The sequence below is a fragment of the Rhinolophus hipposideros genome, assembly GCF_964194185.1.
Source record: "Rhinolophus hipposideros genome assembly, chromosome: 20".
NCBI lineage: Eukaryota > Metazoa > Chordata > Mammalia > Chiroptera > Rhinolophidae > Rhinolophus > Rhinolophus hipposideros.
The window spans coordinates 49,390,613-49,602,750 of NC_138066.1; the positions used below are offsets into that span (position 1 = coordinate 49,390,613).

A 212,138-nucleotide genomic window follows, 5' to 3' on the forward strand; every position below is an offset into this window, starting at 1 on the left:
TCATGTACCATTCAACAAGGAGTGCACTGCAATGCCTAGAAAGGGGTGGAACCTGCAGAATGAGACTCAGGTCTAAGGTTTGGGACCAGCCTTGGACCTAACCCACCCTTCAAAGTATTCCCTTGTCTTCTACAGAGTACAGACAGAATTTCGTCACCGTGAAGCTGGACAGTGGGCAGCTCTGCAATGCAGTGAAGAGACAAGCAAGACAACAAATTCTTTTATTTGTACTTTCAGAGAGCATCGCAGACACCTAGAGGGAGGGTGTTATTCTCTAATATGACGTCCTTGCTAGGGAGCAACGCTACAAATGCTTCATCGTTCAGTGGTGGTAGGCACATCAGTTTCTCAGAGAAAAATAGGGTTCTTTAGAAAAGATTTACATGAACATGCCTAAGGAGAGGACAACTGGAATGGAAACAGTGCCAGGGCCTCAGCTTTCCCAACCAAGTTCAACATTCACACACACGTTTCCCTGCAGCTGAAACGGAACATTATAGAGTTAAAACTTTATCTGCCTTTAACTCCTTTTTAGCCTCAAAAGATTTTCAGATTCTTTTCAGGAAAGTGTCTGTAACTTGTTGAAGGAATAGGATGATGAGGGCAGACATTGAAGGCCATTTATCCATTAGCTTTGTCTCCCTCTTGACTATCTTAATGCCTCCTACCTACCAGACTTGGTGAGAGAGACTATCTGACTCCCTGGAAAGGAAACACTGTGTACATAATTGATGGCACTGCTTTTTACATGTTGTCCTTAGGAGTTCCAAGGTCAAGGCAACCGTGAAAGCTAGTCATCAACAGTGATGTTCCGGAAAAGATACGCCATGGACTCTCCATTGTGGATTCTCCGAATTGCTTCAGAAAGAATCAGACTGATATCCACAGTCTTTATCTTGGGACACTGCAGCTTCTGCACCTCGTGAGGGACAGTATTCGTCACCACCACCTAGTCATGGCAGCAATGGAAAATAAATACTGTTACTGACGTGGTCCCCTACATGGTCACTCAGAAAAGCTTACCCAACATTCAGTACCTACAGCTCAAGTTCCAACCTGCTAAGCCTTATTGTACTGAGTACAGTTTTTACAAAGTAAACCAACTTTACACAAGGGAAAGGTTTCATGGTTCAACATGTAAGATTAGGAATGTCATGGCCTTGTTTCGTATGCAGAAATGACAGGGTACACCTCAGCACTGCATAAACCTTTCATATTGTTGGGGAAGAACTCAAATCTTGAGAGAAACACTATTTAGTATAAAATTATACTGAAATTCAAAATATAGTGAAATACATAAAGCAAATTTTCATGAAAGCAGACATATATTCCTAAATATGTATCTGCCACAACAAATGGCTAGCCAGCGAAAGCACTCTTTCATAGGTCCTCTAGAGAGGGGGTAAGCCATAGTGACTGAGTCATTTTATTATTCCCAGAGAAGAGAGCAGCAATCTTGACTTGAGCCAGGTGCTCCAGGCAGACTGACCTCATCGATGGAGGACTCCTCAATCAGGCGGGGAGCCTCTGCAGACAGGATCCCATGAGTGGCCATGACATAGATCTTGTAAGCGCCTCTCTCTTTCAGGATCTCAGCAGCAGCAACGAAACTTTCCACGTCATCAATAATGTCATCCTGAGAAGAGACCAAAGTGAGTGTGAAGGAGCGACCCTCCACACACCTCTCTGCTCTTCTCCACACCTGTTTCAGAGGATATCAGAGCTATCTGCCTGGGTCAAAGGTCGAGTACCCAGCAATGGGGACAGAAGTGCACGGACTGTACTATGCATGGCTGTCAGTGCAGCTACAGTTTAGGACTGCCACGACTCATCTCCTTGTTTCAGGTTTCAGATTAATCCTGCAGAGCCAGTGTCCCATTTACTTTTTTCCAAGAGAGAGTTAAATGAGAGGAACAAAGAATTGAAGAGAGCCATTACGAAGCACGATCCTGTGGCCCAGCAAAGGCATTTAGAGCTGGGAGCAAACACATCATGTTAAAGCACGAAGAATGAGACATTTGTTCTCATTAGTAAAAACGGAACAGCTCATCTTTAGTTCATCTCATGGCTCTAATGCTCACGGTTGAGTAGTTGGCTGGTTGGATGGAACTTACAGCCCTTAAGACAAAGGTTACTTATGGGAGTTACTGTGCTCTTTCTACACCTGTAGGTTATAATAATCCCTGTTCATCTATAGAAAAATTTCTGCTTGTCCTAAGGGAGTCTGGGTGAGAACGGATAGATGGATCCATTGAAATCTATCATCGTTACTGGAAAAACAATCCATAGCTGCATAACCTACTCAGAGCCAGTAGTGTCATCTTTGCACATGAAGGAAGACACGTGACCATACCACTATGATTGCGATGCTCCCTCCAACATCTCCGACTACAGTTATTGGGGGCTTCTCTTTGGCCATCATCACTAGCAAAACAAAACAAATGACAAGACCCCAATCAGTCATGCATCACTGAGTAAATGTGATCACAACCTCATTCCCTGCCTGGAAGTGGTGGCAAAACCACTGCAGACCAAAAAAAAAAAAAAAAAGAAGAAGAAGAAGAAGAAGAAGCAGATTTCTCTACAATGACCCCGGGCTCTGTCAGAAAGACTGTCTAAAGCAGCGCTGTCCAATAGGAAAGAAGGAGAGACAAATGTAATTTTACATTTTCTAGTAGCCACGTTAAAAAGTAAAAACACATAGGTGAAATGAATAGATTTTATTTTACCTAATTACCTAATATTTCCAAAATATGACGTTAATATGGAATTAATATGCAAATTTATTAGAAATGTTTTACATTTTTTCATACCAAGTCTTCAATATTTGGTGTGCATATGACACATACAGCACTTCGCAGCTGAGACCAGCCAAGTTTCAAGAGTACAAAAGCCATGTGTGACTATCAGCCACCAGTCTTTAGACAGAGCAGGTCTGAAGATGGAGAAGCAAAGAGAGGGAGACCCCACCTACACAGAAAGGCAGGAGCAATGCCACTCAGAATAGAAACATCCAATTCTGAGACTGACAAATAAATGCAAAATGAATGCCACTCTGTAGAAAATCAAACAGAGAAAGGCTGCCACATAAAGAGCTGGCATTTTGTTTTCTTCCAAAGTAACCTTATTTGGACAACGTAATCTTATTATCAGATAACTACACCATTGACATAATCAGAGTTTCCTGAAAATAAGGAACTAGAAAACAATAACTAAGAGTCCATTATCCTTTCCTGATTTAATTAGTCCTGAAGAGGCTTCTTATCTCACTACAAAAGTTATACTTGGAAAAGGTCTATCAGTGCACAAAACAAACTACAGGATAGAGAAGGGAAAAGAGAACTCACCCTCAAAAGGAGGTTAGGGGAAAACAAAACACAACATTTCAGAAGAATAGGCTAAGGATTCTACTTTTTTGGAAAGCTTTTTACTATTAAATATTTATTAAATTAGTGGTGGGTGAGGGAGAAGAGACTACAATTCAGGGTAATTATATAGTTTAGTAATTATCAGCAAACCATCCACTTTGCTGATTCCTATCTATAAGCACTGTAAACCTCAGAGAACAAGCGTGCCTTTCTGTATACCAGCAAATTAGCTGAGCTGAAAATTCAGCACTATTTTACTGGCAAATTTCAATACACATTTCCTGCTTTCCCACCCCAGAAACAAGAGCCATTTCTTGAATTTGGAATCAAAAAGGCTCTGCATTCAAATATCACCAAAGGGAAGAAAATAAATCACCAAACATTAGGAAAAGCTTCCTCAAATTCTGTCTTTAAATTAAACCTTGTAGGTAAGTGGTTGTGTTAACCTACCCACTTCTTAAGAGATGCAATCCCTTTTGTTGACCATTTTCTTCTGTATAAAAGGAAAAAGATTGCAAGCCAATATCCCTCACCAAAGATCAATAGAAATTAAGCTGTAGTTTGATGCTGAAAACATGTCACAATACTCTTGTCTACTTTCCTCTAAGCCTACCTCTCCCAAAAACCTTTTGTCAGTCTGTAATGAGAAACACAGGCATATAGCTAGGATGGATGGAGGCTTAAAAGGCTTTAAAAAAGCAAGCCTTTCTCCTATGCTCAATCCCGACTTAAAACTGGCTTTAGGATCTGGATAAAACTGAACACATAATTTGGCGGCTACTAAAAAACAAAGACAGACTTTATAATAGGGTCAAGGGAAAAACAAATAGTACCTGATAGGCTTTGAAAAAAAAAATGCCAAAGATTTTCCAATAGCTTGCCCAGAAAGTAAAACACCAAAACATTAAAATTTTCAGCAAAAGTAATGTATGTAACTTCAGGTGAAGGATCAAGGTGCTTCAACTACCCTGTGCGTAAGGTTCTGCTCTCTTTCTCCATTTTGTCAAACAAAACCCAGACTATTTAAGAATCAAATGAATTGGGCACCGTGACTGCGGGCAGAAATCAATGTTAAAATTCTACCAATTTACTGTAGTAAAAATGTCAATTTATCAAATGATTTCCAATATTCTTATGAAGTAGAAAGTTGGCACTTTCCAAGTAAAATAATGCTACATTAACAACCATCCTTAGATTTCACACACACACACACTTTTTAAAAACTCTTTCCCTGGAGTCAATTAACCAAACTTTTCTTTCCTAAAATAAAGAGCAAAGAAAGACTACAGAGAATATTCATTCTTTACTCATTTTGATCTTAGTCTATTTCTAGTTCAATGGAATATCAAACTTGATCAACAAACTGACATTAAAAAGAGATATAAGAAATAAAATCAGGTCTCCAGCAGAACTAGACTGAAATTATTTTCAAGCTCATAACTCTCCATGCAAACAAGTCAAAATTTACATTTAACAGATGCTCAAAGATAGCTAATTCTCTTTTTCACTTTAGTGGTGAAAAACATTCTTCTCTTACAAAATTAACAAGCCAGGAAAAATCAAGCCAGACAAGGTGACTTCCTCTCATTTCTGTAATCCAAACTCTTAATTTTCACCATTGTGGCAAACACGGAGCAGAGTTGAGGGGAACCACTGACAATCTTTTCAAATTCATTAGCAGCCCTTTCCATGACAGAGATATGGATTCTCTCTTATGAAACAAATGTACAACTTCACTTTTAACAAATTACTCTAAAACAGGGTGTCTCCACCTCAGCACTGACATTTTGGCCTGCATCACTGTGACACTGAAGGAATGTTCAGCAGCATCTCTGGCCTCCACTCACTCGATGCCAGCAGCACTCTACCTGCCCCCTGGTTGAGACAACCAGAAATGTCTCCAGACATTGCCAAAATCCTCTGGGGGGGTGGGGCAGGGAGGTGGCAAAATCACCCTCAGTTGAGAACTACTACAGCTCCAAAAGAACGGCTTCCAGGAAGATAAAACAGTTCATCTTTCTAAAAGATGCAGAGACCCTGAGGGTGAATATTTGCTTTCCTTTGGCCTTGTCCGAACATTCTAATATTTTCCTCTTCGTTGCTATTAAATAAACTGTAAAAACATAACTGATAAAGAGATATAAAGCCTATTTAATTTGGAAGGTACAATTACACGTACAAGAAATATTTTTTCAGGATTCTTTTGACTAAATCTATAAAAGAGAATCATAAAAAATGATCCTGCGGCAACTGTAAAAGTTGTAATATATGATACACAAGATGACTGGGAGGAGAAAACACTGTTATAATCATAAGTAGCAAAGCAACATTCCCAGAATAGAGAATCTCACCATATTAAAATATTTTACTTCTTGGAATTTATCCTACAAATACATTCGGTCACTTACAAAAGAACATAAGTCAAGGTTAGTCATAGGTAGTGGTAATTGAGTGGACACTCTGAAGCCCAAATCTTCACACTAAACCAATTGGGCTAATTCTGGGGCTAAGAAAGGACAAGATGAACATGGAACATCTAGTTGTACCAGAAAGTAAGGAAGTATCAAAAGATGATAGGGACATGCCAAAAGAACATAGGAGGCAACTTAAAGGAGCTCTTTTTAGCCAAGTCTGTGACAATTGAGCATTAAAATAAATAGTAGCAATGGATTGTAACACACTGAATAAAATAAGAGTCTATGACTCCATACTCATATAAATAAATAGATACTTAGGGAAGAAGGGGAATTAGAAAAATCAACATTTGACAATAATTACAGTAATAACGGATTCAACCTAATCATGAGGAAACAAACAAGCCCCAGTTAAGGAATATTCTACAAAATAACTGGCCTGTCCTCTTCAAAAGTATCAAGGTCATAAGAAACAAAGAACAGAGGAGCCTTTCCAGATTAAATGAGACTAAAGAGAAATGACAACTGAGTGCAATGTGTGATCTTATATTGGGTCCTAGTCCAGAAAAAAACTATTTTCTTTTGCTCCAAAGGACATCGATGGGACAACTGGCAAAATCTGAATAAGGCCTGACAATAGTATTATAACAATGTTAGTTTCCTGAGGCTGATAATTATAAACAATTAGAATGCTTACACCTTAGATAGGAGCCTGTCTGAAATACCCTGTCTGAGGTGTAACCATTCTAATGTTTTTCCACTTTGTTAATGTCTGTATGTTTCTGAGACATGGCAAATAGAAACATATTTAAAAAAAACACAAAACTCCTTCCTCTGAAAAGCATAATGTATTTTCCAGTATTGAATGCTGGTTATTGCCACTCAAAAATTCCATGGAGATAAGCACAAGTCTGTCAGGTCCAAGGGTTATATTACTAACACAAGTGCTAAAAGTTACCTAAATCAAAGGTTTCTATCACCCACTGTACCAAAGTAAAAAACCTTAAGATTTCACAATGTGACACATGCAACTTTTGTACTAAAGCTAAAATTATTAAATTATTTCACACTCTCTGAATGCTGAGTGCTACCCAGTTAAGTGCAGCTGTCCTCTGCCGATGTACATTAAAGGGAAAATCAATGCAATACCATTCAATTATTTTAAAATACCAAGACAGCATACAGCCACACAAGTATTAATTCCTAGCCATTCATATTATTCAAAACTTGCTTCAATTTACAAATAAAATGAAAACACAGAGCCAGTCTTACATGGCAACTCCAGGCCCGGGTGGACAGTAGCATTTTTGACCATTGGGGGAGAATGACGACCGTCATCCATGTCCAGCTCTGCACACTGAGCTTCTCCATGGATCACGGCTAAACCCAGGCGGAGTCTCTCAGCATATGACTGGGCCCTAAGAGAAAAACGAAGGGGAATGGTGAAATTCATGGGAAGAAAGCCCAAGCGTCACTATTCCGTCACTTTATCAATCATAAATTAAAAATATCATTCAACCTTTTGGAGACATAAAAAGGGATTATCTATATAAATCAGAATGTGGGACCCAGGCTGGAATGTAAATGCCTCAAGAAGCACGAGTTGAGATGTGGGCTAGTACCTGATTCTAGATAATTTTGGTGCTACCTTTTGTGCAATATTCTAACACTCATCTTCAGAAGAAAGAACTTTGTTCAAAAAGGTCTCCCAAAAACCATTGCCTGAAAAGTGCTTATGGCCCTTCTGTTTTCCTTTTCCTGAGAACTTGAAGGAAGAATTTCATTTTCTCCCAGAAGAAAACTGAGTACCGTATTTTGTCATGTAGGCATATGATACGTACTTTTTTGCCCAAATTTGTAAGGGAAAAATAAGGATGGGCATTATACGTGGGTAGTACTAATTCTGTATCTTTATATAAATGTTTGTAATTCTTTTATTTAGGCTTATGAGTTGAAAGTGTAACTCTAGAAATCAATAACATATCTGTATGCAAAATAATACCCTGGAATATGATAATTGGTTTTGTTGAAGTTATTTACAATGAACTTGCAATGACGCAGAGTTCTTGGCCTTCTATGATGTATAAATATCGTAAATTTGTTACCGGTATCTAAAATTTCTTATCCTCTGTATCTGTTCCTGTGTTTTGTAATTATTTGTTACATAAAATTTCTTGCACCATAATGTGTTAAAAAATAAGTGCTAAAATTCCTTTATGATACAAAAAACAAGTACCTAAATGTAAACAAATACAAATTTGAATGAAAAAATTAAAATGAAAGATTTTTTTCCCCCTGAAAATTTGGGCCAAAAATGTCGGTGTGCATTATACACAGGAGCACATTATACCTGGTAAAATGCGGTAATTCAGGGAAGCACCTGTGTTGTTTGGAGACCGGAGGTAAAGCTGTGGTGTCGGATGTGACACGGCTGTGGGGAAAGCTCAAGCAAATGAGCTCCCACAGGCTGCACTACGACAGACCCTGGGTCCCCAAACTGCTCATTCTGCCTTCAGAAAGCACTCACAGGCATTTTTATAAGTGTCTGGCTTATTTACCTTTTTGCAGCATCAGGAGACTTAGCTACAATGACTGCATTTCGGTAATTTGGAATCTAGATTTGAAGGGAAAATAAGAAAATATTGAAACGTTATCAAAAAATAACACCTGGACACAGGTGTTATACTTTTTCCTCTTAAAACAATGATCCATACTAGCAATTAAGTATCCTAGAACATCATTCACATATCTTAGAATTTTAACACTTCTCAATGAACATCATTGCAAAAGTACTGCTACACCAAGAAGATTAAAAAAATAATTCATTCCTAAAACCTTCATTTTAGAAAACATAAGTGAATTGCTAACGATACTTAGATACCATTTTTAATGTCTTTGAAATACACGATCCCCCATGCCTAAATGCTGACCCTATCTGGCTGCCTCGGCATTAAGACTTAAGAGAAAAATCACTTGATGGGCCTTTCAATGTTGAAATCTGATACCAGAGAAAAACTACATGGGATCTCTTTTGAGGACAATGGGGTATTTGCTGGTGGCTCCTCACTTCTTCCTGGATATACTGAAGCAGGAAAGGTGAGGCTCTAAGGTTGTCCACGGGAAAGCTGAAAAAGCCTTGTATTTCCTTTTGATGAAGATCCATAGTGATAATGTGAGTTAAACCTGAAATTTTAAAACAAAAAATTACAAAGTTCACCCCTACAAGTAAATGGCTACAGTGGACACAAACTAGATGCCCAACTCCTGTTTCCTAACAGAAGGCTGAAGGCAGGGGGTATTGTTAATAAGCACATACACTACAGACTTTATACGCTACAGACTTTATTTGTAACCTTAACAAAACTTAATGATTAAAGGAGCCTATCACTTTCCACATGGACAACGAACTGAAGCTGAGAAAAAAGCACTCTCCTCTACTGTGATTATTAGCTTTGTCCTCAAAATTGAGAAAAGAAAATACAGGCAGAAGAAAGATGTGAAGATGGAATTAATAAACACCGAAACTAAAATAGATGGAAAAAATAGTAAGGTAAGGCCTTGATTAAAGAATCTAAGAAGAAATGTTAAAGAACTGTGGCCAAGGCAGAAGGAGTAAGAAAGCAAAAGCCAAGTCATACGCATATTAGATGAAAAGGAGCTCATATAACACAAAGATAAGATATTGAAGAGTTTAGATCAATTCCTTTGGATCATAAAAGAATAGGTCAAGAAATATATTCTTACAGAAAAACAAAGAAGACAGACTTTTAGAATCAATAGTATTAAACAAAAAAAGAGGTACATATATAAATACACCGCAAATAGCCAAAGGTCACAGCAAAAGTTCCAGACCAAAGAACCAGTATTACTTGTTCTTTACAAAAACATTATACATTTTCAGAGAGAAAAGGAATTCAAATGTTTCCAAGGACTCAAATATATATTAGAGTTCTTAAATACACATCAGGCAAATAAAATTCCAAAGACTGTAAAGTGTTATTTCATTTGATTCACAGGCCAGAAAGTATGTCACTGCTACAAAAACACACAGAATAAAAGCAATGAAAATGAACTGCTATACAGAAAGACAATCAGGGAGGGGGGAAAAAGAGTATATAAGCTAAAGAAATCGTATTTTTTTAAAAATCCAGTTTGCTCCAATTCAAAAATCAGTATGCACTCCTATGTTTATTGCAGCACTTTACACAATAGCCAAGATATGGAAACAACCGAAATGCCCATCGGTAGATGACTGGATTAAGAAGCTGTGGTACATTTATACAATGGAGTATTACGCAGCCATAAAGAAGAAAGAAATCTTATCATTTGCAACAACATGGATGGATCTAGAGAACATTATGTTAAGTGAAATAAGTCAGAAAGAGAAACACAAGTACCATATGATCTCACTTATATGCAGAATCTAAAGAAAAGAATATGTGAATGAACTAATCAGAGACAGTTTTGAGGACACAAAGAAAAAACCGAGAGTGGTTAGATGGGCGGGGGCGGGGGGGGGTGGAGTTGGGGAGAAGGGGAAAGGTGAAGGGATTGGGAGGCGGCTGGTGGCCGCAAGATGGCCTCAGGGTTTTCTGGAAATTAATTTGAGGAACTTATTCAATAATGTTGTAGGGGTTTTGTTGGGTATCCGATGGGCATGCGTCCTATTTGGGAGACCACCTCAGGGATGGTGTGGATGCCTGATCGTGGCGTTGTGCACCAGAGGCTAAACATGAATGAATGCCAACTGTAATTTTATGTGTGTGATGTGATGGCTGGGTGTGAGGTGGGAGGGATGGTGGGTGGGAGGAGGGGGGTTCACAGTGTGAGGGATGTAGATGGTGGGCGTCTAAGTATTACCTTGTCTTGTACACCTGAAACTAATAAAAACTAAATAAATAAATAAAAATAAAAAAATAAATAGAAAGTATGGGCACATGAAGTATGGGCACATGAAGAAAAAAAAAAGAAAAAAATCCAGCTTGCACATTATATACATAAATAGAATTTAGCTAACTAAGGCGAATACATAAAACTAGGCCTGAAGCTCAAAAAAATCACATACGAATGCCAAGATCGCCAGTTAAAATTTAATGATGATAAGATGAAATGTAAAGGAAGTAAAGAGAATGCTGAAAAGGCCAAGATTAGAGAAGAGCAGAAAACACTGAAGCAGATACTGTCACTCTAAAAGAAGCAGAAGAGAAAAAAAGAATTTATACCTGAGCTCACATATCCCTAACCACACTACGCAACAGGAAACAACAAAAAGTAGTTAGTGAACAGCGTTTAGAGGAAACAGGTCCCCAACTAGATCAGTGATGGATACTCCTGAGTGAGGACGAGACCTACATAATAGCGCGGATCCCAGAGTCCTCGTCCCCACTCACCTGCTTTCGCCAGCATAGACGCCAGGAGCTTGCACACAATGGAGCCCCTCTTCCTCATCTTGCTTTGCTTGCTGTAGGGGAAATAAGGGATGACTCCGATAATATTCCTGGCACAGGAAGTCTTCAGTGCGTAAGCCATGATCAGTAACTCCATCACAGCTGTATTCACATCTCTGCAACAGTGAAAGTTCGTATTTTTGGATTAATTTCATTTACTAGCCCCTAGAAAAGATCTCAACCTTAACATGAACTGCTATGATGGGTTTTAGAGACATTTTATCTCCATACTAGCATGTGATGGCATCTCACATACAGGCGAAAGCGTATCAACTCTTCTTTTTAGCTGCGTAAACTCTGGTTTTCCACTGTGGTTACCTAAATCCACAGCTCAGTTATCCACTCTGACCTCTGCCTAGATCTGGTCAGGGACACGGTCACTGGAGTGGCATGCGAAGCAGACATCAACTGCTGGTGACCAGAGTTCCCTAGCACCTGTGGGAACCATCCCAGGAATTCAGACTCGGACAGGGCTGGCTTAAAACCTTTCACCAAAAAAGATACAGGCCTGGGGTGTGACTCCCCACCATGACCTGACTTATCACAGCAGCCCTTTTTCGTCCACAATACTTCCAATGCAATAATGTCCCAAGTTAGGCATCAGAAGGTCAGAGAACATACAATCTTTTGGTATTAACAGGACATAACACTTATCAAACACTTCCACGGTACCTAGGAATTCATAATACTCGGTCCATTTTAGTTCATTCATCCACTGAACAAATATTTACTGAGCAACTTGAGTGAGGCCCTGTATTAGGTGGGGGAGATAAAATGGTAAACAAGCTGACCACATCTTAGGGGAATGCTGGAGACCCACACTGAATCACTCTTTGCTAAGCATTTGTCCCAGGAAGGAGCATGACCAACTCATGTAAGAATATTCCCCTTCCCAAACACTTTTACACTTTATTCCCTTCCCACATCAGATCACCTAAACTGATGACTTATGGGCTCTGAAAGTTAAGCTGGAAGCTGGAATAGTACCTGGAGGGCAGTATGTAAATAACTCAGGAGTCCATATCTACACTAAACACCAGGCGTCATGTGTACTACAGCAAACGTCCTCTTCCATATATAGACTGCTTGTCAACCTTAGATAGAATGAGAGCTTCCTTAACCTTCCACTTGTGTGCTATGCTCCACTGGACAGGCTTCTGACAGCAGGTCCCTCCCAATGCCGACAATATGTTCAGAGTTGAAGTCAATAGAAAAGATTCTGGAAGACTCTGTCTGGGTAGTGGGTTTTCAGCTGGCATTGGAATAGCATTTATAATACACAACCATGATACATTGAGGTTTGGATAGCACACCACGACGGTGGCCCAGAAAGTAAGACGTCAATGCAACAAGAACAATTCTGGAGGAGCCCTGACTTCAGAGTTATTTTTCTTCCATTAATTACTAATTTCTCCCTTGAGGTTACTATTTTCCACTTTTTCTTCTTCCTAAGACTTATGCCAAGAGGTTCAACACCCTCCAGCTCAAGGCTAACGAAAGCCTCCCACGTCCCACCCCTTATTGGCCAGGAACGCCACAAAAGGGCCTTTGTCACCCTGGCTTTCCCCATTCACTGAGGGACATTGGACAAATTGGACAGCAGGCGGTTCCTATGTGGACCGGCTGGGTGAAGAAAAACTGGCTGGCAGTCTCTGCTTTATCTGTTCCCTAAGACTGTTCCAAGTACATCCTGGCTTGTTCTTGGTCTTTGTATCTAAGTAGGACACTCTTAATTGTTTACCAACTATTTTTCTTTTCCCTAAGATAATCACAGCCTACATTAAACTTGGTCCTTTCTGCTGTCTCCTTTTCAACAGGCAAAAAGGAATGTGAGGTGAGGAAACAGACATGTCCTATATATGTCAATTAAGCTGCCTGGAACTGCAACTGGCCAACGCCATAGATGGTAACGAGAACATGGCTATGAGGTTCGACTTACCCCACCCCCATCTCCAACAATCATTCATCTGCAGCAAATAAGTGATAAATGTGCTTTTGGTGAGTCTTCTTATGTGACATGAACATACTAGAGCTTGTAACATAAACACAAAAATTTTCCTTCAAAAAATAGTTTGTAAGCTTCATTTCTATTTTACTTAGTTCCATCGCTCAGTATTTAAAAGCTCCTTGAGTACCACACTGTGTTCTGACTTATAATAAATACATATGTGGTCTTCTTTCCTATTTCTGGCACAGAGCACCTAAAACCCCTGGAATTTCCTACATGATGAGAGCAATAAAGGTTTTTTATGTTAATGAGGTGACTTTTGGACTGCACCTAGGATGGGGGCTGGTTGCCAGGAAGACGAAACATGTGATTGGAGGGTTGGAAATTTCAGCCCCACCCACCTGACCTCTGGGTAGAGGAGAAAGGCTGGAGGTTGAATCAATAATTGCCAATGGCCAATGATGTAATCAAGCATGCCTATGCAATGAAGCCTCCATAAAAACCCAAAAGGAGGCAGTTTAGAGAGCTCCAGGGTTGGTGAACACGTGGAGACGTGGCGTGAGCGGTGCCCTCAGAGGGTGTGGAAGCTCCACGCCCCTTCCCATTACCCCGCCCTCTGCATCTCTTCCATCCAGCTGTTTCTGAGTTACATCCTTTTATAATAAACTGGTAATGTAGTGAGTAAGGTGTTTCTGAGTTCAGTGAGCCACTCTAACAGATTAACTGAACCCAAATAGGGGGTCATTGGAACCTCTGATCAGTTGGTATGTCAGAAGCAAGGTGACAACCTGCACTCGTCATTGGCATCAAGTGGAGGAGGGATAGTCTTGTAGGACTGAGCCTTCACCTGTGGGACCTGAGGCTGTCTCCAGGTAGGTGGTGTCAGAACTGAGTTGAATGGTGTTGGAGAACTGCTCTGTGGTGTGGTGGGAAACTACCCACACACACATCGGAACTGGGTGCAGAAACAGGCACATTTCAATTACTCGGCATAGTTACTTCATTCAGAATGGCTTTTTGCTATTCCCCAAAATTAAATCCATCCTCAACAACCAAAAATGTACTGTTACTGGAGTTGTCAAAAGAAACATGCTGCAAGTTCTGAAAGTGTTTCCAGAAGATGAGTTCCAAAGCTATTCTGAGCAACAACAGCACCAGGAAAAGGTATTCAGTCATGGGCTGCAGAATGACGTTTCCCATAAGATTATAATGGAGCCAAAAAATTCCTGTCGCCTGGTGACTTCATAGCCATCCTAACATGTTTGCGATGCTGGTGTAAACAAACCTACTGCACTATCAGTCGTGTAAAAGTACAGCACATACGATTACAGCAGTCGGCTCTACCACCTGGGTTTGTAGACGTGCCCTCCATGATGTTCGCATGGCAGAATCACCTAACGACGTGTTTCTCAGAACATGTCCCATCGTGAAGTGGCGCCTGACTGTATACTGTATCTCAGGACGTCTGCTCTGAAGGCAATGAGCTCAGCTGAATGTCTAAGCTTCAGTCTGTCTAAAATCAGCCTTATCACCACAGGTAGCACGCCCCCGCTCCACTATAGAAAATTGTGTACAATCTATTCCTTCATCTATACAACTATATATAGCAGATAAGACTAAAACCCCAAATTCTGTGTTCTTTATTTGGTACTAAAGTATTCTGCAGTCAAGCAATAAAAGTACTAGCTCACTGTGGCAAACCCAGTGACCTTTTATATGGGACACACACACACACACACACACACACACCCCCCTCTTGTCCATTCTCCAGTTTTCCTCGTCCATCCCCATCATCCTAAGAGATACAGGAACTACCAAGTGAGGATATTTTTTTTTTTGATACCTACAAACTGAACTACCAAACTGACATTGAAATTGTTAAAGATTTTGCTGACCTTGGTTCCATCATCAATTCAAATGGAGATGGCAGCCAAGAAATCAAGAGAAGGGTGAGACTCGGGAGGGCAGCAATGGAAGAATTAGGGAAAATCTCCAAGAGCAAAGATGTGTCATTACAGACCAAGGCTAAGATCACCCACACCCTCGTCTTCCCAATCACTACATATGAATGTGAAAGATGGACAGTGAAGAAGGCTGGCAGGAAAAAAAACGATTCACTTGAAATATGGTGTTGGAGGAGAGACCACCAGACAGACGAACAAGGGGGTCCTAGAGCAAAGTAAGCCTGAAACATCGCTTGAGGCAAAAATGACAAAACTGAAATTGCCCTGCTTCAGGCATATCACAAGAAGGCCAGGTTCTCTGGAAAAGACAATAATGCTGGGAAAATGGAAGGCAGCAGGAAAAGAGGGAGACCGAATATGAGATGGACTGAGCCATACAAGAAGCCACAGGCAGGAGGCCACATGAGCAGGGCTGTGAGGGCGGGACATTGTGGACGTCACTCATGCAATGGTCCCCAGGAGTTGGAGGCGACTCAACGGCACGTAACACACATACAAAACTGCACCACTGGGAAGACAACTGTGGCTTCTAAACAATCTCAAAGCAAGTACAGTAAGAGAACTGCACCATCTTCAGTAAAATTATTGTCACGGTTCTTCTACAAGATTCACTCTCTGCACAGCAACTCCACGGATGGCTCACTACCTCTTCTTTTGGTCAAATTTTCTAAAACCTTAGGTTCAAATAAATTTAAAAATGCACGTTTGCCAACTAGCCATTAACCAACTCATCTTACCATGCTTATTTTGTCCTTGTCCTGGAAAACCCCTACAGATTGGTGACCCTTCCTTAGTGCAGTTCAATCTAAATCACTGCCCCTAGTAACACTCTAGACTACGCGTGTTAAATATCTATCTTGAGCATTCTTCGTTACCATGAGAGAGCGAACCAAGAATTGTGTAAAGCACAACTGCTTAGTAGTAAGCAAAGGAGACTACCGCATACTGTTCTGAGATCACGAGAGGACAGCGTTGTTAACGGCGAACGTTCTTTGGCCATGTCCTTTTGACTGTGACTTCTGTTTATGACATGTTGAGGGAATTCTGAACTAAAACCAGGAATTTCAAAGTACAGACACAAAGGCAAAGGTCTTTTCCATTTCAGATGAGAGCCAGTGGGAGAGGAAGTAACATCAAGTATTAGGGACTCACTGAGATCTAAGAACAGAAAAGGGGATCACAGTCATTTCATGACGATGGAAATGTACAAAAATTGTATAGCATTCATTAGCATCCACAAGCATTTGAGGAATTAGTGATATAGAAGGTCAAACTCCATTTATTCATTAAGCAAAAGTGTTTTGGGTGCTGGAGGTACAGCAGTAAACAAAGAAAAATCTCTACCTTCATGAAGCTTATATTCTAATGGGGATATGGAAGGAGGCGTGTTATAAAAAAAAAAGGAAATTAAGGAGAGAGTTGTGTGCTGGCACACAACCGACCACAAACAAGGCACCTCCTTTCCTAGAGAAGAGTTCAAAGTCAGAGCTCAAATTCCAAGTTAAGATGCAACCCTGTGAAGTAATGTTAAGATTTCTTTAGATAAACAATTCTTTTGCTGTCATAAATTCATCAAGGGAGAGGAAAGAGACTTTACTAACGAACCCTGCCTTTGCCCTTCGACCCCCCAATTTCCTGTAGGTTCAGTGATAAAGCAGGCCCATCTACGGCTATGGTGCCCGAGGTTCTGCTCTTCTCCACCCCTCAGTAAACTAGTAAAGGGCTCTTGGCAGTCTAGTGGCTAAGCCATGGATCTGGGGTTCCATGAGGCTCTTCCTATGCCCTAAGGAACTCAAGAATTTGAGAGAAAAAAAAGTGATGACACTGCAATAAACCAGGTCAAGGCCAGAAGGCCAGGGAGCAGCCATGGGCAGTGTCAAGGTCCCCTGACCCCATGAATTTACTCCTTGGCAAGCCCCTCAGGTCTTCCCCTCATTTCAAGATGCAATATCAAACAAAACCCTCAGCAAAAAGACCCATCGTTAAGAGGCAAACAACACAAAACCAACAGTGCTGGAGGAGACGTCCATTGGTATGTCCTCCATGGAGGGCAGTACAGAGGTATCTATGGATACTACAAGTATTACAAACGTCTGCCAACGCGGCCACGTCTATCAGTACGACAAATGCATGGATCTGTACAACCAGCAACTTCATTTCTGGGAGTCTGCCTAAGATACGCCCGAAACATGGGCAACATGATGTACACACAGGCTATTCCACGGCGGCACTACTACGTTAGCACAAGACTAGAAACAATCAGATACGTGCCTGGCTGACGCAATATTAGTACACATGTATAATACATTACGAAGCAGCAAAAAGACACGATGAAGAGAACACAACTCCACTCCTGTGGTATTCCTTCCCCAATACACAACCTGAATCCCATCATCACTGTGAAAAATGATATAAACAGAGCCACTTCAAAATGAAATTGGAGCCATCATCCCAGAGGAACTGCCTTGCAGGTCTTATTCCTCAAACCTGTGGAATGTTGGAACTGGGCAAAATAACCTTGGACTGGCCCAAAGCAACACTGTATTCCAAACAACTGTTTGCAAAGCTAACAGGAAAGCACACATTCTGACTGCCAGACTGAAAATTAAAGTCATTCATTAGAATTTGCACCACCATGTGTAGCTAAAGAATAACTCAGCTTATTTGCACAATAAGAAATTCCTTCCTTGGGCCATCACGGTGGCTCAGGTGGTTGGAGCACCGTGCTCCTAACACCGAGGTCGCCACTCCGATTCTCACGTGGACCAGTGAGCTGCGCCCTCTACAGCTAAGATTGTGAACAACGGCTCTCCCTGGAGCTGGGCTGCTGTGTGCTGCCGCAGGCTGCTGTGCTGCCATGGGCTACCGTGTACTGCCAAGGGCAGCCGGCAGCCAGCGTGAGCGGCTGTGGGCCTCTGTGAGCGGCCAGCAGATGACAGGTGACCAACTGTCTCAGCAGGGGGGAGCACAAGGCTCCTAATACCAGCATGGGCCGGGGAGCTGTGTCCTACACAACTAGACTGAGAAACAACAACTTGAACCGGAGTGGGGCGGGGAAAGGCGGAAGAAAGGGGGGGGGCAGAAAGAAATTTCTTCCTTGACTTATTAACACCAATAGAGAATTCCTTCCTTTTATTCATGTAATTATTCCCCTTCCCTTTCTCATAAACACCCCTGCCTTCATCCCCTAATCAGAACACTATGTGGATTTCTGCCTGAAATAGTGCTTCCCAATAGCTACACTTTGGATCTCAATAAAGGCTTGTTGCCTCTCAATTTGGCCTTTTTATTTTTAGGTTAATGTAATGAAATATCTGACAAACCTAAATTGACGAAATAAACTGGCTAAAGTGCCAAAGTTGTGAAAGTCAAGGGAAGACTGAGGAACTGTCCTAGACCGGAGAGGACTGCAGAGGCGTGGCAGCTACGTGCCACTTGAGATTGGGAACCGGCTCCTTGTGCTATGAATGAAGAGCATTACTGGGACAACAGGCAGAGCTTGGGCACAGTCCGACGATTACACGGCAGGTGTAAGTAGGCATTAGCATGTCCACTCTGAGGGCTATATTGGGGTTATGTCCAAGCCAAGCCCTTATTTGTTGGAATCACACACTAAAGTATTGCGGGGTGGGGGGGAGGCCTCAGGTTGACAACTTACTCTCAGATGATAGCACCAGACCTGCAAGTTTTCAGTAAGTCTGTGATGGTTTCAAAGTGAGAATTTTTAAAAGGCAGCTCTTTATGTGCTTTATGTGCTAATATAGTATATTGCTTTATTTTTTAAAAGTTCAGCACAGAGTACATTAGACTCCTTTTGTGTAAAAATTAAGAAAAATACATAAGCAATTGCTTGAATACGCATGGTCTCTGAAAAAAATACATAGGAAACAGAAACAATTGCTGCAGGAAAGTGGGAGATGAGGTGGTTGGGGGCAGAAGGACATGTCTTTATATATTCTTTTAAAAGAAACTAGGCAAATAAAATTAAAATTACTTGCATTTTGGTTTCGAGGAACACGTGAATTATGGAGCCTAACTTTGTATACACATATAAAAAACATAGAGGGAAAAAATAACTATCTAAAGTAGTTATCTCAGAAAGGATTGGGGAGTAGAATGAGGGCTGGGGAAGTTTTATTCTTTGATACACATTTCTATAATGCCTGTATTTTTAGGGATGAACATTGTTTTTATAATCAGAAAAAAAGTATTAAAAAGAAAATACTTAGTATCTACCAGTTATCACTGCAGGGGAATTGTTATATTTGGGTTCAAATCTGTGACCTTGTATCTCCCTCAGACAGAGTTTTCTCATCCCCTCAAAGGAGGCTGTAAAGAGCAGTTTTCTCCTCTCTGTACATTCAGAACACTGGATACTTCTGCTGACCAAATGCGTGGAGGGGTTTTCTCACATCAAGTAATACTTAGGCATCTCCGACACCAGCTGGATGTCCTACAATTCAACTCAATTCTGACACTGTCTCCTTGGAGAATAGCGTCAGATGCTACAGGCTAGACAACACCCCTTCCCCCACTTCGACAACTGCCGAGTCAGGCAACCACCTGTGACTGTGACTGACCCGCCATAAATCAGACGTTCCCGTGATCCCCTCCTCCGGTTCTATTAATTTGCTAGAGCGGCTCCAAGAACTCAGGAACACAGTTTAACATTTATAATTTAAAGAAGAGCAAACTGTTGTTCATATGAAAAGATAATGAATTGTGTCATAAAGTAGTGCTCTTACCTGGGTATGGTCTGTATAATGAAAATATCTTGGCCACGAACAGATTCTTTTATTTCAACTCTTGTTTCTGAAAAATAAAAATGCTCTGTAGTTTTCAGGAAAGCACTTCATGATGCAATAATCAGGCAGCATTTGGAGTAAAGAGGAATCTAAAGCAGCTCTTCACTTAATGCGTCATGACAATTCTGAATAGATCTCAGAATGACATGCACACAGATTTTAAAAAGTCAAGGGGAAAATAAGCCAAAAAGAGACAAGAAGGCAAAAGTGACAAACAGATCTACATAAAATCTCAGGGTCCAAAAAAGAAAGTCTGTCACCAAAATAAAGGCAAGATACTTGGGGTGGCAGCGGGGGGGGGGGGGGGAAGGGAAGAGGGCGGTGGTCTATAGCAAATAAAAAGGCCAAAGGTTACCATCCTTATTATTCTTTCAACAAATGCTGAGGCTCCCTGTGTGCCAGGCCCTGTGCTAGAGTCACGCAGTGGAGGACCTGGACCGAGGGCATGAGGACCAACCCAGGGAGACAATGCAGCAGTGCCGACGGCTGGCAAACTCTTCAGCGCAACGTGCCAGAGAAAGACCAGCCATGATACAGGAGAAGGAGCAGGGGGCTGGGAACAATGGCTGCATTGCAAACTGGAATGTGCAGTGAGGAAGGGAGTATGGGAACAAGCAAAGATGTGGAGACAGAGTGTGCCAAGCACAGGGGTAGTCAGTCAAGCTTCTAAAGTCACCAAGGAAGAAGTTACTAAGTGTGAAAGTTGGAGGAAGGCTATCTGGGGGTTAATTCTAACACACATGGAACTTATATACATCGTGGGAATGTGTGCTTTCATTAAACTCTCATTCCTTTTTGAATACTTTGCTTTATTTTAGATTCCCCAAACATCAATTGTCTTAGTAATTTATCTCCTCAAGCTTCTTATACCATAAATAATTCTACCTCAGGAAGAAAAAAGGAAGCACAGAATCATGAATCCACACTTCCGACTTTGAAAAAATTATTCCATGTTACTTGGTACTAACTTGTCTTTGCAATGAATAAGGGCACTACAACCTGAACTATTTGGCCCCACCAGAAGATTTATAACGCAGCGTTCCTAGGACACTGGCCATCTGCAAAGTGCCTTCGAGTATCATCATTTAATGTCAGAGTTCCCCACGGAAATCCAGAGGGTAGCAAGAACAGGTCACCAACCCAGGTGACAGTACACAAGAGACCTGAGAGAAAAATTTAGAGATGAAAAGAACTGAAGGAGGGTTTTTTAACTAAGTCATCACTATCTAGTATCAGATTGCACTTGGTGCCATTTGATGACCCAAAGAGACAGATAAAAGCGAAAAGTATTTACCAATAGAGCCCAACACAGAAGAAAAAACTTATTCTCTACATCTCTCCTTTTCTCATTCCGAAATGACAGGATGTTTACATTACCTCGGAAAAAGAGGAAATGAGAATTAAAGGAGAACAAAGAAGTCAAGATTTAAAGGGAAGTATAGGATGATGACTTACACCTCTAATGTGAAAAATGTGTCTGTGTTTCATACGAGTAATATCTGCCTTTTAATTAAACACAGTTTAGAGAACAAAAAATGTTTAAGCAATAATTTTAATTTACCTCCATTGGTCTCTTGATATACCACAGATTTCCCCAATTCAGCACCAAGACGCCTGCAGGGGGGGAAAAAAAGACAATTAAGAGAGCTCTTTCTAAAAAAAAAACTCCAGTTCACAGTACCTGTCTAACAAAAAGACTAAAAATAACTAGACTGACATTCTTTCCCAAATAACTATTTAGAAAGTTTAATTCATAAGGAACTGAAAATCCATTGTCCCTGCGGAAGCAGCTTCAAGTGTTCACCATTCTGTAATGAAATGCTTTACTGGAACGAGCCCACAACCAAAGTTAATGTCTAGTTTATTGTTTTATGAGTCATAATTGTCTTGGAAAAGCATCCCTAAACAAATACTTGGTTATGAGCAATAATTCCAAAAACTCAAGCCTCAATTGTCAAAAGCATATAGACTTCAGTGCCATTAACCAAATGCAGTGCGAATCTTGTTTGAATCCCAGTTAGAACAAAGCAAATGTAAAAAGCCCTTTTTGAGACAATCGGGGAAATATGAACAAGGACTGGATACTAGATATTAAGCAATTAAGTGTGTTGTATTTTTGTTGTTTTTTTAGTTGTTATCAGTTAGCATTACCATTTTATGAGTGAAGTGATATGATGTAAAGTTGGAATCTGTTTAAAAATACTCTAGCCAGCAATGGATTATCATTCAGCCTTAAAAAGGAATGAAATTCTGGTACATGCTACAACATGGATGGACCTTGAAGAAAGTATTCTAAGTAAAGGAAGTCAGACACAAAAAGACAAATACAACATGATTCCACTGATAGGCAGAATCTAGAGTAGTCAAATTCACAGACACAAAAAGTAGAACAGAGGTTACCAGGGGCTGGGTAGGGGGAATGGGAAATTAGTGTTTAATGTGGAAAGGGTTTCTGTTTGAGATCATGAAAAAGTTCTGGAAACGGACAGTGGTGATAGTTACACAACACTGTGAATGTACGCGTGCTTAATGCCACTGAATTGTGCACTTTGAAATGGCTAAAATGGTAAATTTTGTTATGTGTGATTTTACCATTAAAAAGCACTCCAGCTCTCCCTCCCCCCAAAAAAGAAGGAAAGCAAGGGATAGGTGGAATAGATGAAACAACATTAACAAAGAGCTGCAAAGTGTGAAAGTTGGATGAAGGATACAGGGGGATCATGGTAACACACATGTAACTTACACATATCCTGGGAATGTAAGACATCTAACTTTTTTAATTGATATGTACATAATGTACATAATTGGTATGTACATAATGTACATAATTGATATGTACATAATGTACATAATCAAAAAAGCTTTCGAATCCCTGCTTGAAGTTTACATCCGAAAAGAATCATGGAAATAAAATATCATAACCTCAGGGGTCAATCTAATCTAAAGATGTTCAAACTCTGCTTTGTGGAAAAACCTTTTTTTCAAATAAAATCGTACTGAGAAATTCAACATATGAAAGAGATAAGAGAAGTAATTACAAATATTTATTATTCACAGTAACTTAAAATCTTTCTGGAACAAAGCAGGGAAGAACCTAACATAAAAACAAAACAGCAAAAACTATTGACATTTTGAATGTGCCCTCCTTCTTTCTGTTTTTTCTCTCAGCAAGGTCAATGTATGGTAACTGTGACCCAAAATAAACAAACACAAGCTTTATATTTAAAATTAGTTATGTCAGTTGGCCTCAAAAAGAAAGACAAATAATCAGGGGTTAGAAACAGAAATTAAGTCGTAAATTGCCCAGGGATTGTTTTTTTCACACTTCTAATCTCGTAACTCCACCTGAAAATAGGTATTACTGAGTAAATCTGACTACAGTTTCCACTTTCTTCTACACGCTTTATTCATCAACTCTGAAAAGCTCCCAGAGGAACTCTAACATAAACTGTTTAAAGCGTGAAAGTGACTTCATGTGTCGAAAGACAGGCTATTAACTTTATGTCTTACATTTGTAAGAAGTTTACTTGGAGGGCTCATAAAGCTCTTCCTTTATGTTGGGGCTCGGGGACCCTCCACAAGAGCCAACTAGAAAAGGCACCATTTAGATAGCCAATGCTTGCTGCACACGGTTTTGTTCGTGCTCAAAATGTTCCTGCCCGATAGATAGAATCATTCTTACTTTACAAATGAAGTTCAGGAAAATCAGGCCTCTGGCCCAGTGCTAGCAAGTGGCAAGGCTGGGCAGGCGTCTCAGCGCTGTGTCAAGGCCACTTGAGCCCACAGGCCTCGTTGGGTTAAAAAGACCAGGAAAGGCACAGCCGTGACTTCAAACGACTGATGCACCTTAAAGCTGGCTTGCAAACTACGGTCAGACCTATCACGTGTATCCCCAGCTCCGACCAGCCTGCTCCCCGGAGTTGCCTTGTTCTCGCGCACCTGGCCACACGTCGGCTGCTGCGGCTGCGCCGTGCGCCCGGAGGGCGGGCCACCTGCCGCCTCCCCACTGCACCCACGCCGTCGGGTGACAACTACCTCCCGGCCTCTGTCTCAGAGGAGGCTTGGGAATGGCCACGACCGGATCCTGAGGTCAACGCCACCTCTGCGAAGCGGAGCAGACCCAGGGCCAGCCGGCCTCCAAGGCGCTCGCTCCGGGGGTTACCGACCCCTCACCACGGCTCTGGGCTGCGGGACTGGGGTGACGGAAGAAGGGCGTGCGGTGCAAGGAACGGGTGGGCGTCGCGGGCATTAGGTCATTCAGAGCCCGCCGTGTAGGGCGGGGGTGGGGATGGGACTGGGACGCCTTCCGTCCCCTCCAAGGGTTCGTCCAGCCCCGAACCAGCAGGATTCTGAGACCTCCTCCCCCGGTGCAGGGCGACCGGACCAGATTACCCTCAGCCGGTGGAGGCCGAGGAGGGGAGGAAGAGCGACGACCCGCGCGCGGGGAGGGCTCCCTCGGGGCGTCCCGGGCCCCGCCCCACCCTTACTCGGTGATGCGCTTGGCCAGCTCGGTGCAGGCGGCCGTGGAGTTGGCGGAGAAGACTCGGTAGCCGGTGCGGGCGGCGTTCATGGCCGGGCGTGCGGCGGGGCTGGCTCGCGGGGCGCGGAAAGCCGAGCACACGGACAGCGGGGGCAGCAGCAGGAGCTTTTTGGGCATCGTCCGGCCCGAGGCGCAGTTACAGCCGCCCCGCGAGGGGCCGCAGCGGGAACGGTTCCGACTGAGGCGGCTGCGAGGCGCGGGGGTCCGGCTGGGGAGGGCGCCGAGAAACCCGGCCCAGCAGGGGAGAGGGCCGAGACCCTCACCCTCCTCGCACCAAAGGCCACAACGAGCTCTGGCGGAATCCGCGCTCCTTGCGACCGGTACCGCAGCCGCCCCAGAGCCAGTGGCGAGGCCGCCGCCCCCTCCGGGGATCTGGGAATTCGAGGCACCGGCTAGAGCGCCCGCAGAGCCGCCATCTCCGATGAGGGCAGGGCGGTGGGCAACACTCTAAAAGCCTGTTCTTCCAGGAAACATCAGGGGTTCTCTCCGCCTCTTGATTGCGTCACTCCCACAGGCGCTGTTCCGCGATCACGTTCTTGGGCCGTGCAGCCTGACTTGATAGTGATCCCAGCCCCCAATTTCCTGCCAGGATCCAAAATGTCGGCCTCAGAGGTGGACGAGCTAGCTCGCCGTCTCTATGATAATACAGCGGTCGCCCGCGAGGCGCATGCGTCCAGCTGGGATGGATTTGAAAAGTGGAGGGCGGGGTTATTCCCCTCTCCTCGCCTGCAGCGCTGAAATTCCCCAGCGAGGGTATACGGAGCCTGATCTTTATTCTCCAGACGCCGGCCTCTGCAGGTAAAGCACGGTTTTCTGATCGGCTCAGAGGCACTCCAGACACTCCTTGCTTTACTTTTAATCATAAAAGCCTTCCTTTCTCCCTTTCCCTACGTCTGCCCCTCAAAGACCCTGTCGCAAAGCATCTGTTCCGCGAAGTTTTGTGTGTTTTTTTTTAATTAAAGAGTATTGGGGTGACAATTGTTAGTAAAGTTACATAGATTTCAGGTGTACAATTCTGTATTACATCATCTATAAATCCCATTGTGTGTTCACCACCCAGAGTCAGTTCTCCTTCCATCACCATATAGTTGCCACGAAGGTTTTCTAGAGCACCTCACTCACAGTAACCCGCCCCCCACCCCACCCACCTCCCACCCACTGGACTGTACCATGAATAGTTGCTTGTATTTTTATTTACCGTTGTGGACATCTGTCTTCCCAACTAGGATGTAACCCTCTTAGGTCAAGATGGCGTATGACTTCGTGCTTCCTATTTCCCAGCGTCTGGAGCAGCGTGATGGGTTCCAGAGGCACACAATCAATACTTGTTGAACAAGGTACAAGAAGTAAAGGACAGGGAAGCATTTGAGTCACCAGTGACCAGCTGCCCCAGGATTGAGGAGGGAGGTGGTGTCCTTGCTCCTCACATTGACCTTACCATCTTCTGAGAAAGTCCTTTAGGAACTTTGCCTGTTGTGACACTGGACCTGAGGAACACTGGAAATTGAACTGCCCTGGGGCCTGCTCCACATTTCTCTGGTTCTCCAGAATTACTGCTCCACCCACCCCCAACTTCTCCCAGAGCACGTAAACAAACAAACAAACCCCCACATGGGGTAGGTGGCCTAGGCCCAATTATTTAATGACTGCTCACATGTCCAGCTGATGGACCCAGCCATAAGCCATGCTACCTTCTGAAGCAAAAGGAAACCACTTCTCTTAACACAGAGAACCCCTCAAGATTTAACATACCCTCAACTGAACCCATCTTCATTTTCTCAATTTTCCCCAAACTGAACCTCCTCCTCTATCCCGTCAGTGAATATACCCATGAGATTCCCAGTCAACCAATCCCAGGGGTCATCCTTTACTCTTCTTCCCCTTGCTTTCCACATCTATCTTTTTAGCCATACATTAACATTTACTGAGCACCTACTGTTTGCTAGGTGTTTTGGTATATTTTAACAATAATAATAATAATAATAATAATAATAATAATAATAGATAAAAATTCCTATGCCGGAGGGTACAATCTAGCAGGGGCAGAGATAAGAAATAAATAGACAGAATGAGTAAATTACACAGTATATTAGAAGGTGTATTCATTTCCTTTTGCAGCTGTAACATATTGCCACAAACTTATTAACTTAAAACAACACAGATTGATGACCTCACAGTTCTGGAGCTCAGAAATCCTAAAACCAAAGTGTCAGCAGGGATGCATTCCTCCAGGGGGCTCTGGGGGAGGATCCATTTCCTTATCTTTTCCACTTTCTAGAGGCTATTTGCATTCCTTGGCTGGTGGTCCCCATCTTCCATCTTCAATACCAGCGGCATAGCATCTTCAAATCTCTTTTTCTCTGATCTTGGCTTCCACCGTCACATCTTCACCCATTCTGACATTCCTGGCTTCCTCTTATAAAGACCCTCATGATTACATTGGACCCAACTGAATAATCCAGCATAATCTCCCCATCTCAGGGACCTTCACATCATCACATCTGTGAAGTCCCTTTTACCATGTAAGGTGACCTAGTCACAGGTTCTGGGGATTAGGATGTCAACATCTTTGGGGAGCTATTAGTCTGTCTACCACAGAAGGTGAAAAAAAGAGTAAGGAGAGCAGAGGAAGGGTTTTCCAGATTGGGGTAACAAACAAGTTTTGTCTATTCTACCTTAGAAATACCTCTGGAACCCCTCCGACCTCCTACACCCCCCTGCAAGCCTCTTACTGGAGTCACCAGGGCCTCCCTAATGGTTCCATCCACAGTGACCTCCTCCTCCTCTAGGATCTCCTTCACTTACCTGATGTGAGAATCACCAGGAGGATCTGAGTCTATGCTTCTGATCATTATGATGCAACAACTTCAGGAAATACTTAGTAACCCATTCTCCACATGGGCCGGAGTGAGCTTGACATAAACAGGTCTGATCGTGACTCCCCTCAAAACCTATCGGTGGCTCTCGATCACTTTTAGAATAAACAAAAACTTCTTTAACACCATTGTAAGGTCTTGTCTTGTTGTCTGGTTCCTACCTATGTCTTCAGTTTCATCCCTTATATTCCTCCCTTTGGCACCAATCTGATTGGCTTTCTTCCAGTCCTGCTCTGGCCTTCCCCCTGCTGCCACAGGGCTTTTGCATGTGCTACTCCTTCTGCCAGGAAGCTCTTGCCCTTCTCACCACCCAGTCAGCTCTTATTTACCCTCAGTCCTAGAGAGCCTTCTCTGACCCCTATGACTAGATCAAAGGCCCGTTATTAGCTCTCCCAGCCATATGTTCTTCTCTCTTATACACTGGTCACACTTGCAAATTTATAGTTTGTAAAGATTGCCAATCATGACCCTATGCCCATTCTACCTTTTTTTCAGTGTTAGAACCAGCCCAGCTAGAGTCATATCCTAGCCTCCCTTGCAGGTAGTATAGCCATGTGACCACATTTGGCCAATAGAGTGAGAATGGAAGTGATGTGTGCAACACTGAGGCATCTCCTCTCCTGGTCTTCAGCACTATTGGGAAATGACAACCCTGTGGACCCAGAGATGGAGGCCATGTGTTGAGTATGGCAGAGTCAATTCACCACCTGGATCGCTGGCTGACCTCAGGAAGCAGAACTGCCCTGGCAGCCATAGACCGCCCACCTCTGCTCTGTTACACGTGGTAGGAGATTAAAGCAGTGCTTAAAGCAGTGTATGCTGAGGGCTTTCTTAGAGCAGCTTAGCCTGTCATCAACTGGTCCCCATTTGTTGGGTGATGTTGGTTTACCTCCTCACCAGACTGTTAGTTCCAAAAGGCAGTGACTGACTGTGATTGTTTGTCCTTTCATCTCTGGAATACGACACAGATCATGTGTGGCCAGCCTATCACATTTTGAGGAGTCTCTGACATCATATTTAGGATTGGAAGTACTCACCTTCAAAAGCCCTAGTGCCTAAGTTCCTACAAACTTCCCCTATTTCTCCACTGACAAGGTAAGGGAGGAAGGGCCGTGAAAGATGAATTTGGGATAATGGTTTGGAGTCCATCTTAAGGTGACAAGAAACAGCCACTGTCCCAGACCGGCTCAGGCGTGGAGGGATGGAACAGACATTTGGGCACATAATGTCACAGGAAGGCCCTCCGGCTAGGTGTTTAATCTCCAGCCTGAAATCAAGAACAACAGAACCAGACTGCGTTTTAATGGAGTGCTTCCGTAAAACAATGAACTTTTGGATTTCACTGTTGAAAGTTTCCCCGTTTACTAGCAGTATAATCAGCTTGAAACCCAAAATATATGTGAGAGAAAGTATCCTAGTGCCCGTCCTGGAGCCTGGCACAGAATAGGTGTTCAGTATGTATTTGGGGCTCCATGAGTAATAACAGCTAAGAGCTATTGATCTCTTATTTGGGGCAGTAGTCTCCCAACTGCTCTCAATGCTTCCTCGTTCCATTCTCCCTCCCCTCCTACATCTCTAGCTGATCCTTCACGTCCACACACCAGGTTCCCTGGTTAAAAGCCTCTGGAGCTTTCCACAGCCTCCAAGCCCAATTCTTAGCCTGATCCTGCCTCAGCCTCCATCCCCATCTCTTGCTTTCTCCCCTTACGCCACACTCTGGGTGTGTGATTTTTTATGATTTGCTGAAAATTATGGGGGTTTTGTTTTGGGGTGTGTTTTTTTTTGAGTGAGAATCCTTGTAATCTCCACCGTGATTTCTTCTTTCTTGTGTCAATTTTCAGAAATATGTTGCTTGATTTCTAAACTTTGGGAAATGTCTAGTGGTCTATCATTGGTTTCTAATTTAATTCCACTGGGTGAGAGAGCATATTCTGGGTGAATGCAGTCCTCTGACATGTGCTGAGACACACCTGGTGGCCCAGGATGTGTTCTATGCAGGTAAGTGTCCTTCATGCACCTGAAAAGAATGTGTGTTCTGCAGTTTTGGGATGCGTGTTCTGTATATGTTGGCTTGATCACATTTGTTAGTTGCATTCAAATTGTCTAGTACTGTAATTATTTTTAATCTGCTTGTCTAGGATTGTGGAGTTTTTTTTATTTTTCCTTTTAGTTCTTCAACATTTGCCATATATCTGTATCACAGTGCTTCTGTTCTCTGAGGGACCCTGACTAATACAGGGTCTGAAGCAAGGAGAAAGAGGCCTTGGCTCATTTTGTAAAGAATGTCCTTTCTGAAGTTTGAAGAGAGAATTCACTTGACCAGTTCCAGTTTGGGGTTTGTTGTTGTTGTTTTTACTGTTTCTCTGTAAGATCAGGCTGATCCTTGAGACTCCAGACCTGCTGGATATTTCCTATGAGGACAAAAAAGCTCTGCCTAGCACAAGGTGACATTTTTCCATATTCAACCTAATTTTACTTTTCAAATGTCCAAAACAAAATGATCGTTTTGGTAACTGGGCTGCAGGTTCGGCATGAATTATGGAAATAAAATCTGATCTTCACTGTTTTGAAAACTAGAAGACAAAGGGTAGTACAGAATCAGGTCTGGTGTGAAGAACTGTCCAAGAGAGGACAGGACAAGAAAAGAGGGCTGTGTACGGGATTGCTCAGACCTGTTTTCAAGGGCTGAGTTATTTGGAAGACAAGGTCAGTTCTTACAACAAAGAAGAACATTGCAAGCAACGCGTCAGGAGTTTTGTCTCCACGTTACAGTACTCCAACTTGAACTTTGGAAAAATATGAGGCCTTTCCCCATTTTCCTTTTCTGAACAGACCTTGGCAAGCTGAGACTAAACGTCTTGATTTCTAAAAATAATACCAACTTGGATCTCTAAGCCAGTTCTCTCCATAGGACGCTAGAAACCACGCTGGGGCGAGAGCAAACTACTGGGCAGACAGAGCCAAGCATGCTGGGAGTGACCCTTCCCAACTTCAGCAAGGACAGTGGTAGAGAGCAGCTGTTGTGGTGGCCGCTGGAAAATCCGAAATGGAATCACATTGTAAAGGCCTCAGTAGGACAGAACCTCACTTATCATGGGGTTTTCATTAACTCTTAGCAGAGGCATTTAAGGGTATCACAATACCCATACATCGCTGAAGCTTTGGGTTCAAGTAGAAACTCTCTAGTGCCTTTTACAGCTTCTGCCAAATAAGAGATGTTTCCTTGCCCCTGTCACCAAAAGTGTAGTAGCATTTGCAAGATGTGATCAAAGAAAAAGACATGAAGGAAGTAAAAAGACCAGGACCCACCCAAAGGGGCTGAAGGAAGGAACATTAAGGAGACAAGTTTATAACAAATCATGGACCAAATAATTCAGAAAGTCACAAGGTTCCTGCCTCAAGCGTGCCAAATTTGTCAGGTTCAAAGGGATCCAGGCTCTACCATAGCTAAAACCCTCAAACAATTCAGGTGTCCAACAATAGCTGTGGTCCATCCATAAACTAGACCATTATGTGGTCATTTAACGTCTCAGGGACATTCCCGGAGGCTACTGGGTGCATGACATGGGTGTTGTCTCAGAAGTCAGCTCTTTTCCGCTGTGTGACACTAAGCAAACAGTGTGTTTTCCTTTGCCTCAGTTTCCCCCCTGCACAGAGAGTAAAATAATCATTGCTACCTAGAAGGGTTTTGTGAGGGTTGAGTGAGTTAATAAACACATGTCAAGCAGTTAGAACAAGGCCTGGTATGTGATAAGCTGTTAGGTGAGGGGAGATGGAAAATGTTCACACATTTATTAGTCGGGGGCAATCAGGAAAACAAACCATATTCATTATTTTAACAAGAAACTCAATATAGATTTGGTCAAGTATTACAGGACAGAAATGACAGAAAGAAGCCACTGGGGGGCAGAGAGAGAAAGTAACCGCCAGAAGCAACTACCCCACCCCAGGGCTAGAGGAATGAGAGGTGGGTTATGGGATTCTAGCAGCCTGGTGGAGGGGTCCCGTGGAGCTGGGACTCAGATCTCTGAGAGGCACAAAGAGGCTGGTTCTAGGAGTGCAGGGACACTGGAACCCAGAGCTAAATGTCACCATTACCAGGGCGATGCTCAGAAGACCAGGGAGTGACTGGAAGGAGCTGGTCCTTTCTCTTCCTCCAGCGGTGCAGGATTCTAGCGCCCCCTGTTGGTAGAGGCTGGAAGAGAGCAGAAACATGGCACGGGTTTCAGCCGCATCACCAGTCGGGTATGGTCCCCACTCTAGACACTGTCCCTCCCTCCCGACAGCCTCCAGACAGTAGACTGGAGGAGAAGGAGGAGGGTGGGCTGCATGAGGCCTGAATGAGAGTGCGGCCACAGGGGGGGAGAAAACAGAACATGTTGGCATAATAGAAATCAGCATTCAAGAAGTGGTGTGGTCAGGCTGGGGCCCCGAGAGTGAACAGCAGAAGAGGATGAACCTCATTCTGGGTCAGAGAGAGAACGTGGCAGGGGTGCAACTGACAGATCGCGAGTTTCTGTACGTTCTCAGGAATAATTGGAGCCAACAAGATTGCAAGTGGGGGCCAGAGACACCCTAGACCAGGAGTGGACGAAGCAGGACGAGGGCTGAGAGTGGTGAGGCCAGTAGCAGAGGGTCAGAGCAGGGAGGGCGTAGGAAGAAGAGAAGTGGTTTGGAAGCTGCATGGGAGCCGCTGGGATTACATGGGGGTGGCAGGAGGCAGGGCCCTTGGCCCATGAGTGGGCAGCTCAGACGCAGTTCTAGTTCTGTGGTTCACCTGGCAGGGGGAGGGGGTCCCTCAGCCTGCACCTATGTTTCTTCATCTGTGAAAAGGTGATCACAATAACTCCTGCCTTGGAGGCTGTGAGAAGTAAAGAGATGATGTGTCTATGATAAGGCGGAGGGAGGGGCCCTGTGGGATTTTACCCACTGACAAGAAAATGCACCCCTCATTCTAAATTCAGACAGCTACCAGCTGGGGGGCTGCCTGGGAGGTGCCAGTCAGCACTGATGCTCTAAGCCTATGTGTGATCGACCATCCATCTATTCCCTCAGAAGGTGGGTACCAGCCCCACAGCCCCCGAGTTGGAGCCAGAGAGTGGATGGAATTACAGCTTCTAGGTTTTGGGACTGGGGGATCTCTTCAGAGCAATATGGCATGAGGCCACCTCCAAGGGACAGCAAGAATATGTGACCCAGGGGAGTCCCTTGGGAGAGTCTCTCGGCAACAGGCCTGTGGAGCCCCACTTGTCCACACCGAGTATCTAGAGCACCCATCCTCAACCAGGGTAAGTTTGCCCCCAGGGGACGTTGGCAATGTCTGGAGACGGTTTTGGTTGCACAACTTGGGGAGGGGTGTCGTGCGGGGGCTCCTGCAGGGTCTCTAGTCCCGCTCCCCACATAAGAACGCAGGATATAGTGAGGCCAAAAAGGAACACCCACGGAGCCATAGGTAGGGGAGTCACACCACTCTTGTCTCGCTGGTGGCTAGGTTGGAGACACAGGAAACAGGAGCCACACGATCCGCAACCCTCACTCCGCCACTTGCTTGCTCAGCCCCCATCTTCTTGCTAGCCCCCATTTTCTGCTAGCGTAGCCACAGCAGTTATATTAGTGGCCAATGGCTCACTGGTTACAGCTGACGGCCAACCAGCCACAGCTGGTGGCCATCCAATCACAGTTGATGGCCATTTACTACCTGAGCCAGCACCTTTCCACGTGAGGCCGAGAGCCTGGAAACTGCACTCCTGGCTCTGCCCCCACAGGGTGCTACTGGCATCTAATGGGCAGAGACCATGGATGCTGCTCAACAATCCACAGGACAGACCCCCCCCCGCCCCCACAACAAAGAATGGTCCAGCTCCAAGTGTCAGTAGTGCCGAGAATGAGAAACCTTGGTCTACAGAAGCAGCTCAGTCAGCAGTGAAAACCCGGAGAGCACGGGACAGCCACGTCACCACCACCAACCAGTCACTGCAGGAAGCACATGTTTTCCATTTCTCCCCTCTGCCTCAACCTCATAGAAGCAAGCACACAGGCATGTGAGAGATATCCTGGCCTGCGCTGGCGAGGCCTGGAGTAACTGGAGACAAGTCAAGTCTTAAATACCAAAGGCTGTGTTAATACCCCAAAATGACGGAGAAAGTGGAATCTGACTGAGATGCCTTAATGGGGAGCCTTATGCTCAACGGGAAAGGGGATTTGGACGGAGCACAGCTGGTGGTAGTTACTGGAAAAATAAAACCTTTCCTTAATGTGCACTTCAGCAAGACAAGTCTCCTTAATGAAAGCCGCTGGGTATGTGCCATGCTTGGTGCATAACATAATCTTGCCTGGCACAGAATAAGAGCTTGATAAGTGTTGGCCACTTGTATTAAGAGGGAAGTGGAAAATCAGCAGCCTCCAGTGAGGAGAGAGGGCTTAAGGATAAACGTTGTCATGTAGGGGTAGCTGGTTTCAGTCAAAGCACAAAACCGAGGAAGTTGGGGCGTTGATCAACCAGGCAGCGGGGTTCCTGAAAACATATTCGCAGGAGTCTATTTTTAAGCTACAAAGCAGTTTCCTTAAGGGTGAAGCAGTTCCCTAAAGTTGCCCCAGTTCTTACTTCCTAAGTGACTCAGAGTATTCAAAGGTGGCCACCTGCAACTCTTCCTCCCCCTGTGCCCCCCAACCCTTACCCCATTTGCTTACGGGGCTCCCTGGAATCTGGGCTGGCCTTAGTGACTTGCTTAAGTGGTCGAATGTGGCAGAAGTGATGCTGTGGGACTTCTGAGGCTAGGGCATGCAAGGCCCAGCAGCTTTGCCCGGATGTCTTGGAACGACTGCTCACGGGACATTCTCTCTTGGCACCCATATTGCCATGTCACATGGAGACAGCATACACAGGTGCTCTGACAGTCCCAGCTGAACTAGCTGACAGCTTGCCTCAACTGTCACCATGTGAGGGACCCATCTCAGGTGTTCAGTCCATTGACACTGCAACCACACGACCGCCCCCCAGTGAGAACCACCCAGCTGAGTCCAGCCAACCCACAAAGGACCTAATAAATTACCATTTCAAGCCACTAAGTGTTAGGGTAATTTATTATGCAGAAACAGATAATTGGAATGCTTCCCTAGGGAGCCAAGTGCTTTCAGAAACATATGCTCCTTTCTTGGATGAAAAATTGTCTTTCTAGTGATGGTCCAGGAAGGGCTCCAACATGTGGGGTATTATTACAAGCCCAAGTTCCAGCTTACACGTAACACCAACTCATAAGCCAGGTCACCTCGATATAAGAGTATTCTTTCCCTTCCCTCCCTGCCCATTTCTCCCTCCTTTCTATTCTCTTCCTGTCACGCCTCTTCCATTCCTCCACAAATTTCAAACCGCTAGTCTGAAACAACCACCACAGAAACATGGTCAGGTTCTTAGAAATCTGACCGATATTGGCAAATACAGTGTGGAGGGAGCAGGAAAAAGGCTAACCATTGGAGGCTAGCCACCAGGTCTCACAGTCCTCACAGTGGGAAGGTAACTTTGTCTTCCTTTTACACAAGGGAAATTAGAATCCCCTGGTCATTAAATACCAATTAGATATTAAGAAAGAACATTTCCAAAATTGTATTACCAGTCAACAGGGAAATAGGAGTTAATTGAGCTGATGTCCTGAGAGTGTCTGCTTCGATACCACCTAGTGGGTATGACCGTAATAACTGGAGAAAGACCCCCACTTTCCTGGAGCCTGGGTGGCAGCCAGCTTTGTCCCCATTCCCACATTCCACACTGGTGTCTGGGAGGATGTGGGAAGAGATTGTTAATAGGATACGTCATTTCTTCACTATGCCTGATTCATTTCCAGACATGAAAGAGTCATGGGACCATGACAATTCATGATGCCCTTTTAGAAGTTTTCTGTGGCATTTACAGAAATTGTTTCGCGTCCTTTGAGTTTGCCCAACCACTTGGAAAACAGGCTCCAGATCCTCCTTTTATGCTGTCAGTGGTTCCCAAATTTGTCCGCTCATGAGAATCACTAGGGATTGTTTAAAAATTCTGAAGCCCAGGCCACACTCCAGACCAGTTAAATCACAATCTCTGGGCATGAGGCCCAGGCGATTGTAGTGTTGAAGGTCCCAGGGGGTCCTAATATGCTTCCAGGTTTGGGAGTCACAGTGCTAAATGACCCCGTAAGTGATCAGGCTGCCTGTGGCTATTTTCTTGTTGCCTCCTCTGAGAGAACTGCTTTCCTTTAGGATGTCCTGAGGCCAAACCCACTTAGAGTCCTCTTAGCACTTACTATGCTGAGCCATTGCGGCAGGCCTTTGCAAATAAAAAAAGGCCAGATTGAAAAATGAAAATTCCATCTCTAACGTATTTTTACTTTGAATAAATGTCAGGTATTTTCCCCAAATATGAAAATGCACTGCATGAGTGGTTATCCTTGGATGGGGGTATGGGGCACAGTGGCTGGAAGGGGGTACCAGGAGTTTCTAGGACGTGTCATTATTTTTTTTGGATGCAGGAGTATTGGTTCATAAATTCACAGTTTATGATCTGTGTGCTTTTCTGTATGTATTTGTACTTCAATTAAAACCCCACACATATTGCATGACTATGGGGGAAAACACAGAAAATATCACTGACAACCAAGCATTGGTAGCTAGGGCTTACATAAATGACACTACTTTTCAGACAAGGTGAGTCCCTCCAAATAATACCACGAAAGTACTGCCTGAAACCCCTCAGCCTTGTAAGGAGAGGCAAGATACCCTTGTGAAGTTGCCTGAGGCTAAAATACAAGACTGCAAACCCTTGCGTGCCAAGGGGAAACTGACTGCACCGTTTCCCACTGACAAAGATTATCTCCTTGATCTAATCAGGCTTGTCTGAGCTCTCTGTTCCACTAGGTCTCAAACCCCGGGCTTCTATGTCCTTCCTCGTGGAGCCCAGTTCTAGCTAGAATCCTGCTAAAGTCAGTTCTGCCAGAATCCCCTATCCTCCATGTCTGATCTCCTTCAACACCTCCTCAGGTTCCTCATCCTTCACCATCCCCAGTGATGAAGGCTCACTCTGGCCTGCCTTCGGCAAGACCAGCTAGGTCAGTTTAGCCAGAATCCCCGGACCCCTGACGTTTCCTCGTAGTAATTTTCCATCCACTCACCTCCCCCCTACTCCTTGACTATATATTCCCTCTTTTCCATATATTCAGAGTTGAGTTTAATCTCTGCCCTGCCCCCCCCCCAACACTGCGCCTATCATGATGGTTCTGAATAAAGTCTGCCTTATCCTTCTTTAAGAAGTGTCTTGAATAGGGCTGACCCGGTGGCTCAGGCGGTAGAGCTCCATGCTCGTGACCCTGAAGGCTGCCGGTTCGATTCCCACATGGACCAGGAGGTTCTCAACCACAAGGTTGCCAGTTCAATTCCTGGAGTCCCACAAGGGAAGGTGGGCTGTGCCCCCTGCAACTAGCAACAGCAACTGGACCTGGAGCTGCACCCTCCACAACCAAGACTGAAAGGACAACAACTTGACTTGGAAAAAAAAGTCCTGGAAGTACACACTGTTCCCCAATAAAGTCCTGTTCCCCTTCCCCAATACAATCTTTAAAAAAAAAAAGGGGTGTCTTGAATAATTTTTTTCTTGACCATCCAAATAAGAATTTCAACGGCAGCCTTAGAAATGGACATTTTCTGCATCACAAAATGATGATCTTGAAATGCTGGTTCCTTTAAGTCCCTTATTTACAAAACAAAAAAATTGAGGTGAAATGCACATAATATGAAGTGAACGATTCAGTGGCACTTAGGACATTCAGTGTGGTGCAATCACCACCTCTGTCTCGTTCCAAAACATTGTCATCACCCTAAAATAAAACGCATATCCATTAGGAAGTCACTCCACATGTCCCCCGCTCCCAGGCCCTGGCAACCACCAAGCTGTTTTCTGTTTCTATGGACTTGCCTGTTCTGGGCAGTTCATGTCAGTGCTATTATGTGACATGTGGCCCTTGCATCTGGCTTTTCACATAAGATTCTCGAGGTTCATCCCCTCTACAGCATGTGTCAGCATTTCCTCCCTTTTCACGGCCAAGCACTATTCTATGACATGGATAGACCCCATTTTGCTTATCCAGTCATCTGTTGATGGACATCTGGGCTGTTTCCACCTTCTGGTTACTGTGACTAGAGCGGCTATGAACATTCACATATGAGTTTTTGCGTGGATGTATGTTTTCAGTTCGCTCAGGTCTATTCCGAAGAGTGGAATTATATATGGTAACTTTTTGAGGAGCCTTGAGTCTCTCGTTTTTTGTAAGAGACGTTTTTCTCAAGGGCTGATGGGTGATCCTAGCTTTGTTTTCCACATCTATTAGGACCAGTTTTTCATGGTTGACCTGCTAGTTTTTGTTGAGTACTCACAACATGCAGGTCTTGGTTGAAAATTAGAATCGGGCTCCAGGGTCCTCAGCATTTCAGTGCCTGAGACCTCACACGGGCCTGGGTGTCCTGGCCTTTGTTACGGCTCCTGCTGCCACTCAGCCCCTCCCCAGCCAGGGAGGCTCCCGCTTGGCTAAAGGCTGCAAATAGGAGTCAACATGCCTCTTCCCCTTAGGAAATGCACATGCCTGCCAAGAGATGAAGGCAGCAGATCTGACTCCATCCTATTCATGTTCTATCTTGCAGTTATTGTTTCCCTTCCTTACATGCTCAAAAGTCTCAATCTGAGAAACATGTAGTCACAGATACTTGACACCTGGCAAGTGGAACTCAGCCTAAAATGGTAGGATCTTTGCGCTTGTTTGCAAGTGCCAAGTTCTGATGCTATGGATTTTTCCAGGCCATGTCGAGTCAGAAGACTGATGTGCTGTTTTAACACTGCACCAGGAGCCATCTGTCCTTCCCTCCAGGGACCCATCAGCCTGCTGGGCGGAGCCAGGAGGAGGTAGAGTTGGGACTGTGTCCTTCCTGAGTTCGGTGTGTGGCTGTAGTCGCCACCTGGCACCCAGATCTGGCTCCCTCCCCTGGTCACTGGGCTGCATCTGCCAGGGATGCCGAGGCCAGCCCACAAGCATTTCTCGAGGATTTCTGTGTGCAGAAGCACGCTGACTGCAGCTGCAGGAAGGAGATAAAAAATGTTCTCCAGCCAACACCTAAAAGCTCCTCACTGCTCAGGGGCACTCTCCAGTCCCATTCCATTTTGTTTGTTTGTTTTTTAAAAACAATTGCACTAATAAATGAGTCCAGAAGCTTTGGCAGGTGATCTCTTGGCTCCCCATTCCATTTTGAAATGCAAGTTTCAGAGAAGGTTGCTAGGATCAAATGCTGGTGCCTTGAAGGAGACATGACATCTTCACTCATTCTCAAGAAGCTAGCCGTGTCACCATGATCAGGGCCCTGGGGCAGTGAGCTAAGAGAATGAGGAGCTCTGCTTTTGGCAAGGGCTCCCTAGTAGGATTAACAGGGTTACTCCCTTTGCTCCAACAAAGGCTCCAGAGCGCGCGTGTGGAATTAGGTTGCAGTATCCCTTGACCCAACCCACTTCCTCGGCCCCAGCTGTCCAGCCCACCCTGTACAATCATTACTTAAATTACCAGGGTTGTGTCTGGAAAGAATCGAAGGGTTTGACCTTCAGGAGGAGGCGAGCCTCCAGGGAAGGCGGTTTCTATTTTCGGAATGTGTATAATGAGCATGAGGGGTAAGCAAGCCCCTCTCCAGGCTCTGGGTCTTTTTGGTGCTTGGCGAAGTAAGGTGCCGTGCCCCTCTTCCATCTTCCCACCCTCCTCCATCTTAAATTGGCTTCTATGTTAGAAGCCTGTGTGGCTGCACGATTTGGGTAAAAGACAAGAGGGACGCATCCCCGGGCAGCCACCAGGGGCCGGTAGGACTCCTGGATGGCGTTCCCAGAGACAGTGTGTACCTAGGGGGGTGGGGTGAGGAAGGACTTCACCTCCCCTTGGCCCAGAGGGGCGTCCACCCAGATGGGAGCAAACAGCCCCAGCCCATTAGTGCAAATGCACTGCCTGGCTGGCAGCTGTGTCCAGCCCACTGTTTGCTTTGGGAACAACCCAAGGACACATCTTAGCTTTACAGAGATGTGAAAGTGGAAAACACTGCACAACAAAAGCCCCCGGAAAACGGTGCACACACCCATTGCTTCGGTGTGAAAAGACAAAAGCAGCTCTGCTTTCCCACTCCCCTGCAGCAGAGCTGCCAGGTCCCTTTCTGAATCCGTTTTTCCTTTTAGGAATTGCCCAAAGGCGTGTGTGGCTAGGGCCTCTCTTCCCTTGAATGAGGACTTTTACCAGTTGCCTGGGTTCTGAACCAGCATAAATGAGCAGGTGAGAACAAAGCACAGTTGAGTGGGGGAGGAGGCTGGCTGCAGCCTCAGAAAGAGACTCTTTCTCCCCTCACAAGGATCCAGGATGTGCGGTTGGATTTGGAGACCAGTCCAGAGCCTGCTTTGCACCAAAGTTGGAGCTGATGTCAGCGGGAGCCTGTGGAATGTTCCTAGCCGTGGTTCTCCATGTGGCTGGCCTGGGCCAGCCTCACCACAGAGGAATAGAAGCAGCTAACTGTTAGGTCACGTGACAGGATCTGAGCGGGCCACATACTTCAGTTTGCTTCCCAGGGGACGGTGCCCTGTGGTAAGCCCTTCCTGCAAAGGCGAGTGGGAAATCCTGCCAGGCCAAAAATGGATGGGCTGGCCTGCTCCCCACCTCTTCCTCAGGTGACAAGTGGGGCTTTGCAATCCTGTAATTACTTTAGCAAAAATGCCAATGTCTCCCTCTTGGATAATTTTAAAAAATGAAAACCAGTTTTCTTTGTAGGGGCCTCTGCCAGATGAGCCAAAGACCACGAAATTTATAGAATCACGTGTCGATCTGAGCGAGAGTGTTTTCAGGTCCCACACGACAAATGCTTCTTCAGGGGACAGCAAGTTCCTGGTTTGTGTTCACTTGGTAGTGCTAGGGAGGTGGGGAATTTAGAAAGAAGGTTCTGTAGCCAAGAAAGGACATAGTTCCCAGACTATCTCCCTACCCATCTGTGGTTGGGAGAACAATGCCCCCCCAAAGATGTCCATGTCACAATCCTGGAACCTGTGACTCTGTTACCTTATATGGCAAAAGGGACTTTGCAGCTGTGATTAACTTGAGGCTCTTGAGATGGGGAGATCATCCCGGGTTATCTGTTTGCGCCCAATGGAATCACAGGGTCCCTATGGAGGGAGGCCGGAAGGTCAGAGGCAGACAAGATGTGACAACAGAAGCAAAAATCAGACAGAGATTTGAAGAGGCTAAGCTACCAGCTTTGGAGGTGAAGGAAAGGGTCCTGAGCCAAGGAACGCAGGTGGCCTCCAAAAGCTAGAACAGGCGAAGGACTACAGCTCTGCCAATCCCTTTTAAACCTGACTTTCAGAACTGTAAGATCATAAATTTCTGCAACAGTAGGAATCTGGTACACCAACACAAACCTCAGCTTTGTTCTTCCAGGGACCGTGGAACAAACCTATCTGCTCAGGAAGCCAAAGATGTCCTAAGCCAAGGTGTGTGGTAAGATCTCAAAGTGGAGGGAGCCAGAACAATGTGCAAACCTGCGCCACAAAGAATACACTGCTCCTCCCAAAGATGGCACCATGACCACACTGGGGGCGGAGGTGGGGGTGGGGGTCCTGCTTCCAGACTCCCCTTTCCTCCAACGCCCCCCTCCAATGCACTATTTCCCTCTTTCAAAACACCTAGTACTATTTTTTTGACTAAAATGTGACATTAATTCACACTAGAGCCCAGAGAACTTACTGGTTTTCCCTCCCACAGCACTTTGCATTTGAAAAAGATCATGCCCACAGGCGATAATGCAGACCCTGAAAGAACACATCTCAGCTGAATCTTTCCCAGGGAGAAGGCCCTATGAAGATGAAGGCAGAGATCGGGCGATGCTTTGCTTTTACAAGTCAAGGAACGCCAAGGTTTGCTAGCCAACGCCAGGATCTGGGGGAGAGGCAAGGAGCAGATTCTCCTCACAACCTGAGAAGGAACCGACCCTGCCAACACCTTGATCTGTGAGACCATAAATACTTGTTGGACCACCCAGGAAACAATTGCCTTCAGATGTTGGGCAGGCAGCTGAAATGCGTGGAGTGTGGTGGCCCTTTCACATTGAGGGGGCTCTGGAAGCTAATTATCCTGACCAGTAGCCCAGGTTTGCACATTGTTCTGGCTCCCTCCACTTTGAGATCTTACCACACGCCAGTCCACAGGTGCGGGAGTGTGGGCGGTAGAGCCCATGGGCCCACAAGAAACTTGGGTCCCCAGCCTCAGCAAGGACACCCACAAAGACAAGGAGCCCGAAGGGTAGAGCCAAACTCACCCCACCACACACCCAGAGCTGAAACTCTGTAAGCAGCCAAGAATCCTGTGTGACCAGCCTGCTCGCCTGGATCCCCACATGTGCATACCCCACCACCCCCAGCCTGGCAAGGTCACCAGCCTCTAGGGAACTCTCTGAATGGAAAGCCACATCTGGGCTAGCACGCGTCTCAAAGAGAGTTGACAGAGCTGGACACCTCCCTTCCCCTGCCCTTGCAGCCTCCCAGGCAAAGGACTTGAGGTCAGGGGAGGCCTTGAGGCCCTGCAATTCCACTTGGGAACAGAAACCTCCCAGGGAAGGTAGCTTCAGGGAAGGGAGAGATGATAGGAATCCTCTCCTAATAAAAGCCAGTCATTTGCCATCTGGCAGCCTTGGCTCCAAGTTTCCAGAGAGCTGGGGCCAGGTCTGGTGAATGCCTGCTTTCTTTACCTGAAGAAGAAAAAAAAGGGGGTTCTCAGGTGTGCCTCCCTGGGGAGGCTGCCCACAGGAGGAATGGGGGGTGGTTGGGGGGGTGGAAAGGCAGTCTCTTTCACCTGTGAGACCGGTATTACCTGCAAGCCAAGCTCTGGGTTGGCAATCAGGTCAGATCAAACCTGGTGCCAGGCCCATGGTGGGCCTTGCTGGGCACAGTGGCTAGTTGCTTAGTCAGGAGTCGGGGGGGGGGGGGGCGGTGAAGCCTGGAGAGGGCTTTGAAGATGCTTCCTCTTTCTGGGGGAGACTAAGCAGCTGGGTTCCTGGAGGCAGCTCTGTGACAAGCAAGGGCCAACAGATACTCAAACATCAGTGAGAAGCCTGGGGTAGGCTCAGCCTCCCAGGCAGGGGGTCAGGCCTCCTGAGCTTGCTTCTCAGCTCTGCTGGGAACTGGTTTGGCAGCTTGGACTAGACCCTTCACCTCTCAGTTTCTGTTCCCCCCATTGACAAAAGAGGAAGAAAAGCATCTTGCTCTTGCCCAACCCTCCCTCTTGGGCCAGGGATGCTGATGGGTAAGTTTCCAGAGATGAGACAGAGTTCTTTAGAGAGGGGCTAGAGAGCGGCAGCCTGGGTGGGGGAAGGTAAATGACAAGAATGAGGGGGGCAGAGCTGAGAACAGAGGTGAGGGGGGGCAGTGGGAGAGGAGGCAGGGAGGACAGAGGAGCCATTGTGCGGATTAGAACCAGGGCCAGAGGGCTTTGCCCTTCATCTCCCTCCCACTGGGCCCTCCAGGCCGGATAAAGACTCCGGAAGGCTGACCTGCCTCCCCCAGCCCACTGGGTTTCTAGTCAACCCCGCCCCGCCCGACCCCACGACTGCAGGGGCTCCAGCCTGGGGTGCAGGGAGGAAGAGAGGGACCCTGTGGCAGGCGGGCTTTCTCACCGCGGACTCAGGCACAGCCAGGTGTGCCTTTCCCTGTGCCTCAGTTTCCCATCAGACTCCAAGGTTTAAGGCGGCGTCTTTCCGGGCTGATGGAAGTGCCCTCCCGAGCAGGGGAGAAGGTGGGGAGGATGCCCCAGCGGTCTTCGCAGGCACCTCCCTCCAAGGTTGAGATCTCCGGGAGCACCACCCCGCGTCCCGCCGCGGCCTCCAGGCGCCAAAGCCCAGATTCTGACCCCTGCTGGAGCGGAGGTCTCTGAGACGATGGCGGGATCTGGCCCCTGGCTGGGGCGCGAGCCCCCTCCTCCCGCCGCTGCCCCCGACTCCGCGTCACTTGATCGCGGTACTGAGGCGGCAGCGATGCCCTACCTTCCCGGAGCTAATTCTTAGGGGTGGGGGCCCGGAAATTCTAAACCAAACCTGGGCGGACGCGCGCCGCGGGGCTCCTAGAGGGTGATGACGCCCCAGCTGCCCCCCCGGTTCTTAGTTTCGCGGAGTTTCTCCATCCGTGAGCGCGTCGCTGAGTCACCTTCCCGGAATGCGCACGGGACGCTCAGGACCCAGTCCCGGCTGTCCCGGGGCCGCGCCGGGCGGAGGCGCGCACCGCTGCGACGCGCGCGAAGCTGCGGGCCCCGGGACCCGCGCATCCCAGCCTGCGCCTCCCCCTCTCCCGGGACCCTCGGGCCCCGCCCCGCAGGTGTTGGGAAACCAGGCCGCAGAGACGTGCCCGAGTCACGAGCGCCGCACGGACCGGCCTCTTCTCGACTTCAAGGGGCGATGAGGAGAGGTGTGTGGGGGTCGGGTGCGGGCAGGTGTGGGCGCGTGAGCTCCCTGCAGTTTGGGGCCTGGACCATCTCAATCCCCTGGAGGGGTTTGTTTTTTTCTAACTTTGGCCCTACCTGGTGTCAGGTCACCAAGCCGGCCTGGGCAACTTCCTCCTTCGGGTCTCCGCACACAACCCCCCAGGGATTTAGCTCTCGTTGACTGCGGACACATTCGCCCGTGATATGTATATCACACACACTGACACATGCGTCCCCGTTGAACTGAAAACTCAGGGCACTTCTGCTTCCTTTGGTAGAGCCAGTGGGCTCGGCGGGGGACACGCCCCCATCCTTGGCTCTCCAAACCCGATGGGTACCCCCAGGCTTGTTTACACCGCCAGGCTCCTGTCGGGTGGGTGAGGGGCGTGGGCCTGATCGCCCGCTGAAGGGGCGGCTTCGCGGACCCACATGAGCCTCGATGGTGTCCTCTGGGGAATGGACCCAACTTTTGAGGTTCTTGAAAATGCCCCCTGTTCCGGACCGCAGCCCCTGGCCGGTCTCCTGCCCTCCTGGGGAAGACACGCTCTGCTGCGTCGGGCTCGGTGACTGCTGCGGAGTCAGGAAACTAAAAATAACCTTCTGGTGGAGAGCGGGGTTGGCAGGAGAGACGCCCCAGCAGAGGCGGGGGTCTAGGCCCGGAATTCCGGATGGGCTGGAGGACGGCGCGTGAAGGGGGTGCTGCATGCACCAGCACCAGCGGCAGCGCGAGCAGTTCTTCGGGAAGACCCCGGTGCGGGAGGTCACGGTGTCCAGGGGCAGCTGAGAACGTGCCGGGAGCACGGAGCCGCGCGCGCCCGACACCCGGTCCCGGACCGCTCGGACTTTGGGCGCCGGGGTGAGTTCGCGGGACCCTGCGCTGCGCGTTCATCTTCACGCGCCCGGGACGCTGCGTTCACGGTGCACGGCTCGTGGCCGGACCCGGGGCTCCGCGCCTCGCCAGCTGCCTCCGCTTCTCCCCAGCCTGGGCTACGGCGCCACCTTCTCGCCGGTCGCCTACTCCGAGCGTCGGGAGCGCGTGGTCGCGCCCCGGGACCCAGTCAAGGGCCTGCGCGTGGCCGAGTCGCGGGCGCAGACTGTGCCAGAGGTTGCGCGGTGAGACTGGGGCCGGGCGGGCCCGGGCCACGCCTGGCGGCCGTTCCACCCTCGCGGGCGCGCGGAGCGCGGGGCGTGGCCAGACCCGGAGCAGAGGCTCAGCGCCCTCCGTGCACGGCGGCGAAGGGCGGCCAAGTTGAGCGAAAAGTTTAAGGACCGAGGTTGCGAAGCGGTGGAGTCGGCGTTTGTCCTGCGCCCCAGTTATCGCTTAGACGCCGGGCTGAGCCCAGGACGAGCTTCGTTCCGCCATAGGCCACTGTAGGAAACGGAGGTGGCGCCTCCACAGCAAACCGGACCGACTGGGTGGGGCCGGCCGCCCGCCCTGCCCCCTTGCGGCTCGTGGCTCCTGGGCAGTCGGGAGAACTGGGCCACGCATCTCGTAGCCTCCGCGCCCACTGGGCGCTCGGCTAAAGGAGGCGGCGGCTGGCGGCCGGACTCGGGCTCAATCCCCGCGCGACCCTGGCGCTGCTGCCACGAGCGCGGCGCTCGTCCCGGCAGAGCCGGGCCATTGGAGGCGCGCGTGGCTCTCCCGGCCGCTCTGGAGTTGGTAGTAGGGGAACCGGCGAGCGGGCTGGCTCGGTGTAGGGATCGCTTGTCCCGAACTTCGTGCCCCGCCATGTCCGCTCAAGTTTTGGGATTTTTACGCAACTAGACTGCCTTCCCCGTGGCAGCCCCCGGGGGGTGAGGGGCTGGTCCGACGGAGGGTGCCACAGGGTTCTGACTCATCCGTCGGGCCGGAACCCGAGGCCCCAGCGAGGAAAGCGCGGAGGAAGAGACCCTTCGCTTCTGAGGGTGGGGATTTAATTCCAGGACAGGAGCGCCCTTGGCGGCACCGGACCTGTTCTCCCTGGACCTCTGGAAAAACTAGGTCCCCAGCCCGCGGGGCTTCCGGCGATGCCGGAGCGCGCTGCTCCTGGCGCGTGGTCCGTGGATATGGCTGGGCGTCCCTCGCCTCAGCGGGCTGCCCCGGATTCCGCCAGCGCTGTCTCCACTCCCTCAGATCCGGCCGCTGAAGGGAATGACGCCGATGCCCCCAAAGCCCAAGATCCGGGCAGGGAGGGCGAGCCCCACAGTCGGCACCGCGACGCCTGCCTGGGTAGCACCGATAAGGAGCTGCAGGCAGGAGCCTCCGCCGAGGGCAGCGCCCCGACAGAGCTGGGGACCCTCGGGGTCGAACTTATGGATCCAGGTTTGTGGGTCCCTGCCGGGAAGGGCTATGGGGAATACCTTCTCTCCCTTGCCACAGTCAGCTGGACAAAAGAGAGGAGCTGGGGACGCTTCAGAGAAACACTGCCCTGGACCAGGCCCGAAGCTGGCCAGGCCAAAGCCAAGGACAGGCTTGTCAGGGACGCCCTGCTCCCCCTGGAGGCCCTGCTGGAGGCGGGGGCTTCGGGCCTGTCTCTGTTGCATCAATGACCCGGGTATTTCAGGAACCACGTTTCCACCCAGTACCCCTGTTGTAACTCTCAGCCTCCTAGTGGCCTGTTGGGGACATGGCCTTTTCGGGTTTGTTTTTGCAGCCAGTGGCCTCCAGAGCCTGCTCCCATGGCCCTGCCGAGTACTGGTGCTGCTCAACCCACGCGGGGGCAAGGGCAAGGCCCTGAAACTCTTCCGAAGCTATGTACAGCCTCTCCTGGCCCAGGCCGATGTCTCCTTCACACTCATGCTCACTGGTGAGTGCCTCCCCAATGGGGTGCAGTGAGCTTCCATAACCCGCCGCACCCCATAATCCTCTGTGTCCCCCACAGAGCGGCGGAACCACGCCCGGGAGCTGGTGCAGGCGGAGGACCTGGGCCGCTGGGATGCCCTGGTGGTCATGTCTGGAGATGGGGTGATGCATGAGGTAAGGCCTGCTCCAGGAAGCTGAGCGTGGGTGGTCGGGGCCGGCTGTTCCCCGGCTGAGCCTCCTTGCTCCCACAGGTGGTGAACGGGCTCATGGAGCGGCCTGACTGGGAGACCGCCATCCGAAAGCCTCTGTGTAGCCTTCCAGCTGGCTCTGGCAATGCACTGGCAGCTTCTTTGAACCATTATGCCGGGTGAGAGCTCAGGGCCCGAGTAGGCCTCAGTTTTCCCTTAGTGACGCCCCACTGTCAAGTTCTTTTATAAATTCCCATTTGGAAGTTCCCTCCAAAAGAAGGAACTTCCATTCCTTTTCTGGAGTTTCCACCCTCAGTTCTGCCGGTTGGCTGCCTCTCTCTGCTCCATCGTTGGTTCCTGCCAATTCCTTAGGAGCCCAGTGTCGCCTTGGCTGTCCCCACTCCCCAGGGGAGGAAAGGGAGGATGCATGAGGGCTTTTTCCCCTGCAGCTATGAGCAGGTGACGAATGAAGACCTCCTGACCAACTGCACGCAGCTGCTGTGCGGCCGGCGGCTGGCTCCCATGAACCTGCTGTCACTGCACATGGCCTCGGGGCTGCGGGTCTTCTCTGTGCTCAGCCTGGCCTGGGGCTTCATTGCTGACGTGGATATCGAGAGTGAGAAGTTCCGGCGCCTGGGGGAGATGCGCTTCACTCTGGGCACCATCCTGCGCCTGGCGGCCCTGCGCACCTACCAGGGCCGGCTGGCTTACCTCCCCGTCGGACAGGTGGTCTCCAAGATGCCCACTTCCCGGGCTCTGGACCGGCAGGAGCTGCAAGGCCCTGTGGACACCCACCTCGTGCCCCTGGAGGAGCCGGTGCCTTCTCACTGGACTGTGGTGCCGGAGCAGGACTTCGTGCTGGTGCTGGCACTGCTACACTCACACCTGGGCAGCGAGATGTTTGCGGCGCCCATGGGCCAGAGAGAGGCCGGCGCTATGCACCTGTTCTACGTGCGGGCAGGCGTGTCTCGGGCCATGCTGCTGCGCCTCTTCCTGGCCATGGAGAAGGGCAGACACATGGAGTGTAACTGTCCCTACTTGGTGTATGTGCCCGTGGTGGCCTTCCGCCTGGAGCCCAGGGATGGGAAGGGTATGTTTGCTGTGGACGGGGAGCTGATGGCCAGCGAAACTGTGCAGGGTCAGGTGCACCCAAACTACTTCTGGATGGTTGGTGGCCACGTGGAGTCATCACCATCTCCGGAGCCACAGCCCCTGCCGAGCCAGAAGCCTCAGCAGACCCCACCTCCAGAAGAGCCCTTGTGACCACGCTGTGGGCCTTGCTGTGCCTTAGTCTATCTACTCAGTCTGAGCCCAGGACCCTCACGCCTTCCCCCAGGACTGGAGGGCCCCTTCCAGCTCATGTGGGAAGGACTCGTGGAGAAGGGTGGGTAGAGGCTGTGCTTTGGAAGGACAGGCTCCGCCCACCAAAGGCAGAGAATGGAGCCCTGGGCCAGGACCCCAGCTGCTGGGGCCCCACTGTCTGTGGAAGCCACTCCTTTGTTCTGGAAGCCCCAATCCATGAATCAAGTCCAAATAAAGTGACATTCCCAGCCTACTGGTCTTATTCTAGCAATTGGGTAGTGTGGTCTCACTCCTGCCAGCGCTCTACAATTGTATGTTAACGGTACCCGAGTGCCTTTTGGATTGGGCACGCTTTGGTGCTGGGCACAGTTGCTTTGGTCTAGGCTTCTTTTGCAAGGGGTAGGGCCCTGCCCCAAAGATAATACCCCCTTTGGCCTGGAAGAAACCAGGGATCTCAACCAACTGCCTCATCTCACACATGGGAAGCCAGGCTCAGAGCAAGTGTGTCTTACCTAGGGTCACACAGCCAGCTTGTCTCAGGGCAAAGGGGCACTGAGGAAATAGGGCAGGAGCAAACGTGGCAAGCAGCTGCTCCATTTTTAGAAAGTCTGTCATCTCTCCACTGGTGTATGTGGAGAGGCTACGCCAGCCTCACCTGGCCGCCTCTGCCCTACCCCACCCCGTCCTGGTGAGGGAGTGTTGCGCAGGAGTTAAAAGCAAGCAGCAGGGAGGGCAGATGCCCATCTCCTAGACTGGGCAAACATTTTGGCTCGAAGCCCAGCCAGGTGCTTCGATGTCAGCTCCCCCAGCATCTGGAAGGTGGCCGACATTGCTAAAAACCGGCTCTTGAAGTACAAACACAGCCCTGCCCAGAGGCAGGAGCCCTGAGCCAGCAAACTTCTGGGCCCTTGGGAGTCTCGTGACTGGAAACACAGAAGGCATGGAGGCACAGGGCGAAGGGCGAGGTGCTGCATACACAGCCCTCCCTGGCAACGGGGGTGTTTCCTCCCCTGGGGAGGGGTGTGTGAGGTGCCCCAGTGGGGAAGAAAGGCGACAGAGCCCAGATGAATGGCAGAGGCAGGTTTAATGGTGCCATCTTGTCTTTGTTGTACATTGTAATGAGCCAAACAAAAAAAATGCAAGTAAAAAAAAAGTTTAATCACACAGCACTTTGTACAGGTATCTTAAGCAGTGGGCATTCACATCTCCACATGAACAACGCACTGGGAAGCACAGCCCCACGTCACTGGATGTTAATCAAACAAGGTACCGACTCTGGGCTCCAGGGGCCGCGCGCGGCCTGCGGTCCGGCTCCGTCCTTCCCCGCGGCTGCTGCCCGCTGGGTGGATATGGCACAGCACAGGTGTGGAGCCAGCTTAAGGCGGACAAGACGCGTCATGCTTTGGCTTCTTTGTTTGTTTGTTTTTTCTAATAAGAGTTAATATCTTTGCTTTCAACCTTAAATATTACAATACATACACCCAAAATTACATAGCTGCAATGTGCTCAACAGCGTCCTCTGAACCTCGAGCTTCACATTATCAAAATCTTAGAAAACTTGTAAACCTCTGGGCCTGTCTCTGGGAGGGAGGAGAACCCGTGCGTGCAGCCGCCTCTCCTGCTGGCGCCTGCAGTCTATAAGCTAAGGGCCGACAGCAGGCCTCGTTCTCACGGAGAGGGGGCCGGCTCCGCGCGTTCAGTGAGCGACAGACCACCTCCCAGCGTGAGCATTTCGTAGTGGGAGGGGCAAGTCCACGGGAGAGGCCTCAGCACCTGCCCAGGCCTTGGCTGTGCTGCTGCTCCCACCTCCCGGGGTCCTGGGGTCCTGGGGTGGGAGATGGAAACGGAGCGGACACTGGCTGCAGTTCAAGCAGGCAAGCCCGTGAAGCCTGAGCTTCGGACCCGCAGTCACGTGGCACAGGAAGAGCAAGGCACCTACAGCTGCTGCTTTCCCAGCTGCTCCCTCCCTGGTCCTCACTTCATGTTAGCAAGTGAGGGCCACCACCCCTCCTGGGTGTCACCCTGAACCCAGCCTGGTCCCAGCCTCTCTCAGAGAGACAGAAGGCTCCGCGTGTTCAGTGAGCGACAGACCACCTCAACAGGCCTGAGGGCTATCCTGTAATGGGCCAGAATAGAGCCCGGAGCCAGTGACGCGGCCGTAACTCCCAAGGGACAGTGTTGATGCTGGGGAGGAGAGGATCTAGTGGTGGTGGCCTGGGACACGGGGGAGCTACCATGGAACTGAAGAGGCCGAAAGGGACCAGGAGAACGGCTGGAGCAACCCACACTTCATGCAAGGCACGTCCACTCGTCCCGCTGCGGCTCTGCACAGCGCTGAGGCCCCAGGAGCCCTCGTCACCTCCGACCCGAGAGAGAGATGGCAAGGGGGGAAGTACCGGGACATTCAGCCTGGGGCGACAAGGGGAAAATCAGCAATAGGGTCCAGATTTGCTTTGCCACAGGGGACCCGCCTGTCGAAAGATTGCTTCAGAATAGAAATGGCAGCATCTCAAGAAACTTCTTGCACATCAGTATAGTCACCTTGGGAAGAGGGCAGAGGGGGGCTTGCATGGGGGACAGAGGAGAAACGGGATGAGGGAGGTTCCAGGGGCGGGGGTGAGCAGGCAGCAGCTGGCCTCTCCCACCGAGCTCCTCCTTCCTCGAGGGCTGGCGGCTACTTGTCATCTGCGGGCTCCGGCATGCCTGCCTCTGTCAGAGCGGCCTGGAACTGCATCAGGACGCCCCGGATGCTCTTGATGAAACCCTTAGAAAGCGGGAAGAGGGGAAAGCCGATGTCGGGGTAGCCGCTCTTCTCGGGCAGGAAGCTCCGGTAGCTCTTCCTCCGCTTCTTTGGTTTGACACTGGGCGGCACCGAGGCGTCGGGCGCTGCCTCCGAAGTCTGGTCTGTGTGGTGTCTGCTGACGGAGGCCAGACACTGCGTGCCGCCTTCTGAGTCTGAGCCCTGGGAGGCCTCTCCAGGGCCCGGTCCGCCGTCCTCAGCGTCTTCTTGGCCGCAGTCCGAGAGCTCGGCCGCAGCAGGCAGCCCTGTGGGGCTGCTGTCCTTGAAGACCCCGTTGGGCAGCACCGGGGCCCGTTGCAGCAGGGCGTGGGTCTCCAGCCAGGACTCGATGCGCCTCACCAGGCGCCAGCCGCCGGTGCTGAAGTGCTGCCGGATCTCCTGCTCGAAGACCTCGGGGGGCCGCCGCACCAGCTGGGCCATGGACTGCACCACGCGGATGAGGGCCATCTCGTTGTAGCAGCGGCTGTTCTCGTAACCCTCCTGCAGGCCCCGATCACTGTCGAAGCCGGCCTCGTTGTAGTACGGCTCGTTCACCAGGATCAGACCTGCGGGGGCAGCCATCAGGGCTGACCTAACCGCCACCCCCCAGGGGCGGCACCAGACCGATGGGCAGGGGAGGGGACACAACGGCCAGAGTCGCTGTGTCCCCTAGCAGCCCCACCCACTGTACCTTGGATGGAGATGAGCACCTGGAGAAGGCTGGATTTGCTCGTCCACCTCTCCGTCCCCTGAAACAAACACGTGGCACCTCGACTCTGTCCTGACACCCGCCCCAGACAGGCTCTCCCCATCCTGACTGGGAGCTGTCACAGTACTCACCTTGCCAATCCAGGTCCCCAGGAGGCTGACGCACACCTTCCCATTGTCATACAGGTTGGGGTTCAGGCGGCCACTGCACTGGGAGAGGTAGCAGAAGTGGGGGGGCACGGCTGGGTAGATGTTAGGGAGCTGGATGTCAAACAGGTAGAGGCCATCCTCATACGGGGTGCGAGTGGGGCCCTTGATCAGGGCCGAGAAGAGGTCCTGGAGGAGGGAGGGAAGGCGGGGTTGGCAGGGCCCCCACACGCGGTGGCCAGGTTTGTGCTTCTCCAGGGCGCCGCGTGGACTGAGCGGGAGGAGGAGCGGCACGCCAGGGCTGCAGACACGTCCGTGCCAGAGAAGCTAAATGTACACCTCTCTGTACAGACCCAAGCGGCATCTTTTGATTGCTGGCATAAAAGGGATTTTCCAAACTGGTTTTTATCCTACCAGGCTTCTTCCTCATAAATCATCACCTTTTAAGTTGTATTCCTGCCCTGATGCCACCCAGCAAGGCAAGCAACAATTACAACCGATCAGAAGACGAAAGAACATTCCAGGGTGACAAAGCTGCACTGGCTTTTAGGGAACTAGAGGAACAAGAAGATTTGAACTCCAGGGGAAAATGTTGGGGCACCGCCAAAGAAACCTAGGTCGTTAAGTCAGTAGGGATACTCTCCACAGACACCCGAAATCGGTGTGTGTCGGGTGGGGGGGGTGGTATCAACTTCCAGGGCTGTGTGCCTAGGGGTGAGTGACAAGCTGGGAAGACGGCGAGGGCAAAGCACTGAATAGAATGATGGAACCCTCTCATGTACATCCTCCCTGGGGCCACCATGTGGGGTCAGGTTCCCACACCACTTGAAAAAAACTGAACAAAATATACCATTCCCTTCGTCCCACAGCAGAGCTGAGACAGGTTGGAATTTTCAGAAGAAATTTTACCAAAACCCAAGAAAAACCAAAAGTATCATGAAGGACCTTGAGCAGCAGCAGCTCTGTACACGTTACCGGCCCTGTGCTTTGGCTCCTGGCTGCTGTGGGCCCATCTGCACAGCCCCCCCACCCCCACTTGTAACAGTTCCTCCTGTGGCCCCTTCCTCCAGGGCTAGGCCAGACTTAAATCCAGGGTCTTGCACGGTGCCTGGCACACAGCAGGGTGCCAGGTAAAGGTTCACTGAATAAAGAAGGTGGCAGATGGAATGGATTTGCCCATTGCTCGTACAAACAAGGAAGCGCCAACTCAGCATGACTCAAACCCTAGGCCCAGGCCACGAAGACAGGAGTGGAAATGGAGTGTGACGTGGCCGTGTGAGGGTGCTATTCTGTAGCTAACAAGGAAGGAACTAGATCAATGTGAATCCACATGGATAGGTCTCAAAATTTACCTTGCTGAGTGAAAAAGAGCCAATTACAGGTGAGGTTTACAATGACGCAATTTATGTAAAACAAATCACATAAAAAGAGGGTTCCAGTGATGCACGAGAATGTGAGAATATGAAAAGGCCGTCTGCGAGGGGACCCACCAAACTCCTGACGTCCTGACTGCCGGGGGCGGAGTAGGGATCGATCAAAGGCAACTTCAGCTTTTTCAATAAGGTTCTAACTTTTCAAAAAGAAGACTAGACTCAGGTAATAGTTAAACATTTAAAACTAACTTTAAAACAGGGAGGAAAGGAAAGACACATGTGCGACCCTTGCCCTCACCTGACTGAGCCTGTTTCTTGCCCTGTACAGGGTTGGGCGGCTCTAGGTGCCACTCAGGCCTGAAGGTCAGGGCCCTCACCCGCACCTGCCCACATCAAGCCCATGCCAGGCTACTTGCCATTCTATCCTCAAAAGTCTTGACCATGATGCCATCGGGCAGCGAGGTAGCCAGCAGCGCCATCTCCTTCCGTACCGTGCTGAAGAACTTCTTGGCTTCTGCAGGCTGGAACTCAATTTTCTTAAAAGAGTGATTCGCTAGAGGGGGAGAGAGAATGGTTACTCCCCAGGGGCGAGGCCCTGCAAAGGCAGTTGCCGCCCGTGGGCAGCTTGGCCCGGAGGGGCAACTGCTGGGTATGCTCCCCAGACGGGCAAATAAACCCGCGTGCACCCCCCCACCTCTCCAGGCACCAGGACTGGTGACCACATCAGGGCAAGGTGCTGTCCCCCACGCCGACCCCGGAGCAGCAGTGGGCCTAGGAGGAGCTAGCCACCTGCCCCCCAGCACTGTAAACATGGAAGGGGTAACTCACAGGGAGCAAACTCCAGCACCGAGAAGACCTCGCCCTTGGCGCTGGTGAAAGTGACTCCGGGCTTGCCACCACACTGCTGGCAGAGCACCGGGGTCTCGCTGGGCCACTCGGCCTTCACAGGTGACTGTGCCTCGGCCTTGTCCTCCTTGCGCTCTGTGTCTGGCATGGCCTCCATCTTCTCCTCCTCTGCAATGGCCACGTTGTCCAGGGTCTTCTTGAGGTTTTCCTGCAGCTTCTTGATATCATCCAGAAACTTCTTCTCCCGAGTTGGTTTCTCAGGCTCCACCGTGGGGGAGGTGGGGGAGCCCGTGAGCAGCTGCTCCACGGTCATGTTCTTGAGGCTCTCCAGGATTTTGATGGCCTCTTTCAACTCCCGGAAGCTCTTCGGGGGCCCATCCTTGCCGGCCTTCTCCATGAGCCCCGCCACGGGGGCGGCCATGGCCACAGCCCCCTGAATAGCAGCTGTGGCCGCTTCTTCACTGATCACCAGCCCCTTGTCCTCCTCGGGGGCTGCTGGCTGCTCAGCGGGTGGGATGGGGGGCTCCTCTGCCTTGGGGTGCTCATCCTCCACCAGCCCATTGTCTGTCTCCCAGCTGTCACTGTCATCCTCCCACTCGTCCGAGGATGCCCCGCTGGTGCTGCCTTCCACCGAGTCATAGTCAGACTCCTCGATCTCAGACTCAATGTTGTACAAGTGCTGCAGGCAGACATGCAAGGGCCGCTCAGCAGGGCTCTGCAGGTGCCCGGGACCTGACCCCAGAGCTCACGGTGACGGGCACGCCGAGGCCTGGCAGCCCGGCCCCAGCCTTCCCCCTCCCGCTCTGGGCACTGCGGTTTCTCGGCTCTAAGCGGTACCTGTGTCTCCGGGAGGTGCCTTCACCCGTACAACAAGACCAGAAGCCACACCCACAGGCTTCTCGCCACTGTGCACTCAGTCAGCACTCGACCTTGGGGGCAAATCCAGACCCACTCCCAGAGGCCTCTGTGGGGCTGTACTGGGAGCTGGGAACTTGCCAGAGGAGGGGGAGGTGTGGGAGAGCTGGCCTGTGTCACATGCTGCTCCCATCCCTGGAGGAGAGGTGAGCCATTTCCTTCCCCAACGCCATGGTGGCGCCAGGAAGGGGAGCTGGGATGTGAGGATGGCTCAAACAAGGGGGCAAAAAAAATGGTACTGAGAACAGCCCTGCAGCTCAGAACCCACCAGCAGGGGCTGGGGCCAGATCTTCTCCTTTCGCTTCCTGATCTGTGGAAGTTTCCCCGGAAATGTCAGTGGCTCTGTCATGTATGTGAAGTAACCTGTGCTTTATGAGCATAGTGAGGCGGGGATCCAGGCAAATCGGGAGGTTTATGAAAAGTTGTACACACCTGGCAATCTGGGGAGATTGTGGGGCTTTGTGTGTAATGCCGCCCTTCCTCTCAAGCTTTCCCTGAAACCTTATTACCCAAAAGAAGACTCCCTTTGCCAGGAAGATCTGAGAGCCTGTCTTCCTGTTCCTTGAACGGGGACAGGAGACAGACCATGGCTACCGGCCCAGCTACCACAGTTGCAAGCCAAGTGGTTTGGGGCTTGGCAGGGCCTTACCTGGGGCAGGATGATGGTCTTTGAGTTGTCAGCCCACACCACCTCCACCTTGCTGCTGACGTCCACGCGGGCCACCTGGCCGACCGACGGCTGCAGGGCAAACAGGACAGGATCAAGGGTGCAGTCCTCCAGGAGGGGCAAGGGCCAGAGCACATCTGAAAGGGAGCTCCAGCCGTGGGTGGCAAGGGTGAGGCCATGAAAACAGGAGCGATGTGGGCACCAGCCAGAGGCCACAGTGACGGATTCAAGTGTGGGACCCTCTTGTTCAAACACGTCCAACGTGCCCGGTCCACTAAGCTTCCCCCCTTCACCTGGCAGCCGAGTATACAACCCCCACTAACTCCCTTCCTCTCGAAGCATTCTGGTCGCTCTGGGCTTCCAGGCATTCCCAGGACGGGGTTCCAGCCTCTGGACTTCTGTTCCTACTCGTCCTCTGCTCGAATCTGCCTGACCCTAACTAAGGTTCCCGCCTTTTCTCCAAGGCCCTGCTCAGATGCCACGTCCCGCAGCCTCTCCTGTGCGCCCGCAGCACTCAACTTCATGCTCACGGCACTTAGGACAAGGAGCACAGCTTCCCTAATACCCAGAACCAGTGCGGCTCAGGGAGCAGCTGCATGAGTGCAGTCTGGTCCCGGCGGGCGGGCAGGCAGGCAGGCAGGCGAATCCTTCTAGGTGGTCAGGCTGAGGGGCACCTCTGCTGTGGGCAGCTGCTCTGCTGGGGCAGGCGCCTGGGGCAGCCTGGAGCCTGGAGGACTTGCAGGTCTTGTCTCCTGGAGCCACCTGGTGGCACCACCAGGCACTGCAGCTGCTGCAGGGAGGGGGCAGCTAGAAAAACCTGAACTTGGTGGGGCACCTACCTCGTCCTCCTTGGGAGGAGCCCCATCCTCGGTATTGCCGATGCGGATGACGATATCGGTTGTGCGGAACCGGAAGTCGGGGTGGTCGGCAATGTCGTACACACTCACGTCTTCCTCTTCTCCAATCAGCTGGGGCACAAGACGGGTTGTTACGAACTAGCCCACCAGAACCCACCCTGAAGGAAGCAGCAGGGCCGCACACACTCACCTCCACATCATCCCCACTTGGCCGCAGCTTGAACCACTTCACTACGCAGGTGCGGCCCACGTGGTCCCCGGACTGCACCACGCCGTAGACGGCGGGGTCTGGACAGCTCTGGGCTAGGGAACCAGAGGAGGGCACACCGCTAGCTCAGGAGCCCTGCTGCTGCCACCCGCCACCTACCCACTACATGTCAACCACAGCAGGGCACAGAAAAGACCCCCCTGTCCTCAAAAGAGCAAGCCCCCTCCTCAGGGGAGTGTCCTGCTGGCCCCGAGCCCCGCGGCCCTCAGCTGGGCGGCCCTGCAGCTGCACTACCTCGCTTGTCCACCACGAAGTCTCCGGGGCAGAACTCGTTGTTGTCCAGGTGGTGGACGGGGAAGAGGTCATTGGAGCGGATGTTGCACTCCACGGAGCCGTCCTGCCACATCACGTCTGCCGAGGTCATGGTGGTCACCACCTCCACTGCCACCCTGCAGGGCAGGACCCGTGAGCCAGGCCACGCCACAGGGAAGGGCCGGTCCTCCTCCTACCCCTCCCCTCGGGCTCGGTGACCTGAAACTCTTAGCCCCAGGCAAGAAGGGAGGAAAACAGGGCCGTCGCACGCCCTGCGATCACCTGTGAGCAGCGCCCCATTTGGGAGAGCACAAATGAACGTGCTCCCCGAGGCCACACTCGGGCCAACGCCACCGCCCCCCGTCCGTCTTACTCCCGGGCCCACCCCAGGGCACTTCTGTCGCCTCAGCTGGGTACCCTAGCGTGACGGGGCTTGCAGACCGTGGGCGCGGGTGCCCCGGGGATGGTCTCCGGCTGCACCCTCAGACGGGGGGAGGGCGCCTGGGTGTACCTGTCCCCCGGCTTGAAGTCCCGCGTGATTTTATTCTTCTTCCTCTTGTGTTTCCGCTTCAAGTTCTTGATAGACAAAGGGATGCTCTTTTTGCGGCTCGTGCCGCTGCCGCTCTGGGAGGAAGTGGTGGAGCTGGCGGAGGACGTGACTGAGCTGGTGTCATCCGTGTCATCTGCCGCCTCGTCGTCCGCGTCCTGCTCAGCCGAGTGCAGCCTGTCATCTCCACCCTCCTTCAGCAGGAAGGGGGGCAGCTGCTCGCCGGCCTCCTGCGCCTCCTCTGGGCCCTCGTCCTGCATCTCCACGGGGCTGGCGGAGCCGTCGGGCGTCTCCTCGGGGCTGGCGGAGCCCGTTTCGCTCTTGGCTCTGGACCCCCCTTTCCTGCCTGGGTCCTCCATGGAGTGGTGCCTGGAGCACTGCGTATCCGGGGAGCAGGACATGATCCGCACAACCTGCTTCTTCAACAGGCGCTTCACCTGCGGCGGCAGGGCAGGGAGGAGGAGCTGTGCTAAGCAGGGCTGACACGGCTCGCCCTGGGCATGTGGGAAACCCAGGCAGGCCTGACCCCAGGCAACTGGATCTGGGGGCTGGGGGTGACAGCTATACACACCTAAGTGGCCTGCAAGGGTCATCAGGGCTGCCCCCCAGGCCTGAAGCACAGACCGTCCTTCCTGGCTGCGGAAATGGCTCAAGGCCAGTTCCTCAAACGCCCACCAGCCCCAAGCCCGAGGACATACCTTCTTGGCCATAGAGCCCTCCCCCTGGGCGCAGTGTTTTTCTGGACATTCACAGGCAATCTTGGCCAGCTCTACCTTGGCCGGGAAGACAAACAGACAGCGCTCCCCCAGCTGCCGCTGAGCATGGTCAAAGCATCCGAGACGCTTCACCCTGGGACGTGGAGGAGAAGCCGGGGCTGGACCAGCAGTTCTCAGCCCCCCATCTGTGACTGTGGCCCAGAGACTTGTTCAGACGTGCCCCTGGAGTTGATGGAGTGGGTGGCATGCTGGAGCCGCTCACCTGCCTAGGTTTTCCTGGGTGATGACAGAAGGTGGGGGACTGACGCTGTCCGTGCCCCCTGGACAGAAGCTCTTGGTAATCCATGTGACTTTCAGTTCCACAACCTGCACCTGGGGATGGTGAGTGGGACAGACCGCAGTCAGCAGGTTTGGACAACTCTCTCTTTAAGCGACTGCCCAGAGCCCAGCTGGCCTCTAGGACAGGAAGTGGGTCTTCATAGTGTTGTACCAAGTACGAACACCCCCAGAGGAGGCCCCACCTATAAATGGACCCCCACCCTAGGGGTCCCAGTCACCTCCTCCCCTACCAGTCAGGGCCCAGTGGACCTGCCACTCGCCACACTCCCACCACGCTCGGCCTGGGCAGTCAAGGTAGGGAACAGCTGTCTCCTGGTCACCCCGTGACCACAGCCTGGGTTCCCTTTATCGTCAAAGCCCTGTGAGACCGACAGGGTCCAGAGGCCAAGGAGCGGGGCTGAGGCCTGAGAGCAGGCAAAGAAGGGCGGGCAGCCGCTGATCCAGGCATGGAGGTGGCCGCCCAGCCCCCAGGCCCTACCTCTTCCACCACCACCCGGAACTTGCTCTTGGTGCTGAGCACCGGCTTGACCCCCGACAGCCACTGGACGCTGGAGAAGATCTTGGCGGGGCCTATGAGCACCTGGCCCGGGTAGAAGCCGTAGGAATCGTCAAAGAAGAGACCCTGTGGGATGTGGGACCAGGGGAAAGTCCTTGTGATCAGGCCTCCTCAGCGGACGGTGCTCTCTGTGCTCCTCCCACCATATCCCCTCCTCTCCCAACACCAGAGCCCCCCTCCTCCTCCAAAGGCCTCCACACTCCCTAGAACAAACCCTAAGGCTCCAGAGCAGTACCTGTCTAAACTCAGGTGCTTATGAATCACCTGGAGATCTTATTAAAATGCAGATTTGACTCATTCTGTTTCTAAGAAGCTCTCAGGCCATGCCGACGCTGTCTGTGACACTTTCAGGATTAAAGCTCTAGAGGGCAGTGGTCCCCAAAGCTGTTTGATCCTGCGCACACACCCCCAGTATACTCATTTACAAATTGTGTCATATGCTACTGTCCTAATGTGTCACACTGTACTAAAACACTGAATCCACTCACCAGAAAAATGGAGATTTTAAAGGATGAGATAAAAGTTAACAAAATGCAAAGGAAAGTTCTGGTATTTTCTGCCCACATGCAGACTTTCAGATCTTCTGGCACACACCCACCCCGTCTAGAAGCTGCTTTGTCTAGAGGCAGCGTTTAGCCTGGGCCGGCTACAGGTTCTTGGCTAACAAGTCCTTCCAAGCCCAGCGGGCCAAGGAACATGAGACCCCCAAGCCCTTGCCACACGTACTGAGTCGCTGACGTGCGGGCAGACGTCATACAGCTTGGCACCATCTTCTGTGTTCATGGAGCACCTGAAACAGTGAACATGGGCTTGGTGTACACATGGCACAGGACCGCGCGTCAGGGGACGTGTGGCAGCCAGCGCCCGGTGTGGTACTGATTGGCATCAAAGGGAATGTCCACAGGCGACGCGATGTCGCATGCCCTAAGACGGCAGGACTCCTGCGTCCGCAGCACAGCCTCTGAACGGGCCCAAGTCGCTCTTAAAATGGACCAGACCCTGACCCCCTATCTGAGTGCTCAGCACCACTGAAGTGTCTAAAAAAGCATCAGCCCCCAGCAGATACCCTCAGTGATAAAGCTTCTCTCCCTGAGCCAACGTAGGGCATAGAGCAGACACTGAGCGACAGAATTAGGCTGCGGAGAGGACACCCGCCCAGGGTAGGGCCCTGACACAAGGTCCTGTGTGCCCACAGCACCTACCATGGCCCCTGATGAAATCTATCATCGCAGGCCCATGAGAAAACCCCTCCTCCCCTCCTTCCAGCGGCTGCCCCACCGAGCGGACGGCTCCTTTGTGGTGAGCTATGTACCTGGCACCATTGGACAGCTTCAGAATGATCTGGTTCTTCAAGTCGTAGACCTTCCCCAGCCAGCAGTCATAGGCAATGTAGTCCCCATACATGAAGGGCTGCAGACCAAGGGGTCAGGGTGTGAGATGGCCAGTGACACTGGTGTCCAGGGCACTAACCCCTCTTTCCCCACTGAGACAGGAGGAAGCATCTATGTGGCCTATTGCCTGGACTCGTCAGTACTGGACCAAAGGAACTGCTACAGTTGGCTTCCCCAAGTCCTAAGCTGCACCCCGACTCCCCTTCCCAGTGTGTGGAGGTGGCGGGGTGCTGCCTGGTGATGATGGGAGAGCTGTGCAGAGACCTGACAGCATCCACGGATACAGGACTCTTGGGTGGGAGCGGGCTGTGAAGGTCAGTCACACGGACAAGGAAGGAAAGTGATTTTAGTAAATACACAAATATACCGAGGATACGGAGAGCCAAGTTTCTGACAGTTGGGAAAGGTACCCACCACTACATACGAAAAGTGAGGAGAAAGACGGGCGTCGGACTGGACCGGGAGGTGTCATGACGGACTCGTATGTTGATGTATACATAGGACAGGTATTGACAAACTTAGACGTGTGTGTCTAAATGGACACACATACACGTATGTGCATGTGCTAGTTCTGTCCTAAACGGGCCTGGTAGCAATAGCACCCCAGGGCTCCCTGGAGAAATGGCTGATTCTCACGCTGGATCAGACAAAATACAAGATGCAAAGCAAGGAAGTGCTGGGGACGTGCCAAAAGGGCACAGAGGCCCGCTCAAAGAGGCTCCTGAAAGGGGCCAAACCTGGCTCCTTTAAGCAACCAACCAAATAACGATAGTAATGGATTACAACCAATAAATAAAACAGGAATCTCTGAGTCCATACTGATGTAAAGAACGAATAAATAAGTAAGTGAGGCAGGAGGGAAAGCACTTCCACGAAGTAGAACGCCACCAGTGAAAGCGAGGAGGGAACGATGGAGGCACAAAATCGCCATGTAGCCACCATCAGGTGCTGGCTGGTCTAGGCGGGAACTGTTAGTGGAGGCTGAGGCCGGTGGCCTGGGGTTTGACAGGTTACAGGTTACTGACGGAATCCCCAATGTCTGCCCACAAAACAGAATGACTCGTGATGGGGTAAGCAGTGACTGCAGCGGGGAAGCGTGGCGGACACCAACACGAGCAGGGGTGGCCATGAAGACCGCCATGGTGCCGCCACTGGACCTCAGGGGCCACAAAAGAGCTCGGAGCATTTCTGCGGCAGCCCTGCCAAGGGCACAGGACCCGACGCTGGTCCTGAGCCTACAGCAGGGAGCTCCACACTCAGGTCAGTGACAGACGTGTCGGCAAAGCAAGCCGGGGAACTGGCCCAGACCGGAGGAGATAGAGTTGACCACTAAATGCAAAGTGTGTCCCTGAATGGAATTATGGATGAGGAAGGGGACCAGGACATTGCTGGGACAACTGACTGGGGTCTGTGGATCCGACAGTATGTAGCAATTCCTCAATTTGGAGGCTGAGTGGTGTTATCAGGAGAGCGTTCCTGTACTATTCAGGGCTCACGGGCATCGTATCTATAGCTTCAAATGTGTGAGCAAAAGAGACTAAGGAGAAGGAGGTGACGTGGGGGAGGACGGCAGGTGATGGAGCAAATGGTGACACGTGAACAGCTGAGGAACCCGGGCCATGCAAGGGATACAAGAACTTACAGTGTTTGGTAGGTTTGAAGTCATTTAAAAACCAAACTATTGAAAAGAAACTTGTTTAGAGAAGTGTCAGAGGAGAAAGGCAACTAGGTAAAGAGAAGCAACCTGCAACCTGTGCCGGAGCTGGAGACGCAAGGTCGCCTCCTGACCTGGCGTAAGAATGGCCTCCTGACCAGAAGTGGCAGGAAGCGGGCAGGCGGGCAGGCTCCGCGGGAGTGAGCGGCCCTGCGCTTTGCCGTGTGCGGCGGGGAGACGCACAGAGCCCCAGGGAAACGGGGCGGGGTTTGGGGGGCTCACCCAGATGTGCTGCAGGTCCTTGCTGTTGACCGGATAGATGATGCAGTTGGTGCCGATGAGCTTGACGGCGCAGTCGATGCTGACGTCGGTGACGGTGCCACACTGACTGTCCTGGGGAGGAGAAGGCATCCAGGCCCAGGCAGGCACACGCCGGCCGCCCTGGGCAGGGCCAGACCCCCCCCCAGCAGCCCCCCGCAGGGATGGGACACAGGACTCACGGTGGATCGCATGTGCCGGACCACATCCCGGGGCACCACGGAGCGGTCCTCCAGTTTCAGCTGCACCAGAAAACACGAGTGTGAGAATGGCCTCGGCATCACTGCGGGGCGCACGCTTCTCCCCGCTTCCCGGGAAGGCTGACGCTACGGCTCAGTGGACACATCCCGAGTGCTGAGCTCGGCTTTCACAAACCGCACACACGCTTCTAACTGCACCCAGATCAAGACACAACTGCAGGCACTAAACTACCCCCACCAAAGGCAAACACTGCTGGAGGTCATTTGATCGTACTGGGAAGTGTGGCGAAATGACGGATCACATAAGGCCTCATTTAAATGAAAGATTTAAGAGCCCACTCTACAGAGAAACATTCTGATGTGAGTGAAATCCTTTCTATTAATACTTTCTGCAAGTGCCTGCCCTCCATGATGAGTGCTGAGGAGGGAGCGGAGTGAAGAGCGTGACGCGGGGGGGGGGGGTTCACCCTGAAGCCCATTATCATCCAACAGCACCTGCTAATCCGGGCTATCCTTCCTGACCAGCTGCAGCCGGCTCTTTATCTACCGTGCTGCGCTGTCCTGCGGGCTGCTGAGTAACTCGGGCTTTGGGGGCCTGGCCAACTGCAGAGCGAGCACCTGCTGCAGCCCCCCATGAGCAGCCGCCCCCCCAGACGACAGCCAGGGCCTCAGGAGGGCTGTCCCCTCCGTCTGCCGGGCACTGGATTCCCCTCCAACAGCCCAGGCGGGAGACGGTTCTCCATCAGGCCAGAGCATCTCTCTGCTGGTTCATGGTGACAGCAGGGCTCTGTGACTGCCCACCTCCTTTGGATGGACATCTCTAGGACCTCGAACTGCAGGGGTGGAAGATCTGTTCCCTCACCCAACACTCCCTCCTCTCTCAAGCCCTGGGGCATGGAAAGGTGACCTCCTGGGAAGGAGAACGAGACACTGAAAAAGACACTGGCTCAAGGCCACTGAAATTTGGCAAGGATGACTAAAACCAACTCTGCTATGAGTAGAACGTGACTTACAAAAAAGTAAAGGGGAAGCAATGGACCCTGCCATCAACAAGCAGTGGAGATTTTCCTGCAGGGAACATAAAAGCCCACAACCCAGATGAGAACAAGCCCAGGTGTTCAATCTGGGGGTCCTTGAGCCAGACCGTACACGCCAGCTCCAAAACAGGCAAATTGCTCACATCCACATGTATAAAACGGGTGACAGCAGCCATCTCAGAGTGGTTGAGGGGATTAATTAGGCAATGAAAGCACAGATGGTTGCAGGGCGCCTGGCACACGTGCTCAGCAGACCCTGGCTGTGATCACGCCGCCCGACCCCACTGCCCCGCCCCTCTCGGGGCGTAGGCTGAAGACGCTGAGTCCAGGTTCATCTTACCTCCCTGCTCAAAGGTCCCAGGAGGCTGTAAGGGACCACGTGAAGTTCTGCTAAGGGTGTGCAGGGATGGCAGCACCACTTTCCCAACTCAAAGAATGCTCTACCCTGTAACCTTCTGTGCCCAAATCTCTGGTCTGGGACATGGCATGTGCAGTGCTGTCCCACCCTATCTCAAATCTCTGCTCTCATTTTAGACTTCAAAAAACCACAATTGCAGGTCTTTCCAAGTTGCCATAGAAACCAGAAGCAGCAGCCCCAGGAAATGCAATGGGAGAGACACAGTGCTGTGTGGGGTGCGAGGGGACGTCATCGTTGGGGTGAGCTGTGACAGCCGGCACAGGCTGTCTTGCCAGCTCAGGGATCCCTAAGGAGATCCAAGTTGAGTCTGCATATCGTGTCCCCATCTTGGCGTGTGTTGGTCCCTGAGAGCTTCCACGAAAGGGAGGGAGAGTGGCACGGGCACAGACCCTAAATTAGAGTAGTCTTCGATGGGATACTGTCTAGTCTCACTCACGCTGGCATGGGACACTACTCCTGAGGGTGGAGAGGAAACTGAGGCTCCTGCTCTGAGGCTGAAGCAGGAACAACAGCCAGTGAAGGCTGGCGCCACCGCAAGGCCAGGCGGTTTCCTCCGCCTTCCTTTGTGGAACCTCCACCTTGGTTGCCGTGTTCCCAGGGGAGAGGGAGCGTGGTGAGCAAATGCTGTCCTCTGGATGTGGCTCTCCTGACCTGTGCTTGGCCTTCTGCCAGAGTGTGGCTCCAGGATGAAGCTCAGTCTCCAGCCTCTTCTAGTCTCCCAGGACAAGGAGTGACATTTGTAAAGCCCTGACACTTCTGGCAGCAGAGAGGGAGTGGCAAGGAGAACGAAGTGGTGTGGTGGCCACTCTTCTGGCTATATTCCCTTCCCCTGGGAATTCCAGACGATGAGAAAAGGGTGTCTGGACAGGCTCAGGATGACTCACCAGGCTCTCCATTCTTTCACAACTTTCCCTCCCATGCCCGCTGTCCCACCCATCCCGGGCACTGCCGTTCTCCAAATACGAGTACTCGCCCACCTTGTGTGCCTCTCCACTGCACAGTCCTTCCGAACGTCCTCCTTTCCTCTCACACTCTCACCATGTGCTACCTGTATCATGAAGGCTTTCGGTGTCCGCATTCTGGAAGGGACCTCTGTGCTCCTGGGGCCTCCTCGTAACACACAACTGGGGCTTATTACATTCAAGGCAGTTTTCTAGGCACCTTCTGTTTTGATCTGTGAAATCCTTCACAACTCCACAAGCAAGTGTACTATTATTGTCATTCCCAGTTTACAGACAAGTAAACTGAGGCCGAGAGAAAATAAGTAACTTGTTCATGGTCCGACAGCTCCTGAGTGGTAGAGCCGGGACTTGAGCTCAGGCAGTCTAGCTCGAGACCATCCTGCCCCAGAGCTGTGGACATAAGAACGGAGTAAAAAATATGTCTGGCAGGTCCACACATTCTAAAAGACTGATTCTTCTCTGGGTTCTTAAAGCAACAAATGCTCTGTTCGCTTCTGGGGCCTGTGGAAGGCGGCGGCCGCTGCTGCAATGTCTCCAGGGCCCTGGGCACCTGCTGCCGAGGACTCAGGTGGGAGAAGCCAGGCAGTTTGCCCTCCTCTCCTCATCCCCTCCTCACCCACCCAAGATCACGTCCGGGCACAGATGACAAGCACCAGACACCCCAGAGGCTAACACTAGAGGGCGCTGTGACTGCACCATGGAAACGCCAGCTTCTAGGGGGAACTAAGAGGGGAACCCTGAATGTCAATCAAAACAAAAAACGGTTACCAGAGTGGAATCTGAGGTGGGGATGGACAGAATTCAACTGTCATTACAGATCCTAAAATTCTGAACAACCTCTGAGGTGGTTCAACCTCTGAACTATTAACATCTAACATTTCTTGAGGGAAAACTACAGCTTATCAAAAGTTTCTGAACAGCAATAAAAAAAAAAGAAAGAAAAGGAGAAAAAAACAAGAAGGCTACCACACCAAAATGTTAAAGTGTCTTGGATGAGTCGGTGTTAGAAATGAACGTGTGTTCCTTTGGACGCTGCTGTGACATGTCTGCGGGACGCACGTGCCTGTGGGACCCGAGACCGAACCCTTGGCTCCCATGTCCTTCTCCAGAACAGGAGGGTCAGACAACACACCTGCCCTCCACGGAGAGGACTTCCGGCACCTGCCTCCTGGAGGGGTTCACTCATCTGAGCAGTGGTGACAGCACCGTCCATGGGCCAGCCACTGAGGAGACAAGATCCTGCTCTCTCAAAGCTCGCCTTCTAGCGCGGGTGGTGGGGGGGGGGGTATGTGACTTATTTTAAGTGGGTAGTCAGGAAAAGCCACTCCAAAGTGACATCTGCTCAGAGACCAGAGTGCAACAAGGGAGGGAGCTTTCCAAGCAGAGAAGAGCTGCCGTGAAGCCCCTGGGTGGAGTGTGCCTTGAGTGTTCCACGACCAGCAGAGGCCCGGAGGCCTGCGCTGAGCAGGCTCCCAAGGAGAGCAGGAGGAGCTGAGGCCGGGCTTCAGGCCCCGAAACAATCAGGGAGCCCTGGAGGGTCCGTCCTGGGCAAGACGGATGTCCCTGCAGGGATCTGAGCAGAGGGCCTGCATGGCGGTCACATGAAAAGGACCATCTGGCTGTGGGGCAGGGCACATGCTATAGAAGGGCGGAAGGAGACCACAGTTATCCCAGTGGTTCTCAAAAGGGGACAATTTTGTCTCCAGAGGACATCTGGAACATCTGGAGACATTCTGGGCTGTGACCACTGGGGCAAGAGGCTTCTGGTACGCAGTAGGTAGAGCCCAGGGATACTGCTAAACATCTGACATCACGGACACACACAGCTCCGACCCCCATGCCCCCCCCTCCCAGGGCCAGGCTGAGAAGCCCCGAGGCTGTTTCCAGGAGGGTGGTGCTAAGGGTGAAAGGATCACCCCCCCACCCCCCATAGATTCTAAAGATAGAGCGCATGAGGTGCTTCCAGGCACAAAGCAATACAGTGACAAAAGGAGGACAGTCATCATGGCAGGGAGGCCGGGCACTTCCCTCCCATCCCCACTGGAGGTCTAAGGAGCTCCGCTCTGGCTGGGGGGACCAGTCTCCTCCCCTCACCCTGACCCCCAGAGGCCCAGCCCCAAGGCCCACCACTGACACCCTAACAGGTATGGAGCTGGGCCCCCAACTCTCGGTCTATACCCCCATTTACAACATTGCTCTGGAATGACCTGAGAGACTGAAATTCACTGTATAAAAATGTTCCAAGGATACAGAAAGGCAAACTGAGGCCGATCAATGGCTTGAAAATAGAAGGGAGCTGATACAAGTCACTTCCCAGTGGATTTGAGCGTCACCTCCTTTAGGACAGGGTGCCCTAGGGGGGAAAGGCGACTTCATGCCTGGTCACCAGCATCCGGGGCTCCCAGCGCGAGCGGGGAAGCTGCAGACAGTCCAGCAGAAGCCAAAGGAGGCCTTTCGGGTGCCTCAGCACTGTGTCAAGGCTGCCAACCCCGACCCCACCACGGTCATCTCCTGTCCAACTCCGGGGAAGGCCAAAACACAGAGAAGACGTGGGTGCTCTCCTCCTTCAGGCCCACAGGAGGAAACCAACCCAGACTTTCCCGGGGGTGCTGAGGTCATCAGACCTTCACCGACAGCTGGGAGTAGCTTCCAACAAAAGGCCCAGCACCGCGCACCCACTGGGCCTTAATAAACAGTCTGAGACCGCAAGCCCCACACCGTGCCCCTCACGAGGGAGTGGAAAACAGGACAGCTTGCAGGGCCCCCAGTTTGGGTCTGCATTTATAGTAAGGCTGTACCTTCGCTGGGTTGAGCCAGGCCAAAGGTCTCCAGGAGCCTCGGGGTACTCAGCAAGGAAACCATCTTTCTTTGGAAAAGAAAAACAAGTCACCCTTGCTGCTTTGCCTGGTGAGAGGAGAGGGGAAGGTGGCAGGGCCCAGCAGGCACATAAAGGAATTAGGCTGTTCACCTAGGCCAGGACTCAAAGAACAGATTCCTGAAAGGCATATGAGGTTGGACCAGCACTGGAAACTTCTAAAGGCTCGCTATATCCCAAGGGGTAAAAATCTGAGAAACACCATCCCTTCTGCCCCCATACAGCCTGAGCTGAGCCTGAGTCCTAGGCAAACAGAAAAGGGGTGAAACAGGACAGTGGTCAGTAGGGCTGCCAATCGTGTTGGGCGCCCCAGGGTCTCCTAACCAGTCCCTCACCCTCTCTGCTGAGGTTACAGACACTGCAGAAGACCCTTGTAGTTCTGCTGTTGTCCGAGTTGGAAGGGCCCAGCAGTGCCGCCTGTGGGCCCCCTGGGCTGCGAGCAGCCTATGTCCCTGCAGTGGGGCCACCCAGCTGTATGACCATACAAGCTGGAGAGTGGGAATGGGAGTGAGAGAGAGAGAGAGAGAGAGAGAGAGAGAGAGAGAGAGAGAGAGAGAGAGAGAGACACACACACACACACACACACACACACACGCATGCTTCACTGCCTGAGAAGCCCAGCTCAATTTTGGAGGGTTAAAATAGAGGAAACCACTCAATAGCAACTTTGCTCAAACCTACAAATGAGATCAATGAAATTTTTTTAGGGTTTCAGATTGAAGGCTAGAAAAGAATACAAATGTAAAATAAGGAATGTACATTGTCTTCAAAGAATCTGGCATAGAGATGGCTGGGGAGGGGAAAGGGCAGGCCCAGCGACATTAACCCCTTCTTCTCTCCAAGGCAAATGCAACTTGGGGGCCAAAAAGCGACTTAGGCCAGATGGGAAAAGTTATCCTGCGGTGTGGAATTCTGGAAAAGCTCTGGAAACCCTAGAATGGAATGCTCCCGAGAGCAGTGTTTTTCACACTAAGGGTCCAGGCCAGTATTTGGGGAGGGCATCACAGACAGTAAGGCTAGGTACTGTTTTGAGAAAACTTTTCCACTGACATATATAATGTATATGCGTCCTGGGTCACAATGTAAAATGTATATTCTACAGTGGGTCACTTTCAAGAAGTCTCTGAGCCCCACCCCGCCGATATCTACCGGGTGCCCGTTCGGCTGGTTCTCTCTGCTAGGGTTTAGCCAGTTACCTCAAGGGAAGAGACGTCTCTTCTCATCAGAGGCTGACCTAGAACCAAAACACAAGAAAGCAAACAACCAACCAAACGCCAACCAGGATCTGTATGTTTACACACACACTGCGGGGTGGAGAAGCTCTAACTCTTTCTGATATTACTTAAAATGTCCGTCAATCGGCTTTCAACACAGTAAAACTGGGAGTGGCAGGAAACGGCACTGATTGTGGGTTGGAGCTGGGCTCCTCTTCTAGATTCTTTCTAAGCCCGAGTTTCCAGTTCTGACTGAATTTGGGGATATGACTGGTCAGTGGTTCTTGAGTATGCCAGTGTAAGGACTTTCTCAAAGCAGCTGACCATCACCTGGCTGTGCTCCCAGCAAGCCAGCAATCAGCAAGCTGACCACCTTTTTTACCAGCAAAACACAAATGCTGGTGCCCCTAACTAAAAAGTTCTGTCCATCAAGTGCTACAGAAACCATTCAACTGAAGCTCTGCTAAAACCAAGTACTGAGGCCAATCAATTCAATTGTTTTTGAGTATTTTCTATAAATTCAGAATGAGAGAAAAACATAAATATATAGGAATGTGTCTAGGCTTTAAAGAACTCACATTTAGATGAGGCACACAAAATAAAATACCTGAAAACATTTATACACAAGTATACACACTGCTGAGCTGGGTAGAGGGACAAAAATTCCTGCTCCTGGACGGCAGGTGGGGGAAGGCAAAAAGGGCTGGGCTGCAGAGGAACTGTCCACCAGCCGTGCAGGCGAGGGGCGGCCACGGGCCACCCCCACCTCCTGTTTCAGATGCGAGCTGGCCAGGCCTCTGTGCGCTCAACCCCCAGAGGCTGCCCAGGGGCCAATCCGGGTCCCACCCCCGGAGATCCCTCTCTCTGATCACACACTGCGGACAAAAAAAAGAAAAAAAAAGGCCTGCAGTGGGGCCAGGAGATGCAGCAGGACTGCCTCAGTGCTGGGGAGCCGCAGCGGCAGCTTGCCAGCTTGCTGAAATGGCCGGGAGGCACAGCCTGCCCAAGGGGACAGAGACAGGGGAGGAGTCCAACCGCCTGCTAAGTGAGGGGAAGGACTGGGGAGCGGCACGTGGGCCCCGCAGCTCTGCGGTGTTTGGGACGCAGCGTCCTGGTGCGGTCCATGGCGAGAGCTGACCGGCCTGGAGCCAGGAGCCCAGCACTGCTCCCTAGCCTTGATCCCGAGCTTGTCAACATGGCTTAAAAAGGACAGAACAGCCCAGGACTCCCGGGTTTGAAGGCAGAGGACAAACAGGAAGCTTTAGGAGGAGAAGACCTCCTTCCTGAAAGGTAGAACGTAAACATGACTTCATGGTTTGTTCTAGGGGCTGGGATGCAGTCCTGGGGCTGCCAGGCAGCCAGGAGGGCACGCAGGGAACAGCTAACCGGCCAGGTGTCCAGGCGGGGAGAGCTCCTGGCCTCACAACTGCCTTCCAGACACCGCCCCAGGTCTGATGTCAGCTTAGAGCACAGCACGAGGCCCAGGTGGTGGCCACAGGGGCAGACCTTTACTGAGCTCGCCCTGGTGTGGGAAGAGCTCCACCTGTTCTGCCTCTCCCGAGCCTCCTGACCCCACGTGGGAGGTCCCACTGAGGTTGCTCTCACTCTAAGAGGCCTGGAGAAGAGGCCCACGGCCACCCGGCTCCAGGACCCCAGGACCCCCCTGGTTTAGCTAGCCTGTCCTTCCTCATCATTTGGGGGTGTGGCCCTCTAGCATGGCTCTTGCTACCCCCGAACAATTAGCCGTGCTGACCCTCAAAGTGTGGGCTCCGACTGGCAGCCCAACCTCTTCCCGGAGCGCACCGGCAATGCAGCCTCTCAGCCCCTGGCCCAATCCTGCCGCCCGGGACGCCACACACTAACAAGATCGCCAGGTGACCTGTGTGCAACGCACATCACCTCGTCCTCATGTAACAGTGGCGGCATCAAAAGGCAGGGAAGGCCCGGCCCCAGACTCACCGGCCATCGCAGTCCCCACGATGGTGCTCTGCAAACAGGCATTCTGAAAACGTCCCCAAAGTAATTTTGATTCATATCCCCCGTCCTGGCTAATCTGACTGGCACTTTAAAGACAGCAAGGGAGGAGGAGAAATCGCCACAAGGGCCTTATCTGAGTCCAGCGGGGCAGGCCCGGCCCACTCTCTACTGTGAGACCACGTGGCAGAAATACAACCTCCCGGAACTCCTACCAGCCTCCACTTGTTTCTCAAACACCCACGGTTACTATTTCCAGGCAGAGGAGATGGATACCCATCCTGGGCTACTGGGCGTCACTAGGGCACCACTGGCCTGGCGACTCCTCGGGGCTGATGTCACCTCTTTGTTTGATCACTAAGCCTTCAAACCTCAACTGTCCACTCCTCCACCACTATTTCTCCCAAGGCACACCCACAGTAGCTCGGCTCAGGATGAGGCAGCTGTGAGCCGGGACTAAAATACTGTACAAACAAAAAAGCGGAATCACGGAGACCGGGAGGAAGGATCCCTCCATGCCTACAGGTGCGGTGGCCACGGCAGCTCACGGCACAGAATCGGGTCCTGGGGGCACCACAATGTGGCCACGCCCTCGCAGCTGCGTGTGCTGGGGAAGAGCCATCGCGCCCTGGGCGGCAGCCACCACCTGGGATGGGCAGCCCGCGCTGGACCAGCTCCAGCTCCAGAGCCTGCGCCCCGCCACACCTGCCCAGCACCTGGCCCTCCCGAGGGCCATGTGGGCAGTCTCGAGTGTGCGCCCCCAGGTTCCCCCCAAGCCGGCAGCCGGAAGGAAAAGGTGTCCCTGGTCTGCACAGCCTGAGAAAACCTGTGACAGGAGCATTGGGCCCAACAGCTTCTCTCCTGAGGAGCTTACAGCTCAACCGGAGAAAACAAATACATGGAATAACATTTACAAAGACAGAAAGAAGGTGCCACAATTTCTGTCCGGTGCATCTTGATTTAGATGCCATTCCTAAAGGTCTCATAGACCAATGGAGCTATGTCAAGAAAACCCACAGGAAATCTTAGTGTGCAAATAACCACCCTCTTGTTTATATGGTCAGAATCCCCCCGCCTTTAATGAGTACAGACACACCCACACACGAGGGTGAGGAGACCCCAGGAGAGAATGAGAAAGTGTGTGTGCCGGAGGGGGGTGCTCTGAGCAGGGCCATAGGGGCTGTCACTAACCTACCGTGTTTCCCCAAAAATAAGACCAGGTCTTATATTAATTTTTGCTCCAAAAGACGCATTAGGGCTTATGTTCAGGGGATGTCATCCTGAAAAATCCCACTCGGGCTTATTTTCCGGTGAGGTGTTATTTTCGGGGAAACCCGGTATCTTGAGTGAGGAGGAAACAGCACTGCGTGGGCCCAAGCAGGTCCAGCGGGCAGGTGACCTCAGGGCTGAGAGGGGAAGCAGGGAGGGAGGGAGGGCAGAGGCAGAGAAAGGAGCGTGTGAGTAATTCACAGGCCTCACCCACAGCCACCTCGAGGACGGTCTTCTCCCTATTCAGATGGGCAACCACGTCCACAGAGCTGGGAAGGACCGGAATGAGCTGCCCCCCAGCCCGTTCCCTGCACCACAATGTCCCACGCAGTGTCAGGGAGAGCGGGAATCAGTGCACAGACACCAGCCCACGAGACCCAGGACCATGCCTTTCAGATGATCTTTTCTGTACAGTCAAGCAGGAAATGTCCTGCCCTCCTCAGGGCGCCTCTACGCCCCACAAGGAAGGACTTCTCAGCCAGAACTCAGGCGATCAGACGCGAAGGAGGACACATTTCCTGAGAGTGAGAGATCAACATTTCTTCGCACTACAGGACAACCACTTCTAGACGCCATGCCTTGATACCAGCAACTGCAAGGTGGGGTTTCGGCCGACCACACACTACTGGTCTTTGAAGGGCAACTGGTGGAACTGGCCCCAGAGAGAGGGGAGGAAGTCTGGATATTTAACTTGGAGCATTGAAATAACCAAAGATTATAAAGATAAACAGGCAGCCTCAACAGCCCCTTATGGGGAGGAGGACTGGGTCTTAAGAGAGCTATTTATCGGAATCCTCGGATCTCTTTTAAAATACAGAGTCCTGATTTTTTTTTTAACCCCAAACTTACTGAATAAATCTCTAGACAAAGCCAGATGTCTATTTCTTAACGTTCCCTGGGCAAGTCCAATAATCAGCCTTGTTAAAACTGTTCTAATTCAACAAGTAATTTTCTCTTTCTTCTAGAACAAAATTGAACCCCAACTACTTAGGGACATTTGTTTTTCATTAAAAATAATTTAAAGATATAAACCTGGGATCAAGATGCAAAAAGCAAGGTGGATAGAAATAATTAACAACGCGAGACCTGACTGCTCCCACCCCAGCATTCCCGGCACACCGCTCCTGAGGTTCTGCCCCTAAACCCATGCGCAGCGGCCCCTGCCTGGGTGGTGAAGGCCCTGGTCCAGGGCAGCTCCCAGACAGGCACCAAGAACAAAGCCCTGCGCTCTGAGGCAGCTTTCAGCAGCCCAATGACCAACAGACACGGGACCTGACCCAGGCCAGCTGCTGCCAAAACGGCAAATCACAGATGCTGCCAGCATGCATCCTCGGACACCTGGGGGACAGTCCTGCCACCTGAAAGGCTTCCAGGCAGGAAGGCAGCTCCTGGGCCCACACTGTGGCCCCGAGAACCTGATTTTTAGAGCTGGGCTACAGGATGGGAAGGAGCGAGCGCATAAAATCTGGCTCTCCCGGGATCTAAGAACTCCGCGAATGAGAAAAGACCCTCCCACTGGCAGAAGGGCGTGTCACTGCGGGGTCCAAATCCTCCTCAGAGATGGCCGTCAGGATCTCAGCTTATAGACGCTCCCACTCCCCTTTCCTGACTTTCCCCACTGAGAGCCCCAGAAAAATGACACAACCTTCAAAATGATGTCATCTTCGGTCAGCAAAGAACTGAGGCCTCACCCTTTCCGGCAGCAGCGTGTGACAGCCAGCCTCACCTCCAGCCAGCGCACCCATGGCGCCTTCTGTCCACGCTCCCGGACGCTGAGGATCAGCTAGCTGCTAATCAATAGCCACTCTCTGCAAAAGGCCTCCTACCTTCCGAAGCAGACTCAGACAGAAAGGGACTCTCTCGGCACTGCTATTTTTAAAAAATGCAAATACGGTAGGAAAAGGCAGTAAAAACGACACCCCCGAGCCCTGATCCAAGGCTGCCGCTGCCGCTCCTCGGGGGCCAGGTTCTCACTGAAGCAGGGGTGCAATGGGGGCACAGGGTGGCCGGTCTTCCTGTGCAGTTTCTTCCTGTGAGCTCAGGGCGGAGCAGACCCCGTCCACCCTCCCGCGGCAGGCGAGGGGAACCCACCTGGGGTGTCACCATCCTCCCCTGAATGGCTACAACAGAACAATGCTGGTTCTCTACTTCCTTCAATTCCCAAACTACCGTTTTCCAAGACAAACTGGGCTGGATGCTGCAACCATTTCTTTTCCCCAGGGAAGCTTGGTGACGGCAGGAGAAGGCGAGGAGGAGGAGGAGGAGGAGGAGGAGGAGAAGGAGGAGGAAGAGGAGGAGCAAGCCCCTGGGACTGACAGCAAGCGGGGGTCTTGCAGCACCTGGTGGTGGTCCTGACAGCTTCCCACAGCGGCCTGATCCGCAACCTCAGCGTCACCGACACGCCCACGGTGACCCCACTGGGCGTCAGCAGCCATGGCCTCAACGCTCCAAAGCGCCGGCATTCAAAAGTGACGCCTTCTTTTCCTCAGCACCCCCACGTGACTAAAATGAGGTCAGGACAGGATCAGGTCGTCGGCCCTCGAAGCAAAGATTTCTAATGAAATGAAATACAGGCGTCCAGCAGCCCGTGTCTGGGCGGAGTTCGTGGTAACTGGCACGGCTGGGAAGATGGAAAGGACTCACCACCACCCGTGGAAAAAGGTGAGGAGGAAATACCTACTGGAGGCTTCTCTCCAACGGGCCCTTGGTCCTCTGACGGAAAGTGGGGCGGTCACAGCCCCCATAAGCTCCCCAAGCTGAACCCAACTGTAACAAAACACTGCAAAATGAAGTCACAGTCTGCCGCCGTTTGTGGAGGACACAAGTCACCACCCCTATCAGAGACCGAGACACCAGCGTCCTCCTCACCTAAGCCACCAGGGCATGGAACGTGGTTGGAGTGACCGTTTTCTCCCAAGATGGCAGTAATGAGCACCATGAGATGCATTCATGCGTCACAAGGGACACAGTGGGCTGTTAGGACCCCTGGTTGAGAAGGGCTGGACACTTTCTGGGGTAGGCTACCCCTTGTACGGGATAAACATCTCAGCTTCCCCTGTCGCCTAACTGGGCTATGGCTCCTAATCCCCAGGTCCTGGGAGCTGGCCAACAGGGCGCTGGACCAAGGCTAAAGGGCCAGAAGGCAGCTCCAGACTGTCGTCTCCAGGAGGCGGGGTCCAGGTGCGCTCAGGGAGCCCGGGCCGAAGGAGAGGAAGGCGGGGACAGGCGAAGACATCTCAAGGGCTCTGCTCCCGTCCTTCCTTCGGGGCCAGCCAAGCCACAGGAGGGTGAAGGCGGGCCTGAGGCAATGAGTTTGAGATCTTGTGGTAAGAAATCAAAAACCTTAGTTCCCTTGCCCTCCTCGCTGCCCCCTCCTCCTCCATGCTTTCCCAGCTATGTCACGTCAGTGGTTTGGACTGTCCTGAAACCGATGAGCACAGAAGCTGTTAAATGAATTACACAGGGACAAGGTGGGACAGAGCCGAGCTCCAGCCCTGGCTCTGCTGCATCGGGGAAGAGTCTGGACAGAGCCTGTCCTGTACAGAAGGCTGGGCTCCCAACAGTTTGCTTCCTTTGACATTTACGATAGCTGCACGCCTGACTGACTGCAGACCATCCATCCATTCACCCATGCACCAAGCAACAAACTAAATGCCAACTAAGATGCCAGGCACCGTGCTGAGGCTGACGGCTCATCAGCAAACAAGCGACGGAGCCCATGCGGAGCCCAGAGAAGGGTGGGGAGGACAGGTGGTCCAGGAAGCAGCTACACACTGCCGCAAGCCCGGCTAGCTGGGGAAGGAGGGGCTGCCCCAGGGAACATCGCAGCTTCACATCTGCCCCGCCCCCACGGCTGCACTCAAGTCCGAGCAGATGTCACCTCCTCAGAAAAGCCATCTCTACTCCCGATCCAGAATTACTTGCCCTCATTCTCTAGCCCCCTCCTCCATTTTATTTTTCTCCCCGGCACTCTCCGTTCCCAGTATCTGTTATGTCTGTCACCCTATCAGAATGGGAACCCCAGGAAGGCAGGTGACTTTCATGAGACCGCTGAGTGATTCTAAATTTCTGTGAGAATTTAAATGAAAGTACGGGTGACTGGGCCAAAGGAAGAAACCAGGATCAGGAACGACCCTCCAGAACGGGCTTCTCGACGGCAGGTCTGCGTATCACTGAAAAGCCTCAAGGAAACATACTTCTCTATCCTTCCAGGTCCCACCTGCACTGTCCAACAGGGAGGACACCAGCCGCGTTTGGCTACTGAGCATCTGAAATGTGGCCGAGTCGAACCACAGATGCGATATTAGCACAGACCGGATTTCAAAGACTTAGTCTGAAGATGTGAACTACCTCGTTAATGTTCTTTATATCCACTACATGTTGAAATGATATCTTGGATCTATATTGGCTTCAATAAAATTTATTACAATTATTTTCGCCTGTTCCTTTTTATGTTTTTAATGTGGCCACTATAAATAAAATCCTCAATTACCTATGTGGCTCATACTGTGTTTCTATTAAACAGCGTTGGTTTAAACTTGTAAATTAAAAGCAAAATTCAAAGAGCGTCAAAATAGCAGCTCCCGTCTTACTGTCTCAACAGTGCTCCCTTGAAGCAACCACTTTCTAATTTCTTAGTAGTTTGAATTATTAGCCATATGTATAAACAACATGCTTATACCTCTAACTCCTAGTTTATTACATGTAGACGTTATCTATTGACTTCCTGTTTCTTACCCGTGTCCTGACAACCTCTTACCTTGAGCCCATCGTTCCACCAGTTCTATTGCAGTGACCGAAACAATATAAATGTGTTGTAATGGAGTAAATATAGCTCACAGCTGACCAAATGGCCCACTGTGAATACACACAACCTGTGCACACACTGAGAATCCTGGCAGATGCCTATCCATAAATTTTCCAGGCACGCTCAAATAATGCATCAGATATGTCTGGGTTTTGTCTTTCTTCGAGCCCTCCTGTCGTGAGAGGCGGCTTGTGGGGGGCCTCCTGTCCTGCTCCCCACATAAGAACGCAGGACATGGCGAGGCCAAAAAGGAACACCCACGGAGCCATAGATAGGGGAGTCACACCACTATAGTCTCACTGGAGGCTGGAGCCACACGACCTGCAACCTGCTGTCCGCTTCTCTGCCAACCGACCGACTCCCCAACCAACGCAGCCACAGCAGTCGTATCAGTGGCTAATTGGTTAACTGGTTACAGTTGACGGCCAACTAGCCACAGCTGATGGCCATCTGCTACCTGAGCGAGCACCTTTCCACGTGAGGCCGAGAGCCTAGAAACTGCTCTCTGGGACTCTGTCCCCACACCTCCCTCCTGCACAATCCCACCTGGCCTCTCCAACATGGACTGGCCTTTGCAGCCTGCCTGTGTGGAATCTCTGGTTTCCTATGTTCCAGAAAACTCCCTTGTTTTAAAGCACAGCTCCCACGAGCTTCTGGAAAAAGGGTCCACGGGAGGCACATTTTTGTACAGTCCCTGCATGCCTGAAAAGAATCACTTGCTGGGTAATTTGGCTGGATATGGAATTCCCTGGAAGGACGGCGGCTTTGCTCTGGTGCTCCCACCCTGAGGACCTGCCGAGATGGGCACGGCTGTCCCACCCCTGTCCCACCCATATTCCTGCGGCCCATGTGCGTCTACCTCTCTTACCTTGAGGGCTTTCTACCTTCCCATACTTTGTCTTTGTTCTCTTTTTTCTAGAATAATGACCTAGTTTTTATAAATCACATCTTTTCTTTTCCCTCTATTGGTTTGAAAGCTTTCAATCCTAGTTCTATTCTTTTAGTGGTTACCTTTAAAATTTTAATACGTCTGCTTGACTCAGAAAGTCCAAAGCAAATCAATACCCCTCCCCCTCTTTCCCACCCCTTCACTGATCTTAGCATGTGTTCATTCAAACCATCTCCTCTCACTCCCACTTTGGGTATTTTCGTTTTTCTCTTCCAATTAGTGATGACCACTGTTTCCTAAATTAATGCTTAGTTAGATCTCCCCACACATTTCTGATGTCTTTGTACACCATTCCTTCCTGTCTCTCTCCTTTCTCCTGGGTTTAGTTCCCTTCTCCCTGACCTACAGTGAAGGTCCATTAGTGAATAAACTCCACTTTCTCTTATGTGAAAATGTCTGTATTTTGTTCTCACTATTGAAAACCTTAAGCTGATTACTGAACACCAAGCCAACAAGTGACTTTCCTGAGCACGCCGAGGAGTCATTCCACTGTGGTCTGGCCTCCACGGTTCCCACCCCGACATTTGCTGGGTTTCACTGCTGTACCTTGGGAGCCATCGGGTCTTTCTGTCCAGCTTCTTTTAAGATGCTGTTGTTCCCTTCGGGAGCTCCCAGCAGACAAAGGTTAGGCCTTCTCATCCTATGCCCGTGCTCCTTGCTTCTCTTCCATCTCTTTATCTGTGCAGAATTCCACTTAACTTCTTCAGATCTATTTTCCGGTCCATAATTCTCTCTTGAGGTGTGTCTGTTTTGCAATTTAACATTTCCACTGGGTTTTAAATGCAATGATTAGAGTTTTCATTCTACAGATTTTGTTGGATTCTTTTTAAAAATAGCCCTTTTTAAATGTATTGTCTTATTTTTTCCTTTGATTTCTATTCTTTTAGTCTTTCAATTTTTTATATTTATATTATACATTTATATTATATTTAATTTATATTATAATCTCTTCTGTTATCTGAAGTTTTTAAATGCTAGAAATCCTCCTTTCTGTTGTGACATCTGACTCTTGGTTATAATTTCTGCATGTTCAGTAATTTCCCAGCAAGAGCCAATCACCTTTGGAGATGGGAGGATTCTGCGTGGCCCGCACTGTGAAAGTCATTTTACAAATGCTTTGCTTGTTCTTCTGTAAGAAGCTCTAGGGGCGTCACCAGGCTGGTGCTTGCTTGAGGAGTCCTGAACCATGTGGGGTTCATAAACACAGACTTCAGACTTGGATGTTTCCACTGCTCACGGGAGATTTCCCCCCACACCTCAGAGCCTGGGGCAATGAAAACCTCCCTTACCCTTTCTCTGGTCCGATGGGGGAAATTTTCTCACATCCCTTTTACCAGGGAAGAGCCCTTTGAGGGGATCTGTATTTTAATTTTATACTTTACGTGTTCATTAAAATCCAAACTTCTATTATTGTTAGGGCCTGTTTTGGGGTCCAATAAATACCCCCAGAACTGCTACGACATCAGTAGGCCTACTCTACTTTAAATTCCCTCTGTGCTTCTGGTCTCTCGCTATCTCTTTTCTTTGCTGTAAGATCAGCTATATATTTAAAATCTTTGTTATATTCTACATAGAATGCCATGTCATTGTTGTAGGAGTGGTTCTACATTAGCTCAATCTACCATGTTCAATTGGAAATCTACTCCATTGCCTTCTGTCTTCCGATGAGGCTGACAAATCCCATGCATACTTCATTCCCCATCTTCTGCACGTGACCTGTTCTCTCTTTAGAAGCTTTATCCCCCAGTGTTCTGGAATTATACGATGTGTCAGGACTCTTTCCATTCACCATCCTGTGATCATCTATTCTGATTTCAGAAACATTTCTGATTTCTTTCATATATTTGTCCTTCATTTTCCCTTTCTCTCTCTTTACAGATCTTCTAGATGTCAGATATTTTTACGCTATTTTCTGGGGGTCTTTGTCAACTCTTTTTTCCCCTAATCTCAGGTTAATTTCTTAAGAGTTCTTAACTCTTTCTTGTACAGATTTTTAGAGCATCCTGTTTTATTTCATTGACAAAATATTGGCTCATTTCTCTGAAAACATTCACTCTGTGTGTTGAGGGTTTCTTCTGTTCACAGTATCAACTTAGTTTCCTCTGCAAGGTCTTTCTTTTTGCTTGTTCTAGCCTCCACCCTTCGTTTATATCGAGAGTTTCCTGAATATGTTTAACGATCCGTGACTGTCCATTCCTATTTAAAAGTGAATCAATAAGGTATCTTTGTGGCGACAGAACCCTGCTGTACCTTGACTGCTGCGGGGCTTACATGGAATCCCCCGTGATGAAATGGCACCGACCTGTATGCACACGTTGTGTACCAATGTCAGTGCCCTGGTTTTGACCCTGTCTGTGGCTACGTAAGACGTAACCATTGGGGGACCTGGGTGAAGGGCCCAGGGGACCTCTCTGTACCATTTCTGCAGCCTCCTGTGAATCTATAATCATTTCAAACTAAAAAGTAAAAAGATGCTGGGCGCTTTGTGGACACCAGCAAGGCTATGGACAGTGAAGGCCCACAGAGGCTGGGGGAGGTCTAGCTTCTGCTTTGAGGGACTGCCACAGGCTAGCAGCTGCAGGTGTGTCTCTGACATTGTCCCTTTGTCTCAGAGGACTCCTCCGATCCATGCCTCATGCCCGTCGCAGCACTCTGGGAGCTGGCAGGGACCAGCGGGGACGCCCCCTTTTAGTGTACAGACTTTTGCAAATCCCTCTCTCGGTTCAATGTACGCTGCCCTTTGTTACTCCTGAGGTACCTCGATCCAGCGTCTTTCTGGTTCGGCTGCTCCAGAGCATAAACCTCTGCTCAGAGGGGATGAGGAGTATTCTTGGATTTGCAGACGTGAAGCTGTGACTTGGGGAATTTGAGTTCTCCCTACAGACTCTGAACTAATCAGTCTTTAGGCCCCAATCTCACTCCCGCTTTGAGTGACACCAGGGGCCTCCTTTCCTGAGGCTTTCTTTCTACAGCGCTTCTCCTTCGTCTCTCTGCAGGCAGCAACCCTGCAGCCTGCTGGGCTCTGCTGTCTTCGCTCATCTTCCCTCTTCCGTCTAGTATTGTCTTCTCTTGCATTCTTTGTCCTTGTGGCTCCATACATTTAAAAATATAACTTTGCGCAGTGACAGTATCGTAGCCAATGAGGTTTATCCGAGGCACGAATATTGCTAATTGAAAAAATATAATTTTACTGTCATTTTAGCAGGGTTTATGTAGGAAGTGGAGGTAAGTGAATGTGTTCAATCTACCACATTTACCTAAAATATATGCCAACCAGATCTCTCTGACCTTAATTTTGCAAAGTACGTACATACAACCATGGGACATATCTGAAGATGGAGAGATGAGAATAAGGCAACAAGAAATCACACATTCAAAAATTAGCAATCCTTAGTTTCGACATTCACCTACTTAATTTAGAGACCAGTTCATCTTGGAAGGGCTCTTCCAGCACTGCTGTTCTAAGATTTGAAATGTTGAGAGGGAAAGAAAGCACAGCTCCATTAGCAACTCCCTCTATCATCTGAAAGGGCCACCTATCCGCTCCTGCAAATGGCTTTTGGTTTCAAATGTCAGAGGAACTTGAAATGCCATAGATTGCTGCGATTCAACCGTGACAGTCAGACCTGATCCAGGACAAAGCTGGGCTCTGGTGGAAGAGACGGTCAGTGTCGTTTGGCAGGCGTGGGTGGGCAACACTTTACACACTTACAAAATTAAATTAGACTCTTAAATGCTAAACTAAAAACAATCACTGAGAAAGTCACAAAACATAAATAGCAGCACACGTGCCCCTCAGCAGACGGCCACCCTGCTGGAGGCTGGAGGGTCTGGGAGGCAGCAGCGGCCGGGGACACTCAAGCTCAGGACCTCTGACCACGCACTTTCCTCACACACAGGGCGTCCTCTCACACCTGTCGGCATCACTATGTCCTAAACCTGCCAAACAGCTACAGAAACAACTCAGTTACCCAAAGACATTCATGTCATCATCCTGCTGCGTAAGAAGTATTACAATCCATACTATGAGAGAGAGCACAAGAAAAAAGTATAGACTCTGCCTTGAAAAATGTAAATTGTAACTGGCGTACTATGGTTCCTGTAACCGGCAAATATTTGAAAGCTTGCCCCCCTGTCCGAGACCTATTTAGCATCCTCTTTCTTATTCTACGGTACTTGTGGAGCCCCAGATATAGAAAAATTAGAACTTAGTTCCTGGAAAGATTTAGAACTTAAAGCCCTTTCAGTTTATAAGGGTCTCAAATCCCCTAGAGCATATTTAAATAGGAAAGGAGATTAAATATAACACAAGGCGCCTGGCACGGACCCAATGACGTGGACAGGGCACCTACCACAGGAAGTGGTCCACCTGCCAGACTCCGAAGGACAGAGAGAAGATCCAATTGCAGGGTCTAATGGGCAAGCCAACAAATCACCAATTACAAACCAGGCCGAGAATTTATCTGAATGGATATTTCTCCAAAGAAGACACACAAATGGCTAATGAGCACATGAAAAGATGCTCAATGTCATTAGTCATTAGGACAGGCCCATCACATCACGTGACTCCACGTCACCCCCACTAGGATGGCTAGAATCTAAAGACTGACAATAACAAGTGTCGGTGAGGGTGTGGAGAAACTGGAACCCTTGTTCATCGCTGGTGGGAATGCACAATGGTGCAGCCACTCCGCAAAACAGTTTGGCAGTTGCTCCAAAGGTTAAGCATAGAGTTACCACATTACCCAGCAATTCCACTCGTGAATATGATACCCAAGGGAACTGAAAACATGTTCATACAAAAACGTGTACATGAATGCTCGTGTACATAGCAGCATTATTCAAAACGTGTACATAGCAGCATTATTCAAAATAGCCAAAACGTGCAAACAACCCTAGTGTCCATCAACTGATGAATAGATAAATAAAACATGGCGTATCTTGGCCATAAAAAGGAAGTACTAATACGTGATACAACATGAAGGAAACTGGAAAGCATGAGTAAAAGAAGCCCATCACAAAAGGCCGCATATTATGTTTCCGTTTATATGAAAAGTTCAGAATAGGTAAATCCGCAGACACAGAAAGTGGTCACCAGGCGCTGAGGGGAGTGGGCACTAATGGGAGTGGCTGCTAATGGGTAGGGTTTTACTTTTCAAGTCAAATACCAGAACCTGTCTCAGCTGTAACTAACTCACCAAAAAACTAGAATCAGCACTACCACCCTCCACTTCTACCCTTAGAAAGTAGGTGGTGTCCTTCTGCGGACTTTTCTTTAAGTCTGTCTACCTGTGGACTCCATCAACCTTAATCTCAGCCACCGAGTCTCTCGGGCTTTAGCTCCTCAACTCTAAATAAGGGGTCAAACCCAATCATCCCTTCCAGTGCCACCAGCATGGGCGTATACACACTCTAAAACCCAGTGGACGGCCAACAGCAATCATCTCGGGGGCTCAGCCAAAGACCCCTCAATAGCTGCAAAGTCCCCCCACGTGGATGTTACCAGGACAAGCTTGAGGGTCTGTGGGGGAGACGGAGAGGGGAGGATGGAAACTCCAACATGTGGGAACACGCTCTTTGGGACTCACCATAAGGACACCACAGGCTGCGTCACCTGAGCAATGTCTCAAGGGAGCCCCGTGCATTGATTAGGATAACGCCTCACGCTGGGGAAGGAAACAGGCCCTTCGGCCATAGTCTGCACCTGGGGTGCGGAGGGTCCCTCTCGAGTTTAGCCTTTGTTTCTGCAGGGAGTCTCAGGGGGAGCCTGGCCTGAACCCTAACACCTCACGAGCAATTCTGACTTGGACAAAACGCTAAGAGAGGAGGTGCAAGGCACTGAGGGTGCTTTTTCACGTACGCTTTTCACAAGAACTGTCTCCCACACCCGAGCATCTTCTGACTCGAATATCTCCATGAGCCCCCACCCGCATCAGTGGCACCCTCTGGCCACGGAGAAAACCTGCCCTAACAGAGGGGTTGGAGCAGGCTCCGAGGAGTAATACATGCTGACACGCTATCCCCAACAGCAGAGCCGCTCTCTCCCTGAGGGGCAGCAAACTGAATCCAATTCAACAGTCTGGCCCGAAGGGCAACCCTTCAGAGAGGAGAAGGGCAACCCTTCAGTGACATGCCAGGGATGACCGTGAGGGACAAGACGCAGTAAACCAGTCATTCCATGCCACAAAGCCAATAAAGAAGAAGGCAGAATCTGACCCAGATTTGTCTGAATCCAGAGCAGAAAGCTACAACTTATGTTAAGGGGGGGAAAAAAGGATACATACATCCATGCTAGAATATGCATAGAACAGAATAGATCTGGTCATAGCGGCTGTCTCTGGGGAGCAGTAATGGTGGGAAGGAGACAAACATTTCAGTATATACTCTTTTAAACCATTTGAACGTTGTGTCATCTGCATATATCACCTATTTTAATATATAGACACACACACAGAGATTAAGATTTAGGTTTGGGGCAGCCGAGCTAGTATTTCCCCCTAAACCTGCAATGACATTTACTATGCGAGCTTCCAAACATTCTGGGAAGTTGAAGCAGAGCTAATGGCAGCTACTGACCAGCGCGCTATGCGAGTGCTACCTGAAGGTGATCCGTTCGGTCCCAACCAGAGTCTGTCTACTGTCTAATCGCGGACACTGAGCCATCACAGGTCTACATGCCCACTTCCAGCTCTGCGTCTGAGCCACCACCTGCCTCCCCTGCCCCCGAGTTCAGCCCTCTGCTCGGGCATGTGCCCTGAGCTGAAGGCACAACAGGCCAGTCTGCCCGGGCCGCAGAGCTCAGGGACACCCCCTGGCACAAGAAGGTCTTACATCTTGGCAACAGCAGATAGTCAGAAAAACACCATGACGCTCAGCTGACCTGAGTTCTAGTCCTCTAGAAACTGCCAGGAGATTCCTGCAGAAGTCACAGCATCCTGCAAAAATCTCACCGTCATGCTGAGCAAAGAGGCATTCTGAGACGGAAGTGTAAATGTGTATCCTTCTTTGGGATGACAGTTGGTAAAATGAATTAAAAGTCTCAAAACTGTATTCTTACCCCTTGACCTAAGTCATTCCATTTAGGAATTTATGCTAAGAAACTTAAAAATCTAGACAACGACATAACAAAGTATGAAGTTTAAGATGTTAGTCACATTATTTAAAACTGAAAACCTAGAAACAATTTGACTGGTCAAAAGAGGAGACACAGTATTTCAAACCGGAAACTTGGAAACAATTCAACTGGTTAAACTGTTTATCTACACAGCACTAGCCAGTTGTAAGGGGCAGCTGTGTAGCCAGTGAAGAGAGCCAAGTCTCTGGCAGCAGAAACATCTGGGCTCTGCCCCTCACTAGCCGTGTGGCCTTGGGCAAGTTACAGGCCTTCTCTAGGTTTTAGGCTCTTCCTCTCTAAAATGGGGACACTGGCCACTGTGGGGAAAGTGTAAGATGCCATGTAAAGCATGCGTCTCTGCCTGGCACACAGCAAGAATCCACTGATCCTGGCTGGATAAAAGAAGCAATTTCAATCCTCTTCCTCTTGGACTGGTTGTATTATACTCCTAACCACCACAGTTTCATCCTAAAATGACATGAAATCCAATGAAACATCTTAGCAATGACCACGTTGACACTGGTCCGCGGGCAATGGTCAGGGAGCAGGCCTTTCCAACACTGACACTGTTCTGAAAGCACTGCCTGCTTATTGGGGGCACTTAACCAATTCCCCCTCCCTCCTGTGGCCCATCTTTTGAAAATTTCTGGCAGGTGTATATTTAAAACTTGGGGGAGAGGGGGTAAAAACTGAACCTATTGACATCAACAGGGTTTTAGAAGGACCTATGAATCGGTCCAATTCAAAGGGTGGTCCCAACCAGGAGAAGCAGCATGGCAGACACGCAGACTCTGGGCCCCACTGCAGTCTGCTTCGGAAGAATCCTTACGAACAAGAGCCCCAGGTGATTTCATGCACATCAGCCTTTAAGGAGCGCTGGTCTAGATTTCATTCATCCATGCTCACCCCATCCCCCGCTCCGCCCCCACGGACACACAGGGGTGGCTCTGTCCATTTTTAATAGCTGGTGCCTGACTTCTGCAAAGTAACAGGCCTGGCTGGCAGACCCACTACCACTGCAGGCTGTACTCGCTGAGACTCCTCCAGAGCCCTGAGGCAGGCAGGGCACAGAGTCCGAGCCATGTTCCTGGTTCATTTGCAGTTGGGTTGGCATTCTTCTTCCAACACAGGAGCCTCATACTAAAAACCTCAACTGAAACATGTAAGGTGGGGACGGCATGCTGCTCACCCTTCAGGAAACTCTCACGTGTGAACGTGGGTTTGCCACGTCCTGTCAGCTGGGTTACAACAGCTGCTCCTCATGACAGCGCATTATTCCCATTCCATAAACTGAGGCTCAGAGAGGGGGTGCTCCCACCAAGGTCTTGAAACTACTACAGGTGCTAGAACTCGGGCGGCTTCTGGATGTTAAACTGGTGCTTTGCCCAGATTTGCTCAGAGCCAATGCCACGGACTTGGAGGAAAGCTGGGCGACGACAACCAGGGAGCCGTCACTGGCTTCACAGACGCGGCCTCTCAGCTCCCATCCTGGGAGCCTGTGGCCGGAAGCGCGTGTCAATTTCTTCTGGGTTTTAACCCCCCCAGACAACTGTACCTGGACCATGGTGACGCCAGCTCTAGCTAGCTCTATCCTAGCCCACCGTGCCCCCACTCTGCCTGGGGGGCTTCATGAGGGACGATGCTAAAATAGCCCACCCCAGTCGGGTGTACCGTCATCCATCTGCTCTCCCTCAGTGGGACGCCTCCACGGCCCAGTCCTGGGGGGATTGTTCACAGCGCGCTCACAAGAGCCCCGCGCCAGCAGTAAACTACATGGTCAACCCACCTGGAACCCAGGGGGGCGCTGTCAGCGGGTAAGGGACCCACACAGCTCCAGCACACACCGCCAAACATCTGGGAAAAGGCTAAGAATAAGAATACTTTGTGTGGAAGTGGGAAGGATCTGGTCATTCCCTCAAACACTTCCCACAGGTCACCACGTGAGCCATTCAAATACAAGTCTGCAGAGAGCTTTGTTTCTCAAGAAGCTTCCAATCCAGAGAGGGAGCCCGAGAGTGTGGTCTAGGTGCCACGGATGCCAGAGGTAGGGGATGGCACCGGCGAATTTGGGGAACAGCCACATTAGCTGGAGTCAACTGCTGAGGTAGGAGATTAAGTGTGAAATCCAGGCGAGGAGCCTTAAATGACAAGCTAAGGCATGACAAGAGGCTGGGTGCTGACACAATCCAAGTGGGCATTTGGGAGGTCAGCCCAGGCACGGCCCCGTGAGAGAGCAAACCAGTGGGGTAAAAGGAAATGTAGAGGACGCAAGAGGCACTCTTTTTTTTTCACGAGGCATTTTGGACAAAGATTTGATGACAAATTAGAATGGAGGGTCTGACATTGAAGGCACAGGCATTAAAAGAAAAAAACAAATTGAACTTCATGAAAATTTAAAAATATTATGCATCAAAAGACACTATCAACAGAACATAAAGGCAACCCACAAAATGGGAGAAAATATCTGCAAATCGTTTATCTGAAAAGGGATTAATATCCAGAATATGTAGAGAACTCATAAAACGCAACAACGACAAAAAGCCAACCTCATTCAAAAATGAGTGAAACACTTAAATAGACATTTCTCCAAACATACAAATAACCAACAAGCACATGAAAAGATGTCCAGTATCACTAATTATTGAGGAAATGCAAACCAAACCTGCAATGAGGTACTACCCCACACCCAGTAGAATGGCTACTATAAAAAAACACACACAAAAAAACAGAAAATAATCAACGTTGGCTGGGATGCGGGAAAAACATGGAAGCCTGTACACTTGGTGAGAATGTAAAATGGTACAGCTGCTGTGAAAAACAGGATGGCAGTTCTTCAAAACAATAAAAATAGGATTACCATATGATCCAGCAATTCCACTTCTGAGTATCTACCTAAAAGAACTGAAAGCAGGATCCTGAAGAGATTTGCACACCCATGTTCACAGTAGCACTCGCACAATAGCTAAAACACGGAAACAACTCAAGTGTCCATCAACAGATGAAGGAGAAGCAAAAAGTAATATATGCACGCAATGGAATATTACTCAGCCTTAAAAAGGAAGGAAATTCTGACACACGCTACAACATGGATGAAGCTTGAGGACACTATTCCACCTAAAATAAGTCACAAAAGGCAAATGCTGTATGATTCCACTCATACGAGGGACCTAATCAAAATCAGAGACGGCAAGTAGAATGGTGGTTGCCAGAAGCTGGGGTGCGGGGAAACGGGGCGGGGGTTCTTGTCTAATGGGTATAGAGTTTCAGCTTTACAAGATGAAGGAGTTCTGGAGGGGACAGTGGTGAAGGTTACCCAGCACTATGAAGGTACTTACCACCACTGAACTGTATACTTACAAATGGTTACGGTGGTGATGTTATGTTACGTGTATTTTACAACAATAAAAATAACTTTTTTGAAGAAAAAAATATTAGGATGGGGGCCCAAGGAGGTAAATTTAAAATGATCCCGTATGTTAACTTTTAGAAGCCGCAAGCTTGAGTATGCAGAGGCGCCACCATGTTTGCTAGTAACTGACCAGTGGCAGCTCAGGACAAAGTACACTTACCTACAGAAAGCACCTGTGGCAGAATGTTAACTGCTGACTCCTGATGGTTGGTAAGGAGTAACCCCTGGCCTAGTCTTTCAAGTTTTCCAAACGTTTGAAGAATTTTCACAAAAAAGTGAGAAAAAGAAATTTTTAAAAAATTCCACCGCCCCAGGGATAGGGAGAGTCGGCACACTCCTAACAGCTTCCACCACAAAGTACAAGGTTCTAGAGGACGTGATGTAGTGCTCGGAAGGTGACTGCGTGTGGACGGCATCTCAACGCAGGTACCGCGCCGGCTGCAGTGACAAGAGTGGACAAGAACACTGAAGAAAAGCTGGGGAGGGGAGGGGAGGGGAGGGGAGGGGAGGGGAGGGGAGGGGAGGGGAGGGGAGGGGAGGGGAGGGGAGGGGAGGGGAGAGCAGAGCTCTGATCTTTGGAAAAGTCTCACAGACAGAGGTAAGAGGAAAAAGACAAAAGGCCAAAGAGAGAAAAATTCAGAACCGCCTAGTAAACGGAACCCAACAGAAGAAAAGTTTCCCTCACGAGGGGATGCTCAACCATATTAACCAAAGGGACAAGGACGGAGGAAAAAGGTCTGGAAATGCAGCGGGCGCCCAGGAATTCCCTAGTCCTTTGTGAGCTTCAGGAGGGCCTTTCACGCCCAGTGATGTGAGAGGCCAGACCCGCAGCTGAGCTCACAAGGAAATGGAGGCTGACACCCCTGCCCACCAGCAGGGTGCTGGGACACGCTGCGGGTCGGGAGAGACGCTCTCTTTCCTTCTGCTGGAAGATGATGTCATCAGCCCCAGGGCCCTCAGCCTCCCGTAAGTAGTGAAACAGAGCAGACCGATACAGGGCCGCTTTCGGCATGGAGTATGTCAGCTCCTGATGCCGCTGGGAGCCACACAAGAGACACGGAGCCACCTGCACCTAGGGGCCAGCAAACATGCAGTCCTGCGGCTTCACCAGCCCGCATGCCAGGGAGCAGCACCTCCCACAAAAAGGATCAAAATTAAAACAAGCAGGAAGAAAGCTCATCAGAGCTGCTAAGTGGGAAAGAGCAGCTCTCACTTGCAAGATGAGAATGAAGAAAACTGTCTTTAAGACTGCAGAAACCTCTCCTGCTAGCTGGCAATTTTGATTTTATTGTTGGGTACGACTGACTGTCCCCCCCTTTTAGCACTACTCAGCATCTTAGATTAAAAATTTGTAAACTGTCACAGTTAAAACGAATCTTCACCAGATATAGCTATGCTGTCAATTTAAACCCAAAGTGACCTGGTAAATGTCTTATTTCTTTGACTGAGCTGCAGAAAATGAAATGTTTCGGTCTCTCAAAATATGCAAACAAACCAAAATCCTCTCAACCAAATAGTCAAGCAGATTTAACCCCAAAAGGACATTCATTCCAGTACTTATCGCCTCGGTGAATACATCTGAACGGTATGTCATGTGCCTCAACGTTTAAATCCTAAGAACTAGCATTCCACAATCCCGCTTTAGAAGAACACAGTATAACCGTGGGCAAAATTGACCAAAAGATCCGTCCCACAGTCAGCCTGGGTCGAAGGACATGAAATCCTCAGCCGCAGAGCTGAAGAGAGAAACAGGGCAAATAACCTTGGAGCAGATAAATCCAGAGGGTTATCCATTAACATGATTCAATTTGATTCTGAACTACAAAACATCCCAGTAAGCGTTTCGCTTCTCCAGGTCTTTAACCACACGTGTCCGGTGGCTCCTAACAGCCCCCTGAGGCTGGCGGAAATGTCAGAAACAAGCAATTCAGATGCATTCCCGCTCAGTAACAGCTGCCAGAGTGGCTGCAGCAGCGCTGAAACCTTGACCTTCTCGGGCTTGGCATCCAGTCGCTGGGCAAGGGGAGCCTCAGGGAGGAGCTGCAGTTGAAACACCCAAATCTTCGTAAATAGAGGTGACAGTACCTTATAAACGAAAAAGCACTTACACACGGCCCTACTGCCGTTTCCCGGCTTTGGAATATCCACTTAAATGAACACCCTCCCAGCCCAGCTAAGCTCCGGGCAGGGCAAGTCCGAAGCTCCCATCCATCAGAACAGGAGCACAGATCACGTTCTCCTTTACTTGTCGCTCTTTACTTGTCACAGAAATCGCCCTAAAGCCAACTCTGGCAGGACCACTAGGGAAAGAGGACTCATCACAGGCCCAGCACTGTTGTAGAAGAACTGGCCCGGAAAGGTTCCACTGGATTCCATGAGGCCTGTGGTAAAACAGCAAATGAGAGAAAAAGTGCCTCTTGCTAGAAGAGGAAAACGAAAAGGAGAACAGCAGCCAGGATAACAGTGAATCGGGGCTGGGGAGGGTGTGAGACCTTTGATGTCCTCAAGCCCAAGCGGGTGAAGAGCACACACGCAGTCACGTTCAGGGCACCTGAAGGGAGAGGAACTGGAAGCCTCGCTCCAAGGAGCCCTTGGGAGACTGTCTCATGACTCAGCATTCCCAGCAGGAGGGGACATCAGGAGCAAGAGAGGGGGCAGGAGGGGACACTGGGAACAAGAGAGGGGGCAGGTCTTTGGAGACAGAAGGTCAAGGTGGATTTCCTAACCCAGAAATGCCAGTTACTTGGACTTGTTTTCCTGGGGGAACGGGGGTCGAGGTGGGAATAAACCAGGGCAGGAATGAATCAGATTTACAGAGATTGCTTTCATTCAACATCTAGGGGCATTCACAGGTTCCCCAGCAATAAGCTGTATTTTTTGACAGGTGTTTTGAGAACAACTGAGGGGCCAGGGAATGAGAACTGTAGAAGGGAAGCACATAGCAAGGGCAATCACAATATTGCTCCCATACTGCTCACCGCCTGCCCTGCCTCCCTCCTGGCCACTAGTACACCCTCCGCACTCCCCGAAACCCTGCTCCTTCTCTCCTCATGTGGTTACAACTACTGCACGAAGACTTTCAAGTGGTGGAAGACTGGACGATTCACTCCAGCCACAGGGTACTCAAGACTCATGTTTGATCAGGGTTCTGGGGTAGAGTAGTGACCTATAAATCCTGAACTTCAACATTCTCAGGCGAGGGCAAACCATATTTACTTCAGTTTGTATTCAGTGTGACATCGGACAAGCTACTGAATCTCTCTGTTCCTCAGTTTCCTCCTCTGAAATACGGGCATAATAATAGTACCTCATTCACAGGATTGTTGTATTTCAGACACATAAAGCACTCAGAGTGCCTGGCACATAGCAACACTATATAATGTTTGTTCTTCTTCTCATCTTAAAATACAAAAGCAATACTCTACCATCCTTGTAATTCATAATCTCACTATCTGTCTTGGGAATTTCAAAAGATGTCTTCCAGATTCTGGAACATATACATACATACATATAGTCATTCCATCCCCTCCTGGAGGTTGGTGTGCTTTGGCAGGTGTTACTTTAAATGTGCATTTCTGAATGTCTTAAAAAGTAACACAGGAGTGAAGTTCAGGCGTATTTATAGATGAGGTGTAATAAAGAAGTCCTATCTGTAGTCCACCGGGTCACAAGCAACAGCAGTTAAGAATTCCAAACCGCGGAAACAAAGCCCTCCATGTACCTCTTGCTTCCCAAGGTGCCACTCAGATAGAGCGCATGCTGTGACACACGGAAGTGATCTCCTGAAGGGACGGGACTGGTTCTGATGGGTGTCAGGACAGTGTCTGCTACGAGCCAAGCAGCCACGCCAGGCACCACCCATCTACACTTCTGGTCATTCCACCTGTGCAGGCTCAGAGACTGGACAGACAGGACCTCATATTTTATTGCACAGAGAAAATGAGGCGGTGACTAGGCAAGGTCATCCAGCGTAGGTGACAGCCAAGGAAGAGCACCCAAGGGTGTTTTTTTTCTTTCTTTCTTTTTTTTCCACCCAAGGGTTTTGACTTCCAATCACAGGACAAACACACCCCTCATCTGATGAAAGTGCCCTTGAGTCAGGCGGCAAGCCAGACAGAGGCACCATCCGGGCATCTAGAGGAGGGGAAACCAAAGGAAAAGAATAAAATCACAGAACAGCCGTGAGCCTACAGTGCCGTGATGTTATCTGAATGAGATACAAGGACATGCACTTAGTCCTGCATCTTGGTTGACCTTACCTAAAGTCTTCCTATTACATCACTAGGAACAATTGCTTTTAATGGGTCCAGCACCTGAACAGGTGAGGCAAGCAAACTTCACTGCTTTGATGCTCCACCTAAACAGCTTTCCCCATGGCAATGTCGGCCTAAGTAGGAGCCAAAAATAAGTCGAAAGCCAATTCTTGAGGCACTTATCATCAGGGATGCTATTCACACCCACAGCCTCACAAAAGGAGGGTAATCACAGACACAGCCTTAATTTAGAGACATTAAATCTCAAACCAGCCAAGACTCTGAGTGTTGTGGCAACTTACAGCAAAACTCAACACACAAGAGATGGGAAAACTAAAGCAGGAACAGGAAGCCCCAAACTTGGACTGACAGACAGTAGTCTGCTCTCTTCCCCACGGGAGCCATTCTGCCCAGTCGTGACAGTTGAAGACCAGAAAGACCCACCATGTCTAACCAGTGCTCAGGCGAAGAAGCTCTGGGCATTTGACTTTATTCCGAAACTTTACTCAAAGGATGACCACTGATGGGGAAGGGGCAAGTCCGCAAAGGAGATCTGTGGCCAATGGGAAAAGTTTCAAGTGGATAAATCAGCTCCTTCGCTTTAGGGGTCAGGAGAACGAGGTAGGAAGAAACCCAAGCTGCGGGCTTCTTTTAAGTCCTAAAGAAGCTTAACTTTGGCTGCTGGAAGCCTCAGGAACTGGACCACAAATTCCACAGTTTTAAGGAAAATCTTCTTTTATTTCTGCTGATAAAGTTCACAGAAATGGGCAGAAGGGGTAGGACTTGCTGGCCAGCCTTTTCATCTCTTTTGGAAGTTGTGCACTAAGAATGTAAAAGAAATGAAGAGACTAATATCAAGCCTTGACTTACTGTCCACTAAATTAACATGAAAACTACAAAAATACTCCACAGCTCACTCCACATTAAAAAGACACTATTAAAAAAATTCCAATTGGCAGCAGCTTTAAAAAAAGTTTGCCAAGACTGTCACCGCATTATTCTACCAACAACTGGGTTCTCAAGTCTCATAACGAGGTTAGTGATGGAGGAGAAGTCAGAGCCTAGGTGCTCTGTCTCGGCCGTATAGTCTTTCCTCTATAACATACTGCTACCGCGATGGATTTATAAGGAAAGGGAGGTGAGAAGGAAAATCTTCCCAAACCAGTGCTGCAAGGTCCCAGGACCCAGTTGGCAGCCAGGAGCAAAGCAGATGTTCAGCCAACCAGGATCATCTGTGTCTAGGGCACAGCGTGATGAGAGCTACCTGTCAAGTAGAAACTCTCCCCTACCCCCAAACAAACCCATTCTCAAGTCCTAAAAGGAAAACTGGGTTTTGCCATTCATAAATGAGCGCTATACGCCACCACTTCCTGAAATTCCTACGCTCCTGAGCTTTTGTAAACCCAGAAGCTCCAGAAACTGCAATGGCAAAAGAAAACACCACCACTGGAGTCACGATGGATTTCAGCAAATTCAACGCAAGTTGCAAGAAGGCAACTTCAAAATACATCCAAGCTGGTGCCTCAAAGCTATTTTCTATTTAATTCCAAAATAGGTACTTGAAGCATATAATTACACGTGGTCGGGGGAGGCAGAGGGAACATAACTATAAACAAAGTTAACCACCAAAGTCAAGATGTGCAGGAACAACTGATAAACATGGCAGCTCCCCGTGGTGAGCTGGGCCTGCTTCCCTGAGTGCCAGGGCAGGAGGCCATCATGACAGAGGCAAATGAATTGCATTCCAGAAACACAAACCTCTAGAGAAGGTGGTTAGGGAAAAATATTTTTAAAAACCCATGGAAAGACACTAGCAACTGTCTGCTAGTGAGACAACGTACAGACACAATGTAGAGAGCAACAATCTTCTCTTCCCGACTTAATAATGCTGGTGGTAATTTTTAACTAGTATTTTGCTGCAAACAGTAGGATTTTCCACGTACTTTTGCACATGAACTGATCATTTTCTCTTCCAGTTAGAGAAGCTATCGCCTGATTTGCATTTCTGAGGGGAAACCAGGTGTCCTGTGTGCAGATCTGGGCCTGGCTGCAAGCGCACTGGCGAGGAAAAAGACCCTGCTGGTGCCAGCCATCACTTCTACCACTAGGAAACGGATCACAGGCTCTTCCTGGAAGTGGGGCTCTTTTCCATGCCCAAGGCCTCCTCACGGACCCGCTCTGTAGTGTGGCATGAAGCCTTATTCCTCTGCTGCTTTTGTCTCCGTACGTGAGAAACCCAGATTGATTTCTGAACTGCCCTCCCCGAGATCAGACCTCTCAATCCCAGGCAGCAGAACAGCTCAGGCCTGATTCCTGTTTAGAAATGTTTTCTTGAAGGGGAGAAGGGGGAGGAGGTGCAGAAAGGGTGAGAAAGATACAGGCTTGTGTGTGCGTGTGAATCACTGATAGGAATTCACACTCAGGAAAACAAGACATGAAGAGCCACCAAACCAACCTTGGTTCAAGGTTTCAGGTTTCTGACGATAAACCCCTTGGTTTCAATATTCACCGGCCTCACCCCAATAACATCTGAGAGTCTGATGTTTGCTTCGCAGCCTCAGGTCAAGAAAAACCCTTCAGGTTTCCAACGGGTGGCTCTCCTCCATCCACGCTTGCAATCTTTTTCGAGAAGTCCGACTGCACTTAGAAGTCACCAATTCCGGTCGCAGCTGTCACATCCCCCTGCCCCCGTACTATTAATATCAAGGCTTTGATCGTTAGTGATTTCACTCATAAAGTTTCCCGCAGCAATGAACATGAGACCAGGTAAAACAAAAAGGGGCTGCGTTTCTGCACCCATAACAACGCCTTCTGCAATCTAGCGAACTTCTGGGGTTTTTGTGTCGGCGGCGGAGACGTTCACCTCTATGTTTTGGGATGCCCACAGCCCTCCCTGCACCGACCCGCCAAGGCCCTCCTTTCGGGGAGCACAATGCAGTATGCGGCTCCTCGGGGGTCAGCACAACGCCGCACTGGTGTAATAATGCCCCGCGTGCCTCCGAGCCCCCCACGGGAGCGGGTCCGCGTGCATAACCTGGAGGCCCACACCACACCACACCACAGGAGGGCTTGGGAGTCCCTTCGTGTGGGGACGCCTGGGGCCCGGTGGCCCAGGGCTGGTGCAATGACTTTGCACCGGAGCGTGGCCTGGGCTGAGGCTCGTCCTCCCACCTCGGCCCACTGCAGTTGCACCATTCCCGGCAGCGCCGCGCACGCCTCCCCGCCCCGCCCAGGGCTCTCGTAGGCACCGGCCCCTCCGTCAGCCCCCGGCCCCGGCCGGCCCGCCGCACCTTGGTCTCCTTCACGTGCTGCTTGACGCCCTCCGGGTACCACTGGACGCGCACGTAGCCGCGGCGCAGCGGGCTGGCCCGGCCCTCCTCGTGGCCCGCGCCCCCCGCCTCCGAGCAGCCCGAGCTCCCGCGGCCCTCCTCCTCGCCCTCCGAGTCCGAGTCCTCGCCGTGGATGAGGCGCACCAGCCCGAAGTGCACGGAGCCGCGGTAACGGCCCGACACCAGGTCGTGAGAGAACAGGAGGCGCTGGGAGCCGGCTTCGGGGCCGGAGTCCGAGGACGGCCCGGAGGCCGAGTCTGGGGCGGGCGCCGGGGCCGGGGCGGGGGCTGCGTCCAGGACCGGGGCCGCCTCCGGGACCGCGGCCGGGGCCTGGGCGGGAGCCGGAGCTGCCGTTGAGGACGTTGCGGGATCCGCCATAACTGCTCTGCGCGAGTCTCTCGGGCGGCGGCGGCAGTGGCAGCGGCGGCCAGGGCTCGGGGAGGCGGGGCCAGCCGGCGCTGGGGGCGGGGCCACGGCGTGCTGACGTGCCCCTACGTGCCGCCGTCGTCAGGGAACTGAGATGCGGTTGCTAGGAGCTGCCGCCTCGTCGCTAGGGGCCGCTGGAGATGCTGCCGTGGTGGGGGGATATTAAAGGATGGACTCCACGAGGGAGGGGTGGGGCCTGGGGGGGGGATAAAAGTAAAGGGGGCGGGACGGGGTGGGGACCGAGGTAGAGGAAGTGGAGAGTTCACCGAGGAAAATGGGAGTGGCCGACGTGGGGCGGAGGATGGTCCCGAGACTGTCAACAACATTTAACGAGCTCCCCTGGCGTCTGTTGCCTAAGTCCTAGGCACTGGGAGGGACACAGAAAGGGCAAGACACACAGTCCTTGTCCTCTCGGTGTGTACAGCCTAGTTGGAGAGACAAAACACATACACATTAAATTGCTAAAAAGCGACTCCAATTCAGCTTGTAAGCAAGGCTGTAATAGGTATTGTCCAGTGTATCTAAGTATATTGTATTAGGAAATTCAGGCAAAGCTTGGAAGATCATGACCCCTTAGGGATCCGTCAAGGGGTTGATAAAGGAGGCTCAGAGAATGATCAGAAAGATCAGCAGGTATTAGCGGCCCCTCCAGTTTGCCTTTAAACCCATTTAGATGAGTTCAAAGCTCCATGAGGCTGGATGTACATGGCAAGAGGTAAGATAGACAGACAGTTAAGAGTGGGAGCCATGGATTCCAATTTTTGGCACTGCCACTTACTAATCTTATAAAGGTACACAAGTGATAAACTTCGTTTCAACTTAATGTTCTCATCTGTAATATAGGGGTGATAATAGCACTACTTGTCTCATCAGGTGTTTGGGAGAGTTAAATGAAATACAACAGTGCCTGGCATGCAGTTCTCTCAATAAAGCTTAACCATTATTATAATATTTCAACCCACCCCCACTCCTGCCTAGACTAAAATTCTAGATTGGCGGGACTATTATGGTCTGCTCTATATTGCCATTTTAAAATATAAAAAGTAATTATACTAATTCAGTGCCTAAGGTCACAAGGTAGTAATTGGCAGGTCCAAATTGGAACCCCGATTTCCTGACCCCAAATGCAGGGACTTTTCTAGTTGCTGTGTCCGCCGGAGGATGGAGGTATGCAAATAGGCTAAAGGGGCAGGGCAATGCAGGTCCTAAATCTTTGATGTCAAAAACCCAAGTGAGTTTTGCATTCTATTGCAGCTTATGCCTGTGCTTGTTATAAAAAGAATGCCCTTTCCTCCCTAATAGTTGGGTCAAATTGATGCTCCAGGAAGATGTGCCATGTTTATTCTGCAGCTTCTTGTAATAATGTCTAATAATAGCCTCCGTTTATTGAGCTGCAACTTAATGCCAGCTACCACACTAAGTGCTTTACATAGATTACCTGCCTGCGAGGGAGGAAGTATGAGCCGTCCCTTCTGTGAAGCATCATGCCACGCTGTGCTGTCCCCCACCCCAACAGGAACCTGCTAGGCTGTAGGTAAGAGTCCTTGATTTCAAATGCCAATCTCTTCCCTACTAAACACCTTTTGAGCACGTACGTGGCTTATGTCATATTTATGTGTGTAACCCTGGTACCTAGTTCAGTGCCTGCCACAGTGTTGGTGCTCAATAATGTACCATATTGGTGGGTGTCAAAGGCCTGAGATTCCTGTTCCCCCATTTGGTCAGTTTCTCATCCCCTCCCCCATATACCCACAGAGCTGCCCATGCTATCTCTAAGCCCTTTCTGTTGCCCCGAGTTTGAACTTCATCTGAGCCCTTTCGGAGAGAGAGGCTCAGTACCTCACTCCCCACCTCATGGTGTCCTTCAGTAGCTCCTTCAGATCTGAGGTACTCCGGGCATGGTTTGAGGCTTGACTTCCAGACCCCAAGCCCCCAGCCACAGTCTCTGCACACCCAGGCTGGAGAGTAGAGCCCGGATGGGAGGATCTGCTTAGTTTTTGTTTTTGTAATTGTTGGATGAAAAGAAAAAAAAAACCGCACTACTTCATTCCCCAATGGAGAAAACCCTTCCTATTATGGCCCCAACACCCAGCCATTCTTGGGGACCAGAGATACTCCTTAGGAGAATTTGCTTATTTACAAACATGCCTGCCAGAAACTGAGCCAGCCTGGCCACTCCCCTTGTTAAGGAAGTGGTGGGGTTCGGGAGGCAGCAGAGCTGGCAGCAAAGTGAACTGATCTCAGAGAAGCAGGCCCTGTCTTGTCCGTATCTTAACCAGCCACTGGGCCACCTCTCCAGACCCACGAAGTGTGCACACTGCCCCCTAGGGGAGCCCCAGCCTGCTTGGCCTCTCCAGGCCTCCCTGTATGAACAAATCCGCATGGACCCAGAGAACTCCTCCCACCCTGGAGCTGGTGTTTGGGGTTCTAGGGTGCCTTCAGCTCTTGGGGGCTTTGGCTGCAAAGGAGGGGTGGGAGGGGAGCTACCCTGGGGAGCCCTCCCATACCCTCAGTGTCTGGCTGGGGAAATGCCTCTGCCTGAGGTTCCAGCTGTGGGTTGCCCGAGCTGTGGGCTTTTGGAGATAAAGGGGCAATCCTTGCTCCTGGAGCCTCCCCCTCCTTGCCTTGATGCCCTAAGACTTGCCCAAGGTGACCTTGCATTACAGCCAGGATCAGGACGGGCCAGCCCGTGGCCATTCTCACTCCTGACTGAGGAATGGTTGCAATCCACTAGGGAAAACACTTTGTGCTGGGGGCAACAGGAAAAGGTTGAGCAATAAGAGATAAGCAATAAGGTCGGCTTAATATCTCAATATGCTTCAGTGGCTCTCATGGTCCACCAGAGAGTGACACACGTGGCCCTTCATGAATTGATTCCCTCTACCCATCTTCCACCGCAACACATATGCCCCATACTCTGACCTCAGCTGCTTACTTAAGGATCCCAACTCTTTGGTGCCTTTGTGCCTTTTCACTTATTTGCCATCTGCTTGGAACTTTTTATTCTTCTGCTGCTTTCCCCTAAAGATCTCTTGTTCACCTTACAAGAGCTGGCGTGGGTGGGCCTTCTTAGCTATCAAGTCTTCCAAGTGCCCCACTTTCCCCTTTTACCTGGTAATACCTGCATGGTCGTGTCTCTTACTCTCTACACAACCATTTTTGTACTCCTGTCTCTCGCATGGGACTGTGAACTTTGAGGACAGGGACTGTGTCTTCTTCATCTTTGTATCTCAGCAGCCAACACAGGTCTGACTCACAGTAGGTGCTCAAGAGATTCTTGTTGAATGATTGAGCAAAACAAGCTCAACACTCCCAGTGGCCCTCAGGGCATCAAGTGTCTGGGGCACCTCCATCTTTCCTCAAGTCCCCAGCCCTCCAATTTTTTAGATATGGAAACACACCCTATATGTGCACACTCACCTCACACATCCACTCACACTCATCTCACACACACACACACACACACACACACACACACACACAGACACTGTTGCTCTCTCCTTAGTCTTCAGCCCCTAACTATATGTGCCTCTTGAGCACTGAAGTGTGCCTGGTCTGAATTGACACGTGCTATAAGTGTAAAATACACCCTGAATTTTGAAGACTCTGTGCAAAACCAAGAAAACAAAAGAAATATCTCATTAATAATTTTATATTGATTACTTGTTGCAATGGCAATATTATATATGTATCTATTAGGTTAAATAAAACATATTACTAAAGTCAAGTTCACCTGTTTCTTTCAGCTTTTTTTCATGTGGCTACTAGAAAATTGAAAAATCCCACACGGGCTCTCATGATCTTTCTTTCTACTGGACAGAGGGCTCCAGTTGCTCAGGGAGCCATAGGTCCCTTCTTTCTCCAGGAGGTGGCGATCCCTGCTTGCCTTTGACACCTCCGTTCCAGAAAGGTCTGGAAGGTTCCTGAGGAAATGCCTGTGTACTATGGCAGATACTGAACCCCAAATAAGGAAGGGCCCCACGCAGCCCTGCAGCAAACCGGCCTATCTGTACAAAGGAGGCTCCAAAAAAAAACCCCACAGGAAGTCAAGAAGCTAAGAGCCATCCTCCTCAACAGAAGAGTCGTTTGGTTGCTAGACTCCTACTCTGTGGGTGGCACAATGCCACACTTTCAATGTGGGCTCTGTTTTCCAGGGGTTTACAAGCCTTTTGGGAAGATGGGCATGCGGTGGATGGTGAGGTGCCTGACCCAAGGCCACCTTCAGGACTGAGGGTCTCCTTCTCCCAGCTGATGGGCGTTGGCTGCCAAGGCTCACAGCTGCGTCCCTCTGCAAGGATTGCCCTTGGCTGAAAGAAGATGCCTCCCCCCTCCACTGATTGTTTGCAAGGGGAAACAAAGCCTGGCCGTCTTGCCTCCATTCAGGACATCTGGGCAGGGTCAGCCCAGCTTTATAGCTCCTCCTGGGATCAGCTGAAGCCTCTGCTACCACCTCCTCCTCACAGTTAAACTGCTGACCATGCTGCCTCACAGGTGTTGTCCTGAGAACACTCCCGATCCACGTCTCCCAGCAGATCTCAGAGTCTTACAGTTTATTTCTTGGGGAATCTGACCTGTCACAGTTGGTGCCAGGTGTGGTCTTAGGGAACAGACTCCAAATGCGATTCTGGGGCTGGATCACCTGTCTGCTAACGAGGACCCCCATCACTATGGGCAGGTGGAATCTTCTGGCCCCTGGCAGGCTGTAGTGGTGCAATTGTTAAAACGTGCATAGGCAATGAACTGTCATGGGATACCCGTGGGACAGGGAGTGGTGGTGAAAAGTCTCAGGTAGCCGAGAGGCTGGGGGAGCATTCGTAAGGACTGTGGAAGCCCATGGCCATTCTCGGGGTCAGTCACATTGGAGAAAGACAGTAAAAGGCTGTGGGTGATGAGTCACCAATCCAAGGCTCAGTATAAAAGCCAAAGGATCTCCTTGACAGCCATGTAAAGAAACTGAACACAGGGAAAAGGAGACGATCAGGTTCCAGAATTAATAAGAGTAGCAGGGCCCCAGAGGCTGACCTCTTGACCTTAGTGAGTCAGCTGTGCGAAGGAGGATCCTGATTGGGGAGAGTGGGATTCTGAGACATCTGAGACTATCTGGGTCGCTGCCCTCAAAAGTCTCGAAGGGCCAGGTTCTCCCTGAGCCTTCTGGACCCTTGCAGGTCTGGCCCCTCTGGTGTCTTAGAGGTTAGTGCTCTCCCTTTGCTCAAAGAAGGAGCTGCAGGTTTTCACCAATGGTGCCGCCAGCAGCTGGGTGAGTATGGAACTGGAACTGGAGGATGCTGGAGCAAGAGGAGCAGAACATAAAGCTGGATGGGCAGAGTGTATTGCAATGGGAGCACTTTTCCATGGTACAGGATTTATCACCCTGGCAAGGCCCCCAGAAGTTGGTGCTAACACACTGCTAGGGTGGCTCTCCGCAGGCAGCCTGGAAAAAGTGACCCAGAGCACTCATCCCCGAGCTGGCAGGACGGCTGATGGCTCGTAGCTGCGTTCTTCTGCAGGAATTACCCTCAGCTGAAGGAAGCTGGCTCGACCAAAGTCAAGGCAGGGCAAAAAGGCCTGTTGTTCAGATGAATTCGATTACAGCCCTGGTGGGAGGACACTTACAGCCCTGGTGGGAGGACCCCAGTGTCGGGAGGTGGCTGGCTGGTCTGAAATGCCCCAGCGGATTATCACTAGACAAAGCTGGGACCAGGGACGAATGCTGCTGCTCCTGATGTTGACATTTTGATGTTTCTCTACATTTCACCGCAGAGGGTATCCTTTATCTTTGTCCCCTCACCATCACCCTCTCTCAGTCGTGGTGTATTGTTATTTTCTTCCAGTTGACGTAGAGAGAGGCCCCACAATCACCCTCCGCCCTGGGGGCAGCCCTGGGAATGGGGTGGAGACAAGGTTATTTGTAGTCAAGGGACTTTGGAGGCGAGGGGGCATTTTAGATGAGTGACTATTTAAGCAAACTTCCAGTAGAACATACAGACACAAAAGAGCACGGAGTAGGCAGCCTGATGAATTTTCGTCTCCTCCATGTCACCAGCGTTCAATTTATGTTACATTTCCAGCCCCCGAAGCCCCCTTGGGCAGCCACTGTTCTGATTCTAACACGCAGATTAGAATGGAAGCCTTGGAGCCACAAGGTACTGCTCGTGTCCTGGCTTTTTTCACTACGGCGTTGGTGGGAGTCGTCCCTGGTGCTGTGTGTTGGAGCAGTTTGTTCACTCATCGCTGGGTGATCTCCCATTTTGGGTATATTCCATAGTCCCCTCTATGGTGGATGGACATTTGGGGTGTTTCCAGTTTGGGAACATTCTTGCTTCTTTAGTGGGATTGTGGGTCCCACAGTGTGTATGTGTCCAGCTTTTGTGGTCTTCCAAAGTGGTGATTCAAGTCTTCCAAAGTGGGGGTTAAGTAACTCAGGGAGATGAAAGGCGCGGGAAACAAGGTGGGTTACCAGGGTGGCCGGAGGGCGTGAATCTCTAAGGACCTCTTGCTGGTTTGAGTTGGGCTTTGTGACAGATGGACAAGCGATGATAGAAGATGTCATGGAGAGCGGGGAGCAGGAGGATTTGACTCCTACCTCTGGATTTGGGAATGCTCCAGAAAGAGGTACATTTGGGGAGCCAGACTTTGGTTACATATGTGATGGAGGAGGTAATTTACAAGGGTAGGGAGGACATGGAAGCTTTGTTCAGCGATCAAACCCTTTCAGTGGCTTGCCACTGTACACGGCAAGCCTCTCCTGCCCCTCCAAGCTTATCAATTCGACCTGCAGGTCCAAGAGCCAGATTTAGGCATTTCCATCCTTTGCTTGGGTAGACTCTGACTTGGAGACACTGTGTGATGACCAGCAGAACTGTGAAGATGTGAACTGGCCATTTGGGCAATCACTGGGTGGGCACAGTGTGTAATGGGGAGGTGGACCTGGGCTTGCCTCTCCTGCTTCACGGACTTGATGTCAGGCTCTGAGCAAGTTATTTAACCTCTCTGAGCCCTAGCTTTCTTCTGTATAAAATGGGGTGAATACTCACTGGGCCAGGCTGCCGTGTGGGTTAGGAGACTGTTACCTGCGGCTCCACACCAAGCAAGAGCTATAAACAGTAGCACTCTTGGGCTGCCAGAGCGGGAAGCACCCTTAGGGGAGCTTGCCCAGCTCCAGGGAACAGAGGGTGAATGCCTGTCCCCGTTGGGCCAGAGCGGGAATTAGCCCCGTGCTTTCCACCAAGCCCTGGAGCCTCGTCAGCCCTTGTAATCCCCTTCGCACCCAGTGTGCCACAGCACACAGGGACAGGCAAAGCCCTGCTGGTTTCATCCTGTCTGGTGTGATGTGGAGGTAGGGCGAGGGGTGGGGAGGGGTGGATTAGACATTTCTGAGAGCAGCAGTGCACCCAGCATCTCAGACTTTCCTGGTTCCTGCGCCTGTGGACGGCTCCCAGGGTAATTGGCTCTGTGGTGGGAATGTGGGGGCCTTTGCCCATAATCCTGGTAAGTGAGATCCCCTCCCCACTCTCCCAGCCTTCAGGAACCAGGAATACCTGCTTGGGGGAGAAAAGGTGGAAGAAGAAGGGTAACTTTGGAAGCCATGGGGCTTTTGAAGGGGGGATGGCCTCCTTTGAGAACTGCAAATCTGTAGGATGTCATGGGAGAAATAAACAGTGCCAAGGAACACAGCCGACGAGCCGGGGTAGATCAGGGGGGTCTCGTATGTCCTCCATGCCGGCTCCTCCCCATGCTCCCCAGACTCTTCCCCACACCCCTATATGCCCCCAACTTCCTCACCCCACCCTGTGTGTGCATGGCCTGGTCTGGGTAAATGTGAAGCTCCCTAAGGACCCACTTTGATTAAGGGGCTTTTTCTCAAGGGCGAGGGCTGAGGCTGCCTGAAAAGCTCCCAGTGACACCATCTTGCACCCAAAGGACCGGAAAGTCCCCCTCTGGGCAGGTGAGACAAGCCCCTCACCCACCCCGCAGTTACACAAGAAGTGATCAGTGGAGACTCCTGCTCCCTCCTCCCTTGGGCAGCACTGTTGGGGTGCCTCAGATCCACCCCTCCCACTCTCTCCCGGGGCTCCTCCGATGCATGGGAGGGCAGTGAGGTAGAATTGGGAGGTTTGGAGGGCGGCACCGCGGATATTTCTGGCTGAGCAGGAAAGGTGGGAAGAGAGCACCAATGTTGACAGTTCTCAAACACGCCCATCCGCTTTGGGGCTGGCCCCATCCCAGGTCCAGCTACAAAAGAGGCAAGACACACCATCACTCTGGCCTGCCCTTCTTGGGGAAGACCAGACCTCTGACCCTCACACCTCTCCAACAGGTGCTGGGGGGCCCTCCACTGTTGCAGAGTCCAGGGCACCCAAAGCTGGTGCCAGAGGGCCGTGGGCTCTCTTCCGGAGGCCTTCCAGCGGGCCTTCTCTCAGTGGGGCCTCCCCAAGCCGGGGCACCCGGACGTGGCAGCGGCAGCTGGGATGTCCACACAGAGCGTTCACTACCTGAGGCCCGTGGCCCTGCGCCTGCCACCTGGGATCCTAGAGACCCCAAGCTGCCAGCGGCGCCACACACTCCCCGCCAGCGAGTTTCGCTGCCTTACCCAAGAGGATGCTGCCAGCGTGTTTGAGATTGAGCGTGACGGTGAGCAGCCCCAGCAGAGCTGGGTCCGGGTGCCACGGTACTCTGCCACTTACCCTGCGAGGACAAGCCCCTTGCATCTCAGGTCCTTGTGGGCTGGGAACCTGGAGTATCAGGCCGTGTGTGTTTCTGTGTACGTGTGAGTTTAGGAATGTAGGGGGAACAACAGCCCCGAACCCCCTGCTTTCTGGTAGGGAAGGGTTGGGGGGTGGGAGACCCACCCCTGTCATCTGAGTAGATGCGTGGTGGGCTGTGGGCATCTCGCATGGTTACCAGAATCACCCACTTGTGTCTCCCGCTGCAGCCTTCATCTCTGTCTCGGGCATGTGCCCCCTGCATCTGGACGAGATCCGGAACTTCCTCACTCTGTGTCCAGAGCTGTCCCTGGGCTGGTTCCAGGAGGGCCGCCTGGTAGCCTTCATCATCGGCTCACTTTGGGACGAGGAGAGGCTCACTCAGGTGAGGGCAGGGCAGGCTGCAATGCCCAGCCCCCAGAAGGCCTCTGGCAGAGAGCCCACTGCCCGCTGGCCCCTGGCCGCTCTCACACAGCCAGCCAGACAAGGGGAGAGGTGCCAGAGGCTGGGATCGCTTCCTCCAGACCCGGAGAGATGAGCATTGCCTCTTCCAGGGCAAGAGAGCCCAGCCCTTTGGGGGTCTCAAAAGCCCTCATGAAGGGTCTGCCATGAGGCTGGGGTCTAACTCCCAATTCGGGGCCCTCCTTAGGTGGGAGGGGAACCCTAATTGGAGGCACTCAGGGGACACTTGGCCCAGGGTGGGGGTGGTGTGGCACACAGGTGTCAGCAGAGGTGACACCTGTCTCCCACTTGCCTCCAGGAGTCACTGACACTACACAGGCCCGGGGGCCACATCGTCCACCTGCACGTGCTCGCTGTGCACCGCACCTTCCGGCAGCAGGGCAGGGGTTCCAGCCTGCTGTGGCGTTACCTGTACCACCTGGGTGGCCAGCCGGCCGTGCACCGGGCTGTGCTCATGTGTGAGGACGCGCTGGTGCCCTTCTACGAGAGGTTCGGCTTCCACCGGGTGGGCCCATGCGCTGTTACTGTGGGCCCACTGGCCTTCACAGAGCTGCAGTGCTCCCTGCGGGGCCACGCTTCCATGAGCAGGAACAGCTGCTGAGCTGGCCGGCCACAGCAGTGCAGGTGTGGCTCCCGCCCAGCCCTGGGGTCCCCCGGTTGGTCTAAGCTGAGTGTGAATGGAGGATTCCCAAGCAGTGATGGTGAAGGCATGGGTGAAATAAAGAGGATTCTTCTCCCAACTGGAACACAAGCAGTATGTCCTCCAGTCTGTCCCCAAGGGGCCCTCTGGACCTCCCGTACTCCAAACTGTGCCTGTGCCTGAGATGAGGTTGGCAACAAGGAGGTGCCCTGTAGCCCTGCCTCAGCTCCCTCATCTCAGGAACCAGCGAGGGGGGGAGGGCCTCCGGGCAGGTCGGCACGAAGGGCTCAGTACCAGGGCAGTGTCCTTGTTCTCACAGAAGCAGCCCAGGGCTCAGGGCCCTTATTCTCCCCAGCTCCAGGGACAGCCCTTCCTGCCCTCAGCCCTGGAATAGGGGGGTAGCTGGGGGCAGGAAAGTGCAGGTGCCGCCCCAGCCCCAGGTACCGTGGGGTCCTCTGCCCATAGGAATGAAATGGTTGTGCCCATCGCCTCCTGGATGGCTCCCAGTGTGGGGAAAGGGGTTGGGGTGAGGTACAAGTGCAGTAAATGGAGTTGTCCAGGGCTGCCTGCCCCTTGGCCCAGCGAGCCCCCTCACTGCCACCATGAGCTGGTGGGGCTGGGGGACTCCGAGGGTCTAAGGATTTAACTCCACCCCCTCAAGGGACCCCCGGAGGCCCTCCATGTAACCCAATCTGGTTTCTGGACAACCAAATCCCCTAGAAGTCCCATAAGGTTTCCACTGTCCCTTTGGACCAAACCCCTGCACCCAAGCTCCTCATGGCTGACCCTTCTCCCCCTCTCCAAAACAAGGTTCCAGCTTTCATTCTTCCTGAGGCCTCAAATCAAAAGGTACTTCCCTAGAGAATATCATTTAATACATTTGAGACATCATCCATACAAAGTTAGCGTTACATTTAAAAAGTAGGACTATAATATAAACCAGTAAAAAAATGGGCTTGACTGGCCACGTTGGGCAACCCCTGGGAGTGGGTCCTTGGGGTGGCCCAGCCCCTGGCCCCCACTAGGATGGGAGTGAGGCACAGAGTGGCAGGGCTGGCCGTCGTCAGAGCCAGCCCTACGAGGCAGAACACTTGAAGGGAGGGCAAAGGGACAGGGAGCGCAGCCTCTGCTGGCTAAGAACACGCAAAGGTTCCTGGCTTCCCAGCCTGCGTTTCGTGCTCCTGCTTTGTCCCAGACCACAGCCAAACCTCTTCCACCACATGGGCAGGCTCAGGAGGCTACTGGTGAAAGGGCAGAAAGGGGAGGAAACATGGAGGGGGCCGTGGTGAGGCAGGGGTGGGAACCTGGTGTGACGCCCGGCCATGTGCCCGGAAAGGGCACAGTCACAGTAATGGTGGGCGAGGACGTACCCGTAGAGGCTGGGGTGGGAGGTGGCAGCAGCCTGAGGACTCCGGGAGGAAAGAAACCCACCCTCCAGGAGGTGGGCAGGACAGCAGGGCAGACGTCGGCCCGAGCCCTGAGTTACAGAGAGGCAGGTGCTCTGAGTGCCCCCGTCAGGGCCAGTCAGGGCCCCCCAGTCAGGGCCAGGAACACGCAGTCAGGGCCAGGAACATACAGACACGCAAGCCGTCTGTATGACCGTCTGAGGCAGCCTCGCCTGGAGGGGCACCACCTGGGCCGGGCGCCTGGGCACCGCCGGTGAGTCTCTGGAGTGCGGGTGGGGTGGGGTGCAATGCGGCAGGCAGCTGGGCCCAGGCACAGCCCGTGTGGTGTGTAGCAGCCTGGCCCAGCCCCGCCAGGCAGGTGGTCAGTGCAGCACCTGGTCCAGCTCGTACTTCTCACAGAAGCGGTTGGTGAATGGGAAGCAGGTGAGGTACTCAATCCAGGGCCAGTGGATGGGGTAGACATAGAGCCAGATGACCAGAGTGGCGAAGAGGCCGGCGAAGACCAGCAGCGACACCAGGATGAGGGCGCGCTTGCGGTACTTGTCGCTGGTGCCGAAGGTGATGTAGGGCAGGAAAGCAAAGGCCAGCAGCAGGCCGCTGAGGAAGCCGAAGATGTGGGCGATGTTGTCGATCCAGGGCAGCAGGCCACACACGAACAGCAAGAGCACGACGGCCGACAGTTTCAGGAAGGCCTTCCAGGGCCGCTCCAGCAGCTGCCAGCTCTGGAAGAGCTCCACGAAGAGGCAGGCGAGGAGGCCGAACTGGGAGCCGGCCGGGCCCACCTGGAGGGTGGAGTGGGGGAGGGGACACATGTCACTTCCAGGTCCCAGGTGTGCAGGGAGCCCTGGGCACAGCTGGGCTGGAGCACGGGACCTGGGTGATCCTATTTCAAAGCCCCTCCCAGGGGTGGGGGGCCCAAAGCTGAGGGCATGGGGGTCAGCTGGAGTTACTGGATCAAGGCTGGGCTGGTTCCACCCATCCTTTCAGCAAAGGTGGAGACCTCCTACGTGCCAGGTGTAGTAAAGCGGACAGATGAGCCTGCTCCAGGCAGGGTGCAGGGGGGAGGGGTCAGGCACTGGAGAAGCCAATAGCATTAGGTTGGACTGATCAGAAAACTGCCATTTCTGTAGGTCAAGCATGGTCACACATTGGCAATTTCCTAGGGGTCACACTGTACACATGGGACATGATGGCAGGCAGTGGTCATGGCCATGAAGAAATGAAGCAGGGAAGAGGAACAGAGTGAGGGACAGGGTCCAGGAGGCCTTTCTGGAGGTACCATCTGACATGACTCAGGGACATCACGGCTCCCTCGAGCCTGGGATTAAGGGCTCAGCCAGTAAGCCCCCAGCTTAGCTGTCCATCCGCTTTTGAGCCCAGCATGGAAGGAGCCATGTGTCCCTCTGGCAGCCCCCGGGTGGGAGGGGTGGGGAGCAGCAGAGCCGGCCCTCCCTCCCTCCTGCCCAGTCCCGAGGCCCTACCTCTGCGCGGTACGGGAGGAAGAGAGCACTGGCGAGATTGCCGGTGATGCCACTGAGGATAAAGATGATGGCAATACGGTGCCAGCCGGCCAGCTTCTCCAGATCCCGCAAGATGGTCATTTGGAAGACTACAGACACGAAGCAGTGTACCATGCTGGGCGGGGGACACACTGGCATCAGCCTTCCCACGTCTGCTCACGGCCGCCAGCCAGGCAACCTCAGCAGCAGTGGGGTGTGGAGGACTGTGCTGGCTGTTCCCTGGGCAGGAGCCCCTCCGCCGGGGGTCCAGGGGGGCGACACCACAGGGGTCTGCGGGGTGGGCAGCAAGGAGCCTTACCCAGCATGGAGGAACAGCGACAGCCAGAGCCTGTAGAACTGATCTGGGACCTCGGGGTTGAGGAAGGGTAGCAGCCCACACACCTCATCCAAGCAGTGCACCTGGGGGTGAGTGTACGGGAGTCGGTACCTAGGACCCACCTGGGTCAGAGGCCCTGATGTGGGGGGCAGAGCCCGACACCCGCCCCAGCAGCTGCCCTGCCCAGCTTCTTATGCCCAGGGCCCCGCCTGGCCTCCTTACCTGGGAACAGAGCGTCGCCTCTTCGTGGAAATAGCCGTGCATGAACTCGCAGTACTCCCGAGTGGTGATCTCACAGCTGGAGGGACAGGAAGGCAAGGGGCCAGATCAGGGCACTGAGAACCCCTGCCCACCTCGTCTGGAGCCAGCGCCTGGCCACAGCCAGCATCACTGGCGGGAAGGCCGTGCTCCTCTGCAGAGACCCGGGCTCTGGGGAGAGCTTCCTTCATCCTGCTTGCACCATGGGTGGCCCCAGAGCACACGAGGGAGGACATCAGCCCAGGTGTGGGTAGAGGAGGTGGAGGAGCACAGGAAGCTCTGGGCAGGGGTCCTGCCCGGCTCACCTGCCCTTGGTGCCGATACAGCAAGGGCGGCCCTTGATCTGACAGTCCATGTGTAGGAAGCCCGAGCGGTTACTCCTGGCCTGCTCCGTGCAGATCTGTGGGGGGGCACCAACAGGGCAGGGCCCGTGCAACCAAAGGCATCCCCTCTCCACCCTTCCCAGACCACTCCTCGCCCCGTCACTCACTGGCCACTTGGTGATGTCATCGGGCCAGATGTGGGCGCCGCTGGAGGCCGGCTCCTCGCAGGTTCTGGAGGCAGAGGTCAGAGAGGACAAAATGAGAGTGTGTGGCACCCCCAGCCACACCTACCAGCCCATGTCCCTGTGGGCAGCACAGACAACATACCGTCATCTCAGCCCCATCAAGGGCTACCCTGGGACCATACCTGGGGTCCTGATGGCACACGGCCCCTGACGTCCGCTTCTGGCCCAGGTCGGACTTGTCCATGGGGGGCCCAGTGTCATCCTGCCACTTGACAAAAGTAGCCAAAGTCTCCTGGAGGATGGAAGTGAGCTGATCATGCCAGGTCAGGGCCACCCCCATCAAAGAGGTCAAGGGACCCTCTAGGATAGGGGCTCTTCCTGTTTCCCAGGCCTTAGGTCCATCTCCCAGACCCCCACCCCCAGATGACATTCCCAAGACCTGGCTTTCACTTCTCTGAGGTTGGGGAGGTCAGCACCCTCCCTGTGCTGGGGGTGTGTACAGCGGTGCGTGAGGCAGGGGAGGACAGAAGAAGGAAGAGGGCACGTGGCCACTGCCCTTGAAGGGCCCCTCCTCTAGGCCAGGGCAAGTGTACAAGGTGCAGGGGACCAGAGTGCGGCAGGGTTGGTGGGCCGGGGGTGGATGGCGGCCCCTGCCCCCACCGAGCAGTCCTTCCGCTGGGTCTGGATGCAGCCTGAGTGGTCATTCTGGACACAGCAGCCCGAGTCCCGTTCCAGGTCTCGCTCCCGCATCACCAGCTGCTTGATCTGCCTGTCCTTCCGGATGCAGGGCGAGAACTTGGCTCCCAGGTGGATCAGGTCAATCTGTCAGGGGTGGGGAGGGGGTGAACTCGGGCCCAAACCTGAGCGTCTTCCCTGATGAGGTGCGCTACTAGGCAGCTGACCCCCTCCCTGCCCAGCTGGGGGTGACAGGGCTCAGGGATGCCCCGCTGAGATGCTGGTCCCTCTTCCTCCCTGGGCCCCTCACCGAGCTGGGGCCAATCCAGAAGTTCTCTTGCTGGATGTACTTGACACTCTCATATACACCTTTGTTCCTGAGCACCTAGTGTAGAGGTGGAAGGAGCGGCTCAGGCACTTCGTGTCCCCGGCTCAGCCCCCAGGAAGGGGCCGAGGGGCAAAGCAGCGGGAGCCCGGCGCACCCTCCTGCCTGGGCCAGGTTGTTGCCATGGGTGGGATTTGGTGGCCTATGACACTGAAGCCCCTCAGGGGCCTGAGACACCCAAGGTGGAGCCCCCCTGCTGCAGCCCAACTCACCAGCTGGGTGGTGATGTGCTGAGCAAAGCCCACGGGTGCAATGCCGTACGTGCAGATGACCAGCAGTGTGATGATGATGTGGACAAAGGTCAGCCAGTAGGTGAAGTAGGGCCTGCAGCAGAGACTCGGTCAGCAGCGCAGACACTTAGCTTTTACCTGCTCCCTACCCCCCCCCTCCTGCCCCCATGCCATTTCTACCTCCAACTCATCCTTCACCACAGTGACTTTTAAAACGCACCTATAGGCATTTCTCTCCCAGCTTAAAACCCTTGGATGGCTTCCCACTCACCTTGGGATAAAGTCTAATATCGACCCCCTCCCACCGGCTGCAAGGCCTTGCTGTGCCTGCCCACCTCCCCAGACTCCTTCCTCTCCTTTTGCAGTTTGTGGAACACATCCTGCTCCCTGCAACCCCAGGGCCTTTGCACATGATGCTTGCTTTGTCAGGGATGCTCTTCCCATCTCTCTTCAGCCAGCTAACTGCTGCTCATCCTGACTGCATCCCTCCTACCACGCACGCTATTCACTGCCACTCTCTGTCATCTTCCAGGACACTCGCCATACCTGTTATTACTTGATGATTTTGTAATTTTGGGTCCAGTATTTACAACATCATTGCCAACTGTCCACTCTGCAAGAACTGCCCCTCCGCAACCCTCTGGCTTCCGCTAAGGTCGTGGGTGTGTGCCCGCCACATTCCCCTCGTTCATGGTTGCAGCTTCTAACTGTCCCTCTGCCCCGCCCCGCCCTCTCTACTCCATTCTGCGGGGGCTCTGCTGCAGGGCCTGTGTGCTGGCACTCAACGAATGGGTGTTGACAGACAGCTGCCTGGGAGCTCGGCAAACAGGGCGGGTGGAGAAGAGGCAGCAAGAGCCTGAGGACCCGTCTCAGGTGGCGCTCCTGCCCACGGAGTGCAGTGCGGCCACCCCGCCCGCTCACCGGTGGCTGTCAAAACTCTCCAGCTGCCGCTGCACGGTGCTACTGAGGCTGCCACGGTAGCTGCGGTTCAGCCAGGTGCCCACCACGCCCAGGCCGTAGTGCCGCTTCTGCCGGTCGAAGGCAAAGTGCTTCACCTTGGAGGCAATGCGCTTGCCACGCTTGGCCACGGGGGCCGGGGCGCGGCCGTGCTCCTTCCTGCCGAGGAGGGTGGCATCTGAGCCTGAGGCCCGTCCACACAGACCAGGAAGGGATTCAGGAAGGCTTTGTGGTCTGGGGGGTCCTCAGCAGGGTCCCTGGGCTCTGGGGAGCCCTTTACCCACTATGCCACCTCCACCTGCAGAAGGGGCTACCCAGAACTCACAGAGGGCTCTGCACCCCGTCGGGGGAGACCGGCGAGGCTGAGCGTGGGAGTCCCCGGAAGTAGCTGGCAGAGAGTGGGGGAGACTCAAACACATCGTCGGCCATGGAGCTCATTTCTTCCTGGGGTGGGGGTGGAGTGGGGGACACAGAAAGAGTAGTGTGAGGAGTCACTGTCCCCGATACTGCCCCCAGGACTCAAGGACAGGACAAGGCAGGACAGGCAGGCTCCTTGGGAGGGAAGGGAAAGGCTCATGTGTGTGGTCCCTCACGGTTATTTTCCTGGCTGGCACCCTGTCCCACCCCCTGTGCTCACTCTACCTGATAGAAAGATGGGGCCCCAGGAGCTCCACAGGTGGCACAGCCCATCCCACTGATGGGCCTTAGGATCTCTCAGGGGCTCCTGGCAGAGCATGGTCAAGGACAGGTCACCCCTCCTAGCTCCCAGGCTACGGGCTACCCTGCCCCCTGCCCTGAAGGCCCACACCCCATGCTTGCCTTACTAAAAAATGAGGAGTCAAACGTGTCTCCCCCATCGACCGCGTCTTCTTCCAGGAAGCTGGGGTAGGCGAAGCTGCGTTTGACCACGGGGCACCGCTGTCCAGTGGCATCCAGCACAGAGCGCCCCTGTGCACAGGGCAGAGGCACAGGCATTAGGCGTCTCCGAAACCAAAGGAATCATCAAGCCCACCCTCCTGGGAACAGCGCCTTGGGAGGCAGGACCCGGCCCCGAGCATGGAGGGCTAGGAACAAGGCACCAGTTTCTCCCCATCCTTGAACGCACCATCTGTCTCTCCATGTTTGCTGTTATCATCTCCCTGGTGACCTCCTGCCCTCTGGCTTTGGCAGCTGACACCCCACCATCCTACACCCTAACTCCTACACCCCAGTCGTGGCTTCTTGGCATGGCACAGCTGTCCGCTGCCCACCTTTTTGACCCCATCTTCTTCCATTCCTCTTGTAACTAAAACCATCCCTCACTAATACCACATGGAACCACCTGCTGCTCCCCCAAGTGCCATGCCCCTTCGCACCTCCAGGCCTTTGCATAGGCCGTTCCCTCTGCTGAGAATGCTGTTCCCTTCTTCCTTTCCTGGCAAACTTTTCCTTATGTTTCTGAGCTCAGCTCAAGTGTGTTCCCTGACTTCAGCCCCTCTCCCGAGTGAGATGGGGCAGCACGTCCGCTGGATGGGTCCTACACTCATCACACTGAATGGTGCCATCCGCCCTTACCTGGGCTGGGAGCTCTTCCAGGGCAGGGACTGGCTCATTTCACTCTGCAGCCCCCATGCCCAGCACACACGGTGGGCTCAGCAAACATGGGCAATGAGTGCTGACTGCGTGTTCCATTGCCTGCTTCCCCAGCTAATATGTCATTGCAGACTAGAGAGGTGGCAGGGGCTCAGGAGGGAATTGGGGGTAGGACGTGGGCCTGGCTGCAGGGTCCCCTCTCTGCCCAGGGATCCCAGGCATCCACTGCCCTGGGCACAGAAGCAGGCGCCTGGGTGAGCTCTTGGGGGCTGCTCTGGGGAGGGAGGTTGGGCAGCGGCAGGCAGACACCTCACCTTGAGGAGGGCAGCGGCAGCTTGAAAGCTCATGTGGGCCACAGACATCCTCTTGCGGCGAGGCAGGTGGGAGTGGCCAGAGCGGACGCTAGTGAAGGAGGTGAGGGACAGGACCCCCGGAGTCAGTGGTGGGTGAGGGGCGTGGGGCCGGTCCACCTCATCCGGGTGGCGGAATGCCCGGCCTCGGGCCAGCGGATCCACAATCTGGAAAGGAGGGAAGTAGTGAGCACAGCGGACCGGGCCCCTGGGTGAAGTCGCCCGTCACCCCTCGACCCCCAGTGCAGCCCACCTTGGGCATCTTGCAGGGTTTTGGAGACTCGGTGTCCTGGAAGGAGGGCACCTCCTGGCTGGGGAGCTCCAGGTCCCTCTGGCACGAGGCCTTGAGTCGGCCGTAGCGCACGCTGCAGTGGTGCAGGCTCCTGCGCTGCCAGTGCTGCCGCTTCATCTCCCAGTCGCCGCTGACCCCGAACCACTGGGCGGTGCCCCTGCGGGAGCAGAGAAGGGGGGTGTGTGCGCATGCCTGGTGGGGCAGCTACGATGAGAATGACGGACACATCACGTGCAGGGGCGACGTGAGGTGACAGGGCACACGTGTGCGCAGGGGTAGATGAGCTTGCCCCTGAGCCCGTGGTTTGGTACCCAATGGCCAGGTGAGCACAGGTGGAATAAACCACAGAGCATGAGGAGCTGGGCTGGGAAAGCCTCTGGGAGCCACTGTGAGGGGCAGTGAGCCACTCCCAGCTCCCTGAACCCCCGCAGAATCCACTGTGACTTCCTACAAGGCACATGTCCCCCTGGCCTCAGCTTCCCCACCTGCAACATGGTGTTCGATTCTCATGTTCACTCCTGCAGGGAGACGCTGCTCACTAATGCCTGCCTACACCTTCTAGGATGGGGACGCAGGGACCAGGCCGAGCGAACACCCAGGTGCCAGGAATCCCCAGGGCTGCTGGGTGGTGGCCAGGCAGAGCGGGAAGGGTGCTCACTTGCGGATGCTCTGAGACAGGGAGGCCTGGCGGCGGAAGCCGGGGCGCTTCTCCGAGCTGCCCTCCGGCCATCGTCCCCGTGGCTCCTGGAGGCTGACGCTCTTCAAGTAGGCTGGATTCCTGGGCCTCTGTGGGGAGGTAGGAGAGAGGACAGAGCGTGGGTGTGCGTGCCCTCGTGCACAGCGACGGCACAGCACCCAGATCCTGGGCTCTGTCTTCTTTGGCTCCCAGTGTGAAAACCCTGAGAGAATGAATGTCAACCGCAGTTTACACCCCCCTGGAACCGCTTGCATTCTGAATGTAAAATTGCCATTTTGTAATGTTTTCAGCAAACCCTGGCCTGCATTCTCCAAACTCCCTATTCAGTGCTCCCTCGTCACGTCGTGGTGTTTCTAGCCTGTTTCTGTATGTTCCAAAAAGTCCTTAGGGAGAGTGGGTGGCATGGACACAGCTCCCCTTTATGCCCCAGGCTGCATGGGAGCCCACGCTATTTCGAGGCCGTTTTCAATGAGCTCTTTATGGACCAGTGGTCCAGCTATTGATTCATTTCCATTCTCTCAGAGGAGCCAAGATGCTGTTGGCTCAGGCTGCTGATGCTGAAGACGCATGTGCCCCTTCACCCAAGTCCCACACAGCCCACACCCCTCAGAAGGGCCTGGGCAAGGAGATGGAAACAGCCGGTTCCTGGGGTGGTGGGGGGAGGGGGGCGGATGAGCTAGTTCTCCAGGACAGTTTCCTGTTTTTCCTGGACCACCATAAGATGGAGCTCCTCAGCTCAGGGCCTACTTCTTGTGATGTTTGGGGCCAGGAAGGAGGGGGTACAGGCCTAAGTCAGGGGCTTTAGGGGCTACACGGGCAGCAGCCTCCTCCAGAAAGTGGACTGCATGAAAGGTATTATGTGGGCACATCTGTCACCTGTGGCAGGACAGCGAGCCCCCAGGCCGCCCACTTACCTGGGGCAGCATGCTGGTCTGCTCATCAGGGGCTGGGGTCTCGGGTGGCGGGATGGTGATAGACAGGTTGGGGGGCTTCCGGCTCTGCAGGCGGCTGCCAGACACAGAGGAGACGCTCTCGCCATTCTTGTCAGTGGAGGCCATGGCGGCAGGGGCAGGGTAGCTGGAATGGAGAAAGCACAGGCATGTTGAGATTCGGCAGAACAGGAGGGGACATGGGGACCCAGGTACCAGGGCCAGGCAGCCCAGACTGAGAACAATCTGCCAAAACTTGGTCCTTACCAGACACTAAACTGAATCTGGCTGAGTGGAGTATTGTAAGAATGTCTGTTTCTGTCCCCCTTCATTTGCATTCCAGACCAAGTGGATCTGAAAGATCCCCAGCTCTCCATCTTGTCCCATTTCTGGTCTCTGTTCAGGCAAGGACCACACGCGGGAAGGAGCAGGAGGGCAAAGGGTGTGGCACTGTAGAAATCCTGGCTGTCAGGGGCCAGAGCCCTGCCTCTGTCCCTGGGGCAGGGCTTGGGGCAGCGCAAGAAGGAGGCTGGGGAGTAATCCGGTGCACCCAGTCACAGACAAGGGTCCCCACCCTGCTGTGCTCAGAGCAGTCCCTAGGCTGGGAGGGAGGAAGTGGCAGCCCAGCCTAATCCTCAGATAGGTTAGAAAGCCGTCTGTCCCTGTCCCCCTATGGCTGCCCGGTTCCCTTTTTCAAAGGTAACTGAAACTGCCACCTGTCTGGTATATATTTTTTTTCATGGAGGAAAATAAAAAATAACAAAAGTCACACAAGACTACAGAGCAGACAGTGGACTCAGGGCCTGCCTCGTCACCCGCCCTCCAGAACAGGACACACGCGTACCCTTTCTTCTGGAGCATGCACATTTTCCCATCAACACAGACAGACAGGTCTACCTTATCTTTTCTGATGACAGCAAAGATTTCATTGAGTGGAATGTACCAAGATTTATTGATTTCTAGATCGGTGGTTATTTAGGATGTTTCCAGCATTTCAGACTCGTGTCCAGTGTTAACGAACACTCTTGCCTATACTGTGTGTGTCTGTCCAAGTACTATCACAATACGAGTTCTAGAAGTGGAATTGCAGGGTGGACAAGTAAGGGTGTCTTGAATTTCAATGGACCTTGCCAAATGGCCCTGCCAAGAGGTGGCAATTTACTCCCATCTGGGTAAGTTTACACCATGCCTCCAATCTCCACATCCCTTTGATCACACCAGAGTTAACACCCTCTGCCTATTTTATTCTCTTCATTTCATCACTCACACTGCCCTGGGACCTTTTTCTTGCTAAAATCCTTAGCTCTTTCTTCATCCCACTTCCCAAAGTTCCTAGGGCAGGTTTGGTTTCTCCTCGCCTGATACAAGGCCAGGGACTCCACACCCATCTTCCAACATGAGTGATGACCCTGGGGGTACACAGATCAGGGGTACAGTCACACGGGAGCCTTCCAGCCCAGAGCACGTGGGGCCCAGGTGTTGGACAGCAGGGCAATGCAGCAGCCACATGTGTTCCAAATCTGTCCGTCTCCTGTCTCTACCTGGCCCCACCAGAGCCACCATCTTATCTCACTGTGATCCTGTAGGAGCACAGCAGCCCCCCAACGCCTCTCCCTGCTGCCCCTTGAGCCCCTACTCCCACGACTATTCTCCACCAGTAGCAGGAGTCAGTTTTTAAAAGCATGAATCATAGCATGTCACTCCCTAATTAACACTGTCCCAGGATTTTCTGTTGTCACTTAAAATAAAGGCCAGAATTCTCACTGGGGCCTCTGGGCCCTGTGTGGCTTTGTCTTCTTCTTGTCCACTCCCGACCACCTGGCCACCGTGGGCCTCTCAGTGTCTTGCACCTGCCAAGCTCTGCTGGGAGGTACTGGGGGGGTTGTGGTCAAAAGTACAGACTAGAGCCGGGCAGGTTGGGCCTGAGCAGCACCAAGGCCTGCCCTTGAGCACGGAGCACCCAGACGCTCAACGACGACAGGGGGAGTAACTTCCTCCTTCCTGAGCAGAGAATGAGTGAATGCGTGACACACACGCAGGCAGTATGTCCACAGAGAAACTTGCTCTGGAATGTTCACCACGTGTTCAGCAAAGCCAAAAGGTGGAAACAACCCAAACGCCCATGAACAGACAAGTGGACAGACAAAACGTGCTACACCCACACGCTGAAATAGTGCTCAGTCACAGACAGGAGTGACACGTGCTACAAACATGGATAAACCTCGAGGACACTGTGCCCAGTGAAAGAAGCCAGACCCAAAGGCTGCGCGCTACACGAGTCCATTCATATCAAAGGCAGCAATAGGCAAATCTATAAAGACAGAAAGACGAGTCTTTGCTTAGGGCTGGAGGAAGGAGAGTGGGGGAGGCAACAGCTGAAGGGCGTGGGTTTCATGCTGGGGTGACGAAAATGTTCTAAAGTTGACTGTGGCCATGGTTACACATACCTGGGAATATACTAAAAAGCCATTGAATTGTACACTTTAAAGGGATGAATTTTATGTGAATTACATGAATTAAATGTGAATTAAAGCTCAACAGTGCTGTTTAAAACACATTTCAAGGGGCCGCCGGTTGGCTCAGTTGGTTTGAGCGCAGTGCTCCTAACACCGAGGTCGCTGGTTCGATTCCCACAGGTGCCAGTGAGCTGCGCCCTCTACAACTAGATCGAAGACTTGACTTGGAGCTGAGCTACACCCTCTACAGCTGGATTGAAAACAACACTTGACTTGCAATGGATGGATCCTGGAAGAACACACTGTTCCCTAATATTCCTCAATAAAAAATAAATAAATAAAAACACCTCAAGTAGGTACTGCATAAATGTTGGGCCTCTGCCCATGATGGCCCCATCATCCCCAGATGAGATTATCACACAGCAGAGGAGGCAGCCCCTTCTCATCATTCTGGTCCCAGCTTGAGCACCACCTCTGAGGGGCCCTCCCTGACTGCCTGAAGCAGCCACCATGTATCCACTGCTGCGTATCCACGGCCGGCTGGAAGAGTGCTGGCCTACAGGTAGCAACACGACACATTTGTTGAAAAACAATTAAACTGCAAATTAAGCCAGTGCCTTGGGTCCAGCCCTTCTGGCTACCCAGCTTCCTACCTTCAGAGTCTGGGCTCAGTTCACAGCTTCCTGGGTGTGTTGCAGAGGTCTTTAGAGCATGTTCTAGTCCTTTCCTCACTGTGCAGATGCTCTGGGGTCCCACTTCAGCTCTGGAGAGGTCGATGCATGCAGTGACAGATGGAAAGATGGACAGGCAGCTCTAGGTCAAGGAGGTCGGCTCCGTTGGTGATCACAGCCTGTCAGCCTATGAGAAAGAGCAGAGTCAAAGGGGCACGTCAGGGCCATTGTAGGGGCACGTCAGGACCACTGTCTGAACACCTTCCTGACCTCAGTCTCCTCAGGTACAACGTAGGGATAACTCCACCCGCCTTATGGATACGGGATTAAAGGGCGTATGTTCTCCTCCTTCCCCACTGGTGCAAGGGTCCCCTGTGGTGGTGAGCTGGCCACTTCAGTCCCAGGCAGCCAGGGGGCTCTACTCTCCGGGTGTTTACCAAACACAAACAAACAAAAACCTGCTCTGGGCTGGGAACCCCAAATCAAGATGGTCCTTTTCGTTTATTTGTTTGAACATATCTTTACTAGAAACATTTAACTTAAAAAAGAAAACACCAGGAATTGTTGGCCGTCTTCTGATTAAGATTTCTTTTCAATTAGAATCAGCCAGATTATTTAAGGCAACATTCCCATGATTTGGAAGTGTTTTGTTGCTGATGTCTTCGTTCATTTATTGAGGTGAAATCCACCCAACACAAAAGTAAGCATTTGGAAGTGAACAACTTGGTGGCATTCCTCTTCGTTTCTGAGAAGCCGGGTTATACTCTGTGGGCACAGCAGGGCACGGAGCAGGCCCTCCCTGAGCAGAACCCCAAGGGCTGTCGGAAGAAGGGCAGGCCTTGCTGGTCTTTCACGTGCATTATCCCACTTCGTCCTCAACACCCACTTCAAGGCACACATTATCATTGCTTCCATTTTGTGGCTGAGGAATGGGGGCCCAGAGGAGCTAAGTAACTTGCTCACGCTCACACAGCCAGGAGGGGGAGCAGCGGGGACTCAAGTTGTTCTGGCTCCAGAGCCTGAAGTCTACTTGCTCTGGTTCCATAGAGCAGTGTCCCTTTTCCATAATGGGCCAGCGCCATTGGTTGCTGGAATCCTCCAACTACAGGTGAGAGGCACTCTGAATGTAGAGGGGGCCCCAGAGAGGGATCCGAGGCAGAGCTGGGGGCTCAGGACGCTCCCCACTTCTTTAAGGTTTGACCAACAGACGTGGACATCCTTTTTTCTATCCCTAAGTGCTGGAAGTCCCAACTCCATGCCCCTGGGCAGACTTGCCGTGAATGATCACGGGCCGATGGGTCTCGGTGTTGGGCAGGCTGGCTTCACACGAGTCCTGGGGGCCAGGTGATGCCACTCTGAGCCCGCTCTAGGGACAGCTCCAAGACAACAGCCTCACCTGGGGCCCGTGCATGGAAAGTTCCCTGGCTTGTCCTCCATTGGGACCAGGGTGCAATGAGAGGGCACCGGGTGGGCACTGCCCTGGGAAACTGGCACCAAGGAGGGAGGCAGGCAGGCAGCAGAAGAAGGCTGGGGCTGCCAAGCCTGAGCTCTGGTAAGGTCACCAAGCAAGTAGGATCTGGAACTCAGAGCTGATCACACCTCCCTGGAATCAGCACGCCATGTCCTTCAGAACCTGCCCTCACATGCCCCCAGACACACCACATCCCCCAGTTCCCACCTCCTCTCATCTGGGGTCCTGCACCTGGCATGCCAGACTCCACCTCATCTGCCTGGCCTACTAGCTGCTTTAAGGAAGGTAAAATGTCTCCTCTTCCAGGAAGCCTGCCCTGTCACCACCAGACAGAATTGACCACTTTCTCACCTGTTCTCTCATAGCATCCTGCAGAGATCTGCCTATGTGTAAGTGTCCCCATGACCCTGGGCAGCACAGGGTGTGACACACAGTTGACACCATTCATCAATGGCGCATCTGCCCATTGGCTGCCCATAACTGGATGGAAGGTAGGTGAGGAGGACACATGCATGGCTGCGGATGGCCAGTCCACATCCACCCGGGATAGAAACTGTTGTCCCCAGTCCTGCTGCCAGCTCAGGAAGCAGCACATTCTGGAAGGTTCCACTAAGTGCTGCCTGCCCCGCTGCAGCTCTGTGACCACTGCAGGGCTGAGGATAAAGGATGCTGTCCCAGGATGAGTCCTCAGTGGACCTCCTGTTCCCTCCCCAGCACAGCCCAGACTTCCCAGCCAGCCCTCCTACCTCAAGGCCATACCATCCCTGGCTGGGACCCACTGTGCTGCTGACATCTGTGCTCATCTGACAGGGAAGTATGGCAGACACAACCGCAGGCTGAAGGACTGGGGAGATGGGTCTGGCCCCAGGGCAATCCTGGAGGTCCCAAGGAGAACTGGCCTGGCCTAGAGAGCAGAGTGAGGGTGGGAGGGGTGTGGTACCTGGGAGAGCCACTTGTATCATCTTCCTAGAGCAGTAGCCAAGTCCTGGCCTATAAGCAGCCCCCTCCCCAACCTCAGTTTCCCTCTCTGTTAAGTGAGGGAGTTGGACAAGGTGATGGCCCAGCTTTGACACCCAGGAAGCCCACACATTTGGTCTAAAAACAGCCCTTTCCCCCAGCCCCTCTCCACCATGGATGGGAGATACGTCTTCTCCTGAGATGAACCGCCAACCTGTGCAGACACGGTGAGTGGGTGCACCAGAAGCCCAGCCCTTTCCTCAGGGCTCCAGGAGTGAGGGTTTGAGTGGAGGGTAGGCGGTAGGCAGTGCAGGCGTGGTCATACCCACCCTGGGTGCCTGCAGTAACCCAAGTTCAAGGCGAGGAGGAGCTCATGCGGCAGAGACCAGGCAGGAAAAGTGCTGGAGCTTGGCGAGTGCCCCGCCCGACACTTATCTCCTGCACCCCAGAAGTGCTTGCTCACTGCAGGAAATTGTGACATCCTGGGACCAGGCTTCCTCCTAACCCACAGTCACATCCGCTGCTCTGAGACCCCTGGCCTGCCACAGCGCCCAACCCATGGGGGCTCAGGGTGGGGTCCAGCATGGGGTGAGGGTAGGGCCGATCCACAGAAAAAGTGAAGAGCAGCATTCACATCATCGGAATAGAGGTACCCCACCTATCCGGTCAACACCCCCACCATCCTACACCCCATAGCCTAAGCCAGCTATGAGCAACAGCCAGGACCAGGCACATGTGACAGAACACACTTGCTGATGCCACAGGAGAATCCGGTTTCCCCACAAAGGGTGGGGCTGGGCACTGGCAGCTAAGCCCAGGCCCAACACACAGCCAGGATATGCAAGGTGTCCCCCAGGGAGGTCCCCAACAGCACTACTGTGCTGTCCAAGCAGGATGCTGGAGGGGCTCACCGTCTGCCCAGTCTGACCCCAGGCGCAGTTCCACCTGTATCAAGGAGTCTGGCTCCAGTCCCCTCCCTCTGTCTCCACCTGCCTTCCACCAGCGCACACAAGCAGGTTTCTGAAGGCTCCCTGGTCTCCCTAAAGGTGGATGGGTTTTCCATACATAATCCCAGGCTCTCAGGACTTTGGGAGCAGAGAGAGGGCAGCAGCTGCAGCTTTAGATGTAAGCAGACTGACCAGAAGGCTCAGACCGCCTGAGGCCAGAAATGGGGAAAGAGGGGAGGGAGGGGGCCCTTGGACAGGGGCAAGCAGTCCCTCCAGAGAGGAAATAGGCAGGCCATTATTAACCACTAGATAGGATCAGGAAGTTTAAGGGACCTCCCAGGGGGAGGGCTCAGGTCCCCTAAGTGAGGAAGTAAAGAAGTTACTTCCAGCTGGCCCTAGCTCCCAGCTCCCAGCTGTAGGCGAGTAGGCAGTCCAGAGGACAGGGAGGTGGCCTGGGGCTGCTGGGAACCTGTCAGTCCCCCGCTGACTCACAGGATGACAGGGGGAGGGCCGCAGCAAGGGGCGAGGAAGTGGCCTCTCTCCCTGCTTCCCAGACACAGAAACCGAAACTTGATTTCCCTACCCAGAGCCCTTATGGGAACCTGTCATTTTTAGAAAGCCGTGAAGAGGAAGCTGGTCCTCACCCACTGTGCAATCCCCAGCAAAACCCCTGGTTCTGCTGACCTCAGAGAGTGGCTCCAGCCTACCCCTCACCCGCCAAGACCCGGAAGAAGCAGCTTATGTAAAGGCTGTCATCTAGCCCGGTCTCCCTGGGTCCCCAAGCTGCCTGCACAGCCAGTGACTCACCGCAGCACACCTTTTCGGGACACTGACCAGACGGAGTGGGGACAGAAGCAAAAGGCAGGAGAGTGCAAAGAAGGCTGGCAGAGGGTCTGGGGACAGGATTTGGGAAGGAAACGGAGACACAAAAGGGAAGGAAGCCAACTGTCCCAGTTGGAGGATGAAACTCAGTCATCAGAGTTAGAGAGAGGCAAGGGAAGAAAGGCACTCTCCAGAAGCCACACAGAAGCTCTCGTCTGCCTCTCTCCTGGCTAAGCGCCCACTTCCCTAGAGGGGCAAGTTGGCACACACATCGGTGCACACACACACTGCACTGGCACAGATGTTTCAGCCCAGCTGCTCTCTGCAGAGAGGGAAAATGGAACCATCTGCGGGTTTGCACCCGTCCCAGGGGGAGAGGTCCCACTCATGGAGAGCCCCTGCCCAGAAACTCCTAGTTCAAATTCCCCCACTCATTTTAAAGGCTTTGCTTAAATTCAGATAAAGAACTGGAAAGGTAGGTTCAGGAGCTTGGGGACCCACTAGCTTTTCTCCATCAGACCCCAGGTTCTGGGCTCCCCTTGACCCAGTTAAGTGTGGTTTGGGCAGCATGGCCGACCACAGACACGGGAAGTGGAAGCTGGGTTCCAGGGCGCTGCCAAGAACAGGGTATGAGCATGTGAGGGTGAGAAGGGGGGCTGCCATGTTCTTACAGCATCGCAGACTCCAACGCCCCTCTACACCACCCATCAAGCTCTCACAGGACAACCGGCTATGGGTTTGGCAGATATGTCAATGTCCCATCCTCTGGGAGCTCCTGGGGTCCAGGAAGCCAGCTGAGCTGGAAGTACCTGAGCCCTAAGTCCCTACATCCTAAGATGCTGCAGCTGCTGGCAATATATCGGGCAGCTACCATTGGAAGTGGAAGTGCCATCAGGCGTCCCTAACTGGACACAGTGCTGGGCCCTGCCCACTATGGTGCCCTCCCAGAAGCCTCTCTGGGACTGTCTGGCCTCTAGAAGCTGCTGATGGAAGCCGAACAGGGGACAGCAGGGATACAGGTGCCCGGAGGGAGGCCTGGGACAGTGCCCTTCCACACCATAAACAAACAGCAGCAGTTCCCAGAGCCTGGGGGCAACTGCAGCATGGGGCATCAGAGGGAAGGGAGCACACAGACTGGCCTGGGATGCTGTGCCCAGCGGCCCAGACTTCTTTGGGAAGGTGGTATGTTCTACCCCAGTTCTGCTGCTCCCCCATCACTGCTGTGAGTCTGAAGTGGCACCTGGGGGCGCAGAAGGCCCTGGTCCTTTGGGGGCCAGACACCAGGGTACAAGCGGGGTCCTGGGGAGAGAGTCCACACCGCTGGGCACCCGAAACAGACTGCTCCAAACACTCAAGATGATTTGTGTCTCTCAGGATCTTGGGGTTCCAGGAGTCGGGTTTTCACTGATCCGTGGAACTGGCAGAGACCTAGCACATATTCAGTGGTTGGGGGAAGGATGGGGTGGTGCATGAGTAGGGGAACAGAAGAGCCCCATTTCACTTCGGCTGGGGGCTCCCTGACATCCAGGTGTGACCAGGCTCTTTCCTCGATCACCCTCGGTACCCAGAGTGGGGATGTCTTGTTTGTGATGGTGGAATCCACCCAAGTTCCTCCTTGTGGCCTGACTCCAGATGATGAAAACACTGTTCAACTGGGGAGATAGTCTTCGGCCCAGCCCTAACTGCTGTGTGATCTTGGGCAAACCATTTAACATCGTTGAGCCTTAGTTTGTTTATGCTTAAAACGCTGGGTGCCCTTGTCACCATTAGCTAGGGCTCGCCCTGGGAGCACACACAGATGAGGGATAAAGTCTTGCCATATTTGACAGAGAGGGAAGCACCTTGTCCAGTGTCGTTCAGCCAGAAGTCAGGCCCTGAGCTGCCCTGAGTCCTTTATCGCAACACAATCAGGATGGGGCTGGGTGCCTCCCCCCTTCTAGAAGCCCAGGCCAGCCCCTCATCAGGGAGGGAACATGCAAGGCAAACACTTTTCAGCTTGTAAACAGTCATTAAGGAGCTAATAACCGATGTCCCAGAACTCTGCCCTGAGGCTGGCTGGTTCCCTGGAAGAGGCTGGCCCCAGCCCCAACTGCTAGGGCTTCAGGGCACTTGGACACGGCCTTCCAGACCACTCACACCAGGTGGGCTTGCAAAGTGAAGGAATCATCACTGCCCCTTCACCCGGCTGTGGGGCAGCATGGCTTCTCTTGTTGAGGAATGAGGGCTGGGGCGGCCAGCGACAGGGCTCAAACCCTGGTATGGCCACCTACTGAATGGGAGGCTTTGGGCAAGTCACCACTTCTGAGTCTGTTTCCTCTGCTGTGAAATGGGGTGAGGGCCCCCCACGGGGATCCAGTAGAGACAATGCACAGAGCCTAGTACACAATCAATGGCCAGTAATCGATATCGTTTCTTATTCCTGGCTGCCCTCTGCCTTCGTCGCTCGCTTGGTCTCTATATCTGAGGTGACAGATCTCTATTTGACAGGTGGGGACACTGAGGCTCAGAGATGTTAAGTCACCCGTCCAAAGTCCCACAGTTAGGAGTTGGTGGGGCTATGACTCCCCCTTCCCCCATATTCTGCAGCTTCCTGTCACCTGGAACCGGTGAGACCAAGTGGCAAAAGAACAGTCCTGGGGTGGTGACTCTGAATAGCCCAGTTCTGGGAGGCAGGCCTTTGAGTCCCTCCCACCCCCCACGCAGAAATGACATCACCTAACACTTGGGCAGCACTTCTCAGTTTTCACATTCTCTCATCTCTGTCCTTATCTCATTATTTTCATTGGCTGCTAAGGTCAGACGTCCTTCCAAGTGCAGCTCCAGCCCAACCTCACAGCAGATCCCACACTTTCTGTCCTAGGCTTTCTGGGGCCACCCTGGGGTATGACCTAGGGAGAGCCACCTGGAGAGGGAGAAGATATTTCTTGCTGGGTGTCAGGGTCAGGACTACATGACGATGCTCTTGGCGTAGGCTCCAGTGCCACCCGTGGGAAGCAGAGAAAACCAAGGTTCTGGGCAGACTGCCCTGCGCCTGGCCCAAGAGCCGAGGAGCACAGCCGAGGGTCACCCCCTCCATGACACCCCCCACACACACACACCGTCATGACACACATGCTGGCAGGTGGGAAAACCCCTGGGCGGGGCTGGCAGTTCGCAGCCCGATCCTTCACTCCTAGATCGACAGCCACCCTCAGTTCCTTTGCCCTCTATGGCTCCAAGGGCCCTCCCTCCAGACCCGGCCTCGTCCACAGAATACCACCACCAGCACCGCCATGCCGTAGCATGTTTTCAATCATCCAATCACCCTAATAGCCCATGAGATAAGCGCTCTATCATCACCACAAATCTGTGCCAAGGGCCCAGAGACACGCTCCTAAGAGCAATCACAATACGGTTATCATCACGGCTTCCTCACCGCGTTCCGAGTGTGGTTGGGCGCCAGGCCCAAGGCTTTACATGAACCACCTCTGCAATCTCACAGCAAACTTTCCACGTAGAGTACTGTTACTCTCTGTACAGCTGGGGAAACTGAGGCACAGATTATTTAAATGACCCCCATCCTACTGACCACACTGTGCCTACCAGCCTCTGGGCCTTGTGTCTTGGCTCCCTAAGCTGGGAGTCACCCATTCCCACCGCTCCCCCCACCCTCCGGGCCAGAGTCCCTGATCAGCCAACCTTGTGGGCACTGCCCACTTAGACCCAACCACTTTCTTTCTGGGGTGCAGCCCAGAATATCCTTCAGGCAGCTTTGGAATTGCAACAACTTGCATCTGGGTCCCTGGATAAATTTACTAAATGCAGGAATGGGGACATGGTGTCTCTCGGTACTTCCCTAAAGACGAATTTTCCTTTATGTCTGCCTCCCATAGAGAGGCGATAGTAACTTTACAGGCATTCTGAGAGAAGCCCTTGTTTTCCCTAAAGACAAGATAGACAGGGCACCTCCTCCTGGCCCGTGTCCGGCGAGCTGCCTCCCCTGGCAGTCTCCCTGCCCTGGCCACCAAGCCAGGTCAGCCTGCACTGGGAGGGTGCTGGCTGCCCCACACCCCTCCCCCGGCCTGGCTCAGCTGGATAGGAAACTGGGAACAGAGTGTGAGCTCATTCTGGAAATCCCCAGTGGGTGGCCAGGGCAACGCTGAGACCTGCTCCAAAGTGGGCGGCACAGGGACCCACAGGGATGTGTGGGGGTGGGAGGAGCCAGGGGGAGCATAGCCATGTTGCACCACGGGGTGGCCAGGGCCAGCCTGACTCCACCACTACTCATCCCGACCCAAAGGAAGCAGCAGGTGGCACATCCAAGTCACTTGGTTACGAACAGGTGCATGCAGGCACAGACACACCCCCCAACCTCTTCCTGCTCAGCTGGTGTCCCATCTGGAGCAGAGTTTACACAACAGGTGGACAGGACAGAGAAGAGGTGACAGCAGTGTCCAGAGTTCTGGCGACAGTAAAAACACTTCGGACCCAGAGCCAGACTCACATCCCCGTGGCCTCTGCAATGTATTTATGGTGTGAATTATTCTTCCTCTTACAGAAACCAATGTCCCCTCCTGGACAGTGAGTGTGTGTGACACCAGGTCGAGCTGCAGCCCAAAAATGAGCGAACTAGGTAGGAGTCACTTGGTGGTCTGTTTACGGACCGATGGCACACACAAGGATTTGAGGCTGGGCATGGGAAAGGGCAGCCCAGGTTCAATGCTGGGCTCCACCACTTACTTCCTGAACAACTTTGTACAAGACTGAGTGCTATCTTATACCTCGAGCGGCATACATAGATGGGGGCCTCTACTGTGGTTTGTTTTACTGAAAAGATGGGAGTCTCACTCCAGCCTTTGAAAGTTAAAAAAAATTTAAAAAAAACAAAACAAACCCCAAAACCCTAAAAGGCAGAAATCAAACCAGAATTGCCACCTGCACTCTTGGCCTACCAGGATTCCCAGGCCAGGAGGCCAGGGTCCAGAACTGCACATGACAGGGGGCAATGGATACTGCCAGGAAATGGGAAGGAGGGCAGTGGGATGGCCTGGATGCCTGGGCCATCTGTAGGCGGCTGCTTCACCCATCCCAGCCACCAGCCCCACTCCCCAAAAACCAGTAAACCTGGAGCACATTCTTTGAGCCCAATTCACAGGATTCAGAGGTATCACCACCAGGGGTCGCCCTGCCCTGTGGCTCTGATGTCCTCCATCTCTTACCATTGCTAATATCAGGAGCGGGGTGCCTCGCTCTCCCACCTGGCCTCTTGTCTAACCACAGAGGAACTTTTATTGCAGGAGGGAAGCAGACTGGAGAGCCATGAGGAATTAGGAGCCTTGTTATATCCCTTGAGTGTTATTTTCCTGCTGTGAATACTGGAAGACTTAGGTGTGAGTTCACAAGGGAAAATTCCAGCAGGTCACATGGCATCGGGCATCTATGCCTACGTCAGCAATCCAGCTTTGGGAAAATCTATGAGAACAGAGCTCATACCCAGGGGGACATCTGAGCTCCTGTGTGGGAGGCTGCTCTAGGGGTGAAGTACTCCAGGACTGTTCCCAGCCCCCACCCCCCTTCTCAGCTCCTCCCTGAGGCATCCAGACCTGCTTCCTGCAGGGCCCAAGGTTTGAGCATGGAGAGGCAGGCTTAGGGCACCAAAGGCAGCCTCTTGCTAGGGGAAAAACTACCCTCACACCTTCTTACCTCTTATTTGGGTTTATTCCAAGTTCCTCCCCTAACCCCTGGGAAAACTGAGGCAGGCAGGGGAAGTGAATGAGAAAAGTACAAGGATACCTTGGAGATAGCGGGGTTTTGATCCAGACCACTGCAATCAAATGAGTTGTAATCTTTCTGCTGGTGGGGGGTCTTGCCTTCAATTTGTAAAAAACGCAACATCTGTGAGGCGCAATAAAGCGACACAATAAAACGAGGTATGCTTGTAGCTTGACGGGCCAGGTGTAGCTGCAGGATTTCTCAACCTTAACACAGCACTACTGACACTTTGTGAGCCAGCTCATTCTTTGTTGGGGGGGACTGTCCTGTGACAGCATCCCTGGCCTCTACCCACTACCGTGTTTCCCCCCAAATTAGACCGGGTCTTAGGGCTTATGTTCAGGGGATGTCATCCTGAAAAATCATTCTAGGGCTTATTTTCCGGTTAGGTCTTATTTTCGGGGAAACGCGGTAAATGTCAAATAGTAACAATACTCAACCCCCTCCCCCGAGCTGTGACAACCAAAATGTCTTTAGATATTACCAAATATCCCCTAGTAAAACCAAGCCCTTAGTTGAGAGCCACTGCTCTAAAATAAGCTTTGCTTTCCACTCCACCCTCTGCCCTACCTATAGAGTCACATAAACATAACACAGATCCTGGGCTCATTTTACCAGCAAATGTAAGGCACAAGGGGGGGGGAGGGTCTTAAATTTAGCCATTTGGGAAACAGCATTCAGTCATGTGTAGGGTCAATTCCTCAAGCCTTCCCCTCCTCAGATACTCCCGCCCTACAGCCTGTTCCCTTAGTCTTTCACCCAGTTAGGCTGGCGCTGAGACCTGGGCTCCCCCTCAGCCCTGAGGTGGGGGCGTCTGTACCATAGGGGACATATCTCTCTCTAACCTAACCCAATGCCGGGGGAGAAAAAGAGGGTGTCAACCTTTCCAAGGCCCTCAGTCCAGAAGTCAAGACGCCAGGGTCCAATTTCTGAGCTCCCGTCCAGCCTCGTTGTGCGAGCCCATCCTCCCCACCTTGGCCGGGACCCCGACCCCCCCACACACCGCGCTGCTCACTCCTAGAGAGGGGAGGGGAAGATCTGAATTCAAGGCCGTTCTGGGACGAAGGAGGGGCTGCACGATACTGCCCTGGGGCAGTCCTCTCACTTCCACCCGGGGCTTTAAAGTGCTGCCCAATCGTCCTATCCCCTCATCTGGTGATTCGTTGCCCAGGGACCCCGTAGACGTCTTGTCCAAGGTGAGCCCCAGCGGCCGGCAGACCTGGTCCCGCAGCCCCGTCCGAGTCCAGCCCTGGCCTTTGGCCTCCGGCTTGGTCCACGTGGGGCCCGAGAGCTCCGCAGGGCGGGCGCCCTCACCAGCGGCGCGCCGCGCCCCAAGGCGGGTTCGGGCGCGACCCCGCAGACCCTTCGGGCGCCAGTGGCCTGCAGCTGAGCGCCCGGCCCCGCCCCACCAGTCGACCGCGCTCACCTCCCTGCGTCCCCAAGTCCCCAGGACGCAGCTCCGGGCGGCCCCGCGAGCAGCTGGGCCGTGACTCCTGGGGGCGGGGCTCCGGCGCCCCGCCTCTTCCCTACCTGCGCGGGGGTGGAGGGGCGGGGCCAGGCTCCAGGGGGCGGAGCTTCGGTCGGCCCAGGCCACAGCGTCCTCTGCCGTTCAACGCGCGTGTGCCAGCCCCACTGCGCTCCACCCAGCGGGGTCCCCGCCTAGGCAGAGTCCTGCTTTCCGCCGGAGCAGGTCGTTCGGGGCGCAGTCCTCTCTTCATAATCTCACAAAGCACATAATCCTTGTCTGAACTGCCATCATCGCGTCACCCCCAGGAAAAACCACTCCAATAACAGCCACCTCCCATCCCCGTCAGTACAGTGCCCTCGTTCTCAGGCCAAATAGGCCTGTTCCCTCGAACCTTTTAGCCCTCACCCTTTCCTTGAAACACATGTGGAGTGTCTCAACTAGTCCAAGTCCTGCTGCAGCTCCCGCCTCCGGAAAGCCTTCTCTGACCTCGGCCACTGCCCCTCTGCTCCATTACAGCGAATGCGCCCTCCCCCGCATCCTCCTGGGGCGGAGGCCCCTTCCCAGGCTAAGGCTGGGTCTTGCTCAACTTCCCCCGCCTCCACCCGCCCCCGGCTCCAAGCCCAGAGCAGGCACTGATGACAACAGCGTGCAGAGTGTTTGCCACAGGGAGAACTGCTGGGTGCCTGCGTGGGCCGCTGGGGTCTCTGGAGGAGTCATAGGAATCGCCTTCAGAGCGGACCCAGTGAAATCCCACGTGGCCTCTGGGCCGATGACACAGACCTGTCTTCACAAGGGCCCCTGCAGCGGACGGAGGCAGAGGAAAGCGCTCAGACCCGGAGGAGATTCGCGGCAGGCGGGGTCAGCCTCCAGGACAGGGAGGCGGAGGCCCAGACCCCTCTGAGCCGGTTCTTAATTTGCAAAGTAGTGACGCCTGCCCTGCCTTCTCCCACAATTGATGGTGGGGGTGCAGTAAACGACACCTGCGATACGTGGGCGAGTGTTAGCTAATGGGGTTCTTATCAGAGGCAGTGGGAACTCTGGAGCCAGAAGCCTCGAGTTCAGGTCCTGGCCCCTGCCACTCACCACCCATGTGGCTTCGTACAAATCCTTCACCCTCTCTGGCCTCGGCTTCCTCCTCTGTAACGTGGGGTAATAACAGGCCCTGCCTCTTGTAAGGAGCCCCTTGAAGGGCAAGTGGCTGGTGCTCCTATTAGCTGCTCCTGTTACTATTACTATTACTGTTACTGTTATCACGTGAGGACCCCAATGTCTCCTTACTGTTGAGCCAATCTCTACTCGCTCTCTGCCCAGAGAAGCTGTGCTTTGTTTCCTCACCTCCTTCCACTTCCACAGCTTCTCCCCCAGCCATGCTGCCCCTTGGCTGTCACTGTGTGTGGGCTTCATTCTCTCCTCAGCTCCTGGCACCCACTCCTGCCCCATACTTCCTGCATCTGCCCTGCAGCCAGAGGCAGCCACTAGACCCACCCAACTCCCTCCCGCTGGGTGGGTTTGGGCTGGGTTGAGGCAGGGGGTGCAGAGTGTGAGCTGACCCCTGCTGATGCCTGGGCCACTTCTGCCCTGGGTACTTCTGCTCTGAAAGCCCCTTGGCCAGGGTCTGGCTGCCCAGGTGTAACCTTCTCCCTCCTCAGTTGGCTGAGGAACCTGGTCTAGCCTCCCCGTTTGAGCTAGACAAACAACTATGGGGGTAGGGAAAGCTGGGAGGAATTCCAAGGTCCAAAAGGAAGCCCCTTTCCCAGCTCCCAGTGGGGCTCCTATTATCTTGCCCTTCCCAGCTCGGCGAGGCTGGTTCCTCCTGGAGGAACAGAGTTTGAAGGGAGACTGAGGCCTGGGGGGAGGGGGGAGGGGTCCGGGCCTGTGGGGACCAGAATCAGGCCGTGGCGTTGGTCTCAGGGGCCAGTCAAGATCACGGCCCTTCACAGAGTTTCTGAACCAGGACACACACCTCCATCTGTTTATCAGACTGAATGGCAGTGGGAGGTTGAGAAATGGAAAGAGGGGAGGAGCTCCTCACTGTGAGGACTATTCGGAGAAAGGCGCCTCTGCTGCCCCCCCCCCATCTCCCAGGCCTTGGCGACGGCACACACTGAGGGGTGGGCCAGAGCTGGGGGCTGGCTCCTCAGTACCAAAGGCAGGGACTATTTATCATGCACCCACCACCTCCCGGCATTGTGGTGGGTGCAGACAGGACCAAGGTCACGGCCTGCATGCAAAGTACAGGCACCTGTAGGGGAAATGGAAGTACAGCAGGCCCTATAACGGGCAGAAGGGCAGCCAGCCACTCCCGGCACTTCCCGGATCTAAGTGCTGTGACATGCTATCTCATTTAATCCTTGCTCCAGAAGTGGTACCTTATCATTATCTCCGTTCTAGGGATGAGAGAACGGAGGCAGAGGGAAACGTAAGTGGAGCAGCTAGAGTTTGAAAGCAGTCACAGTCTGACTTTAGACTCCAGCAGATGCTCCCGCCACTTGAGCTGGATGGTCACCCCTGGAGCACGGATCGCGGCAGGAGCCCTTGGGGGTGGGGGGGTCCATGCTGGCAGTCGATGTCAGGGATTTGTCCCATAGAAACGGCGCACTGCCCAGCGATGGAGGGGCAGAGGTGCGTATCACAGCCTTGGCTGCAACAACAAGCCCCTGTCCAGCCGGAGGGGAAGGGTGTTAAATAGACCAGGGGTATAATTTGTGGTAACGTCACACAGCTGTTAAAAGCAGGGAGGCCGCTCTGTGTGTGCTGCTATGGAACACATCCAAGAGACATTAAGTGAAAAAGAGTAAGGTGCGTGTTTAGTATCATTCCATAGAGCTGCATTTAAAGAGGACATGCGTGTACAGATCTGAAAGTGTATTTGTGGCGTGACCCTGCATGGTGGGGAGCACTGGGCGGTGGAGAGGAGGGAGACAGAGACTTGCTTTTCATCTCATACCATGTTCGTGTATTACTTTTATTACTTACAGAAAAACACCATCTAAACTTTTTTGTAATGGGTCTAAAGGTATAGGGCGGATCTTGATGGCGGGGGTGGGGGGTGGGGGCGGTGTGGGGCTGAGGAAAGGGATTTCAGGTGGAAAGAAAAGAGCAAAGACAGGAGCAAGGAAACCCTGGTTAAGGCAGGGAAACTTCTGGGGCCCTGGTTTGGCTGTATCACAGGACGTGTTGGGAGGATGATGGAGACAAGCTTGGGAAGGCAGGTTCGCTGGGGGATCGAGGTCTCAGATGTTTGTTTTTTACCCTGGAAGCAACAGAGAGTTTTGAAGCTGGGAAATTGCACTGAGTATTTTGCACGTGTGTAGCCCTCTTTGAAAAGTGCTTCCTCCGACATGATTACGAGTTTTAATCTTGATAGCAATCTGCAAGGTAGGCAGGGTCAGCTTTGTAGAGGAGGAAACAGGCCATCCTGGTCTGAAGACCACACACTCAGAGGTTTAGAATGGGAAGCCTTTGTCCTTCATAAGCACTGCTTTGCAGGAAGGCAGGAGAGGGGAACAACCCCAGCCAGTTCCCCAAAGCGTCAATCCTGAGGCCCCCTCGTGACACTCACGACACTCAGATTAAGAAAATGAGATGTCATCACCCTCAGAAGAAAAGGGCAAAGGACCTTGAAGTCACAAGTTAGCAAACTCAAGAAAGCTCTGAGAATATGCCTTGGGAGGATGTCTCTATGTTTGTGTTTGTTATCTGCTTTAAAAATGTTAGAACATGTAACGAAATTCCATTGAATGAAGAGATGCTGATGATCTTGTCGGGGTTCAGAGAGTTTTAGGGCTGTGTCCTAGGCCATACAGCTGCTGGAGCCCAGAACTGGTGCGGGACCCTAGGCCCACACTCTTTCCAGCCATCATGGACCACACCCAGTTTCAGAAGGGTCATTGTAGCTGTGTTTAGGACAGACAGGTTTGGGGAAAAGTGGGGAGGCCAGTGAAGAAGCTATTTGTAAGGGTCCCGGTGAGAGAAGGAGGGAGAGGGAGAGAGGGCAGGGGAGCAGAGTGAAAGGACAGATGACAAAGGCAGCCTCTCTCTCCAGAATTTGGCTCCCAGATGTCCTCTTCATTTATGCTCCAGGTTTACCGCCCCTCACCCACAGGCTCCAGGGGACAAAGTCAGGAAAGAGTCTGCTTGGGTGGGGTAAAGTTGAGGGGTTTTCCAGAGAAGTGAACCAATATTGCGTGGGTTCTGGCAGCTGGTATTGGTAATGCAGAGTCACCACCTAGAGGCTCTAAAGGGTAACTGCACCAAGGTACCCTAACTGGGATCAGGGGAACCTGGAGAAGCCACGATTTCTCTTGCTCCCACTACCTGCTTTCTCACCTGGCAGTCCTGCCTAAAAATTACTGGCACAATGCCTCGGGCTCATTCTTAAGAGGGCTCCTGAGTGTTAGTCGAAACTAACTTTAGGTGCGAAAGCCTATGTAACTCTTCTTCCTGCCATCCTGCATGCCTTTCATGCCCTGGAAGGGGCACCAGTGACCCTCTAGCTGGGTACTCATGTGCTACAAGACCCCAGGGTTCTCAGAGTTGAGAACTGCCTGCCACCCAAGGAAAACGCTGGGGTATCCAGTGTCCAAAGGTTTATGTGGTCAGACCCTTGGGGCCCAGGGATACTTTTCAGCTGTTTCCTTCAATGCTGTCCCCTCCATGGTGGCCTTGAAATCTCTGCCTCCCTCCCAGCAGCCTGCTCCTCACACACCTTCATCAGCCTTCCTCTGGGCCATCCCAGTCTCAGCCAAGGCTTGGTCATTCCGACTGGCTGTTGGGAATAGACTTTAGATGTTATTCCAGAGCCCATATCACCACCCTCTTCCCAGCTAGGCTCAACCCTCAGACCCCAGTTCGCCACTGCGTCTTGCCTCCCCCCGCCATGGGAAGGCTGTGTGTCCTGGGGGAAGGGGACTGACTTTGGTAGCAAATACTCAAGCATACCCAACTCTCCACTAATTAGCTGTGTGATATGTGACATTAGGCAATTTACCTCACCTTGAGGTGCCAAGGCCTCCCTAAGAAGACGTTCCACCCTAGAAGCCCCACCCAGAAGCCATAAACAGAAAGATAAACAGATCTGACAATGTGGAAGCTGCAAACGTCTCTGTCGCCTAGATATGGGACGTCAAAGCCAAGCAAATTTCCAGTGAAGGCAACTGATACAGGATCAAAATCTAGAGACGAAGAAATGGGCCTACAAATCAATTTTAAAAGTACAAAATGATCTAAAAGAAAATTTGGATAAAAGCTAAGAACAGATAATTCACAGAAAAATAAGTGAAAATGGTCACCGAATATAGGAGAAGATGCCCAAGGTCACTAGTAGTTAGGGAAATGCAAATGAAAGCGATGAGAACCCTGGCGTCCTGAGCTCAGGGTCTATGTGGAAAGCACCATTCAGGAACCAGGCTCCCTGGGAAAACAGCTTCGGGTCTGGGGCAGTGACCGTGCATGGGACACTGGAACATCTTGATTGTGGCAGAAAGCAAGGAAGCTTTTAAAGATGAATGGGTCGTGGCAAAAAGACACGGGAACCCACTGGAAGGGACTCATTCATAAGGACCTCAGCCTCACAACCTACGCACCTTTCAAAGGCCCCACTTCCAAACCATCCCACTGGGAGTTAGGTGCCAACATGAATTTTGAGGGGATGCAAGCATTCAGTTCATAATGGCAGGTTTCTCCCCTAGAGCCATCAGAAGGAGCACACCTAGATTTCTGACTTCCAACCTCTAGAACAGTGAGAGAATAAATGTCTATTGTCTTAAGCGCCCCCAGTTTGTGGGAATTTGTTATGACAGCCATGGGACGTTCACACAATGAGTTATTCAAGTTTCTCCCCCACAACCACCACCACCTTGTCCAACTTTGGCTTTCCCCACCAGCGCTCCCCGTTCTCCTGAAAGTAGAACCCGCCCCACCCCCCACCCACCAGCACTGCCTTTGGTTCCTGCCCTGTTCTCAGGGGGGGGCCACAGCTGGCCTCTTCCTCCAGGGCAGAGGCTCCTCAGGACTCCCAGCTCAGCCCCTCTGGGGGAATCCCTCCTCCCTCTGTGCACTTGCTGTGCTCTTTTGTCTCTCTACAACTGTCAGCCTCCTTCCCACTTTCCTTAATTCATTCAGCAAATGTTTCCTGTCAGCTGTGGCCAGGCCGGTGTAGACACTCAGGGCAGAGGGGCAAGGAAAACAGGGCCTGTCTTCATTGAAAATGGTGATTTTTTTTAATCATGGATGTTGTGGGCATTAATTTTGATTTTTTAAAATGTTGCATTAAAATCTTATTCCCCTTGCTTCCTGTGGTTTTTGGTGCTCCCTTAACTTTTGCCCCTGGGGTGCGTGTCTCACTCACCTCTCCCTAGTTACTGCTCTGACAGGTAAGGGGGTCTGCTAATGAGGGTGGCAGACAATCCAAAAGTGCAATGTCAGGTCATGATCAGAGCCAGAGGAAACAACCCAGGGTAAAGAGAGAAGGGTGGGGCTGCTGTGTTGGACAGGGCTTCAGGGAGGTGAGGTTTGAGCGAGAACTGAGTGAAGGGAGGGAGCCATGAGACAATGCAGAAGTGCATTCCTCCCCACCCCATAGGGAGCAGCAAATGCCAAGGCCCGGGGGCAGGAACGTGAAGCCGCCTTGAGGAACAGCAAGGAGGCAAGAGGGGAACAGAGAGAAATGAGCCTGGAGAGCTAGGCCCTGGGCCAAACCCTGCTGATCGGTTGGTGGGCCAGGCCAGGACTCTGCATTCTGTCTGAGTGTGCCCATGGGAAACTGTGGGAGGGTTTCGATGGGGCAGAGAGGATGTTGGTATGATTTGATTCATTTGTAAAAGCCCCCTCTGGGTGCTGAGTGGAGAGTAGAATGCAGGGGAAAGAGTGGCAGCTGCAGACTGGGGAGGAGGCTTTGCAGTTGCCCGGGGAGAGACAGTGGCCTCTGTCCCTGGGTGGTCTCAAACTGGGGGCCAGCCAGGAAGCCCTGGGAACATGTAAGGCACACAAGTGCCTCCATGGAGTCACCTGCTATTGCTGTCCCTGTGTGACCCCAACATAAACCAGGGACTCGGGCAAGCTCCAGACTTCTTCCTGCAAGCAAAGGAATCTCGCTGAAACCAGTTTGCACCACGTGATCCCAACGTAATGTAAACTATAATACATAATGCTGGGTGTAATGTGTGCATGCACGGGGAAAGACCGCTAGTATTTACACCAAAATCTGACTGGTGGTTACCTCGGCTTGGAAGGGTCACAGGGAATTCTTATCCCTCCTTTGCATTTTCCTTTTTCACCCCGTACTCCCTGCAGTGACCATATATTGCTTTTGTAATCATATAAAATCTCTATGCTACTTTTAAAGCTATGTAGAGAAATTTAAAGCATCATAACATTTTTAATGTGTACAGAAAACATCTGGAAGATTGGATGAGGGTGATGATTGTGGGTGACTACTAAATTTTCTGAAATGCAGTTAAAGTTTTTTGGCTTTGCATCATAAAATTGTTGTTTTTAACAACTGACAATATTGTATGTTCTGTCTTTGGACTTAGACAAGTTCAAGGGCTGACTTCCCCACCTCCCTTGAGAGGTCCCTCCCTTCTACCCACCATTTGCCCTGTCCCCATGTCCCACCCCAGCTGCAGAAAAGGGCCAGGAGAGGCAGAACAAATGGATGGGTTCCTCAGGCCCCTGTGTGACTGGATGGGCTCTGGGCAGTGGGCTTGTCTCCCCTTCCATCCTTCCACGTGACCTGTCCATGTGTAGGACCCAGGGCTAGGCCTGCTGTTATTCAGGACATCCCCCCATCCCATCCCCCAGAACTCGCTGCTCCCCTGTGCTCTGAGGGAGAAAGGGACAAAGTTCTCTAATTCTCCTCACGCCTCCTGATCTCTTCCACTAGGACTGACTTTGGGACTAATGTGTTCATCTGCATTGTCCAATTTAGCAAGAATCCAGCTCATCTGGTTTAGCTAGAATCCCGGATTGTGTTCCTCATCCCCCACCCTCACCCCGGCTGATGTCTGACCCATCCGGGCCTGCTTTCAGCATGAATGCCGTTAGGTTGGTTCAGGCACAAGCCCCCTTACCCCTGATGTTTCCTCTGAGTAAGCTTTTATCCGCTGCCCCCACTCAGCTTGGCTGTAAATGCCGCACATGCTGCGGTCAGAGCAAGTCCTGTTTCACTATTGCAATAGTCTTGACTAAAATCAGTTTTCACATTTTAACTACCGTCCAGCTCTAGTTTTTCTTTGAGAAAAGTCACCCTGGGCAGACACTGCTCTCACTTCAAGTTCATGGCGCACAGCTCAGTAATCGCATGCTATTCCCTCTCCGTTCTACCCCTTTCCTTAGAAAACTCACTTTTCTGGGCTCTGAGACTTTTCCCAGCCTTCGCCGCTCACCTCAAACCCCCTCAGCACCCCATACCCCACGCTTCTCAAGTAATAACCTTGACTCATACTGACTTTACTGAGAAGCAGTCAGACTGGCTGCTCTCATATTTCCCCTCCCTGTCTCCCCCAGGGCCCAGCTTCCCAGGCAAGTCCTCGAAGGCCTCCAGGAAAAGCTCTCCTGGCAGCTTCTAGGTTTTTGTCCCATCCACTGACCTCTTGACCCTTTCCTGGCCCCTCCCTTTACCCCTGACTTCGGGGTCAAGTACTCCAGGGCTCCAGCCTCACCTCTCTTCTCTTCCCACACTCTCTACCCAGTGATCTCATCCAACCCCAAATTTAAGTCCCAGCTCTGACAGTATCATCATGCATTTCACGTGGACAAAGCAGATCTCTTGATATTCTTCCTGCCAAAACCTGTTCTTCTCTTGGCCTCTCCACTTGCCAAGTTGAACAGACCAAAAACCTTTCAGTCATTCTCAACTGTCCTTTTTCATCCCCAACATCCAGTCTACCAATATATCGTGTTGGACCAACTTCAAAAATAAGTCCTGACTCTATCGCCTCGCACCACCTCCACTGCTACCCCCAGTTTCAGCCTGTACCCTCTCCCCACTGCCACACGGCCCCCTGCAGCCACCAAGCCATGCTTGTAAAGATGTTAGGCCACTTCTCAAACGTCTCCCAGGGAGGAAAGCCAGGTGTGGACAGTGCTCATGTTAGAGGGGACTCACCCAGGAAGGTTCTGGCAAGGAGAGGCATGGGGTAGACTTGAGGAAGGGGCACCATTTCAATAAGTGGAGAAGCTGGGGTGGAGGAAGAGGGCTGCTTCTGGGTGGGGGTGCGTGAGCAAAGGCCCAAAGCTGGAGAAAGTCAAAAAGTGACGGAGAATGAAATAGTTCCCACTTGCCAGATAGGACGAGGGAAGAGGGTTGGTGCCAGATTGTGGGTCCCCAGTGGCTGAGGAGCTCAGACTGTCTTTGTGATTCTCGGATGGGAACAGGGTCGCCTTTGTCCCCAGTAGACTGAGCTGGCGGCCATGTGAAGGGTGGACTGGAGAAGGCAGGGAGACGACTAAGGGCTTAGGCCTGAAGCAAGGAGGGCAATAGAAGAAAAGGTCAGATGTGAGGGTGGGGCCGATAGGAGTTGCCAGCTGGTTGCTGTGGAGGCGGGGTGCGTTCATGTGTGCTAGAAAAAGAGCCCCAAGACCAAGAAGTTGAAGCTGACAGGAAGTTGTCTGAGTATCTGTTTTTGCCAGAAAATACTGAGATTGGCCCTCGGTGCTGGTACCGTAGCAGCATGGCCATAGCTGATTGGCCCCCAGGTGGCCACCTCACCCAGAGCAGCCAGTGGCTTTGTCTACCCACAGACACTGAGAAAGGCGGGATCAAACAGCATCTCTCTGCTGTGGAGTGTGACAGCTGGTTACTCAGTGGTGGGGAGAAGTGGAAGGCTGAGAAGCTGGGCTGACTGTGCACGCTGCGGTGGGGGTGCCCAGCGCCCCCCACCCCCGACAGTCAGGAGAGGCTGGGGCCCGGAGTGGCACTCGCCTAATCCACCAGTTCCCAGGCTTCTGAGCTCTGCACCAGGTCTCCTTCCTGTGAGGCTGGGCCATGTGATGTTTCCTGATTCCCAGAGGCCTGACTTCCTTATCCACAAGCATGTCCTTTTACTGGTGACAGCCCCTCAGTTTAGGAGCCTGAATGGGCCTCTGTTCCCTGACACCAGAGCTTCTGATCCAGTGTCACCAACCCTAAAGGACCGCCAAAGTCCACACTCATACCCAAGTGTGACAAATTCTTTTGCTAAAGGTATCAAATGAGCCATTATGAAAACCATTGCCCTGCTAAGTGTGGAAGGGGACTTTCCTGAGATCAAAAACGAGTGTTTGCCAGCCGGGGTCTCTAAAATAGGACAGGAAAAGGCCAAGAATAGGGTGAGGTGAGTGAGGCCCTGTCCTGGGGCACAAAATTGAAAGGGTACAGTAATTAAGAGAAATATTTCAACAATATTAAGTATTAGAATGTTTTTTAAAGTCTGCATTAAAACAAAAATATCCATGATGAACAAAAAAGTCAAAACTTTCAACAAAGACAGGCTGTTGTTTGTTTTAATGACCCTGCGTGGCTGTTGTGTCACCAACTGAGTGAGTTTATAAGTGTTATTAATGCACCCAGCAGCCTGAGCAACCTAGGGCTTCATACATTCGCTTTTTTTTTTTTTTTTAATAGAGCATTTATTAAATTTTTCCATTTGGCTCAAAATACGGGAGGATATTTTCATAAGCACGCATGGGGCGCACACTTTTTTCTTTTTGCCTCGGGCTCCGGTGTGGTGCTATCTCCTTTCAAGGAGGGTGAAGTAGGGCGCCCAGAGGAAGGAAAGTGGAAAGGTCACGTCGCCTGCCCTACAGGCTGAGGCTTCCCGGGTGATGTTCCTGCCACGGCCAGCAGGGGTCGCTGTGGGGCCGCGCGGCCGGGGCCGCCTGGTCTGCAAGGAGCGGCAGCCTTCGCACCCCCATTCCTGACACCCCATCGCTCACAGCCTGAACACGCCAGAGGGAGCTGACCCAGTTGCTCAGCTCTTCGATGACAAGGCTATCCCTGAGTCTGGAGCACAAAACAAAACCCCAGCCAGCATCACCACTGGACGTAGTGTCCTCCCCGTGCCTGGAAGGCAGCATGCCAGGCCAGGTCTGGGGGAATCGCTAATTAGCAACGTCCTCTTTCTAAGGGGTGGGTAGTGGGCAGAACCTTTCTCAAGGGCCAAATTCCGGAATGATTCCAGTTTGAGCTGGCTCGGAGGCCCGTTTACCACTCTTATGCCCACTAAAGTGAAACTAGGGAGGGGAATCTTACTTCCCAGAAACTATTCCTGTGTACCACCACCACCACCACCACCACCACCACCACCACCACCACCACCACCACCACCACCACCACCACCACCACCACCACCACCACCACCACCACCACCACCACCACCACCACCACCACCACCACCACCACCACCACCACCACCACCACCACCACCACCAGCCCTCCTCCTCTCACAGGCCCCATGGCCCCAGGGCCCCCACCCCCTCTGACTCAGCTTCAGCTCTCCAGGGGCTGTGAGGCCCAGGACCTGGCAGATCTCCTGGGTTGCTTCCACTCCCTTTCCTTTGGCTTCTGCTTCCTTTGCCCCTGTTCATTTACCTCCCTTCCTCTTTCCATCTCTGCCCCTTCTCTCTCAAAACTCATCGCTCTGGGCCCAGTCCACACTCAGGATCCTCTCTCCACTGGCTGCTTCAGATGGCCCACAGTCACTCTCTGAGCAGTGCCACGTCCCCAGCTCTGGGGAATGCATCCTGTTCCTCCTCCTGGTACCTGTTTTGCAAAGCAGGCCTCGTGTTCACTCCTATTTTCAGCTGGAGGTGGCCATGGCTCAGAAAGCCTGAGTGATTTGCCCAAGGTCACACAGCCTTGGGAGTTGGTCTGACTCCACGCCTGGCGCTCTGCCTTGCTGCGTGGCCTCCCTCACAGGCCATGCCCACGCTGTTCTCTCCATTCTGCCCAGCTCACTCTTGGCTCACATACTGGTCTTGCTCTCTAAGAGTGGTATTTATTTATTCTCTGGATGTCTATCGCGTACCTCTGCTGTACCAGGCCCAGGAGATGAAGGCACAGCACTCAAAGAGTTCACAGTCTGGGAGACAAGACTTTTCCTGTGTGTCAGCTGAATCTTCCCAGGCAGCGGGGAGCCCTCCCAAGGGGCAGAGGCTGCTTCCTGCCTCTCCTGCAGCCCACCCGGCAGTGGTGACCTCCTAGTCCCCCCTCAGGGAGTAGATGATGCTAACTTGCTGCCATCGTGCATGGGGGCTGGGCTGTGGGGTGCAGGATAGATGGCCTGGGAAGGGGGTTCAGGAGCTGGGAGCTCAGGGAAGGTGCTGGGATTTAAGGTTAAGAGCACACTTTCTTTCTCAAACACCCAAGGGCTGACCCACTGCATGCAACTTGAACAGCAAAGCCCTCTGACTTTTTCAAACAAGCACAGACACCCTTCCTGCCCCCCGCCTCTCCCCACCTCCATACACACATACACAAGGCCCAGCTTCTAGTCTCCAGACCTGTACTCCTGGTTAAACAGGTCAGAGCCCCACTGCAGTCATAAGCCCGCACTCAGAGGGGTCCGTGACCAGCCGAGGCGGAGACACACGTTAGCAGGAGGGCGGGGAGCTTTCAAGAAAAGGCCCGAACCCTGAACTAAGGAGGGGAGACAGAGGCGAGGGGCAGATGGCAGGAAAAGACCAAATGAGCGTGAACAGACACAGGAAGAACGAATCTGTTTAATGACAAGGCTGGGTCTGGTTACAAACATCAGAAACTACAAAAGGAGGGCAGGCAGTTATATGGATGGCTGCACGCGGAGGGGACAGGAGGAGACACAGGCACACTAGTCACAGCAGCAAAACATCCTTAAGGACGGTACATTTGACCAAGGGGCACACATAAGGGGCAGTCCCCAGCAACTCTGACCCGGATGATTGAGAGGATGTACTGCCAGCCAGCGGACAGAAGGGGCCGGGGAAGGAAAGGCGATCGGCCCTCAGAGCTCCGGGATGAGATGGAGGCATCTGATCCTGTCATCATGGTCCCCCGTCCTGGGGTTGTCTTAGTGGCAAAGGCAGATGGGGCTGGTATTCCAGGTTTCTTTACTGAGGCCCTTTCCCCAGCACAGCCATCCCATCCATAACTTCTGGCCGCTCTGTCTGCCCTTGCCCATTTTGGAGCAAGACAGGGAGCCACATCCTTTTGTGGGGAGAGCCAAATCCTTCTTGTCTAGAAGTGGAAAGGAGGAATGTGGGGAACTGGTCAGAGACTAGGCTGGGCTTTGCTGGCAACCTGCGTCATCCCAACCCTGCACACGCAGGCTCTTGGGTCCCCCTAACTCTTCCTGCGGACCCAGACCCTCTCTGTGCTGCTGTGGGACCCCCATTTCTGCCAGAACACAGTTCTCTCCCCAGAAGCATGACCAGGACCCCTTCCTGCCCCACGCGCAGGTGAGCTGAATGGAGGCTTCACGTGACCTCTGGGCCCCGCATATATATGTTATAGATATGTATGTAGGTATATATATTTATATAGAGATCATATAGAGAATATATCTGTATATATGGTAGATATGTGTGCGTAATACTCTACGTAGGTGATGTGGAGACCTGCATGCTGGTCGGGCAGACAGAAACGGGGCTGGTGTCCCCCCCGCAGTGACTCACAGACCTGTCCGACTCCTGCCAGCTGCTCAGCTAGGTCTCTAACAGTGAGTAGAAAAGCTAAGAAGAGTGGGCCCAGCTCTTCAAGGAGGAAGGGCCCCCCATCCCCACAGGCCACCAGCGCCTACTGAGCCAGCATCCAGGCAGCCAGTGCCACCTCCTGGCGGCTCCAGGGGGACTGTGGCTGGGGCAGAGGCCTCTTTCCAGGAAGACGAGTCAGGGATTCCTCCGGCTTCCTTGGCACCCAGAAATGGAGGCTCAAGGACGGTCTTCAGAACTGGGCCTTCTGCTCAAGGTGCTGCCAGGGAAGGGGGAGGAGAGAGGGGGCCCTAAGGCCCCGAAGAGGGCAGCGTGGCTGGCGGGCTGTGGACAAGATAGGAAATGGAGGCAACAGGTTACAAGGGGCACAGAGTGGGACCAGGGAAGCTGGGGGACAGGGGCGAGGGACCAGGGGTTGGCAAGGCAGGACACATCTGCTGAGACCCGGCGCAGTGCACTTGACAGCAGCCTACTAGGTCCAAGTTCGAGTCTCCCTTCTGCTAAGAGCCTGCTGTGTGACCTCAGGCAAGTCAGTTGGCCCATCTGAACCCCGGATCTTTCTAAAATGTGACTGCCTGACTTGCCCAGCTCTGTGAGAATGGAGCGAGGCCAAGTGTTTCACAAAATGCAGAGAACAGTACAAACGTGAGTTCTTTGCTATTGATTCTGACACGTGAGAGCTCTCTGCTTGGCCTGTCTGGGTTCCCCGTGGGCCACCCATAGGCCTTCTCTCCACAGGCGGCCCTTTGCACTCACCACCACGCCCCCCCTCCCTACTCCCCCACCCACACAAAAAACGCACACACACCCTTAAGCAGAGACAGCTCAATAAACAGAGGCGTCTGGCCCACCACTGACTCCCTGATAAGAGGAGTTGGATGGAGGCCTTCTAGAACTTGCTCAGTCACTCCCTCCCACCCTCTGAATCCCCTGGGACCTTGGCAGTAGGTTGAATCTGCAGGCCCCGGCCCAGAGAGATACGCCTTCTTGGGGACCACAACCATGTGCTCAGAAGACCAGAGGGAGACTGTGCAAAGGGATGAGGGGAAAATCCCCACGACTTCCCAGCTCCAGGGTAACCCAAACCCCAGGTGGCCAGGCCCAGGTGGGAGCAGAGCCCGGCCAATCCCCACTGAAGCCATCTTCATTCAGTCTGCAAGGAGCAGAACTGGGCAGATGAGGAGTGGGGCAGTTTCCTAATGCATGGAGATTGGTGAGAGTTAAGTCCCAGGGGTCCAGCTGGGGCAAGAAAGGGGAGGGGACAGGGCTTTGTGTCGGGAAACGTGTCCATCTGTTTCTGATTCACTGGGGCTTATGCTGGCCAGCTCTCTCTCTCCAGTCCCTCTAGGCCCCTGTAAAAAAGTCCTTTTCTCTAGAAGCAGGAAGTCTTGTCTCCTGGCTGTAAACAAACTCATCTTTGGCGGCAGAGCCTGCCTGGGGAGAGGCGTGGGAGGGCAAGCCCCCTTTCCCCCAATGACCCCTCCCTGGCCCCTCTGGCTGCTTCCAGCAGCTCTCCTGGCTCTGCCAGCGCCTCCTCAGGCAGGTAAAAATCTCCTGCCTTCTTCCCATCCGCCCAGGTCTGAGACAAGCCAGGGCCCAGCTGTGCACATCTGGAGTCGCTGCCTGGCTGTAGCCAGCAGTTCCTGAGGACTCCGGCTTTCCTGGGGTGGTGCCTTACGGGGAAGAGTGCAGGCGAAGGCTGGGGCCAGTGTGGTCAGCGGCAGGAAGGTCAGGAAGCCTGGCCTCCCAAGGCTGCCCTCAGGGGACCTTCTCTTCGGAGCTGGCCCCATAAGGGAGAACTGTGAGCAGGAGGTCTGGCGATTGGGGCCAGCTCTGATCCCAGGGAGGAGACGCCGCCTTTTCCATGGGAAACTGCTGGGAATGTCTCTCCACAACGCGTGTCCTGAGCTGCTGGCTGACCCCTGCCTCTCATTCCCGCCTCCGCTCCTTGCCCTCCTTCCTACTCCAGCCCTGCCTCCGCCCCTCCATTGAGCTCCCAGAGCCAGCCACCCCCTGAGGGCCCAGGGAGGCCGGAGTGTTCCCAGCCGCCATGTCTGGGGGCCAGCCCTCCCCTCGTGTTCCGAGTCAGCTGGAGTGACTGAGGTCGGCCACCCTCCTCGAGCCATCTCCTGAGCCCTCACCCCAGAACTGGGAATTCAGCCTCTGGGGTCAGCCCAGAAGTAAACACCCCTGCTGGTGTGCGTGAGAGTGACACCCACACAGGCCTGTGTGGGCCTGGGCAGTGCAGGCGCGTGTACATGTCCTTGTGACTCTCCTGGCTCCGGCCTTGCTGAGGCAGAGGTGGGAGAGAACGCCTGTCAGCCTTAGGTGAAAACAGCCCCATGTGACCCGTGCCCAGGGAGGAAATGGCCCGAATCACCGGCTGCCTCTGGGCCCCAGGAGCCAGCCTTCCTGCCAGGAAACTTCTGTGCCTCTCTGCCTGGGGTAGCTGCTGTCTTGGGGTGCTCTGAACACCCCTGTTCTAGGGGAAGGGAATTTGTTCTGCCCCAGGAGGAGAATTTGTTTGGGGCTCACGGGAGTAGGGGCCTGGGCTGGAGGGGACCTTTTCTTGTTGTGCCTGTTCCCAGTCCCAGGCTCCGGGAAGTGTTTCTGACCAGCGGTCAGCCCCCGGGCCCCGGGATAGATGGGGGATCAGGGGCCAGGGGAGAACATGGCCCACCCTCACCCCTCCTCACGTGGTGGCGGTGGGGACCTGCTGTACCCAGCCCACTTCCTTGTAGGCAGCAGTCACATGGCTGTAGATGAGGCCACGGAGCTTGGTCCAGGCTCTCTGCGTCTCGGGCGGGAAGTCATTGGCAAATTCCTCAGCGATCACCTCCAGAATGACCCCAGAGAGGATCTGGGGGCAAAGGGAAGAAGGGGGAGTAAATGTCTGGACACGCTGCTCCCCACACACACACACCCCGCAGCCCCTAGCACCTTTTCTACCTGGTGTTTGGCTGAGGAGATTATTCACGACACAATAGCCTGGCAGCTTTGGGAACCAGACACCCTCAACACCCAGCCCCCATCCTGCTGCCCCTCTATGTCACAGCCCAGCCTAGGGAAGAAGCTGGGTGGTCACCTCTGCTGCTCCAGGCAGCCCTCCCAGAGGCTGCAGGTGGCGAGTGGCCCTGGGGTGCTGTGAAGCAAGCAGGGTGAGTGGTAGGGTGACATACCTTGAAGTACACGGGTTCCACCTTGTGCTTGAGGGCGTGGGCTTTGCCCACCAGGGCAAGCACGGAGGACACCTTCTCGGGGTCATGCAGGTTCTCCACAACAGTATTGAGGGCCCCCATGACCCGGCAGGCGTGCTTCCGCAGCTGGGGGCTCCTCTCCATTTCCAGGGGCTCCTCCATGTGCTTGAACTGGCTGAAGTACTGCTTGGCTGATGGGAAGTTCACAAAGAACCTAGCAGACGGGAGGGGGTGGGTGCTGGAGCCGGGGCTGCCTGAGGGCAACCAGGACACAGAGGGTGCAGGGTCCAGGGCTGGGAGAAGCAGGACTCACCCAGTAACTGTTTTCACCGCCACATGAGCTGTCCCTCAAACACAGCCCCTCTTCTGGCCCAGCTGGCTTACACGCAGCCCCCTTGCCATTTCTGTCTGCCTGACTTGCTCAGGCTGGCAGCTTCGTCTCCCAGGCCTCTGCCTTCCTTGCTTCTTCCCTACTTTCCAAACCCTAAGCATTCTACAAGGCCAGCTCCCGTCACAGCTGAGAGGGGAAGAGCTTTAGTTATGGAATCAAGAGCCAATGTGACTTTGGGAAAGTTATTTAACTTCCCCGAGCCTTGGTTTCCTCATCCATGAAATGGGCATCATTGTTCCTATCTTGTGGGTTGTGAGGAAATGAGAAACAGCATCGGGCTCAGGAAATGCCAGCCTTTATTATGATCAAGTTCGAGTGCTTTGTAAACAAAGTAAATCGGGAGTGACTTAGCTCAAGTCCTCCAGCCTGCAAGGGAAGAAATGACACTCAGTCCTTCTCCTCCCAGCTCCTTCTCTCCCCTTTTCACTCTCCTCCCTCCCTCCTCAGCCTGCAGTAAATATTGATTTAGTGATTGATTTAATTAAAGATAGTGATTGATTTTGCCTGCCTGGCATTGTTCTGAAATTCCTTCATGTCCGAACATCTCGCCTCTCCAACAAGCCTGTGTACTTCTTGGAGCAGACCCCAGGTCTTTCTAGCTTTAGCCCCTCACCTCTCCATTTATCAGAAGTTGTCTACCCCGCCCTCCCCAACATCATTTTCATTACATCACTGTCATGCTTAAACATTCAGTGTCTCTCTGCTGTTTACCGGACAAAGTCAAAAGTCCTCGACCTGGCATTCCAGGCTTCTTACAAACTGTCCACCCACAGACGTGTCCACACCCATTTCTCCAACATCATGTCCACATTCGCCCAGGGCTTCTGCTTTCCCCTCAAGGCCATCAGTGGGTTCCCTGCCTCCATTTACTGGGTCCCACAGCCCAAGGGCAGAACCAGGGTCTCATGCACCCTGTGGCCTGCCACCCTGGCCTGGGACCCTGCGTCTGCAGGATGATGCTGACAACGGGGGCTGGTCACCATGGGAGGTACATCCACAGACTCAATCAGAACTTACGTAACGTCACTGAAGCCTCAGAAAATCTATGGAATGTCTTAGACCTGTTTGTTAGATTGTTTCATATTTTGGAGTGTCCCCCTTTGTGCTTAGAGAGCTGATAATTTGCCAAAACCGCCCTTTGGCCAGAGGTCAAGGCTCAGACTTGAGAGCTGGAACAGATGCAGAGAGAGCGTCTGGCCCAGGCCATCCTGGCTGGCGCAGCTGCTGGTGGCAGGGGAGTGACCAGGACACAGTCCATGTGGAGACCCGGGAGGGCACCTTTGGGAGGCCAAGTGTGACCTTGGGCAAACAACTTCACAACCTCCTGGATGCAAAAGTGTGAGAGGAGTCCCTCCCTCTCGCCGCTTCACAGATAATGCTGGTCAGAGGCAAGGAGTCTGAAAATACATTGGAGTTTTCTGGAGAAGCATTAGAATGAAGGACAAATGTGAAAAACCCGATTTGGACTGAATTGAGTACCTCAGACTCTGGGGGGTTTACATGTAATAAAAATGATGGTTTCTATTTGCCGGGTGTTTACAATGTGCCGAGCACCTCCTGTCATTCACTTCATTGCCACGGCTAAGCAGGTATCCCCTGTCTTCCTGATAAGGAAACACGAGGGAATACTTACTGGACATTTACTATGGGGTCTCATTAGTCCTTGCAAGACCCTCCTGACGTTGGCACTGTTTTATCCCCACCTTCTGGATTAGGAATCGATGCCCTAGGTTGCCCAGTGAAGTTGGTGGAGTTGGTGGCAGGGCCAGGAAAGAGCCTGGCAATCCCTGCTTTGACAGTTTCCCCTCACAGTTTTCCCAGACTGCCTCTGAGAGACTGCAGCGAGGGGTGCGGGGGAGTATTGTGGCCTGGGACCGAGATAAGTCTCCTGCCTCAACACCCAGCGCCCTGAGGAATGACAGTCCCAGGGAGCCCCTCTTCTGGGCCAGGGGCATCTAGGGGCCATGTACGCTGCTCCCTCACCCCAGCCACTGCGTGTTTACTCCTGAGCCTCCCTCCCCATCCAGTCCTGTGCTGCCAGGGAGAAGCCTCAGCAGCCAGCCTTGCGGGGTTTCTCAGCTCCCAGAGGCCTCTAGGCTTCCAGGAGAGCCTGAAATAGGCCTTAGAGCATGGGAGTGCCCTCCCTGTCCTCCCGGGCAGAGAATAGAGGTGTGGGGTCAGACCCGCAGGAGCACCTCCACCACCACCAGCATTGTTGCTGATAACTCCTGGGGTGGGGTGAAGGGTGTAGGGTACACCTGGCCTCAGCTGAGTGGGGATGGAGGAGGCGACAGTGATGGTCAGAGGGCTAGTGTCTCAGGCTCTCACTGGGGTCTGTCCTTGTGGGGGGGAGTGGAAAGATAGGAGGGGTTGGAACAAAACGGAGGGGCATAGGATCTGTGGGGGGGGAGGCTCCAGGATACCTGAGAAGCTCATCAGTCTTGCCCGTACCCCGTGTTAACACGCACTCCCCACCCCCCACCCCAACCCAAATGACCAGGTCCTGGGGCAGAGAGCAGGAGGAAGAACAAAAGGGAAGGAAGGCTGGTGGGACCTGGGGCTGGTAGGAAGGATCTGAGCCAGCACCGGGCCAGGGCTGGGCTGGGCTGGGCTGGGCTGGGTGCCAGCCCACACAGAGTGGGGTCAAGTGAAGTGTGGCATGGGTGATCAGCAGGCCAGGCCTCCTCACATTAACTGCGGGTCTCTCTCTGAGCACTGAGCACTTTGGCAAACACCTCCCCCAGCCCAGTCCCGGCCCCTCTAAGAGTCAGGAGTGGGACACTAGAGGGGTACAGTGAGAGAAAGAAAACCTTGCCAGAGCAGCCCTCAGTGTTCAGTTCCTTTCTCTGTAGGCCCCCATTCCTGGGGAGTTTGGGTGGTACCCAAGGAGCTGGATCTTAGACACATCCCCTACAGGCTCTCACTGGCAAATGACAAGGTGGGGGGGGGGGCACAGAGAACCTCCAAGGTCCATCCATCCTGAGGACTCTGCCTCATTTCCTTTTGGTGACCCCTGGGTGTGTCCTATGCACCCTGAGGCCTGGTGAGCAGCGGAGCTTGCACACAGCTGAGAGCTGCCCTCCAGGGAGGCTGTCTGGCCCGCTGCGGGCTCCACGACCCACCCACCGTGTGCTCGTGTGGGTGCTCGCACATGGGATCTGTGTGTCCAGAGGGCTGATGTCTTTGAGCTCTTAGCTTTTCCACTACCCCCAGGAGGGGCCGAAATAGCTGCCCCTTCTTCAGGAACCTTCCTCCAGCTCCTCAAGAGTGCCTCTTGCTCTTTTTCCCCCAAAATCTGTTTCTAAGTTGGAATCAGGGCATATCAATATGGAGCTGGGTAGATCCCAGGCTTGGGGGAGGCAGAAGGGAGACAGTGTGGGGGAGAAAGAGGAGCCAGAGATGGGGAGACAGGCGTGCACTTCATCTGTCCTTTCCATGAGGTCTCACACCATCTTCTAATAAGACTGTCCGGCTCTGTCCTAGATTTGACTGCTTCTCTCTGCCACGGACAGGGGTTGGAGGTGAGTGTAGTCTGGGTCCCCTCTGCCATCACCCCCAGGGCCCAGCACGTGTGGGAAGTAAGTACAGATCTGTAGCTACAATCAGTTACTGGCGTATGGGCTTGGGGACACTACTGTGCAGGAATGGTGTATGCACCTGTCTGTGGGTGTGTGAATAACACTGTCGCTGTGTAGTGGGTTCCTCCAGGCCATGCGGTGCCTGCACGACCCCTGAGCCAAAGACATGTGGCCTTTCCTCCCCAGGTGGTGGGTTCAGGGTGGGGCCCCGTCTCCTGTAGCTTCTCCCCTTCCCTCCAGGAATTCAGTAGGGATGTATCCTAGGGGACTGCTCGCTCCTCCACTCACCTGTGCCTCACCTGGAAGCTCCCTGCTGGCCCACTCCCTAGGGGCAGGAAGGGCCTGCTGGGAAAACTGGACCTCAGCCTCTGTTCCTTCTGTCCTCTATTTTCTTGTCCTTTGCACTGTTCTTCCAAGAGGCTTGAATTCTTTCAAGGGGTTGAGCTGGAAAGAGGGCTCTGCTCCTCTTTGTCCCCCTTTTGGGCTGAGCCTCAGTTTTCCCTTCTCTAAAATGGGGAGCCCCCACTGAAGCTCCCCTTTGAAAGGCTGTTAAAATGTGTATCCATAACGGTGGCGGGTAGCTGGGGTCATTGATGAGGAAGGCATGACTGGCGGAGCTCGGAGTTCTGAGGCCAGGAGAGGAGGGGGACGAAGGTACCCTCCTTCTGCATGTGGTTCCTAGTTCCTGGTGAGTCCGGCACCCAGAGCCAGGCAGGGCTCAGCCAGGGCTCAGCCAGGGCTTCGCCCACCCAAGGCGCCCCTGGCTGAACGCATCCCGCCGGCCGCGGCCCCATTCGCAGCTGGGGAGGTGGCGCCGGAGCTCGGACCCTGGCCGAGCCCGCCCCTGCCCGGAGCCGCTGCCACCTCCCTCCCCCGGGCCCGGCGGGGCTGGGGCGACACCTACCTCACCAGGATGGCCACCCCCACGTCCTCGCAGTTGGCATAGAGCCGGGCCCACGTAGCCTGCACCGCCTTCCTCTCCGCCTCGGACAGCTCCTCGCTCCGCTCCCTGCGCTCAATCTCCATCTCGCCCGGCACTTTCTCCATGAGCAGCACCAAGCCCAGCCCGGCTTCGCTCGGCGGCGGCGGAGAGCGGAGCGCTGGGCGCCGGGAGCCGGGGCGGCTGCGTGTGCGGCGGGCGGGCGGGCGGGCGGGAGGGCGAGGGGTAGAGCGCGCCGGAGGGAGGGAGCGTGTCTGTCTGTGTGCGCCGGGTGTGTGTTTGTGTGTGTGTGTGTGTGCGCGCCTGTCTGCGCGCAGGATATATGTGCAGGGGGCGGAGGACCGCGAGCGGGGGGCGGGGATGTGGTCTGATGGAAAAATGTTAAAAAAACAAATCCGCTCCAAACCCCCAACCCGGTGTCCGTGAGCCAATTCCTGCAAGGTGAAGGCAGGGCAGGGTGGGGACAACGCGGCTGGCGCTAGCCCGCCCGCCCGCAGGGACCCCACGGAGTTTGACCGCGGGGCGGGGCTGGGGCGTGGGTGTGGCGGCTGTGCTGGGGGGTCCCGGGAGGAGGGGCGGTCACGCGGCGCGGGGCGGTGCGGGTCGCACAGGAGTGCACCCAGGCGGGTGCAAGTCTGGGGCCACCGCGTCTCGGTTCACGCTGCGAGCGACATTGGGACGCGTGCGTGTGTGCACCCTTCACGCGGCGGGGAACTGACTCAAAGTCACACACTCCCAGGCGTCAGCGGTGTGGCCGCCGGCCCGAGCGGGTATACGCGAGCCCCTCTGGTGGCGCGGCGGTCCGAGCTGAGCTCCCGCTGGCTCCTGGCCTCTCCCGAACCAGCCGCTGGGTGCTGCGGCGCCTCTCCCGGAGTTCCGGACCCCCGGCTCTGGAAGGTTAGGACTGGGCCGTCTCCCTGCTGGAGTCTCCCCGCTCCAGCACCTTAGTGGAATCCACCGCTGCGGGGACCCGGCACCGCTGTCAAACTTGGGCGCCAGAGGCCTGCGCTCCCTTTCCTTCCGACCAGCACCCCCAGCCCTTTGGTGCACACCCTCGGCGTGGGAAAGAAGTCCCTGGGTGTCTAAGTAATGACACAGACCGGCAACAACCAGGCGCTGCCCCGAATTCTGGCCCGGGGGGGGAGCGCAGTCCGAAGGAGAGGCAGCAGGACTGGGCAAAACAGACCTGGGAGGGCCAGGAAGTGTTGGGGAGGCCCAGGCCACTGGAGACAGCTCAGCCACCGAGGCCCCTGTTAGGGAGGGCGTCTTGTCTTGGTGGCTCTGCTCTGGGCGATGTGAGTATACTATTGGATCAGAGGTGGGGACCGCACCTCTGAGAGCCCCTGGTTCCCACCCTGCAAGCAGGTGCTCAGTCCTGGGACAGCCAGGCCCCACCGCTGATCCCAGGGGAAGCCTGATGCCAGGTGCCACTGCAGCATCTGAAACAGGGGAACATTGGAGGTATGTCCACCTCTCTCTAGGGCTTCCTTGCTCAAGCCTTTGTGTCCCACTGCTCAAGTATCGCAAGAGGTTGGCTCTTCTCTTCAGCTTTGGTTTATATGTTTACTTAAAAATCCGTATTTCAGAATCGAGAAGCCAGGCGCAGCCCCAGCTCTGGCCCTCCTTGGGGCTCAGGGTTCAGGTGCCTTACTGGACTCCTGGGCTGGTGGCCTCTTGAGGGAAGGAAAATCTAGCCTTCTTTTGGGGCCTTGGAGGGGATGGAGGAGAGAGGGTGGGTTCAGTTCCTTGCATCACTCTCAGACGCACATCCTCACTTTGGTCACCCTTGCCATTGCCTCGGTGCCTCCATGCTCTGCCTGGGCTGAGTCTGAGCATTGCACCGGCCACCTCACTAAACTCCTCTCATAGTTTCCCCAAACCTGGGAGGTGGCCTTCCACGTGGCTGCCCAACAAGTTCCACCAGGATGTGCAGGTAGAAGCAATCTTTTCTCTATGTATTTCTATCTCATCCTTTACAAGTTCTACATATGTCTACGGTACAGGATTGTATTTGCACAGTTGCATAGTATGCATGCATAAGCCGATGCATGGATCTGCTTCGTGAGTGCACACTGAAATTCTGCCTCTTATTGAAGAGGGGAGTTCATCAGAAACGTTTGGAGAGGGCTGATCACAGGGGAGAACTGAACCACTTAGCCAGCCCCTCACTCCCTGGCTCCCTTGTCTTCCTGGCTTCACTATTCCTCCCCTCCTGATGCCTCGCCTATGACGTCACTGTCCTGCTGCCACTCAACTTCCAGCTGCTGGAACATGCCCTGCACTTTGGCTTTTGTGGTCTGCAGCCCTGGCAGAGTCTGTGTGAGGGCCCATCCTTCCTTGAGCACCTGGCAATGCAGATGCCCCCAGCTCCCCTTTGAAGCTTCCCCTGATGCTTGCAAGTCCCAAAGTGTCCTGTAGGTACCTTTGCCGGCCTAAATCACTCTACTGTGGTCATCGTTGAACTTGCCAGTGTGTTTGTCTGGACTACCCACGTCTTAGTCATATCTACATCCACGAGAGACAGGTCGATTTACCTGGCACTGAGGGACAAGTTGGACCCACTGAGGTTAATCGGGCATCTTCGCAAGGTCAGGCGTAACGACCTCACTAATCAGCTTGGGCCTCCTAATCCAGCACCAGCAGGAACCTTAGGACACAGCAGTGGCTTGGGGAGCTGGCAGGGCCATCTTGACTGTCCTCCGCAGACTCCGCCTGGGAGGGGATGGTGCAGCTGAGCCATGTGTACCACCCTCTTCCTGCTCAGCACCCTGGCTATGCTCTGCCGCCGATTCGCCAACCGGGTTCAACCGTGAGGAACGGACGGGGCCAAGGGCTGGGGAGGGGGGAGAAACTGCTTGGCTGGGCCACACAGAGCTTCCTGGCCCTCCAAGGAGGCTGAAGGGATTTGTAAGGAATCCCCAGAGGTGCCCCCTCAGAGTAGGGGCCAAAGACACTGGCCAATGTGGTGAGGTCCTGCCCAGAAGCAGGAGAGGGAGTCTGGGGTCTGGCCCACAGCTCTTCCTGCCTGTTCTTCCCTCCCGCAGAGAGCCCAGTGGAGTAGATGGGGCAGTGCTGGGCAGCACCTTGGAGACAGACTCCCAGCCCCCAGGCAGGTAAGGCAGAAGAGTCTGGGGTGGAGGACGGGGAGTGCTGCCATGGAGGCTGTCCGTCCAGTCCCTGTCCACGCCTGGGGGTGTACATGGGTGAACGCACGCACTCTATTCTGGCACCTGGCCCCCCTGTTTCCTCTTTGCCTGGTGGGCAGGCTCAATGTCTGTTTTCGCCAGTTGGGGATGGGTGCTCCCCGCCTCTCCTGTGGACCAAAGCTGCTTTGCTTTGCTTTGCTTGTCCAAGAGTGCAGGGTGGTCCCCAGGGTCCTTTCTGCAGAAGGCTCTGGGGGACTGGAGAGAAGGAGGAGGCAGAAGCAGCACTGCGTGGCTTTGCTTGCCTTCCCTTCCCCCTCCCTCTCCCACTGCCTCCTCCCAGCCTCAGAGACTCCCCTGCCTGAATGATTGGCTGTCCAGTCCCCAATAGAAGGCACAGGAGCAGCATGACATCATCAGCACTGAGTGTCATTGGCTGGGCAGCCCCTGCGGGCAGGACGCTGTCTCCGGTGGCCAGAAAGTTAACTCTTCCCTAGGCTGGTCATGTGGCCTGTACAAGGGGTAAAGTTTGGGGGAACTTCCAGACTTTTCCTTCCCTGGGTGATCAGTGTCCTTTGATGATAGGGGCTCCTATGCCCAAGAAAACATTTAAAAATCAACCAGCATTTGTTAAGAACATACTGTTGGAAATGTCCTTTGTGCCTATGGACCCACCTAGTGTGGGCGACCTCTCTGAAGAGTGACATTCTCGCCTGCAGAAGCAGGGCTACTAGCCCCTGGCTTCTCTCCCTCCTGATGAAACAAAAAGCATGACGCTCACAGATTCCAGGGCCCTTGGAAGGAGGGTGTTTCCCCAGAGGGTTCTGATGGCTGACACAGCATGCATGTCTGTGCACCCCCATGTCTCTTTCAGGCTGTGGAACCTGCCTGCAAAGTGCCCCTCAGATGTGTGGAGACCGGCAAGCCGAGAAAACTTGAGTCTTTCTCTATGTCTCGGTCCCTGATTCTCCCAGGTCCCAAATGTCAAAAGGCCCACCCGGAATTCCTAGGCATGGGTGGGAAACAAAGACATCTCTGTGAAACCCTCCCTCGACATCTAGGATAGCTGATCTGATTACTACTACTGATGAAATGGGCTGACATATACAAAATGACCTTCACTGGGCTTCATACACAGGAGGCTGGCAAGTGCCGACTGGTCCTCACTGTTGAGTTTGGGTCTGGAGTTGGGCAGAGTTTAAATCCTGGCTCTTCTCTTGCCAACTGAGAGATGTTGTGCAAATTATGTAATCTTTTTATTTTTGTGTAAGCCGGGATTAATAAAAGAGTGGTGAGGTTTCTGTGAGGTTTAATTAACTGTTAGGAAGCGCTTGGCCCAGAGTAACTGCTCAATAAATGCGAGCTATTCTCTTGTCGTTATCTCATACTGATCAGTGCTTTATGCTTCCCTGGAGCTTTATCATCTGTTAACTCACTTGGAAGTCTCAGGAGCCTCAGAGGGTTGGCAGGACAAATGTTTCTACTTCGTTGATGGTAGAAGACACTGAGGGACAAGGAGACCTAAATTACTTGCTCAAGGTCATCCCCCCAGTGTGTGGGTGACGTGGCACGGATAGGTCCTAGACTTTGGGCAGTCCGTCTCCTCTATGTGAAATGGGCCTGGACCTCCTGTCAGGCTCTCCTGGAAAGGCCAACTCTGGGACCATCTGGCCAGGCCTGGCCTGGTGTGTGGTCTAGCCAGAAGGTAGCAGTTGCCTATTAACTCCTTGGGACCTAGTGAACTGGAAAACTTGGCCTAACATCTAACACCTCCCGCTGACGGTGGCAGCCGCCGAGGGCTGGCCCAGGGTGGCAAAAAGGGTGAAATTTCTACTCTCCCATTCCACAGTTGTAAATTCCAACTGGTTTCTCGGGTGATTCTGCAGCTCAACAGTGGGGCGTGAGGTGTGAGGAAGTGGGGCATGGGGTGTGAGGAAAAGAAAGGCCGGAAAAGTGGGAAGGTCATTCCCTCCAATCCTCTGACTCCCACACTTTTCTCTGTTTAGGGAGAAAGAGCCCCTGACGTAAGGCCTCGCCTCCTCAGGAGCTGGGACCAGCTGGCCGAGGCAGGTAGGCCAGGGCCGCAAGCCCTGGAGGGCAGAGGGCAGGGCTGGTGCCAGGGAAGAAGAACATATAAGGCCTGTCCACGTGGGCGTAGAGCAGGCCACCTTCAGCCCTGCGGTCATCAGTGGCGGCTGAGACCAGGAGGGTGGACTGTGGACTCCTTCCATCAGCTCCTACCTTGAGCCTGTTAGGTTCGCGGCGGGGGTGCGTGGGGGGGACAACAGTTCGCTGTTAGAGCACCACATGAGATCTTGAAAGCATTTTCTAGGCTTGGAGAAGAGTGGTGGTCATGCTGGGGGCCTGAGTGCAGTGCTAGGGGATTTCTAAAGGACAGGCAGTCTCTGGACCGTCCACTCAGCCGTGCAAGCCCCCGCCTGGGCATGGCAGAAAGTGCCCATGTGGTTTGGTTTTCTGCGTCAGCTCAAGATCTGGTTTGCCCCCTTCTCCAGTGGGGTCCTGTGGTAGAAGCAGTAGCAGCAGCGAGAGGGAAGATGAAGAAAAGCAGCAGCTGAGAAGGGAGACTCCTCCCTTTCAGCCCCGGACCAAGCCCTGGCTGGGGGCTCCTGAGGCCAGGCCTGTCAGGGGATGGCAGGAGGGGCAGAGATGCTCAGGGCTCTGGGACGGGCTCCCTTCCTTTGAGTCCCTGAGGCGCCTCTGAAGCTGGCTCAGAGGCAGGCACTCAGTGGGGTCCACTGGGTTATCTCAGCCCCGCAGCCCAGGCTCGGGGCAGGAACAAGCAGGGCGTGGGGGACTCCAGAAGGACAGGCAGCTGACAGCTTGCGTTTACTCAGGAAGGGCTTCCCATTCGTTCTCTAACTGAATCCCCACAATAACCCATGGAGACTGGTCAGAGTATTATCCACATTTTAGAAACGAGGACACACAGAGCCTAGCTAGCATGGCCTAGCTAGCAAATGGGGGACCGCAGGCTCATAAGAGGCTGCACCTGGAAGTTCGTGGCTGCTCCCTGAGGGACGGGTTCCCCGGCCTGGCCGCCTCTCTGGCAGCTCAGGAGCCACACTGTTAAACCTCAGCTGTGGTCCAAGGCTATGTGGTGTCAGTTTGCCACGGTGGCACTCACTGGCACTCTCTGCCTGTGGCATGTACTTCTCCCCCATCCCCAGAGCTCACCATGTCACTGGCTGCCCTGCTGAAATGCTCAATAAGACATGCCAGTTGGATCTGTGACAGGCCTAGAGCTGGGTGGCAGCAATCCACAGCTCGTCCTCTAAATGTGTTTTCAGAGTGTGTGTGTGCATGCGTGCCTGTGCTCCAAATGGGCAGTGGCATGTGGGAAGGGAAAAAGCATGACACTTGTTTTTGTCAGTCTACTGACTGCTCAGTAACTGCAAAGGCCTCCTTTGCCCCCAGCTGCTCTGCCATTTCTCTCTTTACAATCTGCCCAAACCTGAGCAGAGATAAAAGCAGATTTCCGCTTCTGCTCCCTGAGGTCCAGGCGCAGACCCTGCAGGCAGCTGCTCACGACGCACTTGAAGCCATTCATCTTCCCAAGTAGCCCCCACACGCATGCATCTCTCCTCCCCATGCCGCCCCCCACTGCCCACCCAAGGTGAGGTCTCTGACTGGCTGGCCCCTGCCCTTGACTTTCAGGAAGCAGGAGATGGGGGAGTTTCTAGACAGCAGCACCTCACATCTGAAGGGAAGGAAGGAAAGGGTGCGATGCCATAGCCTGAGGGGCCCACTCTGAAGCCATGGGGGAGGGGCTGCTGGTCCTGCAGGGAGACTGGCAGGTCTGTGGGAGCCTCGAAAGTAGGGCAGGTAGAGGCAGGGGAAGGGTCGCGTAAGGGGAAGCTCTGCGTTGGGACCACATCAGAGCTCCACTGCCCACTTAACAGGGGCCATGAGTTCGTGCCACCTGTCTCAGCTCCTGTCAGCCTGTCTTTCTCCTGGGAGGCATTGGCCTTCCTGGTGAAAGGACTGTCAGGCTGAGGGCCAGAGGGCACTGTTCCCAACAGCTCTTTGTTGCCTGATCCTATCTTTGCATTCATTCTCTGCTTGCCATGTTCCTGTCACTCATCCTTGCCTCTGCTCTCTGCCATTTCCAAGTTGTCTGTCTCTTTCCACTGGTCCGAGGAATTGTCAGGCCAAGGTCACCTAGCCGTACCAGGGCTGGCTCACAGCCCAGACACACATCCACAAAGTGACACCCTTTGCAGCACTGTTCTAAGGACCTGCTCAGGAGACAGTGGCTCCTCCAGGGATCCGTTCCGGATGAAGGGAGGGAAAGAGAGGCATGGGCTGCTGGCAATGGGGGGATGTGTCTGCAGGGGCTTGGAGGCTGCTGGGGCCCTAGCAGCTGGGGTCCGTGTGGGCTGGGAGGGCGGGGCTCAGTCCTGCCAGGGCGTAGACTGCTGTGGTGGGAGCAGATTGTGTTTACACCTTCCCCACACACCCAGCCCACGCTCGCCTCTTATTCCCGGGCTCTCCCACCCCTGGGCTTTGCACGATCTGCGCAGAGCCTGGCACTCCTCTGCAGAAGACTGCCAGGGACCAAGGCGCCCCTTCCCCGGTCCACTGTCTCCTGTCACAGAAGTTGGTGTGAAGCCCATGGTGGTGGGGGGGAACCCAATGTCCCCAATGTCCCCAGGAGTCCTTCTTCCCTCCCATTTCCTGGGAAAGAGCTACTGCTTGGAAATGGGAGCAGGAAGGTTCAGGGCCTTGGTAGACAGGCCATAATGGGAGGAAGAGGATTAAGACAGACCTGTGGTGGGAGCTCGGTCACTCCTGGTTCATCTCACAGAGTTGCTCTAAGGGTTAACTTAGATAATGTGTGTAAAGTGCTTAGCATGCTCAGTGTTCAACCTGGGAACTAGGAGGATTGTTTGTGAACTGTCAGTTATGGAACAATTAGTCATTTCCGAACAGGTAGTAGGCTCAAAACAGCTAGAGTCACTCACCAGCTCTCCCAGGGCCCTTCCCACCCTGTCTTTCCACATACACAATGGCTGGGCGATGGGACATTCTGAAACAAATTAGAGGACAGCAGAGGGGGCAACTGCAGGGTAGGGGCCATCTAGGAAGACCCAGCACCCAGTACAGCTGCACGAGAGCATGGCTGTGGCCTCTGTGTGCCCAGAATCCCGTCCCAACCTCCAGTGGGGGTCTTGACCTGGACACCTCCCCGCACCTGGCTCTGCTTCCCAGAGTGAATCTCAGCTCCCAGAGAAGACAGGAGGTGGTTGCCCTGATGCTTTTCCATCCTCTGTCTGAATGCTAATCTCTCCGCTGGTGGGAGCCCGAGTGACAGGGACAAGGCTGCTCTGAGCTGCAGGGTGGCTGAGGGCAGCAGCCGGGACCAGGGAGGTGCTGCTGCCTTCTACTTCTGTAGCTGAGACTAAGGGTGGCTGCCAGTCTCTCCTGGAGACGGGGACATGACCAGATGGCTGATGAGGTGGCGGGGTGGGTGGGAGAGCAAAGGAAGCAGCCATAGCAGCTGCAGCAGCTGCTGTCCTGTCACCCTAGGGTGAAGATGTGACCTCGGGGAGTACCTGCCATCCCAAACGTGTGCTGTGTGTAAGTGGGCAGGAAGGTCTGGATGAGGATAGGTAGCAGAGGCTCTGTGAAAGACGAGGTGGGCGTGTGCCTGAGCTGAGGCAGGCACGATGGCGTGAGAGCAGGGCACCCCACTGGTCCCACAGGCTCCTAGGGCCCCTCTGCAGGAGTCTCACTCTTAGGAAGAAGGCCAAGATCTGGAGCTAGAGGAAAGGAAGGCTTCTTTGGGAGCCTCAAAAGGAGAACGGCCAAAGGGCTTACTGAGGTTTATATTAATACAATAATAACGATATTACTATTATTAATAATGGGTAATGTGTCTCAAACACTTATTATGTGCTAGGCACTGTGCCAAGTGCTTTATTTATAAGCAGCGTCTTCTTTATAAGGCAGGAACCGTTGTTATTCCTCATTTTCCCAATAAGGAAAGTGAAGTTCACAGAACTTGCTCAAGGTCACTCATAGCTAGCAGTGAAGCCAGGATCTGCACCTGGGCAATATGAGCTCAAGCCTGTGAAGCTCGTGGGACACAGACAACCTGAGTCTAGAGCCCATGTGACCCCTCTCCCAGGGCCCAGGAATGAGAGCTGCGGCTCCATCCCCAGACGCTTTTGCAGGTGGGCTGGGCGGGGTTTACCAGGGTTATTCTCATGGCTCTTTCTTCAGGAACTTATCTTTGGAGGGCAGACCAGACTCTGGGCCCTGAAAGGTGGGTGAGTCCTTGCCTGCCAGCCGAGGGGAGTGAGGAGAGCTGCCTCTCCAAGATCTGCTGTCCCCTCGGGGAGGAAGGAGAGGCTGTTGGCCAGGGTGACAGACAGTGAGGTCACCACTCACAGCCCGCCACTCTGTTGCCTCCTTCAACCCCAGCGAGGGTTGAGAGGGGAGATTGAAGAAGAAGGTTTTGTTTTTGTTTGGTTTTGCAGGGGGAGGGCTCAGGGCATGGGGACCAAGGAGCTGGCTTCAAGACGGACCCAGTGACAAGCGGGAAGCAGTTCTTGAACCTAGTGACAACAGGCTGTCTCTGTGGGATACACATGCCCCCTAGTGGGCATCACACTAGAAGGTGGCTGAGAAAAAGAAAACGGTGTCACTGAGGGACTAGGACCTGTGAGTCTGGGGAAGAATGGTCAGTCCTGTCTCTGTGTGGATGGACCCTCCCCCCACCACACACACACATAATACCATATGCAGAAGCCAGCTGACCTAAGCATTAAAAGAAAGTATTTAATTTCTTCAACAAGCTTGTATTAGCAGTGTGTGTGTGCATTGTAAGGAGTGTGTTAGGAGTGATACAGCAATGAAAGAGTACCAGTTAGCACAATGGAAAGATCCCTGCCTAGGAAAGGCAGTTCTGCCAGGTGAGCGGCTGCCTGGGCACGTGACCTTTCCTTCTCTGGACCTTAATTTGCCCGTGTAATAAGCATGTGTTGAACCCAGGTGGGCCGGTGCCGAGGACATAATGTCCATCTTGAGGAAAAGAACTGTCTCGTAGAAGGAAGGGGACAGGCCTCTGGGGGCCTCTCAGATTCTCCCACTCCAAAGAGGCTAAAATGGATTGTGTCTGGAGGCGCTAGCAAAGACTCGCCACTCAACAAACATTTGGGGGTGCCCGTGTGCCAGCCACTGTGTAGACAAAATGAATGAAGACTTCCTGCCACAAACAACCAGAAAATGGGGCAAAATACAAGAAACAGACCCTTGACAATAGGCAGCACACAGGACAGTGACCCCTGACTGCCTCAGCGTCTGCTTAATTGGACTTGATCAAAATTCTTGGAAAGGAACTGGGAGGAAATATCTGCCAAGCAAAGACCTGAGAAAGGATCTGTATCCAAAATATATAAAGAATTTTAACAACTTGATATCAAGAAGACAACCCGTAAGAAAGGGGAGGGTTGTAATAGACACACTTCACCAAAAAAGTATACGTGTGCTCAATAAAAACATCGAAAGATGCTGAACATGATAAGTCATCAGGGAAATGCAAATCAAAACCAGGAGATACTACTACCACCCCCCCTGGAACGTTTCAAATTAAACTGACCACCATAGGTGTTGGCGAGTGTGTGGAGCAACTGTAAGGTGTAATAGGTTGCTGGGGTTGCTTACAGAGTGACGTCTGCTTGGCAAGCCAGTTTGGCAGTTTCTTATGAATGTATCCATGAGGAATGGAAACATATGTCCACAAAAAGATTTGTACCAAAATGTTCACAGCAGCTTTATTAGTAATAGCTCCAAACTGGAAACAACCCAAGTATCCATCAACATGTGAATGGCTAAACAAATTGTGACATAGTCATACAATGGAATAATAGTCAGCAATAAAAAGGAAATGAACTACTGATGTAAGCCACAACACGGGTAATTGAGAGAAGCCAGACACAGAAGAGTACCTACTATATGAATCCATTTATATGAAATTCTAGAACAGGCCAAAGTAATCTATAGTGACAGAAAGCAGATGGGTGGCTGCCGAGGGCCAGGGTTGGATACGGAGACTGACTGTGAAACGGTATGAAGGTGCTCTTGGGAGTGATGACAAATTCTAAATCATGACAGGTTGTAGTCACAGGGGTGGATGCAGGTATTAGACTATTGAACAGTACATTTTCAATGGATGAGCTTTAGTATGTATTATACCTCAATAAAAGTGACATAAAGAGGTAAAAACAAACAAACGCTAATGAAGACCTGATCCTTGTCTTGCTCACAGGCTAGTGGAAAAGCCAGACATGAAAACAAGTCATCATAAAACAGTGAGTATTCAAAGAAGTACGGTCAAATGACGAGCGCTCTGTTTATCGCGTGCTTGCCTTCTGGTGGCCCATGCTAGGCGTTTTGCAGGCATAAGCCTGACAGAGTCCTGAGAGGCTCGGACGCCACACTCCTTATGTTACAGACAAGACAGTGAGGCTTAGACAGAGGGGTAGTCATTTGCCCAACTTTACTCGGCTAAAACCAGCAGAGCTGGGCCTGCCTGCAAAACATGCCTGGTTGTGCCTGGTTCCTTGAGGATGAACTCAGAGACTGCCTCAGTGTCCCAGGTAAGACTTCGGAGGAGGTACAGAAGTGTGAGTGGGGGTCTGCTGAGCAACAAGAGGACAAGAGGAAGGAAATTTCAAGGCAAAGGGAACAGACGGCATGAGCCAAGACTATCAACAGCTGTGAGAAGGCAGGGCTTTCTGGGAACCGAGATGGGTCTAGAAAATAGCAGAAGAGGTCGACAGAATATTACATAGTGTTCAAATTCACTTATTTGTAAAAGCTCCATTAGCAAAACATGTTCTACCCTCACAGCGTATTTTTGTCAGGGAACCCAGCACAGTGGTTAAGACCACGGGTTTTGAGGCTGGATTGCCTGAGTTGAGATCTCAATGCTTCCACTTAGTAATTATCATCAGGTTGGTGCGAAAGTAAATGCGGTTTAAAAGGTTAGAAATAATGGCAAAAACTGCAGTTACTTTTGCACCAATATGTTTGCCCCTAATACTTCCCCCTTTCTGCACTTTGGCTCCCTTGGGGGGAAAACAACAGGACTGTTGTGGGAGTCAAATGAGATAGTACAGAAAGGGTTAAAGCCACCAAGTGTTTACATGAAATATGCGCAGCTTTTTGTACGTCCATCAGATCTCAATAAAGTGGTTTCAAAAAAATTTAAAAAATGGTACTTAGAGAATGCCTGGCCAGGAGCAAGCACTTAATATGCATTAGCTGCTAAAATGTGAAAATATGTGTCTCTGAATTGAAACAAAAGGTCTGAGGCAGGGGGCTTCAGCACTGATTATTTGAGCAGTTCAAAAGCATCATCAAGGACTCATGTTCTTTCTTTCCACTCTGCCGTCACAGACCTTCAGCTCTTGCTTTGAAGCAAGCCTCATGGATACAAGATGGCTGCTGCCGTCTCAAGCATCACATCTTCACGAGGTCCCAAAGCCAGAAGAGAGGATGTTGTTTTTAAGCACAGGAAAACTTCCCTGAACTTGGCAGACCTGCCTGCAGACCTTTTCCTGAAACAATTACAGGCAAAGGAAATAGATTTATCCTATGAGTCTGGTGCAGACTAATCAAGATTCGCCCCTTCGGGCCGGGGAGGGACTTGCCTCCCCTGAAGCACAGGGCTGCCCAGTTACATTCTGTTCTGTCTGTAATCTGGAGGAAGAACAGCTGCAGGACTGGCAACTAACAGTGCCTGCCACACAGATGTCACTGACGCCACTGCTCCCGAAGTAAAGGTGCTTGGGATACACCTACCCTCCTTTGTGTTCTTAGTAATACAATTAAAGATTCTTTTCCAGGTTAAGAAATTAACCTCAATATTCTGGAGACTCTTTGTTTTCTGTTACTGTGGGTTTCAGACACCTGTCAGTGAATGGAACTCAGTGAGCTGACCATTTGAACACAGCAGGCCAGCTGACTAGCTTTCCCCTTTGCACTCAGAGCTGGGATCCCTGAGCAGCACTGGGGACTCCCGCTCTGCTCGGCTTGCGATCTACTTCTGTCACTTACTAGACTGTGCGGCTCTTTCCATGCCAATAAATACAGACCTATACTAGGCTGCATAATAGCTAGATAATAATTCCACCGTATGTAAAACTCCAATGTTCTAGACCTCACCAGCAACTGAGTGCAAATGAAATCACAACATTAACACTCAGCCTTAACAGCTCTGAGCCCTTGCCTGCTCATTCGGGAATTCTGATGCATTCTTTGAAGTCTCCCCCGGTTATTTTGGGATGACCTACGCAGTGTATCTGACATGTCCTTAGGCACAAATCCTCTCATTGCATTTTGCTTCCACCTCTTGGCCACTGCCCAGCAGCCTGTGACACTCCCATCTGCCGGGAGCCTGCTTCTGTTCCCCTAAGCAAGCCCAGAGCCTTACCATCTTTCACAAAGCAGCTCCTGCAGCCTCTCCTCACTCTTCCTACCATAAAGTGGCTCAAAACACAGAAACAGGTGCCCATCATCCCCCCACCTTCAACCTCATGTCCAGTTTCATCCCTAACCACTCTCGTAAACACACACAAACCTTCCCTCCCATTTCCAGCTCCCCCAAACCAAAACCCTTATATAAAAGATCGATTCATATACATACACGGTGCAGTACAACTTAGAGGTAAAAGCACAGACTCTGCAGGCTGAGATCAAACCCTGACACCCCCAGTTAGCAGCTGTGTGAATCTGGGCAAGTTACTGATCGCTTAATGCTTCCGTTACCTGATCTGTACGTGGGGATCCTGACAGCGCACTTCACAGTGCAGCGGAGAGGATGAAGGGATTTATACCAAGTGTTCAGCAGTGAATGGCCCTTAGGAGTGCTATGAACTATCAGCTATCATCGTTCTGCCTGCAGCAGGTTACTTGGCCACGACTGTATTTTCCCAAGTGCTTCTGGCAAATTCCATACTGGGAATTCTGCAAGTCTGAAAGGAAAGGAGCTTAGTTTGCAGGGAGAGAACCCTTTCTTTCAGTATGATACAAAATCACGTCTTCAAGGGTAAGAGAAACTTAATGACTAATTTCACAAGACAGAACTTACTGCTAAGTGGGTTAATGATTATTTGTTGAGTCCTTACTGTGAGCAGAGGCAGTGGACTACCAACTAGGCACTGGGAGGAAATTAAAAAGAAAAAAGTAATAATTAAACGACTCCTGCAGCCTCGAAGAGCTTACAATCAAATTAAGAGAGTCAAACAGAAACAAATGTGGCAAGTTGAAAATAAGCACCTGCAACGTATCACCGTACACATACCGTAATCTAGACTAAAAACCACTGAGTGCGCTGTATAGGGTTGAAAAAACGGGAGAGAGTAATACAGAAAAGGCTTCGTGGTCTTGCAACTTTAAACTAATTTGCAAGTAGGTGTAAATTCTGCCCCTCCCCCCAAGTTGTTTTGCCCTATTGTTATTTCAAATATGAAGCCAGGATGGTTTCCTGAAAAATAACATTCAGAAGTAGCAGGAAAAAACAAAACAAGAATTAGCAGTGGGTGGTACATTTTTCTTTGTTCTTTTCATAATGCAATTAGTTTTCCTTCCCGGCATTAAAGCCACACACAGGCAGCGGGCCCTGCCAGCGCAGAGGCGGCACCACGGGTTCAGGGTGATTGAGAACTACTCCAGCCCGCCGCTCTCGGGCGCCCTCTGCCGCCCGGGCATCACCGCTCTCGCCCCACCTTGAAAAGCAACTGAGCGAGAAGTCGAACCATTCCCTGGGCATCTCCCTCCCCTTCACTAAAGCCACCAACCACCCTAGATCACCCCTCCCCGTCCCAAATAAAACCCACAGAGCAGTTAAGAAGAAACCGAGTTGTGCCTCAGTTTCCTCATGGTTCTCCCTAGGGAGGCCTCCTCGAACTTTCTGCGCCCCCGCCTCAGTCTCGGCCTGGGACAACCTGTGCACTCAGTACCTAAAGCGACCGTCTATCTTCACTGTCTAACGTTCCCTCTGCACAGATCAGGCCTCCCACCCCAGGCCCTCTACCGCCCCTGGTGGTGGCCACCACCGTATCCAGGGCCGCGCGGAGACTGCAGCTACCACTAGCCGCGGCTGTTCGGACTACATTTCCCATGAAGCTCGTTGCCACATCGCGAGAGCTCCAGCGAGACTGCCGAGAAGACTCGCGCGCAGGCGCGGCGTCGCTCTCTTTCCGAGGCCGGCCTCATGGCCGGGAGTCATGGCGGCTTGTATCCGATTCGAGGGCGGCGAGCAGCCTCAGGCCTTTGGAGGTAAGGAAGGCTGCGGAGGTGGGAACACGGCATCTTCCTTGACGCGGCGCTAGTGCACTTGGCCTCCCTTTTTTCAGAGGCAAAATGGTGACGGGAAACGTTACCCTCCTTAGAGGGTTGTTGGAGTAGCCGAGGTACTGGATGCGAAAACGCTTTCCAGGCGGCGCGAGTTTTTATGATCGAAGGGAGAGAGCCCAAGCCCAAGCCCTCCTGGGGGAGAGAGGTCCTTCCCACCTGCAGCCCCAACCCCCCTGCCACGAAGTGTCCCACGCCGTGTCCCTGCGGGTGTCCCAGGTCCTCAGGAGCGTCAGCGTCTGAGGACTTCGTGTCCTCCTAGAGTGCCTCGAGGACGGCCCCAGTCGGTAGTTTTTATTTAATCCTACAGATAATAAACAACGGGGTTGTAGACTTTGGAAAGCTGTAATTGTACGACGACCCCTTCAGGTTCCTTTTTGTCCCTTTCTCCACAGGCCTTTCTTTGCCATCTGCAGAGACAGCGAGAAGCAGACCTGCGGGGGGAAGCTTAAAAGGAACGAATGGAGCCCTAACAGGAGTAAGGACGGGTGCGAGCAGGACCTGGGTGGGCACCAGAAATGGGAAAGCCAAGAGGGTGTGAACGCCTGTCCCCGACAGCGGCCCGATACTTTATTCTGCCGTTAAGGTCAGTTCCGGGAACAAATGTTGACTGGTCCAGAATCCCTACATGAGGAGGGTCTGGGCCGCCAGGTGTCCCTGTGTAAAACCAAAATGGGTACCACTGCGCACCGGGCTGAAAAGAGCCTGGGAAAATGAGGTCTGGTTGCCTGGGGTTTAGCCTTGTTGGCGACGGGTTGAGCTGAGGATGATTTCAAGTTATCCCTGCCTGAAAGGACGTCCTTTGTGAAGAGTCCTGACTTGCTGAGGCTCAGCTTTTTAAATGCTGTTCTTGAAAATCAATACCTTGATTGTTTCTGTTAGAATGAAAAGTATGTTATCGACATTTTTTCTTTCAGACGAAATGTGTTGGCCGTGGACTTGGGACAAAAGTCACCTGAAAACCGTCCGCTTACGATGTTCCGTGCGAGGATCTTTGTGATGACATTTCTACAAATGGTAAGATTTTTAGCTCTTTCACAGAATGGCACCGGCTCTGATCCTTTTAAGTGTTGGTCGGCTAGATTTTGGAGATGTGTGGGTCTTTCAGGGTTATTCCTGTCTAGCTAGGGAAGGGGAAAAGAACTGTGTTTGCAGGCTCCTTGCCAAGCAGTCTCACAAACAGTGTTTGTGACAGTAATTGTTGAATTAGACCAGTGGTTCTCAGCTGGGGGAGGAGGGTGTTACTGGGATGTAGTGGTTGCCATGAAGTGCCCTACAGTGCCCAAGACAGCTCCCACGACAAAGAACTATCCACTCGATATGTCAGTAGAGGGGAGGTGGAAACCCTGTGTTGTATTAGACCAAACTGCGGCCCGCGGGCCAACTGTGGCCTGCAGTCCATTTTTAATTGGCCTGCAGCAAATTCCAAAAATATGTTTAGTTTACTTAAATAAACCAGGTGAGGCAATACGTACTTCACCTCGAGTGAGTGGCCCGGCTGTTTGTGTATCTTACCGCATATGGCCCTTGGTGAAAACGTTGAAAAAAAGTTTGAACACCCCTGTATTAGACTTAACTTTAGAGATGTGGACTCTAGTCTCAGCCTGTTACAAGATAACCGCGCCAGAGCCTTACTTCTTCATTTGTAAAACAGGGTTAGTCCTTTTCAAACCTGGCTATACATCAGAACCACCTGCAAAGTGAAAATGTATACATTCCCGGATCCCACCTCCAGCCATGATTAAGAATGGCTCTGGAGTGGGGCCCAAGAGTCATGTGTGGCAATATAATAGATCAGATCTACTCATAGCTCGGGTTTTTATTACAGCAAGATTATAGTACTGGCTATTTTTAAGTAGCTCTCAGGGCAGATCTATAATCCTCTATCTTAAAAAAACTGAAAACAACATGCTTGCTGTGCAGGATCGTTTGTACACAAAGGTGAGTGAAAGAGAAATGGCCTTGTATGATGTCATTGCCTCTTGGTATCAGGTAGGCTTTGTGCGGATGGCCTTCAGTAGGCTTGCTGAAAAGAGTAATCCGCACTGTCTCGGGCACTTTACTGATACTAGAAAGACACAAAACATATATCTCCTACTCAGCTATCAGACACCTGTAAGAGGGATTCCCATCCTTACAAGGAAAGGAATTGTCAGTGTGTCAGATGTGGGGGGCTGGGTCCATCTAGCACTAGATAGAGGCAGTTTTTGCCCTTGAGGGAAAGCACATTCTAATAAAGTAGACAACACTGAGAGTCCTCACAAGGAAAGCAAAGCAGAATTTGGCAAGAAAAAAATAAGTTGCCCTGTGCTGTGGGCTGGCAGGTTGGTGGAAGCCACGTCCGTGATGATGTAAAGTTATCCCTGTCTGAAGGCCGAGAAAGGCCTTTCTGTGTGGAATTTGGATGTCTGAGACTTGGTTTCCCAAGTTTGTTTATGAAAAGTTTGGGCCTGATTTAAAAGCGAGCTGCTTGAGAGATACCTGTGCATAGCTTCTTGAATAGGTTTTTCTTTTGCAATTTCTCCTTATCAAGGACAGCCGCAGCCTCGGAAACGGATCCTCCAGAAGACACTTAACCAGCAGCAGCACATGTCCGCTGCCTTGGACACGGTGGGCTTGTTCTCGTGTATATAACAGGACTTGCCGAACGGCTTGGGTGGGGTGTTCTTTTTGCTTCCGCTGCCCTGGATTTCGGCTTCTGCTAAGTGGCAGGGAGACTTTAGCATAGGTTTGTGTTCTTTTCTAGATGTCTGCAGTGTGAGACAGAACTGAACTGCTGTGCCCGAAGCAAGTGATGATGCCTCTCCTGTTGCTGGTGAGCTTCCTGTTTCCATCTTACACGTCCCTAAGAAGCCCCACAAGCCTGTGATGGTTGGTTATCCCTGTCTGAAATTCTCGACTGAGGGAGAACAATCTGTTCTGAGGCTTCAGGGTTTGGTTCTGTGCTCTTAAAAGTAGTTCGGGCTTTATAAGAGATCAAGTGGAATGGACTCTAAAGGGAATTTTGTGGACTCTGCCAAGACCCCAGGCTAGTGCATCATCCCTCTACACCTTGAAAACCAATGGTGTGGCTGTCCTGTCACGCCTTAGGCCCCTTGATTAATGTCTCGGAGGGTACAGGCAATAAGAGGTGACAGAAATGGGCAAGTGGCCCAGATTTGGTTTGGGTTCTTATTGTGGAATGAAAGAGTGCTTGTCACATGTCGAATGCGTTCTTTGAAGTAGGCAAAAATGTAAAATGTATGCCAACTGTGGCAGTGAGAAGACTTAAGGGCTGACCTCTTGCCTCGGTACCATAGCCTGACCTGCAGGAAAGGAGGGGTACCATGGCACTGACAGAGCTCTTTAGTTTCTAGGTGCTTTTTTAAACACCAGGGAGCTCTCCTGGGTTAGCTCAAATCCTGTCTGAGTGGCATGATTGGCATGGGGCTTTTCTTTGGGCAGCACGGGACTGGGCTGCTTGGCATGTGAGCAAGAAGGTAGTGAAGTGGTTCCGGGTAGAGAGGGTATCTGGCCTTGTTACCATTTAAATGCCAGGCTTAAAGTGGGCACAGATCACCATTTCTATTGAAATCTGGAGGTGTGTATGGGCTCTTTATATTTAAGGTGAAGTGTTTGTTCGGTCACCAAGGATGCTACAGAGTGAAACAAACCGAAAGGGTGTGCGTGTTATCAAGGAGGGACATGTACAAAAGTTTTACGTCCAGAGGGGGATGAATGTAAAGGTCCTCAGGGCTCATGGTTGGTCTTTACTGGCCCTGTCCTAACACTGCTCCCTCCAGGCACCGTCTCCTGAAAACAAGCTGTGGAGTCATCTGAGCCTCACCGGCCCACATTGGAACTATCTAATTGCGCTGTCGTGCCCTCCGCACACACATAAACCTCAGAATGGGTTAGAATGAGTGCCTCTGTGGTTGCCTTTTCTCTGAATTAGCTGCTGCTTTACATTTAACCTTCAGTGTGAGTCACTTAGTTGGCTGTTACATCAAATGATTCTCCTTTGGTTTTCCAGGTGGCCTCCCAGCGGTGCCAGACAGGATCAGCAAGCCTCTGCTGCTCGTTGCTCATGTCTGTAAAGTAATTCCCCAAAAGGAGAATCATTTCAGAGTTCTTTGGACCTTTATCTTCAAAAGGAGCCAAAGAATTCGAGTGACAGTGAGTGAGCTTATCCCAGAAAATCTTGGGCAGTTAGTGAGACTAAGAATGTTGAGAACACCACTTTCGTAATCATGTATTGGCGGGACTGCCAGCGATTGTAAATTGACGGTAATTAACGTGTATATGCTCTTTTGTGGGAAACAAGGGGAAACAGGTGCTTGGCCTAGAAAAACATCTCTTGGGAGTGAATTTCCTGTGAAGTCAATGTGTGTCCTGGGTTTAAATTTTGAAGCACAAATAAAAATTTTTTTTAAGTGACTCACTAACATTGTGGCATCAGATTGAGGCCCACATAAGAACAGTATTTCATTCTGTGACTCAGTAAACACATTCTTCTATAAATGAAAGTTTCAAAGGATAGTAATTGGTGCTAACGTATACAGGTTGCAATCAGATGTTCAACTTGACCACTACTTTGAATTTATACCCCTTCTAATGGGTTGTCACCAACAAATACAATAACCAGGACTTCTCAAATGCAGTGGATTGACAGGTTATGATAACTACAGACTCGATGGGAATAGGGAAAAGGAAATAATGTATTACGGATAGAAAGGGGGTCCAGGCAGCAGGAAGCTATGGTTTCCTCAAGTAGCTGCTTTAGTCATTAAAGCCCAAATGTCTAGTCTGTTTATCACGTCTCTGAATTTCTAAAGTAGCAGTATTTTGGACCTAGTGATAGAGTTTATCCCTCTTGTTAAACATGCTGATAGGATCAGCCTTCGAGAACCAGAGGCCAGGTCCTGGGCCTTGGTGAATTGAGCAAGGGTGACTGATGCCGTCTTGGGAAGGCTCTTGCCAACCAGCCCTGTGGAGACAACGACCCCTGTCTGCCCTACAGTGTAGACATCAGACTGTCCTGAAAGCTACTCGTCATAAGGCCAGTAAATCCCAGGGCCTCTTAAGGGCTATATGGTGATAACTCGGTTGGTCAAGACCTCCTTGTACTTCCAATAAAAGCCCATATAACTGTCTTAAATGAAATTGCCTGTCAACTAAGTTCAAGTTACTAAAGCCATGATGTTCAATACCCGACAATGAGGGTTCGTTCATTACCTGATAATGTCATCCTTTTGGGACAAGATGGGGTCATAAATCTCTAATGGCACTTCCCTGAGAGGCAGGCAGCCTTCTGTGCAGTTGGCCCCCATCAAGTACTAGAACCTTCCCAGGTTCTGAATTCTCTGATCTCCATGCTACACCTGCATGATACACTACTTGCCCCAACACACAGAAAAAGACAAAAATGGTCTCCATCATTTATGCAATTTACCTAGTTTCAAATTACGTTCTGCCTATTGTACTCATTTTATCAAGTAAGTCGGTCATGTTCTCAGGTTGAGATGTGTCTAAGTTGAATTGCCTTGGAGTTCGCATTGGGCAGTACGTGCTGGTGGGAAGGTTTTGGCTGGGGAGTGTGCGGCTGTAACATCTGATCTTGGTTAACTGAGCTGCTCCGCGGACGCTCCGCGGACTTGCTGAAGTCACTCAGGACTGCCTGCTGCCTTTGAGATGCTTAGATCTTAAGTAGCCTGCTCCTTGCTGGGGAGGGTCACAGTCACCTCGTGGGAGTGTTATCTTTGGTTCTAAAACAAATCCAGCAGAGCAGTCCATTTTTCCTTGACCAGTGTCGGGGTGTCTCAGAGCCAGACCCCTCTGGAGTTTTCCTGGATGAGCCACAGATAACATGGGGTGTCTCACAACAGGTTTCAGTGTCAGTCACATACACCTCTTAATGTCATCTGTAGGGAGGGGGTGGGTCTAGGGGAGTTGGAGCCCCTCTCACAGGTTGAGGAAACAAGAAGGTGGTTTTGGTCACTTGAGGGGACGTGGGCCGCAGCGCTGCAAGAGCAAAGGGCTCAGGTGCTTCAGGGTCAGCGCTGGTACAGCCAGAGGATGCCAGCTCCATGCAGGTCCCTCCACAGAGCAGCTTCCAGGGACAGGTCGTGGTTTGCATAGAATATCAGGGGCTTCTTGGTTCGTTCGAAATAGTGGTCCGAGAATTTCCAGTAGTTGCTTGTGATGAATCCATAGGCACTAACCTGGACAAGCGTGGTCACTGAGTGAGCATCGACAGCTGCTGCTGGACGCAGGCTCGTGTACAGTGACAGGGATTCAGAAAGGCACAGCCCCTCCCCACCCACACCTTCCTCTGGCTCGTGGGAAGACGCACATCAGCGCCAGTTCGAGCTCACAAACCTCCAGCACTGTGCTCTGTACACTCTCACCCCAGCCTCACAAGTCTTAGGTGGGTGTTCTCCCCGTTTTACAAACGGGTGAACAGGCTCAGAGGTCACCAAACGTGTCCCTAGTCACAAGCGAGGCTGGGTTTTGAACTCAAGTCTGATTAAAGCCATGATCAAGCTGAAGATAGACAACACTGACTACTACGGTTCCAGTTTCCCTTCTGATGGCGACTGCAGACTGGAGACTCCTGCTTTGAAATTGGGAAAAGGTGTGGGACCAGTGTGGAGTGGCTGGCCTTAGCGAGGGTCCCTGCCTTGCCTTGAAAACTGCTCCTCAGCCTCTCCCTGTGGCTTGCTCATGTGGGTACCCTCCCATCAAAAATGTCTCACAGTGACTTCAGGGATTTGTGGGTAGAAGGCTAAACCTGCTGCCCCACCCCACTTCTAGAATGTCCTCAGAAAAAGATTTCCCTACCCAGTTTTGCTGAGATTTTGCCATTTGGTAATGTGCGCCTCAAATACCATAGGGTGGCTGCCCTGGGGAAGAGGGAGTGAAAAAAGTGTGCGGCAGTCAGGTGGCTGGCAGGAGAGGGGAGGCTGAGCAGGCCTGGGGCCTGGGGCCCTTCTTTACGGGAGTTGGACAGTGCATGTGGCATTCTTCCCATCCCTTCCCTAGACCAGGTCCCTCCTGCAGCAGGGGATTCCAGGCAGGCCTGGGGGTGATAGACCTCAGCTTAGGGATATCATGGATCAAATTAGGTTCCATTCACACCTGTACTCTGCTGCTGTGAATTCCTGAAAGAGAAGACCTCTTACCTGGTCACAGGTATGCAAAGCTGTCAGCAGCATGAGGGCCCCAGTACTAGGCATATATAGGTCTCCAAACTTTGTGTTAATCAACTTTGATTTCAAAAACCTGGAAGCAAAAAGCCATTAAAACTCAGACATTGGCACATTGGCTTGATGGTTATGCCATTCCACTTTACGATGACCAATTCAAAAAGGTTGGGAAACCAAAAACTTCTGGCCCTTCTGCCCCAGTGAAATCCCTAGTTCCTGAACCCCTAGTTCCTGAAAAAAACAGATGAGCTCCTAAATGCAACAATTTTCAGTTGAAATAACACTTTAGGTAACAAAGGGGGGGGGTGAGAAAGGAGCAGGTCTGTCCAAAGGACCCCCAGGTAAGATCCCGCCTTCTCTAGAAGCCTGAATCCAGCTTAAGAACTTTTCCTTTCTGCAACTTCCTGCCCTCACCTCTGGGCTAAGTGGGGGCCTGCATTAGGCCAAACGGAGCACAGGTCCCATGATTGGCACTGGTGAGATGGTGGATGTGTGCGTGTACATACTCATGGGGTCCATGATTGGCACTGGTGAGATGGTAGACGTGTGCGCGTACATACTCATGGGGTTCAGAACTGGGTCAATGGTGACCACGGGCCCTGACCTCAGCCCGGGGTTCACAGCCAAGCTCTGCCTGGCAAACCTGACTCGGCCTGTGTCTCCTTGTGGTGTGGGGCTGTGACTTATGGCTGGTGTGCCCAGCTCCCCGTGTACCTGCTCTGGGGCTGCCAGCCTCCCCGTGACAGCAGTGTTTCTCAGCTAAGGCATACTGACATGTTAAAAGGGCCCAATAATTGCTGCAGGACTGTCCTGTGCATTGCAGAATGTTCAGCCGCATCCCTGGCCGCTACCCACTAGTGGCACTCGCACTCGCCTGGTGATGACCAAATGACCCCCGCCAGCCCCACTGAGAACCGCTGGTAGGAGGGACAGAAGGAAGTGAGACTAGTCCCCCAGGGTCCTCTCTGCACCCCTCCCCCTGGCTGTGTTTGGGCTCAAAGCTGATGACAGACAACTCCGCCTCTCCTAGCCCCGTGACTGCCCCCACCTTGTGGTTCCCCCAGCCCCAGCCGAGCCTTTGTGAACACCGCGGGTAAATAAACCTTGAGTTCTTCCACGTTTCCTGGCCATTTCCTGTTGACCCTGACTGACACACCACTGGCTCCATCAAGGCATTAACTAGTAAGCGGAGAATAACAAGTGCTTGGCACCTACCACCTAGGCACGTGGGTGCGGTGTATGGGGCATGAACGGAAGGGCCTGCAGTGCTGTGGGGACCCTCCCACTGCCACCACCTACCTCTCTGTCAGGTAGCTGATGAAGTCTGGATGGAGAAGCTTGAATTTACTGGCAGAGGCTTCTGGTCCAAAATAGGTGTGAGGCCTATTTTGAGAAGAAGTGGACAGAGCGGCCCATGCTGTCGTATTGCAATAAGGTGCTGGGGCGGCGGCGGGGCAGGGGGCGGTGGGGGCGGGGGTGGGAGTAGTAGCGGGAGAAGGGGGTGTAGAAGGTGGGCGGCAGCACGGAAGGCACCACGTGCGCCTTGGTCTTCACCAGCACCTCGGTGGGCGGGGTGTAAGTGAGCGAGGACGGGGGCGCGAACAGAGCGGGAGGGGTCGGGTAGGAGGAGCACGGGTCCCGCGGGTAGTGGGGAGGGGGTGGGAGGAGAGGGAAGTAGTAGGAGTCGGGGAGAGAGGTTTGCTCTTGCGCGTGGCGGGGGAAGCAGGGGCTCAGGGGCAGTGGAGCCGTAGGGGGCTGGAAGAAGGGGGGCTCCTTCAGGAAGCGGGGCACGTAGGGGGCGATGTAGGACGGGATGGGCCGAACGGGCCCGATGTAGGAGGCCGAGGGGGCAGGGCTGTGGAAAGGGGACCTGGTGAGGGGCGCACTGGGATTTTGGGAAGAGTTTCGAGAGAGAGATTTCAAGCCAGATTGGGAGGGAGATTTGGAGATAGGTGGAGTGGGGTTTGAGGGAGATCCTCGAGATGCATGTTGGACGTGAGGGCTGGGGCTCTGGGAGGAAGCCCGGGAGGAGGGCTGTGAGGCATTTGGGGTAGGAGGGTGGGAGGTAGGGCGGGAAGGCCCCCGGGTCGGGGATGGGGAAGGGGCGGAGCCTCCGGAGTTGGGCTGCTGGTTGGGAGGGTTGTGGTTGGACCGGGACTGGGAAGGGGATTGGGTAGGGGACGGATTAGGGGTTTGGGAGGGGGAACTCATTGGTATTGGGGTGGCGTGTCTGCCCGGGGTCTCGGAGCCAGCCCCCCCCAAAGAGCCCAGTGCCTGCTCGTGTCACAAAGCCCACGCTGGTGACCAGCTACATCATTGTGAACAATTGTTGGGTAATCACAGGTGGGGTTGGGGGCGGGGCACAGGGTGGGGCGGTGGATGCTGGCCTGGCCTTTGAAGGGTTAACCCCTAAGGGACCTCAGAAGCTGCTCTTTCTGGGGGTTGGACGAGAGAACTGAGATAAGAGGCTGGTCGTTGTCACGGGGGTGGCACAGATTTCTAAGGACTGGACTCAGGGACCAGAGATTGTCTCAGCACCACGGGGAGAAGGTTCGGCTGAAGGCCAGGATATGGTTCAAAAGAGCTGGACACGGGCCTGCTACCCAGGAAGGTGGGAGACAAGACAGAGTGCCCTTTGTTCCCACTTCACAGGATGTGGGGCCCACATGGCCTGCTCTCCCATTTCATGGGCACAGTCTTGGGAGGGTGCCCGGCAGGATGAGTGGCACGAATACTGGCCCTATTCTTAGTTTCCAGACACAATGCGCTCAATAGGACAGCAGACCCAGCTGTGGGCAGACCCTGCAGATGCTGTCTGCTGAGTGGCTGGGTTGGTTTTGGGGACAGCAGCCTGAAGCTGAAGAGCCAGGCCTGCCTGCTCCATTCAGAAAAGCAGCCCCTTGGGCCACAGTCCACCTCATCAAGAGGGTCCCTGGGGATCAGTAGGGTTACCTGGGCTTTCCTGGAGGTGGGTAGCAAAAACCCATAATTCTCTAATGCTCTTGAATGCCCGGGGATTTTATTGCTGCCCTCACTCACCTTCCCCACTTGCCTCAGTATTACCATGCCCTGCCCCCAGTTGGCTGCTCACCAGTCCCCTTTATCAGGACCTTCAGGGACAGGCACACCCAGAATGGCTGATCTCAGCATCACATAGTCGCGGATGTCTGAGGGGATGAAGATATAACGCAGGTCCTGTTGGGGCAACAGAGATACTGAGCCCTGATGGGCACAAGACCACTTCTAGCTCCTGCTTAGAAGGAGCAGCAGCCCTCCACCCAGTCCTGCCACCCGTCTTTTCGGGAGAATTTCCCTTATACGAGGAGTGATCAAACAATACGATGAATGTTCAAATAAAAAAACAATTATAGTAAAAGACACATTGCCATTAATCCCCTTCAAAAATACTCCCCCTCACTTCAAACACTTATCCCATCGTTCTTGCCACTTTCTGAAGCAGCTCTGGAAGTCCTCTTTCATGAGTGTCGTTAGTTGTACTGTCATGGCTGCCTGGATGTCCTGAATCATTTTGTCTTCGGGGAGGAGCCAGAAATCACACGGTGCCAGATCTGGTGAATGAGGTGGATGAGGGCACACCATAATGTTTTTATTTGACAGGAATTGCCGTATACCAGAAGTGATGTGTGACACGGAGCCTTTCATGATGGAGGATGATGTACGGCACACTTTCAAACACACCTTCTCTCAACCGTAGTTCACACATGACTGACTGCACCAAACAAGTGGAAACTTGTCACTGTTACTAAGGTTTGATGTGCCACTTCCCATATTGGAGATCCCTGCCTTTCCGTTGGATGGCACTCGGCAGTAGCATTCACCGTATTTTGTGATTACATCGGAAAGGCTCCAAGTCACACACCACTTCTGGTATATGGCAATTTCTGTGAAATAAAAACATTGTGGTGTGTCCTCATCCACCTTATTCACCAGATCTGGCACCATGTGACTTCTGGCTCTTCCCCAAAGTCAAAATGACCATGAAAGGTAAACATTTTTAATTGATTCGGGACATCGAGGCAGCCACGACAGCACAACTAAAGCCACTCACAAAAGAGGACTTCCAGAACTGCTTCAGAAAGTGGCAAGAATGATGGGATAAGTATATTTGAAGCGAGGGGGAGAATTTTGAGGGGGATTAATGGCAATGTGTCTTTTACTGTAATAAACCTTTTTAAATGTAAACATTCACTGTGTTTTTTAATTACACCTCATCTGCCTGTGATTGCCACTCTCAGTTGGTGTGGTGGAAGCTTCAGTACACTCCCAAATCCTTTGGTACTCTTCCCTTCCAGAGGTGAAGCTTATTTGCCATCCCCTTGAGTGTGGGTCAGACTTAGTGATTAACGAATAGAAATTTTCTAACAAATAGGGAAAAAAATGGAAGTGACGGTGTGTGACTTTGGAGACCAGGTCATAAAAGGCACTTCACCTCCTTGCTCTCTGATATTCCTCACTCTGGGTAAAGTGAACTGCCATATTGTAAGGACATTAGTAGCCTCTAGAGCGGCCGTGTGACAAGGGCCCATGAAGGCGTCACCTTGACTCGGGCCTCAGTCAGGCCTTCCGATGACTGCAGCCCCCATCAGTCCTGACGGCAGCCACCTGAGAGACCCTGAGCCGCTTCAAATTCCTGACCCCTGGAAACTGTAAGGTGGTAGGTGTGTGTGGTTGAAAGCTATTCAGTTGTGGGGTATTTTGTTTCACAGCAACGGGTAACTCTACAGGTACTGTGGCCACACCACAAACAAAGCTGCCCCATCTTGTTCTTTTGTGAGCTAAGAGAGGTTCTACTGTGAAGCCTCGGTGTGTCGACACTGTGGCTAGCACACTCCTGAATTCCCTGGTCAGAAGAGGAAGCTTCTAGAAACCCGACGCAGCCCCACTGAGCATCACAGAACCCCTTGTCCTGGGATCTCCCTAAACCTGTACATGGTACCCAGACCTCCTTGAGGGGAGGTGTAGGTGTGCTGCTGCAGGAAGCTGAGGCAGCAGACGCTCAAATTCTGGCTCTTCTCTCTCTAGAGCCAGGCTATGTCCTCAGTCTCTGAACCTCAGCTTCCAGCTGTGAGAATTCAGGAGACACATCACTGTTCTGGAGACCCAGCGCTGCAGTCAGAGGGGCCTGACTTTCAATGATTTTAGCACGCTGGTTGCCACCTGGGAACAAGAGGCACTCAGGAAATGACCTTCCCAGGGGGGTTGCTCTGGGGTGGGAGTCTGGATTGGACCCCGGCCCTACCTCTCCGCGTCTTAGCCTCCTCACCAGTAGAATGAGGGCTGACGTGGCATATGTAAGTTGCCTGGTACCCTATAAGCTTTCACTAAATACCAGCCATTCACACTCCAGTTCAGAGTTGTGCGGTGCTGCCTGAAACAACCCTCCTCCTCCGTAGCCCCATCCTGTGCCCAAGATCTTGGTACAAGCTCTCCACCCCCTGGGAACCCTGTGGCTCCCCTCGGTGGGGAGCTCTGGGAACAATGGCGCCCTGGGAACAGAGGTCTCACCTGTCCTTGTGGCACAGAGGTGAAGCCCAATTTCCAGTAGGAGATGAGGGAGTTCTTCATGGTATTCACAGTGAAGCCGTAGAAGGAGGTCTTGGTGCCCACATCGTCCTCAAAGCCTTTGGTCACAGCGCCATTGAGTCTGGTCCCAATAGAGGCCCATCAGCCTCCTTGTGGTTACGCCATGCTGGGTGACTGCACTTCCATCCCCAGGGTTCCGTCACACCTGTCCCCATGCCTCTGTACGACCACTCCCTCTATCCACCACAGCACCTCCGCCCGCTCCCCAGCCCCAAACCCTCTCCTCCAGACCTCAAGGGATACCCTGTTAAATGGGCACATCTGGCCCTGGCAGCTCCTTCGTCCTGGGTCCCCTTGGCGTGTCTGCTCGCATATGCCTTCGTCCATGCCTATCTGCCCATTACAACTGCTGAGCCGCCTGGGGCCGCAGCTGCCTTGGCCCACGGGCCTCATGGAGGATGTCCACCCCGTGGCTGGCCAGGATCAGCTCTCCACCCAGCTCCTCTGCCCCCTCCTTCCTGATCCCTGCTCCGCATACCTGAACACATAGTCGTGGGCATCGATGTTCAGACCCTGGCGGGAACCATTCAGGATGCCGCCATTACCCACCACGGCACACCGGATGCAGTCTGGAAGCTGCTCCCTGGAGACAAACAGCTGGGCACTCTCGGAGCCATTCAGAAGGCTCAGGGTGGAGGCGACAGCTGTGGAGGCAGGACAAGGTGGGATGCTATGTAGAGAGCTGTCTAGGCTCATCAGGGACCTTCTCAAGACTCTTTCTGGCACCCAACTGGCCTGCGGCTTGATCCCAGCCCCTCCCAAAAGGCACAGAGGGTGGGACAGGGAATGAAATGTCAGTGAGGCCATGAGAACCGGAAAAGGGGAAGGTGGGGGAGGGGCTTGGGCTGTGCCCTCAGTGCCTCAAGCACTAGAATAACTAGCCCTTTGAGACTGTATTCCAAAAGGAAATAATCTGGGGCATGTGGGGGTGGTGGCAGATTTAATGGGGAGGGGGCTCTGGGCGGTTTCCCCCAGCAGCAAAGGTCAGCAGGCTGTTTGGGGCCTCGTAGCCCCTGTGTTTGGCCACCTTTGGACACTGGTTCCTTAGCTTTTCATGCCAGGGAAGCCTCAGGATGTTGAGAGCTGCTGGTAGGAGGGGAAGCCCCAAAGTAAAGCAGGAGTTGCACAGTTTGGGGATTGAGCGCTGAGGCCCTCCCTGGAAAGGAACACGGGGGCCCCACATTACGGTGCTATGAGGGCAGGGAGGCCTGTTCTTCATCAGAGCAAAAACTAGGAGGAACGGACCAGCTGAGGCCAGAGGGCTGGGCGAGAGGCGGTGGCTGCTGGTTACCTTGGCGGGAGAGCCCCTGCCAGCCGTAGGGGGCTTTGTGCTGGCTGAGGCTGTCCCAGAGCTCCTGGGTGAAGAGGTCCCCTGACAGCAGCACTGGAATGGAGAACTCAAACAGACTCCGGAAGTGAGGGTGCCGCTGAATGGCAAGATAAAGTGGGTGTCGGCAGGGCCGGCTCTGTGGGTGAGAAAATAAGAGAGCTGAGCTCTACTAGCTGGGGCCTGGGGTGGGTGGGAGGGAAAAACTGCTCTTCCCTCTACAGACTTGGGCCACCCCCAGGTCTGTGAGCTGCGTGGCCTGTGGTGCAGCAGCCTGGTGGGGATCCGAGAGCTTTCTGGATTTACCCTGCCCAGCTCTTCTCCTGGACGCCACATCTCGGTGGCCTGATGGCTCTAACCTCCGACTCTTTCACCTCACACTTGGGGAAACTTTGGGGCATTTCCCATGAATGGGTAAGACCTGCCTACCCTTGGGCGGAGGAGCTCCAGCCTGGGCTTTGGGATCCATCAGCCTGAATCCTAATCCGAGCCTTGTGGGATTTTTGTGGAAAGGGCTACTGGGAAGATTATGATCGTCTTTCTTGTAGCTGGTGCCTATACTGGGTTGAATAATGTCCCCCCAAAATTCGTGTCTGCCCAGAACCTTGAAATGTGACCTTATTTGGAAATACATCTTGGCAGATGTACTTAGTTAAGATGAGGTCACACTGTATTAAGGTGGACCCTAAATCCAATGACTAGTGAGTGTCCTTATAAGGTGGCCATGTGATGACGGAGGTAGAGGTTGAGTGATGTGGCTGGAAGCAGGGAACACCTGGAGCCACCAGAAGCTGGAAGAGGCCCCCTAGAGAGTTCTGCCAACGCCTTGATTTCAGACTTCCGGCCTCCAGACTGGGAAAGAATCAATTTCTCTTGTTTTAAGCAGCCCAATTGTGGTCATTTGTTCCAGCAGCCCTAGGGCACTATACAGCGCCCATGCATGCAGGGAGCTTGAAGGAGGGTGAATACTGAGCAGCCCATCTGCCTGCAACCCCCACGGCAGAATCCCACACAGCTTTGGCCTGGCTGGGACGCTAACCACTGAAGGGGACCCTTTGTTAAGGCACTTGGTTTGATCAAAGGATCATGCAGGAAAGAGCTGTGTAGTCATTTCTGTGATAATGTGACAGAGAAATTCCTAAAAATAACCACACTATGCAAAACTTCAGTGAAGACCGCAGGGCTTTGGGGAAAACGGCATTAGTGGTACCACACTCAAAAACTGGGCAGTGAGATGAATAAAACAGGACTCTAAGGGAGATGGAAACAGTTTTATACACATTCAGTGGTTAAATACGTGAGAACTGCTAAAATACGGCATTTGCCCTTTGAAAACACTTGACATTCACTTGCAGAAGGCGGAGTCAGAGGGTGGCAGCTTGTGAGTTATTGTGAAGTGGTAGAAAGAGGGCTATACTGTACACGAGGAAGCGGATGGACTGTGCATGTGTGTGTTTTGTGTATTCCTACGTGGCTCCCTTGGGGTAGGTGTGGTTTTCTGCATTTAACCCAGTGTTATCGCTGACAGCATCAGCAGAAGCAAACACAAAATTTGTGTTTTGCTCAAATTGCTTTCTAAGATATCAGTCTGGTTGGAATAAATTAATGTTTTCAAAGTAGCAGAACTGAGTGTATAGCTTCACTAATATTCAATTTTTCATAATGTTTTCCAGGATCTTCTTTACGAGACCAGGAGAAAAATCTCCAGGTCTCTGTATCAGGAAAGGCTGCGCTTCATTTGGGTAGCTGCCTTTCTTTTATCTCATGGCCATGGTGGCAGTTTCCTCCTTCACTGTCGCCACCAGGAAGCTCAGAGCCAGATATATGGCTTGTCTCCTATACCTTATGGTACATTTTTCATGCAGTTATCTCATGTCATCTTATTTTCCTTCACTTGTTTCTTCATTTTATTCTATTTTATGTCTTTGCCTTGTTATATGTATCTAAAAACTACCTCAAATCTTCTTTTTTTAAAAGCAGGTGGGGATATATGTCATTTAGTACCAAGCAGCTCCAGGTGGGAAAGACTTGAGGAATGTAAAGATGACCTGGCCAAGCACTCGTGAGACACTTGAGGCCTCTCTTCAGCCTGCTGGCCAAGTGTCCACCGGCCTCTGTTCTCAGACAGGCACCCATCACCTGCCCAACGCTATTTTGTTTGGTCTCTGAACAGCTCGTCTGTCACTAAGTCTTGCATCAGTGAAATATATCAAGCTCCAGGTTGGTCCCTTGGGCCCTGAAAATAACTCTTAGACACAAATTAACCCAGAACACAGTTCTCACTCTGCTCAAGCAGAGCTCACAGGGGATGAGGCGGTATGGCTCAGCAGTTCAGAGCCAGGCCCTGGGGTGAGACCGGAGGCTCAAATCCCAGTACCACTTCTTCTCCTTGAGTGACCCTGAGCAAGGCACCTGCCCTCTCTGTGCCTCGTTTTGCTCATCTGTAAATACTACCTAACAGGTTTGCCCAGAGGCTTGAGTGAGAGAACGCAGGGATCGTGCTCCAGATGGCACTTCAGCCCACAGTCACGACTGTTACGGAGCAGGGTCTGGGAGGTTCTCAAACCCTCAGGGCAAACATGGAACATCTTCCCAGGGTTTGGTGTTTACTCCATGGTGAGCAGTTTAAATGAGGAGTAGAATGTCAAATTCATAGGCCTTTTAAAGATAAATCGCAAGACTTCTAAAATGTTCAGCTGGCTCTATCCAGGGGTACCTATGGATTCATCCTCCTCTCTTGGGGTACAGGGAGTCCTAGCGTCCAGGTCCAAGAAGCCCTGATGGCTGGCTCCTCAGAAGTAAGCGGCATGCTTGGGGATGAGGTGTGAGGAGGGGGGAGGTTCTAAAGAGCTCCCCCCACCCAGCTGTCTCTGAGACAGATCTCTTTTGTTTGCTCTTTCCCCTCCTCCCCATAACTTGAGGATACTCAGAAGTACAGAGTAGCTGACCACTGTACCTTTCTTGTCCCAGGATTTGCTGCCTTGGGTCCAGAGAATGCTTGAGGCACGGTGTTGTTCCTGTGGGAGAACAAGTCAAGTAGGGGTCTGACCTACCCCTCAGAACCTTCTGTCTGATTCCTTTAGCGCCAGGGGCTGACAAAGTCCATCGGGGTCAAAGGCATCCGTTCTGTGGATCCTTCTGTTTCTATGCTCTGATTCTGGCCCTTGTCTCTCTCTTTAGGTACACAAAATCCTGTCACATTATCATGTTCTGCCAAGCTGTATAAATGCAGAAATCAGGAAACCCCTTGGCAAGTGGCAGAAATGTGGAGTTTATAGGAACGGTGAGATGGTGCTTAAAAGATGAAAATCTGAAATAGGAAAGCTTGCCAGCCCCCTGGAATTGTGCCCATGCGAGGGGTCTCCCTGCCAGGACCCCAGAGCAGACATTATGTCCCGATGACGGGCCCCTTCACCTTGGATTGCCCTGCCTGAAGGGCCTGGGTCTGAAGGCTGACTCCCTGTCTTCGTAGCCTGTGATCCTGGGAGATGACTGAACTTCTCAGCACCCCGGTCTCTGCGTCCAGACAGGAGGGGTAATCAGATTGTTATGATTGATAGTCATATCACATACCATCCAATGGTTGTGAGGGCTCAGAGAATCTATGTCATCTCACATAAAAAGTGTCCTCTAAGTGTTAACTGTGGTTACCTAAAGGAAGAAGGAAGAGGACTTTGTTGTGACAGCCTCTATGACAACGTCCCTTTTATAGGGCAGTAAGGGGGGGGCTTATGTTACTGCCTCACCCCCACCTCCCAGAATTCCCCTGCATCAGGACAGAGGAGAAATAAGATGGAAGAGGGGCCCTTGCCCATTCAAAAGGGTGTCAGGCTTCTCCCAGACTTCTGCCCTCTCCCCAGAAGCCACGGGGCAGGTGGGGAGGTTTGGGACTTGAAGCTTGGGAGGGAAACAAAAGTCTCTTGTTACTTGCTTCTTGGGACTGTGACAGCTGAGTCACAAGGAAGCCTGTGACCTGCCTCTCTTCAGGTTTCCCTAAGATTTTGGCGGGGCAGGACAGAAAGAGCAGGGATGATCCTACCCCCTTTCTTCCCTTTCCCCCTCGGACTAGCCACCTGTCCACCCAGGTAATCCTGTAGTTCCTCTTCTTGAGGACAGTAGGACCCCTTTGAGGAGGAACTGAGCCATGGCATTCAGCCAAGGCAGCAGCGAGAACCCCCAAGGAGCTTTGGAAATTGGAAAAACATGCTAAGGCCCCACCCCTGAGATTCTGATCTGATTGGCCTGGGCCTTCCCAGGTGATTCTACTGTGCAGCCAGACTTGAGAGCCTGACAGTGCAGAGGCTGAACAGGGCAGGAGGGAAACAGGAGGGATAGAGGTACTTGGGAGGTGATGGGACTCCCCCAATTCAGTTTTGCTGCCCAGCATCAGGGATGTCTGCTCCTCTCCAGGGCACCCCTCAGGGCTCAGCGACGCGCCTCCCAGTCTCGCTTCTCTTAGAGAACCCCCAGGTCTTCTAGACACATGTCTGGGGGGCCTGGAAGGAGTGGGGGAAGGGGCCGGCCCACCTACGGTTTGCTCCTCTGGGAAGTTTCCCCAGCCCAGGAGAAATGCAGTGCATTTTTCATAAATGAAATTTACTCAACGTAGATCATATTCTTAGGAATTCTTGGCCCTAAAATGTCCTTTCTTTTACAAAATAATGTTGATAGTAGATGGTCACTGGCAGGATAGGTAACTGGTGCCCTACCTATATCTATCCTCACCCTTACCCCATAAAAAAACTTTTTTTTAAAAAAAAACAAGTCTAGGGCCGGCCGGGTGGCGCAGGTGGTTAGAGCTCCATGCTCCTAACTCCGAAGGCTGCCGGTTCGATCCCCACATGGGCCAGTGGGCTCTCAACGACAACAAAAAAAAACACCAAAAAAAACAAGTCTAGACCTCTCCATGCCTGGGAACTACTGATCCAGATTCTTCTGTGAGTAAACTCACAGGCTGGGTTCCACTCTAATCTGTGAGATTCCCCACCTTGGGTGGGGGGCCTGGTCCCAGCGCCCTTGTCCCCTGGCCTCTCCATTGTAGCCAGGCAAGCCCATTTCCTGTCCCTAGTTCTGAGGTCCCACTGCCTGTTCTCCCTGCCCAGAATGCCACCCCACCTCCCACCCTGCTTTTCCTGGCACTCAACAGGCCAAGTCCCAACCTGCCCCCTGGACTGAGCTATAGCACAGATGTCAGGGAAACACCAAGGAAATAGCTTCTTCAGTTCTACCAGATTTGTAAAAGGTAAAAGATGTTTTTAAAAAGCTTTGTTTAGGTATAAAGGGTGTTCCACAAACCCCATCCTTAAAGCTGTATTCGTCAAAGGACATATAACTGCATTTTAAAACATCTTTACATAAAACTGACAAATATCCCCTTTCTTAATACCCTCAACCCTCTCCCGTCTTTCTCCTTATGCAATTTCTGATTACAAGGAGATTCAGTAACTTCAGTTTATCACCTGCTAGAGCATCTGGACGCATAATCAGTCACAAGCTTATTTCATATTGTTTTGTAATTTGGGGTGCCCTTTGACCTTGTTCCTGGAGAGCCCATACTGATTCTGCTTTCATCCCCCTGTAGCTGGAACAAGGTTTAGTGAGGAATGGGCAGATGGGAAAGCCTGGGCCCAGAGGCCCCTTGGCAGGGCTGCCGGCTTCCTTGCGGCCCTCCCCAATCCAGACTCTGGGCACAGCTCCGTCCCCTTTCCAGAGGTAAAGCTAAATCCTTGTGAAGTTTCTTCAGTAACTGGAACCATCACCTACCAAAGGCAGGCTCTCAGGTTTCTCCTTGTGGGCGCACATGAAAGGAAGGTGCCCAGGGCAAGCGGAGGGAGCAGAGCGCTGGAGCAGGCTCAGTGGGGAAACTTGGACGGAGCCCAGGACCCGCCGCTTTGCGGGATCCGGTGCAGACGGCGCTTATCAAATAAACTGAGCAAACAGAGCGCGGGCGAGAGTGTGCCAGGCGCAGAGATTAGAGATAGGCGAGCGGGTAAAGGCCAGAGCCGAGCTGGGGAGCCCGGCAAAGTGGGAGCCGAGAGACTTAGGTCTCGGCCCCAAAACTAGAGTCTGAAAGAGGTGACGTTAGGAGGGCGAGCTCCCGACAAAAACGGGACTGTTTTTTGCGTGTGTTTTTTATCGGACTCAGGTGACCCAGCCAAATTTGGACTCTAGAAAGTTGTTTCTAACTGGGGCTGCAGGGAATTAACCCCTAAGGCTGTCGCGAGCGGATCGCTAGTGCGCAAGAGGCGAGGTTCCTCTCGGCCAGAGGCTGTGGGGCCCCGGGCAGCGCGACTGTAACGCTGGGGTGGAAGTTCTAGGGACAAAGGGCCGCCACCGGAGTCCCCGCGGGGAGCCACCCCGACGAGGCCGGGGTGGAAGGCGACCTGGGGGCCCTGGGCGCCCTGCCCGTCGCCTGCGCCCTCCCGGCCCGCTCCCGCGCGGCAGCCCTTACCTGGCTCGGGACCGGGGCTCCGGGTACGGCCTCCCGGCGGAGAACAAGGCGAAGAGGATCCCCGAGCCGGCAGCCGCGAGGAGGAGCAGCAGCCAGAAGAGCGGGCCGCGCGGGAGCCCCATGCAGCCCGGCCGGCGGCCGCCCCGTGCGCCGCCGTCCAGGGCGGAGCGGAGAGGGCCTGGCGGGCTGGGCTGCCTTCCCGGAGGCGGCCGCCGCGCCCCGCCCCGCCCGGCCCTGCCCTTCTCGGCCCCGGAGACGCCTCCCTGCCCTTCTCGGCCCCCGCGGCCCCCCCTCCCCGCCCTGCGGCCCCCCCTCCGCCCCGCCTGGGCCGCGGGAAGCAGCCGCACCACGAGGGCTGCGCGGCGGGACGGGGAGGCGGGAGTGTCGCCCCCAGCGCCCAGAGCTGCCCGTGTCCTTCCGGCAGTACCCTCTGCCCGGGGACAGCGGGCACCGCGCCGCTGGGCTCCCGCCTGCGCCCAACCCCAGGGCGCCACGAGCCCAGGGCTGTGCGGGCGGTTTCCCCGCGCGGTCCAGGGCGAGCGCGCCGTCCATGGGCTGCAGGGCTCGGGGAGACGCCGCCACCGCCTCGGCCAGCGACTTCCGGAGGCCTGAGGCACCCCTCGGAGGGACCCTCAAGACTTGTGGGTGTTGCCCCGGCACCTTGGGTCCTTCCAGAGTGCTGGCGTACTGAGGGGTCGGTTCCCCAGGGCCAATGAGCAGGCGGGGTGGATGTAGGAGCAAAAGCCGAGAGCTCAGACCGGGTTGACCTTGAGGTGCAGAGGTACGGAGCCTGCTAGATGCGATGGGTGGTGGGGCTGAGGCTGCTCGTCCTCTCACTTGGTGACAGTCCAGGGCGTTCCTGGTCCTCAACGCATTGCATTCCCTTTGCAAACGAGGTCAGCCTGGAGATCTCAGCAGCAGAGAGACCACCTGAGAGGTCTAGCCAGGGCTCTGGTATCACCAGGAAGGGTGGGGAAGCTCAGGCCAAGAAGCAGAGACCGCCCAGGTTGGGAGCAGTGGGTGACCCGGTGTATTCTCCCATGGGCAGTGTCCCTGATCTTATATCTCAAAAACCTGTGAAATACCCCAGCATGCCCCCACACCCACCTACCAATTGTCAGGAACTGCAAGGACCAGAATGACCCGGTCCCTTTCCACCAGCTCTCCGCTCTCACTGGTATGGGAGCAAGTCTGGATGCAGCAACAGGTATCTATCTGTCCAATTGCAAGCCTTGGGGAAAACTGTCCCAGAGTCTGCGCCTGTGAGTGGGGATGGGTTCTTCAGGTTCAGTTCTCACAATTTTTAAAAATCCCTCACCTGGCCAACCTGCTGATGAACACTACTTAGAATTGATGGCTTCAGGTTTTTTTTTATTTCAATCTTTGGTTGTCAGTCATCAACATCCTCGTAGATGTTATTTATTCCTTGATCAGCACCTTCTCCCATTTCCTCAGTGGTTAATAAAACATCACACCCGCTCTGTGAGCCCCCAAAGCTTATGCCTGCCCTTCACTCTCCGTAAATGCCTCACTTGCTTCATGAAGAAAAAGGGAATCACTAACTATTAATTTCTTTACCTTTCTCTCTTCAAACCTACAAACTTGGTCCCCACCACAGTCCAGCCTCCCCCTGCCTGGACTCCAGCCCCAAGCGGAAAGGGTGCTCTCCTCCTGTGTGTGGGTTGATCCCCCACCGTTGGTCCACCTCGAGTGCCTAAATGGTAATATCCCCGCTCAGACCGAAGCTTCCTATCCACCCACCTGGAGTTCTCATTCCTACTCTGCAGCTGCACAGGCTCTCCGGCCTCTCCACCACTCCAGTGTCTCCCAGCAAATTAGCCCTGTCCCTGAAGCTTTCTTTCCTATCCAGGCAGGACCCCTTGGGTCATAATCTGAGCTACTCTCTTATTGTAACCCGATTGTCTTGTGTTCCTGGCTTTCTGCCCAGCAGAACTCTGACCTGGATTCCCACTCGGATCTGCATGTGCAGTGTCCCCTCCTCCATGTGGCCTGAGTGCAGCTGGCAAGTATCTCATTCCAGAGCAGAATGGCACCATGACACATTCACCTTCAGCTGGACTCTCCACACCAGCCCTTTTCTTGTCCTTAGCTCCAGGGACCACCCTGCCCTACAGGGATCCCAGAACATCACCTCTTTCCTCCAGCCTCCTCTCAGCCCTGCCGTATCTCTAAGGGGCGAGCTCCAACCTCCCATGCCCCAAACTACAAAGTCATCTTCCGTCAGGAACTGGGCAAATCTCAGATTTACCCTATGTGCACACTAACAGGTCAGCCGGCGACAGGTATACGGATGCTGGCAGAAGACACGTGACTCCTGGGTCAGAGACAAAAGGACTTTATTACTCACAGCACAGCAGGCGGCCTGGGCTTCATGATTGTGTCGCTCCTCCATGCCTCTCAAGTCCCATGAGGGTGAGGGAGAAGGGCCCAGGAGGGGCCACACAGTGGGTTTCCTGCGTAGCTGAGCAGCCCTGAACAAAGGGAACCAGAATCTTTTACAGTGGGCCGCAAGCAACCCTGCCCTTGCCCCATTATACCAGACAGTAAGAAAACCCTCCCTCTGCTTCAGACGAGGCACTGTCTTTATCTTCCAAAGCTGTTTGCTATAACTACACAATATTCTTGGAAACATAGTCTGGAACAAAGGGGCAGTTAATACCTCTGCTCATGACCTGTGCAGAAGTGCCACAGACCCACGAGGGTGGTCTCCCAACATATTCATGCCCACGCATCTTCACCTGCATTGCTCAGGCTCTCCTCCAAGGAAAGCCAGCCTCTCAGCCCTGTCCTCCCACCATTGCGGGCCTTGCTTTGGCAGCGATCTCCTCCCCGCCCCCCTACAAAATCCTAATCCCAGCCTATGAACATGCCCCCAGATATTTCATCTTAACAAGGCAAGCATAGCAAAACAAAGTCCAACAAAAACCTCTATTGAGCTGGCACTCTTCTTATCTCTTCTCTCTCTCTCTTCCCCCCACCCCCCTCTCTCTTTCAAGGAGGGCACAGCTCACAGTGGCCCATGCGGGGATTGAGCCAGCAACCTTGGTGTTATTAGCACCATGCTCTAACCATCTAAGATAACTGGCCACCCTTCCTCTCTCTTCTTTTCCTCCTAATTCTTGGTAGGGATCCATGCTATTTCCATTTCTCTCTATCTGGTTCCTTTACCTACCACATCACTGAAATTGTCCCCACTGGGCCACCAGGGGCCTTCATCATTCCCAGTGGAGCAGACAGTTTTCAGTTCTAATCCTGCTACATCTGCCTCTGAATTTGATTTTGACAGTGTTCTCCTCAGGGCTAGTTTTAAGTCTTTGTCTGTTAAATCCGACATCTGGCCATTCCCACAAGGCAGTTCGTGCTGCCTGCCTTCTTCTAGTGTAAGAGTCATACTTTCCTGCTTTTTGGGTTGCCTCATAAATTTTTCTTAGAGCCTGGGTATTTTGAAGAATGTGGCAACTCTGGGTATTGGTCACCCCTCCCTCCAGGCTTATTGTTATTTGCTTGTTTGTTTAGTGACTGGCAGGCTTACTTTGTGAAGTGTTAGACCTCTGATGCTTTGCAGGGAAGGGCAGCTCAGAGTAGGCCCACAGTTATCCAGGATGGCAGTGATTTGGGCTAAGCTCTCTTCTCTGTTCTTGATCACATCCAGCTGTTAAGCTCTCTTAAGCGCCAGCTGATTGTTCTTTTTTACAAAAATGCCCTGAAGCATACAATGCCCTACAGACTCTGGTTCCTTTGAAGGAGTAGTGCAGACCTTACTGTTCCGACCTCAGGAGGGTTCCTCCTAGCTGTGCCTTTCCCTGGTTCTGTCTCGCAAACTAGCTGGCTCACACTTTGGCCTGTATCTTCATGGAATCTACCGATCGCGTCCCAGTGGGCTTTCACCATAGCCTCCACTGTTTTTGAGAACACCTTTCAGCTTGAATTTCTCCATCCTCGGTTGCAAATACCGTCAGGTCCCTTGGGAAGAGATTAGGACCCATCAGTTTTTACAGACCTAGCTGCTTTTGACCCTAGGCAAAATCTCTGAAGCTGGGGTGGGGACAATGGTGTGCTTCTGTCTGAATGGCACCCCTGTTTAGGAGTCAGGCATGTGGTAGACAAAAGCCTCAGATTTTCTTGGCTTACCTCTCCTGGCATGGAACCACCATCTGTATAAACCAGGATAGGGACAGTATCTTTGGTATCATCATGCCAAGATAAAGCCTCTATTCCTTGAGTGAGGACTCGGGGCCATGTTTGCCCAGAACGTAGTCTCAGCAACAGGTAGCTGGGGCAGGATGAGAAATGCTGAGGTCCTGCTCCTCCCAGGATGAAAGCCTCTGACAGGGAGTTGCAGGGAAGGCGCCCTGTACTCTCAGCTGAACCCATCTCCAGGGGAGTATTTTTTCTCACTGAGCTGGGAACAGGGAGAGAGGGAGCAGTTTTGGCTCAAATACCACAGACTCTTACCAAATTTTAGTAGATTTTCTTGAATAGATGTTTCTTTAGTTGCTGTATACCCTTGGGGCCATTTCCAGATTCTTTAAAGAATTGTCCTTTCATACTCTCCCAGTTTCTCTGCAGAGTTCCTCGAGATTTCATGGTGAAAGTCCATCTTCTGCAATGGTTTTAACCTAATGTTGGCTTCACTGTTGATTATCTTAAAATGCTATTGTTTGAAGCTGATTCAAACAATAATTCGAATACAAACTGGATATTTGGTGACTCTAAGGAATTGTTAACATTTTTAGGTATGATAATAGTATTGTGGTTATTTTACTACTTGGTAGTAATACATACTGAAATATTGACAAATGAAAAAATATGATGCATGTGATTCATTACAATAATCAGGTCTGGGCAAGAAGTAGGGAGGAGTGGGGACTATTGATGAAATAAGATTGGCTATGAGTGGATCATTATTGCATTAATAATGATATCAATGATTATTTATATGAGCTGCATTTAAATGGCAGTTCATTACACTTCTTTTTACTTTTGTATGTTTGAAATTTTCCATAATATAAAGTTAAATTTATTTCTTTGTATACGTGAAATAAACCTCATTAGATTTTTTAGAACTCTAAGGTCATCCTTAAGTTGAATTAAAATCTTGAAAAGTATATACACACACATTTTACTTAAGATGTGGATTATGGTTTTTTAAAACCGACAGATGAAAACTTCGAGTATTCCATGTTCTGAAACAATTTCGTATAAGCATCTTTGTAAAAATGTTTTTACTTACATCAGTTTATTTCTCAGTATCTGAAATAGCATGAATTTCAAGCAAGTTCCTAATCAAAATTTATTAGATGTTGTAATTATGTATCACAGGCTGGTTTTGTCATTTCAATCAAAACCATTTTTAGATTATTAATTATATTGTAAAAAAAAAGCCATGATTAAAATTGTTCCAGTTGTATGTCAAGAATTTATAAAATGACAAATTTATGCACTGAATTGAAGCTGAGTAGAAACTGAGCTTGCAAAAAGAAGATACAGTTGGTGACTAAATTTTGAGTATCAGCTGGGACATTCTGGATCAGAATATGGATTAGCGCTTGTGATTCAGACAATTAGAGCCTAATGCTTTTCAAGATTTAAAAGGTTTCCTTTTATATATTTTTTTCAATAGACCTATTCTTGGGAAGTTTTTTTTCCCCAACCTCTTGAAAATGTCAATTTCTTAAAAAAAAGTTATGTGTGAGAAATGAGAAACTAGTTTTGACAGTAGGTAAGTTATTTGCCTGTTTGTATCACACAGTGCAATTGATAAAATTTTGCACAATTATAATTGGTCTTCGTAATAAAAGGAAACAAAAATGTTAAAATTAAGAAATTTGAAATGAGTTTATCATTAATCTCAATCGTGCTATTATATTGTATGTATTATAAACCATTAACTATTCTAAAATAAATCATAGTGATTTTAAATTTTTCTATCTATGATGCTTAAAACTGTTCACAGCGATTTTTTAAAATTTATTTTATTAGTTTGGAATTCAAATTGAACCCATTTGCCATCTTGATCCTAAAGATTTTTCGAGTCTGTGTTCATCTCTTCTCCCCCGCTACATACAGGTGGCCCATATGCATGTGCCTTGCAAGTGTCTTCTAATGCCACCTCTGTGCCTTCCCTCTTGTCACCTTTCACTCAACTAGCTGTCAGTGTGATTTATATAAAGTGGAGACCTGACCACCTCTCTCTTCTGCTTGAAAATTTTCTGTGGGTCCCCATCACTGACAGTAATTTCTCAAGTGTGAGAACATATATACAGGAAAGCCTTGCCCTCCAGTTTGAGAAACACTGTATTAGAAGTTAAAGTATGACAGTTTGGGAGATTGCTAAGTAATGATAAATGCAAATGTGGGCACTGAAACCACATGGTGATACGTGGTTATAAGGGTCCAGATGACTAAACATTCCTCATAGGCTTCTGGGTGAAGATGACAGACTGAACACCTGCATCTAATATGTTCCCTCCTGAAACCCCGCTAAGATGTTAATAAAGGGAGTTTTTTAAACCGTAAACCCACAAGGTCCGGGAAGAGAGGATTGGAGACGACAGCAACACTATGCCAGAAATTGAAAGCAAAAGGATAAGAAGTAACTGATTTAGCATCTTGAGATAGCTGAATACTAAACTTTAACTGGGGAACCAAGAACCAAACCACTTTGTATTATAAAAAATTCCAAAGGGTTAGGAATGTTTGGCATTTTGGAAATAGGATGAGGGGGTGAACTATAATAAGGACTCATAGAAATCTGTTTCAGATGATTTATTTCCGCACACTCTTCAGCCACTTGACTGCCCCTTCTAACTCCGGCAAAAACCCCGAGTTTTTCCCCTGTGGAAAGTTAAAGAGAGTCTTGGTCTGGAGGACACCAGGCAGCATTGAAGATATGGTATGTTAATGAAGTCAGGCATATTAAGGGAATGTAGGAATACTGAATGCTTCCAGAAAGGAGGGGCAAATGAGATAAATGGATAGGAAATAGGAGAAAAAAAATTAAGAAAAATTATAGGGTAAATGTAGGAAAACTAATGCCCAAATGATAGAAGTTCTGGAAAGAGAGAGAAAAAAGAAAGGGTACAAATCACCAATGAAAATAATTCCATAAAATTTCCCAGCATTGAAGGACATGAGTTTCCAGACTGAGCGAGCCCACAGTGCCCAGAGAAGATTCGACAAGATTCCAGAGAGGGAAAAACAGGTCACATGACAAAGATCAAGAATGGCTTTGGGTTTCTCAAAGGCAAAAGTAGAGGCTAGAAAGCAATGGAGCAATGTCTTGAAAACTATGAAGGAAAACTATTTCCAATCTAGAATTCCATATCTAGCCAAACTATTGTTGCAATGGAGGAATAAGTATTTTTCAACATTCGTGTCTTTAAAACTTTTCCTCTCTCCTACTCCTTTTCAGAAGGAAGCTGCCAGAAGACTTGTTCCACCAAAATGAGAGTGTAAACTAGGAAGAAGAAGATATGGGGCAAAGAAAGGAGACTCAACACAAGAAGCAGTTGCCAGGACGATAGAAAACCTGGTCCAGGTAAGGAGGACAACCAGGCCAAACTGCAGGAGGTCAGAAGCTCAGGGAAAGATTTCTTCCTCAAACTAATGGCATGGATAGAATCCATGATGTGAATCAACAACTTGAGTGGCTAGTTAGGCAACTAGCAGAAAATTTGAGATAAAATTACTGATAACTGTATAGAAAACAAAGCAAACCCCCAAATATAACAAGTGTCTATGCCAGGGTAGGATGCCCTTACTTCTGTACTCCTCTTTGATTTCTTGTTTCTTCTCCACTCCCCCTAACCTCCCTCCCACCTGCCACACTCACCTGTTTTCGGCCTTCCTGTGGGTTATTTTATTTTTAGCATTCCTTTTTGATTTATCTAGTGTTTTTGAGTGTATGTCTTTATATAGCTTTTTATTTTGTTTTATTTTTTTAAAAGATTTTTATTAAAATATAACTAACATACAATATTATATCTATTTCAGGTATACATTGTAGTTATTCAAAAGTACCCACCTGGCACTAGATAGAGTTATTACCACATTACTGATTATGTTCCCTATGCTAAAGAAGTGATCACCATGATAAGTCCAGCAACCATCTGACACTGTACCATGCTATCACAATATTATTGACTATATTTCTCATGCTGTATATATATTACATCCCCAAGACTTATTTGTTTTATGTCTGGAACTTTAAACCTCTTATACTTTTTTATCCCTCCCCCTGATTTTTATTTTTTCAATTAGAGTTAACATTCAATATTATTTTAAATAATTTCAGGTGTACAGCATAGTGGTTAGACATTTATATAATTTAGGAAATGATCCCCCTGACTTGTACCCACCTGGCACTATACATAGTTATTCCCATATTATTGATTATATTCCCTATACTTTACATCCCCATGACTACTTTGTAACTACCAATTTGTATTTTTTAATCCCTTTACCTTTTTCACCTTGCCACCAAGCCCCCTCCCATCTATCCCCCCAATAGATCTAGTACCCATCTGGCATCACAGTTATTACAATATTATTGACTCTGTTCCTTATGCTCTATTCCTATGTCCTCATAACTACAGTGTAACAACTAATTTGTACTTCTTGATCCCTACCCCTTTTCACCTACCCCCAACCCCTCTCCCATCTGGCAACCATCAAAATGTTCTCTGTATCTATGAGTTTGTTTCTATTTCCTTTGTTTATTTTGTTCCTTAGATTCCACTTATAAGTGAAATCATATGACATTTGTGTTTCCCTGTCTGACTTACTATGCTCAGCACAGCACCCTTTAGATTCATCATTATTGTCACAGATGGCAAGATTTCGTTCTTTTTCACAGCTGAGTAATATTCCATTGTGTATATGTACTACCTCTTCTTTATCCATTCATCCATTCAGGGACACCCAGGTTGCCTTCATATCTGGGCTAATATAAATAATGCTGCAATGAACATATGGATGAGCACGTCCCCTTGAAGTAGCATTTTGGGTTTTTTTGGATAGATACTCAGAAGTGGGATTACTAGGTCCTTCTTTGTCTCTTGCACTCTGGGTGTGTCCCTTGTGTGGGTTGTGTGTGTCCTCCTCTTGTAGTTGAGCCTTGGTTGCTATTTGAACTTCAGTAGAAGGGACTGACCCTCAGGCTCATTGATTATGAGGACTGGCTGTGACTACAATGGAAGAGTTGCAGGTCAGGGGTTGACCCTACAGAGCAGGATCTGCCTCAGCAGGACTCTGGTGCCTGCCCAATCTACTCCTTGGGTGTTTCGTCCTGGGCTGGGTGATGCTCCAGCTCATTTTGAAGCTGGCTGCTGGGGGCACCAACCCCAGGGCCACCTGGGAGGGGACCTGCTGCTGGCCAAATTCAGCTTCAGCCAATTCTCCACCAGGGGTCACCTGCTGGAGCCACATAGTGTTAAGTCAGGGGATTATAATGGTGGCACTAAATCTTCTACTTTAAGATTTGGATCTCTGGTATAATTTGATTTAACAAGTGTAATTTAGCTTGGGACTTTTTGAAAGGTTTCTTTTCTTTTTTTGCCTCTTAATGATTCTGCTTCCTGTACATTTACGATGCATGCCAGTTTCAACATTTCTATTTACTTTAGCCCAGTGCTGGCCCTGTGACTTGGATGAGGTTTTGCGTCTGTATGGGTTCCACTCCTGGCTCCAACTTAAATCTACATAGCATATGCAAAGATTGCGATAACCGGCCTAACTGCACCTTCCCCCCCACCACAACAGACAAAGCCGAACTGAATAGAAAATTCCACTACAGGCTGAAGAGGTTTACATCTGGTTAGAAGGTATAAAACTTGAGAGTATTAGGCCAGGAGCAGAAACCGCCTTAGGCCAGAGAAACCGCCTGGAATGTGCTGAATAGAAACCATCTTATCTTAGAAGCCATCTTGTCCTGCTCCTTGCTTACTTGTGATGCATTGAAGAGAACCAGCCTTGTTTACCTCCCCCTATAAAACTCCATACCCCTTGTGGGGACAGATCCCCAGAAAGCAGTTTCCAGGCTCTCGGCCTCATGTGGAGAGGTGCTGGCTCAGATAGTAGATGGTCGTCAGCTGTGGCTGGTTGGCCGTCAGCTGTAGCCATTAAGCCATTGGTCACTGATATAACTGCCGCGGCTACGGAGGGGAGCCGAGGAGAGTGAAGGAGGAGACTGAAGGAGAGTAAGGAGAGAGGAGGAGAGTTGGTCGGTTGGCAGCAAAGCGGACAGCAGGTCGCACGTCGTGTAAACCCAGCCTCCAGTGAGACCATAGTGGTATGACTCCCCTCCCTATGGCTCCGTGGGTGTTCCTTTTTGACCTCACCATGTCCTGCATTCTTATGTGGGGAGCGGGAGCAGAGACCCCGCAGACCACCCCGCCGGACACCCTGCACGACACCATTTTACTCAGGGAGGTTATGGTCTTTTTTCTCCCCCCACTCTTCCTCCCTCCCCCTCCCCTCTTTTCCCTCCCTCGTCCCTTTCCCCTCCCCCCCTACTCTGGTTCAAGCCGTTGTTTCTCAGTCTAGTTGTGTAGGACACAGCTCCCTGGTCCATGCTGGTGTTATGAGCCTATCACTCCTTGCGCCCCCCTCCCGCAGTCGGTCACAGGTCATCAGTCGGCCGCTCACAGCAGCTCTCACTGGCTGCAGACCACTCACGGCAGCACACAGTAGCTCACGGCAGCACACAGCGCCCATGGCAGCTCATGCCAACATCTGGCTGTTCATTGCAGCCCAGCTCCAGGTAGAGCTGTTGTTCACAATCTTAGCTGTAGAGGGCGCAGCTCACTGGCCCATGTGGGAATCGAACCTACGACCTGGGTGTTAGGAACCGGGCACTCCAACTATGTGAGCCACCATGCTGACCCTAGGTTATGGTCTTTTCTAACCTGGCTTCCCACTGCTCATACACGCCAAATAAATTCTAATAGACTAATTTTGGCCTACCGCAACTCACTCCTCCGGCTGTGCCTAACACAAAGAAATCCACAGATGACCACCACCCGTGCCATACTTGGAAGTGCCTTGAGAGGCCAAGCCGTGAACCAAGTCCCGCTGCTGCTGGTGCAGGGCTTAGGGCTGCTCGGCCAGAGGTATGGGACGTGCTCGAGACAGATGCTCCTTGTCTGGATTCCGTGAACCTTTGAGAGACCCTAGGAAAGTCTGCAGCATGAGCTAAGGCAAGTGGTTTGTACGAAAAAGCCTCTGGAAGTGGTCTGGGTGTGCCTGAAAGTTGGGCAGAGGCGGGGTCTCAGAATCACCAGGGTGTGGTGAATGTTTGGCGTTAGCCAGCTGGATGGAGACTCAGATATGGCAGCTGCCTGCGTCTGCATGCAGAGAAGGGGGGGGGCTCAACAAAGAAACAATGGCCTCCACCAGCTCTCTCGTCCAGGAGAAAGCTGCCTCTCCGGCCCCCATCCCAAGCCAGACAACTCAGTTCCCCACCATTTGTCCCTGCCACTTCTCCAGCCGCTGCCCCAGCACTGGAGCTCAGAGCCAGTGATTCGTTGGTGGGTAAGTCCATGTGAAGTCCCTTTAAGAGGAGCGCCTGGGACTCCAGCCACCCTCCATCTCACTCGGTCACAATCTACTCTGGTTTTCACAACCAGAAATTATGGGGACTTCTCTCCCTGGCACTGGAACCCTGGGATGGAGTGGAGCTGGGACCTCTCAGTCCTCTGGGGCACAGGGGAGACCCCCCACAGCTGAAATATCTTTCCTGATCTTTAATGGTTACACGTGGGTGTGGGACTAGCCCATTCCACGTGTCTGACCTTCGTATCAGTCTGGAAGTGGCTTTTTTTCCGCGCGTCCTTAGTTGTAGGGCTTCAGTTCAGCAAGATTTTAGTTGGTTCTCAATGATAGTTGTTTTGTAGGTTAGTTGTAATTTTGATGTGGTTGTGAGGGAAGGTAAGCACAGTGTTTACCTACTGCGCCATCTTGATTGGAAAAATCTGTGGGTTTTCGGTTTTTTTTTAAAGATATTTTTTTTTATTGTGAAAAGGGAACAGGACTTTATTGGGGAATAGTGTGTACTTCCAGGACTTTTTTCCAAGTCAAGTTGTTGTCTTTTCAATCTTAGTTGTGGAGGGTACCATTCAGCTTCAACTTATTGTCCTTTCAGTCTTAGTTGTGGAGGGCGCAGCTCAACTCCAGGTCCAGTTGCCATTGCTAGGTGCAGAGGGCACAGCCCACCATCCCTTGCGGGAGTTGAGGAATCGAACTGGCAACCTTGTGGTTGAGAGGACACGCTGCAACCAACTGAGCCATCCGGGAGCTCGGTGGCAGCTCAACTCAAGGTGCCCTGTTCAATTTTAGTTGCAGGGGGCGGAGCCCATTATCCCTTGTGGGACTCGAGGAATTGAACCGGCAACCTTGTCGTTGAGAGCCCACTGGCCCGTGTGGGAATCGAACTGGCAGCCTTCGGAGTTAGGAGCACGGAGCTCCAACCGCCTGAGCCACCGGGCCGTCTCAAATCTGTGGGTTTTTAAGTGCTTGGTCTAGGCATTATATAACACACATGTAACTCATCACAGCCTATTGCTTCCCACACTTTACCAGTTTTTAGAAATGTACAAACCTTACCTCTATTTAGGTCCCTTTATCCTCCCCCATTTATGATACAATTGTCTTAAGTGTTTCTTTTGTTTTGTTTTGAATTTTTACAAGAGTTTATTTGAACCAAATTGATGACATATGCCAGGGAACAAGATCTCAAATGCAATCCATTGTTTTAAATATGTCCTCTGCATACATTTAGAACCACATGAGACAATATTATAATTTTTGCTTTAGCCATCAGACATAATTTAGAAAACTCCAGAGGAGAAGGACAGTCTATTCTATTTACCCATAGTTTGATTCTTCCCATTGTTCTTTCTTCATTCCCAGTATTTCACGGTTCCTTCTTGTATCATTTCCTCTCTGTTTGAAGAATTTCCTTTAGCCATTCTTTCAGGGTTGTTCTGCTAGCAACAAATTCTATTTTCTTCATCTTGTCTGGACTCTGTGGCTTTGGTCAGTCTGTCCTTGTGCCAATACCACATTGACTTAATTAGTGTCACTATATAAACATCTGGCTATCTGGAAGGGTAAGGCCTCCAGCGTTGTGGTGTTTCTTCAGTATTGCCTTGGCTACTCTTGGTCTTTTGCATTTCCACATGCATTTTAGAACCAGCTAATTGATTTCCAAAAACCTCCTGGGATTTAATTGGGATCACATTAAATCTGTAGATTAATTTGGATAGATGTGATATCTTAACCATATTGACTCTTCCAATCCATTAACTTTGTGTAAATTTCATTTATTTGGGTTCTTTAATTTCTCAATAATGTTTCCTAGTTTTCGGTATAGAGATGTGCACTTTTGCCCTTAGATTTATCCCTGTTTGGTGCTTTTTGATGTTATGGTAAGGAATGTTTGAAAATTTTCATTTCTTATTTGTTTGTTGCTGACATAGAAACACAATGGTCTGTTTAATTGACTTTGTATCTAGAGATCTTGCTAAATTCACTTATTAGTTATAATGGTTTATAGATTATTTTGGATTTTTTTATGTGTATAGTCATGTCACTAGATAACAATGGCTTTGCAATCATGCATGTTATGTCTTTTATTTGCCTTATTGAAGTGGCTAGAACATCAGTTCAATGTTGAATAGCAGTAGTGATAGCTGACATTTTTACCTTTTTTTTCAATCTCGGAGGAAAGTTTTTAATATTTTGCCATTCGGAATGATATTTGTTGCTGATTTAATTGCTTTGGTAGTTATTCTTTATCAGATTAAAGAAAGTCCCTCCCTTCCTAGTCTGTTAAAAATAAAAAATCTAATGCTCAGGTGGTTAGAGCTCCGTGCTCCCAACTCCGAAGGCTGCCGGTTCGATTCCCACATGGGCCAGTGGGCTCTCAACCACAAGGTTGCCAGTTCGATTCCTCAACTCCCGCAAGGGATGGTGGGCAGCGCCCCCTGCACCTAGCAACGGCAACTGGACCTGGAGCTGAGCTGTGCCCTCCACAACTAAGACTGAAAGGACAACAACTTGACTTGGAAAAAAAAGTCCTGGAAGTACACACTGTTCCCCCAATAAAGTCCTGTTCCCCTTCCCCAATAAAATCTTTAAAAAAAAATCTAAAAATCAAGAATGGGTGTTGAATTTTGTCAAATGCGTTTCCTGCTTCAGTCGAGATAACCATACTAATTATTTTTTTTCCCTCTGATAATGTGAATTACAGTATTGCTTTTTACCATCTTATATTTTTAAATTGAGGAATAATTTATGTACAGTGAAATATATCTATAATTTAATGGAGTCTGATAATTGCATATCTCATATAACCCACACCCCAGCAAAATATAGAGATTTCCATTACCCCAAAATGTTCCCTCATTACCCTTCCAACCAGTGTGCCATTCCCTCTAGCAACAACCACTATTCTGATTTCTAATACGTAAGTTAGTTTTGATTGTTCTCAAACTTCACAAAAATGTAACCATACAGTATGTATGCTGTGATTCTGTATATCAGCAGTGTGTTCCCTTTTACTGTGTTTATCATTCCATCGTATAAACACACCATACAGTTTTTATTCATTCTCTTATTGGTGGACATTTGGGGGAGACATTTGGGTGGACTTCCCAGTTTCTATCTATTAGGAATGAATCTGTTATAAACATTTTGTACAGAACTTTTTGCAAATACCTGATCGCAGCAACACAGTGGTGTTGTCCCCAGGAAGAGTTCCAGTGGCAAGACCTTGGGCAGAGTCTTTGTTACCTAATCCAAAGACAACCTATTTAATATGCTCTGCCGTGTAAGAGCACCCACCGTTGGATTGGTGGGCTCAAAAAACAGACATAATTGAAATTTTGTGTAGGGGTGTGGTGAGGGAGATGCTAACCAGTGACCCTCACTCAGTGCCCTGGAACTGCATACCTGCCCACCCTCCCGTCTACTCTGGCAGTCCTCTGGGGGACCCCTGTGGGCTGCGCTTTTTCCCAGACTGCATGATCAGGCATGCTCTCATCTTCGCTGCTGGTCCCTGGCAAGAGCAGCTTCCCTCTCCACCTTCGCACCAAAACAAATCAAGTCCTTACCTGCTTCCTTCCCCCAGTGAACCCTGGAGCTCAGGAGTCCTTGCCAAGGCCCGCCTGCTGCCCTCCCTGGCTACTGAATTACTTCAGAGAGGTGACTGGGGGAGGGGGGCACAGAGAGAGAGAGGGAGAGAGACAGAGAGAGAGAGAGAGAGAGAGAGAGAGAGAGAGAGAGAGAGAGAGGTGTGTGCTCCAGCTACTACCCTCCCCTGCCCCCAATCCCAGAGTGTGGCCCCCTGGGATTAGACAAAGAAGGAGGGAGGAATGCCGAGGAGGAGAACCCTTCCATATGCCTCTGAGGCAGACCCAGAAAGGCAGGAGAGGGTGGATTGTAAAGCCCACACCTTAGCTCCACTGTTTATTGGCTATGTGGGCTGAGTTTAATTTCCTTAAACTCTCTAGGTCTCAGTTTCCTCATTTGTGACGTGGGAATGATAATAGTACCAACTTCATAAAGGTTGCTATGCTCATTAACTGTGCCTGTGACTGTTCTGGAAATGTAGGAAGCACTATACAAACATTGGCTGTTGTGACCCTGTGCAGACTAAAAAGTGACTTTTTAGGGCCAGGTGCTTGACCATGAAAAACACTGGGCACTTTTTGGTGAAACACTGTATCCGCCCACACTGCCAGGCATCGCACAATGAGAGCAGTGCCACACAGGTAAACCCAGTGTCCCCATACGTGTTGCTGGTGGACGTGGCTCTAACAAGTCCTCCCATCCTTGAATGCCTTGAAACACACACTCCTCTTAAGAGATCCGGTCTATTTCCCCATAGACTTGGACTGGCCTCGTGACTTGCTCTGGCCAATAGACTGTGGCCCAATGACGCTGGGTACTTTTGACAATTCGCCTCAAGTGGCTCTGTAGCTTCTGCTCATATGCTCTTGGAACCCCCTGCCACCAGGAGCTCTGTCCAGCCTCCTGGAGGATGTGCGGCTGCTTGGAGAACCGGGACACCCAGCTGGGAGCAGGCGTGAACTCCCAGATGGAAGAGTGAGGCCGCCTCGACCATTCAACTCCAGTCAGCCCTTGGATGTCTGCAGCTGCAAGGGTAACCCCAGCCGAGAGCAGAAGGCAGTTGATCCCAGCTCCAGTTGCCGATCCATAAAATCATGAACAAATACATGGCCATTTTTCAATCCTCCAGATTTTGGAAGACCGGGAAGGCAGCCTCACAGGTGGCGATGGCACTTCCTGCCTGGGCTTCAACAGAGGGCTCACGGTGGGCTCACACCTGTGGAAACTGTTATTTCTTACATCACTTCTCAGATCCTACACGCCTGGTCTGGTAGCTGAGGAAATACAAAGCTCTAAGCAAGCCAAAAAGAGTGGCTAATTTAGGAAGATTGCACAACCAGAGGGAGGAAGATCAAGTTGAACTGTCATCCACTGTCACCCAAACTGTCACCCAAACTTTCCACTGACGTCGAAAGAGGCAAGGACCAGATGGAAGCTTAAACAAACAGTAATAAGAGTCCTTTCAAGGAGATTCTATTAGAACATTAAAACAAACGAACAAAAATACCATGATTTTTAAAATTAAAAAATTTACTATATAACCTGAAAAAAGAGGGTAGTCTTTGTTGAAATCCAAATAATTGGTGCACAGGGCAAAAAAACAAACAAACAAAAAAAAAACTTAAAAAGATGTGAATTATACAATGAGTAAAAGACTTGGAGGACAGATCTCAAGAAGAAGGTGGAGAAAAAGATACATTAATAATAGGTAAATGATGAAGATTTTCCTGATCTGACAAGAAGAGAGTTGGGTTTGTAGATTAGAAGGATTCACAGACAGCCAGGTAGGATTATCTCTGAAAAGGTAGTCACTTAGGCCTTTCCTGGCGGAACGCTACAATTCCAAGGAGAACGAAGCTTCCAGTGGCAAGAATAGGTGACTTAAAAAGGAGTGAGAATTAGCCTAACATCGGACTCTTTCTAGTATCCAGCATTGTGAGCTACGTGGGTGTATTTATAAATTCATAAATTCCCCCAGTGAGAGGTGACACAGGTCCCTGGTTATCTAAATGGTGTCCGTCTCAGTCAGAAACCTACCTATTCCCTGCCCCCAAACGCCTTTTTTGCCAAGCCTCTCTTTCAGACTCACATCGTATTATCTGGACATGCTTTTCTGTTTTCTTGTTTTTTGTTTTTTAAATTTCTTCAGCCCCTAACTCTGACCTACTGATAACCATTGCAGTTTTGTGACAGTGTTCGATCAACAGGATGATACGTGTGTGCAGGAGGAATTCCCCATTCTTGACATGGGTTTGGCTATGCTGAGGTTTGCCTTTCATTCAGGAGTGTGGTGCCTACAGGAAATGAAAGGGCATGTAGGGTTACGTTTTTCCTGTAATCAAGCTCCTCAAAGGGTGGGAACTCTGCGTCATGCATCACGCTGGGGGTGCTATTTGCTTCCAGATCTTGAGGGAGCTGGCGCATGTGTGTGTGTGTGTGTGTGTCTGTGTGTGTCTGTGTGTGGAGGGGGTCAGAACAGGGCCTCTGTGGTCTGGTTCCCTGCTGCTGTGTGTGCCTGCCCAGAATGTGATAACCCAGAGAATTCCACATTTGCTACAAACCTATTTGCAAACAATTTTGTGGACGAGTATCCATCTTCAGGCTTGGTAAGGTGTACTTCTCTCCTTCTGTGACCACAAGTGGCTGACTTTAACCTTTCCTTTACAAACTGGTCCACGGGGTGTGTGAAGACTGTTAGGAGAGCAGCCCAGACACGCCACCAGCCTCTCCTAAGTCAACTCCAGGCCTTCCGTTACTGACCCAACATCCATCCTACTTCTTAATCACTCCAAATTTCTATAAGGTACTCTTGACCCAGGCACGATTTTTGTACCCTGTTACCTACTCTCGTTTTCATAAACTTCCAAAAACCCCAAATGATTCCTCACTACTAAGAAGAACATGGACAAAAACTGCTGCCCCAGAAGGTAGGAAGGAAGGGTGGGAACCAAGATGGACAGAGCAAAAAATTGTGAGCAGTGTTGGAATTGCACTTCAACCTAGAAAATCCTCTAAATCTGCTGACTTAGAAACAGGGCCCCAGGAATGTGAGAAGGCAGGAACAGTGGTAATTCGTGGCAGATAGGTTAGGAACAGTGTGGGTACCTGATCAATGACCCCTGAATGGAGAGAGGAAGAGAGAGACTGGGGTTAATGAAAAATGAATGATGCTGCATCCTTGAATGGGCAAATTGGGGCTCCCCACACCCCGTTTGTAAAATATTCTATTCCTGGCCAGGCTTTGAATACTTACAAGGTCACTCCTGGTGGGAAGAGGCCTTTGGGTTTGGAAGCATGAACTTACACTTGAGGATGTTGGTCCCAGCTGGATTGGGTCAAGGAAAAGGGTGGGAGCTATTTAGTATGAAAATGTCTCTCACTGAACTGTATGTTCCTGTCAAGGTTTTATTTCAAATTTGTGGGAGAACTAGACTTCCAAGAAAGCCAGTTCAAAATACATTTCTGATTGAGGGTCTTTATCGTAGGAAAGAATGACTTGATGATATTGTAAGACCAGGTTTAAGAAAGAAATGTCCGGTTAAAGGTGTCAGGCTTATCCCCAGAATTGGAGTCAGCTGTGTGGGTTAAAAACCCAGAAACCCAGAAACCCAGAGCCCTCCCAGAAATGGCTCTGTCTTAGGCTAGCTCCCCAGAAGCAGAGCCTGAGGCACTTGAGGGCCTGTGGTTTATTGAGGGAGGCCCTTACGGACATACCTGTGAGGGAGAGAAGAAAGGGACGGTCAAGACAGGTCTCAGGTAAAGTCTAGCCTTAGGGATCCAAGCGTAAATCACACCACAGAATTGCCCTGTGCAAGGGGGAAGGTCTTTGCAAGCCTTCAGGAGTGGGGGGTGGGGGGCAGAATGTCCTAAGCTTGTGAGGACAACGAGCTCCCATCAGCCAAGAACAATCAGTCCTCCAGAAGGGCACAGGTGTCAGCCAATAGCCTGGGCACGTTTGCACTGGCCCATGCCAGAATTTGGGTGGGTCCCCTACAACAGTCTGTTATTCATGTAAGAGGAGCAGGATATGCCAGCTCAAATTGTGCCACTTTGGCATGTGGGTTTTTTTGAGCTGAAGGCCATCAAGACACAGCAGACGCAAGAAAAATATTTTACCTCTCCTTTAACTACCTAAAAGAATTTAGTTAGGGGGCCTGGCTTAGAGAGAGAGCTGTTACCAGGGATGACTTTTATCTGAATAATTTACCTGTATGGCAGGGCAAACACCTGTCTATCAAGCACCTGCTCTTATCATCCTGTGAATTACCCTCCTCCCTGGGCCTTCCCATCCCATTCCTTAGCTCAGGATGGCTGATAAGCCTCAACTGCCTGACTTGCCTTTGAGTCTCACATTTTTATGGGGCTCCCCTACATACGAAATAAAAAATTTGATTTTCTCTTGTTAATCTGTCTTATGACAATTTAATTATTAGACCAGCTAAAGAACTGAGAAAGGTAGAAAGAAATTTTTTCATCCTCAACGCATGCCAAGCCAGAGTTCTTTCTCAATCTGGTCTATCAGGAGATTACAGAACTATGACATAAGCAGTGCCGGATAAAGAGACTTCACCTTTTATTTCAGTGTTGGCTTGCAACCTCTTTGGGAACTTCCCAGGTGTAATCTGAACCCTCCCCCCCCCATACACTTTGGGCAGGGAGAGACCGAATAAAGAGACAGACTACTCCAGATTGGTCGGTGGCAGGTGTAAGAATCAAGGGAATTTACTTAGGAGGCTTGTCTTGTGGGAAGACACAAGATGATAGATTTTCACAGTCACCCACCAAATTTTAAAAGTTTACAGAGAGACCTTAACAGGTCAGTCGCCTACACAGGACCTTAACAGGTATCAGTCATGTACCTGGTCTAGATAGTCTCATCAGCACATTGCCATCTCAAGGCTGTGTCCTTGGGCAGCTTCTAGTGAGGGAAAGGCAAGCAGAGCACACATTCCAAGTGGGGGGAGGCAGGGGGGAGCCTCCCGTTGCCTGGATCCAGTCGCAGGTCAAACCAGCAGTTACATCTTCTGGATGGCCTTCCTCAGTATTCAGGCTCCTGACCGTTACCTTTCTCGGAGCATGTGCCTTACTCCTCCTTCCCTGTTCTTATGTGTTCCTGGGACAGTGTCCTGGGAGGTGGGTCTCATTGCCCCATATTCTCTCCCAGTGATGCCACTTGCTCTTCTCTGGCAGTGGTTTTTGGTAAACCTCTGAAGCGCAAGTTAATGAAAATGACTGTAGCTGATGAATGCTAAAGGATAATGTGTTTTGCCTATTCCTCCCGCCCTTCCTACCTGAAATGTAGGCTAATCTTTTAGGTGTGTGTAGTGATGTGTGATGGGGGCAGGTTCATCTTGTACCTTCCTTACTCCAGCCCTGGAATCAGCCATTTTTCCAAAAAGCCTTGATTCCTTATAGTGGAAAATGGTACTTCGGAACCCAAGATTTGGGCACTTCATGTGGTCAGTGTTACTGGCATGTCATTGCTTTTGGGTCCTATCAATCGTCAGAGCTAGGACATATACGTATATGTGTGCATGTACACACATATGCTCGTGCACATATCCCCTTACATATAATTCTGTTATCTACCTACCTACCTACCTACCTACCTACCTAAAACCACAAGTTCATATTACCATATGGTTCATAATTTGTTATAGTCTTGCCCCTTCCCATATTCATAACTTTCTTTTCTTTTTTTTAAAACGATTTTATTGGGGAAAGGGAACAGGACTTTATTGGGGAACAGTATGTACTTCCAGGATTTTTTCCAAGTCAAGTTGTTGTCCTTTCAGTCTTAGTTGTGGAGGGCGCAGCTCAGCTCCAGGTCCAGTTGCCAGTTGTTAGTTGCAGGGGGCGCAGCCCACCATCCCTTGTGGGAGTCAAACCGGCAACCTTGTGGTTGAGAGGACGCACTCCAACCAACTGAGCCATCTGGCCACCCAGGAGCTCAGTGGCAGCTCATTGACTTCATTCTAATTGCGGAGGGCACAGCTCGCTGGCCAACATGGGAATCGAACTGGCAGCCCCATTGCCCAGAGCCCTCTCACCAACTGAGCCACCCGTCCGCCCCCATAACTTTCTTTTCTAATAAAGAGAAAATCAGTTCCCATTATCCCTAATATATTTATTTACTTATTTGTTTAATCCTATAATACATTGAAAATGGTTTCAGAATTATTAAGTCACAGCACTGGGTAAAACAAAACAAACCTACCAATTAGAATTCATTATGTGTTTGCAATTCTTTTTGTCTTTATTCTGAGATTATACAGTTGAAATATAGTTTTCCCCTTTCTCTGTGGTTATAACATTTTAATAACAGATAGGTTCATTTGTTTCTCTTTGTATCCCATTTTAGGATGTTTTCCCCTCATCCATATTGATTTTATTTATTTATTTATTTATTTATTTATTTATTTATTTATTTACTCTATGAGGAACAAAGGCAAAACTATGCAAAAAAGTATACTGAGAAGTGTCATGCCCTCCCTCCCACTCTTCTGCCCTGTTCTCTTCACTTTTTGTAGGTAACCAATCTCACTAGTTTTGGGTATCTTTTCCTCATATTTCTTTTTGCAAAAATAAGCAGATACATGCATACTTTTTTTTTCTTTCCTATGACAAGGTATAAATACTATAAACACTCTTTTGTCTTTACTTTTTTTTTTTTTGAGTACTTACTTTTTAAAAAACAATATATCCAAGAAGCCACTCCATGTCACTTCGTTGGGTCTTCCTCACTATTTCAATGGCACCGTATTCCACTGTGTGGTTGAACCATTCTTCGTGTTTACGTCTCAGATGTTTAAGTACTTTAACAGTTTCCCTTAGTTTCAATCCATGCTGCAGCGAATATAAACTTGCACATTTATTTTTGTATTGTCAGAGCTATCTCTTTACAGGACATTCCCAGAGAAAGTTTCTTTGGGGTGGGAGGTAAACACGGATGTACTTCTGTTTAACCTTGTCAAATTCCCTGGCACAAGGGCTGCTCTAATTTGCATTCGCCCTGGCTGTCATAGAAGTTCCCGTCTCCCTAAAACCTTGTAACAGCGCAGCGGTTGTCAGGCTTCTTAATTTTTGCCAATCTGCTGGGTGAAAATACTATCTCAGAGTAATTTCAATTTGTATTTCTCTTATTCTGAGTCAAGTTAAACATCTTTTTCTCATGGCTAAGGGCCACTTTTATATCTTTTTTAAGGGAGTTGTTGCTGCTCATATTTCGTGCCCATTTTTCTATCGAGTTTTTGGTCATATTTCCTTTCGTTAGTGAGTCTTTGATGTGTTAGAGATATTCACCCTTAATCCATGATATACGTGGCAAATATTTTTTCCATTTTTTAAATTTGTTTTTGGCCTTGTGGTGATTTTTTTTTTTTGTCAGACAGAATTTTATCATTTTTTTATGTAGTCAAATTCATCAATCTTTTATTGTCTCTAGATTTTGACTCACATTTAGAAAACTTTTTCCTATACTCTAGTCTAAAAGGTATTTGCCCATAAAATCTTAGTACTCTTATCATTTCATTTTTTACACTTAGATCTCTGAACCATCGGGAGTTCATTCTTGTGTGTGCTGCAAGTTACAGCCCTAGTCTGACCTTGTTCCAAATGGCCATCTGGTTTTCTGAGCACCATTAGTCACAAAATCTATTTTGACCCAGTGATTTCCGTATGTACCTGGTCATTCCTCTAGTCCTCTGTCTATTCATGCAGCAGAATTACCGTTTTTAATAATGGAGACTTTATAGTATATGTCAATATTTGGTAGAGCTAGACCTCCCTCACAGCCCCTTTCCCCAGTTTTTCCTAGTTATTCTCACACGTTTATTCTTCCACATGAATTTTAGTATCGGTTCAGGATCTAGAAAAATATTTTGGTATTTCTATTAGAATTGCATTACATTTATACATTTACTTGGGGAGAACTGACAAATTTATTACATTGAGTCATCGTTTCCAAGATACTAA

General features: G+C 51.6%; 9 protein-coding genes and 1 long non-coding RNA gene across 37 annotated transcripts; 3 read left to right on the plus strand and 7 right to left on the minus strand.

Moving 5' to 3' along the window:
- Positions 1-204: 204 nt before the first annotated feature.
- PRPSAP1 (phosphoribosyl pyrophosphate synthetase associated protein 1) lies at positions 205-25,140 on the minus strand. The gene is made up of 10 exons (XM_081029997.1): positions 24,434-25,140; positions 21,508-21,560; positions 19,887-19,953; positions 11,173-11,345; positions 8,850-8,965; positions 8,341-8,396; positions 7,055-7,200; positions 2,354-2,424; positions 1,490-1,636; positions 205-949 (listed from the first exon to the last, which is right to left on the minus strand). The coding sequence occupies exons 1-10, from the start codon at positions 24,601-24,603 to the stop codon at positions 791-793; spliced, it is 1,158 nt and encodes a 385-aa protein (XP_080886123.1). The 5' UTR covers positions 24,604-25,140; the 3' UTR covers positions 205-790.
- Positions 25,141-26,557: 1,417 nt separating this feature from the next.
- On the minus strand, positions 26,558-44,898 carry LOC308489191. 2 transcript variants are annotated; one of them, XR_013992068.1, is made up of 3 exons: positions 43,482-43,739; positions 31,461-31,557; positions 26,558-28,629 (listed from the first exon to the last, which is right to left on the minus strand). It is a non-coding gene; the product is annotated as an uncharacterized lncRNA (long non-coding RNA). The 2 variants fall into 2 exon arrangements; XR_013992069.1 differs by lacking the exon at positions 43,482-43,739 and adding an exon at positions 43,961-44,898 and having other exon boundaries at positions 26,561-28,629.
- On the plus strand, positions 43,572-48,405 carry SPHK1 (sphingosine kinase 1). 7 transcript variants are annotated; one of them, XM_081029999.1, is made up of 6 exons: positions 43,572-43,848; positions 45,788-46,166; positions 46,498-46,650; positions 46,726-46,820; positions 46,898-47,013; positions 47,284-48,405. In XM_081029999.1, exons 2-6 carry the CDS (start codon positions 45,872-45,874, stop codon positions 48,095-48,097), a joined length of 1,473 nt encoding a protein of 490 aa, XP_080886125.1. In that variant the 5' UTR covers positions 43,572-43,848; positions 45,788-45,871; the 3' UTR covers positions 48,098-48,405. The 7 variants fall into 7 exon arrangements, with proteins under 7 accessions (XP_080886125.1, XP_080886128.1, XP_080886130.1 ...); XM_081030002.1 differs by having other exon boundaries at positions 43,624-43,848; positions 45,978-46,166; XM_081030004.1 differs by lacking the exon at positions 43,572-43,848 and adding an exon at positions 44,546-44,720 and having other exon boundaries at positions 45,978-46,166.
- Positions 48,406-49,196: 791 nt separating this feature from the next.
- UBE2O (ubiquitin conjugating enzyme E2 O) lies at positions 49,197-96,717 on the minus strand. Of its 4 annotated transcripts, none has more exons than XM_081030006.1 (18): positions 96,241-96,717; positions 62,652-62,711; positions 62,434-62,544; positions 60,419-60,516; positions 59,833-59,896; positions 59,029-59,172; positions 58,474-58,583; positions 58,269-58,344; positions 57,460-57,932; positions 56,931-57,085; positions 56,619-56,731; positions 56,411-56,539; positions 55,554-55,643; positions 53,972-54,668; positions 53,560-53,696; positions 51,756-51,959; positions 51,607-51,664; positions 49,197-51,481 (listed from the first exon to the last, which is right to left on the minus strand). In XM_081030006.1, exons 1-18 carry the CDS (start codon positions 96,655-96,657, stop codon positions 50,811-50,813), a joined length of 3,807 nt encoding a protein of 1,268 aa, XP_080886132.1. In that variant the 5' UTR covers positions 96,658-96,717; the 3' UTR covers positions 49,197-50,810. The 4 variants fall into 4 exon arrangements, with proteins under 4 accessions (XP_080886132.1, XP_080886131.1, XP_080886134.1 ...); XM_081030005.1 differs by having other exon boundaries at positions 58,194-58,344; XM_081030008.1 differs by lacking the exon at positions 96,241-96,717 and adding an exon at positions 74,510-74,539 and having other exon boundaries at positions 58,194-58,344.
- Positions 96,718-105,173: 8,456 nt separating this feature from the next.
- Positions 105,174-106,470, plus strand: AANAT (aralkylamine N-acetyltransferase; the record flags this gene model as incomplete). Its single annotated transcript, XM_081028524.1, has 3 exons — positions 105,174-105,336; positions 105,638-105,792; positions 106,168-106,470. The coding sequence occupies 3 exons, from the start codon at positions 105,174-105,176 to the stop codon at positions 106,468-106,470; spliced, it is 621 nt and encodes a 206-aa protein (XP_080884650.1).
- An 894-nt stretch (positions 106,471-107,364) lies between these two features.
- Positions 107,365-131,150, minus strand: RHBDF2 (rhomboid 5 homolog 2). Of its 2 annotated transcripts, none has more exons than XM_081027783.1 (19): positions 131,106-131,150; positions 119,714-119,918; positions 116,590-116,752; positions 115,637-115,764; positions 114,940-115,135; positions 114,651-114,854; positions 113,584-113,712; positions 113,090-113,208; positions 112,729-112,923; positions 111,790-111,901; positions 111,503-111,577; positions 111,178-111,339; positions 110,700-110,809; positions 110,500-110,563; positions 110,315-110,409; positions 109,974-110,049; positions 109,734-109,834; positions 109,397-109,550; positions 107,365-108,697 (listed from the first exon to the last, which is right to left on the minus strand). In XM_081027783.1, exons 3-19 carry the CDS (start codon positions 116,731-116,733, stop codon positions 108,278-108,280), a joined length of 2,484 nt encoding a protein of 827 aa, XP_080883909.1. In that variant the 5' UTR covers positions 116,734-116,752; positions 119,714-119,918; positions 131,106-131,150; the 3' UTR covers positions 107,365-108,277. The 2 variants fall into 2 exon arrangements, with proteins under 2 accessions (XP_080883909.1, XP_080883910.1); XM_081027784.1 differs by having other exon boundaries at positions 113,589-113,712; positions 131,106-131,143.
- Positions 131,151-143,827: 12,677 nt separating this feature from the next.
- Positions 143,828-153,432, minus strand: CYGB (cytoglobin). 3 transcript variants are annotated; one of them, XM_081029309.1, is made up of 4 exons: positions 152,886-153,432; positions 147,995-148,226; positions 147,512-147,675; positions 143,828-145,139 (listed from the first exon to the last, which is right to left on the minus strand). In XM_081029309.1, the coding sequence occupies exons 1-4, from the start codon at positions 153,026-153,028 to the stop codon at positions 145,106-145,108; spliced, it is 573 nt and encodes a 190-aa protein (XP_080885435.1). In that variant the 5' UTR covers positions 153,029-153,432; the 3' UTR covers positions 143,828-145,105. The 3 variants fall into 3 exon arrangements, with proteins under 3 accessions (XP_080885435.1, XP_080885436.1, XP_080885437.1); XM_081029310.1 differs by having other exon boundaries at positions 147,502-147,675; XM_081029311.1 differs by having other exon boundaries at positions 147,538-147,675; positions 152,886-153,362.
- Positions 153,433-162,841: 9,409 nt separating this feature from the next.
- On the minus strand, positions 162,842-189,231 carry ST6GALNAC2 (ST6 N-acetylgalactosaminide alpha-2,6-sialyltransferase 2). 8 transcript variants are annotated; one of them, XR_013992008.1, is made up of 10 exons: positions 189,012-189,224; positions 185,517-185,577; positions 182,525-182,699; positions 181,712-181,877; positions 181,156-181,294; positions 178,721-178,824; positions 176,929-177,012; positions 175,606-175,705; positions 166,859-167,064; positions 163,838-165,648 (listed from the first exon to the last, which is right to left on the minus strand). XR_013992008.1 is itself a non-coding variant. In XM_081029320.1 (9 exons), exons 1-9 carry the CDS (start codon positions 189,131-189,133, stop codon positions 165,559-165,561), a joined length of 1,041 nt encoding a protein of 346 aa, XP_080885446.1. In that variant the 5' UTR covers positions 189,134-189,224; the 3' UTR covers positions 162,842-165,558. The 8 variants fall into 8 exon arrangements, 7 of the variants coding, with proteins under 7 accessions (XP_080885446.1, XP_080885450.1, XP_080885451.1 ...); XM_081029320.1 differs by lacking the exon at positions 166,859-167,064 and having other exon boundaries at positions 162,842-165,648; XM_081029324.1 differs by lacking the exon at positions 163,838-165,648 and having other exon boundaries at positions 166,859-168,749.
- Positions 168,286-196,568, plus strand: LOC308488936 (uncharacterized protein). Of its 8 annotated transcripts, none has more exons than XR_013992015.1 (6): positions 168,286-168,370; positions 168,841-169,031; positions 169,363-169,462; positions 170,979-171,055; positions 171,192-171,260; positions 172,458-172,862. XR_013992015.1 is itself a non-coding variant. In XM_081029340.1 (6 exons), exons 1-5 carry the CDS (start codon positions 168,306-168,308, stop codon positions 171,238-171,240), a joined length of 384 nt encoding a protein of 127 aa, XP_080885466.1. In that variant the 5' UTR covers positions 168,303-168,305; the 3' UTR covers positions 171,241-171,260; positions 196,447-196,568. The 8 variants fall into 8 exon arrangements, 2 of the variants coding, with proteins under 2 accessions (XP_080885466.1, XP_080885465.1); XR_013992018.1 differs by having other exon boundaries at positions 168,297-168,370; positions 168,841-168,923; positions 172,458-172,595; XM_081029340.1 differs by lacking the exon at positions 172,458-172,862 and adding an exon at positions 196,447-196,568 and having other exon boundaries at positions 168,303-168,370; positions 168,841-168,933.
- On the minus strand, positions 177,106-177,840 carry LOC308488931 (testis-specific serine/proline-rich protein; the record flags this gene model as incomplete). The annotated part of the gene is made up of 1 exon (XM_081029326.1): positions 177,106-177,840. A coding segment is annotated over one exon (735 nt), but the record flags the coding sequence as incomplete, so codon positions are not given.
- Positions 196,569-212,138: the final 15,570 nt, after the last annotated feature.

What these genes read in the sequence shown, in the direction of transcription:
- UBE2O (XM_081030005.1), bottom strand. Translation starts at nt 96,657, where the DNA reads ATGGCGGATCCCGCAACGTCCTCAACGGCAGCTCCGGCTCCCGCCCAG. An exon ending in CTTCGTGGTGGACAAGCGAG is followed by an intron (nt 56,732 to 56,930) that starts GTAGTGCAGCTG and finishes CTGGTTCCCTAG; the next exon opens with CCCAGAGCTGTCCAGACCCC. An exon ending in GGTGCTCATCTCCATCCAAG is followed by an intron (nt 51,482 to 51,606) that starts GTACAGTGGGTG and finishes CTGCCCCCGCAG; the next exon opens with GTCTGATCCTGGTGAACGAG.
- SPHK1 (XM_081029999.1), top strand. Translation starts at nt 45,872, where the DNA reads ATGCCGGAGCGCGCTGCTCCTGGCGCGTGGTCCGTGGATATGGCTGGG. An exon ending in GAGATGGGGTGATGCATGAG is followed by an intron (nt 46,821 to 46,897) that starts GTAAGGCCTGCT and finishes TTGCTCCCACAG; the next exon opens with GTGGTGAACGGGCTCATGGA. An exon ending in TCTTTGAACCATTATGCCGG is followed by an intron (nt 47,014 to 47,283) that starts GTGAGAGCTCAG and finishes TTTCCCCTGCAG; the next exon opens with CTATGAGCAGGTGACGAATG.
- CYGB (XM_081029311.1), bottom strand. Translation starts at nt 153,028, where the DNA reads ATGGAGAAAGTGCCGGGCGAGATGGAGATTGAGCGCAGGGAGCGGAGC. An exon ending in GGGGTGGCCATCCTGGTGAG is followed by an intron (nt 148,227 to 152,885) that starts GTAGGTGTCGCC and finishes CCCGTCTGCTAG; the next exon opens with GTTCTTTGTGAACTTCCCAT. An exon ending in CCTACAAGGAAGTGGGCTGG is followed by an intron (nt 145,140 to 147,537) that starts GTACAGCAGGTC and finishes TCTTGTCCACAG; the next exon opens with CCCGCCAGCCACGCTGCCCT.
- LOC308488936 (XM_081029340.1), top strand. Translation starts at nt 168,306, where the DNA reads ATGGCCGGGAGTCATGGCGGCTTGTATCCGATTCGAGGGCGGCGAGCA. An exon ending in GCAGCCTCAGGCCTTTGGAG is followed by an intron (nt 168,371 to 168,840) that starts GTAAGGAAGGCT and finishes CTTTCTCCACAG; the next exon opens with GCCTTTCTTTGCCATCTGCA. An exon ending in TGTCCGCTGCCTTGGACACG is followed by an intron (nt 171,056 to 171,191) that starts GTGGGCTTGTTC and finishes GTTCTTTTCTAG; the next exon opens with ATGTCTGCAGTGTGAGACAG.
- RHBDF2 (XM_081027783.1), bottom strand. Translation starts at nt 116,733, where the DNA reads ATGGCCTCCACTGACAAGAATGGCGAGAGCGTCTCCTCTGTGTCTGGC. An exon ending in CCCAGCGGAAGGACTGCTCG is followed by an intron (nt 110,810 to 111,177) that starts GTGGGGGCAGGG and finishes TCCATCCTCCAG; the next exon opens with GAGACTTTGGCTACTTTTGT. An exon ending in TCGCTGTTCCTCCATGCTGG is followed by an intron (nt 109,551 to 109,733) that starts GTAAGGCTCCTT and finishes TCCCCCGCCCAG; the next exon opens with CATGGTACACTGCTTCGTGT.
- PRPSAP1 (XM_081029997.1), bottom strand. Translation starts at nt 24,603, where the DNA reads ATGCCCAAAAAGCTCCTGCTGCTGCCCCCGCTGTCCGTGTGCTCGGCT. An exon ending in ATATCAAGAGACCAATGGAG is followed by an intron (nt 19,954 to 21,507) that starts GTAAATTAAAAT and finishes TTTATTTTTCAG; the next exon opens with AAACAAGAGTTGAAATAAAA. An exon ending in CCCGGGCCTGGAGTTGCCAT is followed by an intron (nt 2,425 to 7,054) that starts GTAAGACTGGCT and finishes TTGTTTTGCTAG; the next exon opens with TGATGATGGCCAAAGAGAAG.
- ST6GALNAC2 (XM_081029319.1), bottom strand. Translation starts at nt 189,133, where the DNA reads ATGGGGCTCCCGCGCGGCCCGCTCTTCTGGCTGCTGCTCCTCCTCGCG. An exon ending in CAAATCCTGGGACAAGAAAG is followed by an intron (nt 182,700 to 185,516) that starts GTACAGTGGTCA and finishes TCTCACCCACAG; the next exon opens with AGCCGGCCCTGCCGACACCC. An exon ending in GCCCACGACTATGTGTTCAG is followed by an intron (nt 181,295 to 181,711) that starts GTATGCGGAGCA and finishes TATTGGGACCAG; the next exon opens with ACTCAATGGCGCTGTGACCA.